Source organism: Ambystoma mexicanum, chromosome 2q (assembly GCF_040938575.1).
Source record: "Ambystoma mexicanum isolate Mex_15411 chromosome 2q, UKY_AmexF1_1, whole genome shotgun sequence".
In the NCBI taxonomy this organism is placed as follows: Eukaryota; Metazoa; Chordata; class Amphibia; order Caudata; family Ambystomatidae; genus Ambystoma; species Ambystoma mexicanum.
This window is the reverse complement of record NC_090924.1, coordinates 991,695,146-991,983,503: the sequence shown is the minus strand read 5'-3', so window position 1 is coordinate 991,983,503 and position 288,358 is coordinate 991,695,146. Positions and strand designations below refer to the sequence as shown.

The following is a 288,358-nucleotide window of genomic DNA, read 5'->3' as shown; positions in this document are numbered from 1 at the left end:
GGCGCTTTTCAAATAAACATTAGCATGCCACACCATTCTGACAAGAATATTCTACAAGAAGACTGTTGTTACATCCTTCGGAGTAATCATCTTGGCATTTTGAAAGGAATACTTTTTCAGAGAAACAGTTGCTTTGGTTTTTAAAAAGTATTCTATGGAAAGACTGTTATTGCATCCTTTTGAGCAACCATTTTGGCATCTTGAAAGGAATACTTTGAGAAAGAAACGATTGCTTTGGTTTTGAACTAGTGTTCTATGGAACACACATTTGTTTTGTCAATTTGAGAGATGGGATGAATGAGACCATTGACATTGAACTAAATAGAATATTATTGGAACAGAACTCTAACATTTCCTGAATTGATCCAGGGCAAGGGAGTACAACTCTGGGCACAAGGATTACTTTATTGAAGTTATAATTTTGAACGGTTGTGCCTTTTTTTTGAGCTGGAAACGGATACATTTCCCTTGTACACTTTGGTTGTAGATGTAAGTGTGAGGGTCAGATATATTTTGGCCACAATATCGGCTTTATTTAGTTTTACTTTGCTAGGTAGGGACATTCTTGTTAGGATAGGGACTTGTAGGCTTATATCCCAACCACTTTTATTTTTAATAAGCATGGCAAATGTTGGGAAAAGTACAAGTTTGTATCCATCTCTCATTTCTGACTCCTGACAGTACACATTTCTGCTGTCCTCCTGTGGAGAATTAAAGTTACGAATGGAGTCATATACCATGCTCAGCAAGATCTTGGTTGGAAATGACAAACTCTAATGCAAGTCCGAATCTACACTTGTCTTGGACCGAGGGGAGTGGCTAGTGCTATAGTCATGCCAAATGTGAAAAGCAGAACTACAAGTCCCAGAATGCAAAGAAAAAAGAAAGCACCTGAGATCAATGGTAACACCTGCCAAAAAAGTGTAACCCAAAAGGGGTAATACGTATGCTTTACATTTTGAGAAGTGTTGTTTTTCAATGTTTGCCTGTGTGAATTAATGGAGTGGTTCTGTTATGGTTTAGGCTGTTACCTATGCACCATGAAGTTAACAAGTACAAGCAGGTGACACATACAAAACAGTGTCTCGAGACAGGGGAGTACTTCAAAGGTATGCTGTTCTTGAATGCGACACCCTTCGCACTTGAATGTTTCAACATGGTGGCATTTCAGAAGAGAAGACACCCGCTCAATAAACCATATGTGAAGTGCCCAGTTAATTGCCATCTCTGTGAGCAATTCCAAGAATTGTCCAGGCCGCATAGTCCAGGAGCATATTATCTGTGAGGTGCTCGGTCACTACACCGTAAAGGTTTTAGACCCAGGTCACCAATAAACTAATTTTTTTTTTTTTTTTTTTTTGTGTTTCTCCATCTTTCTGGATTTTAACAAGTGCTTGATTTTGCTTTGATTAGACGGTGACTTTGGCAGACGCCCCTTGTGAGCACTGCGTTAGGGCGTCCTGTAAGATTTTTGCCGCTGCAATAGACCAGTTTGTCTTAATAAAACAGGACAACCCATCAAAACATTCCTTTGCTGCATGATTTATACAGAACCATTGAGCAAGGGTCTATTTTGGTGCCAGACTCTGAGCCTCATTCTAAGTTTGGCAGTAATTTGGTGGGAAGTCTGCCGAATTACCACCAAAATCGGTTACCATTACCGCCACTTGGTCCCGTAGTTTTAAGATGGGAATTACAAATGGTGGTAGGATGGTGATAGTCCCTGTTTTGGAGTCCATAAGACACCATGGGTTTTTCTGTTGATGTTTTACCTTAAAGTGGAGCGTTTACCTCCGGTATGTTGCTAGAAGTAAATCCTCCACTTCTAGGTCACAAATCGGAATTTGGGGGTGCAGTAAAAACATAGGTAATTCTGTTACTGCCAAGAAAAGTGGCGGTAACAGAATTACAGTCACTTTTGTACTGCTCCGCCAATCATTGGAAATGGCGTGTGCGCACCTGGAGGAATATTTGACACTAGTTAATAAATTCACGGACAAAACGGAGTCAATTAATGGCATCAAGAGGTTTTGATTTGAAGTACTTTCATGAGAAATGCTCTGCTTGACAATAGCTCATAATAAAAAGAGCCTACCTGTGGTCATCAAATGAAATAGATGGCGACAAATACATCAAATGTGTATCTTGAGTATATTTTGTGCAGCATTGGTGAAATAAAAGAAATGTGTGATCCTGCATTAGCATACTGTATAGCATTACGCTTTTGGAGCCATTTCGGGGGATGGTGTGAGGCCATGATGCTGGGGGTTGGGTGTTTGGCTATGAACATTTTCTTTGACCGTCACTATGGTAAAGAGAAATTTGAGAGGGTGGGTTAGAGCAGGGATAGCTGTAAAGCATGCAGGGGTCACACTTAGCCTAAAACTAGTCTTTGGAAAATCATAGACAGAGAAACAATCTCAGTTCAAAGGCACACATTGTTTCTGCCTTCACAGTCCATTGAAAATCATTCTGGATCAGTAGGTGGAGAGGCAGCTCAAAGTCCACTTGATGCATGGCCTGAACACTCAGCAGTCTGTTGGGAATAGGTGCAGGTGTGCTCCCACCTGTGCTGGAGGGGATTCATTGAAAAGGGCTGGATTCGAAGGAGGTTAAGTGGGGAGGAAGATGGGTTAGGTCACAATTCTCCCCTTAGACTTAGGAGGATGATTTTTTGTGTGACCTGTTTTGATGGCTCAGGTGGTGAATGTCATATATACTGAATACATTCCCTGGAGTGCTATGCTTAGAGTACTGCGTAGAATGTTAAGTTTTACGAGTTCAGAACACACAAAGATTCAATCGATGTACATCAAATACACACAGTCAAGTACCATTTGACTTTATATGTGTAGGATCGGTTTATTGGCCCTAAAAAGTCATTAATTAAATATTACAAACAAATAATAAATAAGTAACAATACATAATGAAAGGACGTCTACATCATTCTCTCCTCCTCTGCACAGCGTCTTTGCGGCCTGGGCCAGCACACTCCTGAAAAAGCGGGGAATACAAAAGGACAAACAATAAATAAATAAATAACAAAATGTAGACACTCAGTAGTGTCCACCGCATACAACAAAATAATGTAGCAACTTGAAAACTGGTGCTCGGTTAAATGAGGGGTTCACCCAGTTGAGGAGGGGTTCACTGCGCTTGAACATTTGTTCCCAATCTATTGTAGACCAGACAGGTGCTCATGTTTGTGTCCACCAGTATTACCCAGAATGAAGGCATGTATAACGTGCTTGAATGGGGGCCTAAGGCACACACTCCTCCCCCTCTCAGTGTTTTTGTGCCCAGGGCCAAACATGCAGATGCAGATAGTTCAACACCCATTGAATAACAAGAAGCCCTCTAGTGGTGAGATGATCAACACTACTTGGAAGGCCACCGGGGAGTACCAGAGAGCACTAGGGAACAAAAAGTGCAGAGATGTATTGGTGAGATGGGCTATTTAGCCGATATAAAAGAGGAATTTGTACAAATATTACTCTCAAGTATGAGACGTGACAAGGATACCGCACAATATATTGTAAACATTTCCAAAAAAGCAGCATTATTCAAATATTAGAATAAATGGCAAAGCCAGACTAACAAAAGCGTTGCTAAAACATCCAGCTCAAGAAAATATCCCTCCACATTAAGTGTATTTTATCTGGGAAGCTTTCATATTAACACGGCACAATGTATTCAGTATTATCAGAGATTCAGAAATGCATTTATTCTGAAAGAAAATAATATAGCGTATCCTTCATAAGCATAGCCATCTCTTTAAATCCCTACCGACTGTAGGTATTTAAAGATACAGTAACTCATATTCAGGCAATACATCTTAGAAAATTACTGCACATTGATATTGTTTAAATAAAAGTAACTGTCTGGACCCATCACATCTTGAGGTTTGCTCTAGCACATTTCATAGTTATAGGTTTGTAAACTCAGAGTGATCAATGACAGAGCAGCCAGCACGTGCAAACTGATGAAACTTCCCATTAAAGCAAACGCTGCATTTGGTTGTAGCACTTCTGTTACAAAGTGTTTCACTGGGCCTCATTACAAGTCCAGCAGTAACCCTGCCGGCGGGATGCTGCTGGACTTGCAATATTTACCGGCGTCGGAATCACCGGGGGAAGTCAGACGCTGGTAAATGTTAACCCACATTTCTATTTGAGTGCCGTAGGACTCAATGGGGACCACAGAAGCACCGGCAAACTCTGTGGGTGGGTGCCGTTCTGCCCGCCAGGTCTGACTCTGGCGGGTGGGACGGCACCCGCCCACAGACTTGTATTGTGCCAGTCCGGTAACATGGTGCCGGTAGGGTTACCGGCACCGGTGTTACCAAACCGGTACACTTGTAATTAGGCCCACTGTCTCAAAATTCGAGTCAAATACGAAGTAAATTCAGGTCATAAACAAAGCATGTACTGTGCTCTCAGGAAAGCGCATTCGCCAATGCACCAAGGCTTTGAACAATGGTTGACCTAAAAGACTCTAACAAAACACACCCTGTTTGGGCAAGCACCTAGTGACTAACAAACGCCTTCAGAAGACCAACATCCACCAAATGATCCCAGTTATCTTGAGTACTGCAGAAACAGTCCCCTTCGAGTTATGGAACATTGGGCTCAGGCCGCACTCCTGCAATCAGATTGCCCGGGCCTGCTCAGTCCTCAGCCCAGGGGCTCTGCTTAGTCCATTTTAGATGTATTTAATTCTGGAAAAACCCGACAAACTTTTTTTTTTAAAAAAAGGAATCAGGAAATCAATGTGCCTCGTACGATGTATGGTGATAACTGAAAAAACAGGTGTTATTGGTACTATTGCATGTTTATTTCAGGTCCACCTAAATATGAGTTTGCAAACTCATAAATTGTCAAACTACCTGCATTTGCATGACTACATTGCCTCAAAATATATGCCAGTAATGGGACCGCGGTGTTAGCACTTGCTTTAATACCTCCCTTCCCCTATGAAGTTCAATAGGACTTCAGAATGGATAATAACCGGAATTCATAATAAGTCAGTAATTCCATGTCATGGTATTAGCAGTACTGATGCGTCCAAAAACGCAATGAGGCCCAACGACTACATGATTGACTTTGAAACCATATTCAACAGGTTGGTGGCATCTCGATTGTCCTTAAACATCTCGTGGAGTCTCTCTCCTCCCTGTCACCAGACCTTCTACGAATCTTATTGCTAGTTTTACTTCTCTTTTGATCTCAGAATTACCCAATTTCAGCACTCTGATGCACGCTCCATTGGCTGCCAGCAGAGGCCAGATTCAATTTCAAAATGTTCTGCCTAATAAATGCTTGTTTAAATAGTATTTCACCATCTTATCTAGCATATACAGTGATCAGGTATACTCCTTTCCGGGAACTGCGTTCAGAAGACAAATTCCATCTGGTTATTCCATCTTCGTATTGTGTCTTCAGAGGAGACAGAAGATTTCCTGTGTATGGGCCAAAGTTATGGAATAGCCTATCCTGGGAAATTAAGAAAAAATTATCACTTTTTCAATTCTGGAAGGCTAAGACTTACCTTTTTAACTAAGAAGGTTAAAGATTCAGGCTCCACAGGTAAACGTCCACACTGTTCTTGTTCTCAGTATATGCGTTTTCTGAAATAATATCACCATCCTCCCAAAACCCTCCACCATACTTCATCATCATCCAACTTTACTGACACCACAGCCCACTGGGAATCTTCTTTGAGGACCATGACTGGCTCACTGACTCCCTTCTGACATCCACTCCTCCTGGTGTTGGGTGACTTTAACATCACAACCAGCAATTTATTTATTTTATTTTATTTATTTAAATTTATATAGCGCGCAAGTAACCCATGGGCATTGAGGCGCTGTTACTTGCAAGAGCTTAGTTACAGGCAAAGAAGCATTCATCAGTACATTATGTATTCAACAGGCATAGATCTGCTGTTTTGGTTGGTACAGTTGGTCATTACAAACAGTTTATGCAATGGAACATAGGAGATGTATTCAGCTGGTGCGAGGAATCTTTGTTCAATCACTGCCACAAGCATCATTTTCACTAATTGCTCTTGAACCAGGCCTTCAATGTGGCCACTCCCCAGTGTCCAGGTATTGTAATTGGGAGCTTCTGTACACCATCCTTTCCAATGCTGTCCTCCACTTCCCTCTGAAATCCCCCACTGCAACCACTCACATCACCCCACCCACTGTAACAATGCACTTTAATTCTAGAGTCAATCATTCTCTATATTCAACTGAACAAAGAACAGTGGTCCTTTTGACCACCTACCTTGGTCTTGTTTTGAATTTTATCTCTAAGTATCCTTTACATGTTCATTCCATACTCCAGGGGTCTGCAACCGTTGGCTCTCCAGATGTTTTGGACTACAACTCCCAGCATCCTGTGCCAGCATAATCACTAGTGAGGCATTATGGAAGGCATAGTCCAAAAGATCTTGAGAGCCGCAAGTTGAAGACCCCTGCCATACTCACTCACCTAACTCTTTAGTACTCCTATTATTCACATACTCAAGAACAGCATTCACACTAATGTTCAAAAATAAAGCATGACTCACACCCCAAACAAAAATCAACCTAAAGGCATTCCCTTGATTGCCTAAACGCATCCCTGGAGCAAGCCCAGTACTCATAATGTTTAGACTACTGCGTTCTCTCCTAGATCACTCCAACCTACTGTCAAGAATATGCCAACTACTCCAATCTTTATGCAATACAAACTTTCGCAAAGAATCTTCCAAGATGACAATTATGTTCCTTTCTTTTTCTCAGTTCCTCAACGTCGCCCCTTCATCAGATTCCACTGTATTCTCCCCATTCCCCTTGGAGAGCTCAACTTCATCCTCTGTTCTGCATATTTATTTTGCTCCTCTTCTGGTTCCTTTGCTCCCAAATCTTCATGCGTATTGACACCTTTATGCACAGCCACCTTTCTGAGCTGTTAAATCACTACACACTGGAGTGTATTCCCTTACTTCAAACCTGCTGTTGTCAACCCCTCATATTCAATAAACATACAGCAAACCATGTTTTCATCTACAACTGCGTGTTGCATTCAACATTGCAGCCTGCACAGTCAGAGAGCCTCCACTCTCTTCAGCCCACCCAACTTACATCCACTCTCTTACCACACCCACCTTACCACCACTCTCAATTCCTTATCACACCCACGCTACCTCCACTCTCTCTTCACCCGCCCACCCACCCACCCTACCTCCAGTTTCTCTTCATGCCTTCATTCTCGTCACCCACCCAAAAGCCCTACCTCCATTCTCTACTCTGACCCACCATACCCACGCTCTCTACCCCCACTCAACCATCGTATTCCCACTTTCTCTACCCCTGCCCACTCACCCTACCCACACTCTCTACTGCCAGCCACCCAACCTTCCCCCACTCTCTCTGCCCCCACCCACCCAACTCTTTCTACAGCCCACTCACCCACCCTGCCCCCCATTCTCAACCAGCTCTCGTCCCTCCTCTCACACACGTGCTTTACTTCTTATCCTCACTCTCCTCCTTCCACACTGGTGCCTATAAATGCAAAATGCAAAGAACAGCAGTAAACGCCAAAACTATTGGCCTTACCAATGCTTGTTACCAGGATGTTGCCTTGACATGCATTGGTTCAGGTCATTATATGATAGTGATACACCAAGCAGAACCATAATAGACTAGGGGTAATGCCGTCATATGCCAATTCAGCCCCATTTGGCAAATTACTGCTATTAATTTCCTGGTATAGCCTTGCTTTCCAGGAACACTCTTTGGGCCTAATTCACAGAAGCGTTTTATGATAGCAAAACCCCATTGGAAAATGCTCTGTATATTAGGCCCTTTATGCGTTAAAAACAGTTCCACATTCCAAGTTTCTGCGTAGATTCGTGTATGTCGATAAGGTCATCTTAACCATTTTATGCCCTCATGTCCTAATATGTAAAGTACAGTCTCACATGTCCAGTTGCTCCCATTCCAAGCCAGGTGAAGAATGCTGCATCGTTATGCATTCTATGACTCAGATAGACACAGTATGCATGGTACAGTGTCATAGGTGCAAATGCTGTTATCATAAGCAAATTGAAGGTTTCAATCCCTCAGAAATGCCATTTAACCATGGTTAATGTCTCATATGACCAGCAGTGTTACCATGTGTAATGTGGAACCTCACATGTCGAATTGCTTCCATCATATGCCAAGCTCAGTTTCAAATGCAGTAGGTACGCCATCCAGTAAATGTCTCATGTTCAATTGATATATGATATGGCATTTATAACGTGCCTATACACAAGTGTTTCAAGGCGCAACAAGGCAAGGGAGGAGGAACAGTAAGAAAACAGAGACAACAATCCTACTAGGCACTGGTGACATTCAGATCGCACAAGTGCAGGGGAAGGGGGAAGGGAAAAAGTGTGGGCGGGCAGTGCAGTACATGGGAACAACAGTAAAAATAAATAGAATAAATAAAAGCAATAAGTAAAAGTGCGGCTAGCTGGCGGCAAGTGCAAGGGTAAGTGCAGACATAAGGTGTCAAGTGCTGGTTGGGGGCTGTAGGGATACAGAAACAGCCTCCAAGTGCAGTGGTTGCCCGGGAGGCAGTGCCGGTGTGAACTGGAGGGGGAGCGGAACTGGGCCCGAGATCAGAGGGTAGCCAGGTGACAAGTGCAATTTCAGATTCAGCCAGGAGTTCACCAGGGGAGAGGAGGAGAGAAAGCAGAAGCGAAGAGGAAGGTTTTGAGGTGCTTCCGGAACCGGAAATGGTTCACCTCAAGTTTCAGGGAGGCAGGGAGGCTGTTCCAGAGGGAGGCCCCAGCTAAAGAAAGAGATCTACCACCAACCCATTGCTTGGAGAAGCGACTGACCCGGAGGGAATTGGAGGTGGATGAGCGAAGATCTCGAGAAGGAAGATATTTAGGAAGAGAAAGTGGAAGGTATTGAGGCCCCAGGCCCAAAAGGCCTTGTAGACAATGCAGAGGGGTTTGAACTTAATCCTTGCAGCCACTGGGAGCCAGTGCAGACATTTCAGTCCTGGAGAGATGTGATCCCTGGGTTTGAGGCCAAGGACAAGTCTCACAGTTCTGTTCTGGATGAGTTCCAGAGGGCGGAGAGTAGAAGCAGGCATATTTTTTTTTTTGTTTGTATCCAAACTTTTCATTATCTTCTCGGATTGTGACTGTCTTTTGTCTCTCAGTGTTAATTTTACTCCATAATGTGTATCCAGAATTTTATGATTGTGAAAATTAAAGCCTTGTCAGTGCCACTGAGAATTTGGGTCCATCTTTCGTGCGTATCTATCTGCTTTGACGAGATGCCAAAAAAGTCTTTGAATAGATTTCGTTTCTCGGTCAAGGAAGGACATCTCAACACTAAGTGGAAGATAGATTCTGTGATGTTTTCCGGCTTGCAAATTCTGCATTGTGTTTTTTCTGTGTCTATTTGTTTAGTGCTAAATACTCCCGGGTTGGGATTATATTGAGATGAAAAAGCAGGTAGTGATCTCGGATCTTCTGATCGGGACATTGAACTAGATAGGCTGGAAGTTCAGGCAGATTTAGAAAGAGGCTGCTGCAGTAGTCCAGCCTAGAAAGAACCAGTACTCTGGAGACAGTGAGCTTCTGGGCGAAGGTGAGGAAGGGAAGAATACCTCTTAGGAGGTGCAGCTGGTTGTGTGACTTCTTAGAGACGTCACAGATGTGAGGACAGAAGGAGAGTGTGGAGTCGAAGATGACCCCAAGGTTTTTAGCCACACAGGTGGGAGCAGGACGAGGGCCAAGAGAGGCTGGCCAGAGAGTGACAGGAAAGGAGGGAGCAGGGGTGCTGATGAGGAGACTCTCGGTCTTACTGGCATTAATTGCAGCCATTATATGCCCTTTCATGCCATCCAATACAGGATAACGCCTCAAATGCATGACAGAGTCACTGTAGGTAAAGTGAAAGCTCACATTTGCACATGCTGCCTCTCAGCATTGATCCCAAGCCATCTGCCAAAAGGCCAGCGCACAAGGCCATTATCCCACATACCAGCATAAATGCCCTCCAGTGCAGTTGCCCACACATGCCAGGACTTACCTTGTCACTGCATCTCCCTTATTTGCTCGCATTCGCTAGTTCTTGCCTCATGTCCACAGCTCCAGTTCCCGCCAATAAAGCTGTGATGTTGCTCTTGCAGCAATGATCTCATGGTTATACTTCATCTTCTGGATTTCCTCCATCCTGCTTGCTCCATTTCAGCACATATTGCTTAGGAGCTGTGCATGAGAAAGGATTTCCCACTAGTTCTCCAGGGATGTTATTTAGGGGTCACCAGAGGTCGCAACTGCAACCTCTGAGGTCTCCCTTGCGACCTCTAAAAAATAAAAAAAATCCTTTTTTTTTAGTAATGCAAGCTCCTGGGCTGTGGCCAGCACCATGTGGCTCTTTACTTCTGGAGTGGCTGGCTTTCTTGTTCAGGCCCCTTAAAAAAGAAAAATAAGAACAGGAGTGCCAGAAGTCTAACACTTTCAGCACTGACCCTAAATAAGAAAGAATAGGAATAACAAATACTGTGTCTTTCTGGAATTCTATACAATAATTGCTAGACTCATTAAAGGTTTATTTCAGGCACACTTCAGGGGGTGAGTCACTGATTTAGTCTGTTCTTAAACGCCTCAACTCAGCCTCTCATCCTTCTGAGGTCGATAAATGAGTACCAACACAGGTTGGGTGATATTGTGTGTACATTTTTTCTATATAAATCGCTTAAGCGTAAGTGCTATATAATAACACATCATTATCATTTGGTCATGGACGTCTGCTTGCATTCACAGTAATTTGGTAATATGGGCCTATACACACTCATCTTAACGATACATATGGCGATCCATTCTTGTATGAAATGTATAACATTATAGTGATATCGTAACCATATTTTTCGTAGTGTTCAATGCTATGTGATACTGTTTTTTCAAAGGGTGAAAGATCATGTTCCATCGCTTCCCGCGATATCACTTTGGGGTGGGGTTAAATGACATCACTTCCTGTGATGTTCTCAGGAGTCAAGGGTCATGTGATGTCACTTCCGCTACCCCAGGCATGTTGGTGAAATGACGTACCTGTAGTTCTCTCTCTAATAACCCATTGGCCTCTCTCTAATAACCCATTGGCAGGCAATGAGTCGCTGCTAATTAGTTAAATTTACATACAAAGCAAAAAGAAGCATTAAAAGTACATTAAAAAACCTTCCAAAGCATAACAGCTTACCACAAAACATAAATGATCAAGATACAATCATCAACATTGATACAATTACAACACTGTCATTACAACAAATCTAAAACTTCTTTAAAACAAATGTATTGCTGACACCAAGCAATGATTTCCACCATAGGAAGCCATAACCAATTGCTACACTCTTTCAGCAAGTATATAATTATGTCATTTCAACAGATGCCCAAAATAGTGAAAACACTTAGCCTTCAAAACCTGGCAGTGTAACAAAATGTGGCATCGGGTTTCCACTTGGCCCGAGCAGTGACTACAAACCCTTTCTTCCCTGGGCTTCTTAATTCGGGCACCCATTATTTAATGTGTGGGTAATAAATGAAGGCTCAGCCTCATAGCCAATGCACGCCAGGGAATGCTAAGCGACTTGCTCAGGTATGCTGGATGCACACCCTCTGGCCTGATGTTAATTAACATGTCCACATATAGCCTGTAAGTTCTCGCTTTGTCCATGGTGTGCACCCAGTCCATTTCTTTCAGTTTTAATTTCGCTTTAGTGGGTTGGCTCAAAACCAGTTCTCTGGAGATGCAACAACCCTCAAGAATAATATCACATTGTTTCTCCCATCCGTTCAGAGAAGGCCAATATTTCTTATCCAGTAGGAGTTTTAGTTCCCACCAAATTGAGCCTTCCTCAGCGCACCAAATGCTCCTCAACAGAGAACGATTTTAGAAAGAATGTGAAATTTAACAGAAGGGAGGCACAGCTCGTAATGGATTACTGCAGCTGGAATTTCAAAACAACCCCCTCCAGTGCCTCCCAGTCTAAGGGTATCGGAAGCCCCAAATGTTCCCTGCCATAAGCTATTACTGGCTCGACCTTTAATTTAGAAAAATCGAGCCCGGGTATCAAGAAGAAATGACCAAACCTACAATTTACTGCAAGAGCTTGGGCAGCCAACACTGTCATTTTGGATCAGTAATAATTCTGCAGCTCACTTTTATTCTGGAGCTCAAATAGACGAATTCCCAAATACACAACGTTAGGGACTCTCTCTAAAACTCCCCCAGTAAGACACCAGTGAAAATTCTTAAACTTTTGCTTCAGGCCCGGCCGCAAAAGAATAATCTTTGATTTTGCTGTGTTTATCGACAATTTGTTTTGGGTAGCATTTACATCCAGTGCGTCCAGTTTGCACAGGAGCCCAATGGGGGGTGTAATCAAATAGGGCTAGGTAGTCTGCATATAGCAAGTAATCTAGATGGGGGTTCGCAAGACACAGGGAGAAGCTACGAATATCCCCAAAGATTTTGCTGATGTCCGAAATAAACAGGCTGAATAAAAGAGGGGCCAAAACACAGCCTTGCTTTAGGCCACGGGTACTCTTTATTACACTGGATATCCTGCCCTGGCCATTATGTCGCTCCCTAATTGATGTAGCTGAATGGAGGGCCACTAATATCCCCAATAGATCTTCCAGACAACCCCAGTGCTGCAGCTTGCTGTCAAATGCCATGGAGAAATCGATGAATGCCGCATAAATGGGTCTTGCCCTCCCCTTGGCCTCCCTTTTTAGCAGTCCTAAAAGGAAGGAATTGACATTTGTTCCCACCCCCCTTCGAAAGCCCGTCTGTAGTGGGTCTAACATACACACACTTAATGCTCAATTAGTTAGATCTCTCAACACCAGGGTGGCAAGGATCTTGGTGGGGACGTCTAGGAGGGGAATCAGTCTATAATTTCTTGGAATCAATTTAGGGCCCTTCTTATGAATGGGAACCACAATAGAATCTGACCGAGTTTTTGACTTAAGGTCAGATGATGTAATACCTCTAAATATGATTCCCAGAAACCAGGCCCATAATGTTGGATGCAATTTCAGAACCACAGACAGGCCATTTGACCCTGGAGCTCGGGAGTTCTTACTACAAGTTATTATTCAAACAATACCTTCCTCAGTGAAGACCAGGTGCCAGGGGCCTGTTAATGGGTTTAAATGCTGGTCATCCTTGCAATATACCTCTTTATAGACTTCTGCAAAATGATCAATACACCCTTGTTCCCCTATGGGATTGATTAGGGCATGGGAAAGAGGGGTGATAATGTTGTTTATTGCCTGCCAAAAGGAACTTGTGTCCCTATATTCAACTAGGCACAGCATCTTAGTGGCATCCTTCAGCAGCATCCTATATATGTGAGCCCATAACCATTGCCCATATTTCAGTTTCAATAATGTGTGCTCTTGACCCATAAGGCTTTTTGCTTCTAAGCATTCCCCTCAGTTCCCTCTTTTTATTGTTGAACCACTGGATCATATGTATGTTTCCTGATCAACTTGGTTCTATGCTGGGGCAGGGCATATGAACATAGACTAGGTTCAGAATGACATGATAAGGGACAACAAGAAACAATTTAAAATGGAGTCAAATTTCTACATATTAGCATCATTACAAGTGACCCTGTTTTTCCCAGTATTAACATTGAGTACTAACGGATAGGGCATGCACACGTTTCCCAGTTTCTCTACATTCCAGAATGACAATAGAGGGTTATGGTCACTAAGATTTGTATTGGCGACTGTCAAGGAGGACACATTCTCAAAAGATTCTCTGGAGACAAAAAAATAATCAAGTACAATTGCCTAATCTCCTCTATGCCAGTAATATTTAGCCGGAACATCACCAGAGACATTACCGTTCAGTGCATTCATTCCCCAACCGTCTATTAATACAATCTATGCTTTACCCCTCACCTCTGGAGCTGAATTCTGCTTGCTAGTAACCAGTGGAGCAAGATGATTTGTGTATTGAAATTAAATCCCCACAGATTATGATAGAGTTGCAACTACTTTTGGCTTGCAAGGAGTAAATTGTCTCTTCAATCGATTCGAAAAAAGCATCTGGTGCTCCTCGGTTCAAACAAAGATTTCAAATCAGGGTGAAGCTCATATCTGGGTACAGCATTCTGTCCCATATCAGCTCCACTGCTTGTACAAATGAATTAGGCAGCGCAAAAGATGCAGTCGAAACTCGGATGACGTCACGGATCCCATTGAGCAAGCCAGGCGCTGGTCTCCCTTTTTCCTGTTTATATGCTGGATTAAGCAAACATTCATATCCATCCACACTTGGGTCGTCTCTCATCCAAGACTCCAGGATACACAACATATCAGCCCCAAATATTACTGACCCTGGAACAGACAACAAATGAGCAAATCCGCTAGAGTTCCAAGACATACATGCAATGTGGCTAGTTTCTGGCTCAACAGGAGCAGCTGCTAGCTAGTTTTTATGTGCGTTCAAACAAGCCACCACCCAGCTCCAATTTGGTCCAATTTAAGACTCCACATTATCCTATAAGTGATTGACCATTTGTCTACCTCCTTCAACATCCGTTGAACATTTTGCAGTTAGAATCGGAGGATAACCATTCAGGTTATCAACTGACAGTTGGGGGTGAGTAACAACATTTTGATCTGAGATTAGATAACAGAAAAGCACCACACCTTCAGTTGTGCCAAAGCCAGTAAGACATGTTCCAAAGCAAATCGATAATTAAAGTGCAATATAACCTTGTTTTAGAATTCAACCTGGTGGATGTCTGCTGAGGTGAGATGAGCCAGTGAAAGAACTTTCATCAATAGTTTCAAAACACAAGCCCTGTTCAAGGTAAGTTGATCAAAGTCTTCCAGTGCCCATTCCAAAACAAGAGACAGATTAGAGGGCTCAGCCATTCGGCCGGGGTTAGACTCAATCGTATCCTTTTGCACCAGTTGTGTCCTTCTCTCTTCCATGGTCAGAAACCTTGGGGTTCCACAATCCCTCGCGCTCTGGTCAGCCACGGCTGTCAGCTGGGTTCCACACCTCAATTACTCGCACTAGAGGCAAGCCCTGAGGCACAATTATAGGGATGGCATCAACTGGGAACTCCGTAGATAGGACTCCTAAACCTTGCCCCACTACCATTGGTGGTACCATGCAGTTTTGGGCAGTGACACTGAGACCCAAGTTAAGCGAGGCACTATAACTTCCCCATGCATCCAAGGCTGCCTTTTGAGAAGTACACCCGCCCAGATTCTCCAGCTACCCTGTTCCGAGCATGGTCTCCTGACTCAATTCCTCTTCAATGGTTGGAGCTGGGAGAAAAGAACCAACTCCCCCTTTATTTCGATGTGCTCTGGTTTGATGCGTTCCAGTGTTATGGGGGTGAAATAACAGTTGGGGAATCATTAGAGATTGCAAAAACTTTCTTGAACCCCTACCCAGATTCTTATTCACACCTTTTCGGTTGTTTGGCTTTTTCATATTTTGTGGCGGGATCTCTGACTTTCTCTGATTTTACCCCCTTACCTTGCTTCTTTTTTTCTCTTAGTGTGACCTGTGTTGAATATAGCAAAGGTACCTGGGGTACCTTCTCTTAGTTCACCCACTGAAATATTATTAGATAACACTCCCCCCCTCCTCTCATCCAATAATTATTCTGCAAGTCGCAAAATATCTGGTTCAACAGGTGAAGGTACCTCTGCCATCACACCCTGTGATGTTTCAAAGAAACTTACAGCCGCATCACATATGGGTTGCAAACAACAACCTCTGCTTCCATTCTTTGTCAGATTAATAGGCTAGACAGAAAGCACCAACTCCAGGATCGTACCACATGTGTTGCTCAGATCAGAGGCCTGCTTTCGAGATTCCGGGGTCAAAGACTGTTTACAAGACATACCTTTAAGAAAACCCTCAACAAAGGACATTTTTTCATTCAGAACTGTCAGCAAATGGGCATTTCTCTGGTCGATACTGATACCAATTCTTGCTGATCAAAGAAAGCCCTTACCTCTTTGGTGGTGCCCAGGCACCTATATCAATGACCCATTGTCTCTTCAGCCCAGTGAACACCTTCTTCATCTTCCATATTAGTAGCTTGTTTTTTTAGGTCCAAATTGACATTTCGTGTAGTTGGACCCCCAAGGGAAAGAACACGTTTCAGGTTAGCAGAAGGACCAGGCTCCTTCACCTGAGCAAGCAAACAGGTGGCCAATGAGCATAGTGATGAGGGGCACCCATTACCCAGCACTTTCTCACCGGCCCTTATGCCCCATATAGAGTTCATCTGGCCTAACGTGCTCCTTCACCTGAACCTTTCAGCTAAGGTGTCCAACTCCTCCAGTGGTCGTCCTAGCTTTGGGGGGAGGCTCAACAAGGCAGACTTAAGGTGAGGAGGCTGAATAAACCCTCCACCAGCCAGTGCCATCGGAGGGATGGGTGCCACCATGACCAGGGCATTCCCAGATGAAACTGTTAGCAGCAATGCAGATTTCTCCTGATTACTTTCATCCGTACAGCAAAAGCCCATCTCTAGGTCAGTAATTTTCTTGCGTATACCCTTGCTCTCCATCAATAGATCCAGGAAAGAATAATTTGCCGGACCATGCAGTGATCTGTGTTCCGTTGGTAGCAGGTTCTCAGTTGAGGCTGTGGTCAGCACATTACAGAGTTTGGAGATCAGTGTCAAGTGTGAGCATTGTTCCAGTGGAGAACTGCGTTGCTCCTGTCAAGAGCTGTTCTGAAGAAAAAAGGACTCACATTGCGGCTGACCAAAGTAAAAAAACTCTAGCCCCGCCCTGTACAGTAGGTAGATCCAAGGGGCAGATTTTGGTGGCCCAACCCTCTTTGGAGTCAGTTTAGGAGTAGAGACGTTAGAAAAGGCATGCCATCGTACTTGTTTCAGAGCAGAGGATAGGTGAGAGAGCGATGAGTCTGCCAGCAGTTGGTGCAATGTTTTTACTGGTAAAACTCCCATGGCGCTTGTCCCAGTCAATAGTCTGCCTTGAAGACAACCCTCTGGATGCTGGTCTACGTCCACATCCAGAACATCTGCAATAGTTTGGTTAACCATCATGTTGTGAACCTTCAAAACGGAATGTAAATCACTTTCTACTGTCGGCAGGGGTCGAGATGTCAATTTCAAATTCAAAGCTGCAGCCCGAGTCTTATTGGGGAATGATTTCCTCTAGCAGGATAATGGTCGAAGACACAAGCAGGAAGGAGGAGGAATTGGACAGGGATGGAGTTAGTAAATGTTCATGTCAAGAGATTAGCCGGTGGGGGACAGAGGAGCAAACAACTTGTCACATACATAACTGCTTGCATCCCAATTCTGCTCCAGAAACTTATGGCAGCTAAAACCACCACTCACCCACTCCATCCACAAACTGCCAGTAACTACAGCTGACTCAGCGGCGCTCCGCGCTAGAAGCTGGTATTTGTATCCGGCTCTACCTTCTCACAGAAAACCCGAAGAGCAGGCTGCTCGCACCGGCACCTTTCACAATGTTCCTCCCAGTAACTGCAGCTGACTCTGCAACTGACTCCAAATTAAAGATTGAATAGTATAGCATAGCAACTTTCTAGCAACATAGCAATGACATATGGAGCCCAAGGTAGAGGCTATTACAATAGTCCAACCTGGAGAGGACCAGCTCCCTGGCTGCTTGTTAGGGTTTCCAAAATGCCTCCACCTCATGCCCTCTCTTACCTGGCAGACTCTGGCAGGCACAGTGGACCAGATGCTATCTTGCCACTACCAGATGCCGGCGGGTGTCCGCATTAGATATATCCCCAGTTACCCTGCCAAGATGACCACCGGAAAGAGACGAACCTGCCCGTTCCAAGATGACGGGCGGGAGAATTCCCCTTCATGGCATGCCAACATCAGATTATGGCAAGCAGCATATGGCGGCTACATTGACAGAAATCAGATATCTCGCAATTACTTTAAACAGAAGCACATTCTAGGTATTTAGTATTCTAGTATTTTGAAATAAGCGTTCTGGTATTTTGATTTAAGAAACGTGATCCTTTGAAGTTATCCTATTCCTCAGTACCATTCATGGGGAAGACTTCTGCTGCATTTTCCATGTGAATACAACACAGTGGATGGGTCCTGGTGGTTCATGCTAGGCTCCTGGAAGATTCAAGTAAGTTCCTTGAAGCAAGGGAAGAGGGGATGGCGAGGAAAAAGGGAAGAGGGGATGGGGAGGAGAGATCTAAGCACTCCCTCTAGTTTTAAAACCTGGTCACTGGTATTAAGTTGTTTTTCATGTCACCCCTGTAACTCCATAGTTGAGGTACCGGAACCTGTGACAAGGGAGCACAGACACTGAGTCCCTTCTACCAAGGATACCTATATAAATTGATCCAGGCGGAAGCTTTTCTGCTCTGGATGCGAGTAGTCCTTCCTGACCCCCAAGAGACGGACCTGAGTGAAATCCCAAAGGCAACAGAAGGTAACACTGCTTCCAGTTTATGAGGGAAATTAATAAAGGGAAGTACATGTTTAGGAAGTAATAGCTCAGGGATATGAGGAGCCAAGGGGAGTGAGCTATCAAAGGTGACTCTGAGGTTCCTGGTCATAGGAACCACAGTAGGAAAGGCGACCATAGCCGCGGGACAAGGAAAGGCTAGACAAATTGATGACATGTGGGTGTTAAAGAGCCAAGGGGAGAGGGTGGAGGATTGGGGAAGCCCACAGTTAAACATAGTGGACGGGTAGAGGTAAGGGGCAGACCAGACATGGACATTCTGTCCAGGAGGAAACACGAAAGGCATCTGAGGGCATTGTCTTTGATGGCAAATTAGTTTTCCAGCTGGTCCAGGAGAGTGGTGTGGTTGACAATGCCAAAGGCAGAGGATTTGATGGCAGGACAGTTACTATAAGTAAATTAAGGAGTCTGTGGAGGGGAGCCAATTCAGTTGGGGGGCCCATTGTCTCAATAACTGGCCTGGTGGCAATGGAGTGCTAGTTAGCTAGGACTGCTGGGTCATCAGAAGGCTTCTTGAGAACAGGAAGGATACATTTTTGTAAATCTCTGGTGTGAAAAGAGCTGCTGCATCAGTCAGCCAATAGGGCAGCAAGAGTGGATACATTGTATTTTATCGTTCAGCTAACGCCTTAATCTTTTGAACTGCTTTCATGATGTCACCCAGCGAGACCCAAAGGAAGGATGATATCAATGAAGTATGTCCCATGGCGCTGTAAGGGTGGGGTTGTGGCTATCCCCTGGGCAGCAATAGAGGACTGAATTGCTTTGTGTTGATCTGCTATGGATTGTCTGCAATTGGCATTGCAGCACATACATCATGAACACTCAACTCCCTGCGGATTGTGAACAGTTCCACTAATTTGTTGGTGGCCTGGTCGATTAGCTCGTACAGGAGACTTGTTCTTGCATTTGATAGTTGTGTAGTTGCCTCTTTAGAGTCTAGTCCATTTTGACGACCTACATTTTCGATGAATGCTTGTTTGATGACTTTGTATCCAATTTTCTGGTCACAAAATGCAGATGGTAAATTGGGGTAATGTATATATGCTTTGGGGGGTTGTGGTAATAAGTTGGAGTGTGGGGGTTTCCCTTGCTTTTTTGTGGTAAAAAAGGGGATACGCCATTAAAACAATGGGCAGAACTGTAGGTCAGCAAAGACTCTTTGGCAATTCTTCATAGAACCTTCTTGAGGGGCTTAAGCAAAACCAGCTTGTCCTTTCTGGTCCTAGATTTGCATCAGAGAGGCTCAAGTACTCTTCTTACCTTTCATGATGGCAGGGACAGAGTCCAGCCAGGGTTTACATTTTTTGGGAGAGTTGTTCTAATTGTAAGTGGGCAAAAGGATATCCAGAGTGTCTGAAAGAGCACTGTGGAGGGTGGCAATCAGGATGTCAGCAGAAGGGGGATCAAGATCCAATCTAGGAGGCAGAAAGGTGGAATTAAAGGCATCTGTTGACCATTCACACACTTTTCATTGGCCTCCAGGAACTCCACCTCAGCAGGAGAAGCAAAAGGAGTCACCATGGCAGGGCTGGCCATGTGCTCAGTGAGGAGAGAGTGGGCCACCCAGAACAGTGCTGTGGTGAGAATGTTTATGACAGCTAAGAACAAAGGAGGATCAGGGAATAGCCGTCTGCATGTGCTGTGGGGAAAGCCAGAGTTTGAAAGTAAGCACATCGTAGGAGTCAAGAAAGTGTGTATTGGATTTACTCAGCGCCATGTCCAGCTAAATATTAATATCCCCAGAACTAGAGTATAGATGGAGACTGACTGGATGCTAGCAATGCACTATGGCCATTCTGTAACAAGAATTACAGGGTCCCCTGTGGCTTGTAGATGGTTATAATGATCTGGCTGGTGCTGGCAACCAGAGGCCTTTGCAGGCCAGGCTCTCAAAGGATAGAAAGCCCAAAGCGACAAGGGTGGTGGTTGTGATGGTAGCAAGAACGATATACATTGTGTATGCATTGTATCCTGCATTTGCTTGAGGTTATTTCCACCTGTTTGCTCTGAGTTCATGCTTCCAGGGGGGCAATGGTCAAGGTGAACTTGGCAGAAGATTCCTCTTGCTGCTCCCTTCCTCCAATGTTCACCTTTGTAAGGTAAAGTCTGGTACTTTCTTGTCTTGAAAAGTCTTCCTATTGCTCAATAACATTTTTGTGCTTGGTCTCGATTATGACTACAGATGACATCTTCTGTTTTTGTCCTTGGGCTGCTGTATTGTTAGCTTTCCTATTTTTCAAGGTCCTTCCTACAGATATAGAATTCGACCTATGGGCACTGAACACGTATCTTGTTTTCATCATAAGTATCTCCTCTATTTTACAATTTATGGCAATAACTTTCATGCTATGCACTTTCCCAACTTCAAAAGGTTTATGTCCCCATTTTCGCATCCTCTATTCTTCGTTTCCCTCATATATTTGACTCGTACAGGAAATAGCTCTCAATTGCTGCCGCGCATGATATTTCAGACCATTGAGATCTGCATCTGGTTCCTCACCTCCCTCAACACTTTCCTCCACCCCAGGATCCTTCGGGCACTATGTGACCTCACTAAGCAGTCTTCCTCGTCGTGTCTTGCCATCCGGTTCATCAAGTATGATAGCGGTCTGTAATCTTTGGTTCTTCAGAGATTTTAGGCTACAACGTCCATCAGCACTAGCCAGCAAAGTCAATGGAGAGGGATCATGGAAGTCGTAGGCCAAAACATCTTGAGAACCGCAGGCCCGTAAAGTAGGGTGAGCACCAAGTGCAGCTTCCACCCAACTTCCTAAGCTGAGCAGAGCTGCAGTCTGTGCACAGTTGAGCACCTAGAAGTGGTTGACCTGCTAAAGGTATCTGCAAGAACTGATACGCTGGGGGAGGACCGAGTGCTTCACCCCTTCTTGTTGTCTCTTGTTAAGCCTCCTTCATGCCTTGGCTCTATCAAATCTCTCCGGCCAGTCTGTGACTCTGGAAGAGCTCCTCCTTTCAAATCTCTGGATACCCCAATAAAAAGAAAGCACGTCCATCTTTCTTAGTTGCTGGGCCACGCCCCTCCAAAAGGTGCTTTTACACAAAGTTAAGCCAGAAAGAGATGAATGTTGAAGCCATGCTTGCCAAACCGGATGCGTGAGCATTCAACACGCCGCGCGTAAAGCAGGGTGTCAGAAGGACATGGAGTGAAGTGTTGCAGAAAGGTTTTAAAAGTAGATGCAGTAAAAATAAGAGAAGAATGCACTCTGCAAGCGAAAGTAAGGGAAGCAACAGCAGCTGCTTTAAATTAGCCACATAAAAAAGAAGAGAGGAACACACTTGCATAGAAACAACATGAATATAACCACAGCCATAAAACCAGGAAAAAGATTAGCCATACAGTGTGAGCAGATGGAAATAGGAAAGAGCATCAGGGAAATGTAACATGCAATAAATAAGGACTGTACATAGGCAGGCAAAGAATGCTAGCAATCAGGAGCTGCAAGAATACGCATTCAAAACCATTTTAAAACTTATTAACACAGGAAAGGGGAATAAGCTACACAAGGAAATCACTTTGGAAATAAATCGAAAATCTGAAAAATGAGTAACACTAAACCGATAGTATACGTTTTACTTGTATATACTTTAGCTCCCATTATTGTAAGAATGTCAGTTTATAAAGAATAATTCCCAGTGGCAGGACTTACGGTGCACTTCAGATGTACTGTTTGTTTCGGATTATACGCATGCATCCAACCATCTCGGAGCTGTGTCGATTGGTTTAAAATGAGGGGGTACTTCTCAGAACTGGATGGGTGCCAATTCCGCCCAATCCGCAGACATTTAAAGCAATAAAAGGCAAGCGCTCCACAAAGACAAGTTATTTCTAATGCATTTTCATTTAAGTCGTACAGCATGGCAATTAGCGTCTAATAAATGAAAATGTCATAGCGATCCCAATCAGATAGATTAATCCAAGCAGTCGATTCCTGCGGCATTAGAAATCTCAGGTATTGCATGTTGGTTTGGTTTTCCTGATATACATTTTTGTGTAACCCCCTTCCCGTGTAGCCATGATTCCATCATAAGAATGTCCTGCTGATCAGTTTAACAAAAGATGAGTCTATTGTTCAGGGAAAGTCATCAGACCTTGAATTATTTTGCGCTTGTCTGCTATTGCCATTGCTCGGGTTAGTGTTGTGTGTGAATCACAGCAGTAAACCTGCATGTGCCTTTTCCTCCATCACTTATGTTCTTTAATTGATATATTTCGTCTTGTGTGTGCCATAGCCTTGTATTCATTGGTCTAGTTGTTAAACCTTTCCAGTTTCCTGAAATATTTAAAACAAATATATCACAGAGATCTGAGTAACCAACATGTCAGTGGAGGTGGTGGGCCTCCTCCGAGTTTAGTTGTGTGCGGCATTGAATGACACTGTGTGCGTCAGCAAAGCAACGTGCATGCTTCTCTTTAGAAAATGGAGGGTGCTTTTCTGTGCCATTGATTTTTGTGCTAAAGAATATTGTTGATAGACGTATTTTGCGGAGAAGCCAAATTATATATATTATGTTGACCTGAGGTGCCATCTCTCCGAGGGTGCAGTTTTGTAGCTACGTGAACACAGGCTCTCTGATCTGAGCCTTTATAATGAGAAGAAAAGCAATGTGTTCTAATGACCCTGACAACTATGGTGTCCAGTGCAATTAAAAATAACACCTGCAGTGCTACCTTATAAATAGATATCAAGGAGGATTGGAAAGGGAAATTCTATCCAAGTGAATTTCCCACTTTCGAAATTTAATCTGATTAAATGTGCAAGGAAATGAGGGCGAGGACAATCACATATTTATTTAAAGATGCTAATTGTATGACCATGTGCAAGATCAGCAAAAGATAACTCTACCATCATTGAAGACAGGTCACAGAAGATCAGTCATTGAATTCAGCAGACGCTTATGACCACTGATGTAGAAAAAATAAGTTCAACAGTGTTTGATATCTGTGGGCATTCATGAGGGACAAGTGGGACTCTCTGGAATCATCTAAGTAGTAAATATGTTGACCATAACAAAATACCAAGTGCAGTCAGCCCGTAATGATGACTTGGCTATTTATTGTACTGGACCACATAGTGCACGGGTGACTGTCAAATAATTTGAACAATTCAGAGGTACCAGGGTATGTGTTCAAGTATGACAAAGCAGAGATAATTGCTGTCAATTTTCAGATATATGATTTAATATGTGGGACAGTGAAATGCACTGGCCTTAACATATCACAACACTTAGAGGAAATATCCCAAAATAATTATTAGGAAAATAAAAACCAATCAGAGAGAGCCTATGGTGTACACATAATTGCAATGAAAATTAGGATGCACTAGATTTGACATGGCAACTACCACTGCCAATATTTCTACATATCCTTCTGATGCTGGCAAATCCACAATGATGCCAATTGAGACATTGTTGCAAGTATGGCAAGTATAGTTAACAGTGACAGAGGGTTCAGTGAGGTTCATGGTTTATTCTTCATTTATAAACATTCAGGTCGGGACTATACATTATTAGAGACATAATTAGTGACAGGTCCACCTGGACCTCTATATGGAACTGCTGATCTCACTGCTGATCTCACTATTATATAAACCCAATGTCACGATACAGCAGTACACAATTGATAGACATTTGTACCTGAAGGTATCACAATATATCCCTTACACTTTCTGACACCTTGCAACCATTTAAACAATGATGCCAAGTACCACCAAGACCAAATTCATACTCCTGGGCCACCCCTCCAAGCAGGAACCAACTCAAAGGTAGCTGGACAAAATGTGCTTGGACTGCTTCAACCCTTGCCTCACACACTCAGCAAAGTAGCCAGGCCTAATTGTGGCTAGAAATCTATCCTTCCAACAACACATCTCAAACGGCTCAAATGGATTGGTATCAGATATCTCTATCAGTAAGATAAAGCCCTTCCTCCCGCCCCGGGACTTCCGAATGTTGGTGCAGTCTCTAGTGATCTTCTTATTGATAGGGGTTACATTCACCTCAAAGGGCTCTCCTGGAACGCTTCAAAGAAGTTCACAATGGGGTGGTTCACCTCATCACCAGCTCCAGGACACGTGGCCATATTGCCCCCAAACCCTGAGATTTCGTGATAGAGCTACGAGATTACGATGTATGCACAGTCGTCTTGGTGGTAGTGGACATGTTAAATAAAGTCAAAGACTTCAGTGCTTTACAAAGGTTACCTACAGCATAACCTTGGCAAGGGTGTTTGTAAAGGAGTCCATACAGTTGCACAGGGTACCAGATATTAATATATGTGGCAGGGACTCATAATGTATATCAAGGTCCTGGACAGCGCTCCGTGCAATACAGGACATTACATGCAAGAAATCTTTTAGTTATCATCCACAATCAGATAGACAAACGGAGCAGGTAAACCACTCTAGGGAGCAGTTTCCGAGGTGTTTCCTGACACAGTTCCATGTCTATTAAGGGAGATGGTTGCTAATAGCAGAATTTACTTACAATACTCTCACACATACCACCAGTATGTTTTCTCAGTTTTCTGCAACATTCAGTTTTCCTCCTAGAATGTGCCCTAAAATAATCCCGATATCTATGGTACAAAAAGCACATGCACAAGCAGAGTCTTGTGGTATACATTGAACAAAAGTGGTAATGCATGTTAGAAAAAGAAAACAAGACTCCAAAAGATCTTTACACATTAAGCATGTGACAGCACCACAATATGAATCAAGGCCAGAAAGTATGGCTACATAAGAATCCCAGTATTTGTTCCCAAATGTGTGCCTCAATTAGTGTGACTATTCAAAATATTACAGATAAGAAACCCAGTAACTGCACAGCTAATGTTACCACTATATTGGTGCATAAACCCAGAATTTCACGTTTCATTTTTAAAAGAAGCATGAACACTATTGGGTGTAGTAGGACATCTCACAGCGGTTATCAATAAATATTCACAAGAATATGAAGAAAAAAATATGCTACACTACTGAATCTGTAACGCGTAGCTACAATATCTAGTGGATTGGAAAGGGTGTGGCCCAGAGGAGAGACCATGGGAAGCAGCAGACTTTGTGCATGTCACCTACCTGTTCGGCAGGTTTCACAAGAAATTCACAAGGATACCCAAACAGAAGGAGAGGGATTCTCGAGGAGAGGGTAATTTCAAGGTTCTGGTGGCAAGAGGAAGTCAAGAGAAGACAAGGAAGAGAAAGGAAAGAATGGCATAAGTGGAAACAGGGTCATAAAATAGGTTAGGGAGCAAATCCTGTTAGTTTTCAGTAAGTAGTTAATTATGTACACACCATTCAAAGATGGCACCCGGAATATATCTTGCCTAGTAACACAGATAAAGGACAGAAGGATACCAGGATTGGATGGGACTATAAAGACTCTGGGCGAGCTTGAAGAACTTGCTTAGCAACTTTCTATGGTGGATGTTCGTGGATCCTTTCTAGCCCTCGTTGGATTTGCCTTTTTGATTTTGGCCTTTGACTTTCACCTTCACCTCTCGACCTGCTCTCTGAGTCAGTCTCTTACGTCTCTGCTGCTCCCACATCTGTCTGTCACCTCCTTCTCCTGCCTTCTGTTCTGTGCTTGCCTCCCTGTCACCACTAAGCTTTGCCCCCATGGCCCTCGCTACTCTTCAGCTCTCTCCCTGGACACTTCCAGCTTCGCTCAGGAGGCCTTCTTTGAGCAAGCATAGATTGCTCTTCCCTGACGTGGCAGTACTTTTCCTGCACTATCCATGGCAGAGGGGAGCTCTGGCATCTGACTCCTCTCACATTTCTGCTCCTCTTCCTCTATGGCTGGTGTTTGTAACCTTCAGGCTTCCTAGGTATAGTCTAACATATCTACCTTTCTTAGATATTTTTGTGGAGAGGTTTTTTCCTGAGTTTTCAGGGTTGTTTTCTGCCTGGACTAAAGGGGATTGGAAAGGGACAGGCAGGTGACAGCTCTATTTACCTAGTAGAGTGGTACCTCTACTGGGTAAATCCTGAAAGTCTAGGTTCTTCCTTGGATTTAGCAATTGCATCCTGCTAGTATCTTAAGTATGCTTTCTCCTGCCTACACCAGGGTTCCTGTGAAGATCCTTCTCCGAAACCTCCCTTGTTTTGTTTTCCCCCTCCCCTGGGTCATAGGACCCTTATATGTAGCACTCGCACTTGCCCTCTCAGATACAGTAGTAATGGAGGGATTGACATTTGAGTTTCAAGACGCTCCTTAAAATTGTGACAGGATGTTTATGGGGTGAGATGGGCGTGGAGTCTGTAGAGGGTGTGGTGCACTGAAATGCTTCCTGGCATTTTGTTATTTTCATTTGAAATTGTGTTTCAGGCTGTCCCAGGATGCAAAACAGGGTTTTGGTAGATTTTCCCACATGTTCAAATCTTTTTTTGGCATCAATTATAGTGGCTTTGTAAGCTTTACAACACTCTTTTAAGAGACCGGAGTAATGCGTCCAACTACCGCCTATTGTCTATGTTGGACGCTACGAGTAAGATCTTTACGGCACTTGTTCTCAGGGAATTGGAGCTTTGGGCCTCTGCCAATCAAGTCTTAAACTTTGCCCAGACTGGATTCAGACCAGGCTCGAGCACACCTCATAACATTAGAGTGCTTGATCAGCTTATAAACACCACCCTCAGCAACAAAAAGGCAACTCTGTATATGGCCTTTGTGGACTTCCGCAACGCTTTTGATCAAATGGTGCGTGAGTTGCGCTGGGCTAAGCTAAGAACCCTGCACTGTCCAAGCTGGATTTTGCATATTCTGATTGCTCTGCATACTAATAACACCTCTAGTGTCACATTAAGTAATGAAGGGGAAATGTCTGACCCCATTGACATCAGTATGGGAATCAAGCAGGGGTGCGTGGCTGCTCCCATGCTATACAATTTGTATATCAATGACCTCCTCCCTCGTATGGCATTAAAATCTAATTGTCCCCCGAATTTAGGAGACTCCATCATCGTAGGAATGCTATACGCAGACAACCTGATACTGTTTGACCACACTATATCAGGCATAAAATATATGCTAAATGAGCTCTCAGAATATGCCACCCAGCAAGGACTTACTATAAATCTGGAGAAGACCAAGATAATTGCTATCTAGAGAAATGGGCCTAGTCCATCTGGGTTGGACGCAACCTTGGGCACAATTGACTATACACAATCTTACCCTTATCTTGGTCTGGACTTTGATGCCCAATCCAACTATGATTCGATAATCATTCATAAAAAGCGACAAGCTAAATTAATCATTCTCCAAGCTTCCAAATTTGCCAGGGGATCAGCTGGATACAGCATGGCCGGTATTGTAAAGTTATATCAGCAATGCTTTGTACCGGCCATTCTGTACAGCCTAGAAGCACTGGCAATGTAGGATCTGACCTGGCTGAACATACTTGAGGGCCACTTTTGGCGCACTATACTTGACCGGGGCCCCTTGTGCCCCATGCAATACCTCCGCTTAGAACTGGGACTTACCTCACTGAAGGGCATGGCCTTGCGTGCACATGGTGCTTTCTATTTGAAGGTGCGCACTGCTCCAATCTTGCTTTGGCTGGATGCCATTATGACACTGAGAAGGTCTTACAAGGGTCTAATTATAAACAACTGAAGAAAGCCCTCTTCTCAGAGATTAATTGACCTTATAACAAAAAGCAAGACAAGCCATTTATCCATCTGAAGAAATCCTTTGAACACAAGTTCAACAGATGGGATTGGTGTGGGAATTATGATAATCTATCAAAATTAAAAAACTATGAAGCGGTGACACACGTGGTGCATAGATACCAAAAGGTGCAGCCTTATTTATTATTATGCCTGGCTCCCGAAGTTAGGCAATTTATCTTAAGGCTGAGCATAAACCAACTCCCGGTTCTTGCAGTTATGGGCCCACGACTGAGGGTGGCATTAAAACACAGGAACTGTCGTATATGTGGCAGAGTGGGTCTCACTGAGACAGCCAGACATATCCCGAGACAATGTGATAAGTTGGCGTCAGTGTATATGTGCATGCTTGGCAAATTTGTAGATAGGTACGAGGCCATCACTGGGGATTCCTTCTATGATTATCGCCGTAACTCCGTCACCATCTCATTACAGCTTGCCTTATTTAGGGTCTGGATACAAGTGAAGGCCTACTGGCCTAATAAATAGAGGCTAAGTCTCCTACTCTGTTGGAAAATACTTGATGTCTCCCACTCTGCTCGAAAATATCTGTTGTCCCATTAGGATATGACCCAGGAAAGTTACCAGGCCCGTTAGAAGATCTCGGTGCAATTCCGGGATCTATATTGTATCCTTTTGTCCCTATATCTGTATATGATTAAACAAATTATGTGAACTTGGACTGGGATAGAAGATATGCATTGTATTCTCTTTTCTTTTTCTTTTTGTCCCTGGAATTGAATTCTTGCTAATATTGTCATGTCTAGATTTAGGTATATTATGCTTACTAGTTTTTTTGTTTTTGTTTTTTTTTTTTTCTTATTTATTTATTTATTTATTTTATTTATTTAATGTGTTACAGTTTAGTTAATAAACTTTACACATATATGGCATACAAAGTACAATAATGAGATTAAGTTTACACAATTAAATAAAATGGCAATGCTAATAACAATAAATAAATAAATCTAGCCTAGACATAATCATACATTCTAAGACCTAAAACAACCTAAATCATCCTAAATCAAGCCCTGTGGATTATGCTTACTAGTTACTGTGCTGTTTCATATGTTTTATATGTTTTTATACGAATCATATGATGTATATGTTACTACGCTTCTATAATAATATGTTTTATGTCATATGGTTTATGTTTTATGATTACGTTTTAGCACAATAACATTATTATTATAATGAGAGACAATTGGAAAAAGCATGAGTTTTTATACCATTTTCCTTCCAGTTCTAGACATTTTAGCACGGTCCTCATCTCTTTAAGATTATTGGTAAACCATTTATGATTGTACGGAGAGTTACCTACAATGGGTTTTATGGTGCAAACTGATGAATGTTATTAGATAGGGATCCATTGGATAAGGCACCTCAGTGTAGTGAATGAATGGTGGATGTCCAATGGCGTGTATTGTGGCAGAAACCTGAAATGGTGTCCGACTTACAGCTAAGTGGGCCTCACCTGTTCTATGTAGATGATCTCGGGCACTGAGGCTCACAGAAAGAAAGATTGTGATAAAAAAAAAATGACAAGCATGTATTCATGTGTTGAAAGAGAAACGTATCAAACAGGCATTGCGGAGATGTTGCGAGAAGCGCGAGGACCCACGCTCTTGGCAGTTGGGCAGCGGAGCGCGCAGCGTCCAGACGCCCCAGCGCTGCTGCTGTATAGAGGAGCCCAGTGACTTCAGTCCTCAAGGACTAAGGGGTCCAGCATCCAGGAGCATAATACCAAGGCCATAGGAGGCCACATGGGTGCCCTGGAAGCTTACAGCGTGCCACCATTTTGCACACTATGCCCTCGGTGAAGCAACTAGATGGCACATGATCAGAACTGTGAGTACAGCCCCTCTCCACCCTGGACAACAGTTTATCTGCTATATTGTAATTGCCCAATAAATACAGTTAGAGGCACTACAGATGTCCTGTCATCATTTAGACCACCACAGGCATGTTAGCCCATTTTCCCGAAAAAGATGTGTTTAGGGTTTTTAGTTATATAATTGTTTTTTTATAACGTGCCCAATACCATACCTGAGTTCGGTTTCTAGACGCGGATTCAGACCCTTGTTGCTCTACCAAGACCAGCACGTTGCCCCTGTGCTATCCTCCGTTCATTCCGGTGGAAGCTGTTGCACCAATTTGCTGGTTTTTTGTAATCACTGCAGGGCAATACAAACTCTTATTTGCCCCTAACAGCTCAAACCTTTTCCTGTTATTTAACACAATTAGGAGCTCGCATTGCCTGAAACTGCATGGCAATATGGACACTGATGTGAATGAGACAAAATAGGAAGCAGCATTTTGTAGCATAAAAATAACACATGCAACCTTTTCTAACGATGGACACATGGCCCGTGTTATGTGGCAGCTTCGTCAGTGAATGTGCACAACACAAGGAAATTCTGCCTGCCAGCTTAAAAGGGCATCTGTTGAATTTAGTGCAGCATTTGGCAGCGCCGAATGACAACCTGCAAGGGTCATTAGATTCCCCTCTTGTAGCCTTGTTCTGCACGAGCATCTCTGGAGCGTCTGCCACGTTATTTATGAAATAAATATAGAGCTAAATACATCCGGTCTCCAACGAAGAAGAGCCCAACGTTTGACAATACGGTGAATTCATATGCAAGTCAGGATTGCCTAGAGCTATTTGCATAACTATCTGCACGTCCCGCAGACAGGTGCAAGTCTATTGCGCATTTCTGAATGAGTAATGAGCTTGCATCTGAATATGAATATAGAATCTGATATTCAATGGCATTCAAATAATCGTAAACACACCCCATATCTGTGCAAATGCACATTTTCAAAATGTGTGCGTTGACCCATCCACAGCATTTTTAAGGATTGTGTATATTCCCGGTTTTTGCAGAAGAGGGGGGCAGTGGCATCCAAGTAGGTTGTAGGCCGCTGTGCTGTGATGTTGCGGTAAGGGGCAACCACTCAGAGTTTCAGGTGACTCCACAGGGAGCCACATGTTTCCTGTTGTCTTGTCTTGTTCGCTTGTTGTGCGCCCCGAGGCCCTCGGGCGAGCTGGCACGGTACCATAAATGTCAAAAAATAAATAAATACTTCAGGAAGCCAGTGTTAGCAATACACGCTCGGCCCAGTTCTGAAAAATCCGGCATCTCAAAATGCTGCAGAGGATGCGCTGTTTAGATGCCCGATGTCAGGAAATGTGCAGGTCGCCTTCTTCAAATAGATGGCCTGCGCTTTTACAGGGGGGAAGTGCTCCAGCACAAATTATGCTCTGTGTCTGCTGGGAATACATTTTACAAGGTCCAGACTATGAAAGGGATGGTCACTGTGAAATCTGGGAACAAAAGACTAAAACATATTTATCCCTCTTAGGGAATAGAAATGCATGTGTGACAACGGCGGTTCCAACATCTGCTGTCAAAGTACAAATGCACAGAATAGTCAGAACTGGCTGTAACATATATTTACAAACCACGTTCCTGTTCCCACCTTGGCCGGGGCAATGAGTGTGTTTGCTGCGCATTTAAAAGAAAATCGCATCTAGTTTCTGAATTTAGTGCAATGCGCAGAAACTCCTTCTGATTGGCGCAGTCGCGCACAGATGAGGGAAAGTTCATCGGAAAGAGGACACCTGTTATGAGCGCATTTAGATCTCCTTTGAGAATGCTGCCCAGCTTTGTTTTGTGAAGGAAAGGAGCTAGAACATCCCCATCACTTGTGCCAAAAGAGTTTTGTGAATCAAGCATCATCAGGTGAATCAGGCTTGGTATTACATGTTGATGAGGAGGAGGAGAGTTTTGATGCTACTATGGGATACACTCAGAACTCAGGGTATATTGTTTGTTGGGGTAGCCATTATTTATTTATTTATTAATTAACATTTATAGAGCAAGCAACAGCCCGTAGGCATCGTAGTGCTATTACAAGAAAACATACTTAGTTACATGATCAGTACAATTGGGTGGGGTGAGGAGAACTGACAGAGAAGCAGAGAGAAGCAATACAATGGAAATGGATGTGGTAAGTGGGTGTGAGAGGTGTTAGTTAAAGAGTGTGGTTTTTAGCATTTTCCTGAAGGAAAGGAGAGAGGCCTCAGCTCTGAGTTCTTGCAGAAGAGGCATTGTTGGCATTGTATTAATGGCATTGTTGCCAGTACAAATGTTACCAAGACACTGTACAATATTGAACGACTATGCATTCCATTACATTTGGAACACAAAGAAATATTGCTTCATGGCTGTACATGAAATAAACATAAGGAGACCACTATGATTTCCCCAAATTGCGAATGATGTATTGAATTGCAAGACTACATTCGTTTGGAATTGATAGCTCAAAGTTACGACAATATAGGAGACAACCATGAACTTGTAGTGGCCTAAGTGACATCACAATTAACTTGTTACTTGGATTGCGAGGGCGAACTGATGCTCGAAGTTCGTGCATAAGCACCATCATAATCCTCAACACGGTCCTTGTGAGGTAGGCTGCCCTGAAGTCTGACAGCTCGGTAATGCATTGCAGCTGTGTCTCGCCTTCCGATATGTAGGACAAGCATCCAGAGTTTTCCCGGCAGCAGCAGTTCTCCACCTCGGTTGGCATTAGTGCGCACCGATTGCAGGTACACCAGGTGGAAACGCTGTCCATGCGACTGGGCTCAGGCTCTTGATCTTTTGAATCATCCTCCCAACTGTTGTCCAAAGCCCCATCATTTGCGCATCTTTCTCTTTCGAGTAATTCCACCTCGGAATACTCCGGCTCGTACTGGTAGGGCTGTATTGTTGCCATTATGGGGCAAAAAAATAATGGATAGTAATGGTACTAGTGTCTGTTCACACGGGCTACAAGCAATGAAGGTAGCTGACCAGAGCACAGAAACGAGGCACAGAATACTCAAAAAAAGACAGTGAAAGGAATGGAAAACCAAATCTGATGTTGTCTGTTGAGAAGCGGTCTGTTTATACTTATTGAGGAAAGAGGCGTCCTGCCATTTCCATGGAGACACGTCATTAGCTGAAGTGCAGAGAATGTTGACACGAGACGTGTTTGGTGTTGTGAAATGGGCGGTATGCATCTAGTGATCTCAGCCTCAGGGGCGGGGGATATGATTTTGTGCTGCGAGGGCAGTCCACCTTGGGTGATGAGGCAACGGATAAGATTAGCACAAGATGGCCGCGCTCTGCTGCCCGATTTTGCATGTGTACAAAAGTGGAAAACTACGATAAGGTGCATAGGAAATGTTTGTACAATCGATGAACGCATGCTTAAAAACACATACCCCAACCCTCGGGACAATAATATTTCTGAGCGCACAACTCCTTTAATTCTTTCTTGACTCTCTGAGGTCCCTATTTCTGGAACATCTTCAATGTTTGCTTTTTCTGAGAAATCTTTGTTTTTTCTCTTTCTTTCATCCTTCACTTTCATTCTACAATGAAAATGATCAAACCTTTTGTTTCTTTAATTCAGCTTTGGTTGTAAGTCCAAGCCTTGGTTATTTCAACTAACAACACTGAGAATGTTGTTTATCAGTATTTGCTTCCTCCACTCTCCCTCTCCTTAAGGCAGTCTTTTATGCAGGCGGCAGGTTGGGTGTCAGGGCAAGGAAGTGTTGGCCTATTATCATCTTGTTTAAAAGAAATTGGCTTCCATTAGGAGGTGGCTCATTAGGCTTACAGAGCCCTACATTCCCACCATGTTAACTACCTGCCTACTAAGCTTATGATGTTTGGTGGGTCAGGGGATTAAGAAGCCAAGAGAGTGAGCACCTGACAGTCCCTAGTTTTTGACGGTAGTCCATTTTAAAACTTAAATTTTCTGGGTATGAAGGGGCCTTCTGGAATTCTATTCCACCAGGGATTTGCCAGGTCCAACATGTTTTAATTTTGTTAATGTGCGAAGTCCTGGCTATGGGAAAAAGATTGTGGTGCATAAAACGGTTGCGTTTTTTCAGTTTGCTGCTTTATATTTTGTGCAATGAATATGATTGACTTGTTTTGTTTTTAGACATTTTCTGTATTGTTTTATATGATTTTATGTGCATTTAATTGTATACTTGTTTTATTGTATGGCAGATTAATTCACTTGGTATTTTGTTTATGCTAAAAAAAAAAGAAATAAATAAAGGTTAATGAAGGTGCCAGGAAATGACAGGTATTTTTGTCCTCAGGATGCATGAGAACAGGGTAGGAAGCTACTTACAATATAAAATGAGGGCCATTATCATCCACATCCTACTGATTTATTAAAGAAATTGCATGGCCATCACTACGACTTTTATTATGATGTCAGGCAATTTCAGTATTGCAAAATCAGGACTCGAAATAATGATTTGACCTGCAGGAGCTGAACGCATCCCGTGGTATCAGGCATTGCCCAGAAATCAGGGGCCAACTCTGGGAAACGAAGAGCAAGCATATAGTGTGCCACAAATCTAACTTCCTTATGTGACGCAAACTATAATCTTTAGTCCATATATTTGACACTCTATGCTTTAAATCTCATCTAGGTGTGCCACACTCATTCTCCTTGACATCTCTGCAGCCATTGACACTGTCAACCACAACATCCTCCTTCACAGACTACATTTCCTATCCATTCGAGACTCTGCATACAACTGGATCACACTGTTCCTTACGAACAGACAATAAATCACTGTTCTCCACCTGTTCTCCTCACTGCATGAGCTGTGATCAATGAGTCCCCCAAAAAGCCTGCTTTACACCTCTACTTTTCAACCTTTATATGAGCCCTCTGCCTGCACTCATCCACTCCCACATCACATGCTATAACTTTGCCGATGATACACAAATCCTCCCGACTATTCCCAAATTGACCTCAGCCCCTCGCCTTGACCTGGCAGAATGCCTGCAGACATTGATCACTGGATGATGAGTAACCATCTCCTTCTCAACCCGGGGACAATTTAGAGCATGGTCTGTGAAAAACTGACCATTCCCACAACTTATACCGTGGCCTCCCTCCCTTTGCCCTCCCTCTCCACAGTCAAAAACCTGGGCTGCACAATGGACTCTAACCTAAACCTGTCCCTTCACATCAACAACATATCCAAATCCAGCCATTTCCACCTCAAGCTACTGAGACACATCTTCCTCTATCTCACCTACCCCATAGACTAACAGTAATTCTGTCCATTGTCATGTCTAGACTTGATTATGCAAACCCCCTATACCTGGGCGCACCTGCTTTCCAACTAAACAAACTCCAAAGACTCCAGAACCCCGCAGTCAGGCTACTCCTTGCCCTCAGGTGAAGGGATCACATCACATCTGCACTCCACACCCTTCACTGGCTCATGATTGGACGATGAGCTACTTTCCAAATCCTGTGCATTACTAACTGAGCCATGCACAAAACCGACACTATATACCTGCAATAGAAGATTATGCCCTATCTTCCCACTTGCAACCTGTGAACAAGCACTGCCCTCCTCCTAGTGGTCCCCCTCCAAATCAGCAGGAATCGGCAGGTCTGCTTTCTCAACCCTGGCTACTGCAATCTGGAACTCCCTGCCCACCTTCATTTGACACACACAAGACTACACGGCATTCTAAAAAGCACAAAAGACATGGCTCTTCCCCTGAATCGTCCATAAAGGACGCATCCAGGATCTAGACCCACTGCAAAACTGTGCCTTCCGGCAAACTATCCAGAGGTAAGGAAAGGTCAAGAACCTTCGACTGCGGACAGGCAAGAAGGCCCGGGACACAGGAACCCAAGGGTCCTTCGAAGCGTTTAATCATGTATTGCTATAAAGCATACTCTTCTGATGTTTTGGCCATGTACTGCCCACTGAAGAACTGTGATGTTTTGCTGAGTTATTGACCATTATAAGTGATATACATGCACTGCACTTAGCACTCTTGGCCATGCCTTGCACTTTAAATCCTCAGACATCCACTGCACATAAAAGATTCAGACATGCACAGTACTTAAGAGGATGGTCAGGTACAGCACTTTGATCTCTGCGTTCTTGAAAGATCCAGCCATGTATTGCAGGAAATATTGAATCATAAACCTGGGTGCATCTGCCACTCCAGAAGCATATGATCCTTGAGCCAACCCAATTAAGTAGACACAGGGAAGGAAGACCAAAGAACTGGGACGCCCTGGTCCTGTATTGCACTAAAGACAATAGCCAGGCATTGGACCTCGAATATTATCAACAGTTCCCCTTTGCCAGAAAACCATTAGCCTTCTAAACACCTGGGAGATGGCCTCACCCATCACTTGAGTTGCTAGGCCCCCGGAAGGTCCAGTGATGTATTGCAGATAGAACTGAGATTCATATTACACTTTAGATGTTATTGAAACACCAGTTGCCTATAATCCTTGACCATATTTATATTGGTAGAGCCAGGTAGGTAGTCAGGGGCAGGATGTTCTCTTTCAATCCCTGAATACTCACACATACCTTCCACTAACCCAACACTCTGCACAGCACCTCCGATACTAGAATGCACCTATCCCCACAATAAATTGGGTCCAGCTGCACATATAATACACTACCTTGCATTTCACACCATCCATTAGAATGCAGCCATTGCCCACGATAAATTTGGCCTAGCTGCACACAATCTCACACACCTCATAGACACTACAGATGACTACCACAACTAGAATGCAGCTATCCCCCATGACACATTTGGCCTAGCTGCACACATACTACCTGTATCACATACTCTGCACAACACCTCCAGCATTAGTATGTAGCTATCCCCCAATAAATCTGGTCTAGCTACAGACATGCCTGGTGCACGCATGCACCATTTACTTTTCCAACCATTTCCACTTTCCTGGACTCTGGTCCACAATGGCGTCCAACCCACGGCACATTGAGACCATACCAATGGTGAAAGGCACTATACAAATGCCCATTAACATAACATAACAAATCCGGTTGTATGCACATTCCAACCATAAAACATTAATGTCATATAGGTATGTTTGTGTGGCACGAGTTCTCCTGGGAACTCAACCGTTGGTGTCAAGCTAACCAGGCTCTTCGAGGCTACACCCAGGAGCTAAATAGCTGCCATCAATTTCAGTGTCTCCACTAGAGTCAGTAACTGCCTGCCCTTTTCATGGTACGGAATGTGCAGAGGCTAACTTCGTACCTCCAGGTTTGCCATGCAATATCGGGATTTCTCATTCATGCACGTCTGCATGCCCAATTATAACATTAAGGAGATGTGTAAACAGACCTTTCCACACACAAGTGGAACAGGGACAACATTCAGGCGAAAATATTGAAGGTTTTGATGTATCTGCTGGATTTTATGAAGACTGCCCAAGATCCATTATAAAAGGCTGCAGGTAATGATTGCAAGATGTCTTTCCTAAAACGGTTAAAGGGCTTGTAGTTTTTCAACGTGCTGACTGGTTTTGCTTATTAGATTTTTTATTATTCCACATGAATGCTCCTCTCTTGAACTTAGCATACGTTACCCTGCACTCTACGTGGCCTGTACTGCCTTGCACCCTACTATTCCACCCATACTTGCCTGCACCAGCTTGACATTTCCCTGAACAATTACGAAACTGAAGGTTGATGGTTGGAAGGTTTTGAATCAATCATCACCTCAGGCATAGCTCTGGGCAATCTTGCAGACCTTTGCTTTGCAGCCTCCCAAGGAAAAGACCATATGCCATTCAGGCTTGGTCCCATCCCAAAAGAGGCTGTCTAGCCCAAATTGCTAGGCCACATCCCTTCTGCCAGTGGGAAAGTTTAATTCAAAATATCCCATTCATCAAATTTTCCGGTTATAGTTTGTATCCCTATGTGGGAAATGGTATGCCCATACGTGGGTCCATTGCTCTCTGGAGCATGGGACACCAAGCTACAACTCACTGATGATGGCCATGAGGGCCATAACATGTGTAGGGTTACTTGTGGTTCTGTTCATTGGGGACGTGTACTATATGTTTTGGCTGGACTCTCATTGGTGGCAGACCTAGCTGATTTTTAAATAGCTGGTGCCCCCTTGCAATCGTGCACATGGCTAAATATTGTTAGTGTTTATGTTTGCTCAGAGAACTGCCAGTGTTTTAATTCGAAACCTTCCATGCATTACATTGTTTCATTAGGGTTGTCTCCCTCGGTGAGAGATTGTAACCTCAGACATGGATCCTTTGCTCGCTGCGCCATATGGAACCAAGCTGCACCTCACTGATGAGGACCAATAAGGTTAAAACATGTTTGGGGTTGCCAGTGTTTCAGTGCAGCGGAGATATGGACTAGCAGTTCAGCCTGGACTACTCTCATTGGTGGCAGCACCAGACCGATTGGAAAATGGCTCATCAACTTTTGTGATCGCGCTTACAGGATAAAATTTGCTAGTGTGTAAGTTTACTCAGAGAACTGCCAGTGCTTAAGATTAATTCACAACCTACCACCCATAACATTTTATGGGTACATTTGATCTCCCATGTGAGGGCGGGTATGCCCAGATGTGGATCGCTTGCTTGCAGTGCTATATGGAACCAAGCTGCACAACGACGCTGAAAAATGACTATGGTTGCTTATGTTTCCATGCAGTTAGGCATGGCTGACCAGTTCAGGCCTGACTGCTCTCATTTGCAGTCCCACCAGACAGATTTGTAGATGGCTCGTCCCCTTCTGCTATTGAGCAGAAGGACCAAAATGCAGTGGCTTGGAAGGTGTCCCAGAGCACTGCCAGTGGTTAAGAATATTTAAGTCCTCCACCCCTTACATTTTTTGATGATTGTCTTGCACACTGCTATTCCCTTGTGGCCATGTATGTGTGCCTCTTCCTGCATGTGCTGCTTCTTGAGGGTCCATGTTGTTTACCTAATGATCCAAGGGTCCAAGTGGTTAAACATTGTATATAGAATTGAATAGCTGGTTATCAGAACATATCTTCATATCCCACACAATCAACAAAACAGAATAACTGCTGATACACAACTTTCAAATCAAGGAACCAGTGCAGTTTGATCTCTGGGAACTCATTCACCATGACGGTAGGGCATCATCTTGTTCATGTCAAAGTAGGAGCTGCCATCAGTGGTAAATACGAAAACTGGGAGATTCTTTATGCATTTTGACAAATTAAGTTTATAGACCAACTAGCCTAAGTATCCGGCTTTGCCTGAGATGTCCATTCTCAGAATTCTTTTCATATTCTACCAAAAAAGATAAACAGATATTGTTGTTTGCCACAAAGGTAAAATGCAATACATGTTAATTTCACTAATTAATTGAACACCAAATGTTAATTTATCTCTGATTTAAATTCCAACATGAATATCATATTTGGACGCTTACTCTAAATTAGTTGGTGTTGTTAGCAGTGGTGGCCATTTTCACAGCTAAACACACTGCAAATAATCAGTGAAAGCATACAAATATGATATTCATGTCAGAATTTAAATTGGAGGTAAATAAAAATGTGGTGTGCAATTAATTAGTGAAATTAACATGTATCGAGTTTATTGCAAAAAAATCAATGCAAAATAAAAACACAATCACTCTGTTCTAAACAATTAGAAAACAAAAGCAATGCAAGACCAGTTCAGCAATGACAGTGCGAAGATGAGCACTTTCTACATATGACCTGTAGATGGCTGGGGAACACCACAAAACGTAATGCCGAAAAATGAAGAAAAAAAAATGAATTATCTCAGGAACGGAATGAACTATCAAGCTAGAAATAGTTGCATTAATTCAGCAATTAAATAAAGAATATTCCATGCAAGATTCATGACACCAGACCTCATCGTTCATGAGGAGTTACGTCCCCAAGATCAAAGCCACATACAAACCCACAAACAAACACAACTTTGTTTTATATATATAGATAGATTTTCCTGTCCTGTCATAGCTCTAGAGGGTCCAATAAATATATTGTTGATCACATTGAGATAAGCCTGGCTGTTCAACATGCTACCAAAGTGTGTAGTAGAAGCTTATACCAAAGGATGGGTTTCCTATTACCAGTGTAGAGGAGGTCCCAAACATGCCCTGCACTCCAGTCACCCATTCTGAAGTACCAGGAACGTTCACACCGAGATATGTGATGTACAATGAGCAAATAAACCAGCAGAGAGACGCACTAGGGCTCTGTCCAGTGCCAATCAAAAAAGCAATACCTATTGAAATGCCAATAACCAGGCAACCATGGACAGTAAGGTATCCATTGAGACAACCATACCAGCAAATGACACGAAATGAAGATGGTTTAAATACTGTACGAGAAGAAACTCAAAAGGCCTTAATGGAAGATGAATGATGACATCACAAGGGCCCGGACAGAGGTACAGATGAAGAATGACAACCAAAAGATGACACACAGACGAAACACCATGGATAAGGATATCACAGACATAGAAGAGGAGACGATGTTGAAATATAAAGAAACCTAACTGCAAAGCAGGATGAAAGTATTCAACCAGCTAACACCTGTACATAGGCTTGTAACGCAAGAAGCTAAAAAAAACAGTGCAAGGCTTGCTATGCTTATTAGAAGAATAGAGTGGCAAGCGCCAACTATATATATCTATCTCAACGAAGCACATTATATAAGTGCAGTCCACTTTATACAAAAGCAGAATTAACCCAGGTTACTAAAGGTCAAAACAGGCCAGGATTCTTATTCCAGTTAAAACAAGAAGAGAGACGGCGGAATTGTAACTCAGCAAGGAGCAGGCCGTGCCTAGGAAATCAAGGTCGAACCAAGAGAGAGAGGCGGACAGTAACTTCGGAGAATCGAAACTTAAGAGCAGAGCAGCCTGCCCCGTGAAGGTCGAGATAAGGGGGCCCAGGCAGGTGGCGGCCGAAAGTAAGAATTAAATGCACAAATAGAAGGGAAACAAAGCAGATTTACGGTGTGCTAACACGTGATCAGCCAAGCGCAAAGAGGTACCAATGTCTGATGTCACCCAAAGCAGGAGATACCATAACTTTTCCTGACAAAAAGCTACAGTTTCGAGGCCAACCTCAGCCAACTAATTGACACATAGCCCTAAAGTACTGATTGATGGAAGGAAGGCAGGGTGAATCTTGGGGCATACTGCATCTGGGTGACCATTCTGCATGCTGCTAATTAAAGTGGAGATTGTAGCCAGCCCAATCACAGTGAGCCAAATAATCTAAGGTCCTATAGTTAGTAGAACCAATGGGACATCATACTTTTAGTGACGTCTACATGAGTAATGTTAGAGGGAATAGCGTAGACGCCCCTCTGATAAGAGTTAACCAATCCTCACACTCCATTACCGTATACAGATATTGCACCTATACATAAATTACCTTTTCCAACCAATAGAATTGCATGACAAATTTATGAGTGTTACACATCAATGATGACGAATTTTGACAATAACTATTGCTGTCTGAATGAAGATTGTTGGGAGTTGAAGCGAGACGGACCATCGCATCATTGCTGATCTCCATGTTTGCCTGTTTCTTGTACTTGTCATTAAACAGACTCCCCTTTGCCAAACCATTGAGTTGTCCTTATTGATTGGTGTTGGAGTAGTAAACCTGCACCCCCATCCACCTCAAGGTGCAGCTATCTTGTCTTAAAGGATTCGAGAGCGAGCTTTGACTCTATGGGTCGGTCAGGGGTCAATCACCCTCGTTTACACTTGGTAGCAGAGGATGGTTGGAAACCATCGATTATTGATAAGACACCTAATGACCGTCGACATGAAGTAACTCTAGGTCTTCGGGCAATCTCACGGGTCCTTCACCATTCAGCCGAGTAGACTGTGAAGCTTCTCATGGACAATGGTAGTGTAATTGATCTAAAACTGCAGTGGGGCCTGAAGGGACCCGTTTTAAAAAACCATAACCCTTCCCATTCCTACGGGCAGTGGATCAGGCGAAAGTCTGAAGGAGGCGGTGATCCAGAGGGTCCAGAGAGGAACGATGCGAACGGTGAGTGAAATAAAAAATGTAGTGCTTTGGCAAATTTCATAGGCTTTAAAACAAGTAAAGGGAAAAGGTAATGGAGGGAGGTGTAAAAAACAAAATAGTCAGAAGTAGAGAAGAATATATATATATATATATATATATATATATATATATATATATATATATATATATATATGGGGATAATGACTCGAGAATAATTGAATAAGTTAGAGAACACCAGGTTGGACACCTGAGAAGTTAGAGAATACCACGGTGGACACCTGGGAAGTTAGAGAATACCAGGGTAGACACCTGAGAAGTGAGAGGATACCAGGGTAGACACCTGAGCAGTGAGAGGATACCAGGGTGGGCACCTGAGGAGAGAGAGAATTCGCCTTACTCCTGCGCTATAATATAGCGGCCAGAAGAAACGTGAACTCAGAGCCCCACATAATAATAGGACGATTAGGCTACTACCACATTTAAAGACGTCGTAAAAGGGGTTTGTTTAAACTCCATGTAATTAGAGGAAGAGATATTTGTGCCCAGCTGGTGTCTGTCTAGTCTGTTAAGTGTCTGTCTTACATGTTCTGTTGTGCCATCAAGTGTGAAGGAATTATTTTGTGTGTTTTGAGTGAGACCTGATTAAGATTTGCGCAATTCAATAGTTGAGATGGAATCGTACACGAATTGATGTTTTTGAGTAAATTAGTGATATAAAAGATTTTGGCGGGAAAAATTGGATTGGAGCTTACAGTGTTTGGTGCTCGCTCATATTGTTGGAAGTGTTAAAGTTGCATTAAGGCATTGAAAAGCATTGTATAAGAGGAATAGAAACAGATTTAGGCATGGAAGACATTACTCCATTAGCACACTTATGTAAGCAACTGCCGAAACACGCACCCAAGCTTAAGAAATATAGCACCGAGTGGGTTAAGGGTACCACCCACAAGATGTTTATGCCATGGCCACAAAATGGGTCTCTATCTAAAGCAGTCTTACAACATATGACGACGCACTTGCATGCCACATGTACAGGTAGAAAGCTAGAGAAACGTCTTGTTGTCCTAGAACTCTGGAAAATGTTGGAACAGCCAAAGGAGGAAGAGCCACCTGCAGACTGGATAATGTATGCACGGAGGGGGGTGAGACGCCTAGCCCTCCGCCTGCCCCACCCGAAACAGAACCCAAAGAAAGTAAGCCTGAGGGACTCTACCCATTAAGGGAGCTTAAAGCAGCCACAGGGTACAGCAACCCCGCATATGAGTCACCTACTCACAGTAGTGATGATAATCAAGGGAAGGATAAGAACTCGAATCTCACCTCCATAGTCCCGAGGGACAAGGGGAGATGTGATGGTGAAAGAAAGGATCAGGCACAGACAAGTGCATCTCTCGATAAGGAGAGAGAGGTAAAGAAGTGGAAAGGAAGTGAAGACAGAACTGATGAGATAGCATTCGCGAAAGATGAATGGATGGGAGGACAAATCTTATTGAAACTCGATGGGAAAGGAAGTGATGATGTGAGACCTAAAGAGAGGTAAGATGAGGCACAGAGAAAGGAGAAAGAAAAGGAGTTAAGGGATGAAAGGATAAGGAGGAAAGATAGACTGATGCCAGAACAGCTATATCGCGAAGAGCAAGAAAAACAGCTTGATCGCAAACAGAGTGCAGTCTATGACCAAGACAGACAGAAAAAGCAAAGGTTGGAAGAAGAGCAAAGGGTACATGAAAAGAGGATAAGGAGGTGAAAAGACGAGGAAGTTCGAAAGGCAGATGAACGTAGAAATGAAAAGAGAAGGGAAGAAGAGTCAGAGAAGAGGCGAGAAGCACAAGGAATTCAATGATGATATTGAACGTAAGCGAAGACATAGGGCACGCGATCTTGAATATTTGGAAAGGGAAGATAAAAAAAACCTGATCCAGTTGTAGACTGGGAAGAAAATGAAGAATACTTTCCTGCATACAATTCAGTACCAGGCATGTCTAGGGCAAATAACGAAGATAACTTCGACACCAGAAGCATCGGGGAAACGATTGACAAAATATATGATGAAATGGGGCTGGAACAAACACCCCAAGGAGAGGGGGAGGACCAGCGCCTGGAGAGCACTCAGCTATATGACAGAGAGGATGTCACCCGAAGTAGTGGGAGTAGGAAACTGTCCCAGGATAGATTAGAAATCAGTAGAAACGATGATGACATAAGGAGTTGCGTGAATTGGGAACAAATGTCTGACTCCGAAGAGGAGGAGCATGAGGCAAGTGAAGAAGGGAGATGGCGCGAAAGACGACTCCCAAGGTACAAAGGGGTACGAGGGTCAGATGCTAGCGAGTTCACACCAAGAGCATCAGAGTCAGCCGCAGAGTCTGACCGGCATGAAGGAACACCCCATGGTCAGAGGGGGGTGTTGTCACCACCCTATGTAGACAGATTAAAGACATTGCCAGGTAGACGGCGATGTGGGAATATTACCCCTGCGATAGACAGGAGAACCATGAGAGAAGAGAAAGAAGGCTGCGCATTCAAATTTCTGCTACTAGAGAAAGGGGGAGCAAGACCACAATATATTCCATGGCCACACATGGATGGAGAAAACCTGAAGAACAAGCTTCCAATGCTGACATCGGGAGCCGTAAAATGGATACATGAGTTAGAAAAAATGACAGGAGGAAACATGCTAGCAATAGGGGACATTAAAGGTCTCTTGATCGCCATACTTGGTGAGAGAGAAGACGATGTGAGAGAGAAGACAATGCGTGGACACGGGCAGGCTACGTTGGTGTAACCACAATTAATACCGCGCACGACGGAGCGCCATTTAATAATTGTAGAGCAGCATTATGGAAAGCGCTACGAGTGCTCTACCCAGACACTTCTGATATGGGAGCTATAATGACTCGAAAAATGAAGGAGTCAGAAGATCCGTTACTTTATATCCAGAATTTTCAAGACGCTTGGGTGCTCGAAAACGCATGAATCTTGGACGAAATCAATACCTGTGTTTTACCACAAATTGTGCCAAGGGTTGCCCGTGCTGGTGCAGAAACAGCACAAGAAATTGGTAGGAGTTGAGGCTAAACCTTGGGCTGAAATACAGTTGACCATTGCACATTACTGTAGACTGTTGCAAGAAAAGAATCGGAAAAAAGAGGCGACTCAAAAGGGCTCGGAAGCAAAGCTGGTGCAAAAGAAATTAATCAAAGTATGCAATTGAAGGAGCCATGCTAACTAACGCAGCTGAACAGAGCATGCAACAGGTCATTAACCCGCAACAGACTATCCAGGGTAACATAGGATTTGACCTGAGGGGAAGGGGTTTTAGAGGAAGAGGATAGCAGGGCAATCAGGGAGGTTCCCAAAATAATCAAGAAGGTTTTCAAAATGTGCAGAGTGGTAGTACAGATATGTCAAATGGACAAATAACCTGACCACCGCCAGTATGTTGGTTGTGTGGAATGACAGGACATTTGGCGTGCACGTGCAGAAGTATAGGCATGTTGCAGAATGGCCAAGGAATGGGAGCAGGCATGGCGAGTCCACCTGAAACCACACAATGGGGCGTTGCACAGAATCACACGGCGCAACAACAAGCGCCAGGAGTGCAGGAAGGTGCACAAGGGGTGCAACCACAAAACATCCCAACAGATACTGTTGCATGTGTCACACACAATGAGCACAGGGCAGGTCTAGAATTTTGGAAGGGGAAGCAGCACTGGGAATGGGGAAAATCTGCAAGTGCACAGTGGGGCAAACTTATATATGAACTAGGACAGCTCACTGAGAACCCTGATGTGCTCTATCCTATCAGTAACACCAGTCCCTCATAGGGAACCTAGGGTGAATGTTGTTATAGGGGGTAAAGAATATTCCTTCCTAGTGGACACGGGTGCAACATGCTTGTGCATATGTGAAAGCAAATTTTCCTTGTCCGGCGAGGCCATAGATACTCAGAGTTTCACAGGAGCTCACAGTCGAATTCCCTTTACAGACTCTCTCCCAGTCTCCACAGGAGAGTGCGAAATGAATGTACCCTTATTGTATTCACATCAGACCCCAGTAAATATTTTGGGTCAAGACTTAATGACAAAATTGAACATGTCGATTTCGTTCACAGAGGATGGCATAGTATGCTCCACTCCAGGAATGCATTATTCAAATGTATGTGAAATGATTAGAGCATACTCAGGACACATAGCCATGAGAGCTATTCCGCTGGAGCCAGATGTTTTCACATATGGCATGCATGTGCTTATGGCAGGATTGCCAGGCCTTGCAGATAAAATTATGAGAACCCCTGATGAGTTTTTATCAGACCAAGAATACCTATGCATGAGGAGGAGGGACAAGTGTGTCCCTTGATGACACACGCAGCTGCAGTGCGAGGGAAAGTAGCATTGGTTGAAGGATATGATGATGAAGGCAGACAATGGTACACGGTCATAGCCATTGAAGGGTATCGAGTGACTGACGTCACTGATGACGATCTGTTTAAAGAACAATCAGAGATAAAAGAGACAAGGGTGGAAGTGAGTCTTGTATTTTGGGTAAAAATGATCAGAAGAAAAGTGCCTCAGAGAATGACGTTGGCACAGAAACGCCCAGAATATTTTGATGAGGACCCTATGACGTAGGCCTGCTGAAAGGGGTGGGGGAAGTGAAAATTAAATTGAAAGCAGGAGCAATTTTGCCGAGAGTCCGACAATATCCCATGTCCAGAGAGGCAGATGAAGGCATCTTAGTGACGTCAGAATCGTCATGTAAAACGGCGGTTTATCCTGTGAAGAAATCAAAGGGGGGGTTGTGGCATTTAATCCAGGATTTACAAGCATTAAACAATATTGTTGAGGCTGAGTTCCCTTTAGTACCTAACCCGGCTACAATTCTATGTAATATACCCGTCGAGGCAAAATATTTCATGGTGATTGACTTGAGAAATGCCTTTTTCTCAATCCTGTTACACCGCGACTCACAAGATCTGACGTTATTCACGTTCAGACAAATGCGCCTGAAAAACACAAGGTTGCCACAGTGGTACTGTGAGTCCCCGTCAATTTTCAATAGAGTCCTACAGATGGACCTGAGCAATATTGCATTAGAAAGTGTCGTCTTGCAGTACGTGGATGACATCCTAATCTGCAGTACTACAGAAGAGCAATGCAGGCACGATTCTGTTCAGCTATTGACTATACTGGCTGAAAAGGGTTACAAAGTTGACAAGGAAAAATTACAATATTGTCAACAGGAAGTGCTGTACATAGGCCAGCTAATCTCTCATGAAGGAAAGAAGGTGACCCCGGAAAGGGCTGAAGCAATCTTGAACACGGCTAAGCCACACACAATAAAGCAAATGCAGAGCTTTTTAGGCCTATGCAACTATGTCAGGGCATGGGTGTTCGATTACAGCTCGTATACTAAGCCTTTACTCAGGCCCTAAAGAAGGTCCAGGTGACAAGAGAAAAGATTGAACGGTCTGAGGCGATGGAGAAAGGGTTTTCTGAACTCAAGAGAGCAATTTGTACGGCTCCAGTTCTCGGAATTCCTAACTATGCAGAGGAACTCTACCTGTTTTCGCACACAAATGGCAGCGTCATGACGGCAGTGCTCGCTCAAAAAAACGTGTTGGGGTACAAGCCCTTAGCATATTACAGTGGGAACCTGGACCCAGTTATGAAAGGTCAATTCCCATGCGAACAAAGTTTAGCTGCCGCAGCGTTCACCATAGAGAAAGCGACAACCATTGTAATGGGATGTTCCATGACGTTATACGTCGAGCACTCATTATTTGCCATATTAGAGAAACCAAAAGGCACATTGACATCTCCGAGAGCTTCCACTTATGAAGTCATCATATCAAATCCATTGGTTAAAATAGTCCTATGTAAAATAGTGAACCCAGCTATGTTCATAGCTGAGCCAATCACTGAAGGAGAGCCTATACATGAATGTGCAAATTATGAAGAATTCTATGACGAAATACCCAGGGTGAAAGGAAATGCCTTGGCGGGAGGGGAGATCGTCTTTATTGATGGGTCTTCAAGAATCGATCAAGATGACAGACAAAGATACACAGGCGTCGCTGTAATTAAACACATAGCGAATGGGGAATTTCGAGTACTCGTCAGTGCACGAATACCATCTCATTATTCAGCACAGGCTGCAGAATTACTGGCGTTGATACTCACCATTGAGAATCACGCAGACCAGGAAGTAACGGTGTACAGAGACTCCACCTATGTGACGTCAACAGTGCACGCAGGCTTAGCACGCTGGAAAAGGAGGGGCTACCTCCAAGCGGACGGCACGCCAGTGCAGCACACAGCCCTATTGGACAGGCTAATACAGGCACTACAGCTCCCAGTGGGCATAGCAGTTGTGAAATGTGCCGCCCACATAAAGGGGACAGATTTTGTGTCACGCGGAAACCACGCAGCAGACACGGAAGCCAAGCGTATGGTATCAAAAAATGAGACGTTGTGGAAGTGGCGTGCACCCATGAAAGGATGATGGTAGCACGAACTACACCAGAAGCCTATAGTAATTTGGGGCAAGCACAACTAATGGAATTACAGGGGGAGGCGCCACAGGAAGAGAAGAACCTGTGGAAACATCAAGGGTGTTCTTTAAATCCCTCCGACAGCTTGTGGAGGCAAGACAGCACTGGCAAACCAGTGATGCCTGTAGCCCTGCTAAAAATAGCGCTGGAGCAGTTACATTACCCGGCACATATCACAAAGGAGAATCTAGCAGCAACGATCGCGGAAGACTGGTTTATACCGAATTTGACTGAGCATGTTGCATTCTTTATGGTGAGCTGCATAATCTGCCAGCAATTCACTGCTGGGCACACATCAAAGGTAATGAGAGGTCTCATCCCCAGGCCCAATGGGCCATTTCAGCACTTGCATGTCGATTACGTCGACATGATTCAAGTATGCAACGGGTACAGATACTTAATTGTCGTGGTGTGTCGATTCTCTAGATGGATGGAAGCAGGTCCATCCACCCAAACTGTACCTGTGCGGCCAAATTCATAATGAAGCAAGTTTTCCCGAGGTGGGGGGTGTGTGAAGTATTGAGATCAGATAATGGGGCTCATTTTGTAAATGCAGTCATTGAACAGATCAGCTTGTTGCTTGGTATAAAGCACAAGTTCTCATCGGCGTATCATCCAGAAGGTAATGGGTATGTGAGAGGCTCAACGGCTTGTTAAAGGAAAGGATAGCAAAGTTGAAGCTTACTCTAAAGAGGGGATGGTGGCACTGCCTTCCATTGGCATTGTATGCTCTTCGGAACCAACCAGGTTCCGACCATCATCATACGCCACACGGGAAAGTCACAGGAAGAAGAATGAGGACCCCTTTAATCCCTCGAGACAGAGCTAGATGTGATGCCATGTCAACCCAAGAGGTCCTAGGATCCGAAATGCAAAAGTACTTGAACTGCATGACATCCAGCCTTACTGTAATTTCAGACCAGCAACAAAGACGACGAAAAGGGTGCAGCGCAGCACAAAACACAGAAGGAGACACTACAACAGATTCAGTTCAAGACCTATGTGTTCCACTTGTGTTCCCTGGAGATAGTGTGCTAGTGAAAAGTCACACAAGAAAAAGGTGGGACGAGCCAAGAATCAATGGTCCTTTCATCGTGGAGGACTGCACTCTTGTCAGCTGTGAAATTGCAGGAGAGGAGAGCATGGATTTTTCTCAATTACATTAAGCCCTATATCGGAGAAAGCCCACCGCGAAGAGATTATAGACGACGGGGAAGAACCACAGCACGTGCAGACGAGATCTTTGATGAGGAAGAAGGACGCATGAGCAGCAGAGAAAAGACAAAGATTTTTTTTGCAAGTTGTGGCTTTACTTGGACATTTTCTCTAGACAAAAGGGGATAAGGACATAAAAAAACGGACACTCTGCGCATCGTAGTTGCAGGGTGAAGAAGATAATTGTGCATATAAGCCACAGCACGTTTTGTCGACACAAACTTTTGAACCAAGTCACACTTAAGCCTTGTTGAGGAAAAGTCCATAAACTTTGATCAAGGACTTTTACATTGAAAGCAGATACAGTATCCTGATTCACACAGTACCAAGACTTTGTTTGGCAGCACTTATGGTGTCCCCCAGTAGACACATCACGAAGGACGTGCTTACTTAGTTCCACTTAGTATTAGTATCATATCTGTCACTGGTAGGGAGGGTCACCAGTGTCACAGAATTTCTTTAAGATCCTGACAATGAAAAAGTGATCAGACACCTACTTACTGTCTTGCAGAAGCCTTCATCGTACTCCCAGAGTACAGCGATAAGGACACAAATGCTTCCACCAGAGGTGATACTAAGTGAACTCATCAATACACTTTTCTTTCGCATAATCAAAGAGTGCCCATCTATTGTCAGAAGAACCACAGATACGTTGACCTTTCTTCGAGATCCAGCAAACACTGAACCTTTGAGTCATCTGTTAAACAAAATCAGCGTATTGGTCGCGCTCCATGCGACTGGACAGTGCAAACATTGTTCACATCAAGGAAAGAACACATAATCCTGAATCTCAACAAAGACTGGACGAATGTCGTTATCACCAGAAGACAGCAGATATGCATACCATGGTCCTCATCCGAGGTAGGCGGTAGCCATGGTGCTAATAGCACCATGGCTACCCCTTACCACATTCCGGGTCCGGGTTGTCGAAATAGGGACTTACCAGGTCATTCCACCCTTGGAGGACCCGGTAAGTCCCCATTCCGAGAACCATTCCCCATTCCCATTCGAGCCCTCATAGGGCTCCATGGGGGATGGAGATAGCGGGCCCGTTATTAGCTCCCTGGTCCCTTAGCGGCTCCCGCTAAGGGCGCCTGCTAAAACCAGGCGCCCATAGTGGGACCCGCTAAGGGACCTCGGAATAGGGCGGTAAGGGTTTACTGGCACCGGTCTCCTTACCGGTGCCCAACCCTTACCGCCCACCTCGTAATGAGGCACCATGTCTTCTTTCACCTCATTGAGAACTTTCCAGAGCAAGTGGGAAGACCAACCAATGTTGACGTACTTACATTTCTCGGAGATCCAGTAAAGAGTACTCAGCTAAACATGCGCTTGCATGCCATTATAGCTCAAATTAAAAATTCTAATGTCCATCGACTTCTTAGGAGATCCTGAAAAGACTTTCTGCCGAGGGACAGATTGAGGGAGCAGAGTCAAGAACTTTGTTATTTTTCTCCTATACTTCCTCACACTGACCAGCGTCCAATATGTCCTCCGAACTGAAGCAGATTAAAGGAGTGGATTGGGAACTTTATTTTGAACATGAACAGTAAAAGTGTCTCCTCGATGTGTTATTGTAATATATTTTTCCCATAGTTTAGCAAAGGAACTGTATCCTGTATTAAAAGACAATTATCTCCCGCGAGAGGGGGGACCCTTGTGAAGCACTTGACACTTCGATACAAAACTGTTAGAAGATCAACATTGGGTGAGGGAACAATAACATTAACATGTGTCGAATGATCGAGATGGGAGCCCAGAACAGTAACCTGGTCCTCCCATAAGCAGAGAGACACCCTCACATCTCTGGAAGAAAATGCTGTTGCCGTACGCATCGAATCATAATGTGCTTATGTATTATAATTGTCGTCATTTTCCTGTCATTAACGATCAGAACTGCATTTTTTATTGGAGCACGAAGCGCTCCAAATCGCAGTGCACCCACCTGATGATGTACGCATGAAACCCAAAAAAGCACCCAGACATTATATAGTCATTCCAGTCCCGAGAAAATCTGATGGTAACGTAAATGAAATGAAAATGAATGTAATTAACAGTGATACATACACACTTGAGGTAACAAATCAACAGAAAATACGGAGACAGGGTCGGCACGAAAAGAATGAAGGCAAAGCACAGACATATACATGCACACACACAGAATGCACACGAGATGGGCCTAGTATCAATAAGCACAGACCCGCAAACAAAAGCAGCAGAGAAGATGAGATTGCCTGCTGAAAAACCAGTCCCAGGAGATAGTGAGAAAAATCGAGAAGAATCAAGAGAAAGGCCAACATAAGCAGTTATATCAGAAGCCCTCAAGAAGACTGAAGCGGCCTCAGAAAAAACTCACCACAAAGACACAAATGTTAGTAGATCTTTTACTACCACACATTAACAGAGTAAGAAAACTACGAGAGGAACTGAAGAACAAACCGACAGAGATTAAATCTGCAAGCACGAATTGTCCAACACAAGGGACAAGCACCAGGTCTACAATACAGCCATACACCGGACCGGTGTTAGGCTGGGTGGCATGGGCACTTGCACGTAGCAGAGAAAAAATGCATGAGGACCAGGAAGAAGCCGACAGACGCTTGTCCCCTCAAATGGCACAGGTGAAGAGACCGATACCATGGACAGAAATACCTGAATGTCCTCTAGCAAGGAAAAGCCATACAGATGCATTTAGGGATGTAGTTATAGCAAACTACAGGAAGACACTAAGAATCAAAAGAAGCCTACATGAAGATAATAATGAACTAAACGACTACCTGGATAGCACAGCACATCTGGGAAACAACATTTGGTACCAACACATGAAGGAAGTTGGAAGATAAAATTCAGAAGGAGAATGCTTTGTATGTGCACTCCTACCGTACAGCATGGGGAAGTCCAAGATCTTCGTAGCTGTAGAAATTGATGTCCGACAGCACATTGCCTGTCACATGTAGCAATGTGCAACACCAGAGGCCAGTTCATGGGGAAGGATGCCTCATTGATATGGGCAACTGAGACAAATTACCCCAATGAAGACGATTATATACAGGACATTAAGACGAGAAACAGAGCCCATACTAGGAATCATGTGATCAGGTATGAGAAGCCTGGAGTTAAAGGAGCAGCAATCAGATGGGAAGGGAACCCAAAGCTGAATGTCCAAGGAAAAAACTCCAGAAGAGGCAAAACATTGGAAGAACAGAGGCCAAATGCAGATTTGCGGAACAGTGCTTTCACCAAACGGATGGAGGGAAGGAGTGGTGATCTGCCGAGCATGGGTGGTCTTGGGAGCCTATAAGGAAGCAATAGAGACTCACAGAGACTGTGCAAACCTCTATGGCCGAAACTCACAAGATTACTGACATGGTTGAAGACAGAGGAGGACCCCTGCAGATAGTGCCACTAGAAAGCCCGAAATTGTGTTTCAGGAACAATGGCACAAGGAAGATGGGAGAGATCCAGAACTAGGCACACATTTTTACAGCTCCAGGAATGACTCATGGAACTGCAGTGATTATGTATCATTATTCGGCGTGCGGATCAAAGGCATACAACAGACTGCCAAGAAACTGGGGAGGCATATGCATGATAGTGAATGTCCACGTTCCAGCACTAGTGATCCCGAGAGGTGACCTGAATATTGACCGCTTCCCGAAGACAGATGCTCACCTGAGGAAGAAGAGATCTGTGGAGCTGCCATCCCGAATGAAGAGAGAAAATTACTTCTCTGCCAAATCAGTAGAAGCATTCCATGCTATTCCATATGAACACAGGCTGTTCAGCCTCACCTCATCAGTGGTCACAACGATCCTCATGCCAAGAGTCCAGGTCAGAGCAAATACCAAATGGTTGCAGATAACCAGATGGGAGTTACTGCAAGCCATCAACTCGACAATAAAGGGATTCAATGCAATCAAGGAAGAGTTAAGAGCAATCCGACTGATGACTCTACAGAACAGATATGTACTTGACATGATCACAGCTACGGATGGAGGAGTTTGTGCAAAAATCGGAGAATCGTGTTGCACATTCAAACCTTCTCACAACGAAGAAAACAGAACTTTAACAGAAGCTATAGGTATGCTGACAAACCTACAGAACCAGATGATCATTGAAACAGACGAAGTTGATGATGACAGCAGGTTTGGATCACTGTTTTCATGGGTTTCATGCCCTGCTAGTAATGACATTACTAGTGTTTTGTGTCATCAAGATACTAATTTCACAATGCCAGAAAACTGCAAAGAAATCTATAGGGATGAAGATCATGATTGATGTCAAACCAGGATGGAAGCCCAGAGATCTAACTGATTATGAAATAAGAGACTTTGTGAAGGCAAGCGAGCATGCGCCAGAAGAAGGTAAGAAGTTCTTGCACCCCAGGAAATGCAGAAACTATGAAGGAAAATGGATCTATTGTAGCCCAAATGGACAATGCCAGCTAATGACATGGAACAAGGACGAGCATGTAAAGACAGCAGGAAGCTTGAAAGGAGTGATAAAAATATGGACCCCAAAGAGACACTCTTTCACACCATCAGGCACAAACCCAGAAGAGGAAGAAGAAATGGAAATTGACACGGGGGGGGTCCTGGGAGTCCCTCTGCCAGACATTAGTCCTGGTTACGAGGGACTTACCCAGAGTCTTTAGCTCACTATCTTTCACAGAGAAGAAATATCGATCCCAAACATATTAGTCTTTGTACTGCCCTGGGCAGTCCAGCACCAAAATGCTAGGCAATTCTCCTCTGAACAAGAGTACCAACAGCATCCCCAGACACGTGTTTTGGTTTGGTTGACTACCAGGACCCCCCTTGTCAATTTGCATAATTAAGTAACTTTGGGTGTCACCCTAAGTTACTAGGGGAATCCAGACGTGGACCCTTGCTCACTATTCTTAGAGAGGCACAGCTCCTCCCTAGTGATGAGGTCCAACCAGACCGAAACACGCATCTGGGGATGCTGTTGGTACTCTTGTTCAGAGGAGAATTGCCTAGCATTTCGGTGCTGGACTGCCCCAGGGCAGGACAAAGACTAATATGTTTGGGATATTTCTTCTCTGTGAAAGATAGTGACCTAAAGACTCTGGGTAAGTCCCTCGTAACCAGGACTAATGTCTGGCAGAGGGACTCCCAGGACCCCCCTTGTCAATTTGCATAATTAAGTAACTTTGGGTCTCACCCTAAGTTACTAGGGGAATCCAGACGTGGACCCCTTGCTCACTATTCTTAGAGAGGCACAGCTCCTCCCTACTGATGAGGTCCAACCAGACCGAAAAACGTGTCTGGGGATGCTGTTGGTACTCTTGTTCAGAGGAGAATTGCCTAGCATTTCGGTGCTGGACTGCCCCAGGGCAGGACAAAGACTGATATGTTTGGGATATTTCTTCTCTGTGAAAGATAGTGAGCTAAAGACTCTGGGTAAGTCCCTCGTAACCAAGACTAATGTCTGGCAGAGGGACTCTGAGGACCCCCCTTGTCAATTTGAAGAAGAAATGGATACAGAAGAACCAAGTAAGATGAATCCAAAGGAGGAAGCGGAAGTGGTCGATAAACCGACCAGAGGGGGGAGGCTAGAGGAGGTCTCAAACATGGCCTGCACCCCAGCCACCCATTCTGAAGTACCAGGAACGTTCACACCGAGATATGTGACATACAATGAGCAAATAAACCACCAGAGAGCCGCACTAGGGCTCTGTCCAGTGCCAATCAGAAAAGCAATACCTATTGAAATGCCAATAAACAGGAAACCATGGACAGTAAGGTATCCATTGAGACAACCATACCAGCAAATGACACAAAATGAATATGGTTTAAACACTGTCCCAGAAGAAACTCAAAAGGCCTTAATGGAAGACGAATGATGACATCACAAGGGCCTGGACAGACGTACAGATGAAGAACGACAACCAAACGATGACACACAAAGACAGAACACCATGGATAAGGATATAACAGACATAGAAGAAGATACGATGTTGAAATATAAAGAAACCTAACTGCAAAGCAGGATGAAAGTATTCAACCAGCTAACACCTGTACATATGCTTGTAACGCAAGAAGCTAAGAAAACAGTGCGAGGCTTGCTATGCTTATTAGAAGAATAGAGCGGCAAGCGCCAACTATATACATCTACCTTAACGAAGCACATTATATAAGTGCAGTCCACTTTATACAAAAGCAGAATTAACCCAGGTTACTAAAGGTCAAAACAGGCCAGGATTCTTATTCCAGCTAAAACAAGAAGAGAGACGGCGGAATCGAAACTCAGCAAAGAGCTGGCCGTGCCTGGGAAATCAAGGTCCAACCAAGAGAGGGAGGCGGACAGTAACTTCGGAGAATCGAAACTTAAGAGCAGAGCAGCCTGCCCCGTAAAGGTCGAGATAACAGGGCCCAGGCAGGTGGCGACCGAAAGTAAGAATTAAATGCACAAATAGAAGGGAAACGAAGCAGATTCACAGTGTGCTAACACGTGACCAGCCAAGCGCGAAGAGGTACCAACTTCTGATGTCACCCAAAGCAGGAGATACCATAACGTTTCCTGTCAAGAAGCTACAGTTTCGAGGCCAACCTCAGCCGACTAATTGACAAATAGCCCTAAAGCACTGATTGATGGAAAGGAGGCAGGGTGAATCTTGGGGCATACTGCACCTGGTTGCCCATTCTGCATGCTGCTAATTAAAGTGGAGATTTATGTTTAGAGTTGTAACCAGCCCAATCACAGTGGGCCAAATAATCTAAAGTACTGCAATCAGTAGAACCAATGGGACGTCATACTTTTAGTGACGTCTACATGAGTAATGTTAGAGGGAAGGGCGTAGATGCCCCCCTGATAAGAGTTAACCAATCCTCACACTCCATTACCATATACAGATATAGCACCTATACATAAGTGACCTTTTCCAACCAATAGAATTGCATGACAAATTTATGAGTGTTACACGTCAATGATGACGAATTTTGACTATAACTATTGCTGTTTGAATGAAGATTGTTGGGAGTTGAAGCGAGACGGACCATCGCATCATTGCTGATCTCCATGTTTCCCTGTTTCTTGTACTTGTCATTTAACGGACTCCCCTTTGCCAAACCTTTGAGTTGTCCTTATTGATTGGTGTTGGAGTAGCAAACCTGCACCCCCATCCACCTCAAGGTGCAGCTATCTTGTCTTAAAGTATTCGAGACCGAGCTCTGACTCTATGGGCCGGTCATGGGTCATTCGCCCTCGTTTACACCTGTAGTCAGGGTAGTTGTAGTGCACCCAATGGGTACTGCATACAATCTTGCCTAACAATGGCCAAACTAGCTGATGCAGGTGTGGTGTGCTCCCTGATTCTTTTAGACCTGTCAGCGGCTTTTGACACCGTGGACCATCCCACCTTGCTGACTTGCCTGACTCAGATTGGCATCTCTGGTCAGGTGCTAGCCGATCGTATCCAGGTGCTTTCTCTTCCTTCGTTTTTCTCAGGTTCCTGCCACTTTACCTGTGGAGTTCCGCAGGGCTCTGTCTTGTATCCCATTCTCTTCAATAATTACATCTGGCCTCTGATTTGTCTCATCGCCTCCCTTGACGTCAGGTGCTATGCTTATGCCGAAAACACTCAGATCCTGATCTGTTTAGATCTTGATCAGGCTGAGATGTTGTGCCTTCATCAGTTCCTAACGGCCGTTGGAGAGTGGATGAGCCACAATTGGGTGAATTTGAATGAGACAAGACAGAGGTCATGGTGGTAGGCCCCCCTCCTGATCCTGCACTTTGGGTGTCTTTCTGGCCTTTCTCTCTCGACCCTTTCCTTTACCATCGACTAAGGTGAATAACCTGGGAGTGATTCTTTCGGCCTCCCTTTCTATGAATGACCAAGTATCCGCAGTGTGTAAAGCAAGTCATTTTCATCTTAAAAGATTTAAAAAGGTGCTTCCCATGCTACTGGCCACTCTCCATCCGCCGGTGGTTGCCGCCATGGTGCTTATACGGCTGGATTATTGTAACTCGTTATATCTAGCTCAGCCCAAGGGTATGGTCCAACGGCTGCAGCGTCTTCAAAATCTAGCTGCCCGAGTAGCAACATGGGTCATCTTACGCAGTGTATCAATTTCAAGGCACTTTGCATTGTTCATCAGGCGTTGCATGGCTGAATACCTCCAGACCAAATTCACCCGGTATCTCCCTAACCACCATCTGCATTCGGCTACGGCCGGTTTGTTGTGTGTGCCTACTTTCCGCCGTTCGCATATAAGTAGTCGGGCGTTTTCAGTTGTCACTGCTCAAATCTGGAATGACCTGCCACTGACAGTAAAAATGTTGGCAAATCAACTAGCGTTCAGAAGGGCTCTTAAGACTTTTCTGTTCTAGTTAATAGTGGCTGATGGATGTTGAGTTGCTCCTCCCTCTCTAGTGCCAAGATATCTTCAGGTGATCGTGCGCTGTATAAATTACAATAATGTAACATAACATAACAGTTCTGTATGGTGTATACCCTGTTACATAACAGTACATTTAAGTACAATGTCTGTCCCATTTTTACAAAATGGTCTTTGTAAGAATTTCAAATGGGGATACAGTACTGTTTCTTGGTATTTTTTCTGAGGCTTCCCATTTGTGAGGGGCCCATGACGTTGACATGCTGTCTGTTTGCTTTCTTTAAAGCCCAATCTTCCGCTGCAAAGCCTTATCGGTGACCACAATGGAGCCTGGCTTCTTCAAGGCTGCTACTGCACCCCATGCTCCAGGATGGTTTTCAATTAACCGTGCTGCCAGAAGCAACATTTCACTCTTTAGGAGACGAAGTGCAGCTTTTAACAGAGGCTGTCCAAATGCAGCACGAAGAGTTGGCTGTTCAAGTCAAGCGGCTGGGTGACAAAGATCCCATCAATCCCCCAGCTTTCCATTACTTCAATGCAAGCACTCGCCAATCAATGGCAGTGATCCTCCCAAGATCGGCTGGGCCATAAAATTGTCTCGGGCACCAATGAAAAAGTGGCCCACAGTTGCAAATGGCTATTCATTCCTTTCGGGACACCGTTTGAATAGTAACTGAGAGGTCAAAACTACTAGCCGCAGAGTGATTTAACTCAAACTGGCCTAAATTGGCCAGAAAAGTTGCCCGCTTTGACCAAAAAATCTCACCCACTCCAGCTTTTTTTGTTTTTGATTTGGCCATGGGCCTACTGTCCTATAGGCCAGTGCGAACCTGGCTCCTCCGCCTTTCCTCACCTGCACACCTTTATCCATCTTCCCATTGGCCTCCTGCGTCAAGCGTACAAAACCTTGCACTTGGACAATCAAGGTTTTGCTATAGGAAAGTACCTCCGGCTATACATGCTTAATGACCCTTGCAGGGCCCATGCAACATGCTGTACTGCACCCAAAAAAAGACAGAGGGTGCTAGTGCACCGCCTGGCTTGTTAGGGAGGCTTGGAGCTATTTACTAACGTCAGAAGCCAGGACTAACAAATAAGTGTTTCATTGGTAACTGCACTTGCTTCCCAGTTTATACCGTTTAGCTGCAGCATGAATGGGAGTCTAAGTCTACTTTAATTGCCAGCAGGTAAGCACATTTTTAAACAAGATTTGTGTGTGTTTGCATGTGAATGCAGGGGCAAGCGGGCTCTGAATGCAACATAGAATGAAGCATGAGAATGCAAGTGTGTATGCATGAACGCACAGGAATGGGAAGGAAGTGGGGATTCGCCAAGCGAGATAAGAGGTGCCTGTGCAGGGTTTAGGGAGGGGAGGCGGGGCTGTTCCCTGATCGAAAGAGTTTAGAGCGTCATTGAGGGGAGGGGTCTGATAATCTGGGTGAAGATGTCCTACATAGTTTACTCTTGAAAACCAAAATGAATTTCAGAATTACTAAAATGTTGCTATGGGACGTGGCCAAGCGCCGTAACGGATGGCAGCATAAATCGGAGCTCCCGTATCGACACACAATTCTAACATTTCCACGTTAGTAAACGTAGCTGAATATTAATATTTCTCTCACCAATGCTTGTCGGAAGGCTGCCAATGGTTTTTGCAAGGCTGTAGCACCGCATTTCCATGTGTTTTGTTTGGCACGAAGTTGCCGCTTAGCTACAGAGCCAGGGCCTGTGACTCACCGATGTCGCGCTGAAAGTGAGGCCTGAACGTTCTGTCAGCTGTGCAGCCGACGAGGTCGCGCTGAAAGTGAGGCTCGAACGTTCTGTCAGCTGTGCGGCCGACGAGGTCGCGCTGAAAGTGAGGCCCGAACGTTCTGTCAGCTGTGCGGCCGACGAGGTCGCGCTGAAAGTGAGGCCCGAACGTTCTGTCAGCTGTGCAGCCGACGAGGTCGCGCTGAAAGTTAGGCTCGAACGTTCTGTCAGCTGTGCGGCCGACGAGGTCGCGCTGAAAGTGAGGCCCGAACGTTCTGTCAGCTGTGCAGCCGACGAGGTCGCGCTGAAAGTTAGGCTCGAACGTTCTGTCAGCTGTGCGGCCGACGAGGTCGCGCTGAAAGTGAGGCCCGAACGTTCTGTCAGCTGTGCGGCCGACGCGTTGAAAAGGCGTTGCTAATACAAGGAAGCACATTTGCTTCAAAACAAAGGTAACTTAGCATATGAACACGGAATTGAGAAGCTTCATGTTGTACCACACGGCAAGCTGCAAAATACATAGATAAAACATCTTTGAACAGTTTATGACTGATTTTCATAAACATTTTACAAGGAAAAATCTTTAAACAATTTTTTCTCCCTTCTCATTTACCCTGAGCTGGCGTAACGGGGCCCCCCGCAGCCCCTGCGGTGCGGGGGCCCGCCAGCACATGTCCTGGGAGGGGCCCCACTTGTAGAAAAAAATATATATTTTTTTCTTTTTTTTTCTTTTTGAATTCCCTCTGCATTTATAAAGAAATTATTTCTGTAACAGAAATAATTTCTTTATGAAGTCAGAGTGACTTCAAAAAGAAACAATGAGCCTCATTATGGGTTTGGCGGTAACCGTGCCATTGCTACCAGCAGGTTGCCGCCAGACCCGTAATGATTTACCGGCGCCCGACTTCCCGGTAACACCAGGGGATTACAACCCCGGCGGTCTGGGAAAGTCAGGCGCCGGCAAATGGTAAGTCCCCATTTCCATAAAGTCCTATCGGACTCTATGGGAATGGGGACCATAGAAGCACCGGCACCGTTAATAACGGTGCCAGTGCTTCCGTGAAAACTATGCGGGTGGGTGCCGTTCTGCCTGGCAGTGTGAGCTGTAATATGCCGGCCCGAAAACAACAGTGCCGGTGAGCTTACCAGCATCGTTGTTTACAGTCCGGCATAGTTGTAATGAGGCCCAATTTCTTTTTTAAGTGTTAGGGCTCCCCTCAACCCCATGATGTGTGCGTGTGTGAGTGTATGTTGAAAGGGTTCACACTTAAATGTATAGGTGGCTGCCTGTTCGAGTGTATGGTGAAAGGGTGCACACTTAAATGTATAGGTGGCTGCCTATGTGAGTGTATGGTGAAAGGGTGAACACTTAAATGTATGGGGTGGGTGCCTGGGTGTGTGTGCCTGTATGGTGAAAGGGTGCACACATAATTTTATGGGTGGCTGCCTGGGTGTGCCTGTATGGTGAAAGGGTGCACACTTAAATGTATGGATAGCTGCCTGGGTGTGCCAGTATTGTGAAAGAATGCACACTTACATGTATGGATGGCTGGGTGTGCGTGTGTGTGTATGGTGAATGGTGTGTGTGTTTGCGTTCAGGGGCGCAACAAAACCTACATTTCGGGGGCTAACCCTTCAAATGTTGGGAGGGGTGCCAACTTCATGGGCGGTGGGGGAGGGGCAAACTTATTTGTTTGGGTCATCTAATTTCTTTATACATTTTTATGAGACTATTCTAGGGCAGCTTCAATGTTGCAAGCATTTAACTCTCACCTTTAAGGTTTAAAACACCCACTTATGGACTGCTGTGAGAATGAGTGGTCTCCTGTTCCCTCTCTACCCTTCCAATCACTCCCCTGGCATGCAAGTATTAAACCCACATCATGATTTCAATTGCCTAAAAAATGTGGCATTTGAATGCAGGTACTAACAGTGAATTGCTATATGTTAGTAATTGGTGGGTTCTTGTTAACAGAAACCCAGGTGCCGTTTAACATCTGTGTCCTTTTCTGTCTGGCAACTGCTCTGAAGGTCAGCCAGGTCTGGTCAACATAGCCCAACATTTCAGGAGGTGCGGGGGGGAGTGCTGAATCCCAGTCAACTCAATGGTATTGCACCAATACTTGTGTTTAATGCCTGGATTACTTATTAGTAATCTTCATTACTCTTAGCCCTTTTCTTCCTCGTCCCAGTGTGTATGAGACAGTACTTGTGTATAAGGCACTCTGCCTCATACACAAGTACTGGGATGAGGTAGAGGTACATGGAAGTAATGCTTGATTTAGCTACCTATAATCTTCATTACACCTAGTCCCACTCTTCCTCATACCAGTACTTACCTATGAGGCAAGGAGCCTCAACCGTAAGCTCTGGGGCAAGGAAGAGGGACGTGGAGGTAATTCTGCACCAAGGAGCTGATTTTGGAGGTTGGGGTGGGAGGGAGAGGGGATATGTGGGGGGGGCAGGATTATACGACAAATTATAATGGCTGTCCATGTCCAGGTTAAGCAGGCATGATATGTGATATTAGTGGCTAGAGAGGCATTTTGGTGCAGCCAGTCTAGTCATTCCTTAGTTTGGTATGACTTTTTTAATGGGGCATTTATGATAAAGCAGTCCTGCTAAGTGAATTACCTGGCTAGACTGCCATTTGGGTGCTGCCAGTCAGCCGTTTCTTACTGCAGCATTGTATATTCTTCTGGGCATCTGTGATCAAATGATATGATATAAGTCATTTATAACACACCTGCACACAAGTGTTTCTAGGTGCGACAAGACAAGAGATGGAAGATAGAGGGAGGGCAAAACAAACGATCTTACTAGGCCTTGTGTCATTCAGATCGTGCAAGTGCGATAACTAAAAGCGCAAGGGGAAAGGGACGGGGGAGTGCAAGGGAGAGGAGAGGGGAAAACAGGGCAGCAATGCTCTGAGTAAGTGCTGTCAGGGCAGCACAGCTCTGGGTAGTGTAAGGTGAACAAGAGGCTGTAGGGTTACAGCTACAGCCCCTAAGTGCATGGTAGGACCAGAGGGAGTGCAAGAAACAGTCTTGACTCAGTGAGACTCTGAGGGTAGCCAAGCAACCAGTCGGTACAGCAGACAAGTAGATCAGGTAGGCCAGCAGGGGAGGGAGAGAGAGAAAGCAGAGGAGAAGAGGAAAGTTTTGAGCTGCTTCCAGAACTTCAGGTCGTCTGCTAAAGCTTGAGAGGGGCACGGAGGCTATTACAGAGGGAGGCACCTGTAGAGGAGAGAGATCTACCCCCCACTCTCTTCCTGGAGAGGCGTCTAACCCTTAGAGAGTTGTAGTTAGCTGAGCGAAGGGCTTGAAAAGGAAGATATTTTGGAAGAGACCGTTGGATGTAGTGCGGGCCCCGGACCCAGAAAGCCTTGTGGACAATGGAAAGGGTCTTGAACTTGATACTTGCAGCAACTGGGACCCAGTGGAGTGATTTCAGCGCTGGAGAGATACGATCCCTGTGCTTGAGGCCAAGGATAAGTCTTGCAGTCCTTTTCTGGATTAGTTGCAGGGGCTGGATAGCAGAGGAAGGCAGATTGAGAAAGAGGCTGTTGCAGTAGTCCAGCCAAGAGAGAACCATGGCTCTGCAGACAGTGAGCTTCTGGGGGAAAGTGAGAAAGGGAAGAGTCCCTTTGAGGAGGAGCAGCTGGTAGTGGGACTTCTTGGCAACGTCTGAGATGTGAGGAGAGAAAGAGAGTGGAGTCAAAGATGACACCAGTGTTGTTTGCCTCACAGGAAGGCGAAGGAAGAGGGCCCAAGGCAGGAGGCCAGAGTGAGAGACGGAAAGCAGGGGCAGGAGTCCAAATGAGAAGGCTCTCCATTTTACTGACATTAAGGCAGAGATAGTTGGAGGTACACCAATCCTGAATCGCGGATAGACAGTTGGGAATGAGCGAGAGATGAGAGGATTCTGAGGGGAGTCTGAAGGAAAGTGGAGTGTCATCCGCATAACACTGAAAGTTAGAGGAGAATGTAGAGATCAGGTGGGTCAAAGGGGCCACATAGAGGTTGAAAAACCAGAGTGAGAGGATGGAGCGGGGAGAAAGGGACCAAGTTGGACCTGGGAGAGGCAGTCCAAGAGGAAGGAGGTCAGCCACTCAAGGGCCTGATCCGTGAAACCCAGGTTTGTCAAATGAGAAATTATTTTGTGCCTCCTATCGCAATAAATATATGTAAATTGGCCTACGCCAAGCTGCTTATAAGTCGCTTGTGAAGAAATCCGTGTTGCAAGGTCCTGACCTTAAAATCAATGTATGCTGCCATTTTAGGTCAATCCGCCATTTTAAGTTTGCTTTGTAAAGTCACCCTGTGAGTTAAAATGGTGGACGATGTCATTCCAAAATACAACATGGCTGTCTTGACCTCTGTATGTAGCTAATATGTAACTTGCCTGCAGGCCACTTGTTGAGTTTGTGAACTGAGACCTGTCCTTCGTTGACCTGTGTATAAAGGATTACTCGTGCAATGAAACTAATCCACAAGCATATGTTAAGAACAATGGCCCTCATTACAACCTTGGCGGTGGACCATGGTGCTATTAGCACCATGGTCCATGCCGCTAAGGTTACGATTCCGCCATAGTGGATGGCGAAATTACCGCCCCATTCCAAGGTGAGTGGGGCGGTAATTCCCCATTCACCATTTGCCCTTCCCCATTCCCATTTGTGCCCCCATAGGGCATAATGGGAATGGGGAAGGCGCTAATTACGGCACCGTAAATTACGGTCCCGTAATTAGCTCCAAAGTCCCTTTGCGGGTTGGATTTTTAACGCCTGCTAAAAGCAGGCGTTAAACACCAACCCGCAAAGGGACACTTGTAATCAGGCGTTAAGGGTTAACGGCGCAGACGGCGCCGTTAAACCATTAACGCCTGAGTTGTAATGAGGGCCATTGTATCCAAATACTGAACGTAGAACACTTGTTTAACTACATTGTATTAATGTTTGAGAAGACCTGCATGGAAAATCCCAGAATACATATATATAGTTGCCGTATAGGCTTGTTGATATATGTATTAAAAGCAAACTAGTTACATGTGGATATGCAAATTAGGCATGAACCCTAGATCGGTGATGTATTAGTGGAATATTAACCCGAAGTAGGGCTGGACATCGTGCTCACGAAGAGTATAAAAGACCAATGCATTCTAATGTACAGCATCTCTCACTGAACACACTGAACCAAGCTGGAGTTCGTTGTGTTGCATTGAGGGTCGATAGCTATCTGATTTTGCTCTGTTCTTCGTGACTGGATTCAGTATAAAATAAAGTACTTTGTATGTTCCTTTGTAACCCGTGTTCGGAGTATTTCCTTTTTTGCTCTGTTCTTCGTAACTGGATTCAGTATAAAATAAAGTACTTTGTATATTCTGTGTATTTCCTTTTGGGATACTCAGCCTCGATATCTTGATTTTGTTTTCACAGTTGGCACCCGAATAGGGACTCTCAAGATTGATGCCGGATTGTTGAAGGTTGACGCAGGCTATCGGATCGGGATTGGACGGTGTGACAAAAAGGGGCCCCACTGAACGAGACGCGACACCTCAGCAGTGCTGGACGATTAGCTTGTGGTCCGAGACAGCATCTTGACGAGGGTCCACTTATCGAGGTGGGCAGATTTGCCGAAATCACCATACACAAGGTAAGATTAGTTAGGTAAGATTCTTTTAAATCCGATCGGACCTCCTTAGGTTTGTTCAGGTGAGTCGTGACCCGACTCTTAATTCAACCCTGATAATTTGAATTTGGTGCATTGTATCTCCAGACACAATAATTGACCAGGTAACACTAATAATTTGATATGCATGGGAAATTGTCTACCTGCTTCAGGGCGTTGTTCCGCAGCGATAGACAATCTTTGGAATTTAGCCGTCCCGCACCACAGGAGGGGTCGCCGGTATGTACTATGTACTGTAAGCATGGCATTGGAAGTGTAGTATTTAATGACATTTGGCACAGACAAACCAGACATCCCTCCGACCTTCAATGTCCAATCAATGGTAGTTTTAAAATCCCTTGTATTGTATTTAGAGTCAATTCTATTGAAGAAAAAGGCTAGACATGCAGCATTTGATGTTTTGCAGAATTGGAAAAAAAGAAGCGTTGCAACAATTTAAAAGTAGAGAAAAACATGCTCGCCGTCATAAGACAAATGCCGAAATGGCATTATTGTATGACCAAGATAAACATTCTGAATTGACTAGGAATATGGATAGGGCTTTCTCACTTGGAATTCAGAAAATCTATCCTTCGAAAGACCTCCATGAATTCATAGACAAATTGTTAAATGAACGAAGGCCTGGTGCCTCTGCGCCACCTCCGTATGTTCCTCTTCCTGCTGTTTTGCCTGTTCCTCCTGCTATTCCTGCTCTACCTGCTGTTGTTCCCGTTGTTCCTGCTCCTCCTAATGTTCCCCTTCCTCCAGCTCCTCCACCTCTTCTTATCGCACCAGTTACAGTACCTCCATTGAATTAGCCTGCTCCCTCTCTTCCAAGTGGTCCTGAGCCGCTTGTAGTCGATCGAGGTGCAGGGTTGAAGGTTGTCACTCGCAATACTGTACCACCAGAGAAGAAACGTGATTTGATTGCATGGGCTAAGCATTGTATGGAGAGGGATGATCAAGCTAATGTTTTTGCCACACTCTATAATATGGATAATTTTCCTGAGAAAAATGTTTTTATTGAAGGTTTAGGGATTCATTTATGTGTAATGTGGGGGAAAATTAAATAATACAGATCTCCCGCAAGGGTTAAGGGATCTAAATACTTTAGCGTTTTCTAGAGCCACTGTGGAGAAAGTAAATGAGCATGTCGAGAGGTTATTTGGGTATAGAAAGGAGTTAGAAAAGTTGCAGAATGAGGATGACGAGGGGGAAAGTATGTATGTGCAGAAATGGTTCCTTCCTTGTCGTAAATCGATTTCTGAGGAAGCACGAATTTGTACGAAGAACGCGCTTAGATGGATTTCAGATATGTCGATAACTCCAGTAGAAGTATATGACACATATAGCCAGTACATGCCAGAAATGCAGAGGAAAGTGATACAGGTAATGATAGAGTACCTACAGGATGATTGTGTAAAAAGGAAGATTAGTTGTCCCACAGAGTTGTTGAGTATTTATAAGAGAGCTTTTTCACGTGACACTCCTTTGGCTGCTTTAGCGCTCGACTTAGCTCTGTTGCTTAGTGAGCGTTCGGTGTCACCTACTTCTCAGTTGCCTATGAGAGAGGTTTCTCCGACATTTGTCCCAAAGGTTGAGGTTGCGGCCGATGCTGCACAGGGTATAGTCGCTGTGAACATTCCTGCACATTATGTATCACAGTTTGTCCACGTCCCGTTCTCAAGACAGGAAGTGAATACCATTAGACAATCTATTCCTGATATTAGGAAAAATCCAACAGAATTCTATAAAGAAATAGAGTCCGTCTTGCAGTCCTCAGTGTTCACCTTAGGCGATATCGATTTGTTATTCCCTGTTCTCCTGCCCATAGATTTGTGGAAACAAGTTCCAACTATAGACGACGTGCCAGGCTTGGGAGATATATGGGTGAATATAACTAGACTCGCTGGAGAAAGGCCAGCTGGTGAAAGACCGCCTCAGGTGATACTAACTTTGCCTGATACAATCATTGCAAAATTGAAAACTATAATTCCAGAGAAAAGAATTATTTGGGACAAATTTACGGCTTGTGTCCAAGGGAAGTCTGAGGGTGCTACCGAGTTCTTTAATCGGTTCGAACAGGTATTCTCGGATTTCAGCAGACAAAACCTAGGCACAGAGTCTGGGAAAAGGTTATTTGTGTACAAATTTGTGCGTCGATTGCTGCCTGACATCCAGTCACAAATTATGTCTTTTGAGAGTGCTTGGCAGGCGAAGTCACAATCAGAAGTACTGCACATGGCTCAGTACTACGAGAATCGTGTCAAAAATGAAAAAGATAGAGTTGAAAAACGAAAAGGTGATTTGAAGACTAAAGTGCTATTACAGCAAATTGTTACAGGCCCCAGAGGGGATAGTACTCAGATTAGAGGTCAGTATGTCCCGCAAGGGAATGTGCCCTTGGGTCCTGTGAACATTAACCAGTGCGCCTATTGTCCTCAAGAGGGTCATTGGCGTGCACAATGCCCCGTCCTTCGACAAAGGTTGAATAACACATTTGGGAATATGGGTAGACGATCCAGAGGTCGCCCTGGTGTAGGGGGCATTGGTAGAGGTCAGTTTACACAGGATCCTCAGCAACCTTTTTCACAGGATAATCAGACTCCGAGTGTGGATACGAGGAACATATTTGATCATCGTTCTGCTGCATATTTATCGGAAGAGCTTCCTTTTGATGACATTCTGTTTCATTAGGATTGCCCGAAGCAGGGTTTGGAACCTATACCTATTCCCGTTAATCAGAAAGGTGCCTACATTGAAATGGTGGTGGGAAATAGGACCAAAATACTATAAAGAGGGAAACCCAATTCATACTACTTGGGTAGTAACTCTACCTTTTATTGGGGGAGTTATATTGTGAGACAGGAGAGGTAGTTAGTCAGTATATCAACAGCTTACAGTCGAACTTCATTAAATTAAGACTGTACAACATATAATTCAATCAAATTTTAATTTTATATTAATGGAAAAACATTGTGGCTTAAAGAAGTAATAGGGTAATCCCTTGTACTTAGCATAAAACAATTGTATATTGTTTAAAAGACAAACAACTTTGTAGGGACACTATAATTATTGCCAGAACAATAATTGGCTTCCATCTTAATGATAGAGGTGTGGTTCTGTGGTGAGTGTAGGAAGCAGTAATTGTCTCACACTTAACACGGGACCTCTATTAGTCCCAGTAACTTGATAAGTTAGACGCCGCTCTCATGGTCGCGGTGCTCCTTGCAGCGTTGTTTCAAAATAGAAACCAATTTCTATTTTGAAACAACGCCGCGAGGAGCACCGCGACCATGAGAGCCGCGTCTAACTTATCAAGTTACACGTATGAAGATATCCACTCCCGGATTAAACTATGGTAGAACTGAAAGAAGACTCTACAGCGAGACATCAATAGTTATCACGGTCCACATAGAGAGCCTGCTCTGACAGCGCTAAGATTGATCATATCACCCTATGCCAGTGACTTGTTCTACAACAGAAAAGCCACGATTCACCAACTCTGGTCTACACATTGCTCATACCTTTGAGTACTGCTTCCTCACTTAAGATCCCAGTGGATTCCATTAAGTAGCCACTACGGGCCTAGAGGACTAAAGCCTGAATAAACAACAGGAAGATTCCTCTATAATAAACACTTGTTGCTGACCAGACTACCTACAGCAAGAACAGTTAAGTCCACTATCAAACACAAGCAACCGCAACTATCAACTTAAGAGAAGTGCAATAACAGAAAATTCCAATAGATTTGTTCACGTTGATGTTGTCACTGTTGTGTGTTTTTTTAGAATATGACACTGCTCCTGAAGAAAGTTTTATGAATAACTATGAGAACTGAAACATGTCGAGTTTCACCATCTAGCATTAACACTAGTATGATGATCTAACAACCCTAATAGAGGTCGCGTGTTAAGTGTTGAGGTCGCGTTGAAAAGGCGTTGCTAATACAAGGAAGCACATTTGCTTCAAAACAAAGGTAACTTAGCATATGAACACGGAATTGAGAAGCTTCATGTTGTACCACACGGCAAGCTGCAAAATACATAGATAAAACATCTTTGAACAGTTTATGACTGATTTTCATAAACATTTTACAAGGAAAAATCTTTAAACAATTTTTTCTCCCTTCTCATTTACCCTGAGCTGGCGTAACGGGGCCCCCCGCAGCCCCTGCGGTGCGGGGGCCCGCCAGCACATGTCCTGGGAGGGGCCCCACTTGTAGAAAAAAATATATATTTTTTTCTTTTTTTTTCTTTTTGAATTCCCTCTGCATTTATAAAGAAATTATTTCTGTAACAGAAATAATTTCTTTATGAAGTCAGAGTGACTTCAAAAAGAAACAATGAGCCTCATTATGGGTTTGGCGGCAACCGTGCCATTGCTACCAGCAGGTTGCCGCCAGACCCGTAATGATTTACCGGCGCCCGACTTCCCGGTAACACCAGGGGATTACAACCCCGGCGGTCTGGGAAAGTCAGGCGCCGGCAAATGGTAAGTCCCCATTTCCATAAAGTCCTATCGGACTCTATGGGAATGGGGACCATAGAAGCACCGGCACCGTTAATAACGGTGCCAGTGCTTCCGTGAAAACTATGCGGGTGGGTGCCGTTCTGCCCGGCAGTGTGAGCTGTAATATGCCGGCCCGAAAACAACAGTGCCGGTGAGCTTACCAGCATCGTTGTTTACAGTCCGGCATAGTTGTAATGAGGCCCAATTTCTTTTTTAAGTGTTAGGGCTCCCCTCAACCCCATGATGTGTGCGTGTGTGAGTGTATGTTGAAAGGGTTCACACTTAAATGTATAGGTGGCTGCCTGTTCGAGTGTATGGTGAAAGGGTGCACACTTAAATGTATAGGTGGCTGCCTATGTGAGTGTATGGTGAAAGGGTGAACACTTAAATGTATGGGGTGGGTGCCTGGGTGTGTGTGCCTGTATGGTGAAAGGGTGCACACATAATTTTATGGGTGGCTGCCTGGGTGTGCCTGTATGGTGAAAGGGTGCACACTTAAATGTATGGATAGCTGCCTGGGTGTGCCAGTATTGTGAAAGAATGCACACTTACATGTATGGATGGCTGGGTGTGCGTGTGTGTGTATGGTGAATGGTGTGTGTGTTTGCGTTCAGGGGCGCAACAAAACCTACATTTCGGGGGCTAACCCTTCAAATGTTGGGAGGGGTGCCAACTTCATGGGCGGTGGGGGAGGGGCAAACTTATTTGTTTGGGTCATCTAATTTCTTTATACATTTTTATGAGACTATTCTAGGGCAGCTTCAATGTTGCAAGCATTTAACTCTCACCTTTAAGGTTTAAAACACCCACTTATGGACTGCTGTGAGAATGAGTGGTCTCCTGTTCCCTCTCTACCCTTCCAATCACTCCCCTGGCATGCAAGTATTAAACCCACATCATGATTTCAATTGCCTAAAAAATGTGGCATTTGAATGCAGGTACTAACAGTGAATTGCTATATGTTAGTAATTGGTGGGTTCTTGTTAACAGAAACCCAGGTGCCGTTTAACATCTGTGTCCTTTTCTGTCTGGCAACTGCTCTGAAGGTCAGCCAGGTCTGGTCAACATAGCCCAACATTTCAGGAGGTGCGGGGGGGAGTGCTGAATCCCAGTCAACTCAATGGTATTGCACCAATACTTGTGTTTAATGCCTGGATTACTTATTAGTAATCTTCATTACTCTTAGCCCTTTTCTTCCTCGTCCCAGTGTGTATGAGACAGTACTTGTGTATAAGGCACTCTGCCTCATACACAAGTACTGGGATGAGGTAGAGGTACATGGAAGTAATGCTTGATTTAGCTACCTATAATCTTCATTACACCTAGTCCCACTCTTCCTCATACCAGTACTTACCTATGAGGCAAGGAGCCTCAACCGTAAGCTCTGGGGCAAGGAAGAGGGACGTGGAGGTAATTCTGCACCAAGGAGCTGATTTTGGAGGTTGGGGTGGGAGGGAGAGGGGATATGTGGGGGGGGCAGGATTATACGACAAATTATAATGGCTGTCCATGTCCAGGTTAAGCAGGCATGATATGTGATATTAGTGGCTAGAGAGGCATTTTGGTGCAGCCAGTCTAGTCATTCCTTAGTTTGGTATGACTTTTTTAATGGGGCATTTATGATAAAGCAGTCCTGCTAAGTGAATTACCTGGCTAGACTGCCATTTGGGTGCTGCCAGTCAGCCGTTTCTTACTGCAGCATTGTATATTCTTCTGGGCATCTGTGATCAAATGATATGATATAAGTCATTTATAACACACCTGCACACAAGTGTTTCTAGGTGCGACAAGACAAGAGATGGAAGATAGAGGGAGGGCAAAACAAACGATCTTACTAGGCCTTGTGTCATTCAGATCGTGCAAGTGCGATAACTAAAAGCGCAAGGGGAAAGGGACGGGGGAGTGCAAGGGAGAGGAGAGGGGAAAACAGGGCAGCAATGCTCTGAGTAAGTGCTGTCAGGGCAGCACAGCTCTGGGTAGTGTAAGGTGAACAAGAGGCTGTAGGGTTACAGCTACAGCCCCTAAGTGCATGGTAGGACCAGAGGGAGTGCAAGAAACAGTCTTGACTCAGTGAGACTCTGAGGGTAGCCAAGCAACCAGTCGGTACAGCAGACAAGTAGATCAGGTAGGCCAGCAGGGGAGGGAGAGAGAGAAAGCAGAGGAGAAGAGGAAAGTTTTGAGCTGCTTCCAGAACTTCAGGTCGTCTGCTAAAGCTTGAGAGGGGCACGGAGGCTATTACAGAGGGAGGCACCTGTAGAGGAGAGAGATCTACCCCCCACTCTCTTCCTGGAGAGGCGTCTAACCCTTAGAGAGTTGTAGTTAGCTGAGCGAAGGGCTTGAAAAGGAAGATATTTTGGAAGAGACCGTTGGATGTAGTGCGGGCCCCGGACCCAGAAAGCCTTGTGGACAATGGAAAGGGTCTTGAACTTGATACTTGCAGCAACTGGGACCCAGTGGAGTGATTTCAGCGCTGGAGAGATACGATCCCTGTGCTTGAGGCCAAGGATAAGTCTTGCAGTCCTTTTCTGGATTAGTTGCAGGGGCTGGATAGCAGAGGAAGGCAGATTGAGAAAGAGGCTGTTGCAGTAGTCCAGCCAAGAGAGAACCATGGCTCTGCAGACAGTGAGCTTCTGGGGGAAAGTGAGAAAGGGAAGAGTCCCTTTGAGGAGGAGCAGCTGGTAGTGGGACTTCTTGGCAACGTCTGAGATGTGAGGAGAGAAAGAGAGTGGAGTCAAAGATGACACCAGTGTTGTTTGCCTCACAGGAAGGCGAAGGAAGAGGGCCCAAGGCAGGAGGCCAGAGTGAGAGACGGAAAGCAGGGGCAGGAGTCCAAATGAGAAGGCTCTCCATTTTACTGACATTAAGGCAGAGATAGTTGGAGGTACACCAATCCTGAATCGCGGATAGACAGTTGGGAATGAGCGAGAGATGAGAGGATTCTGAGGGGAGTCTGAAGGAAAGTGGAGTGTCATCCGCATAACACTGAAAGTTAGAGGAGAATGTAGAGATCAGGTGGGTCAAAGGGGCCACATAGAGGTTGAAAAACCAGAGTGAGAGGATGGAGCGGGGAGAAAGGGACCAAGTTGGACCTGGGAGAGGCAGTCCAAGAGGAAGGAGGTCAGCCACTCAAGGGCCTGATCCGTGAAACCCAGGTTTGTCAAATGAGAAATTATTTTGTGCCTCCTATCGCAATAAATATATGTAAATTGGCCTACGCCAAGCTGCTTATAAGTCGCTTGTGAAGAAATCCGTGTTGCAAGGTCCTGACCTTAAAATCAATGTATGCTGCCATTTTAGGTCAATCCGCCATTTTAAGTTTGCTTTGTAAAGTCACCCTGTGAGTTAAAATGGTGGACGATGTCATTCCAAAATACAACATGGCTGTCTTGACCTCTGTATGTAGCTAATATGTAACTTGCCTGCAGGCCACTTGTTGAGTTTGTGAACTGAGACCTGTCCTTCGTTGACCTGTGTATAAAGGATTACTCGTGCAATGAAACTAATCCACAAGCATATGTTAAGAACAATGGCCCTCATTACAACCTTGGCGGTGGACCATGGTGCTATTAGCACCATGGTCCATGCCGCTAAGGTTACGATTCCGCCATAGTGGATGGCGAAATTACCGCCCCATTCCAAGGTGAGTGGGGCGGTAATTCCCCATTCACCATTTGCCCTTCCCCATTCCCATTTGTTCCCCCATAGGGCATAATGGGAATGGGGAAGGCGCTAATTACGGCACCGTAAATTACGGTCCCGTAATTAGCTCCAAAGTCCCTTTGCGGGTTGGATTTTTAACGCCTGCTAAAAGCAGGCGTTAAACACCAACCCGCAAAGGGACACTTGTAATCAGGCGTTAAGGGTTAACGGCGCAGACGGCGCCGTTAAACCATTAACGCCTGAGTTGTAATGAGGGCCATTGTATCCAAATACTGAACGTAGAACACTTGTTTAACTACATTGTATTAATGTTTGAGAAGACCTGCATGGAAAATCCCAGAATACATATATATAGTTGCCGTATAGGCTTGTTGATATATGTATTAAAAGCAAACTAGTTACATGTGGATATGCAAATTAGGCATGAACCCTAGATCGGTGATGTATTAGTGGAATATTAACCCGAAGTAGGGCTGGACATCGTGCTCACGAAGAGTATAAAAGACCAATGCATTCTAATGTACAGCATCTCTCACTGAACACACTGAACCAAGCTGGAGTTCGTTGTGTTGCATTGAGGGTCGATAGCTATCTGATTTTGCTCTGTTCTTCGTGACTGGATTCAGTATAAAATAAAGTACTTTGTATGTTCCTTTGTAACCCGTGTTCGGAGTATTTCCTTTTTTGCTCTGTTCTTCGTAACTGGATTCAGTATAAAATAAAGTACTTTGTATATTCTGTGTATTTCCTTTTGGGATACTCAGCCTCGATATCTTGATTTTGTTTTCACAGTTGGCACCCGAATAGGGACTCTCAAGATTGATGCCGGATTGTTGAAGGTTGACGCAGGCTATCGGATCGGGATTGGACGGTGTGACAAAAAGGGGCCCCACTGAACGAGACGCGACACCTCAGCAGTGCTGGACGATTAGCTTGTGGTCCGAGACAGCATCTTGACGAGGGTCCACTTATCGAGGTGGGCAGATTTGCCGAAATCACCATACACAAGGTAAGATTAGTTAGGTAAGATTCTTTTAAATCCGATCGGACCTCCTTAGGTTTGTTCAGGTGAGTCGTGACCCGACTCTTAATTCAACCCTGATAATTTGAATTTGGTGCATTGTATCTCCAGACACAATAATTGACCAGGTAACACTAATAATTTGATATGCATGGGAAATTGTCTACCTGCTTCAGGGCGTTGTTCCGCAGCGATAGACAATCTTTGGAATTTAGCCGTCCCGCACCACAGGAGGGGTCGCCGGTATGTACTATGTACTGTAAGCATGGCATTGGAAGTGTAGTATTTAATGACATTTGGCACAGACAAACCAGACATCCCTCCGACCTTCAATGTCCAATCAATGGTAGTTTTAAAATCCCTTGTATTGTATTTAGAGTCAATTCTATTGAAGAAAAAGGCTAGACATGCAGCATTTGATGTTTTGCAGAATTGGAAAAAAAGAAGCGTTGCAACAATTTAAAAGTAGAGAAAAACATGCTCGCCGTCATAAGACAAATGCCGAAATGGCATTATTGTATGACCAAAATAAACATTCTGAATTGACTAGGAATATGGATAGGGCTTTCTCACTTGGAATTCAGAAAATCTATCCTTCGAAAGACCTCCATGAATTCATAGACAAATTGTTAAATGAACGAAGGCCTGGTGCCTCTGCGCCACCTCCGTATGTTCCTCTTCCTGCTGTTTTGCCTGTTCCTCCTGCTATTCCTGCTCTACCTGCTGTTGTTCCCGTTGTTCCTGCTCCTCCTAATGTTCCCCTTCCTCCAGCTCCTCCACCTCTTCTTATCGCACCAGTTACAGTACCTCCATTGAATTAGCCTGCTCCCTCTCTTCCAAGTGGTCCTGAGCCGCTTGTAGTCGATCGAGGTGCAGGGTTGAAGGTTGTCACTCGCAATACTGTACCACCAGAGAAGAAACGTGATTTGATTGCATGGGCTAAGCATTGTATGGAGAGGGATGATCAAGCTAATGTTTTTGCCACACTCTATAATATGGATAATTTTCCTGAGAAAAATGTTTTTATTGAAGGTTTAGGGATTCATTTATGTGTAATGTGGGGGAAAATTAAATAATACAGATCTCCCGCAAGGGTTAAGGGATCTAAATACTTTAGCGTTTTCTAGAGCCACTGTGGAGAAAGTAAATGAGCATGTCGAGAGGTTATTTGGGTATAGAAAGGAGTTAGAAAAGTTGCAGAATGAGGATGACGAGGGGGAAAGTATGTATGTGCAGAAATGGTTCCTTCCTTGTCGTAAATCGATTTCTGAGGAAGCACGAATTTGTACGAAGAACGCGCTTAGATGGATTTCAGATATGTCGATAACTCCAGTAGAAGTATATGACACATATAGCCAGTACATGCCAGAAATGCAGAGGAAAGTGATACAGGTAATGATAGAGTACCTACAGGATGATTGTGTAAAAAGGAAGATTAGTTGTCCCACAGAGTTGTTGAGTATTTATAAGAGAGCTTTTTCACGTGACACTCCTTTGGCTGCTTTAGCGCTCGACTTAGCTCTGTTGCTTAGTGAGCGTTCGGTGTCACCTACTTCTCAGTTGCCTATGAGAGAGGTTTCTCCGACATTTGTCCCAAAGGTTGAGGTTGCGGCCGATGCTGCACAGGGTATAGTCGCTGTGAACATTCCTGCACATTATGTATCACAGTTTGTCCACGTCCCGTTCTCAAGACAGGAAGTGAATACCATTAGACAATCTATTCCTGATATTAGGAAAAATCCAACAGAATTCTATAAAGAAATAGAGTCCGTCTTGCAGTCCTCAGTGTTCACCTTAGGCGATATCGATTTGTTATTCCCTGTTCTCCTGCCCATAGATTTGTGGAAACAAGTTCCAACTATAGACGACGTGCCAGGCTTGGGAGATATATGGGTGAATATAACTAGACTCGCTGGAGAAAGGCCAGCTGGTGAAAGACCGCCTCAGGTGATACTAACTTTGCCTGATACAATCATTGCAAAATTGAAAACTATAATTCCAGAGAAAAGAATTATTTGGGACAAATTTACGGCTTGTGTCCAAGGGAAGTCTGAGGGTGCTACCGAGTTCTTTAATCGGTTCGAACAGGTATTCTCGGATTTCAGCAGACAAAACCTAGGCACAGAGTCTGGGAAAAGGTTATTTGTGTACAAATTTGTGCGTCGATTGCTGCCTGACATCCAGTCACAAATTATGTCTTTTGAGAGTGCTTGGCAGGCGAAGTCACAATCAGAAGTACTGCACATGGCTCAGTACTACGAGAATCGTGTCAAAAATGAAAAAGATAGAGTTGAAAAACGAAAAGGTGATTTGAAGACTAAAGTGCTATTACAGCAAATTGTTACAGGCCCCAGAGGGGATAGTACTCAGATTAGAGGTCAGTATGTCCCGCAAGGGAATGTGCCCTTGGGTCCTGTGAACATTAACCAGTGCGCCTATTGTCCTCAAGAGGGTCATTGGCGTGCACAATGCCCCGTCCTTCGACAAAGGTTGAATAACACATTTGGGAATATGGGTAGACGATCCAGAGGTCGCCCTGGTGTAGGGGGCATTGGTAGAGGTCAGTTTACACAGGATCCTCAGCAACCTTTTTCACAGGATAATCAGACTCCGAGTGTGGATACGAGGAACATATTTGATCATCGTTCTGCTGCATATTTATCGGAAGAGCTTCCTTTTGATGACATTCTGTTTCATTAGGATTGCCCGAAGCAGGGTTTGGAACCTATACCTATTCCCGTTAATCAGAAAGGTGCCTACATTGAAATGGTGGTGGGAAATAGGACCAAAATACTATAAAGAGGGAAACCCAATTCATACTACTTGGGTAGTAACTCTACCTTTTATTGGGGGAGTTATATTGTGAGACAGGAGAGGTAGTTAGTCAGTATATCAACAGCTTACAGTCGAACTTCATTAAATTAAGACTGTACAACATATAATTCAATCAAATTTTAATTTTATATTAATGGAAAAACATTGTGGCTTAAAGAAGTAATAGGGTAATCCCTTGTACTTAGCATAAAACAATTGTATATTGTTTAAAAGACAAACAACTTTGTAGGGACACTATAATTATTGCCAGAACAATAATTGGCTTCCATCTTAATGATAGAGGTGTGGTTCTGTGGTGAGTGTAGGAAGCAGTAATTGTCTCACACTTAACACGGGACCTCTATTAGTCCCAGTAACTTGATAAGTTAGACGCCGCTCTCATGGTCGCGGTGCTCCTTGCAGCGTTGTTTCAAAATAGAAACCAATTTCTATTTTGAAACAACGCCGCGAGGAGCACCGCGACCATGAGAGCCGCGTCTAACTTATCAAGTTACACGTATGAAGATATCCACTCCCGGATTAAACTATGGTAGAACTGAAAGAAGACTCTACAGCGAGACATCAATAGTTATCACGGTCCACATAGAGAGCCTGCTCTGACAGCGCTAAGATTGATCATATCACCCTATGCCAGTGACTTGTTCTACAACAGAAAAGCCACGATTCACCAACTCTGGTCTACACATTGCTCATACCTTTGAGTACTGCTTCCTCACTTAAGATCCCAGTGGATTCCATTAAGTAGCCACTACGGGCCTAGAGGACTAAAGCCTGAATAAACAACAGGAAGATTCCTCTATAATAAACACTTGTTGCTGACCAGACTACCTACAGCAAGAACAGTTAAGTCCACTATCAAACACAAGCAACCGCAACTATCAACTTAAGAGAAGTGCAATAACAGAAAATTCCAATAGATTTGTTCACGTTGATGTTGTCACTGTTGTGTGTTTTTTTAGAATATGACACTGCTCCTGAAGAAAGTTTTATGAATAACTATGAGAACTGAAACATGTCGAGTTTTACCATCTAGCATTAACACTAGTATGATGATCTAACAACCCTAATAGAGGTCGCGTGTTAAGTGTTGAGGTCGCGTTGAAAAGGCGTTGCTAATACAAGGAAGCACATTTGCTTCAAAACAAAGGTAACTTAGCATATGAACACGGAATTGAGAAGCTTCATGTTGTACCACACGGCAAGCTGCAAAATACATAGATAAAACATCTTTGAACAGTTTATGACTGATTTTCATAAACATTTTACAAGGAAAAATCTTTAAACAATTTTTTCTCCCTTCTCATTTACCCTGAGCTGGCGTAACGGGGCCCCCCGCAGCCCCTGCGGTGCGGGGGCCCGCCAGCACATGTCCTGGGAGGGGCCCCACTTGTAGAAAAAAATATATATTTTTTTCTTTTTTTTTCTTTTTGAATTCCCTCTGCATTTATAAAGAAATTATTTCTGTAACAGAAATAATTTCTTTATGAAGTCAGAGTGACTTCAAAAAGAAACAATGAGCCTCATTATGGGTTTGGCGGCAACCGTGCCATTGCTACCAGCAGGTTGCCGCCAGACCCGTAATGATTTACCGGCGCCCGACTTCCCGGTAACACCAGGGGATTACAACCCCGGCGGTCTGGGAAAGTCAGGCGCCGGCAAATGGTAAGTCCCCATTTCCATAAAGTCCTATCGGACTCTATGGGAATGGGGACCATAGAAGCACCGGCACCGTTAATAACGGTGCCAGTGCTTCCGTGAAAACTATGCGGGTGGGTGCCGTTCTGCCCGGCAGTGTGAGCTGTAATATGCCGGCCCGAAAACAACAGTGCCGGTGAGCTTACCAGCATCGTTGTTTACAGTCCGGCATAGTTGTAATGAGGCCCAATTTCTTTTTTAAGTGTTAGGGCTCCCCTCAACCCCATGATGTGTGCGTGTGTGAGTGTATGTTGAAAGGGTTCACACTTAAATGTATAGGTGGCTGCCTGTTCGAGTGTATGGTGAAAGGGTGCACACTTAAATGTATAGGTGGCTGCCTATGTGAGTGTATGGTGAAAGGGTGAACACTTAAATGTATGGGGTGGGTGCCTGGGTGTGTGTGCCTGTATGGTGAAAGGGTGCACACATAATTTTATGGGTGGCTGCCTGGGTGTGCCTGTATGGTGAAAGGGTGCACACTTAAATGTATGGATAGCTGCCTGGGTGTGCCAGTATTGTGAAAGAATGCACACTTACATGTATGGATGGCTGGGTGTGCGTGTGTGTGTATGGTGAATGGTGTGTGTGTTTGCGTTCAGGGGCGCAACAAAACCTACATTTCGGGGGCTAACCCTTCAAATGTTGGGAGGGGTGCCAACTTCATGGGCGGTGGGGGAGGGGCAAACTTATTTGTTTGGGTCATCTAATTTCTTTATACATTTTTATGAGACTATTCTAGGGCAGCTTCAATGTTGCAAGCATTTAACTCTCACCTTTAAGGTTTAAAACACCCACTTATGGACTGCTGTGAGAATGAGTGGTCTCCTGTTCCCTCTCTACCCTTCCAATCACTCCCCTGGCATGCAAGTATTAAACCCACATCATGATTTCAATTGCCTAAAAAATGTGGCATTTGAATGCAGGTACTAACAGTGAATTGCTATATGTTAGTAATTGGTGGGTTCTTGTTAACAGAAACCCAGGTGCCGTTTAACATCTGTGTCCTTTTCTGTCTGGCAACTGCTCTGAAGGTCAGCCAGGTCTGGTCAACATAGCCCAACATTTCAGGAGGTGCGGGGGGGAGTGCTGAATCCCAGTCAACTCAATGGTATTGCACCAATACTTGTGTTTAATGCCTGGATTACTTATTAGTAATCTTCATTACTCTTAGCCCTTTTCTTCCTCGTCCCAGTGTGTATGAGACAGTACTTGTGTATAAGGCACTCTGCCTCATACACAAGTACTGGGATGAGGTAGAGGTACATGGAAGTAATGCTTGATTTAGCTACCTATAATCTTCATTACACCTAGTCCCACTCTTCCTCATACCAGTACTTACCTATGAGGCAAGGAGCCTCAACCGTAAGCTCTGGGGCAAGGAAGAGGGACGTGGAGGTAATTCTGCACCAAGGAGCTGATTTTGGAGGTTGGGGTGGGAGGGAGAGGGGATATGTGGGGGGGGCAGGATTATACGACAAATTATAATGGCTGTCCATGTCCAGGTTAAGCAGGCATGATATGTGATATTAGTGGCTAGAGAGGCATTTTGGTGCAGCCAGTCTAGTCATTCCTTAGTTTGGTATGACTTTTTTAATGGGGCATTTATGATAAAGCAGTCCTGCTAAGTGAATTACCTGGCTAGACTGCCATTTGGGTGCTGCCAGTCAGCCGTTTCTTACTGCAGCATTGTATATTCTTCTGGGCATCTGTGATCAAATGATATGATATAAGTCATTTATAACACACCTGCACACAAGTGTTTCTAGGTGCGACAAGACAAGAGATGGAAGATAGAGGGAGGGCAAAACAAACGATCTTACTAGGCCTTGTGTCATTCAGATCGTGCAAGTGCGATAACTAAAAGCGCAAGGGGAAAGGGACGGGGGAGTGCAAGGGAGAGGAGAGGGGAAAACAGGGCAGCAATGCTCTGAGTAAGTGCTGTCAGGGCAGCACAGCTCTGGGTAGTGTAAGGTGAACAAGAGGCTGTAGGGTTACAGCTACAGCCCCTAAGTGCATGGTAGGACCAGAGGGAGTGCAAGAAACAGTCTTGACTCAGTGAGACTCTGAGGGTAGCCAAGCAACCAGTCGGTACAGCAGACAAGTAGATCAGGTAGGCCAGCAGGGGAGGGAGAGAGAGAAAGCAGAGGAGAAGAGGAAAGTTTTGAGCTGCTTCCAGAACTTCAGGTCGTCTGCTAAAGCTTGAGAGGGGCATGGAGGCTATTACAGAGGGAGGCACCTGTAGAGGAGAGAGATCTACCCCCCACTCTCTTCCTGGAGAGGCGTCTAACCCTTAGAGAGTTGTAGTTAGCTGAGCGAAGGGCTTGAAAAGGAAGATATTTTGGAAGAGACCGTTGGATGTAGTGCGGGCCCCGGACCCAGAAAGCCTTGTGGACAATGGAAAGGGTCTTGAACTTGATACTTGCAGCAACTGGGACCCAGTGGAGTGATTTCAGCGCTGGAGAGATACGATCCCTGTGCTTGAGGCCAAGGATAAGTCTTGCAGTCCTTTTCTGGATTAGTTGCAGGGGCTGGATAGCAGAGGAAGGCAGATTGAGAAAGAGGCTGTTGCAGTAGTCCAGCCAAGAGAGAACCATGGCTCTGCAGACAGTGAGCTTCTGGGGGAAAGTGAGAAAGGGAAGAGTCCCTTTGAGGAGGAGCAGCTGGTAGTGGGACTTCTTGGCAACGTCTGAGATGTGAGGAGAGAAAGAGAGTGGAGTCAAAGATGACACCAGTGTTGTTTGCCTCACAGGAAGGCGAAGGAAGAGGGCCCAAGGCAGGAGGCCAGAGTGAGAGACGGAAAGCAGGGGCAGGAGTCCAAATGAGAAGGCTCTCCATTTTACTGACATTAAGGCAGAGATAGTTGGAGGTACACCAATCCTGAATCGCGGATAGACAGTTGGGAATGAGCGAGAGATGAGAGGATTCTGAGGGGAGTCTGAAGGAAAGTGGAGTGTCATCCGCATAACACTGAAAGTTAGAGGAGAATGTAGAGATCAGGTGGGTCAAAGGGGCCACATAGAGGTTGAAAAACCAGAGTGAGAGGATGGAGCGGGGAGAAAGGGACCAAGTTGGACCTGGGAGAGGCAGTCCAAGAGGAAGGAGGTCAGCCACTCAAGGGCCTGATCCGTGAAACCCAGGTTTGTCAAATGAGAAATTATTTTGTGCCTCCTATCGCAATAAATATATGTAAATTGGCCTACGCCAAGCTGCTTATAAGTCGCTTGTGAAGAAATCCGTGTTGCAAGGTCCTGACCTTAAAATCAATGTATGCTGCCATTTTAGGTCAATCCGCCATTTTAAGTTTGCTTTGTAAAGTCACCCTGTGAGTTAAAATGGTGGACGATGTCATTCCAAAATACAACATGGCTGTCTTGACCTCTGTATGTAGCTAATATGTAACTTGCCTGCAGGCCACTTGTTGAGTTTGTGAACTGAGACCTGTCCTTCGTTGACCTGTGTATAAAGGATTACTCGTGCAATGAAACTAATCCACAAGCATATGTTAAGAACAATGGCCCTCATTACAACCTTGGCGGTGGACCATGGTGCTATTAGCACCATGGTCCATGCCGCTAAGGTTACGATTCCGCCATAGTGGATGGCGAAATTACCGCCCCATTCCAAGGTGAGTGGGGCGGTAATTCCCCATTCACCATTTGCCCTTCCCCATTCCCATTTGTTCCCCCATAGGGCATAATGGGAATGGGGAAGGCGCTAATTACGGCACCGTAAATTACGGTCCCGTAATTAGCTCCAAAGTCCCTTTGCGGGTTGGATTTTTAACGCCTGCTAAAAGCAGGCGTTAAACACCAACCCGCAAAGGGACACTTGTAATCAGGCGTTAAGGGTTAACGGCGCAGACGGCGCCGTTAAACCATTAACGCCTGAGTTGTAATGAGGGCCATTGTATCCAAATACTGAACGTAGAACACTTGTTTAACTACATTGTATTAATGTTTGAGAAGACCTGCATGGAAAATCCCAGAATACATATATATAGTTGCCGTATAGGCTTGTTGATATATGTATTAAAAGCAAACTAGTTACATGTGGATATGCAAATTAGGCATGAACCCTAGATCGGTGATGTATTAGTGGAATATTAACCCGAAGTAGGGCTGGACATCGTGCTCACGAAGAGTATAAAAGACCAATGCATTCTAATGTACAGCATCTCTCACTGAACACACTGAACCAAGCTGGAGTTCGTTGTGTTGCATTGAGGGTCGATAGCTATCTGATTTTGCTCTGTTCTTCGTGACTGGATTCAGTATAAAATAAAGTACTTTGGATGTTCCTTTGTAACCCGTGTTCGGAGTATTTCCTTTTTTGCTCTGTTCTTCGTAACTGGATTCAGTATAAAATAAAGTACTTTGTATATTCTGTGTATTTCCTTTTGGGATACTCAGCCTCGATATCTTGATTTTGTTTTCACAGTTGGCACCCGAATAGGGACTCTCAAGATTGATGCCGGATTGTTGAAGGTTGACGCAGGCTATCGGATCGGGATTGGACGGTGTGACAAAAAGGGGCCCCACTGAACGAGACGCGACACCTCAGCAGTGCTGGACGATTAGCTTGTGGTCCGAGACAGCATCTTGACGAGGGTCCACTTATCGAGGTGGGCAGATTTGCCGAAATCACCATACACAAGGTAAGATTAGTTAGGTAAGATTCTTTTAAATCCGATCGGACCTCCTTAGGTTTGTTCAGGTGAGTCGTGACCCGACTCTTAATTCAACCCTGATAATTTGAATTTGGTGCATTGTATCTCCAGACACAATAATTGACCAGGTAACACTAATAATTTGATATGCATGGGAAATTGTCTACCTGCTTCAGGGCGTTGTTCCGCAGCGATAGACAATCTTTGGAATTTAGCCGTCCCGCACCACAGGAGGGGTCGCCGGTATGTACTATGTACTGTAAGCATGGCATTGGAAGTGTAGTATTTAATGACATTTGGCACAGACAAACCAGACATCCCTCCGACCTTCAATGTCCAATCAATGGTAGTTTTAAAATCCCTTGTATTGTATTTAGAGTCAATTCTATTGAAGAAAAAGGCTAGACATGCAGCATTTGATGTTTTGCAGAATTGGAAAAAAAGAAGCGTTGCAACAATTTAAAAGTAGAGAAAAACATGCTCGCCGTCATAAGACAAATGCCGAAATGGCATTATTGTATGACCAAGATAAACATTCTGAATTGACTAGGAATATGGATAGGGCTTTCTCACTTGGAATTCAGAAAATCTATCCTTCGAAAGACCTCCATGAATTCATAGACAAATTGTTAAATGAACGAAGGCCTGGTGCCTCTGCGCCACCTCCGTATGTTCCTCTTCCTGCTGTTTTGCCTGTTCCTCCTGCTATTCCTGCTCTACCTGCTGTTGTTCCCGTTGTTCCTGCTCCTCCTAATGTTCCCCTTCCTCCAGCTCCTCCACCTCTTCTTATCGCACCAGTTACAGTACCTCCATTGAATTAGCCTGCTCCCTCTCTTCCAAGTGGTCCTGAGCCGCTTGTAGTCGATCGAGGTGCAGGGTTGAAGGTTGTCACTCGCAATACTGTACCACCAGAGAAGAAACGTGATTTGATTGCATGGGCTAAGCATTGTATGGAGAGGGATGATCAAGCTAATGTTTTTGCCACACTCTATAATATGGATAATTTTCCTGAGAAAAATGTTTTTATTGAAGGTTTAGGGATTCATTTATGTGTAATGTGGGGGAAAATTAAATAATACAGATCTCCCGCAAGGGTTAAGGGATCTAAATACTTTAGCGTTTTCTAGAGCCACTGTGGAGAAAGTAAATGAGCATGTCGAGAGGTTATTTGGGTATAGAAAGGAGTTAGAAAAGTTGCAGAATGAGGATGACGAGGGGGAAAGTATGTATGTGCAGAAATGGTTCCTTCCTTGTCGTAAATCGATTTCTGAGGAAGCACGAATTTGTACGAAGAACGCGCTTAGATGGATTTCAGATATGTCGATAACTCCAGTAGAAGTATATGACACATATAGCCAGTACATGCCAGAAATGCAGAGGAAAGTGATACAGGTAATGATAGAGTACCTACAGGATGATTGTGTAAAAAGGAAGATTAGTTGTCCCACAGAGTTGTTGAGTATTTATAAGAGAGCTTTTTCACGTGACACTCCTTTGGCTGCTTTAGCGCTCGACTTAGCTCTGTTGCTTAGTGAGCGTTCGGTGTCACCTACTTCTCAGTTGCCTATGAGAGAGGTTTCTCCGACATTTGTCCCAAAGGTTGAGGTTGCGGCCGATGCTGCACAGGGTATAGTCGCTGTGAACATTCCTGCACATTATGTATCACAGTTTGTCCACGTCCCGTTCTCAAGACAGGAAGTGAATACCATTAGACAATCTATTCCTGATATTAGGAAAAATCCAACAGAATTCTATAAAGAAATAGAGTCCGTCTTGCAGTCCTCAGTGTTCACCTTAGGCGATATCGATTTGTTATTCCCTGTTCTCCTGCCCATAGATTTGTGGAAACAAGTTCCAACTATAGACGACGTGCCAGGCTTGGGAGATATATGGGTGAATATAACTAGACTCGCTGGAGAAAGGCCAGCTGGTGAAAGACCGCCTCAGGTGATACTAACTTTGCCTGATACAATCATTGCAAAATTGAAAACTATAATTCCAGAGAAAAGAATTATTTGGGACAAATTTACGGCTTGTGTCCAAGGGAAGTCTGAGGGTGCTACCGAGTTCTTTAATCGGTTCGAACAGGTATTCTCGGATTTCAGCAGACAAAACCTAGGCACAGAGTCTGGGAAAAGGTTATTTGTGTACAAATTTGTGCGTCGATTGCTGCCTGACATCCAGTCACAAATTATGTCTTTTGAGAGTGCTTGGCAGGCGAAGTCACAATCAGAAGTACTGCACATGGCTCAGTACTACGAGAATCGTGTCAAAAATGAAAAAGATAGAGTTGAAAAACGAAAAGGTGATTTGAAGACTAAAGTGCTATTACAGCAAATTGTTACAGGCCCCAGAGGGGATAGTACTCAGATTAGAGGTCAGTATGTCCCGCAAGGGAATGTGCCCTTGGGTCCTGTGAACATTAACCAGTGCGCCTATTGTCCTCAAGAGGGTCATTGGCGTGCACAATGCCCCGTCCTTCGACAAAGGTTGAATAACACATTTGGGAATATGGGTAGACGATCCAGAGGTCGCCCTGGTGTAGGGGGCATTGGTAGAGGTCAGTTTACACAGGATCCTCAGCAACCTTTTTCACAGGATAATCAGACTCCGAGTGTGGATACGAGGAACATATTTGATCATCGTTCTGCTGCATATTTATCGGAAGAGCTTCCTTTTGATGACATTCTGTTTCATTAGGATTGCCCGAAGCAGGGTTTGGAACCTATACCTATTCCCGTTAATCAGAAAGGTGCCTACATTGAAATGGTGGTGGGAAATAGGACCAAAATACTATAAAGAGGGAAACCCAATTCATACTACTTGGGTAGTAACTCTACCTTTTATTGGGGGAGTTATATTGTGAGACAGGAGAGGTAGTTAGTCAGTATATCAACAGCTTACAGTCGAACTTCATTAAATTAAGACTGTACAACATATAATTCAATCAAATTTTAATTTTATATTAATGGAAAAACATTGTGGCTTAAAGAAGTAATAGGGTAATCCCTTGTACTTAGCATAAAACAATTGTATATTGTTTAAAAGACAAACAACTTTGTAGGGACACTATAATTATTGCCAGAACAATAATTGGCTTCCATCTTAATGATAGAGGTGTGGTTCTGTGGTGAGTGTAGGAAGCAGTAATTGTCTCACACTTAACACGGGACCTCTATTAGTCCCAGTAACTTGATAAGTTAGACGCCGCTCTCATGGTCGCGGTGCTCCTTGCAGCGTTGTTTCAAAATAGAAACCAATTTCTATTTTGAAACAACGCCGCGAGGAGCACCGCGACCATGAGAGCCGCGTCTAACTTATCAAGTTACACGTATGAAGATATCCACTCCCGAATTAAACTATGGTAGAACTGAAAGAAGACTCTACAGCGAGACATCAATAGTTATCACGGTCCACATAGAGAGCCTGCTCTGACAGCGCTAAGATTGATCATATCACCCTATGCCAGTGACTTTTTCTACAACAGAAAAGCCACGATTCACCAACTCTGGTCTACACATTGCTCATACCTTTGAGTACTGCTTCCTCACTTAAGATCCCAGTGGATTCCATTAAGTAGCCACTACGGGCCTAGAGGACTAAAGCCTGAATAAACAACAGGAAGATTCCTCTATAATAAACACTCGTTGCTGACCAGACTACCTACAGCAAGAACAGTTAAGTCCACTATCAAACACAAGCAACCGCAACTATCAACTTAAGAGAAGTGCAATAACAGAAAATTCCAATAGATTTGTTCACGTTGATGTTGTCACTGTTGTGTGTTTTTTTAGAATATGACACTGCTCCTGAAGAAAGTTTTATGAATAACTATGAGAACTGAAACATGTCGAGTTTTACCATCTAGCATTAACACTAGTATGATGATCTAACAACCCTAATAGAGGTCGCGTGTTAAGTGTGAGACAATTACTGCTTCCCACACTCGCCACAGAACCACACCTCTATCATTAAGATGGAAGCCAATTATTGTTCTGGCAATAATTATAGTGTCCCTACAAAGTTGTTTGTCTTTTAAACAATATTGTTACGGTCACATGACTCCCACAGAGGCTTCGATCTGAACTGGACAGCTGCGGTCTCCACCAATGTGACGCGTAGGGCCGAGATGACAGACTGAACTGGCCCACCTAGCTTCGTTTGCTTGGCCCGTAGGAATATTCTTCTGCAAATGGAGAAAGGGAATTAACCACCCGTGGAGTTGAGCGTAAATCCCCCCACCCCTGCTGTTCTCCCCACAGATCACCTTTGATGTCCCCTCTTATAGTCTCACCTGATGGTTTGAAAAGATGAGCTCTCCATCCTGCATTGAGCGCAGGGGCGCGTTGATACCAGTTGCTTCACTGGCTCGAAGGAATTGATGAGTTCCAGAACAATATTGACTCCGAAAAGTATGTAGTTCGTAACATGTCTGACTTTCACACAGCTTGACCCCAGCGAAGACTACCTCGTGGTAGCTGACGAAGTTCAGGTGAGGATTTGGCTTATCCTACACAGTTCAATAAAATAAGGCCAGAATGTAACCTGCTGCTTGCTCCCTTATTCAGGTGTGGAGAGAAAATATGAAGTTCGGGGAATAATGCCTCTGGCGGTAAAATTAGGTAAGTCTATTGTGGTGAGAAGAGTTCCCCTTGTTTGTCCCTTTGTCTCACCTTGTTGTCCTTTTGTTCCCCTTAGGGGCCGAGGTACGGCGAGGATGTAATGGAGGCTGCGCCGATCCGTGAAGAGGAATAGTACCCCCGGCGGTAATCAGGTAAGTCTATGGGGGTAATTACTATTGCCTCTGTTTATTCCCTTGGCTCACCTTTGCCATAGGCGCCAGAACAGCACCCAAACAGCCCCTAGTAGTTGTTTTTGGGCTTGCTCAAAATGACTTGATGCCCGCTTCCGGAGTTGCTGGACCTGGTCTGGTTCCCCGGGGGTAGGCATCATGACAAATATACAATTGTTTTATTCTAAGTACAAGGGATTACCCTATTACTTTTTTAAGCCACAATGTTTTTCCATTAATATAAAATTAAAATTTGATTGAATTATATGTTTTACAGTCTTAATTTAATGACGTTCGACTGTAAGCTGTTGCCATACTGACTAACTAAGATGGGAAATGGGAAACATCAGTTTTTGATAGATACGGGAGCACAGAAGTGTTCCATTGATCATTCACGGGTTCCAAACATTCCACTGTCAGGGCAAACCAATGTTTCTGTAGGGTTTTCTGGCACACCAGTTGTTTGTCCGGTTTCTTCGCCGGTACCCATTTCTTTGGGTCCCTTTACGGACCACTGTCCATTTCTGTTGACTTCGAATTGTGAAGAGAACTTGCTGGGGTTGAACCGGTTAAAAGAATTGAATGCAGTGATTTATTGTTCTTCTGATGGAGTGCGTTTGACGATTTCACCACAGCAATTTTCTGTCTCGCAATTCTCGACTAGACCTTTGCCGCCAGAATTCATTAATGTACCAGAGAACTGTCATGATCTCTGCTTCCAAAAGGTCAGGGTTTTCCCAACTCCCTTGGAAGCAGATCCATAACCCAGGTTCCGAGTGCCAACCAGTCCCAATTGGGACCTTTTGGACCCAGTCCTGGTGCCAGTGGCACCAGGCTCATAAATATGCCCAGTCCCAGCGCTGGAAGCGCCGGGCTCATAATGCTTGGGTGGACTTACCTGCAGCAGACCATGCTGCTTACTTGCCTGCCAGTTGAGCCTCTGATCCTCTTCTGTTTGGAACTACTTTTCCTGTTGGGTGGGGCAGGAGCCACTCCCTAGGTTCAGAACACTGGAACTCTTCTGGAAAGCAGGAACTCTTTTCTTACCTAGGCGTGGCTGTGGAAGGAGACACCTAAGCACTACAGGAGGCTATTTAAACCACACCCGATGGATGAATCTTGCTTTGCGTTATTCTGCATCCTCTGCAGCAGAACGCTCATCGTGTCTTCTGCATCTGATCCTGGGCCTAAGGAAAAAGGCTTACCATCCTGAATCCAGTCTTCAGCAACACCTATAAAGACAAGAAAGAACAGGTTAGCATTACGGTCTTCAGTGACAGCTCTTCACTTACCTGGTCCATCGGCTGTCACCAACGCCTCGCGCTGCATTCCGACATCTGAAGGACAAAGGCTTACCTACTCTTCGTGCGCTCCGGAGGTCTTCACACTGCATCCCGCATCTGAAAGACAAAACAAGGTGCGTTTAAAGACATTGGGGAACTTTAATACTCACGTGCCATTACTCCTTTCCACATCTAACCCAGTGGGTATTCCGGCACCCTGCAGCCGCTCCGAACTTATACCTGCAAAATAAAAAGACAGTTAGAGCGCATCGTGAAGCAGGCAACAAGCGCTTACTTACGTGCTTCCAGGCGCTTCTATTCATCACACGGGCTCCATCTTCAACTCACTTCAGCCCGTCATCTACCATCGCCGGAACCCTGCAAAACAAGAGACATCATTACTAAAGACTTTAAAGACATTAGAATTACTCGATACTTACCGTTCGTGCAGTAAACGACGGACAGCAGTCCTCTGAAGTCAAGAGGCCTGCTCCCCTTATCCAGTGAAGAAACTGGTTACAGCACCCTGCCCCGAGGCAGATGGAGAGCACGGCGTTCACTTACCTAAGGTGAGAGTGTTAACCTTCGGGGTTCTACAGGAGAAGAGAAAGGGAAGAAGAGAGAGACATTCAATAACCCAGTTCATTAATCCCATATTTTCTATCTGCAGACATCTTACCCTTCGAGTCAGACATACAGTGCACAGAGGTCCAGCCCAAAGAGCCAGCCGTGTGTTACACATCACCTTTGAAGATACGGTATACGCCCAGTCAAGACCGGCGCCTCTACGGGAATCAGGTGAGCGTTACAGAACGCAAAGCCTACCACAAAACTCCCGTCCAGGCGCTATGGAAACCTCGGATACCGACCAACTAGCCCAGTTACTTGGGGAACTAAGGGCAGAAGTGCATGCAGCCCGTCAGGAAACGAACGCTCTAAGAAGGGAACTGATTATTTCCAAGGAGCGAACAGATGTTCTCGCTAGACAATTGCTACAGTCACAAGCCGGACAGACCTCGTTACCCGCATCTGGGGGAAATCTTCCTTCTACATCCTCTATGAATCCAGTGCAGATCAACCTACCTGGGAATGTACCTCTGGCTCCGCCCGAACGATTTTCTGGTGACCCAAAGAGGTTTGCAGTATTTATCAATCAGTGCCGGTTGCATTTCTTATGCCGGCCAGCAGCCTTTCCAACTGATCAAGCTAAAGTAGCTTTCGTGCTTTCGTACCTTAGTGGCAATGCGGCAGACTGGTCGATCCCTCTAGTAAATCAAGATGAACCGGTCTTCCATGATTTTCAAGCTTTTCAGCTCAGTATGGAAAAACTGTTCGCAAGACATTCACAGGGGCAGGCCTTGGACAATGAGCTTCTTTCGTTGCGACAAGGTAATCAAGACCTTTTGGCTTATATTGCGTCTTTCAACAGACTGATAGTGGAAACTCAATGGCCTGAGGACAAAAGGATTACGCTGTTTTATAGAGGTCTACGTGGAGAGCTCAAAGATGTGTTAGCCCAAGTAGTGAATCCCCCACAAGATTGTTCGGACTATATAGACTTAGTTGTTCAAATAGATCACAGACTGCAGAACAGGAAGGCCGATCGTTCCAAGTTTGATGCTCGAGTATTTTCCAAACCACCAACTCCTTCCAAAGGAGTAGACTCCGGGGAACCCATGAAAATAGGGGGTCTGAAAGGTCCTCTAACACAAAAGGAGCGGGAAAGGAGAAAACAGTTGCAATTATGCCTCTATTGCGGAAACTCAGGGCACTTTCTTCGAGACTGTCCGGTGAAACCTGCCAAGAAGGCAGTAGGAGCTGCAGTTACCAAAGTTACAAACTCAAAGCAGGGAAACGACCTCGCCCGACAAGAATAGAGGTCCTCTTGCCGAGCGTGAAAACCAGTTCCGTGACCTCGCATTTCGTGATACCTATGGTCCTCATTAGCCCTGATAATCCGGATCGATTACATGCAATTGAAGCTTACGTCGACAGCGGTGCCATCAGCAATTATGTGGATCATGAAATGGTTTTGAGGATGAATCTAACTCTTTGTCCCAAGGCTGTAAAGGACGTCATTACTACGGTGGATGGTACGGAGATAGCCTCCGGGCCAGTAACGCATACCACTCAAGAAGTGACGCTAGTAAGTCAAGATGGACACCATGAGAAGATCATGTTCGATGTGATCAAGGCCCCTCAGTTTCAGATTATTCTAGGAATACCTTGGTTAGAGAAACACAATCCTCTGATCGATTGGCGAGCAAGAACGGTCCAGTTTCCAGAATGTGTCTCTACTTGTCACCCTCCACCTGGTGTTGCACTGGCAGCAATTTCTTCAGAGACTCCCCAGTTACCTCCCGAATACCTAGAATACCAAGATGTTTTCCGTAAGGATCAGGCTAACTCTCTACCTCCTCATAGGTCTTATGACTGCCAGATAGACCTGATACCTGGATCTACTCCTCCTTGTAGTAGAATTTATGCCCTCACCGAGCCTGAGAACCTTCACCTTCGACAATACCTGGATCAATACCTGGCAAATGGGTTTATTCGTCCTTCCAAGTCCCCTGCTTCTTCAGCTTTGTTCTTCGTTCCAAAAAAGGAAGGAGACCTTAGAACTTGTATAGATTATCGCTCCCTGAACCAGATCACCGTTAAGATTAGACATCCGTTACCATTGATCCCTGAACTCCTGGACCAAGTCAGAAAAGCATGCATATATACAAAGCTGGATCTTAGAGGAGCTTACCACTTGGTACGAGTAAAAGAGGGCGATGAATGGAAGACGGCCTTCCGCACCAAGTATGGGCTATTTGAATATCAGGTCATGCCCTTCGGACTTTGCAATGCCCCGGCCGCCATTCAATATTTTATGAACGATGTCCTCAGAGAGCTCATAGATGTGTGTGTTGTTGTTTACATTGACGACATCCTCGTTTATTCTTCATCGGAATCTGAACATCGGAAACACGTGAAAATGGTCCTCGAAAGATTGCGTCAACACAAACTTTTCGCTAAGTTGGAAAAATGTGTTTTCAACGTGACTGAAGTTGAATTCTTGGGATTCATATTATCACCTGGCGGAGTGCGTATGGATTCAAAGAAGGTCGATGCAGTTCTCAAATGGCCATCACCATCCTCCGTAAAAGGTGTGCAAAGCATGTTAGGCTTCGCTAACTTTTACCGCAGGTTTATCCCCGAATTCTCCCGAATAGTCCAGCCCATCACTGCCTTGTTAAAGAAAAACAAACATTTTGAATGGTCTACCGAGGCGGAACAAGCTTTCCAGGATTTGAAGACTAAATTTATCTCTGCACCAATCTTAAAACACCCTCGCCCCGAACTCCCCTACATCGTGGAAACTGATGCTTCAAGCCTTGCCATGGGGGCAGTTCTATCACAAAAGGACCCGGTAACCAATCAGTTGCATCCCGTGGCATTTTGGTCCCGCAAATTCTCGCCTCCTGAAATCAATTACACGATTACTGACAAGGAACTTCTGGCTATCAAGTCTGCCTTTAAGGCTTGGCGGCATTATCTGATGGGGGCCCGACACACCGTTACTGTGATTACGGATCACCGAAACCTGCAATATTTGAAAACCGCAAAAGCCCAATCCTCTAGACAACTCCGTTGGGCATTATTCTTTGCCGAGTCTGACTTCATAATTACCTATCGACCTGGTACAAAAAACGGTAAAGCTGATGCCCTTTCTCGGATGGGAGTGGAAGAACACTTGATCAACCCTAAACCTGTACCAATCATTCCCGAACAAAGAATTCTGGGTGTAATCGCCACACAATCCATAGAGGAAGTTAAGGATAAAGCCAGGCAACTTGTAACTCCAGCAGACATACAGAATTGGCATCTGCAGGGAAAGGACTTTGCAGTAAAGGACAACTTATTGTATTTCCAAGAACGATTATACCTACCCAGCACAGATTTACAGAAAAAAGTAATCTCTTGCTATCACGATTCTTTAATGGAAGGACATCCCGGTATAGCCAAGACCTCAGAAAAGATCAAGCGCTACTTCTGGTGGCCGTCTTGGAAAAAAGATATCAGAGACTTTATAATGTCCTGTGGAGTATGCGCCCAAAACAAGAGTCAAAAGGAAAGACCAGCAGGCCTCTTACGCCCTATTGACATCCCACCTTGCCCTTGGCATACGCTTTCTATGGACTTTATCACCGATCTACCTCCATGCTCCGGATACAATACGATTCTAGTAATCGTGGACTTATTCTCCAAGATGGCGCATTTCATTCCGCTCAAAGGCTTGCCAACAGCAGCAACTCTGGCCCGAGAATTTCTCGAAAACATCGTCCGACTGCACGGTTTTCCTTCGGTTCTAATTTCGGATCGAGCTAGTCAATTTATTTCTCATTTTTGGCGAAGTTGCTGTCGGTCGGCTCAAATTGATGTGAGACTATCGACCAGTCACCACCCTCAGACCGACGGACAAACCGAGAGGACCAATCAAACTCTGGAACAGTATTTACGCTGCATGCTGCAACAAACTGAAACAACTTGGAAAGACATCCTTTGGATAGCCGAATATGCCTACAATAACTCTGTCCATTCGGGAACTGGGAAAACCCCGTTTTTTCTTTTGTACGGCAGTCACCCTCGAACCTCGGAGTTGGATCCCCTCCAAGATCTTGAAACACCAGCAGTAGACTACCTGCATTCTACAATCACCCAAGCCTTTAAGGAAGCTGTTTCTCACCTTCAAAGGGCTAAAGAACAATACAAGAAAGGAGCAGATCAACATAGGAAGGAAGCCCCTCAATATCAAGTAGGGGATCAAGTCTGGTTATCCACCAAATATCTACCTCTAAAAGGGCCACGCACATTCAACCCAAGATACCTTGGTCCCTATTCCATCACTACCATAGTAAACCCAGTAGCGGTCAAGTTGGACTTGCCCCCGCACATGAAGATACATCCGGTCTTCCACGTCTCTCTATTAAAACCCGTGCAACCTCAAACCCGACTAACTAAATCTCCAAAACCTATCCTAGTTGATGGAGGACTCGAGTTTGAAGTCAAAAGCATTCTGGACTCCAAGATCTCCAAATCTAAACTATTTTACCTAATTGACTGGAAAGGCTACGGCCCCCAAGAGCGATCCTGGGAACCTGCTGAATATGTCCACGCTCCTCGCCTAATCAAAAGATTTCACCGAACATTTCCTGACAAGCCAAAACCCCCGGAGAAGCCCGGTTTGGGAGGGGCCTTGAGGGGGGGTACTGTCATGATCTCTGCTTCCAAAAGGTCAGGGTTTTCCCAACTCCCTTGGAAGCAGATCCATAACCCAGGTTCCGAGTGCCAACCAGTCCCAATTGGGACCTTTTGGACCCAGTCCTGGCGCCAGTGGCACCAGGCTCATAAATATGCCCAGTCCCAGCGCTGGAAGCGCCGGGCTCATAATGCTTGGGTGGACTTACCTGCAGCAGACCATGCTGCTTACTTGCCTGCCAGTTGAGCCTCTGATCCTCTTCTGTTTGGAACTACTTTTCCTGTTGGGTGGGGCAGGAGCCACTCCCTAGGTTCAGAACACTGGAACTCTTCTGGAAAGCAGGAACTCTTTTCTTACCTAGGCGTGGCTGTGGAAGGAGACACCTAAGCACTACAGGAGGCTATTTAAACCACACCCGATGGATGAATCTTGCTTTGCGTTATTCTGCATCCTCTGCAGCAGAACGCTCATCGTGTCTTCTGCATCTGATCCTGGGCCTAAGGAAAAAGGCTTACCATCCTGAATCCAGTCTTCAGCAACACCTATAAAGACAAGAAAGAACAGGTTAGCATTACGGTCTTCAGTGACAGCTCTTCACTTACCTGGTCCATCAGCTGTCACCAACGCGTCGCGCTGCATTCCGACATCTGAAGGACAAAGGCTTACCTACGCTTCGTGCGCTCCGGAGGTCTTCACACTGCATTCCGGCATCTGAAAGACAAAAGCTTACCAACTCTTCGCACGCTCCGGAGGCCTTCGGCGCTGCATCCCGCATCTGAAAGACAAAACAAGGTGCGTTTAAAGACATTGGGGAACTTTAATACTCACGTGCCATTACTCCTTTCCACATCTAACCCAGTGGGTATTCCGGCACCCTGCAGCCGCTCCGAACTTATACCTGCAAAATAAAAAGACAGTTAGAGCGCATCGTGAAGCAGGCAACAAGCGCTTACTTACGTGCTTCCAGGCGCTTCTATTCATCACACGGGCTCCTTCTTCAACTCACTTCAGCCCGTCATCTACCATCGCCGGAACCCTGGAAAACAAGAGACCTCATTACTAAAGACTTTAAAGACATTAGAATTACTCGAAACTTACCGTTCGTGCAGTAAACGACGGACAGCAGTCCTCTGAAGTCAAGAGGCCTGCTCCCCTTATCCAGTGAAGAAACTGGTTACAGCACCCTGCCCCGAGGCAGATGGAGAGCACGGCGTTCACTTACCTAAGGTGAGAGCGTTAACCTTCGGGGTTCTACAGTAGAAGAGAAAGGGAAGAAGAGAGAGACATTCAATAACCCAGTTCATTAATCCCATATTTTCTATCTGCAGACATCTTACCCTTCGAGTCAGACATACAGTGCACAGAGGTCCAGCCCAAAGAGCCAGCCGTGTGTTACACATCACCTTTGAAGATACGGTATACGCCCAGTCAAGACCGGCACCTCTACGGGAATCAGGTGAGCGTTACAAGAACTTATGGGCTGTTGGCAACAATGATGTCAGTGTTTTACAGATTGAACCTGTTAAGATAGTTTTGAAACACGGAATTGAGCTTCCACGCATTCCCCAGTATAAGATTTCAGTTGAGGGCGAGCGAGCTTTGAAATGCATTGTTTCCAATTTTGTGCATCGCGGGGTGATTGAAGAAATTTCAGGAAGTTTGTGTAATAGTCCGATTTTGCCCGTGTACAAAAAAGGCGATAATGCAATTCCATTCCGTTTCATAATTGATTTACGTGCCATTAATAGAGTCATTGCTTAACAATTTCCAGTTGTGCCTGATGTGATGACAATCTTAACCATGATTCCAGCTACAGCTACTTACTTTAGTGTTGTGGATCTAAAGAATGATTTCTTTAGTATTCCTATACACAAGGATAGTAGATACTCGTGCGCGTTCACCTTAGGGGGACGCTCGTTCACATTTACTCGTGCACCTTAAGGGTACACAGAGAGTCCTAGCATCTATAGTAGGGCTTTGAAAGAACAACTTGATACCCTTGAATTGCCCTCTACTTGTACATTGCTTCAGTAGGTTGATGACTTGCTTTTAGCTGCTGACTCTGAGAGTGCCTGTAAGGAGGGCACTGTGTTATTGCTTATCCATCTAGCTAAGCATGGTCACAAAGCTTTGCTTAAAAAGTTTCAATATTGTTGCCAGGACGTCGCCTATTTAGGCTATCTCCTGTCAAAGGAGGGAAGAAGATTGACACCTGAAAGAATAAAACATATTTCTGGCATGTCTGTCCCAAATACACAGAAGGAAGTTAGAGCCTTGATTGGTATGGCTTCTTACTGTAGGTTGTGGATCCCACATTTTTCACTAGTGATCAAACCGATGTTGGCTTTGACAAAGAAGGGCATTTCTTCGCCATTGCCGTGGAACACGGAACACCAGAAATCGTTTGACTTGCTTAAGACTGCATTATGCTCTCCACCAGTTTTGGGCACACCAAACTATGAAAAAGCCTTTGTGTTGTTTGTGCATGAATGTGATGGATATGCTTTGGCTGTATTAACGCAGGAACATGGAGGGAAGAATAGGCTGTGCGGTTACTTTTCTTCCGCCCTTGATCCTGTAGCATGCGCTTTGCCAAGATGTTTGCGAGCTGTCACTGCTGCTGCTGCGTCTGTAAAACAGAGTGAGGGAACGGTCCTAGGCCATGATCTAACCCTGATGGTGCCTCACTCTGTAGATGTTCTACTGAACCTGAACCGAACCCAAACGCAACACCTCACTTCTGCACGGTCAACAAGATATGAATTGATCTTGTTTGCTCCTCACATTCAAATTAAGAGGTGTTGTGTTCTTAATCCGGCTGAACTCCTACCTTTTCCGCAAGATACTACTTGCGGTGATGAAGAGTCGCATGACTGTCTGTATACTACCAAACAAGAAACAAAGGGTAGAATTGATTTGAAAGACACTCCTTTGGATAATCCGCAAGGAGAGCTGTTTTGTGATGGCTCCTGCTTCAAACTTCCGGATGGTACATCCACAGCTGCTCATGCAATCACAACATTAAGCACGGTCGTGGAAACCAAGAGAATCACGCATAACTCTGCGCAGGCCGCAGAGATTGTACCATTGACCCGAGCTTGTGAACTTTCCGAAGGGCTTGCAGTAAACATATATACTGATAGTCAGTATGCCTTTGGGGTGGTTCACAACTTTGGGAGACTTTGGTCAGAGAGAGGGTTCCTAACTTCACATCGCACTAAAATCCAGCATGCTTCCCTAATAGTACGACTACTCTCAGCGCTTGCGCTCCCTACTCAGTTAGCAGTTATAAAATGTGCAGCACATCGAAAGATTACAGATGACATAGGGAAAGGGAATGCTTTCGCTGATCAGATAGCTAGACAAACTGCTACCGATCCCCTTAAGGGATGTATGTTTCAAGGGAGACTGGAAATGCTTATGCAATGGATGAGGGTGTTGGGTCTGTACGAGATATCCAAGCTGATGCCACGTTAGAAGAATCCAAGAGGTGGGCTGAAGGCTTGGGGAAACTTGATGAAAACGGGTGTTGGGTGGACATAGCTGAAGGGAAATAGCTACTCCCTGACGCGTATATAATGATGATGGTCATCATGGCCCATGGTCCTACGCATGTATGTGCCCAGATAATGACAAAGATGTTAGAAAAAGTTTGGGCAAATGACAAAATTTCAAAAATTGCCCAGCGCTATGTCCCGGATTGTATGATTTGCCTACAATACAATGTGGGAAAGGGGACAGCAACTGCAAGGAGAAGTTTTGGGCCACCCTCTGTCCCCTTTGAAGTTATCCACTTTGACTTTATTGAAATGGAACAATGTGACATTAAAAAAATATGTGCTGGTGGTCATCTGTGCTTTTAGTAAATGGGTTGATGCTTTCCCCGTTAAATATGCTACAGCCATGACTACTGCGAAAACCATATTAAAGGAGTACTTCCCGCGGTTCGGGCTACCAAGAGTTATCTGGTCGGACAATGGTCCACATTTTGTCGCTGCTGTAATTCTGCAGATATGTGCGGCATTACAGATCGACAAACGGTTCCATTCGGCCAGACATGCTCAGAGCACCGGACTAGTAGAAAGACACAATGGTATCATCAAGAACAAGCTCGTTAAGACATGTGCCGGCACTAAATTAAAATGGCCGGACGCCTTACCGATCGTGTTATTATCCATGCGTGCAACCCCTCAAACTAAGACTGGGCTCTCTCCATTTGAGGTGGTAATGGGGAGACCTGCCAATATCTGGAACCTTCCTAAATGCAATTCGCTGAGAAACGTTGAAAATGTATTACTTTCAGATTATTGTAGCCAGTTGACTAAAAACCTGTATTTGATTTATCACCAGGTACGAGAAGCTTTACCTGTGCGATATGAGGGCCCGGGCCACAGTATACGGCCTGGAAGTTGGGTGCTCAGCAAGGCATTTGAGCGCTCTTCCTGCCTTGTACCTCGCTGGCGTGGGACGTTCCAGGTCCTGTTGGTCACCCAAACAGCGGTGCGGGTCTCTGGAAGAAAGAACTGGATCCACGCATCCCACGTCTAGAAACTTCCTCACCCAGTGCCGCACGTTACAGAAGAAACAGAACCCCTCGCTAATGCTGCAACCAATGATCCCAGAGCAGTAAATAGCGCCGAGAGTGTGTCGGAGAATCTTTCTGAGCCCGTGAGGCTTGGGGAATCTTCACTTGTCTCTGATACGTTGCTTCCAAAGGGAAGTGACGACACATTGTTTCCGGATCAATCAGTACCAGGAAAAGCAAGGTACAATTTGCGTCCAAGAAAATAGACTTACGGCACGGTTTTGCTGTGCATTTGATAGACTTACGGCACGGTTCGGCTGTGCATTCGAAGAAGAAAAGGATCATTGAGGGCTTGTTTTTGCCCAAATTTGAGAAAGAGGATTCTGTTGGCTAGGGTTGTGAAAGGACTAAGAAGTTGCACGGCCGGGAAGTCGCCAGCAACGAACATTGGGGGTTTCCGTTTGAAGACTACAATGCCTGCCACCTCTACCACTCGTATGAGACTTGTAAATGAGGGGGAGACCAACCGGGACAATGGACAATATGCCTGGGCCCCGAAAATGTATTGCTGTGTTTTTATAATGATATTTGGGTTTTTAATAGTCTCTGTCTTAGGATTGTGGTACCTTGAGGAAATGCATCCTTTAGAATCCTTGTTGCCCACTGAAAATGTACCTGCTGTTCCTAATCCCTTTGTACATTTGCATACTCTGTCCCCTAGGGACTCTCAGCATAGACAAAGTTACCACAATAATACTCTGCAACTTATCATGAATACTACGCATGCCATTTTTATAAGTCTAACTGTTGGGTCTGCTCACATTTACCGCAACACGGGGATAAGGAGCTAGGTTGGTATATTCATCCTTTACCTTTAACAAGTGCTTGTTATGCTTCTCTTAGAGCACTGTTCTTTGGTCATTGGAATGATTGCATCTCAGGGAACATTGATGGCACTAATTTGAATAGTTTTGAGAAACGTGTTTTGACTCCCATGGGATGCTCGCTTTTCGCAAATAGGAGTAAACCTAATGTTGCTTCTATTAGGCCTTCTGATAGAGTGTCTCGTCCTTTTCAATCTTTGATTTCCTTCAAGATGGCTCCGATAGGCAATAAGGATGCCATGCCTCCTTCTTACACTATTAACCGTAGCCCTGATTCAGTTTCTTTTTGCATACAGAGGAATGGAACTCAGTCAATGGGAGATTTTCTAGGTTGTGCCAAAGTTGCAAATTTGACTGGGGAAAGCAGACCTTTGTATGTAGGAGAACCTGTCTACTTTGTCTACGGTAATGTAGTATTCCCATGGTTGCCCAAGGATTGGTAGGGATATTTAGGGATCCTGTTACCTGGGGTGTTTATAGTTAGTACAAAAGAAGTTTCAAAGGCTCGTCCACGGCGGGACGAGAATGGTGACACTCCAGCACAAATCTTGGGAGATATAGCAAAATCAATTGTGCCATTTTGGGGGCAGATAGCGAATTCCGAAGATATCAGAAGACTTGCGAGAGTACTGGAGAGAACCATCACCCGGCCCACGGACATACTCTATAATATGACATTAGAACAGAAGGCGATAAGATTAGTAGCACTTCAAAACCGGATGGCATTAGATGTCATTTTGGCTGAACGTGGTGGAGTGTGTAAATTAGTGGGGTCCGCTTGCTGTGTTTTCACACCAGATTCCTCCCCAACCATCTTCAAGGCAATACAGAATCTGCACGTCCTTGGTTCAGAAGTGCATGTTCCCGAGGGGAACTGGGATCTTAGCGCTTGGTTGTGGGACTTCTTGCGATCTTGGGGTTGGAAAGTACTTTCAGTCTTGCTGATTATTTTGGGAATCTTGTTGTTTCTTTGTTGCTGTATTCAGTGTCTACCTAGTATATGTTCGATGCTAGGGGGATGTTGCGCACAAGCGATAGGTATGATAGGACATAAAGTGTATGCCCCAGATAAAACTTCCAAAGAATATGTGTTGAAAGAAATTTTAGCGAATTACCTAATGGCAATAAATATTTCCGACAGTGATTCAGGGTGCATGGACGATGATGCATGGAGTTATTTGCAAGGAGATGCAAAGTAGTTTTAGCACTTTGCATAGGCCAAAAGGAGGGTTTGTCAAATGAGAAATTATATTGTGCCTCCTATCGCAATAAATATATGTATATTGGCCTACGCCAAGCTGCTTATAAGTGGCTTGCGAAGAAATCTGTGTTGCAAGGTCCTGACCTTATAATCAATTTAAGCCGCCATTTTAGGTCAATCCACCATTTTAGGTTGGCTTTGTAAAGTCACCCTGTGAGTTAAAATGGTGGACGATGTCATTCCAAAATACAACATGGCTGTCTTGACCTCTGTATGTAGCTAATATGTAACTTGCCTGCAGGCCATTTGTTGAGGTCGTGAACTGAGACCTTGTCCTTCGTTGACCTGTGTATAAAGGATTACTCGTGCAATGAAACTAATCCATGAGCATATGTTAAGAACAATGTATCCAAATACTGAACGCAGAACACTTGTTTAACTACATTGTATTAATGTTTGAGAAGACCTGCATGGAAAATCCCAGAATACACAGTTGCTGTATAGGCTTGTTGATATATGTATTAAAAGCAAACTAGTTACATGTGGATATGCAAATTAGGCATGAACCCTAGATCGGTGATATATTAGCGGAATATTAACCCGAGGTAGGACTGGACATCATGCTCACGAAGAGTATAAAAGACCAATGCATTCTAATGTACAGCGTCTCTCACTGAACACACTGAACCACGCTGGAGTTCGTTGTGTTGCACTGAGGGCCAATAGCTATCTGATTTTGCTCTGTTCTTCGTAACTGGATTCAGTATAAAGTAAAGTACTTTGTATGCTCCTTTGTAACCCGTGCTCGGTGTATTTCCTTTTGGGGTACTCAGCCTCAATATATTGATTTTGTTTTCTCAGGTTCTCATGGAGTCGATTGATCAGGATTGATCAGGATGGCATGATTGACCGTGTCGAAAGCACAGGAAAGATCAAGGAGGATGAGGACAGAAGGAATGCTGGAATCAAGGTTAGAGAGCAGAACTTCACAGGTGTTCAGGACAACAGTTTCCATGTCTCTGGCACTGAAGCCAGACTGATGGTCATGGAGACAACCAACAGATTCCGTGTGGAGAGTAAGCTGGGAGATGGCCAGCTTTTTCAACAGTTTGCCCAGGAAAGGGGTGATGGAGATTGGGCAATAGTTTGCCGGGCAGGCAGGATCGGCAGAAAGCTTCTTGAGGAGTGGGTGCATAAGGGAGTGCTTAACAGGAGAGGGGAAAGAGTGATTCCAGAAATCGGTCAAGGCTGGAGCGAGGGTGTCAATATGGTTCTTGATGGTTCTGGTGGAGCAGGAGAGCACCTGTTTGGATGACACGTTCATAGATCGGACTTGTCTAGAAACCTCGTCAGGTGTTGTCAGAGAGAAAGAGGAGAAAGGAGGAAGAGAGGTAGAGATGGCCAAAGGGGGGCTGAGAGAGGAAGAGGGAGAGGAAGAGGAAGAGGAGATGGAGGACATCATGTCCTGAGTTTTAGCGTAGAAGTGAGATGACAGAGCCATACAGAGGGCCTGGGAGGGAACAGGAGATGTAAAGACCTCAACAGGATTGACCAGTTCTTTTCAGATTTTAAAGAGTTTGGCCGTGTTGTTAGAGGCCACAGAGACACAGGCTTGAATGTGTGTTCTCTTCTTGATGAGTGTTATTGCTTCGACTGCCATTTTGGGGCAACTTGTCTAGATATGTCTAAATGTGGCCTGGCAAGTTTTACTAGATTGTTATTACATGTCGACACTGGTCTACCTTGTGCAGCCAGTTGGACATGTTTTCATTGTGGCATGGCATTTTTAATAGCAAAGCTTTAATGTTCCTGTGCTCTGTTGGTGACTTGCATCTATTGGATTGTTGTTACCCTACAAAACAATTCCAAACACTCTGGCTTTTTAGCCAATTTTTCTCAGACTGTGTGCTGTATGTTATATTAAAACACATATGTATATCTTTCTCCTAGTGCAGTGTGCGGCATATCTGTTCAGCAGCACGTTTGTGCGTATTGCGCAAGTGTGATAATCTAGGCTGGCCCAGAGTGTGGCGCGACCCTTGATTTGTTGCTGAGTTGGGGGGCCCCCTCAGCATGGCTCGCAGGGGGGCCCCCACATCTTGTGTTACGCCACTATAAATCCCTCTTACAACATTCCAGCTCCTCCTCCTCCCCGGCGTCACCCGAATGCCTGTGTCTTTTCCACTCACTTCAAGAGACAGACACTGACTGGTGTGTTGCTTAAAAAAGGGATATTGGTATCAAACGGCACTGCCTAACTCACATTTGTTCTGCTTCCTTTCAGCAAAATCATGTGAGAGTTACTCTCCCACAAGCTACTCTCAGGGTTTCCTTACTCCTCCTGCTCCTCCCCACAGTCATCACTCACTGTTTTTTTTTGTTTCTCATCCACTATCTTCAAGAAGTGGACACTGACTGGTATATCACTTGACTCACCAAATCTTAGCTGACGACACTTGTGTTGTTCACCCACCACAAATCACTTAAAGTGTCACAAAACGGTGGGTAAGCAAAACCAACCCTACACATCACTTCACAGAGCAGCTGGTGGGTGGGCGGTTTCCCTGTTGCAGCAAAGGAGAACGGATTGTGTCCAGGCATGTGCCTCCAGCACCATAAATCCATGTTGTAGCTCCAAGTGCAGCACAGCGTGGCGGAGCGGTTGGTGGACGGACTGTTGCATTGTTACCAACTTGTTGCCCTGATTACCTCCACCCTGCCCTACTTTCCTCACACCCTTCCACCTAATTAACTATCTGGCAGTGGCACGACTATATCTATGGACGCTTAAACATCTTGCCAACATTCTAGATTTGACTGTCATCTTGTTTTGGAGAGTTTAACCAGAATGCAATAGGCTGGGAATCTGAGCTGTTGAATTCGGACTTGGAAGCGTCTGAGCAGCAGAGATTTATAATCTGACGCCACTGCTAGTCACTGGCTACTGTAGGTCATTGCCAGCACGATTGAGGATGAAAGATGACAACATAGGAAGGCAGAAGTAGAAGAACCTGTCTGAGTAGGTCGAAACACTTTGCTGCTTTGACTTGATTTGAACACACGTCCTATGCAGCGATATGTGCCGGTTCAAGCCGCGTTAGGTAAAGTGCAAACAATAGATGGGTGTTGTTGCTGTAACCACTGTGGTAATCTTAAGTGCGGCTATGGCTATTCTTATTGAGAGTGTGTCAGCAGCTGGAAGGGAGAAGGGGGGTCCAAGTACTCTGTCACGTGAGGACTAGGCACAGTGTCAGATTTGGCTTCCCATTTGGCATTGATATGAGCCTGGAAAAAAAACAAAAGAAAGTTCTGGTACAGGAATTAACAACTAAGACCCTGAACGCCCAAACTACCTTTGATGCTTATTTACAACAAGTAGCCAGCAAACAGGATAAGCAAATACTTTCTGTGGAGTGAGCCCTGACAGAAACCAGAAATGCCATCCTGGGTAATGACACTGGTATTGATCTCAGTGCCCAATCTTCATCTACTGCACTGCGCCACACTTCGCCAAACGTAATGCATTGCACACTGGCCCGTCCTCTGACCTAGATCAGCTGGCGGTGTGCACTGCTTCTGTGTCTCCTCCGTCCTTGAATTAACATATGTTAGCAGCAGCAACAGTGCCTTTGTCCACCCAATCTCCACCTACTAGGAGTGTATTCGTGAAATCTGTACTGGATCTACCCAAGAGCAAATAACAAAAAAGAATCCTACAGACAACAAAACCTATTATCAATTCTAATGTTTCTCATGTTTTTAATTTGTACACTATGGGCCTCATTATAAGGTTGCCGGTCTGGAAACAACGGTACTGGTAAGCTTGCTGGTACCATTGTTTCCGGACCAGAAAACTACGAGTTCTGCAAGCAGGTGCATTTTCACCCGCCAGGTCTGACCTGGCGGGCGGAACGTCACCCGCTCGCAGACCTTGACGGATGCACCGGCACCATTCATGAATGGTGCCGGTGCATCCGTCCTCCCCATTCCCATTGAGTCCAATGGGACTCAAATGGGGATAGGGAGTAATATTTTACAGCGCCCGGCAATGAGTAATTACCTGGACCGCCGGGGCTATAATGCCCCGGCAAGTCCCCATTGCCGGGCGGCGGAAAAAAAATTACTCCAGTGGCAGCTGTGCCGGTATTTACCAGCATGGCTGCCACTGGACTCCTTATGACCCACAGTTTCATGAAACAGAACTTTGCCAACATGGCGGACCTACAGGGCAAAGCGCAATCAATTATGGATCTTATTAGTAGTTTTAAAAATAACGTTTTCAATTCCATGACGATAGTGGATGATCTAACTAGATTGCTCAAGAAGCATATAGTTACTATTTCCTGCACCAAATTGGAACCCACTGCTAATATGCTCCCAAGGTTAACATCAGCCAGATAAATCCTGACAGACCGCTCAGGGACTCAATTTAATGAACCAGGTAGCTGTGCCATTGACCGTGGCCGAATGAGTGACACCAGTAGCTAACACCAGGGTGGAGAAGCATGCGTACCTAAATGAACCAAGCGCTCTAAGTGCTTTAAGTGCTTCAGTTACTAGTGAAACTTCTCCCAGTGCTTTGTATGTTCCAGCATTTGTTTCTGAAATGGCGTTAAATCTTCCCCTGGCGGCATTGCCACTGGTTGGGGGTCATAGTAAATGTGCCTTCTCTCCAAGCTGAGCATGTGGAATCAGCTACATCATTAATAAACAAAGTGGCTCATCGGATAAACCCTAATTAGGATGCACCTGCAATACATCTGCAGTATACTAAGATGGCGAGAAGGACATCTTGGGTGGGGAAAACTATGAAACAATTCAAGTGAGATTGCATTGGTGTGTCATTCGCTAATCAGCATATAGCTCATCATATTCTGAACTCTAATTTAGCAGGAAAGGTTGGAGGACCTAGTTGACAATATTACCCCAGGCACACTTCTACCCTCCACAGGCACATTTACCCCAGGGTCTTCCTCCAGTGTATCCCGGAACGAAGGACAAGATCTTGAGAATTGGGAACATATACATCTCTCACCATCCATAACTTCCAATCGGAAGCAGTAACAATGTCAATAACTCTGTCTACTGTAGCATTGGTACAAGGTCCATCTGTACCCCTTATTAATCGTTTTGATTGTTTAGGTTCCTTGGAGGCGATAGATGAAAAGTGCCCAAATTGAGTACCATAGTCAGGTAGACAGTAGCGACAACCGAAAATGGGCTATCGGAAGTGGGGTCCTCTCCAAACCTTGCAACTGCAATCCATGCACCTCCCTCGGGGCACGAGATCATTCTGGCGGATAGGGTCAAGGAAGAAAAGGTGGCATTTCTGCTATCATGGAATAAAGTGGGGGCTAGGAGCTGAATCAGTTTGACATAATTTTCCTTCAACAGACATGGACCACTGGAACTCTTTTCATTGATGGAAATCAATCATTTGAAATACCATCGCAAAGGAGGGCATGGGGTAGATCATTTGGGTGAATGGCTATTTTCATTAAATCCGTCAATGATTGTCATTTGATGGAGTTGGATCAGTCAATCTCCTTTTTGCAAGCAGTGAAAGTTACTGTAGCGCCTACGACCGAATTTACCATAGTGAATGTTTACAATACTTCTCACAAACTGAATGAAGGCATTTGTTTAACATGTTTAAAACTATTTTTTGAAGATAATTTTTCTAACATCAACCTATGGGAATCCAAAGTGATTTTAGCCGGTGATTTTAACTCCACATTTGGGACTGGCCCCCCTCTGATCTCCTGAATTATACAGAAGACATGCTGCAAGTCCTGCCCGTGCCCAACATGATGTATCCAAGAACATGCTCTGTTGGGCTATAAATATTGTTGTGGTTATATGAATGGGATCTAAGATCTTTAAATGGTCGAACCCAAGGCGATAGACCGGGGAGACCCACATCTAGGAGTACTCAGGGCTGTACAACGATAGACTATTATTTTCTGATTAGACAATGGAATAAGATAGTAGTACATCCTCAACTATATGGAAATCTACTAAGTGACCATCATCCCTTGGCATTAACATTTGGTTGTAACATGCAAAGAGCTAATCGCACTATTACCCACCTTGGTTTGAACGTAGCAAATAGTACCAAAAGCACATTAAGGTGGCAAGTAAATAAAGATATGATCACCCAGAATGTAATTATAAACAATCTACCCATGATTAATCTTATTCTGGAGGAGCCATATGAGCCATCGATAATCATAGACCAATTTAAATCCCTGTGCAGTAGTATGTCTACTGAATTTCAGAGAGAGGCTACCAAGGATGCGGAACCATGACAGACAAACTGTTTTAATACTGAATGTAAGGTGGCAAGAAGGTCCCTAATCTCATTATTGAAAACACCGGACATTGGAAAAAAACATGTCTGTGCAGCTAGAGACAACTATAAGAGGGTAGGTAACACCTGGAGAAGAGACCTCGATGGGGCTGCATGGGAAGATCTGGTTCAGGCAGCCAACCATAACAACAGCAAGATATTATGGGAACTGGTATCTATGGGCCCTATGTATAAAAGGGATTCTGGGGACCTGGATACAACTGTTTTGGATTGTAAATGGGTGTCTCACTTTGCAACATTATATAATCTGGACTCGACCAAGAGTGCATGAGAGCGGCTCCACCAGTTTGAGAGTCAAAATGGTTCTTTATACTACCATGCAACACTAGAGGGTCAAATCATCAAATTCTCATGCAAAGAAATATTGGAGGGGATAATGAATGAAAAGCGTAATCGCTGTTCGGGCACAGATGGCAATCCTGCCCACATCTTCAGGGAAGGTATTAAAGTGTGGGCACCTTTCCTTATACTCTGCTTCAATGCCATGTGCACCAAGAACAAAATGCCCTACTTCAGGGAGAAATGCAATAATACAGCCTATCTTTAAGAAAGGCCCAAGGGACGTTCCAACCTCATATAGGCCGATTTCACTGGCAGACTCCTTATTTAAAATCTTTGGTAGAGTGGTTTTAGGCAAAATTGAATCTTGGGTTGTCTAATTCTATTCTATTCTAAAGATTTTTTTTATAGCGCCAGCACGCCTGCAGGCCTCAGGGCCCTCACAAACAAACAGACACAAAACATGATCAGGGAGGCCAAAGAACAGTGTGCTAGGGTGATTCAGCGGAAGGGCAGAGGAGGGAGGCCAAAGTTCCTCGAGAGAGGCCTAAGTTCCTCCTCCATCAAACAAGTAGGTTTTCAAAGCCTTTCTAAACTTGTCATTTGACGGCAGCTGCCTAATAGTATGGGGGAGATTGTTCCAGACCCTTGGGGCCCAGACATTAAAACTCACACCGCCGAATCTCTTAAGTTTAAACCACGGCTGAGTTAGCAGGTCCTTGTCATTTGTAAGCGATATTCAATCAACACTACAGCTAAGTCAATGCCTAGTCTGGGATGCTGAGGAAAACCCTTATTGATGTATTTTTATATCCAGTTCAGTACTCTGGATGACAACCCTTGTATAACACCCCCCTCTTAGAATCCCCCTGACCCCACTGAGCCAAGAAGTAGGTTTGTTTTGCAAATTAAAAGGTTTATTTGAAAAATTAAACAATATATATATATCACACTTTTATAATAAATTAATATCTGATAGTACACTTAGACATATGATGTTGATCAACAATGGGTAATCTGGCACTAGCACACTGCTTTACAATCAATGAGGAGTTAGTATAGGATGGATAAAGTAGCAAAAGTACTTTTATGGTTTCAAGGGGAAAGCAATGAGGAATAAAATGCAGTACAGAAATACTTGATATGATTTTAGCAAAAGATAAGATAATCACTTTTTCTCTGGCAATTCACCCCCCTCCCCTACGCAATGTAAGAAATGGAAGGAGATGGAAAGAGGAGCACACAGTTCTCAGGAATGCAATCAAATACAATACGAAATTCAGTTCCCCCCCTAGAGATTCAGGGTGAGTGGGAGATGCGTGTTGGTATTAGTTCAGGCTCACTTTAGCAATGCTCTATGAGTTATTACCAAGTTGCAAACGGATTTTAACAAAAGAAAGAATGGAGCTGCTATTTTGACAAGTGGAGAAATTGAGCCAAAATCGCAAATCGCGGTAAGTTTCGCGAGTGGTGAATCGCGATTGCGGTAAATGTATAAGGCTTGTTAGAAAGCTTACATTCTAAGCTTTCAGAGGAAAGTTAAATCTCGTTCCTAGCCCAAACGGTTCCAGAGATACGGACGATTAAATAAAGGTCGTTTTTCGGATTTAAAGTAAACTCAAAATGACAGGTGACAGCTTGCAGCTGCAGAATTGACAGGTGACAGTTGTGCAGCTTTAAAAATGACAGATGACACGATTTCTAGGAGGCAGTTCTACTTAGGTTAAAATAGTTTGTATTAGATTATTTTAACTAAGAGATTGGTTCTGCACAGTTCTGCTAGGTACTCACAATATAAATTTGAACTAGGCCTCGTCATGGATCTGGTCCACACGTCCGGCTGCGGTTCTGTCTGCTCGGCGGGTCAATCAGGCACCGGTTCTGCTCACAGCGATCTGGGTCAGCTCTGCTCTGCTGGTCTAGCCTCTCTGGATTCTGGATGTAACACTGCTTTCTGGGTACTGCTACAGGTTCTTGCAAAAATTCTCGGGAAAAATTCAAACAGCTCACCCGGCTGTTGAATAGTTTGGTTAGTTTTGAGGCCTGCTGAAGAGGATTCAGGACTCTCTGCTACAAATTCTGGAGTTAATTTCTGCTACAGGTTCTGGAGATTGATGGATTTGAAGTCTGGATCTCTGGATGTGAAGTCGTCGGCCAGCATGCTCCGCAGCAAATGGAATTGAATGTCTCTACCTATCTCAGCAGTCTCTTTTTATGTGTTTTGGAAAGTGGGTGTGTGCGTTGGTCATAACTAAACCTGCTCCTCTCACTTATCATTGGCCTTGAATGGGGGAAGGAAATGTGAGTCAGAGTGATGCTGTAGGTTTTATGGTCAGAGGATCCTCCCCTGGTCAGTTTCCCCAGAAATCTATATTTGATTCAAATACATCTTTCCCAGATACACAATTTGTTGAAATAACATGTACACATTATATATTCCTTATGGTCCATGCTTGTCCGCCTCTGATCTTCCTGGGGGCTTGCATTAAAAAATGACAACATTTTGCGCTTTTTAACTGGTTTTGCAATATCGGACATTTACCCAAAATTACACACATGTGCGCAAGCAGTATGGACATTAATTGATGAAGTGTCAGATTTTTAACATGCAGACATTTGGAGTAAGACCCTATTTTCCGCTAGCAACCCCCCAGAATACACCACAGGGTCCTAACGCCTCTTAAAATGTGCACCGAAAAATCACAAAAATAATGATATTACTTATATAATTCTGACAAGTCTGCACTATGAGTTATCTATCTTTTTAAAATTATGCTCTGGTCAAAAAGGGATGTGGCTTCCCACATCACAGGGTGGAATAACTGGTTTATCCACTTCCCCCAAGCCAGCTTGTTCACAGAGGCACAGCTGCCCCCCAGTTTCTCCCAAGAGGAAGCTATTTTACGACGCCCCCAATATAACATTTGCCTGAGTCAAGGAAGTTGCATTGTTCTGTCCCTTCCAGTTCCCAGGTGCTCCACCCCTAATCTAATCAGAGAGGTGAACTCCTTTTGGCAAGGGGCAGCAGGATGCAGCTAGGCCTGGGAAGAGTGGCTGTTGATCCAGTTTCAACTCCTGTCGGGGGTAGTTGTCAGGCAGAATTCAGTTTCATTAAGCCAGGTTTCAGCTAAATGTCACTTTTTGTTCCTAGTTTTCTACATTCAAATCAAACTGACAATTTTTACCTATAAATTAAATAATTACTTCCTTCAAGTCATTTCAGAATATAGTTTTACATTGTATCCACCTCTTAGCAAGTCTTTCCTTGGTCTGGTTTTGTTTCATTTGTTCAGTTTTACACAAAAGTCTGGTGGTTTTAAAACGCCGGCTTTCTGATAGTGGTGAGTACTGGTAATGCAACCATTTTTGGGATTAAGAAAATGAATTCCCCACAGTTCTGAGTTGCTTTTTGGCAATCAGCATTGCCATTCCCAATGGTTTCAGGCTACTGTGTGTGTAGCCCAATGGTGGTTTTAGGCAGTGCCCTCCTGTGCTCACAACATAGGCAAAAATGGGTGGCAGCCTATTCTTCACGTTTTCCCTGTGCACTCTCTGGGGAGTTCTGGCCATCATGATGTTTTCCATGCCAGTACTGCACAGTTTTATGGTAGGGCTTGGATGCATGGGTAAAAACATCCCACACATTGTACCGTAGCCTTCGCCTGTGTGGAAATCTCTTCATTTGCGAACTTAGGTAGCCCGGGCATTACCTGCGAAGCATTTGTAAACCAGGCAGCATGTGCCTTAAAATGAATTCTTTGAGCAATGTGGAGCCAGTGGAGCTTCCTACGGGCATCTGCAATATGATCTCTGCGTCTGATGCTACAAACAGCTCTGACTGCCTCATTCTGAATAGTCTGCAGATTTTTCACATTGGCTTGGGAAGTGTCAACCAACAGCCCATTACAATAATTCTGCCAGATAAATATGGTTTTATCTGCCATAGCAATTGAGTCATGTAATTACAATTTGAACTCATGAGAGACACATTTTTGTTAAATTTTAAATTACAATCAAAAACAACCCCCAAGGTTTTGTCATGATTGGAGACCTGTATTCTAGCACCCTGCATTACAAACGCCTCATACTGGGGTCTAGGTTCTTTAGTTTTGCCATGCTACCTCGGATGAAGATTTCAGTCTTTTTATCATTCTTAGCCAAGAAGTTATTTTCCATCCAAGCCTTGATAGCATCAAATATCCTACCAAACATCAATGAGTCGGCTTCATAGGATCCAGACAATTCCAGGATGATCTGAGTGCCATCAGCATAATTTGCAAATTTGACACCCAGATCATCCCATAGATCAAATAGGGGTTTTGAGTAAATATTATACTGCAAAGGGGAGACGCAAGACCCTGTTTTACGCCACAGCACAGTTGGACCTCTTGTGAGTTTGCATCCCCATTAGCTACCTTAGCTTTTCTAGGTCCAAGAAATGATCTGAACAATTTCACTCCCGACTCAGAACAATTTCCACCCTCAGCTAGCCTGTCAGCCATTCTATCATGGTACACCAGATCAATTGCGTTGGACAGGTTCAGCAGCAGCATGGTCAGTCCACCTTGATCTACGATTCCAGCTAGTCCGGACTTGACATCCACCAAGGCTGTTTCTGCCCCATAGATCTTCCTGAAGCCAGACTGGCCCTTAGATAGAAGTCCCCTCTCTTCTACAGAGGCATCATACTGGATACAGTTTTCTTTATCTATAATCTTCAGCAAGAAAGGGACGTTTGTTATGGGACGATAGTTAAGGGGTTCATTGGACCCGAGCACAGCTTTTGATAAGGCCAAAAGGTACAAACTATGGTCTGTGCTCAGGTCCCGGGATGTCTCACAGAAATAGTCAATTTATTGGCCATGTTACATGAGGACTACTTTCAAGGGAAGGCAGGTGAACGTCAAGGATGTGTAATGGCCCCACTATTGTTCTCATTATATATTCATGGGTTACAAAATGCCCTGGTTCGGGTCGCCCCAGACGTCTCAAAATTGGGAGAGCAACCGTTGCTGGTTGTTGTGCACACCGATGATACAGTTCTAATCGCCCATGCACCACGGGCCCTAGAGAGCATTATCATGGTGTACACAGAATTCATGACAACCCTAGATCTTAAAGTCAACATCATGTTTATAAATTTCACTTTCTGAGGATACGCCTCACTTCAACCTTGAAATCAACTGCATATGTGAAGAAACAAGAAATTAGGTTCAAGCAAGCATTAGGGGGGATGAAGAGGTTTATGACCATGTCCAAAGAGAAACCTTTCGACTTAATTAAAAAAGTATACTGCAGTAAAGCAGGTGTAGTAGCTAAATATTGAGCAGCACTATGGAGCAACGGGAACATCCACAAGATTCAAGTAATTGAGAATGATTTTTTTTAAAACTATTTTAGGGCTACCGCAATCAGCCCTGAATTATGGCACCCATCCTGAATTGGGTATGCCTTGTTTGGCAGATGAACTTGCAGCCAAACCAACTTTGCATTGGTTCAGGATTTGGATCAACATCAAAGCGGTCCTGACCCAATCTCTTATTACATACATCTCAGGCCATACGGTGCATATAAAATTCCCTGGTTGTCTCATATTAAAAGACAAATGCTAAAACTGAACGCACAATCTTACTTGAACTATCCGACCCGGCTGAATTGCCCTTATTATGTAGTGTGTAGCTATGAAAGCTTGGTTTACCAAAGCACCAGAAAATGTGCCAGGTTGGTTCTTATATACATATATAATTGAATAAACACACATCTCACCTCCTTCAACGTCTGTGCCAGAGTATATCATCTGGCAATGAGCTGCCCCGTTTTTGCTGCAATGGAGAATGGGGCAGAGACAGACAGTTGATCAGGATTTAAGGATTTGGAGCCCCTGGAGGAATGGGCTGAGGTGGAAATCCTGTGTATGTGGCGCAGCTGGCTGAGTCTGGCCCTGTGTGGAGGTCAACGGCAGGCAGATACCCAGTTCAGCTGGGACCATGTTGCCAGGAGCGGGGGAGGCCACTTGGGTTGCCATGAAAACAGAGAGCACAGCTACCGGTCTCAGCTGGGAGATGCGGCCGCTGGCCCCTGCAGCTTGTGGGTCGCTTGCGCTGCTGCTGGCCTCCTGTATGGCACCCGCTGCTGTATCGGGTCCCCCAGGTTGGTGCAGTGGCATTCCAGATGTTCGGGAGCACAGTGACCCATAAGTGGGGAGGCTGCATTTGGAGCAGAGGCATTAGAGGAAGGCTCCCTTCAACGTAGAATGCCGTGGAGGCCATCTGGGTTGCTGGTTCTACCAATGTCAACAGTGCCTTAGCATGGATGGAGAAGCTGAGCAAACGCTTGTGGTTGGTGGGACAACCATATTATACACTAAGCTTCCTCATCACAGTGAATTGGAAGTAGAAGTGGTTGTTGAGGCAATCGGAACAAATGTTCATCTTCCTCGTATCAGTAGATCACTGACGGCCATCTACCTCATCCTAGTGGTTTATGCCGACTTACTGTATCTGCAGTGCAATGGAGTAGTGAACGTTTTATCTTCCTTTTCATCTTGTCGTCGACCTGCAGATTTTAGTGGAGGACTCTGTATTTATGCCTTCATCTGAGTGTTAACACTTCTGAGGATGAGATTATCACTGTTCTTCCTGATATTCATCCCAACCACTGCTTTCCTTATCAGAATGGCAAATACCTGTACCTGTACTTTTTCTTCCTCAGGGTGGAGAGCCCTTGATTAAGTGGAAGGAATGGAAAGAAAACTTCCTGAAGTTTGTATTGGTGGTGTATGGTCCAAACTATTCTGTGGAGCGTAAAGATGCACTACTGTACCATTGTCTAGGCCATGGAGACCAGGAAGAATTGAGGAGACTTGCAGTGCCCACACCTGAAGATAGGTTGGCTCTGAATGCGTTTGACACGAGTTTGGCTAAGCTAGATAAACACTTTGAAGTCATGGAAAATACAATTCTTGCTCACTACCGACTGGGAGCAGAAGAAAAGAGAACGCATCAAAGAGTATGTAACAGCACTTAGGGGCTTATCTGTGAAATGTCTCTTTGGATTGTGTTGTCAGCAAGAGCACTTGAGAGACCAATTAATGATCAAATGCTCAGATGACAAGGTCCTAGAGGAGCTTTGGAGGGAGAAGGATCCCAATTTGGATTGGGCTATAGAAATTGCAAAGCAAGTTGAACATTCTGCCTTGTACATTAAGGAACTGTCTAAGCTGATTATTTAGCCAATCTTATATGCAAAAGCAAAGTTACACCTACACCGTCTAACAAAAAAGAGTTTCTCAGGGACAGTAATGTGACGAAGCGGGACAAGTTTAAAGCTGGCACTTCCTTTTGCAAGGAGGGTTCCACACATCGCCAGCAGGGTCCTGGTGCTTGACATTGTTACGGTTGTGGCAGCTTGCAGCATTTGGCCATGGACAAGGAGTGCACAACAGTGTTTGTGGCGTGTAGGCTGTGTGGCAAAATAGACCAAATAGCTAAATGTTGTAGATTGGACTCTCCTGCTAGTGTCAATGAGAATCTTTGTGATGATGATAAGTGAGATGATATGTTTGGTAACTTGCAAGGGATCAATGCCATATATGAAGTAAAGATTAAGAAACCCAAAGCGGTGGTAGGAGTGAATGGGGATGGTATTGAAATGCTAATTGATAGCGGCGTTGACTATAACCTGATCAGTCAACAATCCTGGGAGAATTAACTATCCTGTTGTGTGTTGAAAGAGGTCAAGGTGAAGGCTCACGTTGATGGGGAGAAACCCATTGTTGTAATTAATGAGATGCACGCCAATTTTTGACATTAAAGGGTAAGACTTCTCTCATGCGGTTTTGGAGGAAACATTTCATGGAGCTGTCAGGCTGCTTTAGGAATTAAACTTGATCCCAAAGCATCAGAACAAGTGTATACCAACTCTAGTAATGAGGTTTCAGAGATTAAAGAGTTGAATGAGAGTGAGGTGGCTTTGTGGTCACCAGGTGTGTTTGAGGACAAGGTGGGTTGCCTTAAAAGTTTCATCCATAAAATTAAAACTCAAAAGAGATGCAGTCTCATCGGTTGCTAAACTACGATCCGTGCCCATGTCCTTCAGGTAGGAGGTGAGGGTAGAACTGGAGAGTATGTTGAAAGAGAGTGTGATTGAACATACTGATGTCTCGGAATGGGTCAGCCCCATAATAACGGCGAGGAAGAGTAATGGATCCATCAGGTTGTGCATCGATCTCAGGGAGGTTAACAAGAATGTGGTAACTGAAAGGTTTCTGTTGCCCAAAATTGATCAGTTGATTGCTGATTTGGCCGGTGCCAAAGTCTTTTCCATTTTGGATTTAAGGTTGGTGTACCATCAAATCCACATGCATTCCAATTCTTAAAAAAAAAAAATGTTTAATACATTAACCACCACAGGTTTTCTACAAAAACAACACATGCATTCAAAGCACAACGCGCTATACATCAGTGGGTTCGATCAAGTAGAAAGTTGAATAATTGTGTCAGTCCATTCACAAACAGTTAGTCATTATTCATCAATGTTAATCCGTTAACAATTTTAAAATCACCATGATATCTGTATAGAAACACATCACATTATATATCAAATTAACATAATTTCCTTCCATCAAAGCAACCCACATTTCGGTCAAGGTAACTTCCATTTCTTTATTCGAGTATGCACGCATTGCTCTCATTCCTAATGTATTTAGAGACTCACATCTACACAATATATTTTCTACGGATTTGATTGTGTCGTTAACACATAAGTGACAATTTCATTCCTGTCAATTTAGATGGATACGTGCTCCCACTATTTCTAGCACATCGGCCCCATTGAATTTGCATAACAGATCGTTTTGCAGGCTTTAACTATTAATATATGCTTCAATTTCATTTTATTATTTATTGTGCATTAGCCAGTAAAACGTGACTTTTTACACATATGCTTTAATGTATTTGCCTCGATTTCTTCATTCAAGCCAGTAGGCAATAAATAGACCACTATTAGCCAGTGATGCTAAGTTTACTATGGCTTGTTCACACAAATGATGATGTATTTTCTCCTTGCAGAGCAGTTTTAGCTGGGACAGGGCAGACAGATCTTTTGTTCTCAAATTAGCTTTTATCCATTTCCCATGTTTCAGATGCAACCTAACAAGTGTCCCCAGCTGAGTATGGTTGTGAGTTTTAGCAAATGCTTGCATGGGTAAATTCATGATGGTTCCATTATTTAGTCTTATCAATTTCTCATATGACATTGCTAGTTTATGTTCACACATACCTGTGATTTTTACAATTTCAAATTCCAACAGGAAAAATTCTACTGGGAGAGATTGTGGCATGCGAATCTCAAAATCTTGCCTTCAAGCTTCCCAAGTTCGCCAGTCAGTTTGTATCCCAACACTTTGATTCCATGTAGCATACATGATACAACCTTGGAGATGTAGAGCAATAAAATAGTCTTGATTGAGATACCACTTTGTCTACCAATGAAATTGCTTAAGCCACAAGTGATTTACATACATTTTGCTTCATTAGCATTCCATTGTTGATCCCAACTCAGCCTGTTGTCAATTATGATTCCTAGATAGGTATAGCTTTTAACCTGTTCTGTTTCCTTCCTATCTAGTTTCCATTTCTCCCCTCTTAGAATCGTACTCTTATTTTTGCCCCTGAAATCCACGATCTTGATTTTTTCGGTGTTGATACGCAAACCGTTTCTTAGGGCATACTCCCCAAGAGCGTCTAGGAGTACCTGGAGACCCCATGGTGTGTAATCAATCACCAAGAGTTTGTCAGCATAACCCAGCCAACTGTAACTCAGTGGTCCAAATTTCACAGGACAGGCTTCTGCAGGAGTTAACAACACTGCCAAATCTGCCAGATATAAATTCAACAGTGTCGCTGCCAGTATACAGCTCTGCTTGACTCGTTGCACTGTTGGGAAAGAATCTGCTACGTGGCCCATATTATCAGTTTCCAGTCTTACCTTTGTGTCGGAGCATAGCAGCTGATCATGGTTAACAGGCCATGAGGAATATTCCATGTCACTAACTTGTTCCATAGTTTATTCCTCATGACCGTGTCAAATGCAGCGCTGAAGTCAACAAAGGAAGCATAAACTGGCAATTGGCATCGTTCCCAAGCATATTCAATGCTCAATGTTAGGCAAATCAGGTTGTGACCAGTGCTCGATTTAATTCTAAAACCTGTCTGATTGATGGGGAGGACTTGGTCTTGGTCAGTCGATTGTGTCAGCTCTTTTAACAGCACTCGTGCAAACGTTTTGGCAGGGATATCAAGCATTGCCAACATTCTATAGTTTGTAGGTAGTTTCCACGTGCCTTTTTGTAGACTGGGAGAATTGTATTTTCTCTCCATGTGTCAGGTATTTGACTACTGCTCCCTATTGCATTGAATAACGGATGCAAGGCTTTTGTCCAAGCATCAGTAGATAACTTGAGCAGAGCCTTACAAGTCCCGTTAGGTACATTTTCACGGGATGATCGTTTGTGAAATCTGTTCAATGGATTGACTGCAGGACCAATTTGCTTTTTACTGTATGTGTATGATGTACTCACTTCTATTACTCATGTAGGCATGTTCAAGTGCGTGAGGATGTTGTTTGGGTTGGTCTCAGCAGCCAACGGGTTTCAGAAGGTGAAGCACAAGGTGCTCGGTGTCCTGGTTGGAGTGAAGTTTTATAAGGATGACATCCTGATTTGGGGCAAGGACAAACTGGAGCACAATTCCAGACTGAAAGTTGTCTTGGAAAACCACTGTTATGCAGGCTTCACATTGATGCTTTAGAAGTGTAGGTTTGGCAGGTCTTCTGTGGATTATTTAGGTTACAGATTATCTGGTCAGGGTGTGTGGCCAAAAATGAGTACTCTTTATGCCATTGCCGAGATGGTTCCTCCCAAAAACAAACCTTATTCTTAAGATTGATTGAATATTATTGAATTGAATTTGTGAGAGGTTTGGCTAGCAAGACCACAATGTTGAGGATACTTAACAGGATGGGGGTGAAGTTTGAATGGTCTCCATATTGTGAGTGTGAATTTGTACAGATCAAGCAAGAGTTAGTTTGAGCCCCAGTCCTTCAGGGTTTCAGGGAAGGGATGAGGACAATTGTACATACAGATGCATCTGAACTTGGTTTGGGTGCTGTGCTCTCACAGGAGGATGGGAGAACTGAACACACGGTTGTGCTTGCTCCACAGAAACTCAAGGATGCTGAATGTCATTATTCTGTCATTGAGCAGAAAGCTTTGGTGGTTGTTTGGGTCATTTTGTAGTTTTGTGTGTACCTGCATGGAACAGCATTTTTGATCCACATTGACCATATCTCCTGGTCTCTATTTCAACAAAACGGTCTTGATGGTTTATCTAGGTGCATCTCCAAATGGGTCACCCGGTTGAGGGCTTGGATTTATTGGTATAACATGTACAGGGCAAGGATGCTCTCTACAGGAATCCCATTGTGGAGTAGGAACGGTTTAAGATGCCAAGTGAGGATCACATTTGGGATATTTTTCTGTTGGAAGCAAGTCTTCAGGAGAGTGACAGGCAGCATGTTAGGAAGATGAGACTTATCAAAAAGTCAAATGCCTCATAAGGGCTAGTGGAGGAGTGGTGACTGGTCCACCAGAGAAGGTTTTAGTGAATTCAGGACGCTGAAGGATGAGTTGCGTCTGGAAGTGGAGTTTGTCTGTAGGGTACATATGTTGTTAGTCGCAAGTGGCAGGAGAGAAACTGTAGTTGACTTGAGTCACAGGACCCACAAGGGCATCTGTAGGAAGTCTATAATTTGTTTGGATTTTTTTGTGACCACATATGGACAACTTTGTGGAGATGCATATCAAGGAGTGTGAGGAATGTCACCACAGCAATACGTTTTTAGAGACAAAGTTTCCACCCATGGTTGTTCCACAAGTTCCTGTAGTTTGCCGGATTTGCTCAGTCCAATAAATGTTTTTGGTTCAAAGGAAAGTTATGTAATGGCATTAATGGATTTGTTGCCTAAATGGCCAGAGGTTGCCATACTCAAGGTTATCACTTCTAGGCACTTGATCACATTTCTCGAAAATGTATTTTGGAGGGAAGGCTTGCCAGGACAACATCTCAGTGACAATTGGCTGCTTTTTGTCTCTAATTAGTTTCTAATTAGTGCATGGCTTGAAGAGAAAGGCATTGCAGACAAAACATTATATCACCCCCAGTGTAGTGGATGTCTAGAGTGATTCAACTGTACCATCATGAATGTGTGAAGTTGTCTTTGATGAATAGTAGCGTTTGGCAGAGAGATTTGCTAGGGAGGATATTCCATTACAGAGTGACACTGCATCCTTCCACTGGTGTCACACCAGTTTAACTCATGAGGGGGTGGAAACCCAACACTCAGCTGGCTCCGGGTTGGTTAAATCAGTCCAAGATGATTGTCATTGACCTTGAGAGGGTTAGTAACAGGATGAGGAAGTGTGGTGAGGCTTCAAAGCCAAGGTATAATGCCAGACACGGAAGCAAGTGTACAGAGTTGAGTGCGGGTGATCGAGGTAAAATTAAACTTCCCAGGAAGGGGAGAAAATGTGAATACAGATTTCCAGGTGAAAGGATGGTTGAGCTAGATTATGGGTGCACTGTACGTCTGACAGGTGGTGGTGTCTGGAACAAGAGGAGGGTTGTGAGAGTTAACTAATAAATCAGTGTTGGTACTGTTCTATCCTATTTTTATGCTTTTCTTGAATATGGTTTCATTTCTTGTTATTCATTAACTATGGGTCTTGGCACAGTTTTGCATTTTATTACATTCCTTGTGTTCCCTCTTGCTCCCCCCTGTGACCTCCCCCTGTCCTTCCTCCTCCACCTGCTCTACCCCTCCACCATCATGTTTTTTCTGTTGAATGAAAGGAGGTGTATCATGTGGTGTGTAGCTATGGAACTTTGGTTTACCCAAGCACCAGAGAATGTGCCTGCTTGGTTCCACCTGGAATGGTATGGTTTGAAGGCTGGAAGGTGAAAGGGTTCTATAGAAGTCTGTTATGATTATATGATATGGCATTTATAACGCGCCTATACACAAGTGTTTCAAGGCACAATGAGGGAGGGGAAACAGAGGGAGTACAGAGACAGTGATCCCACTAGGCCAGGTGACATTGAGATTGTGCAAGTGCAGGGGAGGGGGGAAGGGGAGAAGGGGAGAAATGCAGGGGGAAAGGAGAGGGGACAGTGCAGTACATAGGATAACAGTAAGATAAATAAGGACAATAAATAAGGTGCGGCGAGCAGCTGGCAAGTGCAACGGTAAGTGCAGACATCAAGTGTCAAGTGCTAGTAGTGGCTGTAAGAATACAGAACAGTCTCTGCCAGGGGGGCAGTGCAGGTGTGCAACTGGTAGGGAAGGGACCTGGGCCAGAGATCAGAGGGTAACCAGGTGACCAATGTAGTTTCAGATTCAGCCAGAAGATCAGATGGGGAGAGGAAGAGAGAAAGAAGAAGCAAAGAGGAAGGTCTTGAGGTGCTTCCGGAACCAGAGATGGTTCTCCTCAAGTTTCATAGAGGCAGGGATGCTGTTCCAGAGGGAGGCCCCTGCCGCGGAGAGCGATCTACCCCCAGCTCGTTGCTTCGAGAAGCAGCTGACCCTGAGGGAGTTGGAGGCGGATGAGCGAAGGGCTCGGGAAGGAAGATATTTAGGAAGAGAGAGTTGAAGGTATTTAGGCCCCAGGCCCCAGAAGGCCTTGTTGACAATGCAGAGGGTTTTGAACTTTATTCTTGCAGCCACTGGGAGCCAGTGTAGAGATTTCAGTCCTGGAGAGATACGGTCCCTGGGCTTGAGGCCAAGGACAAGTCTCGCAGTTCTGTTCTGGATGAGTTGCAGAGGACGGAGAGTGGAGGCAGGCAGATTAAGATAGAGGCTGTTACAGTAGTCCAGCTTCGAGAGAACCAGGGCTCGGGAGACAGTGAGCTTCTGGGGGAAGGAGAGGAAGGGAAGAATACCTCTGAGGAGGTGCAGCTGGTAGTGTGATTTCTTAGAGACGTCAGATATATGAGGAGAGAAGGAGAGTGTGGAGTCGAAGATGACCCCGAGGTTTTTTGCCTTGCAGGTAGGAGCAGGAAGAGGGCCAAGAGAGGCCGGCCAGAGAGCTGCAGGGAAGGATGGAGTGGGTGTGCCGATGAGTAGAATCTCAGTCTTACTGGCATTGAGGCAGAGGTCATTGGCGGCACACCATTCCTGGATACAAGACAGACAGTCAGAGATGAGGGAAGGAGAGGAGGAGGCCGAGGGTAGCCTGAAAATGAGCTGGGTATCGTCCGCATAGCACTGGAAGTTGGGGCAGAGAGCGGCGATGCAGTGGGCAAGGAGTGTCAGATACTGGTTGAAAAGCCAGGGAGAGAGATTTGATCCCTGGGGGACACCACAGGTGGAGAAAAAGATGTCAGAGAGGAAAGATCCCAGTTGGACCTGGGAGGGTCGATTGGAAAGGAAAGCCTTCCTGCCTCCCTGAAACTTGAGGAGAACCATCTCCGGTTCCGGAAGCACCTCAAAACCTTCGTCTTTGCTTCTGCTTTCTCTCTCCCTCTCCCCTGCTAAATTCTTCACTGAAACTGCACTGAATCTGCAACTGGGGCTCTCTCACCGACCTCGGTCCTGGGCCCAGCCACTCTCCACTTGCACTGCCCCCCTGGCAACCCCTGCACTGCGGGACTGTCTCTGTATCCCCACAGCCCCCCTTCCCAGCACTTGTCTGCACTTACCTTGCACTTGCCACCAGCTGGCCCTATTTATTTATTTTATTCTACTTACTTGTACTGCACTTCCCCCGTCCCCTTCCCCCTACCCATGCACTTGCGCGATCTGAATGACACCTGGCCTAGTAGGATCGTTGTCTGTCTTCCCCTTGTTCCCCCCTCCCTGCCTCGTCGCGCCTTGAAACACTTGTGTATAGGCGCGTTACAAATGCCTTATCATATCATATTATAGCCTATGAGGCAGTTTTCCACATGCCCTTTTCCATTTGGATAAGGCGATTGGCTCCAGGACCTATGGGTGCCAGTTATGGGGTTATGGGAGTTTGGAAACAATGCAGAGGGGGGTGAAATATTTTCCTTGCCTGCCATCTTGGTGTGCCCCCAAATACAGAAACGTATTTAATGCTTTTATAAACTGGCCCACTCTTTCTTACGGACCTATTAACATTAAGGATGATCCTGATGTGGCACTGCGTGCGGGTTAATAAAGGGGAACTTTAACCAGGCTGCTATTAAGGAAACTCCTGAGGTTGGGGAATTCTCCTAGAATTGGATGGTTATCTACTATTAAAATATCAGCAAAAGATACCTTTTAAATGTGTTCAGATCCAGAGGTTTAACAAAGGAGAACGCCCCTTTTACTTCTACTGTCCCTCCTAAATGTTGGTGTTGCTTTTGCCTTTGTCTACTTTCTACAGACTCCATGGCGTTAAAGAACTATACTTTACTGGGAGTCAGACACACCACGATGTGATGCATGTAGTTTATACAGTGTTTCCCACCCTCGCTTTTATCACATTTTTTTATACTTTATTCGCGGAATTAACTCTGTTTTTAGACTTCTTGGTGATATGTATTGTGTTTTATAGTCTGTGGGTTACGACATGACTCATTGTATATTTGTGTTGTTTGATGGATCTTTTGAATCCAAGGCCCATTTATTTATTTATTTATTTATTTATTTATTTATTTATTGGTTATTCATAATGCGCACTATACAGCACAAATTGTGTTTCAAGGGGCATCAAGATAAGGGAGGAATAGGGATGAGTAAAAAGTATTGAAACGATAGCACAACATTCTTAGAAGGTCTTGAAACGTTATGAATGTGCAAGTGCTATAGCAAGATACCAGGGAAGAGGGGGACGAAGGGATGGAAAAAAACAAAAAGCGTTCCTAAGTGCAGGTACAGGAAGGTAAACTGCATTATGGAAAACCAGACATTCTATTATGAATAACAGTTATGAACGACTGCAGACTGGAAAAGCCCACCTCATGGCAAAAGGGGCTACATCTGGCATGCAGACAAGCAATTATGTCTAAGCAGGTATGAATGACTGCAGACTGAAAAAGCCTCACCTTGTGGCATGACGGCTACACCAGGCATGCAGATGACAGTGAAAACAGAAAGGTGACGGTTACAATAAGGTTATACAGAGGGACATAGGGCTAAGTGAGGAGACAAGAATGGAAGCTTCAAGCACATAGGAAGCGAGGCAGCACAAGGCTGAGTAATAGTCAGAGTCACAGATTGCAGGCAGGTAGGAATGCATAAGCCACACAGGCTGATGAGGGGAGTCGGCGAGGAGTACAGGCTGATCAAAGACTGTCAATGGATCGTGACTGCAAGTAGAGTAATAGTCGGTATGTCACATAAATATGCCTCCAATGGGAGTCCTCAGAGGTACTGAATGCAGGAGGGAGAGCAACCAACAAGGGGATGGAGAGGAGCAGAGGAAGAGCCAGCGCAAGTTGGTAAGGACTCACCTGATTCTGCGGGAAGGGAGGCAAAAAAGGGGCTTGCCTCAACGCAGGCTGAGGTGATCAGGAAGAATATGGCAGCCGGGCGGTAGAAGAATGTGTAAAGAGGGAGGGGAGAAGGGAGATGTGTCAAGTGGTTGCTTCAGGTATTACCGGCAGCAGCGAGGCTCACATACTAGATGCAGTAAGGCAAGCGGTGTAGAAATGGGACGGTAGAAGACAGCATGCAGCTTGACAAGTGCGAACAAGTGCAGACAGGAAGCACACAAGTGCCTTTGCTCGTGCCTTTGCTCTAGCCCCGCTTTGCCAGGTCGCTCGTGGGGGCAGGCTAAAGACATCCAGGCAGCCACTCTGGTCGCATGTTGAAGGGCACAGCCAGCCAATGAAGCTGGGTGCCTATAGTGTTGAGGGACACGGTGGTCAGGTCTGCCATCTTAGAATGGTGCAGCGCTCCAGTTCTGTGAATGCAGCGTGGGCCTACCGGCTGGTGATGAAGGTCTCCCAGGCAAGGTGGAGCAGGGCCTGGGACCTCAACCTCACAGCGACACCAGGCGTAGATGGGCAGCACCCATTTAAAGAAAATTAAGGGAGCTGTCCTCAGGAGCACCCCTGAGCAGCATCTCGGGGGCTTTAGAAAGCTCACTAAGAAAGGAGGACAAACGTTTGCAGTGTTTGCGTATCAATCCTTGAAGTATCTGAATGGATGGGTGACAGGTAACAAAGTTGACACATTTGAGGGCATGTTCAATTTGATTACATGTGAGAATATCCTTAAGAACTGTGAACTTCTAGTGGAGAAGAGTATTACAGACCCAAGGGAGATAGCAAAGGCTGCTGTCAGGTAGGTGAATACTCAAGTCCAAAAGAAGGCTCAGGCAACTACATCTAAGTCAGATAACAAGGCAGTTTATAAAAGTAAACACAAGGAGTGCAAAATCACCGGCTCTAACCCTCCTGCCAAGAAAGGGCCCCAAGAGCACAAAAGGAAAAACTGGTCAATGTCACGCCAGCACCCACAGAAAGCAGTACTGAGGGCACCCCTAGCAGTGGGGCACCTGCATCCACAGCCCCAAGAGTCTGCTTTCCACGTGGGGGCATGACACACAGGAGACAAGATACCTCTGGCAAGCAGGCTGTAGTTAGTGTTACCCTCATGGAGGAAGAAGAAATAGTCAGAATAGGCATCATAGATGAGGCATTTCCACTACACCAGCCGTTGCACCCTAATATCACTATGTGGGAATGCTACTGGGTCTCCCACTGAGGCACCATTTCCCGCTAACAAAGCAATATGTTTGGACTATGTGTTCATAAATGGGAGCAAAGCCTCAGCACTCTGTGACACTGCAGCTAGTATCACTGCTATCCAACGACAGTGGCATGACTTCTTAGGTTAATCAAGGGATTTGATGACCTCACCAGATGCCAACTGGCCACCGTAAAGTTTAGCTGGAGGGGCGAAAACCCCGCAGCTGCGCGTCATTGTCAAGGACGCAATTCCTGTGGACTTCCTGTTAGGGAATGGCAAGCCTGATGCTGAAATAATGGTTCCATGTGTTAATATCCCCGCAAAAATATCGCCATACAAAAATATTGCCATATTTTTACAGCGATATTAAGGCAAGGAACCTGCGGGGGAAACCCCCGCAACTCCCGCTCCCAATAACCACAAAACTTATACCCACTAAAAATATCGCTGATGGCTGTTCCCGACGACCATATATACGCCAATATTTTTAGTGGGGATAATATTACCTGATACCAAAATAATTTGCATGGTCACAAGATCCAGGGCTAAGGAAGCAGCTTGGTTTGTAACCCTTGCGGCCATGGGGTGCTACCAGCTGAAGATAGCGAAAGACCCGCTCTGCCGGTACTGTCTAGTCCTGATCCAGAGTCAACAGAGGGACCGGCTCCCACTATAGAGGCCTAGTAGCCACTGATGTTTATACCACAGTGGCACCAGATTCAGTGAACCTAGGGTTGTCTACTGGTGTAAAACCACAACCTGGGGTGGAGGGCACAGTAGTCTCAGACCTCAACGACCTGCCAGAGCTAAGTGACAGGTCCTTAGCTGGAGGTCACAGCCGGGCTGCTTTTGCCAGGCGCAACGGGTCTGTGCAACTCTGGCAGATCGGCGTGAGCAGATAGAGAATTACATGTTCTTTTTTTTTTTTTTTTTAACAATTTTATTGATTTATTCGAACAAAAACAATACAAACCAAACACGCAGTACAAATAGCAACAATTCCATTGTACATTGCTTAATTTTTGGTCACTGCTCCCCTTATCCCACCCTCCCTTACAAGCCTATTTATTCCACGCTTTCTATATCTGCTTCGCGTGGTGGGGTCTCGCATTCCGTGGATTCTGTCAGGTCTTGTGTTGTTCCAAACAATTCCGCTATTAATGATTTCTATGCTATCAGGGTTCCCACTTCCTCCTCTCCCCTTACATTGCTCGCCTCCTGCCATACCATGGTTTCAGCCTCCGCCCATTTCTGCAACTCCCCCCACCACACCTCCACCCGTGGCCTGTGACATGTTTTCCATCCCATGTCAATTCTTCTTTTTGCGAGCACATATGCTAGATGTTTCAATTTGCTAACATGCTTAAGTTTCTGCGATCTGCGGAACCCCCCCCAGCAAGCATGCCCAGGCTGTATCGATAACATTCGTGACCCCTTTTTCCGCCAGTTTCCTTGCTACTTCACCCCAGAAATGCTCAATTACTGGGCATGACCAAAACATGTGTACCATGCCAGCCTTTTCTTCATCACATTTGGGACATGCTTGTCTTCCAGCATTTTTAAACCTAGATATCCTCTGGGGTGTCATATATGCTCTGTGCGTAATATATAGTTGTATCTGTTTTAGTCTAGCATTTCTGGATACCTTCTTGTGGCACCCCAGGGCACGCTCCCGCATCCCATCCTCTATCGAGGTTCCTAATTCCCCTTCCCAATCTAGTCTTAGCTGTGTTAATTCCCTTCCAACCTTGGACATTATCATCTCATATAGTCTAGAGATCTCGTGCCCTTCCTCCGTTATGTCATAAATCATGTCTATGCTGGCATCTGGTTCTTCCTCCAGCACCGTTTCGGGCCATGTTCTCCTAATTATATGCACCCTTCTATGATACGTGATATACTGAGCCGTATGTAATCCCATTTCCTCCCCCAGTACTTCAAAATCTGTAATGCCAAATATCTCCCATCGTCACTAGCCCCACCGACTCCCAGTGGTTCCTAATGATCATCCTCAGCTGCCTAACTCCCCCCGTCAGTGCAACTAGTGGCACCTGCGGGCAGCATGGGAATGGGTTCCCCATCATCTGCCATGCTGAATGCCATATCTTCCACCCCAACATCATCATCTTAGGGCGCCCTTCCATTTCAGCCTTGGGCAGCCATACCATCTCTCTTAAGTAAAACAGGGCACAGTCCTGTCCAAACAACCTGGATTTGGGGGTCTGTTCATCTGAGAACCACTTGGCAACGTATTGCAGCTGGCTCGCTACATAGTAAACCTCATAATTAGGGAGTTTTATCCCCCCCTTTTTCATCGAAATTCTGCAGTTCTGCAGTTGCCATAGTGCCACCCTATTCCGGGTACCGTGCCACAGGAAATCCCTACACAAGCTATTCAGTCTAGTAAAGAACTTCTTGGGTATCATGTATGGAATATTCCCAAAATAATGCAGGAGCCTAGGTAGGACCACCATCTTGAGCATTGCCCCTCTCCCCATCATTGCTAAGGGTAACTTCTCCCAGAACTGCATACACTTCTCAATTTTCTGGATGTCTACCTCAGTATTATGTCTATGCTCTTCTTCCACTATGTGGTACACATCTATCCCAAGATACCGGAAAGTCTCAACTGCCCATGGTGTTTGTCGCACTGGCAACCGTCCCACCGGGATCCCCTTGTAACTGCCTAGCGGGAAAATGCTGGATTTTTGAGTATTCACCGCTATACCAGACAACCCTGCATATCTTTCCATCACTTCCAGGATGTACTGGAGATTTTCCTCCGGGGTCCTCAAGTACAGCAACAAGTCATCCGCATTTAAGTCATCAACATATAAGTCATCCGCATATAAGGAGATCAAGTGTCGCTCCCCTCCTATCTCAATACCAATGATATCATATTGTTGTCTAAGGTATATTGCTAAGGGTTCCAGGGCCAGTATATAGAGCATTGGGGACCATGGGCACCCCTGTCTGGTGCCTCTACTAAGCTGCCATCTTTCAGATATCATTGATCCCGTTTTGACCCTGGTCAGCAGGTCACTATATAGCATCCTTGCCCACCAGGCCCCATACCATAGCCCGCTAGGGCCGCCAGCAGCCAAGGCCACTTGACCGAATCAAAAGCCTTTATCGCGTCCAAGGACACAATTGCCATTTCACCATCATTCTTACTCCCCCATTCGACAACCCATTGGAGTCTCCTATGATTGTGTGTTATATTTCTATTCGGGACATAGCCCGTCTGGTCGGGGTGTATGAGTTTACCAATAACTCTCCGCAGCCTGTTTGCCAAGACCGCTGTCAGTATCTTGCTGTCTTGGTTCAACATCGACAAAGGCCTGTAGGATGCACAGCTATGCCCAGGCTTGTTGGGTTTGGAAAGCGGTATTATAATCACCTCTCTGAGTGACTCCGGCAGACGTCCCACCTCAAACGCTTCATTTAACATTTCTAACATTGTGGGGAGCACTTCCTCTTTATATACTTTATAAAATTTGCTTGGGAGCCCGTCCGCCCCTGGGGTCTTACTGGTAGGCAGCTGCCTCACCACTTCCCCCAACTCCTCCAGCGTAATAGGTGCATCTAACTCTTCTCTTTCTTCAGCACTAATCGTGGGCAGTCCGATATCCCCCAGCATTTCTATTATCTCCTCCTGACTACTACCCTCCTTGTCACCATATAGCAACCTGTAATAATCTACAAACTCTTGATTAACTCCCTCTTGGGTGTCAGCTACGCTACCATCCTCTCTCGTTATCGTTCTAATCGTAGGTCTGGGGGTCTCGCTTTTGTATAACCATGACAAAAGCCTTCCTGTTTTATCCCCTCCCGCATGCTGCCTCTCAATATATTTTTTATAGTTGAGGTTGCACAGTCTTTCCCATAGCTCTGAGAATTACATGTTCATCATGTAACAAATAGTCATGGACCGCATATAGACAGATTTAGTAATTGCAACCATATAAGTCATAACATTTGAAAATGACCATTCAATGCATGACCATGCAAAATTCAGCAGGGGAAACAGGACAGGATAAACAATTCAGTAGGTTGTCAATTGAACCAATTAGATAATGTAATACAAATAGTATTCCAAAAAAGCGTTACTACCAGCTGGATGACACCAAAGACTTGCGATTTGTAGGATTGATGCAGGCCACACTTCCACCAAGAGGTGGTGACAGCACTTTGAAATTAAGACAACTAGAATTACGGATGATTTCTAAATATCAAACTGTATATGAAGGTTTAAATACCTATCAGGAATCCTCAATGTTCATGTAATCATCTTATGTTGTAATATGGTTGTTAATTGCATACATTTGTAGATAAATTAGGCTGATCATTGGTTCTGAATTTTAATCGCTTGTGTCAAACAGTATATACATTACTTTAACTAAAGGATGTATAGTCCATTATTAACATTTGAATTAGATTGGAAAGTCCAGTTGATCAACAATAGCACTGTATGAGAATGATGTGTATTTTTTCCATATTCTAGTAAAATTATGGCTAAATGTCTGCAGGTGGCAATAAACTGCATTTTAATATGGATCAATTTAAAAGACATCACGGTATAAACTGTTCAAACCAATTGTTACTGATTGTATGCCAAATCTGGTGATTATTTCTGTTCGTTGTTATAATGCTTTGACTAACTTTGAAGCCAAGCAGGTCTGACGGTGGTTAGAGATAATAGACTTTCACTTACAGTCGGCAGTCTATCATAAGGAATATGGTCACTTCTGTTTTATGTCATAATTTGGAGTAATCTTTAATGTTATAGGATTAGTACACGACTAATAATATTATTTTGGGCACCATACATCTCATAATTATATTTTGGAATTGGCGATAAATACGCCCTGAGAGAATGGACATTACTTTGAAGCGACATTAAAACAGATATTAGGCACACCGTGAAGGGAAGCGGCACATCCCGCTGCAATGCAAAACTCAAACATGATACAAACGAATAGCAAACCAATGTGAACCAACACTGCTTCAAGATGTTGGCCTCGGTTCCCATATGCGATACATCCAGTGCATACAGCGTCCCGATAAGTACCAGGAATTCATAATGGTCAAGGGATTAAGAAACGCTTACGCCAACAGGCATGAGACGAGAGGCTTCGAGACCACAGTCCCCTTCCATTCGACCCCACCTAGACACCCACTTGTGGCTGGACCACCGCAACTGCCACATCTGCGACTCAAGTCGACATCACGGCTTCTGCTGAGAAACCTGGTTCGACACTGTCGAACCCCTAAAACATTTGCAGAAGGTGTTTGACTAATATATGCCCCCCATCCATCTTCAGGTCCTATAGACTGACAAAGTCATTTTTATCTTCTTTCAACTCAAAGAAATATCCTTGTGAACATTGTGGTCTTTTGAATGCCTTTTCTCCCCTTGTCTCATCACCCTGAGTTCTACATCTATTCTATCGGTGCATATCGTGTATTTCTTCTACAAGGGTGGGTTTTGACAGTGTTTTCTAGTTGATATTGATATTGATTTTTTAGTTATATTGCACAGGTACACAAGTGGTTCACAGTGCGACAAGGCAAGGAAGGGTAACAAGGGAGAACAAAAACAACAATCTTACTAGGCCCAGTGATATTGAGAATGTGCAAGTGCATGGGAGAGGGAGAAGGGGAAAGTGCATGGGAGTGGGGAGGAGGAAAAGTGATGAGCAAGCGGAACATAAATAAAGCATGAATAAATAAATAAGAGCAACAAACGGAGGTAGTGCAGCCAGCAAGTGGCAAGTGCTAGGTATAAGGCAGCAGACCGCGTGTGCCATATAAGTGCAGAAAAAGAGGTGTGGGGACTGTAGGGTTACAGATGCAGACCACAGTGCAAGGGATTGCTAGGAGGCAGTGCGGGTGAGTGGCAAGGTGAGCAGGTACCTGGGCCCAAAAGTCAGAGGGTGACCAGGTGCACAATGCTGAGACAGAACAGATCATCAGGGGAGAGGAGGAGAGAAGGCAGAAGCAAAGAGAAAGGCCTTGAGATGCTTCCGGAACCGGAGATGGTTCTCTTCAAGTTTAAGAGTGGCTGGGAGGCTCTTCCAGATGGAGGCCCCAGGCGAAGACAGAGATCTGCCCCCAGCTCCTTTCTTAGAAAAACGTCTGACCTTGAGGGATTTAGTGGTGGAGGAGCAAAGAGCATGGGAAGGAAGGCATTTACAGAGGGAGGGCTGAAGGTATTTTGGGCCCAGGCCCCAGAAAGCCTTGTGGACAATGCAAAGGGTCTTGAAGTTAATCCTTGCAACCACTGGGATCAAAATGAGAGATTTCAGGGCTGGAGAGATACGATCCCAGTGCTTGAGGCCAAGGAAAAGTCTTGCAGCCCTGTTCTGGATAACATGCAGAGGGCAGAGAGTAGAAGCAGGTAGATTAAGAAAGAGGCTGTTGCAATAGTCCAACCTAGAGTGAACCAGGGATTGAGAGACAGTGAGATTCTGGGCAAAGGATAGGAAAGGTAGATTATCTTTGAGGAGGTGCAGTAGGAAGTTAGATTTTTTTGAGACATTGAAGATGTGGGCAGAGAAGGAAAGCGTGGAGTCGAAGATGACCCCAATGTTCTTAGCCTCACAGGTGGGGGTAGGAGGAGGGCCAAGGGAGGCTAGCCAGAGAGTGACAGGAAAGGAGGTTGATGGTGAGCCAATGAGGAGGATCTCCATCTTGCAGGCATTCTGGCAGAGATCATTGGCGGCACACCAATCCTGAATAGCAGATAGGCAGTCGGAGATGAGAGAAGGAGAAGAGGTGCAGAGAGAATCCTGAAAAGGAGTTGAGTGTCATCTGCATAGCACTGGAAATTGGAGCAGAAAAAGGCAATGCGGTGGGCCAGAGTTGCCAGGTATTGGTTGAAAAGCCAAGGTGAGAGGTTAGACCCATGGGGAACACCACAGGTAGAAAGGGAGATAGATGACAGGAAGGACCCAAGTTGGACCTGGGTGGGTCGATCAGAGAGGAAAGAGGTCAGCCAGGCCAGAGCCTGATCAGTGATAACCAGGTTGTCACAGAGACAGTTGAGCAGGATGGTATGGTTGATGGTGTCAAAGGCAGAGGAGATATTGAGTAGAAAGAGGACAGAGGAGATGTTAGAATCAAGGTTGGAAAGCCGATCTTCATGGATGTTCAGGAGAGCAGTTTCTGTGCTTCTGGCTGCTCTAAAGCCAGACTGATGGTCATGGAGACAACCAACAGAGTCAGAGTGAAGGTTAAGCTGTGTGTTGGCCAGCGTTTCCAGATGTTTTCTCAGAAAAGGAGTGATGGAGATTGTTTAAGTGTAGCTAGGTCAGAGTCATACCAAGAATTGCACTTGGCTGTGGGCTTCAAGTGGATCCTCATGAAAGGGGCAAGAGCATCAAGAGTATCAGAAATGGAAGAGTAGAAGATAGACAGGGTTGTGTCAGGATGTGAGTCAGCCAGTGGTGGAGGGGGGAGAGAAGGTGGCGGCGAAAGCCTCAACTGACACACACTTCATAGGTCAGATGTCCGAGAAGGTAGGTGGCAGTGTTGGAGTTGGCTTGGCCTGGGCGGTAGAAAGGCAGAGATGGGAGGAAAGGAGGAAGTGATCACTCATGGAGAGAGGAGTGGTCAGAGGGATGGAGAGGGGGAGGTTAGAGGCGATCAAGACATCAAGAGTATGCCCTGCAAAGTGAGTTGGGCCAGAGGGGAGGATAGAAAGGGAGAGGGAATCAGAGAGGTCACGGAAGAGTACAGAGGAGGAACAAGGAGAGTCTAGATCATTATTGAGGTCACCAAGAAGGAGGAGTTGAGGGGTAGAGGCCAGAAGGGAGGAGGAGAGGTCCACCCACTCTGAGAGAAATGAGGTGATATGACCAGGGGGCCAGTACAGAGTAGCCACGGTAAGAGAGTGGCTAGGAGAGAGCGAACATCAGACAAGGCATTCGAAAGAGGAGTAAGTCTGCGTGGGAATGATAGAGGCAAGAATCCACCGGGTGGATCTGGGTGCAGAGAGGATCTTGTAACCATCAGGGAGTAGGGTGTCAAAGCTCGGGACAGAGCAGGCCGTGAACCATGTCTCAGTAAGACCAAGGACATCAAGGTCAAGTTCTTCCAGGAGGTGGCAGATGTCAGAGCAGTGTTTGACAGCAGAGCGAGAGCTGAGAGTGGCAAGATGAAGAAGGGTGTCAGCCTTAAAGGCCTTACGGGGGCTACAGATCAGAGGTACGTCCTGCAAAGGTGAAAAATGAGCCCGAAGTGGTGCAAGAAATGAGGGAGGAGGGGGCAAGGTAGCCAAGGGGGGAGGAGGGGACAGCAGGAGATGAAAGGAAATTGATGAGGCAATGGAAAGGCCTATCAAACAGGAGGAGATTGGTCTTAGGGCTTTGGACCATGACGGTGCCTTTGAGATAGATGTTAATGATGACTTTAGAGGAGTCAAAGTGGACCATAAGGGCTTCCCAGTGGGTGGCACCATTAATGGGAGAGGAGGAGAGAAGAGAGAGCACAGAGATCATATGAAAAGTCCATAGATCTGGTGAAGGAACGACAAAGAGGATGTTTGTGAGGGTCTGTCTGAAGGAAGCGCTGCATAAGTATCAGCGATGGGGTTGGCGGCCAAGCTATCCTTTTTAAACTTCTTCCTACCAGACTTAGTGAGAAGGGAAGGATAGTTGATGGAGAGGCAGTTGGAGAAGATAGGAGACATAGAAAGCGCCATGGGTGAGTAGAGAGGGCAGGAAAGAGTAGAACAGGCACAGCAGTATGGAACAGTCACTCGGCCAGCAGGTTTCAGAGAAGCATGTAATTCAAGCAAAAAGGGCACAACAAATCTATACAAGAACACTGCTAGTACAACCCAATGCAAAAAGCACAAGCACAGCTAAGTTTGACTTTCAAATAGAATGTGCAAGCACAGCTAAGTTTGACTTTCAAATAGAATGCTCAAGCATAGCTAAGTTTGACTTTCAAATAGAATGCACAAGTACAGCTAAGTTTGACTTTCAAATAGAATGCGCAAGCACAGCTAAGTTTGACTTTCAAATAGAATGCCCAAGCACAGCTATGTTTGACTTTAAAATAGAATGCACAAGCACAGCTAACTAAGTTTGACTTTCAAATGGAATGCACAAGCACAGCTAAGTTTGAAAAGTACAACTGGAATCGGATGCTAGTGATGGGTGCAGAATCACAATGCCTTTGAAAGCGTGAACAAGGCAGAACAAGCAGAGAAGGAAAATGAAGGCAAAGAGGGTAGGGGTGGTCAGAAAGGAGGGAACTAACCCATAGTACACAAGGTATAAATGTCAAGGCAGTCCAGGTGTCATTGAAGAGTGGGGTGACCTTTGCAATAAAGTTCAGGTGTTGAGGAGCTGAGAGGACCCAAAGGAGCGTTCTGGAAGCAAACAAGGATCAGACAGGGCTCTTTGCTGTGGGCCTCAGAAGCCTGGGCTGGCTCCCGCCTCCCAGTTGCTGTGATTGGCCAAGCAAGGCCAAGGCAACCTATGGGAGAGGGAGCTGGGCCAGACCAAGGAGAAGGCACCACACCAGGTATTGGAATCCGGCCATCTTGGCAAAGCCAAACCATGTGGATTAAACAATGTGCAGCTTTCAGATGGGGGTAAAAAACCCAGTAAATGGGTAAAATCAGACACAGTGGTTGCACTCCATGCAAGCGGCTCAATCTGCAAGTAAATAGCAATTTTTGGTAAATTGCTCCGGAATCCACATAACAGGCACTATACGCATCTAAAAAGCAGGGCTTGCCCCTGCAATGCGATGGCAGTTGAAAGATGCCTGTATGGAAGTTGAAGGCTCAAGGAGCAGGAAAGCAGTGCTCTGTATCCTGGAAGATAAGGGCAGAAATGAAGAAGCAGGCCTTGCTGTGGGCCTTAGCAGCCTTGGCTGGCTCCTGCCTCCCGGTTGCTTTCAATCAAGGCCAAGGCAACCAATGGGAGAGGGAGCCAGGCCAGACCAGGGAGAAGGCACTACTACTAATAGGTAGTTAGTATTGTACATGGTGTGTTTAATTAAAGTACATATTTGTATAAAACCTTCATTGGACCTTCATTTATTTTGGACTGTTATACTTCAATATTTGAGATGCTACTGAACCACATTCTCACCCCTCTTAAGAGTGTAGCCTTCCCTCAGCCCACGTCACCACAAAAGGCGAAGTAGGTATATCGCTTGACTGTGCCTGTTTTACCTTTATGATTGTGCTGGCTCTTGGTTTGTGGAAGTGTGGAAGTGTGAGGGCTGAATGGGTGTTTTAGCCCCTACTCATCCTTGTACTCCTGCAGGACAGGAGTCAATTCATCACACCTTCCCCCGAATTAATGTAGACAGTGTGTATGGGTTCTGCCTGTGTTCCACTTGGGTCTTGCTGTCCTACTTGGGCTCTGTGGTGAAACCACTGCACCCACCTCATAAGCTGGCCAAGGGCCCTTCCCCACAAGATGTCCCAGCAGAGCTGGCCTGCTCGAAGCCTTTGATGCTCTTCCAAAAGGCATACCTTTCTGGGGCCAACCTCCTTGGTGTTGCCTCCTGGGGACTGGGTCCCTACCAGTCCTTTGCCAGTGGGAAAGGGGGCCAGGAGCCTTTCCCACCCATAGTCGGCCTGCTCTGGAATTTCTGATGAATGGGCAGCAGCGCAAGGGGCATCCCATGGCAACACAGGCATGCCGCTCTGTGGCCTACTCACACAGACACATGGCAGTTGATAATCCACGACCATGACCTCCTACCATTTGAGGGAAGTGCTAGAGTGGAGGGATGCCGGCCCCAGTGCCTGGTCACACATGTGTCACGGCTGCAGACCAATCTGCTGGCCATACCATAGTATCAGGGGTACCCCGGGCTGTGGGTGTTTGAGTCTGGGACACAACTGAGGTCAGGCCTGCTTCTCTCCCTCTGGCTGGTCTGCCATTAATGACCATTTCTCAGGTTCACCTACAGAAACTTGTTACGACTTTTACTTCCTCTAGGTGGTCAAGTTTGATTGTTTTTTTGGCACTCTGCCAGGGCCGTTGCACATGCTCAGTGAAGAACGGCAAAGCTATGGTTCATGGGGCCTACCCGGCCATGCGACACCCTGGGCTAGTATCAGCCGACCTCCATTTGCTGTGATCAGATCATTGGGCACCTGTCAGTATGCTCAGACTTTAACTCTGCTAGGAGGGGAGAGCCACCCACGTAAGGGGCCATCCCCGGGGTGTACTCTTGAGTCAACGTGATCCAAGGTGGGTGGAAGATAATTGCTTGAAACAGCATCCAAGGCGGGCCAAGCAGTCCACCCTAGATGGAACTAGATGGAACAAGTGCGGCAACACAATCCCATGGAGTCTGGGGAGAGACATGGGTAGGCTTCCCTGTCGTCCGCATGCAAGTCAGCTGAGGTGTGTGTGGGTCTGGCAGGGTACCCGGAGCAAGCCAGCTGTACCTGGACATCTTGTGGAAAACGGCCCTTGGTCGGATTGGGAGGGTGCAGCGGTTTCGACACAGAGCCCAGGTGGGAAAGGCAGGACCCATACAGTTTGTCTGCAATAATCCAGGGGAAGGTGACTCAGCTTCCTTGTAATAGCTGTACCCTTTGTGACAGAGGGGGGGGGACTAGGCAAAAGCATCCAGGCTCCTAATAGACCCTAATGGTGAAAAAGAGGCCTGGTGTCCACCCAGGGCATGAGAGGGAAGCCTCTGGTTTAGGAGGCTGCCGCCCTGCATCAGAGGCTGGCACCCAAGGGCAGACGTGATACCCCTGGCCATCTAGGGCTCTGGCCTCCACGCCTTAGTGGGGACAGCAGCCCCAGGCCGTCTAAAGCAAAGGCCACCGCTGGACAGACCACAGCTGCCAAGTTACCCCTGTTCCATGCATGACGCTTCGAACCAGTCCTCTTTTTTCCCCACTGCATGCTCGGGCTTGTTAGCGCATCCTTATAATGGCAATAACATAACTACAAGTTGCAGCATGCAATTGGAAACAAAAATCAAGACTTTCTTGCAGTGTAGCTCATGGAACTGAGAAACATGACAACTATGTACCCTTGAGCAATTATGACACACGCTTCCAAAAATAGTTTGTGTATCTGGAAGTGGTTCTAGAATACTCTCTTCAAAGTACACATTTGTGTTGTGATGCAACCTAAGTGTTTTATTTTGAACACACAGTACATTTAAAGCCCTGGGGCGTAAAGTTGTCTGCCTACAAGAATCACTGTGGAATGTAAACGGCGGTTCTCCAGCTCTGGGTTTGCCATGCGGTTTCCCCGTTAGGCTAATATTTAGGCTGAGCACACGGAAAAGGTCCTCGGGTCCATTGCGTCTCGTGTCTGGCCGACTGCCGACAACAACTGTTATCTTTGAAAGGGAGCAGGAGACAGATGTACAATATTAGAACAAATCAGTGATGCAGATTCTGAACACGCCACGAGTTGTTTTTATGCCAGCGGCTGAAATTCGAGATATTAATTGCATTGCTGATAGTTCTAGGCCTTTCAGCTGAATAAGATGTTTTGTGATTTCCATAAATCTCAGAATCACGGGGCCTGAAGCCGAGATATAGTTTGTGACAGATTGACAAATAGGGGATCTTTTTTCTTCACTTAGAAGAGTTGCCAGCGCTCAATACAAAAGAAGATGAACATCCCTATTCAATTCCTTCCATAGTTCATCCTGCTACATGAAGAATACTAAATTGGCTTATGATTGTCCCAGAAAAACAGTTTCATGAAGTTGTTGTAAGACATTTTAAAATTATAAACTAGGGCGGCTACATCAGAATAATTCACGAGAATTCATTTGCATGTGACAAAGCAAATCATGTGTTGTTTTGTGGAGTAAATTATAATGTTTCCAATAAAAAAAAGAAAAAATATTTCATACATATGTATCAGGCTTCAATATGCACATGTTTCATGAAAGCAACATCAAAAGCAAGTTGCATTTTGTTCTTTTCGTATACCTTGGTGAGATGTGATTGTACAATTAGAAATATTTATGGTGTAACACCTGTTGTGACAGTTACAGTAAAAAGGCTTTTTCGGGACGAACGTGCAATATTCTAATTGGCCAGACAGATGCTTTGTTTCTGCTCATAGAAGAATGCGGATGAGCAACCAGGCTGTGAACCTTAAAGCAAGAACAGCAAGGTCCGCATTGAGGAAAAGGAACCACTGGAACATTTTCTAAAATGTGTGTGTGGGTACCATGGCAACCAGACTTGAAGAAGTGACACCTGACCGCAAGAAGACCCCAAATGTTCTGAACCGGTTATGGGAAGACACAGATTGTCAGATGTCTGCTGTAGTGTAGCTTATTTTGATGACCATTTGGGAAAGAAGAGGAACTTTTCTCTCATACTTCGTGGATTTCGTGTCAGCCTAAGGATGGCGCCTGCTGTTCTTGGAGGGCATGATGCCCTACTTCTTTGAAAGGTGAGGATCCACAGCCCTCATAATTTAGCGATCAATTATCATTTGTAGAATGGGGTGTGGAAGGTTTTCCCCAAAAAATGCCAACAAAACAAGCATTGGCAAAGCCAACAGTTTGGGCTTTTGTTTAGTATGTGATAGGCATTTGCTAGGTAACACTGTATTTCTACTAGCTGTACAACAGCTGAAGAATGGTGTGATTGCATGGACATATGACAGAAGTGCTTGGCAAATGCTGATCTAATACCTTTACATAATCCCCAATTTTTGACTTTGTAAATGCTCGTGTTTAACAGGACATTAGTGCAAGGAACAGATAATAATGATGCAGCTGAAGACATACTTGGTTAAAACATGTGCATTACACCAGTAGCCATTTATGGCAGAAATAAACAGGGTAATTCATACAATTCAGCGCACAAGTGGCGCACGCGGCTGGCGCACAATGTGCGCGTGCGACTTTCTGCGCCAGCCGCGTGCGCTAAAATCCATTTCCGCGCACAGCGTATTCATGGATTTTAGACTCCAAAACTAGCCGTGGTGCAGAGTGGCGGAGTGACCCTGCAGCAGTGCCAGTTATGCCCCCAAACCCTCCCTGTGCGCCATGCACAGCGTACAAATCCCGTACATGGCGCACAGGCCCCGAACTACGAAAATACCAATAAAACTCCCTGCGCACCCCTCCGAATACATGTACATGCCGGCGCGGGGAGTTTCCCATGCAATCGGCCCTGTGCGAGCGGGGTACGTGTGTTACTGGGGTGCGCAGGAACTTTCACACGCGATTGGCCCTGTGCGAGCGGGGTATGTGTATTACTGGGGTGCGCGGGAACTTTCACACGTGATTTGCCCTGTGCGAGCGGGGTACGTGTGTTACTGGGGTGCGCGAGAACTTTCACACGCGATTGGCCCTGTGCGAGCGGGGTACGTGTATTACTGGGGTGCGCAGGTACTTTCACACGCGATTGGCCCTGTGCGAGCGGGGTACGTGTGTTACTGGGGTGCGCGGGTACTTTAACACGCGATTGGCCCTGTGCGAGCGGGGTACGTGTGTTACTGGGGTGCGCGGGTACTTTAACACGCGATTGGCCCTGTGCGAGCGGGGTACGTGTGTTACTGGGGTGCGCAGGAACTTTCACACGCGATTTGCCCTGTGCGAGCGGGTACGTGTGTTACTGGGGTGCGCAGGAACTTTTACACGCGATTGGCCCTGTGCGAGCGGGGTACGTGTGTTACTGGGGTGTGTGGGTACTTTCACACGCGATTGGCCCTGTGCGAGCGGGGTACGTGTGTTACTGGGGTGAGCAGGAACTTTCACACGCGATTGGCCCTGTGCGAGCGGTGTACGTGTGTAACTGGGGTGCGCTGGAACGTTCACACGCAAATTTGCTGTCAGAGCGGGTTACGTGTATCCAGTGTGGTGCGCGGGGAGTCCTACACGTGAATTGGCAGTGTGGGTCCTCCCAGGTGTCCCCTTTACCCCCTCCATGGCCCCTGCAGGCAGCCCACACCACAGGGGCCTACCCTGCACCCCTGGACATGTCCCGCAGGCAGCCCGTCCACCATGGCCATGCCCCCCAGCCAGGCCACGTGTCACGTTGCACTAGTGATCACCAACTCATGTCACCCTGCACCCCCACCCCCCATCAGTGAGGGGCACCTGCCAGCAGGCCCCCACTCATGTCCCGCTCATGTCCCCCAGCACCCCCACCCCCCAGCAGTGCGGGGCACCTGCCAGCAGGCCCCCACTCATGTCCCACTCATGTCCCCCACCGCCCATCAGTGAGGGGCACCTGGCAGCATGCCCCCACTCATGTCCCACTCATGTCCCCCAGCACCCCCACCCCCCATCAGTGAGGGGCACCTGCCAGCAGGCCCCCACTCATGTCCCCCAGCACCCCCACCCCCATCAGTGAGGGGTACCTGCCAGCAGGCCCCCACTCATTTCCCCCCCCAACATGTCAACATGACCCACAATCATGGCCCTCATGGCCACCAAAATCCCATGGCACGCCACCCCTGCCCAAATAACCAACCAAGCATAACATACACCCCACATTCAAATGCCCATTACATGAGACAACCCAAATAGCATGTATGTACATCAACACATGTCCGTCACACACACACACTGGTTGTCATTGATTGTGTAAACCCACATTTTCACATGCATTAACCCAATGAGCAAATTCCACACATGGAACTAAAATATGAAAATGTATTATGTCCAAAAATAGAGCAATGAAATGAAAGCATAACAAAATAGCAAACATGAAATGAAAAGCATGTGCAAAAGATGAGTAAATGAAAAGTACAACCAATCCAAAGTAATCCTAAAGAAAAATATTCAAAACTCTCCCTCCACCAACGCGAATCCAAAGGAAACGTAAAAAGAAAAATCCATTGATCCATGGTGAAATCAAAAGAAAAAGTTCAAAATAATCCATTGTCCAACTATGTACAATCCATTGTCCAAAAGAAAAATCCATTAATCCATGTTCAAAATCAATCCATTGTCAAGGGTCCATGAGCCCAACGAAAGAAATGAAACCTACCTAAGAAACTACCTAATAAAAAATATATATACAAATGTGTGTGGCATAGTCCATTCACCACAAATCAAAGGAAAAGGAAAAGCAAACCTAACTCTAAAAACTATTTAAAATGGCAGTGGGCTAGTCCGACGGCTCACTTTTCGATGTCCCGGGCCAGGGCATCATCGAACTCCCACTCGATGTCCTGGAGGCTGTCCTCTTCCATGGCCCGAGGGTTCGCAGGGACGATGACATGTTCACCTCCAACTCCCTGCGAATTGCCTCGAGGCACTCGGCCCGCCTCAGTGCCCTCCGCATGGAGTTCTTCGCCCTGACCATCGTGAGCCGTGCCTCTTCCGCCCGCTGCCGCTCCGCATCTATGGTGTGGCCCAACCGCTGCCTCACGGAAGACACTTCCAATCCTGGGTCCTCCTGCCCTCTGGCCGATGCCGGCCCCTCTGATGTTGAAGGCCCCGAACCATCATGGCTTCCACCTTGTTGCTGCTGCTGCTGCTGTGCCTGTGCCTGTGGCCCTGCTCTTGCTGCCTGCACGTCCTCCTCTGGCTGGGGTGCAGTTGTTGAGGTGGCCACCCCTATTGGATGTCCGACTCCCGACTGTGGCAGGAATGTGTCCTCCACCAGCCTGGCCGCAGGGTCAGAGGCAGCTCTACAGGGTACCCAGGTGATACATGGGTGGAAAGATGGCATGGAGGACGACTGGCGCATAGGGGGTTCAGGTGAGGAGGGGGTCGGAACAAGGTCCAACAAACAGAGGAATCCGGCCCTGGTGACCCATCCCAGTAGGTCAACGCGGTCAACGAGGCATTCGAGATGACGTGCAGTGTCCTCACGAAAACACTGCAGGTCACATCGCATGCCCCGTTGACGCAACGCCATCCCACTCAGGACAGGCTCAACCTGGTCCCGGATAGTCACGTCCGCAGGTAGAGGAAGGCCAGTTGTTGTAAGCGGATCCCCTCCCTGAAAACAGGTCTGGACGTAGGCATCCCTGCTGGTGCAGGATGATGCAGTCACAGGATCGGGGACAGGATTACACACAGGCACCTCCGCGGCAGCCTGTGCTGCCTCTTGTCCCTGCCCCTTCACTGCACCACTAGCACCAGTGGAATCCCCACCTCCAGACCCCATGTCTGTCACTTCCACGGCCTCCTCCTCCACCAAACCCCCCACCAACCTGGATGACTCTTCCTCCATCAGACCCTGCCATCTTCCTCCATCGGACCCTGTGGGGTCTCAGCTGCCCCTTCTGCTGCCGAGGAGTCCAACTCCAACCTCCGCCTCTTGGAGCTACCCTGGGCAGCTGTGGCCTGGGACGCGGCACCGGACTTCTCACTCCCTGACGAGATGACAACCTGGGAGGGGAGCCAGGCCTTGCGTCTCCGGCTGGCGGTGCGATCCCTGCCGCCTTGCTCCACAGCACCCTCTCTGCCCTCTTCATCAGTTGACGCTGCAGACAGGGAGAGATAGGACACAGGCATCAGGGCACTGTACAATGGACTGATACACACATGACAGTTGCACATGAGTGGCAGGGTCACACTTCAGATATGGCATCACAATCCCCAACACACATGTCATTTCAACTCACACACATGAGCAATTCCACAGCAATATTGCACCAGGCAGCACCATCCATACACATACAACAGCATGAGCAGCCGAAGGTGAGCCTTACATCACATGAAACACGGGGAGTGCACAAGACATACCCACACGCCACCACACTTACATACATGTGTACATCTCCACCAACTGTCGCAGTGATGAGATCGCCATCCATGTCACATCTGGCATTCAGCCTTCTACATATCAGTGTCACATGCATCCATGTTGCATCACAGTTGCACACTTGTCAAATGCACACACATGCACATGTACACAGTGCAGATACATGCAGCTGGAACCACCATCCATGTGTGACACCACAACCATGCAAACGTACATACACAGAAATTCAAACATGTGTGCTCCCACATCTGCATTTGGCCTGCATGCTTACCAACACATACACCATCGATGTGTCTCACACCTGAGAGGACTCACATGTGTCAGCCTCACGCCCTTGTACATACACATCCCTAGATGCCCCTACAAAAACACATGTGCAACCTGCACACTACTGGCACACCACGACACGCACAGCGTCCAATCAGTATGCATGTACACTTACCGCTCGACTCCAGACGGGTCTGCCTCTCAAGGACCTGGACGTGGAGTGCTGGGCGTATGCGTTCCAGGACCCTCATTTGGTGGTCGGACAGGTGGCCCCGGCACCCCTTGGCATCCGCTGCCTTCAAGAGGCTCCGGGCCTTGTTGAGGGTCCTGGACCTGAAGTCCTCCCAGCGCTTCTTGACATGTTGTTAGTCATGGACTGCCACCCCCTCTGTGTTGATGGCAGTCTCGATGTCCATCCATATCCTGGTCCGTCCTTCATAGTCAGCGCGCAAACTTCCAAAGAGGGCATTATACTGCCCCAGGACTTGCTCCACCAGGACACCAACTTCGGTGGCAGTGAAGCTGGTGGCCCTCTGCCTCTCTGGCTGGGGGTTGCCAGTGGTGCCAGATGGTGTTGTGTCCGACATAGCAACCCCAGAGGCAGGAGTGGGTGGGCAGCTGGGTCCTGGGGCTGGGCTGTGGAGTGATGGTATCCCAGTCGGGAGTCTTCGGTTCCAGCAGGGGTGGTCACAGCAACTGCACCCCTGGCTGACGTGCAGGCAGCAAATAGCAGGGCACATGGGCAGCAGGCAGTCAGGCAGCAGCAGATGGCAGGTGGGAGCATGCTCGGGGCTCTGGGGGGCAGTAATTCGGCCTTCTGGGCAGGAGCGTGGTCTTCCGTGTGTTGTTGCGTGGCCAGCTTGATACGGAGTGATTTGGCACGTGAAAAAATTGCACATCAGCGTGTAAATGGAGGAAAGGCCCTCAGCACGTAAAAGCATCAGCACACATACGTGATTTCATTGGACCAAAGGCCCTTAGCGCGTAAGCGCTTCTGTGACGTTACGCACGTGAATGCGTGTAATCCGAGGAAAGGGCCTACGCACGTAAGTGACGTGACGCGCGCGGGCGCTTCCATCAACACGGGTGCATGTTCATCGTACAGGTCCAAAAACTGCACGTCCGAGTGTCAGCACGTGTAATTGGAGGAAAGGGACGCTGTACGTGTGGGCTGCTTTAAAAGGTACGTGTAGGACCCCATTTTCTTGTACGTGCTTTTCGTGGAGAGCGAGTGGGTGAATTCTGTACTTCTTGTCGGTTCACACGCGATTACTTCACAGCGTTTCAAGTTTGTACTCCCTGTTACCTCTGACAGGATACTTTTTTTTTCGGCCTGTTTCCTCAAACAGCGTTCACTTCTTCTTTTGTCCTGTCTCCTCAGACAGCGTATAATCCTTCTTTTGGCGGGGGTGTTGCCAACGCACACACACGCTTTTTTTTCACATTCTTTTTCCAGGCAGACGGTGAGTCGCGCACGCATTTACCAACTGTGCTTGCCCCGTGTGTCGCGTACCCCTTCAGAGGTCATTGTAGGCTGCACGTAACACGCATACGCTTGTTTTTGTGTTTCTGGCTGCCACAGCATAGTGCGGGTTCATTTTTCCATGTACGTGGTCTACGAGGGGTTGCGTGCACGTTACTTTTTGTTTTTGGGGTGCCTGTGCGTTGCGTGACCCGTCATCTTCCCCCAGGGGTCACAGACAGCCTTGCTAGAGCACTAGGGTACGAATTCCATCTAGTGTCCTACCCCTTTCACCCCCAATTGCCCAGGACAATTGTTTACTCCAACTCCCATACGCACAACAACATCAGTGCCATGGTTGGGAGGCGACCAAGCGGTAAGGGAGGCAAAGGTGGCCGACCTCCAAAAGGTGGCGTGGTGGGCGCGGTAGGGGACGTGGCCAGGATTTGCAGGGTGCCCCTAGACCCCCATGTGTGGAGGACCAATCAGGGACACCCATGCTCCCCCCCATGGTTGAGGGAAACGTGGCTGACACCATCCCAGCTCAGCCCTTGTTGGACCAGCCCATTGTGGCACCTGACCCGGCACAGGATGACTCCCAGGCTGACTTCCAGGTCAGCAAATCTAAGCCACGTGTGCCGGTGCAAGTTGGTGTCACCAGGCCACGTGGATCTGGGGCAGTGATGTCATCTGCTGCCCCAAGTAGGCAGGGTGGGGAGGCTGCAGGGGCAGTTTCAGCTCTATCCACCCCAGCTCTGAGTCTCCCAGCCGGGACAGTGTCGGTCCTGGTCCATCAAACTGACGTTGCCCCTGCCAACATCACACTTCAGCCAATGCCTGCACCAAGACCTATGGTCATTGTGCCTTCGCACACTCCCAGTACCCAGTCCACCTTCACTTCTGCCCCTACTGACCAGAGCGGCGCAAGCCACTCAGGCTCTGCTCCACCTTTGAAAAAGAGGAAGAAGCGTGCTCTGGCACTACAGGCTGAGACCTCAAACACGGCTACACAGTCCGGCATGTCAAGGAAGCCTAGCTTTAATGACCCCGAACTTGATGCACTTGTGACCTATGTGTCGGCACATAGCTGCGAAATGGTGGTGACTGCAGGGTGCAAGACCACACCTGGTCAACGTAGGGCACACTGGCAGACCATCGCGGACCGCATAAGTGCCCTTGGATTTGTGAGGCGCACAGGTGATGATTGCTACAAGCGGTGGAATGACCTGAAACGCAGAGCAAAGAACAAGCTGGCCTCAAATCATGCCACTACTCTGGTGACTGGCGGTGGGTCTCCACCAGAGGACAGCGAACTCACTGAACATGAGTCTGTTGCTGGGACCTTCGTCACAGAGGAACAGATCCAAGGCGTGGGAGAGCTACCTGATTACGAGGCATTGTCCGGTGAGTGCCCATGCATGTGTGTGTAATCCATGTGTATGTTGTTTGGATGACGGGTTCTGATTGAGTGCCAGGTGAGGATGTGTACTCCTGAGTGTTATGGGTCACCCATGTGCTTTCTCCAATACATTCACGTGCCTTTGATTTGGGTATGATTGTATCCCTTCTGTCCACAGTAGCCTATTAGCCCCACATTACTGCTGTTGCACTTGAACTATCATCTTGCAACAAAATTGATTTTTTCTGTGTTCATTCAGGCTGATTGTTTAGATTATCCCATTTTTCATATGCTTTTTTCATGCCCAATGCCACATATGTGACATGCTTCTGTCATTGTTTACACCCCCCATTGTGCCACTTAGTTACCTGGTTATGTGAATGATTAAACCATTCAGGGCGAGGGAGTATTGGCCTGCTGAAATTTATTTTTAGGGCCTGTTTGCATGTGGAACATGATAGTTGTTTCCTGTCATGTTGAAGTGACCAACCATTGATGTGTACATCTGCCTACAATCACTGTCTAATTGTACACTGGATGTGTTGCAGTGTGCAGCACATGCATATTTTGCAACACTATTCTGCATTAATCTTCTCATCATGTCCATGTGACATGGATGTGTGACAGTACTCATTCACTGACATATCGCTGTAGTTGTCTAATTTACCATGGCTATGCTACATGACATCTGTGGGCTGGCATGTGTCATGTATGTGTATTGGACATGCCACTCACAGGCTGATGTGTGATGCCAGTGCTACACGACATGCTGCGAATGTGTTGCTTTTCCATCTTGGTGTCCTCATTGTCTGCCTTTTTGACTCCCCTTCAAAATCATTGACAGTGCATGCATGCCAGGGTTATAGTCATGTGGGACATGTGTAAACCATGTACAGGATCTCTGTCTTGTCAGGCCTATGTGTGTGCTATGGTGCTCATGCCTGTTTCCATTTCTTGTATTTCATGTTTTTGCAGGTGACGACGCACTTGATGCTGGTGAGGTTCAGGAGATGGTGCAGACCCAGGAGGATTCTCAGTCACGACCAGGCACCAGTGTGTTACACATTATCAGCGTTGGTCATGGTGGCAAAGAAGGAGATTAGGAAGAATGGCACATAGCGTTATAATGCAGGCTCCCAAAGTGACAGTTCCTTGTGAGGAAGACCGCGGTCTAGTTGTTCCACGCACATCTTAAGTTCCTGCGTCTGCTCACGTGACTCCTGATAAGGAAGGGTTACTAGCATACGCGTCGCTACTGTTCATACCGACGCTCCGTAAGTTCGCCGCTAGGATTCCTCCTTTCGATATTGCTAACTTGCATTCTCCTCTGATATCTAATCTTCACTCTTTTCTTTCCGCCTCCCATACCCACAGGCTTATTCTCAGGCCATATCCCGTCTCCAACATAGATTTCCAGTTAGGAGTTTCGCCTGTATCTGTAAGTTCCCTTAAACCTAGTGTCCTCTTTAGCTCATTAAATCCTCCCATTGCTAACATTCATTCCCTTACTATTCTGTTCATTCAGCACCACAGTTCTAAGACTTCCAGCCATCCAGATACTCCCAAGAACGTCCTCATCCCATTGAGAATCACATTCTGAATACCACGTACGTTTCCCTTCCAAATCCGTAGTACTCTCTTGTTCTCTCACTCCTTCCTACCTGACATTCACCTGTTCTATCTTGTTCCCCGGAAAGGTTTCCAATCCTCTTCGCACTCCAGTTCGCCTAGAGGGACCGTCCAAGCTGCTACCCTCCGTTCCGAAGAGCCACTGCGATTCAGGGTTTTATTCCCCAGGAGGGTTTCCCTGGGGATTCTGCCTCCCTCCTCTCTGATAGTCAATCCGGGGAGTGAGAGAGAGCAGGACTCCCACAGAGGATTCCTCAATCTCTGCCTGTTGCCTCCAGTGCAAGTCTCTGTCTGCCTAGGTTAGTGAAAATTGAAGTCTTTGATTTTGCATTAGATAACACAGGGGGGACGTGGTGTGGTGGTGGGTGAAAACACTTTGGTACTGCAGACCATACTGTCAAGGGATGCCTCTGGGTGCCGCTCCCCAGACCTCTATTCAGGTGCTGAGTCGGATGATGAGACTTATGTGCTGTCGCAGGTCAGTGCTTCTGGCAGGGATTCTGTTCTGTCCAACCCACCTGCACCAGGGGTAGAACCCTCTATGGGGATGTCAGTGTTGGTAGGTCCACCTTTGGTGGTTACGGATGCAGGGTCACACTCCACAGCATCGGATCCTGTTCCTGGGCCAGCAGATCAGAGGGGGAATGCAGTCCTGCAGCCTCAGGCAGTGCCAGCACAGCAAGGTGCAGATCGCCTTGCCCCGGACAGGTGTGGTGCCCGCCGACGCGGTGGCCATGCGCCACCAGGAAATACTTTATGGGAAAACTCCATGTACGGTATGGCAACCCAACAGGCAGCATTAGTAGAAATGATGGCTCAGGCAATTGAGAGGGTGGCTACTTCCATTATCCCCCCTGGAAGGCAGATGGAGCAACAACAGCAGGCAACCGACTCCATTTGCCAATCACACAGGGAAGACATGTTGGCATCCAACAGAGACCGACGGGTGGCACTGGAGACTCTGTGCGAATCCATATCAATAGAGTTACAGGGCCACAGGGAAGCCCTGAGGGTGGAACTCCATAACCTCAGGCAGAGTCTGCTTGAACTTGAGGCTTCCCGAAATGTAAGAGCAGAACAGCAGCTGGTGCAGCTCACACGTTCGCTCTCAGCTGAGCTGCAGGCAACACGTGAGGAGATCCGGGCATCCCGCAAGGCCATGCATGCAGAAGTGACGTGCTGCATGGGGATCTCCGCACTTTAATCCTCCAGAATCAGACCTTCCAGACCTGCATGCTTGCTGCCATAGAGGACCATACCAGGGCTTTGCGTGGGCTGCCTCCCATAGTGCCACCACCTCCTGATGCAGCAGCAGAGGGTGAAGAGAGCGACAGCAGTTCTCCCACAATGGCATAGCCATGCAGGCCATGAGCCCATGGAGGTATTTTTTTTTTTTCGCAACATCCACGCAGGTGGGTGTTGCTGTGCACCCTTTCCTCGAACCTCCTGGGTGGCCTCCCCCTCTGGCCCCCACATGGCCATTTTTTTTTTTTTTTTACAGTGTGTTGCCTTGTGTGGCTCCCGTGGGCATCCACTGTATTCCGGCTGGGCACATGCAGGCTTGTCCGGAGTTTGGGTTAGATGCTTGGGTTCGTGACACACACACACCTCCTGCTTCCCGTCTCCATGGGCTTACAAAGGGTGTGACCAAGTGACAGTGACTTACACAGTTACATTGGGCTCCCATGAGCTGTGTGGGCAGTCTGTAGTCAATACTGTGTGTACATCCCTAGTGGGTACTGTTGTTTTATTGTACACTGCACGGTGTATTGATATGTGCTTGTGCATCCATGTCTTTCTCCTAATTTGCAGGTTCCTTCCTCATGTCTTCACAGGGCCGTCTCCTTTGCAGATGGAGTTCATGTTGTATGCAGTACACTGACACATTTGTGTGGCAGCAACACTCTACAGTTGGAAGGGGTCGATGTGCTGGCTTATTCAGGTTGTAAGACTACCACTACTTTGACTTAGTACTGTCATGTTTTTGCAATGTTTCATGGTGTGTTGCTGTATTGTGTTGGTGGTAAGTATTTGTTCATGTGTGCTGTTTGTTATTGATTACTGGGAGCATATTGTCTGTGGGCAGTTTCCATTTGGGACAGTGCACTTTGTGACACTTGTGTCAGGTCTTGTGCATTGCTTTGTTTGCTTTCACATTGCATGACATGCCATGGTGTGTTGGGTGGCGGAGCTGGGGAGGGGTTGGGTGTCATGGCGCTCTTTTCATGTTGTATTTTGCAAGGGGGTAGTCATTCATGCAGCATAAATGTGTTTTTTTTGTGACACAGCATTGGTTGTCTTTCGGCAGGTAGGGATGCACACAATGTAACAATTCCAGGTGACCAATCTCAGGGTGGTATGGTTGTGACAGTTGACTGTCCCTTATGTCATCATCATTGATTGTCAGCTGGTATGTGCCAGGGCTGTGTGCACTCCACAGGGGTGTGATTTTAGGTAAAGTAATTAGGCACCAGCTGCGTACGGGCTGCCTCAACACGTGCCCTTTCCCCTCCCATTCGCAGCGGCCGTGCTTGTGGTTGGGGATGTGGGGGGACCACCATGTCCACCGGCAGGCCCCGGCGTGTTGCAACGTTGTGCAGGACACATGCTGCTACTATGATCCTGCACACTACTGGGGGCGCGTATAGCAGCTGTCCACCAGAGCGGTCAAGGGAGCAAAAGCGTGACTTGAGCACTCCGAATGTGCGCTCCACTATGCCCCGGGTTGCAATATGGGCTGTGTTGTATCTTACCTCAGGTGGTGTGGTGGGGTTCCGAATTGGCATCATCATGTGGGTGCTCAGTGGGTAGGCACTGTCCCCTGGGGAGGTGATGATGGGTATCATTAGTGGGGTTGTGACATTACTCAGTATCTGACATGCATGCATGTGCAGGGGCATTTATACTCACCAAGCAGCCATGTATCGCCATGCCGCCCAGCTTCTAGGTCCCGGTTTAGGGTTGACATTCTGTAAATGAAACTGTCATGGGTGGACCCTGGATAGTTGGCATATACTGAGGTGATGATTCCCTTGGCATCACATACTACCTGCATGTTGATGGAATGCCAGTGCTTGCGGTTTCTGTAGATGTGCTCTATTGCCCTGGGAGGACGTAGAGCCACATGGGTGCAGTCAATGGCACCTAGCACTTTGGGAAGTGTGCCACCCCGTAAAAATCCTGGACGACAGCCTGCCTTTCTGCAGGTATTCTGGGCAGGTATATGTGCCTGCGGACTGATGGGCGTGCAGTCATGATGGCCAACACCTGGTGCAGGCAGCATGAATGCGTGGCCTGTGAGACCCCCCCCCACAATGGCAGTTGTCCGCTGAAATGAACCAGTGGCCAAGAAGTGCAGTACATTGAGCACCTTTTCCAAGGGGCTCAGTGCTTGGGAGCACAGGGTGGGTGATGTGAGGTCATCCTCCCACTCACTCACCAGGTCGAGTATTATGTGAGGTGGAAACCTGTACCTCCCATACACCTGGTCATCAGGCATCCCAAAAAGGCTGGTTCTGGGTGTAAAAATTATGGGCCTGACTATCCTCATCCTCCTCCTGCGGTATCCCACGACCACTGCTGCGAGGAACGGTATATTCATCTTGGCGTCTGAGCTTGTTTGTTGTTTGCGTGCACTTTTATGCTGCGCGGGTCCACGTACGCCTGGTTCCTGCTGGCGTACGTGTTTCCGGGTTAGCGCATCTTTTTTGGCGCACACGTTAGCCCCGTTCGATTCCATGAATACGTGTTGTAGGCGCGCGTGTGGGCATTCCGCGCATTTGCCTCCTGCACTTCCCCCGTGACGCCCACATTTTCACGCGTTGTTCCCCATTTCGCGTGTTATGCCCCGTGTTATGCCTACTTTTGTTGTGTGCGCTTCGCTATGTGCGCTTTCGCTGTGCGCGTAGCGCACGCTGTTTGAAGACGTGTGCGCCACGCAGGATTTTAGCGCACATCCATGGATTTACACACGCACGGACTTCCATGAATCGCTGTGCACGGGTTTCGCTGCGATTTTCGCACTTGCTCTGGGATTCGCACGCTTTCGCACGCTTGCGTGGGAATGTTCAGCGCACATTAATTCCATGAATCGGCCTCAAAGTCATTAACTCTCAGCAAACTGCTTAGAGAAAATACTGGTAGGTTGAAGTTTGACCGTACTCCTTCATAGAGCGAGCTCAAAGAGACCACTGTGGGATGTGTTTACGGCGTGGATGGGCTAGCAGTGTGTTGAATGGCCATGTGCAGTCAATGGGTGGGTAAATAACCAAACAGCGCATAGAAGCTGTGTGCCAATCACCATAATCTTAAAGTGCACTGGGCGATTTTCTTATGACTTCTTTGAAAACAGATTCCAGCGAACAAGTAAAACAAACTTTCAAAAGGAAACCGTCTACATCTTTTGACAGAATTCATTATTATTTCATCAGCGTGAATATGGATAGCACCGCGCAAATGCCAACCCATCCTTACAAGAAGTAGAGTGTGCATAGCGATGTCACATCTCGTAAAGGTGGCACAGCTGCATATCTTTGCAGAGGTGCTGGCACCAACACTGAAAGGAAAGGCAGCATGTAACACTTAGCCTGGCCTCTTCCAGACCGATTACAGCATGGAGTCCTATAAAATGAGATTGCGCCTAGGTGAATATGAATGAGGCAGTCTCCCTGGAACTCTGTCCAGGGTGCATTATTCCCAAGGTCCACAGAAGATGTATACCTGAGCCCCAGGTTCAGCACCACTCTACTCTGGAACTGAACACCTCCATCTCCATTTTACTGTTAAAAGAGGAGTCCGGCTGTCAGACTGTGCCAGGCCCAGCAACCCCGGAGAGGAGGGGGTGAAAGCAGGAATGGATCCCCCGTATGGACCAGGGGGAAGGAGACGAAGCTGCGGGCTCCTCCCATGGCCAGCGAGCACCACTGAAGCCTCTCCCTATCCCAGGGGTGAAGTCCTAAAAATTAAAGTGGGGGGCTCATCAACAAACGCAATGGGATGTGACGTCGCCAGAAATGTGCATATTAAGGTGAAACATGCACAGTTCATTTAATTGGCTTTACATAACCATCCATATTGAACAGGAAGAATGGCATACAATCAACACAAACACAAAACCAAGAGAGGATATTTTCGTCTAATAGTTTTTTTTTTAAAACGTTAAAAAGTGTCCATGTTTTAAACTCCAAGAACCAGTACAATTGTTTTCCCTGGGGCTTGCAGTACCGAAATGGCATATTTCCCCTTTAGTTGCTTGTTATTTTTCATCAGGTAATGTAGTGCAGTGGTGAAGTGTCCAGCCTACAAACCTGATGACTGGGGTTTGGTCCCTGAGGGCGGCTTTAATTCATAAATTCAAAGAGGACAACCAATATTTCTCTTTTAGCTAGGGGGGACTGAGTCCCCCCTCTGAATAAACTGGGTGGACTCCTTCCCCCGGCATGTACCCTCGACTTGAGCCCTGCCCTATCCTCCAGGCCGTGCCAGTGTAAATAAAAGTGCAATTTCGAATCAGGACGTATGCATGTAAAAAGAAAAGAAACAAGAAATATTTGTATAAGTAAAGAAGAGGGTTAGTCCATTTTTTAACAGTAATTACTGTTTTTGTGAAATCGTATCTTACATATACTTAAAATTCACTCTACATATAAATGGAAAATATAAATGGAAAAAATGAAGTAATCGCCTGAAAATGTTTCATTTTATTTGGAAGATGCGTGGTATATTTCGGTGTCCAGTCAATTTTTTTTTCTATATTAAAGTTTTTATTTTTTTTTATTTTGTATTGTAAAAGAAGTGTTAAAAAAAAACAGGGGATTGGGGGGAACGCCCCCCAAAAAAACAAAAAATTGCAAAACTTTTTTTCCTGCCACTTTTGTGTCGTAGCTAGTAACATTCGAAACTATGACTGTTGAAACTATGACTATAAACTGTATCTTTCCTATTCAAAGATGGGTGCTAGTTTTGGCTTTTTTCCACAGAACTTCCTTCAAGACAGTCAACTAAGATGGTACGATCATGGAAGAGCTCAAAGAGTTCCAAGATGGGCGGGAATGGGTGGTGTTAGCCACATGTATTAGCAAGGCTAGGGGCATGGAATGGGAGGGATCAATAAACAAACAACACCTAATACACTATGTGTCCCTCCTCAAATGTCATTCTTGTCTACCCCTTGTCCAAAGCCCTCTTCCCTATGTGCACTTGCTATTTGAATGCAATAGTTTGGGCTATTATAAGGGGTTGCAAGCGAAACCTGATAGCCCAGACTAAAAAGAATTGGAACTGGTCTTACACAGACTTAAGCATGAAAAAGACTTAATACTAGAGACTATTTTTTGCAAAAAAAGGAATGGGTATTGGCTTTAGGCATTTAATATCCAATGATTAATAACACGCATTGTATGCTGCAACAGGATAGCAGGCACAATGTAGTCAGACACTCAAAATGTTTGTTTCATACTTTTAGTCTCAATCCGATGGCGACAGTTTCGGTCACCCACAGAAACTACAAGTCACAGCCGGTCTCCGTATGCAGGTTTGTTTCTGATATGACTCTATAGTCACTTGCGAGTCAGCACACTTCACTTCCCATAATGCTATTCATATTCCTTGAAATGTCGCTCTAGTCCCTTGGGTTCTATGAAAGTTTGCTGACTTTGTTTTGCCGACCTACACTTTTGCCGAATTCTCTTTTACTTTTCCACTTTGTTTTACTGCAAAATGTAGGGGAAACCTCCCCCACATATCTTACACCCCCCACCCCATATATGCTTTACCATAACTTACCATCTGCATTTTGCAGCAAAACGAGTGGACAAAAATCAGTAAAAAGTGATTTGGTAAAAGTGAGGGTTGGCAAAGGTGGGCTAGACCGTCACTTGAGAAGCAGAAGATTAAAGTTTCCACAACAGAATAATACACTGGTGTGGTGTCAAACGTCTATCCCCACATTACAATTCACTTTACTTCAAATGTGCCTGAAGTCACTTACGAGTCACAATGCAATTCACTTTCCTTGTGTAATTCACTTTACCTAAAATGTCCCTGTGACTCACAGTTTGCTATTCTTCTTCTCATCATTGTGGATACCTCCGGATATGCCGTTTGATTCTCTATCATATCTCTCCGTAGCTGTATTGCATTCTCGAGTAAGCATAAAGAATCAACTTTGGATACATTTATTAGATTAGAGTAAACATCACAAAGACAAATAAATACCTTTTGAGAGATTACTTTCCTTTGCCAATAAGTGGACCCTAGACCCATTCCCTGATACGTTCACTAATGTATCCCACAATTTCAAGAAGTATATGACATATAAATAGACGCACATTGTGGAGAAAATGTGGACTCCATTACAATGGTTAAAATGCTGTTAGAACATACTGAAAGAAAGCATGTACAATTAGTCAAAGAAACAGAACTAATCTAACTGGAAATTCTTTCTATCAATTTCCCTGAGCCCACTAAGCAGAATTTTGTAAATGCACTCATTCAGGACTTTGAAAATTAAATAAAATACAGAAAACAAAAAACATTCTTCAGAGAGACTTCTCAGTCGATGCATGAGCAGAGCAGCTGATCTTTCTTTCCAACACTTCAAAATGGTGGCCACAGTCACAATGTCACTGCTGCTGATTCAGTTGCATGGTCCAAGAGTCCTCGACCAATTTTTGGGAAGATGTGCAGAGCATGGCACCCATGATGTTCCAGCCAGCAGTATCCCAGCTGACCGTTTCAGCAGATCACTGTTGCGACCACCCTGTGTCAAATCCTGCTGCTGATAACTTGGAGCTCCCCTTTGTATGAAGCAAACACATCACACAGAGGCTCCATATGTTTTTCCAAGAGGCCACTTTCTCGGTTCTGGCTTTAGTGCTGTAGGGAAACACTCTCCTGTGCCTGCACCGCCCCTGCACCTTCTCTGATAGGGGTAACCCCTGAAAACCCCCGTGGCTCACCGCCCTACTTCACCCCTCCAGCTCCCTCTTCACATGAAGTGGACACCCCCGCAACATCTGGTCTGCCACCAGGCATGTTCACTCCGCTCCAACGCCTCTCTTCTACTGCCTTGCCCACCACCCTAGACCATGCTTAAACCTGAACCTTCACCCCGCCTGCCCCTTATTTTGTCGACCCACCGCTGATGCTACTTCCGGGCCTCTGGAGCCATGCCCCAATTTGCACATTTACTGTTCCCAACAGAGCACCTTTTGGGAAAGGCAGCCAGTCAGGAATATTTGGTCTACTAAAGTTGGCTGAACACATGGTGGGTAGGGGGGTCCCAAACTCACACATCAGCTTTCTGGGAAAAGTAAGATGTGCAGCTCTTGCCTATAAATGTACTCAGTTTCGACCCCTCACCAGCTGAACACCAGGAAAGCGAGGACCATTGAGTGCGCCAGACGCACCCACACTTCCTAACAATGAATGGAATTAGTAACAAAATAACTATCTACACTTCCTCTAAGCCATTAATGAAATTAGTAAAGCATTACACATCAAACAATCAAAAATGCTGAGATGCAAAGGAATGCAAAGAAAGAAAGAGCACAGGACAGCAGCAGGATATAAGGGCTTCCAGTTTAGCATAATGCTTGTCTTGGGTCTTGGCATAAATCTCATACAGCTGGACCACTAATGGAACTACTATCACAGTACATTGATTGCGTTCTCAGTAAATATGTTGTCAAATACCAAACAAACATGAACGATACAATGAGTGTTCTCTCCACTTACTCGTTGGTTACATATGATGGGACTTCACGGTGCACTTTCTTTGATCATGATCTTGGAATTAAATCTGTGCATTTTCTTTTCCTACATGATTCTAGCTATGCTTGACTTAACTCTGAGAAAAAATATGTTCATGTTCAAGAGGGAACTGTCTTGTCAAAACAAGAGAGTAGAGGACTCCAGAGGCGGCACTGATTAATGGAAGACCCGTTCTGGGTACCAAGTGTGTACTCACTAGGCAGAGTGAAGTGCCCAACAAGGTGTGGCTGTCGTGGAACAGATTGTGCTGCAGAGGCACCTATAGAGACTCCTCAAACTCAGTGGGGACAAAATAGATGCCTGACGTTTGCGACGGCAGGTGATGGGATCAGGGCTCCCACTCCAGAGTGCAGACATAACCGGGGCTGCTGATCAGAAACTGATGGTTAACGTGACAAAGTACACTAGGTGATTAGACCACTGTCAGACACAACTGCCCAGACATCGAGAGCAGGACTGATTCAGGACGATGGCCAAAGAAAAATGGAAGAAGGGCTGCACGCAGGCAAACATGGAGGCTATACTACCGGCCAATTGCCCACACCCAACAGGCCACCCAGGGGTCAGAGAAAGACCAATCACAGGACACCAAGGGCCTAACTCTCACTGATGTCATGCAGGCCATTACTAACTCTAGGTTGGTGCTTGAATCCAAGATCGATTCAGTTGGCTCGGAGTGGACACTACTTCACCACGGCATGCACAAAATAACCTCCAGAACGGGCACAGTTGAGCAATGCACATCAGACATGGAAGATGCACTACAATTCATGAAGCGCCAAATGTCAGAGGGTGCTGGAAGAGAGGGTAGAGGATCCAGAGGGCAGAGCAAGAAGAAACAACATACGCATAATTAGAATGCCAGAAAAGTAAAAGTGCTAAAAAAGATTAGAGATCTTGATTGGATAACAACACTGGAAACGGCTAACAAAAATAAACTAATGACCCATCTTCAGCAGAATACCAAAAAACTGGAAGTTCTCCAAAGTTACATCAACCTATTCCCGAATAGAACGGCGCTTAATGAGAATCCACCTGAACCTGCTACAAACAAAAGAAATACTGGCTATCAGAGGCTTAGCATCTGCAAACACCTGCCGCCTCTGTAAGTCTCCTACGGCTATAGAAACTATCCGCCATTTGCTTCTTTTATGCTCTGCGACCCGAGAGATTCGCTTTAAATATCTACACAACACTATGTCCAATTTTTCTGTCATGGACGAAGAGTCATGCTGGCAGAAACTGATAGGAGGTGACAGAACTTCATGGCTGCTGGCGGCAGTAAACATAATGCAATATATAGTAAAAGTGATGTTTCCTTTAGCACCTCCGACGCCGTAGCCTGTTTATTTGACATAGTGGCTCGTCGACACCATAACGCAAGTTCACTATTTAGTGATAAACTAAGGGGACAAGAAGTTGACTCCTACTAAGATGTCTTACCTGCTTTTTGTAAAAATCTTATGATTACATAGAAATAAAAAATAAAAAAATGCCAGAAAAGATGGAGGCTCCCTCAATGGAGTTGAATTTGTAGAAGTGGTTCTCGGAAATCGTGGGCCCTGCGGCCCTCTACAATTTCTTCTCTGTCGAAGGGGCACAGCGGGTGTCAGGTCAGCCGCCAATGCCCGGTACACCTGCCCGTGCTATCGTGGTCAAGCTTCTCAACTTCTGAGACCGGGACACTATCCTACAGGCTGCAACAAAATAGAATCCACTGAGCATCAACAGCGCCAAGGTTAGCATATTTCCAGACTACATGAGGGCAGTCCAGAAGGCACAGCAATCCTTCAAAGCAGTCAAGAAGTGCCTGCAATTTTGAGGGTCAAATACGCCCTATTCTTCCCGTCAACCCTAAAAGTCCTAAATGAGGCTAAGGCATATTCCTTCTGAAATCCGCATTTGCCTAATGCCGAGATGAAGGAGTGATGCAGACTGGGTGCAGGTCGGAAGAATAACGTAACTGACACACTACCACCATCGCCGGTGGAGGTGGCCGATAATATTGATGTGGCCTTGTCAATCCAGAATGCTGGACAGACATGACAGGGGGTTTGGGGACTTATATATCCTGATGTGGTCCATAAGGTACAGACCTCTCACATTGTGACTGCAACTTCCTGATTTGGCTGAGTGTGATAGATGATGTTAAATTGTGCGAACCCAATTTTCTGGTGCAGGGGGATGGGTGCGTGGAAGGAGTGAGAGTCTTCTGTTCTAGTTGGGGTGTGATTGTAATGGATGGGCGTCAGATATTCAATGTTTGGGAGGGGTATGAGGTGGGGTGGGAAGTGGGAAAACAGTTTTGGGGTTCATGGTTGTTACCTGTGTTGCTGTTTATATACAGACGACAATGACGCATCCTCACAATATAGGATACTGGGGTGCCAGAGTAATGTTCCAGGGTTCTCATGACAGGCAGAGGCACTAACATCCCTACATTCCTTACCTGAAACATGAATGAGCTGCGTGATAAACTCAAAAGGAGTGTGGTGTGGTGTTGCGATATCTAAACATGGTTAAACCTGGAGGTGGTATTTCTTCAGGAGACCCACCTACAGGGAGAGGAATGCAACTACTCCAGGGTATACCATGTTGGCTATACAAGGGGCTTGCAGGGGCTAGTACAGTTTTCAGAAAGTCCTCACCGTGGTCCATTTCCAAAATTGTGAGGGGTGATAGTGGCTCTGCTCTCCTGGTATTGGGGGACTTCAAGGGGGAACGCTGAGGCCTCCTAAATATATACGCTCCTCCCTCACTGCAGATGCATACACACCACAAGGTACAAGAGGCATTGATATCTCACAGGGCTGATACACGGATTATACGGAAGGATTTCAATAACGTTGTGAACCCAACACTAGACCATTTTAATAAGCACACTGGGCCGATTAGGGGGCAAACTAAGTTAGCTGCATTCGCTCGGGCTGCGGGCCTGGTGGATACATGGCAGGACCTTCATCCAGACTGCAGAAATTGCTCCTTCCACCCAGGCAGACACCTCTTGAAGTCCCACTTAGACTACTTTTTTCTGCACCACTTGGCTACGTATAGGTTCAGGGATCAAGATGATACGTGTTGTTTACTTGCCTCCAACCCCCTCACACAGGAACTCTATAAGGTTTTCCAGCATCACTAGTCCTGAAAAAATGGACCGTCTGCTATAACTGATTTACACAAATGTATAACAAGTTTATTATTCAAATAATTGAAACTGAATTTAAACAAAAAACACTACCCTCACCTAACACAGTGTACTAAACATTAAAAAACAAATATAAAACAATTATAAAACATCAGATAACTTATTTATACGACACAGAAGATATCACATAACACACAAAAAAATCTCAATGTGTCACTAAAACAACAAGCATCCCAACATGTTTCTGTTCTTAACTGCCCAGTTCAGGCGAACATTCTTCAGGGGATAAATTTAAAAGCATCCACTAATCTCTTCCACACCGTGTTGAAAGGGTAGATTCAGGCACCCAAGAGGGTAAAAGGAAAACAACCTCCAAGCCTGTAAAAAATAAAGGAAAGGAGAAACCTAATGAGTTCCAAAGAGGGAAGGAAGTACTACAAAATGTAAATGGAGGCATGGCACAGGGATTATGCCACACTCACAAGGGTCCCAAAGGGCACTCGCAGATTTACCTTTAAATGGTGAAACTTCAAAGCACGTCACAGGATGACAAATTTGCTGGTTTCCCTCCAAATGAGAAATCAATACTTCAACAAAGCGTCACAGTCCGCTAGAGTATCGCCACACCTAAGTAAGACAAAACCAATACACAGAGACCACATGCTCTGTTATATCCAGAAATCACACTGGCTTCAATACCACTGCACATAAAATCAAGGCTCCAAATAACAAAGTGAATTACCTCCACAAATGTAGGGATCAAAACTGCAATTCACAATTCAGTAATGGACAAGTTGAAATGGAAACATCCATACGATCAAGCAATAAAGTACAGAGTCAATCTGGAAAGCAATGGGAACATAACAGTAAACACCATTTATCTGGCATTACCAAAACCTCAGCTAACAACATGCCGTCGACATGCACTAGAGGGCAAACAGAAGGGGGTGCTTATATTTCACACACGTGAGGAGACCATGCATTATCTAATGTGTAAAGACAACTACTCAGCGTCCATGCTGTCCAACCTCCACAACGTAAAAGAAACGCAGAAAATGGATAGCCACACAACATGTGTAAAATAAGTGTAAAATAAAGTCCCCAACCACCAAATAATGCAAAAGGTGTCCCGACATGGAGACAATATCATGCACAGAGTCACATCCAAAGGCGAAATGCTGGTAGCGTGCTCACCTATACAAACGGCGTGGGTTTATTCACTCCACTTGCAGCATTCAAACATACTCGGCCAGCACTCGATTCAGAGGAGCCATGGCTGCTGCACAATCTCAAAGCGTCTATGGTTGCGCAGCAACACAAAGAAAGGACTCTGTTAAAGCGTCTATGGTTGTGCGGCAACACAAAGAAAGGACTCCACTTCTCGAAGTTAATCAGGAGTACAACAACCAAGGGGGCCATATTGGAACAGACCCAGGATCAACTGGTGTAGAGGAGTTTAGTGAACACTCAGCGCATCAAAAAGATGTAAATTGCACTAACTTCATCAATTAAACTAAAAACCAAATTGTTCACCAAAATTGGGTGCCCACCTGGTATATGCATCACACAATGTCCAAAATTATATTTGGTTAACCAGATGCCAATCAATGCTTTCATTGAGCCCTAGCACATTGCTTTGTAATTTGAAAATTATTTTTTGCTCTGTATTCAATAATTTTCGATCTGTTTCAATTTTGGTATTTCCATGCACCTTTTTCAAAATCAGCCATGTGAAGTCATTGAAACCATGTTTCTTTTCAATAAAATGTTTCACAAGAGGGGCAGTTATCACTTGATTCTTAATACAGCTGCGATGTTCCACCATTCGAACTTTACATTGCCTATTTGTTTTTCCCACATAATGTAGGCCACATGGACAGGTGATCAGATATACAACATTAGCTGTGTTACAATTCGTCATTTCAGTGAAGACCCTCTTAACATCAGGTAGAATTTGCAATAATCTAGTTTCTTTTGTTTGTCCACACATGCTGCAATTCCCACATGGAAAATGTCCTTTTACTTCAGGCAAACCCCACAGTCTAGTTTGCCTAACTTGTGGTATCTGCATTTCTGTCACATCATTTCTGATCAGAATATTTCGTAAATTCTGGCTTTTTCTGAAAGCCACTAGGGGAGGCAACACTTCTTTACCACGATATATATATTTTCTTCCAAGTTTTCATCACAATGTTTTTGATTTTGTAGGACAAATTTGAGAAAGTATTAACAAATACAATGCCAATCTTTTTAATTGGCCTACTACTTTTCTCCAAAAGTGCCTCACGATTGTTATTGTAAGCTCTTTTTGAAGCATTTCTTATAACTCTAGGCGGATAACCTTTGGCCAACAACTTGTTGGTCAATACATCCGCACTTCGGGCAAAATCATCTTTAAGACTACTATTGCGCTTCAGCCTCAAAAATTGTCCAAATGGCAAATTGTTCTTTAAATGTTTAGCATGGTGGCTATTGAAGTGCAATAAAGAGTTCTTATCAGTTGTCTTGTTATAGGGCTTCACTTTTAAAGAACCATTGTGATGGAAAATGGTGATGTCTAGAAAATGAGTCTCACAATCACATATAGACCCAGTGAATTTCAGAAACCGATTTTGTTGGTTAAGCCATGTCACAAAACAATCTGCCTCTTCTCTTGAGCCATCCCATATGATCAGTATATCATCTATATACCTCAGCCACCTCCTCAAATGATTGCTGAAAGGGTTGGTGGCTGGGTATATTACTGCCTTTTCAAAATACTCGACATAAAGATTGGCTAAATTCGGGGCCATGGCAGCACCCATGGCTGTACCCTCAATCTGTTGAAAGAAAGAACCCTGGAATTGGAAATTTTTTTTAGTCAGGGCAAACTCCGTGCACCACAGAATGAAAGCATTGCTCACAGGATGGCCATCCTCTCTATTCATCAACACTTCTTCAACCACCTCAAGTGTGGCTCTTTGGGGTATCACAGTGTACAAAGATTGAATGTCCAAACCTATCAGCAAGGACTGGCCCGGAATAAACTCACAGGCCGATTCATGGAATAATTAGCGCGGCGCAAGTGGGCAAAAACGTGCGAATCGCAGTGGAATAGCGAAAATCGCAGTGCAAGTGCAAAAATCGCACGAAAAGCAGCGCACATCGATTCATGGAAGTCAGTGCGCGAGAAAACCAGCGGATGTGCGATAAAAAAGTGCGCGGCGCACGTTGGCGCACAGGCCATCTAACAGCATGCGCCAAGTCACAGCGAAAATCGCACAGGCCACAGCGAAATTCGCACATAGCGCGGCGCACACAACAAAAGTAGGCGGAACACGGGCGTAACACTCGGAATGGGGAACAACTTGCCAAAACGTGGGCGTCACGGGGGAAAGTACAGGGCACAAGTGCGCGGAACGCCCACACGCTCGCCTACAACACGTATTCATGGAATAGAATAGGGGAAAAAAGCGCACGCTCAAACCAGCGCACAGGCACAAACACGACCGCCACAAGAAAGCAGGCGGTAGCGTCTCTGTGGCTGTAAGAAATGTGCACCAAAAGGTGCGCCAACAAATAGCACCTATATACTGCCATGATGAATGTCCTATACTGTGGCCCTCCAGGACAAATGACGTGCAAAGGGGTACCCACAAACACGGACACCCGCTGACAAAAAATACGTGTGCGTGTATACCGGGGTGCGCGGGAAGTCTCACACGCGATTTCAGCAGGGTACGTGTATTACAGGGGTTCGCATGAAGTTTTTCACGCGATCGGGCCTGGGGGAGCGGCTACGTGTATTTCAGGGGTTCATGTGAAGTTTTTCACGCGATCGGGCCAGGGGGAGGGTGCTACGTGTATTTCAGGGGTTCGCGTGAAGTTTCTCACGCGATCGGGCCTGGGGGAGCGGGCTACGTGTATTTCAGGGGTTCGCGTGAAGTTTCTCACGCGATCGGGCCTGGGGGAGCGGGCTACGTGTATTACAGGGGTTCGCGTGAAGTTTCTCACGCGATCGGGCCTGGGGGAGCGGGCTACGTGTATTTCAGGGGTTCGCGTGAAGTTTTTCACGCGATCGGGCCTGGGGGAGCGGGGTACCACTCACCGTCTGCCTTGCGTGTAGAAGAACGCGTAGCCAACACCCGCTGTGAAGTAATAGCATGTGAACCCCAACGGATGGAAAACACACGCACCGCACGAAAAGCACGTACAGAACATAAAGGCACGCGGGATCACCAAGCCCTGCCAGGGCAACGCCCGTGCGCAAAACGTCACAGACGCGCTTACGCTGTAAGGGCCTTTGGTCCAATGAAATCGCGTACGCGTGCTGACGCGCTTACGCGCTAAGGGCCTTTCCTCGATTTTCACGCTGACGTGCAGGATTTTCAGGTGCCAAATCACTCCGTATCAAGCTGGCCACGCGAAAACACACGGAAGACCACGCTCCTGCCCAGATAGCCGAATTACTGCCCCCCAGTGCCCCGAGCAGCCTCCCACGTGCCATCTGCTGCTGCCTGCCTGCCTGCCTGCCTGCCTGCTGCCACCGTGCCCTGCCATTTGGTGCCTGCACATCAGCCATCTGCAGGTGTCCAGTTGCTGTGTCCACCCCTGCTGGAACAGAAGACTCCCGACTCGGATAACATCGCTCCACAGCCCAGCCCCAGGACCCAGTTGGCCACCCACTCCTGCCCCTGGGGTTGCCATGTCGGGCACATCAACATCTGGCACCAGTGGCAACCCCCAGCCAGAGGGGCAGAGGGGTACCAGCTTCACTGCCACCAAAGTTGGTGTCCTGGTGGAGCAAGTCCTGGGGCAGTATGATGCCCTCTTCGGATCGTCCCGCGCCAACAAGGAAGGATGGGACAGGATCTGGGCCGACTGTGTGGTTGCCATCAACGCGGAGGGGGTGGCAACCCGCACCATCCAGAAGGTCAAGAAGCGCTGGGAAGACTTGAGGTCCAGGACCCTCATGAAGGCCCGGCGCCTCGTGGAGGGGGGCCGGGGCCGCATGAGTTCCATCCAGTTGAGGGTCCTGGAACGCGCACACCCAGCACTCCACGCCCAGGTCCTTGAGAGGGAGACCCGTCTGGAGTTGAGCGGTAAGTGGCCAAGCATTGCTGTGTGAGACAGGGCATGTTGCAGTGTGCTGGTTGTCTGATACTTGCCTGCATGTGTGACATAGGCCATGTACGCATGTATGTGTGCAGGGACATCATGGGAATGCATGTGCGACCTGTAATGTGTGAACCGCACGGTTGTTGCATGTGTTTGAATGCGACATGGGGAGCCCTGTGCAGATTGCACACATGAGAGCATGGCAGTCTCTGTTCCTGGACATGGGTGGGGGCGAGGGATGGGTGCTGATGCCAGATACATATGTGGTATCCATGTCTGTGTGCCTGACCTGCGTGTCTGTGACTTGTGAGTGCCATGGATGCATGACACATGTCTGTGACAATGTACAGATTCACTGATGCAGCCTAGTCATCCTTGTATGCACTGTGATTGGGGTGTACGGGGCCAGATGGATGTGACTGAGGTGAAGTGTGTGCATGTGATAGGCATGACCCATGATGCATGTGAGTCCCATTACATTGTATGATTCGAGAGTCCATTGGACATGCATTGAAATGTCCATGGCACGCACCATGACTGTCACTGTGTGTGTTTTGCCTGGACTGACACATGTGTTGTGGTGTGACATGATGGAAGTGTACTTTGACAGTGGCACTCATCTGCTATTGCTTCCTGTCTAGGGGACCATTGTACAGTACCCTGATGCTTGTGTTCTATGTCTCCCTCTACGCAGCGGCTAGTGGAGGAGAGGGCGGAGACGGCGCTGTGGAGCAAGGCGGCGGGGATGCCCCCACGGCTGCAGAGGAAGGGGTGGGTGAGCCCCCACAGGGGCCTGCTACGGCGGTAGACGGCGAGAAGCCATCCAGGTTGGTGGTTTCCACAGAGGAGGAGGAGGCCGCCACTGAGGCGCACATGGGGCCTGGTGGGGGCATCCCTGCTGGTGCAAGTGGTGCAGTCCAGGGGCAGGGGCAGGAGGCAGCACAGGTCACCGTGGAGGGGCCTGTGCATGTCGCTGTCCCTGAACCTGTGGGTGCACCACCTTGCAACAGCAGGGGTGCCCCGTCACAGGCCCGTCCGCAGGTAGAGGGGATGTCCATGTCATCTGACTCCCCTCCACCTGCGAACGAGGGGACCCCTGGCCGTGTGGAGAAGGTCCTGATTGGGGTCGCGATGCGCACGGCTGTGATTCGTGATGCCGTGCGTGCTTCCCAGGAGGAGCACGCACGTCATCACGAAGAGCACCGTGCCGACGTGGCCCAATTGGGATCGGCCATGTTCGGGGGTTTGATGCATGTGTCGGCCAATCTGGCGGCCCTCTCCTCCTCTGTGGAGACTATACGCCAGTCGTTCTCCTTGCCGTCTTCCGGCCCAGATGCCACCAGGGCCCCCTGTGGACCTGCCCTGACCAATGCAGCCAGCTCGGTGGGGATCCCATCCCTGCCACAGTCGGGAGTCAGAGGTCCAGCAGGGGTGGACAACACAGCAACTGGACCCCAGCAGATGGAGGATGTGACGGCATCATCGGGCAGGGCACATGCACGATGGCGTCGGTGGTTTCCATCATCCTGGATGCCGTCGTGCTGGCAGAGGCAGTGGCGTCGGAGGCAGCAGCAGGCTCGACGTGGGAGGCATCATGGCTCGGGGCCATCAAGATCAGAGGGGCAGGCATCGGCCGGAGGGCAGGAGAAGCCTGGGATGGTAGTGTCTTCCGTGTGGGAGCAGTTGGTCCAGCGGATAGGTGCGGAGCAGCAGCGGGCGGAAGAGGAGCGGCTCACCATGGTCAGGGCGGAGTTCTCCATGCGTCGGGCATTGAGGCGGGCTGAGTGCCTCGAGGAAGCTCGCAGGGAGTTTGAGGTGAACATGGGGTTATCCCTGTGAGACCTCGGGGCCAGGACAGAGTCCCGCCTCCAGGACATCGACATGGAGTTCGATGATGCCCTGGCCGGCAACATCACAGAGTGAGCCGCAGGACTTGCCCGCTGCCATTGTATATAGTTCTTTAGTTAGTTAGTGTTAGGTTTCCTTTATTTTATGAGATTTTTTTGGACCGCTCGGACAATGGCCACTTTTCTGTATATAGTTTTTTTATTAGGTAGTAGTAGGTTTCATTTATAGTGTTGGGCTCATGGACTCTGGAATATTCTTGGGTATAGTTGGATTTTTTAAAATACATTTTTTTGATTTACATTTGTTTTCACCATGAGGCAATGGTTTTTCCTTATTTTTTTTCACCATGATTTTGCTTTGGACAACATTAGTTTTTGGATTCCTTTGTTTTTTGGATTTTTACATTACTTATCGGACAAGGACAATTTATTTTGTTATCCCCATTGTTGTATGTTTGATTAGTTTACTTCATTTTCTTCGAGAATACATGTTTTTATAACTTTCTTTTGTGGTATTTTCTCATTGGTTTCATGCATGTCATGATATGGGTTTTGACATTCACTTGCACCCATTGTGTATGTGTGTGTGACGGACATGTGTTCATTTACATACTTGCCATTGGGGTTGTATCATGTAATTGCATTTGCTATGTGGGTGGATGCAATCCTTGGCTGGGTGTTTGTGCTGGGTATGCTGCCCATTACTGCCATGATTGTGTATCGTCAGGACCTGGGGGCAGGGGGACATGGTTGGGGGCCTGCTGGCAGGTGCCCCACAGTGCTGGGGTGTGGGGGTGGTGGGGAACATGAGTGGGGGCCTGGTGGAGGCTGCCCATGGTGGCTGGGGGGTGGGGGTGGTGGGAGACATGAGTGGGGGCCTGGTGGAGGGTGCCCCTGCACTGCTGGGGGGTGGGGGTGGTGGGAGACATGAGTGGGGGCCTGGTGGAGGGTGCACCTGGTGGCTGGGGGGTGGGGGTGATAGGGGACATGAGTGGGGGCCTGGTGGAGGGTGCCCCTGGTGGCGGGGGGTAGGGGTGGTGGGAGACATGGATGGGGGCCTGGTGGAGGGTGCCCCTGGTGGCTGGGGGGTGGGGGTGATAGGGGACATGGATGGGGGCCTGGTGGAGGGTGCCCCTGCACTGCTGGGGGGTGGGGGTGGTGGGAGACATGGATGGGGGCCTGGTGGAGGGTGCCACTGGTGGCGGGGGGGTGGGGGTGATAGGGGACATGAGTGGGGGCCTGGTGGAGGGTGCCCCTGGATGCTGGGGGGTGGGGGTGGTGGGAGACATGAGTGGGGGCCTGGTGGAGGGTGCCCCTGGTGGCTGGGGGGTGGGGGTGGTGGGAGACATGAGTGGGGGCCTGGTGGAGGCTGCCCCTGCACTGCTGGGGGGTGGGGGTGGTGGGAGACATGGGTGGGGGCCTGGTGGAGGGTGCCCCTGGTGGCTGGGGGGTGGGGGTGGTGGGAGACATGAGTGGGGGCCTGGTGGAGGGTGCCCCTGGTGGCTGGGGGGTGGGGGTGGTGGGAGAGATGGGTGGGGGCCTGGTGGAGGGTTCCCCTGGATGCTGGGGGGTGGGGGTGGTGGGAGACATGAGTGGGGGCCTGGTGGAGGGCGCCCCTGGTGGCTGGGGGCTGGGGGGAGTGGGAGACATGGGTGGGGGCCTGGTGGAGGCTTCCCCTGGTGGCTGGGGGTGGGGGTGGTGGGAGAGATGGGTGGGGGCCTGGTGGAGGGTGCCCCTGGATGCTGGGGGGTGGGGGTGGTGGGAGACATGAGTGGGGGCCTGGTGGAGGGCGCCCCTGGTGGCTGGGGGGTGGGGGGGTGGGAGACATGGGTGGGGGCCTGGTGGAGGCTGCCCCTGCACTGCTGGGGGGTGGGGGTGCAGGGGGACATGAGCAGGTGTGCAGGGTAGTCCCCTGTTTTGTGGGCTGCCTGCAGGGGCCGTGGAGGGTGTACAGGGAACACCTGTGAGGACCCACCCAGCCTAATCGCGTGTGATAATTCCCGCGCACCCCTGTAATACACGTACCTGGCCAAATCGCATTTGAGAATTCCCGCGCACCCCTGTAATACACGTACCCAGCCGAATCGCGTGTAGAACTTCCCGTGTACCCCTGTAATACACGTACCCAGCCAAATCGCGTGTGATAATTCCCGCGTACCCCTGTGATACACGTGCCCTGGCTAATCGCGTGTAAAACTTCACGCGTACCCCTGTAATACACGTATCCTGGCCAATCGCGTGTAGAACTTCCCACGCACCCCTGTAATACACCTACCAAGCCAAATCGCGTGTGATAATTCCCGCGCACCCCTGTAATACACGTACCTGGCCAAATCGCATGTGAGAATTCCCGCGCACCCCTGTAATACACGTACCCAGCCGAATCGCGTGTAGAACTTCCTGTGTACCCCTGTAATACACGTACCCAGCCAAATCGCGTGTGATAATTCCCGCGTACCCCTGTCATACACGTGCCCTGGCTAATCGCGTGTAAAACTTCACGCGTACCCCTGTAATACACGTACCCTGGCCAATCGCGTGTAGAACTTCCCGCGTACCCCTGTAATACACGTACCCTGGCTAATCGCGTTTAGAACTTTACGCGTACCCCTGATATGCATGTTACCCGCTTTGCATTCCCTGTTTGGCAGCCCTGTAGACTGGTCCAGGGTTAGCGCAGCCCTTTGCGATGATTTAGCGGTTTTGATGGCTTTTCCTTGCGCAAGGGCGTTCTTGGGGGCGTTACTGGCGCTGCTGCAGGGTCGCTGCGATACTCTGCGCCACGGCTGGTTTGGGAGCCTAAAATCCATGAATACGCTGTGCGCGGAAATCGGTTTTAGCGCACGTGCCTGGCGCAGACAATCGCACGCGGACACTCTGCGCCAGCCGCTTGCGACACTTTTCTGCGAAATTCTATGAATTACCCTGTCAATGTTTTCCAATTTATTAATAGCGTCAGTGGTGTCACGCAAATAGCTTTTCATTTTCAAAACAGACGGTCTCAAATAGAAATCTGCAAATTTGGACAAAGGTTCCAAAATCGAATTCACACCAGACACTATGGGTCTACCAGGGGGATCAACAAGTCTCTTGTGTACTTTGGGCAAGGTGTAAAAAACAGGTACTCTTCCTTGATCCCTAATCAGGAATTCAAATTCTTGCTTACTAATCATTTCGGCATCAAAAGCTGCAGTCACCTTTTCTTTGATCATTTTTTTGAGTTTGGCAGAGGGGTCAGTAGCCAGTCTCAAGTAGCTCACATCATCAGATAGCAGTCTTTCACATTCTCTTACATAATCACTACGGTTCATCAACACAATCGCTCCTCCCTTATCTGCTTGTCTAATAATCAGGTTCTTGTCTTTTGCTAACTTTAGTGCCGATGCTCTTTGTAACCTACTAAAGTTGGAGTTGCGAGACTTTTCGCCAGACTCCAACTTAAGAACCTCTGCCAGCACCTGTCTTTCAAAAACCGTAGATTCGGCAGTATGAGAGTAACTGGGAGCACAGAACGTAGATGTATTGCGCAACCCACTGAGATTATTACTGGTGTATCCTTCATGTTCACTGAAGTATTCATTCAACCGTACCTTGCGCATAAATGCAAAAAACTATGTTCTAAATTCAAAAGGATCATGAGATTTAGTAATGACAAAACTGAAACCCTTATTCAGGGTGTTTTCCTCTTCCGAGGAAAGGACATAGGAGGACAAATTTATCACCACTGATTCCTTGTTCGACTCCTTGTCCTGACCTGGTTGTCCCAGTCCCCCCGATTCGGGCCTTGTCCTAAAAAAGACATCCTTTGTCTTTGTCTATTGCCCCCTCTAGGACCTCTTCCTCTACTCATACTGGCCTGAGCTCCAGGGTCATTATATCCTGTCGTACTTTCTTCACTAGAACTATAGGAAGTATCTCGAAAATGTACCCGTCTGTTGTTTCTCGGAGTTTGAAATGTATTACCAAATTTGTAACCCTCAGTAACATAGGGAAAAGATTTCTCGTGAGAGAAATTGGTAAGATCTTTCTTTAATCTTTTTACCCTTTCTAAAGTAGTGTCATTTTTTAAATCAATTAGTCCCTTTAAATGTTGTTCAAGTTTTGTTTTAAAAGTGTTTAAATCAAACTCTTTTTTGATTTCTTCTTCAAGCTTGGTGATATCTATTTCAATTTGTTTGGAAACCTCTGTTGCTGTATCAATAATTAAAACTAACCAATCTCTCCCACACTTATTGGATATATAGCTCCATTTTAATTTAAACTCCTTGTTGTCTAAAAATAGACGTGGCTCATTTCTTACTATGAGGCCTTGAGGAAGAGCCTGGTTCTTTAAATATTCAAGCATGATAGCTCCATGCAACTGAGTACGTATCAGGCGTTTCCTCAATTGGATAGATTCATCCCATTGGTCATTGTTATTTATATTAAGCTCATTTTCACCTGTCCCTGTTAGCACAGAAAGTGAGTCTAGTAATTTCTTAATATGATCCTCACTGTACGCCAAACACTTGTCTGCGGCTGTCGCCATAATGTGGTTCTGGATACAATACTGGATTGTCACAGTGTAGTGCAATACCTTTATATTAACAACCTACGAGACCACCAGGAGCCTCTATATATAATATGTTTAAATAGGTATAAAGAATCCCTATTAACATGAAAACATCCTACTCCACCAATGGGGATATAGATATATGTAATACAATAAAGAGCAAGATGATACGTGTTGTTTACTTGCCTCCAATCCCCTCACACAGGAACTCTATAAGGTTTTCCAGCATCACTAGTCCTGAAAAAATGGACCGTCTGCTATAACTGATTTACACAAATGTATAACAAGTTTATTATTCAAATAATTCAAACTGAATTTAAACAACAAACACTACCCTCACCTAACACAGTGTACTAAACATTAAAAAACAAATATAAAACAATTATAAAACATCAGATAACTTATTTATACGACACAGAAGATATCACATAACACACAAAAAAATCTCAATGTGTCACTAAAACAACAAGCATCCCAACATGTTTCTGTTCTTAACTGCCCAGTTCAGGCGAACATTCTTCAGGGGATAAATTTAAAAGCATTCACTAATCTCTTCCACACCGTGTTGAAAGGGTAGATTCAGGCACCCAAGAGGGTAAAAGGAAAACAACCTCCAAGCCTGTAAAAATAAAGGAAAGGAGAAACCTAATGAGTTCCAAAGAGGGAAGGAAGTACTACAAAATGTAAATGGAGGCATGGCACAGGGATTATGCCACACTCACAAGGGTCCCAAAGGGCACCCGCAGATTTACCTTTAAATGGTGAAACTTCAAAGCACGTCACAGGATGACAAATTTGCTGGTTTCCCTCCATTGAGAAATCAATACTTCAACAAAGCGTCACAGTCCGCTAGAGTATCGCCACACCTAAGTAAGACAAAACCAATACACAGAGACCACATGCTCTTTTATATCCAGAAATCACACTGGCTTCAATACCACTGCACATAAAATCAAGGCTCCAAATAACAAAGTGAATTACCTCCACAAATGTAGGGATCAAAACTGCAATTCACAATTCAGTAATGGACAAGTTGAAATGGAAACATCCATACGATCAAGCAATAAAGTACAGAGTCAATCTGGAAAGCAATGGGAACATAACAGTAAACACCATTTATCTGGCATTAACAAAACCTCAGCTAACAACATGCCGTCGACATGCACTAGAGGGCAAACAGAAGGGGGTGCTTATATTTCACACACGTGAGGAGACCATGCATTATCTAATGTGTAAAGACAACTACTCAGCGTCCATGCTGTCCAACCTCCACAACGTAAAAGAAACGCGGAAAATGGATAGCCACACAACATGTGTAAAATAAGTGTAAAATAAAGTCCCCAACCACCAAATAATGCAAAAGGTGTCCCGACATGGAGACAATATCATGCACAGAGTCACATCCAAAGGCGAAATGCTGGTAGCGTGCTCACCTATACAAACGACGGGGTTTATTCACTCCACTTGCAGCATTCAAACATACTCGGCCAGCACTCGATTCAGAGGAGCCATGGCTGCTGCACAAACTCAAAGCGTCTATGGTTGCGCAGCAACACAAAGAAAGGACTCTGTTAAAGCGTCTATGGTTGTGCGGCAACACAAAGAAAGGACTCCACTTCTCAAAGTTAATCAGGAGTACAACAACCAAGTGGGCCATATTGGAACAGACCCAGGATCAACTGGTGTAGAGGAGTTTAGTGAACACTCAGCGCATCAAAAAGATGTAAATTGCACTAACTTCATCAATTAAACTAAAAACCAAATTGTTCACCAAAATTGGGTGCCCACCTGGTATATGCATCACACAATGTCCAAAATTATATTTGGTTAACCAGATGCCAATCAATGCTTTCATTGAGCCCTAGCACATTGCTTTGTAATTTGAAAATTATTTTTTGCTCTGTATTCAATAATTTTCTATCTGTTTCAATTTTGGTATTTCCATGCACCTTTTTCAAAATCAGCCATGTGAAGTCATTGAAACCATGTTTCTTTTTAATAAAATGTTTCACAAGAGGGGCAGTTATCACTTGATTCTTGATACAGCTGCGATGTTCCACCATTCGAACTTTACATTGCCTATTTGTTTTTCCCACATAATGTAGGCCACATGGACAGGTGATCAGATATACAACATTAGCTGTGTTACAATTCGTCATTTCAGTGAAGACCCACTTAACATCAGGTAGAATTTGCAATAATCTAGTTTCTTTTGTTTGTCCACACATGCTGCAATTCCCACATGGAAAATGTCCTTTTACCTCAGGCAAACCCCACAGTCTAGTTTGCCTAACTTGTGGTATCTGCATTTCTGTCACATCATTTCTGATCAGAATATTTCGTAAATTCTGGCTTTTTCTGAAAGCCACTAGGGGAGGCAACACTTCTTTACCACGATATATATATTTTCTTCCAAGTTTTCATCACAATGTTTTTGATTTTGTAGGACAAATTTGAGAAAGTATTAACAAATACAATGCCAATCTTTTTAATTGGCCTACTACTTTTCTCCAAAAGTGCCTCACGATTGTTATTGTAAGCTCTTTTTGAAGCATTTCTTATAACTCTAGGCGGATAACCTTTGGCCAACAACTTGTTGGTCAATACATCCGCACTTCGGGCAAAATCATCTTTAAGACTACTATTGCGCTTCAGCCTCAAAAATTGTCCAAATGGCAAATTGTTCTTTAAATGTTTAGCATGGTGGCTATTGAAGTGCAATAAAGAGTTCTTATCAGTAGTCTTGTTATAGGGCTTCACTTTTAAAGAACCATTGTGATGGAAAATGGTGATGTCTAGAAAATGAGTCTCACAATCACATATACACCCAGTGAATTTCAGAAACCGATTTTGTTGGTTAAGCCATGTCACAAAACAATCTGCCTCTTCTCTTGAGCCATCCCATATGATCAGTATATCATCTATATACCTCAGCCACTTCCTCAAATGATTGCTGAAAGGGTTGGTGGCTGGGTATATTACTGCCTTTTCAAAATACTCGACATAAAGATTGGCTAAATTCGGGGCCATGGCAGCACCCATGGCTGTACCCTCAATCTGTTGAAAGAAAGAACCCTGGAATTGGAAAAAAATTTTAGTCAGGGCAAACTCCGTGCACCACAGAATGAAAGCATTGCTCACAGGATGGCCATCCTCTCTATTCATCAACACTTCTTCAACCACCTCAAGTGTGGCTCTTTGGGGTATCACAGTGTACAAAGATTGAATGTCCAAACCTATCAGCAAGGACTGGCCCGGAATAAACTCAATGTTTTCCAATTTATTAATAGCGTCAGTGGTGTCACGCAAATAGCTTTTCATTTTCAAAACAGACGGTCTCAAATAGAAATCTGCAAATTTGGACAAAGGTTCCAAAATCGAATTCACACCAGACACTATGGGTCTACCAGGGGGATCAACAAGTCTCTTGTGTACTTTGGGCAAGGTGTAAAAAACAGGTACTCTTCCTTGATCCCTAATCAGGAATTCAAATTCTTGCTTACTAATCATTTCGGCATCAAAAGCTGCAGTCACCTCTTCTTTGATCATTTTTTTGAGTTTGGCAGAGGGGTCATTAGCCAGTCTCAAGTAGCTCACATCATCAGATAGCAGTCTTTCACATTCTCTTACATAATCACTACGGTTCATCAACACAATCGCTCCTCCCTTATCTGCTTGTCTAATAATCAGGTTCTCTTTTGCTAACTTTAGTGCCGATGCTCTTTGTAACCTACTAACGTTGGAGTTGCGAGACTTTTCGCCAGACTCCAACTTAAGAACCTCTGCCAGCACCTGTCTTTCAAAAACCGTAGATTCGGCAGTATGAGAGTAACTGGGAGCACAGAACGTAGATGTATTGCGCAACCCACTGAGATTATTACTGGTGTATCCTTCATGTTCACTGAAGTATTCATTCAACCGTACCTTGCGCATAAATGCAAAAAACTCTGTTCTAAATTCAAAAGGATCATGAGATTTAGTAATGACAAAACTGAGACCCTTATTCAGGGTGTTTTCCTCTTCCGAGAAAAGGACATAGGAGGACAAATTTATCACCACTGATTCCTTGTTCGACTCCTTGTCCTGACCTGGTTGTCCCAGTCCCCCCGATTCGGGCCTTGTCCTAAAAAAGGCATCCTTTGTCTTTGTCTATTGCCACCTCTAGGACCTCTTCCTCTTCCTCTACTCATACTGGCCTGAGCTCCAGGGTCATTATCTCCTGTCGTACTTTCTTCACTAGAACTATAGGAAGTATCTCGAAAATGTACCCGTCTGTTGTTTCTCGGAGTTTGAAATGTATTACCAAATTTGTAACCCTCAGTAACATAGGGAAAAGATTTCTCGTGAGAGAAATTGGTAAGATCTTTCTTTAATCTTTTTGAAAGGGAAACTGAGGACAGAGAATTCCTAAGGGATTCGTCTTTGACCACGCAGCGAGCACTGCAAAGAGTGTAGGCGGCTTACCGCATTTGTTATACTGATGACGCCAAGCAGACACACTGGGAAACCAAGGGGTGCATCTATGAAGCAGGGGACAAAGTGGGCAGGATGATCGACTGGCTTAAGCACAAGGATGAGGGATCCTGACATGTCCATGAAATAGTGAATGATCAAGGTAAGTCAGCCTTGGAACCTGAAGACATTGCGGAAGCTTTCACAGCATACCATGCGTGACTATATTGAACGGCGTGCACATACCCCACCGTATGCAGACTAGCGCACTCCTGAGGACTAAAAAGGCTAACTGACCAACAGAAAGTGGATCTGGAAAAGGGACATTATGACAGAAGGCATCAGTGAGGCCATATCAGATTTGCAATCCAGCGAAGGTACCGGACCCGAACGGCTTTTCGGTGGAAATGTGAAAGGTATTGATGGAGAAAGTGGTTGAGCCACTGCAGCAGATGTTCAGTCAAAGCAAGGCAGAGGGCTCACTGCCCCCCAACCTTTCGACGGCATCAACTGTGGTCTTCCCTCAGAAGGATAAACCCCCCACACACAGGGAGTCGTATGGGATGATTTTGCTGATTAACAGCGAAGCAAAGATTCTTGCGAAGGTGTTAGCTAATCGTCTGCTTAGGGTGATGCCAGAGCTGGTGCATGTGAACCAGTGCGGTTTCATGCCGGGGCACTCCACTAGAATTAACATTTGTAGAGTACAGGTTGCAATTGATCGGGCCATTTTGATTGATGGCCATACTATTTATTGATTTCAAGAAAGCATTTGGCTCGATCTCAAGGCAGTTTTTATGGGACGTGATACTGGGAATGGGATTTGTTCAAGAATATTTGGGATGGGTGAAGGTCCTCTGCAATGGGATATCAGCATCGGTCAATGGCCTCTCTTTCTGAGCTTTCCTGCTGGCGAGAGGTACAAGAAAGGGGTTTGCTCCGTTTCTCTACTCTTCACGTTGGCAATAGAACCCCTGCATTATGGCTTTGATCGGAGCCATGCTGGGCAGGTTTGGCGTGGCCCAATGGCCATGAAGCTCAAGTGTCATTATATGGCGATGACCTACTTTTATTTCTAGGGCACCTGGCTAACTCTACACCACGGATAATAGACATTGTATTTATTTTTTTATTTTATTTATTTATTGAGCAAGTGTTAGGTGCCTATACAACAGAGTTGTGTTTTCAGGCACCACAATGCTAATTGGGGAGGGAACACAGGGAATTGATAACATTGGCAAAACAGTAAATATACAATTGTGGTCCTACTTGGCTTTGTGGCATTTGGACATGCAAGTTCAGTGAAGAGAAGTGCAGGAGATAGGGATGGGTGGTGGGGGGCAAGGAAAGGACAAATGCTGGTAGGTTCCCGGGAGGGAAGTGCCAAGGAGATCCAGGGAGGAGGCCTCAGGCTAAGCGCTAGGGCAGACAAATCCCAGGCATGGGATGTACAGCCACAAAGCAGCGGCACGCAGGGGGCACTGCAGTGGGGGGAAGGTGCTGGTGTCAACTGGATAGAGGGCCTGGTATCCTGTGAGATTCATGAGGACCAGGCCAATGGTTTCAGCAGCAGTGGGGTAGTTAGCAAGGAAAAGAAAGAGGTAGAGAAGGGCAGAGTATTGAGAAGTTTCTGGAATTTAAGGAGGTCCGACTCAAGTCTGAGAGGGGTAGGGAGGCTGTTCCAAAAAGAGGCACCAGCCAAAGAGAGAGAGATGCCCCCCAGTCTCTTCATGGAGATGTGTTTGACAATCAAAGAGTTGGAGTTAGAGGAGAGGAAGACTCTGGCAGGGGAGTATTTAGGGAGGGAAAATTGGAGATAGCATGGTCTCAGGCCCCAGAAAGCCTTGTGGATGATGCAGAGGGTCTTGAATTTGATCCTCCCATCCACAGGGAGCTAGTGGAGAAATATTATGGCTGGAGAGATACAGCCCCTGGGCTTGAGGCCACGGATAAGTCTGGAAGCCCTATTCTGCATTAGCTGAAGGGAGCATAGGGAGGCGAGGAGGAGATTGAGGAAGAGGCTGTTGCAGTAGTCCAGCGTAGAGAGGACCGAAGCACTGGAGACATTGAGCTTCTGGGTGAAGGTAAGGAAAGGGAGAATGCCTCAGAGGAGGTAAAGCTGGAAGTGGGCCTTCTTGGCAAAGTCCAAGATCTGAGGGTATAAGGAGAGAGTGTAGTTGAAGATGACCCTGAGGTGTTTGGGCTCACAGGATGGTGAAGGTAGAGGGAACAAGGTGGGAGTCTTTGTGGCCTGCAGTGGCCTTCAGGTGAATTGCGACAAGACAGTCCTCTTTCCGATACAGGGTAGGGCAAGGGAGATGCCCGGTTGGTACGGCTACCAAGTCAAGCAAAACTCATTCAAGTATCTTGGGATACAAATATGTAGGACTCAAGGAAAACCTCAAACTGCTTACTAAACGCTTCCATGGTGATGTGGTACATTGGGCCTCTCTCCAACTGTCGCTTCTGGGGTGAGCAGCCCTCTCCAAAATGATCACGCTCCCGAGATGTACATATGTTGTGCAGAATACACCATACGACATCCTGAAAACAGAATTTGACAGGATAGAGGCAGTGATACACACGCTGCTGTGGCAAAACTCTCAGCCACATAAAGCACTGCAGATGCTTTATTGGTCAGTATGGGAGGGGTGTAGTGGCTTACCAGTTATTAAAAAGTACCATTGGGCTTCACACCTGGCAGTAGCCAATGATTGGCTGCATATGGATGCAACACTAATATATGTTGGGTGCAAACAAATGTGGATGAATCCAGATATGCTGCAGCAATATATATATGGAGGTGGACAGGTGACCAACCTACCGAAAGCCTCGTAACTAGTGAGTCGTATAAAGGACATGGTACTGAGGAAGATGGGCCCAGACCGCATAATCACTCAAGAAACCCCCCTGTGGGACATAAAGACTAATTGAAGTAAGGAAATCTGGCATGGAAAGGGGGTGGGTGGACAGAAACATTGCTCAACTGAAGGACGTGCCGGCAGATGGGGCTTATAATCTACGCAAGGTGGAATATTACTGCTACGTTCAGCTGAAACCTGCTCTGCGGGCACAAATACCGGATCTTGGGACACTCCCAACCAAAGCTATATCTACACTGTACCGGGCGATAACATCATTTATTTCCCCGGACGAATTCTAGTTGAAGGACAGATGGGTCAGGTATCAATTGGTGCGGCAAGACATGTCATTGCACAGGGTTGGGAAAGCCTGATTAAACTGCGTATCTCAAATTGGGAAATTGCAGTGGATACCTGTATGACGTTGAAACAAAGGGTCTACCGAATGCATGGATGTCCACAACAATACAATAAGATCTGACACACATATATCACAGAATGCATCTTACAAAGTCCTCCTACCCACAATTTCTCACAAAAACATACTCTTGCTAGATTCGCACAGAAAGAGCTGCATTAAAAAGAAGCATAACATATTTTTTTTTACCAAAACACCAACAATAAGGAAATTCATCTCACCAAGTCAGTTCGAAGTAAAATCTAAAATCGCCATTACTACCACGTGGCTTAAATCCACAACCAGGCACTTTTGCAAATGTGGTACATGCTCTATACGTCCTTACAAACTAAATTGAAACCGTCAAATGCAAAGCCAAACATACCAAGGAAATTATCATCAATTAATGACCAATGGCAGAACAACATTTGTAGCCTATATTTTAATCTGCATGTTTAATAAAATCAATGTCTCTAGTAACATTTGCCTAATAAAAGTAAGAATGTATAATCACAACTGAGCAATAAAGCACACGAATTCCAAATTGCCTTGTGCACAATGGTGAAACAGTAAATACCTACAATATAAAATATAGTGCAATCAGAAAAAGGAGGAGGCTAGCAAGTAGAAGCCCACTGAATCCATAACTTGTGAGAATCTAATGATGTACCGAATAAGGATAATGAACTAGTCATGCTTCGACAAAAAGACCAGAGATATAGCATTATATCGAATTTGAACTAATGATTGTTTGATAATTGTTTTATGTCAGAAATGATATTGTAGGAAATCTTTTTTTTTATTTTGTATATCATGTTGCATAGTAACGTTCTCAATTCTGGACAGACCCCAATAAAAAATATATTTTCCCCAAAAATCCATTATCATGAGCCAACTTGAGGTTTTACCTTGGTAGCAGCCTTACAATGTAAGTAGCAAGTACACAAACATGTAAATAAATCTTCAAAAACGTTTTCACAAGTGTTAATGTGAAACAAAAGGCACGCACAAAAAGAGGTCCCATACATTAATATACCACATACTTCTAACAAGTAATTTAGTTATCAGTGAGTTGATTGTCAGGGTGTTTCATCCTAAGCATCCCATAATTATTGCACCAAGACAAGTTGATGGCCACGTACTTCATTAAGAAGATGCTCATAGACCTACATGGACGTATACTTGTTGGCTTACTTGACATCAAACATAATTATCTCTGTAGATATAAGAGAACACAACATACCCAAGCAAAAAAGAATACATGTGGACGTGAAAACCAAATGTTAACTAGCACAATGATATAATCAAATCAAGTACAATATCAAATTTAAAATGGCACACGCAATAGTTGCCCATGTTCCAAGCAAAGTGCAGTACCTAGTAAGGTTTATCAAGTATGCGAACCCCTTAACTGTGGATGAACATGGTTCAAATAACCTTTTCTATTGAGTGTACCCCACTCAGGGGAGTATACAATCACGTGTTAGCTCACTGCACCCTTCACAGAGGAGAAATATCAATTTTCATATCCGTCTGGTCCCACCCACAATAGCATGCCAGCACTGAAATGTTAGTCAATTTTCCGCTGAACTGGAGTACCATTAGCAACCCCAGACATGGTTTTCAGTCTTGTTTGGCCTCATCAATGAGGTGAAGCTGAGCCTCGCTAAGGCACAGTGAGCAAGTGGGTCCATGTCTGGATTACCCTTAGTGATTTAGGGTAAAATCCCATTTTTTACAAAATGTACGCACATGTGAAGCCCCTCTAGAGAGGATGAACATGGTTCAAATAACCTGTTATATGCAGTGTACCCCACTCAAGAGTGGCTACTACCATGTTTTATCTCACTGCACCCTTCACAAAGGAGATATACCCACGTGCATATCAGTCCGGTCCCATCCACAAGGGAATCCCAGCACCAAAATACCAGGCAATTCTCCCCTGAACAAGAGTCCCATCTGCAAACCCAGATACACATGTTTCAGCCTTGCTGGGCTTCATCAGTGAGGTGAAGCTGAGCCTCTCGATGGCGGTGTGCAAGGGGTCCACGTCTGGATTGTTCTTAATGACTTAGGTTAAAATCCCACGTTTTACAAAATGTACAAAAGTGTGGGAGATCCTCTACTAAGGACTCTACCAAGGATGTACATGGTTGAACTAACCTGTTCCATGAGGTGTACCCCACTCAGCAGGGTACACAATCACGATTTAGCTCACGGCACCTTTCAAAAAGATGAAATATTCTTTTGCATATCAGTCTGGTCCCACCTACAAGTGCAGTACAGCATGGAAATGCTAGACAATTCTACCCTGTACAAGAGTACCATCAGCAACCCCTGACATGTGTTTCAGCCTTGTTAGGCCTCATCAGTCAGTTGAACCTGAGCCTCTCTAAGGCGTGGATTATTTGCTCACTGTGGCTTAGAGAAGCCAATATACAGCCTTGATAAAGTGTCCAGGCACAAAACATGTTTCGGCTTTAATGGCTTAAGCAAACTAAGATATGTTTGAATAAACAGGCACAAATAACAGAGCAAAGAAAACATTATAAACACAGATTTGCAATCGGACTTAAACAGAATTGAGCATGAAAAAGACTTAATATTAAAGACGGTTTTTCCTAACAAGGAATGAAAATAGTTTCAGACATTTAAACATATCAATGATTATTAACAAGAATTACGTTATGTGTGTATGGGCAGATGGGGAGCGGGTGCAAGTGGATCTGAGTCACTTGGCCTAAGCCACGCCCACCTGGTGCCTCCCTGTTTGTTGCTCTTTTTCACCACTTAGCAAGCCCCGCCCACCTGGTGCCTTCCTGCTTGCCGCTCATTTCCCTACTTACGGAGCCCTCCAGTCTCTTTTCCTTTGCAGATGGGGAGCAGATGCAAGTGGATCTAAGTCACTTGGCCTAAACCCTGCCCACTTGGGTGCCTCCCTGTTTGCCGCTCTTTTTCACCACTTAGAAAGCCCTGCCCACCTAGTGCCTTCCTTCTTGCCGCTCTTTTCCCTACTTAAGGAACCCTCCAGCCTCTTTTCCTTTGCAGATGAGGAGCAGGTGCAAGTGGATCTAGGTCACCCGGCCTAAGCACCACCCACCTTTTTAGCCCTGCCACTTCCTTCCTCCTCTTGACTCTTAGATCAAGGGCATCTTGCACCTGGGTGTCCAAAGTGGAGGGCAGACAAAGAAAAGGGCAATTCCTGTTTGGATCTGGAGGACCAGGAGGACCCAGGGCCCGACCCCCTGTTCAAACAGCAGGTAATCATGCACCAACATGTGTTTACTACCTCTGTCCCCACAGGCCATCCCCACCCCCTCCGACCCTCCCTTGATGTTCCCTTGTGCCCCGCCTTCTCGTACACAAAGTTTGCCTGTTTTGCTTGATTCTTCTATCCTGCTTCCCATTCCCCCTTCCAGCCTACGTCTGCAGGAGTCTGTCCTGATACATTCTGGTTTCACCATCACTGTCTTGTGGCCAATGATGGATTTTACTTTTATGGACTTGATGCACGGTGCGTCACTCTTTCTCAACTCTCAGGCTGGACTTCATTTGCATCTTGTACTCATGGTCGCCCTGAATCATGCTGTTCCCATCTTCATCTTGTATCCTGGCTTGCAACATTATGTGTTACTACTGACTTCTGCAATTGTGTTTGCTCTCCCCTCTTTCTTCTCTACTCTTTTTGACTGCTTACTCTCTGTTCTCTCCTCCACTCCCTGTCTCCCTTTTCCTATCTCCTTCCCTCCTCCCCTTACTCCTTCTATGCACTGACTCTATCAGAAATGTCCCTGGACCTAGTAGGATAGCAACCTCATCTGTCTTTTCCCCCCAGCTCTTACTCCCCTCTCCCCCCAGCACTATCTGAAATGTCATCAGGCCTAGTACAATAGTTACTTGTTTTGTTCATCCCCTCCCTTTCTGCACTTCTTTCCTTCACCTTTTGTTTTTCTCCGGCTCTACCAGAAATGTTGTGAGGCCTAGTACGGTAGTCATCTGTCAGTTTCCATTTACTTCCCACTCTCCCCCTCACTTCCTCATCTATGTCTTAGCTCTTGCACTATCTGAAATGTCGTCAGGCCTAGTATGATAGTCGCTTGTTTTGTTCCTCCCCTCCCTTTCTGCATCCCTCTCCGTCACCTTTTGTTTTTCTCCGGCTCTACCAGAAATGTTGTGAGGCCTAGTACGGTAGTCGTCTGTCTGTTTCCATTTCCTTCCCACTCTCCCCCTCACTTCCTCATCTATGTCTTAGCTTTTGCACTATCTGAAATGTCGTCAGGCCGAGTACGATAGTTAATTTCAAATCCTTACTGTGCATGGCCTGTAAGAATGTCATTGTATTTTCCCTTGTTCCCTCCCTTGCCTTGAAGCGCTTTGAAACACATAGGGCCTGATTCATGGAAATGTTTTATAATGGCGCAATCCCATGGGAAAACGTTCCATGAATCAGGCCCATTGAGTATAAGCACTATATAAATAAACTATCATATGATATATGTTTCTCTACATTTGTACTTTTCCGAATCACCACCATAGAAGTTTCAAAGTGTCAAATAATTAATGATAATTTCATTTACAAAAGGTCTAGTAAAATTGTTCCTAATTGCAATAAGCACGTAGACAGAGTGAGTTGTTACTTTTAATGTTAAGGAATGTGGGGTTATGAACGCCACATTTTGGAAAAAGAAATGCCAATGTGCTCCTTGGACTTGCTTTGACCTTAGTAAGAACATATGCTGTGTAGGGAGCAGTGGCAGTGAAGGTGAATGGAGGGACAGCTAAAGCCATGCCGACCAAGCATTATTAACCATTGGGGAGAACAGAGGGTACAGAGGTCCTTTAGTATGTATGTATGCAATAAGCACTTGTAGATCGTTACGACTCTGAGAAAAGTTGTGACAAATCCACTCTTAAGAACGCCTGTTACAATCCATGGAAAGTGCACGTTTTGTTACCATGACCACCGAAATAAGAGAAGGGCTGGTTTGTTAGTGGGAGGAGCGGGAGAGAGCACACGTGCTTCTGCTATGGTGTTGGTCATTTCAATTAGTAAAAACCAGCAACTGTGTGTTGGTTTGCTTCTAGGTGGTGTGGTTTGGTGGGCGTGCAAGGCATTTGCATTCATACTGGAGGTCTTGTTTGCCCGTGGAATAAGGATGTATTGTCTGTGCTGACTTTGTGTGAGGTGTTGGAGGAGGTGTGGAGGTCTGCTGTTTGGTGTCAGTGTTTGGGATGTTATAGATGTTGTGTGTGTGTGGCATTGTTGGTTTGCGTGTGGTATGTTTGCAACAGTTATGGAGGGTTTTAGTGTGGATTAATGGGGAAAGGAAAGTTGGATCCTCAGGACATCTGGCTAAGCCGTAGTCGAGCAGGTAGCTTGCTGGCAACTAAAACCCAGTGTGCTGTGGTCAGCTATGTTTGGTCTCTCTTCGACAATGACCTATGTTTGCGAATTATTTCGGCACTTTAAACAGCCATGTTCTTACTTTTTCACTGAAGCGTCGGTGTTTCTCTACTGAACATTTTCCCTTGGTGAGAGATTTCCACCGTTGTATTGAGATGTTTGAAAATGCTGATCCTCCGTATTTCATTTTCACATAACATATGGGTTCAAGGTGTAAGTCATTGTTAGACCTCAGGGTTCTGTTTGGTCTGTTGATGAAAATGTTTCCTTTCAGGAATTCTGCTCCTTGGTTGTAAATTACTCAGTGAACAATGCAGAGTGTTTTCAAATAGATCTGTTTCTTGACTGGTGGCCCATGCAGTGTTCTTAGTGCTGGTGTTATTTGATTTTATTTGTTTATTTATATAGCGCACCTAACCCTCAGTTATCTGGGCGCATTATGTATGTTTATAAAGTTACATGGTTGCAGTACAAGGTTACACAGTGGAATGTATACAAATACAATGATAAACATACATAGATTCTATACATACATAAGGCAATATAAAACTCGAACCATCATATATACAGGTAGTAGTATATACATTATGTGTGCAGGTACATCAGGTATGGCATTAGCAGTTAATTACAAATGAGCAAAAAGAAGCAGACATTTATGAGGTCTCTTTAGTGATAAGCCAATGTTTTTAGTTTTTTCCTGAAGCAGGAGAATGAAGGTCCTGCTCTTAATGCTACAGGGAGGGAGTTCCACAGTTTATATGCTAAAACAGGGAAGCTATTGCCCCCTGATTTCGGTAGGTTGAATCTAGAGACCCTGAGAGAGTGTGATTGAGAGGATCTGGTAAGTCGGTCAGATTGGCTTTTAATACATTTACATGACAGATATTTGGGTGCTAGGTTGGAAAGGCATTTATTGTTGAGAGTTAGAATTTTGAATGTGATTCTGTTCTCGATTGACAGCCATTGGGCGTTGCATCTGGCATCTGATATGTGATGGCACCTAGGGATGTTAAGGGCAGATCTAAGCACGTTATTTTGTAGCATTAGAAGTTTTTTTCATTTCGCTTGTTGGGTCCTAGGTATAATGCATTGCAATAATCCAATATGGATAAAATGAGCGCTCTGGCTAATGTAGAGCAGCTCACTGTTGATAGGAAGGGTCTGCAGGCATTTATTAATTTACGAGTATAAACTGTGGCAGAAGTTGTCCCATTAAATTGTCTGGTCAAGGTCAAGGATGAGTCCAGGTAGAACCCAAATGTTTTGACTTCTTTGGACACCAATATATTAATACCATTTATATTAAAAGATTTAGGGCCTCATTACATGGTAGGCGGTAAGGGTTAACGGTCACTGGTAAGTGTACCGGTGACCGTTAACCCTTACCGCCTTATTACGAGGTCCCTTTGCGGGTTGGTACTTTAACGCCTGCTTTTAGCAGGCATGAAAAAACCAACCCGCAAAGGGACCTTGGTGCTAAATACGGTACCGCAATTTGCGATACCGTAATTAGCGCCTTCCCCATTCCCATTATGCCCTATGGGGGCAAAAATGGGAATGGGGAAGGGCCTTCGTGAATGGGGAATTACCGCCCCCGCTCACCTTGGAGTAGGGCGGTAATTCCGCCATCCACCAAGGCGGACACGGTAAAATACCGGCGACAACCATGGCGCTAATGGCGCCATGGCTACCGCCTACCGTGTAATGAGGCCCTTAAACTTCTTATCTAGTTTGTTTAGTCTGGATTGGGAACCAATGCAAAGTAGTTTGTTCTTCTCATCGTTGAGGCAGAGGCTGTGTGTGGCCATCCATGCCTATATAATGAGGTAGATTTTATTCAATAGTTCTGTATCAAGGTCGTAATCCCCAGTATTAGGGATGATGACTTGGGTGTCCTCTGCATAGTTGGTGTAGGTGACACCCAAGTGGTCGAGGTCATCGAACCAGGGCTTGGTGAAAATATCATACAACGTCGGAGAAACGCAAGACCCTTGTGGTACTCCGCAAGTTACCAGTGCTGGATCAGCCGATGCTGTTGGTGCGAAAACAATAATAGTTCTGTTGTCCAGGAAGAATTGAATCCAGCCCATAGCTTTGTCTGAGAAATGGAGCTGACAAGGTCAGGTGGTTGCACAAGACTTCATGATTGACATGTTCGAAGCAAGCTGATAAATCTAACAATAGAAGGAGGGCTAAGCTTCCTTTGTCTTTTTGGTCATCCATTTGTGTCTTCAAGTCTATTAAGGCAGTTTCAGTGCCATGTCTGGGTCTAAACCCAGATTGTCTCAGGCCCGGAAGATTGTTGGTTTCTAAGTGTGCCTGCATCTGTAAATAGGCAGCCCTGTCTACATTTTTCAGCAAGAATGGTACCGTGGTGATATGTCTGCAATTTGTAGGAATATCCGGGTCATGGTTAGGTTTTTTTACTAGTGGAAAGACCCAAGCATCCTTCAGATTAGTTGGGACTGTGCTAGTTTCAAATGATGCATTTATAAATGTGGTGATGAAAGGTGCGAGATCTCTTGCTGCCTCTTTGATGATTTTGGCAGGGCAAATGTCTCTGTGACATCTTGATGGTTTGAGGTTGGTTATTATGTTTTCAACTTCATAAGTGGTTAGGGGTGAATTTAAATAGGATGCATGGTTTTGATGCTGAAGGTTGGGATTTATGTAGAAGTGATTCAGTGGAGATGCTGAGTTTTTTTATTTTCAATTTTAGTTTGGAGCAGAAATATTTTATCAAGCAGAGCTATCTTTGGTGCACGTTTCAGTAGGGCGTATGGGTGTCTCAAAAAGGATAGTAAATAATTATCTAGTGCCTGATTTAGCGTTAAAGATTCTGTTGTTGTATATGTCACTTTTGGTTTGAAGGATGGCCGATTTATAGCTGCTAGAGGCTTTTAAGAATGTATCTTGGTTGGATGCTGAAGGGTGGTTTTTCCATAGCTTTCGACTCTTATTTTGTTGTTACATAAGGTTTGGAGGCTGGAGGTGAACCATGAGTTTAAGTGAACGGGAGGTTTAGCTTTGCACATTTTCAGAGGAGCTATTGTATCTATGGCTTGGTGGAGAGTTTGGTTTCATAGTTCTACTAATGTAGAGGGGTCAGTATTAGTGGCTGAATGGTTAAGAAAAGGCTGCAAGAGAGGCAGTAGATTCTCTGCTGTAATATTCTTATTGTTTCTTGTGAGTGCCGCAGTGCAAGGGCATTGGGAAGGTTTGGTTGGGTACTAGATTGTGAGGTAAAAGAGACAATGTGGTGGTTCGTCCAAGTGCATGGAACATTAGAGAGTATATTGGTCTCACAATTGAGGTCTGTAATCCAATCTAGGATTCTCCCTTTATTGTGTTTAGGCTTGGTGATGCGATGAGAGAATCCTAGTTCTGTGATAGAGTTGGCTACAGTGATGGCAATGTCATCATTTGCATTTTGGAAGCCTAGATTAAAGTCACCAAGCAGCAGAATTTGTGAATCTGGTTTAGTATTGACAGAGAGGAGTTGTGAAATATATTCCTTGAAGGTAGACATTGGGCCAGGAGGTCTGTACACAAGGTGGATTTTTAGTGTATGTGAAGCTGAGAGCGGGAGCTTCATTGATAGGAGTTCATCTGATGGGAAAGGAATATTAGGCAGGGCTCTTAGGCTGAGGTGGTGCTTGGCAATAACGGCGACTCCACCACCTCTAGAGGATTCTCTGTCTAGTCTAGTGATAGTGTAGTTATCTGGAATGGCTAGAGGTAGTGCCGGGCCTGCTGCAGCATGTAGCCATGTCTCCACTATGGCCAGGAAGTCTAGCTCATTAGAAGTAATAAGGTCAGCCATGCCAAAGGCATGTGCTGTCACTGACCTTGCATTAATAAGTGCCCCCTTAATGGGTGTAACAATGTTATTAGGACTACTTAGGGGCACTGTGGTGTTCTATAAAATGATAGTCATTTTTGGCAATATGTTTGTAAGGTTTGGGGGTCTTTTCATCATCGGCGTGGACTTGGTGTTGATTGTACCTCTGTGGTTAGATGATAGTAAGTAAGGCTGTCTAGATCCTAGTCTAAGGTTCTGGGTTTTTGTGGTGCATGTTTGGTTAGGAACAGGTGGGTGGCGTAATGCTGAGTCCCTCTAGATCCCAGTCTGAGGTTGCAGATTTTTGTAGTGCATGGTTGTTTAGGAACAGGATGGGATGCGTAGCGCTGGATCCATTGGAGGGGCGTGCGTGAGAGGGTTAGTATTATTTGTTGTTGTCATGGCAGTGGGGTGAAGTTTGGTAGGCTGCAATAGCCAAGAAGGCAAACATTTTGTAGGTACAATAGTATCATAGTGGAGTAGTGATGTGGACATAGTAAGGGAGATACTACTCTTACTTGGTATAGCGTCATAGGCATGGGTAGGTTGCAAGGTATTATACTTCTCATTACTGGCATTAGTGACTGAAGCGAGGAGGAGCATTGTGATCAGCAATGCAGCCTTAGAGGTAAGCCAGATGTGTGTAGGTATGATGTTAATCATAGACATGACTGGCAGGCTTTAAGCAAGTATAGGTTTATGCAACAAATGCTAAATTAGAGTGTTGAAGGGGGAGAATTTCTTGTTGTTTTGTGAGGATGATTCAGATAGTCACTAGGTTAGGTGTGGGATATTTTGACCCACTCAGATGTGCCTTGTTACATCACTTTACTGCATTGGTGCAAGAAACAGCACAAAATGGCCGAGCTGACTCCTGTGCGCACCAAGATCTCGAAACTGCGTTTTTGTAACAACCCGAAAATGGCTGCACTACCCTGCCACCCACTTTTCAAGTGCGGTGGAACAGCGTACTCACTGCAGGAATATTCTAGTGTGCTCTGCAACAGTTAAGATGGACTGAAGTGAAAGTGGCAGCATCGTTGTGCTGAAAAGCCGAAATGCCTCTTTAAAATGACACTTTGCAAATCTTAAAAGTGCTGCTTGGCGCTAAATTCATCAATTTCTCCTGAACCACTGTGATTAAAGGGCCCTGCAATGCCCAGGATCATTCATTGTGTCTCAGAGGAACCGGGCCTCATTTGAATGACAGCTCCTGTAAAAAGTATCTTTGGAAAAGCAACCAGGGACTGTGTTTTCATTTTACACGGGAAACAGCTAAAACTTTGCAAGTGTATCTGAAGAATCAGCTGTAAGAGAAAGACTCTAAACAGATGCCTGATACATGTATCCATGCTGCAAACAACTCAGCACTCAAGGAAAGAACTAGAGCTGTACAAAGTGTATATTTGCTGCAGATGAAAACTGAATTTAAAGAAATAAGTCAAATGTGCTTTTTCCTGTCTGAAGAACAAAATCGCCTATTTAAAAGTACATTGTTGTGTAAAGGCATGCTCATTTAGAAATATAAAAATATTTCTTGCTGGTATAAGTACTCCTATAAACTGTTTTGATTCCTAGGTTCAGGCAAGATTTATAATGAGAAAATAAAAGCTAAACCCAGCATAATTTGGTAAACTATATATAAAAAAAATAACTTGCTCTGCCAGTGCTAGCCCTGTGAAAGGGTGACACCTCATAAACTGCTGGCACAGGAAAGGCTAATTGCTAGCTTGGAGGCTTTGAATACCCAGGACAAAGGGACTTCCCAAGTCGCATAAGACATTCGTCTTTGCTTCAGGCTGAGACAATAGCAGGCTAAAACTCTCACCTTTCAAGTGGGAGGGGCAGTAAACTTCAGTCAAGAGAGAGGCCTCTCATCCTGCTGCAGATGGGGAGCAGGTGCAAGTGGATCTAGGTCACCTGGCCTAAGCCCCGCCCACCTGGTGCCTTCCTGCCTGCCGCTCTTTTTCACCACTTAGCAAGCCCCGTCCAATTGGTGCCTTCCTGCTTGCCGCTCTTTTTCACCACTTAGCAAGCCCACCCACCTGGTGCCTTCCTGCTTCCTGCTCATTTTCAGCACTTAGCAAGCCAGGCCCACCTGGTGCCTTCCTGCTTGCCGCTCTGGTTCCCTACTTAAGGAGCCCTCCAGCTTCTTTTCCTTTGCAGATGGGGAGCAGGAGCAAGTGGATCTAGGTCACCTGGCCTAAGCCCTGCCCACCTGGTACCTTCCTGCCTGCTGCTCTTTTTCACCACTTAGCAAGCCCCGCCCACCTGGTGCCTTCCTTCACCATCACTATCTTGTGGCCAATGCTGGATTTGACTTTTATGGACTTAATTCATTCACGGTGCGTCACTCTTTCTCAACTCTCATGCTGGACTTCCTTTGCATCTTGTACTCATGGTGGCCCTGAATCATGCTGTTCCCGTCTTCATCTTGTATCCTGGCTTGCAACATTATGTGTTACTACTGACTTCTGCAATTGTATTCGCTCTCCACTCTTGCTTCTCCACTCTTTTGACTGCTTACTCTCTTTTCTCTCCTCCTTTCCCTTCTCCCTTTTCCTATCTCCTCCCCTTACTTTCTTCTATGCACTTACTCTATCAGAATTGTCCCTGGACCTAATATGATAGCAACCGCATCTGTTTCCTCCACCCTCCCATTACTGTTTTTTTCCTCCCCACGACCCCTCCAGCACTATCTGAAATGTCATCAGGCCTAGTATGCTAGTCGCTTGTTTTGTTCCTCCCCTCCCTTTCTGCACCCCTCCCCCTCACATTTTATTTTTTCTCTGGCTCTACCAGAAATGTCATCAGGCCTAGTACGGTAGTCGCCTGTCTGTTTCCATTTCCTTCCCACTCTCTCCCTCCCTTCCTTATCTATGTCTTAGCTCTTGCACTATCTGAAATGTCGTCAGGCCGAGTACGATAGTTAATTTCACATCCGTTCTGTTCATGGCATGTAAGAATGTGGTTGTATTTTCCCTTGTTCCCTCCCTTGCCTTTAAGCGCTTTGAAACACATTGGGCCTCATTACACGGTAGACGGTAAGGGTTTACTGGTACCGGTATTTTACCGGTACTGGTAAGTCCTTACCACCTTACTACGAAGTCCCTTTGCGGGTTGGGGAATTTAACGCCTGCTTTTTGCAGGTGTTAAAAATCCAACCCACAAAGGGACCTTGGTGCTAATTATGGTACTGCAATTTGCGGTACTGTAATTAGCGCCTTTCCCCTCCCCATTATGCCCTATGGGGCAAAAATGGGAATGGGGAAGGGCAATGGAGGAAGGAGGAATTACTGCCTTTCCAACCTTGGAATAGGGCGGTAATTTCCCTTTCCTCCAAGGCGGTACTGGTAAATTACCGGCATGAACCATGGCGCTAATAGCGCCATGGTTTACCGCCTACCGTGTAATGAGGCCCATTGTGTATAGGCGCTATATAAATAAACAATCATATAAATAAACGATCATATCAAAGGAATTGACATTTGCTTACAGTTGGGGAACAGAAAAGAAAAACTGATGAGTGACAATAAACTTCCTGTTGGTTTTAAAAAGCCTATTTTGTAACTGAACTTTCAAGAAATTTAACTTTTCAGCAAGAATAAGGAAAACTATGAAAGTTGGTAGTTTTAAATCTAATTTTATGCTTTTTCTGTGAAGACTTGCTAGAACTCCCTACTGAATAAGGAACAGAAATTGTAAAGAATGACAGATTGTAGGGACATGATTGATATTAGGCACATAGCATTTTGTACACACATCCCAGGGGTAAATGCATATCTACGAACAAAATTGGTTTAAAATTGCCAAAATGTAGCAGAAAGGCTAAACCAGGTCCCCAGACTTGGGGTTTGGATTGAAATATGACCCACAAAATATGTAACCTGTGTATCTGATTTTCTCAGAGGTTATCACGGTATAAAAATGTATTTGTGGTAAAATTAGATTTTGGTTCTAGGAGCTAGGGGAGTTTTCTAGACATTGTAAAAGTAACACCATAAACATGACATCTTTTTCTGTGATCCAATCAGCGAAGAGCAAGGCGGAAACTATGCTCTTGCCCAATCCTAGCATTATGTGTGTGGACAGTAAGCCTGTCCCTGTGATATACTTTAGTGATGTCATTTGGCATGATAAATAAGGGAACCTGACAACACACAGATACACTGATTCCTGACTTCCTTCCTGATTTCCTGTGTGGCGTCCTGTTCCTGATTTCTTCATTGTACTTGATCCTGATTCCTGATTTTCATTTCAAAGCCAAGGCCTATTCATTGCTGAATCCTTTTCAGCTAGGCCTCAAATTCTAAAAATCCCGAAAACACAGGGGAAGCATCCTGATTCAGCTGGCTTGCTACTGCTAAATGCATGCCTGCTCCAAACTCACCATCCCATTGATCTCCAGTCTCCAGTAACTGAAGGGCCAGTCTGGTGCAGTCCAGTGCAGTCTAGTGACCAGAACAGTCCAGATGATCCGGTCCTATCCAAGTTGCCCAGCTGTCCTTGGTTAGACCCGATCCGTGTGATGACCAGAACCCTTGATGGGCCAAAATCCTAAATTAAAGCGGACTGTAAGTATTAATAGGAATCATAAAAAACTATAGCCTACCTTGCCTTGCCTTGTCTCATCTCAATCTTTAAACCATCCTATCCTTACCTTAATAACTTGTAACCTTATCAGAATCCTTATTGCCATCCTGTCTTTTATTTTTCTTGCTAAGCGCCATTTCTTTAGTCATTTTTATCTTGTGTAAATCTTAAGTTATCCATCCTACTTCGAGTGATCCGACTGGTTCTGCCGGGGCGAGCACTGGTGTTTTGGTGTTGAAGTCATGAATCAACTCCAGAGCTTACTTTGTCCCTCCTTGGTATTCTAGCCGGGATGCTCTAGTCATAGAGTAAATCTATAGTAAATATTTTCTTATCCAAACTGAGTTTCTTTTCTGTTTTCACTACCCGATTTTTCTAAAAATGCCTCTCATTCAACATTGCATGTCTTCCTCAGTTTAATAGCTAGAGACCTCATTTCAACTCTGTATTATACCAAAGACCTATAGCTACATTCCAACCCAAACACTCTGAATCAGTGTATTTCACCCGTTTTTCTTAAAAACCTTTTGGTTAATTTTAAGCGGGAATCCGCAATTTTTGCAAAGTATTACATGTATGATTTTTGTTCTAAATTATTTACAACCTTCCATTCAGATTCAAAGTGTTTACTTTTGCTCATACTATAGCTCATGATTGTTAGTATATTTCCAATGTGGCTCCCATAGAGATTTGTACTGATTTAAGGACTTTTGCACACATTCTTTGTTTTACACAGCCATTTCCGAATGTCATTTTAAAGTGTAAGATTTCAAATCCATTTTTCTCTCTTGTTTGGAGAGGGAAGGTTGGATTCGAATTCTGTTTATTATTCCTTATTCCTGATTACCTGCTGCTTCCTTATATCTAGTTAGAATTGTTTATTTGTGGGTTGAGGAATATTGCAGGGGGAAATCCTAACTTAAATGCTATCTTTCCAAACAAGCCAAAAGTGTTCTTTTCTCTGGTGGTTTCCTTCTGTGTTGCTAAAGAGTGAATGTAAGTGCATACATACCCCTTTATCTGTTATTGTCACCACTTTGGTGATTGCTGCTCCCTATTAAAAGTATATGTCTGATTTGAATTTTAAATAAATAAATAAATAAATATTACCTTTACCAACCAGCCTGATTCCTGGTCCATTGTGACTGGGGTATTTGAGAAGCGGTGTGATATGAGTGGTATATCGCTCAAAATATTGAACCTATAGACATAATAAAATAAGCATTTCAGCTGTGCGCAGCATACTAGGCGGAGACCACAGTGTATCGCCTGATTGAAATACTTAACAATGGAGATAGAAAGAGTAGCTATGCATTAGGTGAAGTGTGCTAGGCTTGGATTAATCAGACATAGTGAGATTTTTTTTAAAAAGGCAGGAGCTCATAGTATTATCCGTTGCAGGTAAGCAATAGGGCAGGTTTAAGATGCATAAACGTGCCAGTTATGTGTTCTCTCTTGTTGTGTCTTAAAAGGAGTTTTGCTTCCTCATTCTGGATTAATTGTATCTTGTCATGTTTTGCTTAGGTAATCAGGCATGCCAAGGTAGATGCTGTTGGCATATTCTTTACATGACACATGAGATCATGGCGAGTGTTATGTGTTATGTGTGGAAAAGTGAGAAAGGGATATATGCATCTGATAGATCATAGTTGGCAGAACCAATTCTTTACTACTGCATTAACATGTGGTTCCAGTTTTTGCTCACTATCCATCAGGATGGAGAGATTTCAAAACTATTTTTAGGCTTCTTGGCCTCACTTCTGTAGGTCCTGGTATGGACAGTTGGATAGAAGATTTGTTGGGGGTTATCATGATTTATGTTTTATTCAGGTTGAGTTTAAGGTTGTTATCTTTAATCCATGGACTTGTGGGAGGCAATTGGCAAGGGTTTGGTGTATGTCCTTGCTGGTGGCAATTCTTTAGATGATTTGAGTGTCATCTGCATAGTTGCAGCATATATGCCTATGCCCTTTAATACGTTCTTCGAAAGGAGACATGTAGATGTTGCAGGGTTGTGCTGAGAGGGATGACCCTTCTGGAACACCACATGTGAGTATGCATTGGGATGAGATGAAAACGGGTAGCCAGTGCTTTCCATTCTTTCTATCAGGAAGGATTTCATCCATTGTAGCATGATGCTGCTTAGCCCTGTTTCTTCTATCTTTTGACGAGGGTTGCATGGTTGGAGAGTCGTGTTAATTCAGTCTCCCTCCCATAAGCCTGACACTGGTGTGTGCCTGGTCCAGTTGATTGCTGGTTTCGACAGGTGTTATGATTCGTACATATATTCGTACATTTCTAGCAGTTTGGCCAAGTGATATTGGATGGTTGTTGGTGGGATTTTCTTTTCTTCCTGTGGGATCTTTGAGAAGGGGTTTAACCTAGGGGAATTTGAGGCATCTGTGGATGATTCTTGTTTCCAGCGAGTGGTTTATGAGCTTCTGAAATTATTGTGCAGGTGTTGCTTTTATGAGGATGTTCTTGTAGATGTCCTTTGTCCATGGGCCTGCTGATGAGCCAGATTTGTTGCTTTCCTTCATCAGTCTTGGGAAGTCTTCTCTGGCGACCGCTGTGAAGCAGATTGGCATATTGCTTGCTTGTGGGGATGTGTCTATGATGATATTATTGCTTATATCCTGTATCATACAGCTAATGAGTGGTTTTAATGGTTGTCAGAGATTTTCTATGAGGGAGTGGGTACATTATTGCATGGTGTTGGGTTTCTTATCTCGATAATGATGTTGAACATCTATTTCTGTGTTTTGCTTGTTTTTGGGGTTCTTTCAGAATAAGTCATTGTGCTTGCTTTTAGGAGTTCAGCTTTGTATGGCCATATCTGATTTTGGTGTGCCATTTTGTCCTTTTCATTGTAAGATTTCTTCTCTGCTTTTTCTAGTTTCCGGAATATTTTCTTCAACGCTTGGAAGGGGGTGAAGAGTTTCCTCAGTGCTGCGCAATCTAGGGCTTCTGCAATGCATTTTTGGAGTGTCTCAATCATTTCTTCTGTTGGGAGTGTGTCCTGGAGAGAGTTGTGAGGATTTCAATATGGCGTTGAGTTCCTCTATGTTCATAGATTTACAGTTTCATTTTCTCGATTGGAGATAAGGTGGTCACTCCAGAGAATACTGGGGAGCAGTTGTAGTTAAAGTTGTTTTGCAGAAAATGGTATCAAACACATGTGGGTCACCCCTTCATTCATTTGCTGCAGGTGTAAGCTTGATAGGTGGGAGTTTAGTGATTTGGTAAAGTTGTTTTTCTCCTCTTCAAACGAGATGTTAAAGTCTCCTAGTATGATCAGGTGCTCCTGTTCTACTGCAATGCTGGTTATGCTTTCAGAATATTTCTCTGTGAAGGTTGGGTTGTATGTGGGTGGTTGTAAATGAGTAGAAAGATATGTAGGCTTGATGATAGTTGAAAATGGAGGAAGAGTGATTTACAATTCAGGATCTTTTTCTTTCTCGATTGACTTGTCTGAGTTTCAAGTTGCCATGGAGGGATATGGCTGCATCCCATATAGTCATCCATTAACTAGGTTTCTCTGCAAAAAAGCATGTCTGTTTCCCTTTGCTGAAGAGTTCCTGTATCGCTCTGCTATGTTTGGACATTGATCAAGCCCTCATCAGATTGCAGAGTATCTTCTTGTTCTCTGGGATTTATTTATCCACTTGAGGTGCATCAGTAGGATGATTTCCCCTTCGCTCCTATTGTCATTTGATCCATTTATTGACTTTGATTTGAGGGTTGAGCGGGAGACCTTTGTTGTTTCTGGTTCTTCATTGAGGTGGTTGAGTAGGTTGTATGTAGGGCTGCTTTCACTTTCAAGGGTACATGTGAAGTTGTGATTTAGTAATCTGTTGTGGCACCAGTCCTTGGTGATAAAAGGTGTGTACATGAGGGACGTCCCTCTTCTTGTCCTTTGGGCATTTCTTAATCAGTTAATGGTGGTTGCTTCTCTTCCAGTGTGGGCGGGACTTCTTAGGTTGTCCAGTTTGGAGGCATTTTAGGTGGATGCATTTCATGAGACATAATGTGATTTTGTTCAAGATGTTTGAGAAAGGAATCTGTTCTTTGGGGAGGTTCTGAATGGGATTTCCTGAAGTATTGCATTTCCATTAAGTAGTTGATTGTGTTCTTTGTCATTTGTGGCTGGTACTTGTATTTTTATGTGTAGCTCTTGCCAGGGTTCTTTTCATGAGCGGAGCATTTTGGCATGGTTTGCATGGTATGCTAACAGGGAGATGTGATCCATGGACTGCCTTTGTGTTGTAGGGCATAGGGTGCTTGTTGTTTTTTTTCTGACTGCCTTGTGATTAAGTTGGTTTCTGGCAACTGATTATACTAAATCAGTGGGTGCAGTGAGATTTAATTTACTAGTTGAAGCAATCTGTGTGGCGCTTTGGCTGGTTAACAGAGAGTTATTATTTAAGTGGACATATCAGGTAGCCTCTATGTAAGAGTTGTTCTAGGACAATAGGGGTATCAATGGAGTATTTGTATCTCAGTGTATCACAGTGGAACATCTATATAATGTATCCAAGTGGCACATTTTCGGAGTGGCAAATTATCAAAGTGGCAAATTATCCAACCGACAAAGTAACAAAGTGGCAAAGTATCATAGTTGCAAACTATCAAAGTGGGAAATATTACAATGGTGAATTATGAAAGTGGTGAAATATCCCAGAAGTAAATTATTATTAATGTGGTCAAATATCTGAGTTGCGAATGATTTAACTGGCAAATCATCGAAGTTGCAAATTATAGACGAGGCAAAATATCACATTTGGGAAATATTACCACGTTAAGATATCAAAGTGGTGAAGTACCCCAGTGACAAACTATCAAAGTGGGTTATATTGTAGACTTACAATATCAAAGTGGTGAATTATCGCAGTGGTATAATATCAAAGGGGAAAATTTGGCAGTAGCAAACTAAGTGGGAAACATTACAATGGCAAATTGTCAAAGTGGCCAAATATCACAGTGGTAAAATATAACAGTGGTAAGTTAACAAATAGCAAATTATCAAACTCGCAAAATATCACAGTTGGGAAATATAACCAGGTTAAATTATCAAAGTGGCAAAGTATCCCACTGGAAAAATATCCCGGAGGCAAATTATGAAAGTGGCAAACTATAAATGTTACAAAATATCACTTTTGAAAACTATCAGAGTGGTAAAGTATCAGATTGGCAAAATCTCAGAATGGCACCCTATCACAGTGGCAAACTATCGACATGGCAAAAATATCACTCTGGCAAACTATCAAATTGGCAAAATATCATAGTGGTGAACTATCCCAGTGACAAAATATCAATCAGAGTGTCAAATGATCAGAATGGCAAATTATCACAGTGGAAATGACCAAAGAGGCCAAATATCACAGTGACACATTTTCAAAGCAGCAAAATATTGCAGTCATAAAATATGAAAATTATCAAATCTAAAAATGGCAAACTATCTAAGTGGGCAAATATCACAGTGGCTTTCCGCCCTTTACCTACACAATATCCGTAAAGCTCATCCATGTCTCTCTTTTCAAGCTTCTAAATTGTTGATTTCCTCTCTGATCTTTTCCAGGATCTTTCGCTGTTCCTATGCTCTTTTTGGGCTTCCAATTTCTAGTTTTCTAGTTTTCCCCCTCTAAAATCTGTTTTTAACTTTTCTATGCATTTCCTTGTATCCTTCCTTCCCGAGACTCTATCTCTTCTTCTCTTCTTCTCATGCCACTCTTGGCTGGTTATCTTTCACTCTCAGCTTAATTTTCCTATGCCTCGTCTTCAAATGCCTCTATGGTCTTGCTCCTCACTATCTCTCTGTCCTGGTATCTTTGTCTGGGATCTTTCTCTACCCCTTCTCGTTCTCTCTGCTCCTCCTCTCAATTTCTCTTGGTGGCACCTAGCCCCCCTTATGCTCAATCTCATTTTCATACTTTCACTCATTTAGCTCCCTTTCAATGGAACATCCTCCCTTACTCAGTGAAGTCTCACCTTTTGCAACATGCTTGATTGATTGTTTTCTGGTGCTATGTAAAACACAAATAAATACAAATACAAATAAAAGTTGTCTAGGTGCAAACTATCAAAGTAACACATTATCAAAGTAGCAAACTATCACAGTGGCAAACTATCAAATATGTAAAATCTCAAAATTCCAAACTATGATAGTGGTAAATTATTAACAGCTCCACACATTACCTTAATGCTGTGTGGTCCAATGGGTCAGGAGAGAGTGTGTTGTGGAGCAGGGCTAGGGAACCAGGCAAGTAAGCTAACAGTAGGCATCCTAGGCTTTGCCCTTTGCCAGTTGCCCAAGCAAGGATGTCCAGGCTAACTGTGGAAATGGTATGGGGTGGTCCAGGGGACTTCCTGGACCTTCAGGAGGACTGGATTTCACAAAAGGATTGTGGCAAAGGGGTGTGCAAGATGGCTGCTTGCTAAGCTAATTCCGTTTTTTGAAAAAGCTTAAAAAAGAGAAGAAAGAAATTCCAATCCAACTAACACCACAATCATTGCTGATTTAAATCCTTACAGTAGAGGGGGAAATTGGTTTCTAAGGTAAAACAGATCAAAATACCCCAGGGAGGGAAAACAAACAGCACCTTGTAATACCAATATCTTCTCCAGACAAGGCAAAACTGACTTTTTTGGCTCTGCTTCCCAGCACTGAGGAGGCTGGAGTCAGGTGACTAGCTGGGCCTATGAGTAGCCTAGATTTCACAAAGGAATTGTGGGATTGAGGCGTGCAAGATGGCTGCTCGCAAAGTTAATTACAGTTTCTTTAAAAGCTTAAAAAAGAGAAGGAAAAACATCCAATCCAACTAACAGCACAATATTGCTATTTTAAAGCCTTAAAATGAAGTGGAAATCAGATTTCAAGTTAAAACAGTTTAACATACCTCAGGGAAGGGAAAGCAAACAGCACCTTGTAATACAAACCTCCCCTCCAGGAAAGACAAAACTATCTATGCTATGCTATGCTACGCTATGCTATGGGCTTCCCACTTCTCACCCACAATAGCAAAGCACACATGAACTTTAGGTTATTTGAACATGATTTCAAGAGCATGTTTTCTGAACACCAGTCTGCACAAGCAAGAGAAGCAGAGTTCTTTGAACTTCTACAAGGCAATATGAGTATCCGTAACTATATACACCGCTTCAGACACATATCGGGAGGGTAAATATGGAATGACCAGATATAATGGCTAATTTTTGTAGGGGACTAACATAGGAAATAAAGGATATGCTCTCTTGTGTGGAGTTATCATCAATGTCTGAGATATTCGACTTGGCTGTTAGCATTGAAGCATGATTGGAGGAAAACAAGGCAGAGAAATACTGTAACCCAGATAAGAGCAAATACTTCAGCAGGCCAGTAGGAGCCCTGACAAGAGAGATGTTTAACGCTTAGGCCCTACCCTGAAGTGGGTGAGCGGAATAGGCCAAAAACAATGGATAAATCCTGCCTTTCCAAAGAAGAAAACTGCCATCTCTATTTGCTCGTCAGCCTACTTACCTGCTCACAATCGACATTTGAGACTTATGCCATGTTGGATTCAGGAGTAGCTGGCAAATTCATAGACCATGTTTACATAGAAGAATTGAACCTTCCTCAATAATGCATTGAAACCCGGAGATCATGCAAACTGTAGATGGCCCTCATATATTCTCCGGCCCTGGCAAGTATAGGACACCAATCAATCTTGAGGCTAACTACAGCTCACCTTGTGGAATAAATCAGATTTTAGGTAATTTCACACCCCACCCCTAACCACCAGTTAAAAGTGATATTGAGCTTACCATGGTTGACTAAGAACAGTCCTCAAATGGAGTGGAAGAACTGTCCACTGAAATTGTCATCACCATTTTGTATGCAGCATTGTCTGCCTAAGACTTAGACATAACATGCTGTGTTGGCAACCTGACCATCGCAACGCCATTAGATTACTGCCATATAACTTACACCAGAATACCAAGAGTAGTGGGATATATTCTAGGAAAAGGATATATCAAGTGTTTGCCAGACAGTCACTGTCTGCGCTACGCACAGAATTCTACGTTTCACAACAAGTATTGGAAGAATACTATGTCCATCGGCTGATCAAATAAAGCAACTCAAAAGACTAGTGAAACAAGAATTATGTCAGAGCCATTGATTTAGATTTTCAACTTCAATCAACAGAAACAGCCATAGTGCAAGATAACAACAAAACCAACGCCAATGAAATGAACTAATAAATTGGCGTCAAAGTACTAGATGTGCGCAAATTCCCGTCAACCGTACGACCGGCCACACGGCATGCACTTTGCCAGTAGTTTGCATTGAAGCAGTGACTTGTCAACTTGTAAGTAAAGAGGCAACGGCAAACGCATTGAATGGAATCATATCCCTTTATTACAACTCGGCTAGCAACCTACCTAAAATACGGGCAGATTCCTGCCACCATTGAATATCTCATTAAGTTTGAGTAGAATACACGTTATCTTGCATGGGAATTTGCGCACATCTAGTACTTTAACGCCAATTTATCAGTTCATTTCATATTATTTACGCCCTGAACACAGCCCGGTTAGGGTTGAAACACGTGGTGGTGTTGGTTTTGTTGTTATCTTGCACTATGTCTATTTCTGTTGATTGACGTTGACTTTCAAGTCACTTTGCAATATGATTGCTTCTATTGATTTTTAGTCCAAAAAAGTGTATTATGGTTGCTTTTGTTTAATCTCACCATGTAAGCGGAAATTGTTTCAATAGCAAAAATTGAAAATCTAAATCAATGGCTCTGACATAATTCTTGTTTCACTAGTCTTTTGAGTTGCTTTATTTGATCAGCCAATGGACATAGTATTCTTCCAATACTTGTTGTGAAACTTAGAATTCTGTGGGTAGCGCAGACAGTGACTGTCTGGCATACACTTGATATATCCTGTTTTAAAGGTTTTTTTTGAGAAATTACCCTTTTTGCTTTCACTGCTGCTGCACACCTGACAATTACCAAACATTTCAGGATATATATATAATTCCTATTTATATTGGGAGGTGTGCGCACGTCCAACTCAAGGATAATTTCTCAATTCACACTTATTCTTGGAAAAGGAAGCAGAATAATGACCACCCCATATGATCTATGATTGTCCCATAGATGTACCACCTAGAGCCACCCTATCTCTGGGGGAAAATCTATGCTCCTTCGGGCTCACATAGGAGATGCTACGGGAATACCTTCAAGAGATTCTACGAATAGACTCTTGGGCCATCTACATCACCTGCCGGGGCATTCTCTTTTTTTATAGAAAAGAAAAACTGGAGGAAACAAGCCTGTGTAGACTACCAAGATCTGTATTCCAAGATGATGCATAAGCAGTATCCTTTGCCTCTCATTCCTCCTTTACGTGATCAATTCCTGGAAGCCTGCATCTACTGTCGGAATAAAAAGTATATCGTGCCTCCTATTGTAATAAATATATAAATATTGGCCTACGCCAAGCTGCTTGAAAGTCACTTGCGAGATCCGTGTTGCAAGGTCCTGACCTTTAATCTATGAAGGCCACCATTTTAGGTCAAACCGCCATTTTAGGATTTATGTGGAAAAAGTCACCCTGTGAGCTAAGATGGTGGACAATGTCATTGCAAAATACAAATTGGCCGCTTTGACCTCTGTACATCGCTAATGTGTAATCTGCCTGCAGGCTACTTGTTGAGGTCATGAACTAAGACCTCGTCCTATGTTAACCTATGTGTAAAAGGATTACTCGTGCAATGAAACCAATCTACGAATATGTATTATGATAATGTATTGACACATTGAGCAAACAACATCTGTTTTACTGCATTGTATTAATGTTTAAGAAGATTTGCAATACGAAACTTAGAATACACAGTTAATGCATACGCTTATTGTCACATGTAATAAATAACAAACCAGTTAGATGCGGTTATTCGAGACTCGGCAACGAACCCTAGAATTGGTGATGAATAAAGTAGAATATTAACCCGAAGTGGGTTGGCCACAGTGCTCACAAAATGTATAAAAAGCGAATGCATTCTAATGTACAGTCTCTCACTGAACACACTGAACCACGCTGGAGTTCGTTGTGTTGTACTGAGGGCCGATAGCTATCTGACTTTGCACTGTTTTGTAATTATATTCGATAGAGAATAAAGTACTTTGTACGTTCCTTTGAAACCTGTGTTTGGTGTATTTCCTTTTGGGGTACTCAGCCTCGATATTTTGTTTCTCTTTTCACAGTTGGTGCCCGAATAGGGACCCACAAGATTGATGCCGGATTGTTGAAGGTTGACACTTCTTCGACTGCTTTAGCGCTCGATTTGGCTCTGTTGCTTAGTAAGCGTTTGGAGTTGCCTACATCTCAGTTGCCTATGAGAGAGGTTCCTCCGACATTTGTCCCGAAGGTTGAGGTTGCGGCCGATGCCGCACGAGGTATAGCCGCTGTGGACATTCCCGCACATTATGTATAACAGTTTGTTCATGTCCCGTTTTCACGACAGGAAGTGAACACCATTAGACAGTCTATTCCTGATATTAGGAAAAATCCGACAGGGTTCTATAAAGAGATGGAATGCGTTTTGCAATCCTCAGTGTTCACCTTGGGTGACATTGATTTGTTGTTTCCAGTACTCCTGCCTGTAGATTTGTCGAAACAAGTTAGAACTATTGACGATGTACCCGGGTTGGGAGATACATGGGCGAATCTAACTAGATTCGATGGGGAAAGGCCAGCTGGTGAAAGACCACAACAGGTGATATTAACCTTGCCTGATAGAATCATTGCTAAATTAATAACCATAATTCCTGAAAAAAGAATTATTTGGCACAATCTTACGGCCTGTGTCCAAGGAAAGTCTGAGGGTGCTACCAAGTTCTTTAATCGGTTCGAACAGGTATTTTCAGATTTTAGTCGACAAGACTTGGGCACAGAGTCTGGGAAAAGGTTATTTGTGGACAAATTTGTACGTGGATTGCTGCCTGACATCCAGCCACAGATTATGTCCTCTGAGAGTGCTTGGCAGGCAAAATTGCAATCAGAAGTATTGTACATGGCTCAGTATTATGAGAATCGAGTCAACAATGAAAAAGATAGGATTGAAAAACGGAAAGGTGATTTAAAAACAAAGGTGCTATTACAGCAAATTGTTAGAGGCCCCAGAGGGGGTAACTCTCAGGTTAGAGGTCAGTATGTCCCACAGGGGAATGTGCCCTTGGGTCGTGTGAATATTAACCAATGTGCTTATTGTCGACGAGAGGGTCATTGGCGAGCACAAGGCCCTGCCCTTCAACAGAGGTCGAATAATAGTATGGGTAGGCGATCTAGAGGTCGCCCGGGCATAGGGGGCCCTGGTAGAGGTCAGTTTACGCAGGACCCTCAGCAGCCTTTTTCACAAGAAAATCAGACTCTGAGTGTGGATACTAGGAACATATTCGATAATCCTTCTGCTGTATATTTATCCGAAGAGCTTTCTTTTGACAGTATTCTGTTTCGTTAGGATTGCCCGAAGCATGGTTTGGAACCTACACCTGTTCCCTTCAATCAGAAAGGTCCCTACGTTGAAATGATAGTGGTTAATAGGAAACATCAGTTTTTGATAGACACTGGAGCGCAGAAGTGTTCCATTGATGGTTCACGGGTTCCAAACGTTTCACTGTCAGGGCAAACCAATGTTTCTGTAGGGTTTTCTGGTACTCTAGTTGTTTGTCCGGTCTCTATGCCAGTACCTATTTCTTTGGGTCCCTTTGCGGACCAGTGTCCTTTTCTATTGACCTCGGATTGCGGGGAAAACTTGCTGGGATTGAACTTGTTAAAAGAATTGAATGCAGTGATTTATTGTTCTTCTGATGGAGTACGTTTGACAATTTCACCACAGCAATCTTCCGCCTCGCAATTTCTGACTAGACCTTTGCCTCCGGAATTCATTGATGTACCAGAGAGCTTATGGGCTGTCGCCAACAATGATGTCAGTGTTTTGCAGATTGAGCCTGTTAAGATAGTTTTGAAACATGGAATTGAGCTGTCACGCATTCCCCAGTATATGATTTCGGTTGAGGGCGAGCGAGCTTTGAAAAGTATTGTTTCCGATTTTGTGCACCGTGGTGTGATTGAAGAAATCTCAGGAAGTTTGTGTAATAGTCCGATTTTACCAGTGTACAAGAAAGGCGATAATGTAATTCCATTTCGTTTTATAATTGATTTACTTGCCATTAATAAAGTTGTGGCACCGCAGTTTCCAATTGTGCCTGATGTGATGACAATCCTAACCATGATTCCAGCTACAGCTACTTACTTTAGTGTTGTGGACCTAAAGAATGCGTTCTTTAGTATTCCTATACACATGGATAGTAGATATTTGTTCACGTTCACCTTAGGGGGACGCTCGTTTACATTTACGCGTGCAACTCAAGGGTATACAGAGAGTCCTAATATTTATAGTAGGGCTTTGAAAGAGCAACTTGATACCGTTGAATTGCCCTCTACTTGTACTTTGCTTCAGTACGTTGACGATTTGCTTCTGGCTGCAGACTCTGAGAGTGCCTGTAAGGAGGGCACCGTGTTACTACTTATTCATCTAGCTAAGCATGGTCACAAAGCTTCGCTTAAGAAATTTCAATATTGTTGCCAGGAGGTCGCTTATTTAGGCTATCTCCTGTCAAAGGAGGGAAGAAGATTGACACCTGAAAGAATAAAACACATTTCTGGCATGTCTGTCCCAAATACGCAGAAGGAAGTTAGGGCCTTGATAGGTATGGCTTCTTTATGTAGGTTGTGGATCCCAAATTTTTCACTAGTGATAAAACCGATGTTGGCCTTGACGAAGAAGGGCATTTCTTCGCCGTTGCCATGGACTTGGGAACACCAGCAATCGTTTGACTTGCTTAGGACTGCACTATGCTCTGCACCAGTTTTGGGCACACCAAACTATGAAAAGGCCTTCGTATTGTTTGTGCATGAACGTGATGGATGTGCTTTGGCTGTATTAATGCAGGAGCATGGAGGGAAGAATAGGCTGTGCGGTTACTATTCCTCCGCCCTTGATCCTGTAGCATGCGCTTTGCCAAGATGTCTGCGCGCTGTCGCTGCTGCTGCTGCTGCGTCTGTAAAACAGAGTGAGGGAATGGTCCTAGGCCATGATTTGACCCTGATGGTGCCTCACTCTGTAGATGTTCTATTGAACCGAACTCAAACGCAACACCTCACTTCCGCACGGTTGACGAGATACGAATTGATCTTGTTTGCCCCTCACATTCAAATTAAGAGGTGTTGTGTTCTTAATCCGGCTAAACTCCTACCTTTCCCGCAAGATACTACTTGCGGTGATGAAGAATCACATGATTGTTTGTATACGACCGAGCAAGAAACAAAGGGCAGGATTGATTTGAAAGATACCCCTTTGGATAACCTGCAAGGAGAGCTGTTTTGTGATGGCTCCTGCTATAAACTTCCGGATGGTACATACTCAGCTGCTTATGCAATCACTACCTTGAGCACGGTTGTGGAAACTAAGAGAATTACGCATAATTCTGAGCAGGCCGCAGAGATTATAGCCTTAACCCAAACTTGTGAACTTTCCGAAGGGCTTGCAGTGAATATATATACTGATAGTCAGTATGCCTTTGGGGTATTTCACAACTTTGGGAGACTTTAGTCGGAAAGGGGATTCCTAACCTTGCATGGTACTAAGATCCAACATGGCACCCTAATAGTGCAACTTCTCTCAGCACTTGCACTCCCTACTCAGTTAGCAGTTGTAAAATGTGCAGCACATCGCAAGGTTGTAGATAACATTGGAAAAGAGAATGCCTTTGTTGATCAAATAGCTAGACAAACTGCCACTGATCTCTTTATGGAGATATATGTTTCTAGGGAAATTGAAAATGCTAATGTGATGGATGAGGATGTGGGGTCTGTACGGGATATCCAAGCCGATGCCACAGTAAAAGAAACCAAGAGGTGGGCTGAGGGCTTGGGAAGACTTGATGACGATGGGTGTTGGGTGGACACAATAGATGGGAAATGGTTACTTCCCGATGCGTACGTGCTTATGATGGTTGTACTGGCACACGGTCCTACGCATGTGTGTGCTCAACAGATGACGAACATGTTAGAAAGAGTGTGGGTAAATGACAAAATTTCAAAAATTGCTCAGCACTACGTCCAGAATTGTATGATTTGCCTACAACATAATGTGGGAAAGGGGACAGCAACCCCGAGGGGAAGATTTGGGCCACCCTCTGTCCCATTTGAAGTAATTCATTTTGATTTCATTGAAATGGAGCGATGCAATAATTTAAAATATGTATTGGTAGTTATTTGTGCCTTTAGTAAGTGGGTTGAGGCTTTCCCTGTTAAAGATGCTACAGCTATGACCACTGCGAAACCTATGTTAAAGGAATATTTTCGCCAGTTCGGTTTGTCGAGAGTTATCGGGTCGGACAATGGTCCACACTTTGTCACCGCTGTAATCCGACAGATATGTACAGCGTTACAAATTGACAAACGGTTCCATTCGGCCAGACATCTTCAGAGCGCCGGACTAGTAGAAAGACACAACGGTATCATCAAGAACAAACTCGCTAAGACGTGTGCCAGCACCAAACTAAAATGGCCGGACGCCTTACCGATCGTGTTACTAGCCATGCGTACAACCCCTCAAACTAAGACTGGGCTCTCTCCATTTGAGGTGGTAATGGGGAGACCTGCCAATATCTGGAATTTGCCAAAATGTCGAAAGTTAAGAGATATTGAAAATGTATTACTTTCAGATTATTGTAGCCAATTGACTAAAAACCTTTATTTGATTTACCACCAAGTAAGAGAGGCCTTACTTGTGCGGTACGAAGGCCCGGGCCACGGCATACGATCCGGAAGCTGGGTGCTCACTAAGTCATTTGAGTGCGCTTCCTGCCTCGCGCCTCGCTGGCGTGGGCCGTTCCAGGTCTTGTTGGTCACCCAAACAGCGGTGCGTGTAGCTGGTCGAAAGAATTGGATCCATGCGTCACACATCAAGAAACTTCCTCACCCTGTGCCACACGTTACAGAAGAAGCAGAACCCCTTGCTGATACTACAACCAACGGGTCTAAAGCAGTAAACAGCACCGAGAGTGTGTCGGAGAATATCTCTAAGCCTGAGAGGCTTGGGGAAGCTGCCATTTTGTTTCCACACTCTCCACCGATTTTGCACCCAGGAACGGCTGTCTCAAACGCAGCCCCTTCGTTTGTCCTGGATACATTGCTTCCAACGGGAAGTGACGACACATTGCTTCCGGATCAATCAGTACCAGGAAAAACCAGATATCACTTGCGTCAAAGGAAATAGACACACAGCACGGTTCGACTGTGCATTCGAGGAAGGAAAAGAATCATCGAGGGCTTGCTTTTGCCCAAATTTGAGAAAGGGGATTCTGTTGGCTAGGGTTTTGGAAGGACGAGAAATCGCACGACTGGGGAGTCGCCAGCAATGAACATTGGGGTTTCCGTTTTGAAGACTGCAATTCCTGCTACCGCCGCCGCTCGTATTGGACTTGTAAATAAGGGGGTGACCAACTGGGACAATGGACAAAATGCCTGGGCCCCGAAAACGTACTGCTGTATTTTCGTAATAATATTTGGTTTTATATTAGGCACTGTTGTAGGCCTTTGGCATTTAGACGAAGCTTATCCTTTAGAGTTTTCATTACCGACTGTAAATGTACCCACTGTTCATACACCTTTTGTGCATTCGCATACTTTGTCCCCTAGAGATTCCCAGCACAGACAAAAATATCATAATAATACTCTGTTACTTATAATGAATGCTACGCATGCCATTTTTAATAGATCCAATTGTTGGGTCTGTTCGCATTTACCGCAACACGGGGATAAGGGGCTAGGTTGGTATATTCATCCTTTACCATTAACAACTGCTTGCTATGCTTCTCTTAGAGCAGTGTTCTTTGGCCAATGGAATGATAGTGTCTCAGGGAACTTTGATGGTGCCAATTTGAATAGTTTTGAGAAACGTGTTCTGACTCCCCTGGGATGCTCTCTTTTTGCAAATAGGAGTAGACCAAATGTTGCTTCTATTAGGCCTTCTGATAGACTGTCTCGTCCTTTTCAATCTTTAATTTCCTTTAAAATGGCTCTGATAGGCAATAAGGATGCCATGCCTCCTTCTTACACTGTTAACCATAGCCCCGATTCAGTTTCTTTCTGCATACAGAGGAATGGCATGCGGTCAATGGGAAATTTTAAAGGTTGTGCCAACGTTGCAAATTTGACTGGGGAAAACAGACCTCTGTATGTAGGCGAACCTATTTTGTTTGCGGTAATATAGCGTTTCCATGTTTGCCCAGGGATTGGCAGGGAACCTGTTATTTAGGGATCCTGTTACCTGGGGTGTTCATAGCGAGTACTAAAGAAGTTTCGAAGGCTCGTCCACGACGAGATGAGAATGGTGATACCCCGGCACAAGTATTGGGGGACATAGCAAAATCAGTTGTGCCATTTTGGGGGAAGATAGCAAATTCAGAAGATATCAGGACACTAGCGAGAATACTGGAGAGAACCATCAACCGGACCACAGATATACTCTACAATATGACATTAGAGCAGAAAGCAATAAGATTAGTAGCACTCCAAAATCGAATGGCATTAGATGTCATTCTAGCTGAGCGTGGGGGAGTATGCAAATTAGTGGGGTCCGCTTGCTGTGTTTTCGTACCAGATTCCTCCCCAACTATCTTTAAGGCAATACAAAATCTGCACGTCCTTGGTTCTGAAGTGCATGTTCCCGAGGGAAACTGGGATCTAAGCGCTTGGTTCTGGGACTTCTTGCGATCTTGGGGTTGGAAGGTACTTTCGGTTTTATTAACTATTTTAGGAGTTCTGTTGTTCCTTTGTTGTTGTATTCAGTGTCTGCCTGGTATGTGTTCGATGCTAGGGGAATGTTGTGCACAAGCGATAAATTCGAGAGGACATGAGGTGTATGCCTCGGATAAAAATTCCAAAGAATATGGGTTAAAAGATATATTAGTAAAAGCCCTAATGGCGATAGATATTTCAGATAGTGATTCAGGGTACATGGATACTGATGCATGGAGTTGTTCGTAAAGATACCCAAAATAGTTTTTAGCACTTGGCATAGGCCAAAAGGAGGGTTTGTCGTAATAAAAAGTATATCGTGCCTCCTATTGTAATAAATATATAAATATTGGCCTACGCCAAGCTGCTTGAAAGTCACTTGCGAGATCCGTGTTGCAAGGTCCTGACCTTTAATCTATGAAGGCCACCATTTTAGGTCAAACCGCCATTTAAGGATTTATGTGGAAAAAGTCACCCTGTGAGCGAACATGGTGGACGATGTCATTGCAAAATACAACATGGCCGTTTTGACCTCTGTACATCGCTAATATGTAATCTGCCTGCAGGCTACTTGTTGAGGTTATGAACTAAGACCTTGTCCTACGTTAACCTATGTGTAAAAGGATTACTCGTGCAATGAAACCAATCTACGATATGTATTATGATAATGTATTTACACATTGAGCAACAACATCTGTTTTACTGCATTGTATTAATGTTTAAAAAGATTTGCAATACGAAACTTAGAATACACAGTTAATGCATACGCTTATTGTCACATGTAATAAAGAACAAACCAGTTAGATGCGGTTATTCGAGACTCGGCAACGAACCCTAGAATTGGTGATGAATAAAGTAGAATATTAACCCGAAGTGGGTTGGCCATAGTGCTCACAAAATGTATAAAAAGTGAATACATTCTAATGTACAGTCTCTCACTGAACACACTGAACTACGCTGGAGTTCGTTGTGTTGTACTGAGGGCCGATAGCTATCTGACTTTGCACTGTTTTGTAATTGTATTCGATAGAGAATAAAGTACTTTGTATGTTCCTTTGAAACCTGTGTTTGGTGTATTTCCTTTTGGGGTACTCAGCCTCGATATTTTGTTTCTCTTTTCACACTACAGCAAACTGGATCTGAGAGGGGCTTAAACTCTAATATGAATTTGTGATGGGGATGAATGGAAAATCGCTTTCAAGATCCAGCTTGGCTAGTACGAGTACTTATTGATGCTATTCAGACTCTGATACCTTCCAGCGCTTTGTCAATTAGATCTTTCAAGACTTTCTGGACGTATGTGTGGTGCTCTATCTCAACGATCTCTTAATATATATGCCAGATCCTATCATTCATGTACAACTTTTCAACTTTTCAGTGAGGTGTTGCAATGCCTCTGTAACAATGATCTCTAGGCTAAGCTCTCGAAATGTGAATTCCACGTAACCACAGTGGAGTTTCTAGGGCACGTGATAAGCCCACAAGGTGTCCACATTGATTCCAAGAACATGCAAGCCATTTGGGCTTGGCTTGAACCCATTTTCAAACTTGGTAGCCACACTCACAGAGTGTCTGCGACACAAGAAATGGTTCACTTGGTCAGGGAAAACAGCAACAGCCTTAAAAGAGCTGAAGAAAGCCTTTGCAGAAGTAGTGCACTTAAACCATCCCAATCCAGACAAAATATATTTCCTCTAGGCCAATTCCTTTGACATAACCATGGGAACTGTTGGTTCTCAGATATAATTATTTACCCAGCAATTGTTACCTGTTGCTTTCTATTACAGAAACCCTGCCTTTCCAAAAGAAACTATACCATATATGGCAAACCAGATGGAAACAGAATGACATGTTAAATGTGTTAAATGCGAACTAAAAGGAAAATGCCTCTCTGTCCCTATTGCTATGGGCGGTTTCATACATATAAAGTAAACTAAGAGTGCTTGTCAGTCATCAAGAAAAAAAGGCAGTCCTCAATCTGTAACCTATCTGCTATCAAGCCCTACCACTACATACAAATAACACAAAACTAGCCAAGGTGATGGCCTTCTCACTCACATTTCTTGGGTCAATGTTCAGAGGATCTAGCTCTGGGGATATTTTTCAGAAACAGTTCTGGATAAAAAGGTGTCCACTCTCCTTTTAAACTCTTCAGGAAAAGTTCCATTCTCTCTTTAAATTAAATGTCTCTAGTCATTTATTTTTGGGAATGATTTCCACCACCTTATCAACTTCTCTTCCTTGGATTTATTTTCTGATTCACTTGCTTAAAACTGTCCAGGTTCACTAGGTTTTCCCAAATGTCTCTTTGGGCTAATATCATGACCCACTTGGTTGAATCTTCCCGATTCCCTTCTCTTTGAGGTTTCCGAAATGTCTCTTAGCTCTCTTGGGCCTTCCATACCTCTTTGGCTTTCTATGCTTCTTAAGTGCTATGTTGGTTTAAATATTTCTATCACATATTCATCTCTTCGGTTTCCCAGGCTCCCGTAACCCTTTTTCTCTCTGTCCATGGGGCTCCCTGGTACCTTCTGCATCTGGAGATATCCAGCAGTTATGGTCCCAGCAGAGCTGTGGTTTTTCACGTCCCTTCTCAGCGTTCTTAGCTTGTAAGTGTCTGTTTCTTGAATGATGCCCAGCACGGCAGCTTCTCATACTCAAAACAGAGGATTCTTTCCTCTGTTCCCTCCTAGTCGCTGCACTGTTCCTCGAATCCCTAACACTCCACGGTTACACCACCAAGGAAGATGGTTTTCCCATCTCTGTTTTACGTTGAGCTATGTCTCATTTCCTGGCGCCAGCCTTCCGGCATCCCCACTTCCTCGCTTCTCTGCACACTACCGCCATCTCTGCTGTCTAGCACGCCTTCACCCCTCCAGTACATGAGTACTCTAGGGACTCGCCTCTGCATAGGATTCTCTCAGTCCCATTCACAATACTTCATCTCTATATTCACACTTGCGTACATCAAAGGGGCATGTTGCTGTATATCTACATCTGACTTCAACTGGCCTCCAGCATTACCTTAAGCCAATAGTAGAAAAGTGTTATCAGTCTTGTTTTTAGGCCATATAGCCATACCATCAGTTTCTTCTACTCCCAGATAGGCAAAAATTGTGTTCTTTGGAGTGAGTTTCTTAAAGGAATGGGATTTCTTGTCCCACAGAGTAGAGTCACTCCCAGTGAGGTCCTGCTTTCCCTGACCCCTCGGGAGGGACTTGCTTAGAGGGCTCACCTCTGTTCCCTCAAAAGGGGTGGCTTCCCCCTGGAGAAAAGGGACGAAATGCCTAGATTCATCACACATCCTAGGAAAGAGTTATTACCCATCAAGTCTATTCAACAGAATGGCGACATTATCTGGAAGAAGTCAAGATACCTCTAGTGATGCAAACGAACCATAATAATCGTCAGTGTTTATGAACCCTGTGAAGCATCAACCAACGGATGTTGCTTTTGATTTTATACCCAGGGTCTTCAACCCGTTGATCGTGAGCTGAGGCTCCCCAGCCCCTTGCACAGCTCTGTTGCCTCTGCTGGCCCCGCAGCGGAGTCAGAGGACGTGGGAGGCTGCTTCTCCAACACGTGGTGATCCATTCCTACTGCCGCTATGCAAAGCAGACATTTAGTGTCCCTTGTGTATTTCTGTGTCTCTTAACAGAGACATACGTGACTTTTGGGACTGTATTGGTGGTCATCATGTGACCTGGTTGCTGGGAACGTAGCTGGAAGCCGAGCACATAGGAGTGGCATACACTGAACAGGTGGCAATGCAGCTCCTGCTGCGACGAATATTGCACATCTCTGGGTTACTCAGGTAGCATTGAGTAAACAATAGTGTGTAAAGGCGAGGAGGATATAAAGATGTTTCAATGATTCTTATTCTGGCTGCAGCCTAGCATTGCATTTAAAAAAAATAAAGTTACATTTACCTCCTACGGTCTCTTTTCCCGCCTGCCTACCTCTGTGAAGCAAATGGCCAGGCACAGCATCATATATATGCACCTTGGTAGGAGGAGCTGCGACTTAAGCCCAGGGGCAGTGTGTGAAAACAGTGTGCTGTACACTGGCAAGCGTAATCATGTGCTTGCTATAAGAGTAGTCTGCATGTGCTTACATTCCCTAGACAGTGTCCATATCCTCCACAGACTGTGGGTGTCTTCTTAATTGAACCTTTATTTTAAAAAGGATTTGGAATTTTTTTCTTTTAAACAGCATGGTGTGTGTTTGTTGTTGTTCCCACATATTCTCTTCTTAACGCAGTTTGCTGCTGCCTATTCAGAAAGGTTACATTCTAAGGTCTCAAGTTAAGTGTTGGTTTTGTGACTGATGTAGCTTTTAAATGAAGTTGAATTACAACGATGCATGAAAGACAACACAGTCATTAATTCTCGCAGAGTCAAACTGATTTCCCAATTACTGGCATCAGCAGGACTCCAAAAAAGTCAACCATACATGTGTTGTCAGGCTTTTTTTTTAAATCGGTATGGGAATCATTAACCTTTGATATTCCTATGCCAAGATGATATGCTTTCCCTACTCCAAACCACAAACTCATATTTTACCCTGACTCCCTGCGTTAGTGCTCAGTTGGCATTTCACTCTATTGTTATTTCAATTCGTTTTTATCTTGGTCCCTGTACCACAGCATTTGTCATTGAAAATGACTAAGAGGGTCATCATTTCACCCTGCATCTTCAGATTTGTCAGGGTGATATTACTTTGCACGAGGGGAATGGTAGTCTACCATTGTGGGTGGGAAAATAACGCTGTAGCCATGCAGGGTTTGCTCTGCATGTTAACATAACAATGGCTTAATGTTGGATTTTGCGAAGTTGTTCACTGTGTGCGTCAAATAACTGTCATAAATGAACTGGGAAATACTAGTAGGTGTTTCCGTTAGAATGCTGGGCGCTGTTTTGTGTCTCGTGAAATTGAAATCATCAGGAGGTAAAACTGTTACATATGGCGAAAGGGGAACATGTGCCCGTGTTTAACGCCAGTCATTTTGAAACGGTTCCTCTTATTTGTGAATATTACTAACGACGGGTGTCGAGCGGTTTTTATTTTTAAAGCTCACTGCTGATTTGCAAATGTGATCGCTAGATGCACCAAGGTTGGGTTCTCTTAAATGGAGTCTAATCTTCTTTGCTAAAAGCCCTAAGAGGCTAGAACAACTTATGTCCTTTGGGCCGCTTTGCACGGCCAGAAATGTTACTATGTGCTTATGATAAACAAACACTATGGTGTGTTTTCCCCTGTCTGGCCCGAGCAGACCCAAACAACATTTCTACTAGAATCACTCCTTACTATCCTCTGTTGAGAGCTTCCAGTATCTGGGGATATAATTTGCAGGGAACATGAAATGGGCTAAACAACTTGAAAAGAGAAATCTAACAGTGGCCAGACAGACTGGTGCAGTAACTACTTTTTCAGCATGGTTTGGAGGCAGATCAGTACCCTCATCAACGGTGGTATATAGGATCTAGGCAGTCCCAGCCATAAGACATGGTGTAGAAATATGAGGGAAACACCTCAACTGATTCATTGCAGAAACACTTATTAGGTCTCCCTGTCAGTGCCCGCATCGGCCCCAGTGGCCATAGAACTAGGGCATGTAGAAATTACATAGGAGATGATGTTGAAACTGCTTATCTATTGGATAAAGATCTAGTCCACGGTGGAGTTGGACTCACACAGAGCGGGTCTTGTGGAATTACTGAAAGTGGAAGGAGTAAAACATGTATCGTTATTGAAGCATGTTAAACACCTTCTCCTGGTTCAATTCCCTATGGTTTGATTTTGTGATTATAGATAGCCAATCGAAAAATCTGTTAAAGGCGAGATTTAGGCAAGATAAAGGCGAGATTCTCTGAGTGGGCTACAGAAACGAGACATGATATATGCTAAGCAGGCAGATTATCTGCTAGCTGTATGGCGTTTACATGTGATATAGCCATGGAGCCCTACCTTGACTGCCCGGTGGGAAGGAAAAAGAAAGCTCTGTTCCTTACATTTCGCTTGGGTAATCTCCCATTAGTGAAGTTTACGAGACACTGGAGAAAGGGGTTGTCTGCAAACTGTCCACCGTGTCCCACCATAGTTGACGATGACATGCATGTTATGCTGTTGTGCCGCTCTATAAAGAGTTGAGGTCTAAATGGTTACTGAACTGGTGATTAATACCAGGAGAGAGGCTCTGACTGTTTTTGAAGTTATTTATGCCTGTCAAAAAATGCTAAAAGAATAGCTTCCTTTGTTCCTATGGTGGAAATTTTATAATGCCTTTTATGACATGTTAAGACTAATGAAATTGTGCTTATGAATTGACACCATATGGTTTAATGGTGTTTTACCATATTACTAATCTCGTTTTTAATATTTTTCTATGTGTATGTTTGATGGGCTTTTATGGTGTACAACCAAATAAAGCTAAATTGAATTGAATTGAATGGCTTCCAATTAAACCACTGCGTCCCTGGGGGGAGACACATTCAAAGACGAATTGAAAGGAGATGTTAAATAAATTAGCAAAATCAGAGCGTAATAAGAAAATCTCTGATATATTGCATTCATTTTTTTTATTGTTTTAGTTGAAATGAATCAACCTTTCAATATTTATGTTTTACATATTTCAAATAGCAAAATCGTACAGAAATAAAAAATTAAAAAAATAAAAATACATTGCATTAAGGAAATTCTTCATCTGAAATAGTGCTTACGCGTTTTGTGAGAAGGAATTTAACTGTGCCACCGATAGCAAACCTGGTTAGTTCATAATTTCGGACTTCATTGCTATTTGGCATCCTCAAAACTCATGCCGCGGAGCAGCATGTGAACACGGATGTCCATTCCTAGAGTCTAAGGTTTTTTTTAACCATGCTATGTTTCTGTTCTTGGTAAAAATGCCACATCCATGGTATAAGTACCCACAATCCCAACACCTCCCTGTTTTGATTGAAGGGTCAATGGTCATTGCCATGCCTCTCATCCCTGTTTGATTTAGAGCACAGTCTGTACAGTGTTCCCATTCTGTGTGCAGTGCTCTCACTCTCTTTTGCCAAGCAGATAATCAGAAAAGTATTGCAAATCTGGTCCCTTTGGCTGCCTTATTTTCAGTTTCACTTCGCAGTTATTATAGCTCAAATCTTCAAGGATTGCTACAGGCACTGAGTATTTCAAGCTATCTATCCTCTTGCTGAAACTTGCTATATTTTACATTTCTGCAAGATTTAGTCATGGTATTCTAGCTACCTACCCGGAAGCATTTCTAGAAACACTGGTGGTGGAGCACACTCACAATCGGCTCCTTGGACACTTGCTCTTCACAGATCAGTACAATGCAGTCAACATAAAAGCACATTTGCACGAATGAGTTCATAACCATGGTGAAAGTTGACATACAATAAGAATGAACAGAAACATGTTACTATAATGATTTATATATTTTCAGATCGCTTTTTATATGATTTGCACACATTTTAAGTAATCTCTATAAAATTGCGATTTTAGACCACTTTTTATTTTTATGAACCAAATGTTCAATTTGTTTCTGGGTAAACCGTCACGCATGGTGATTTTTTGCTCACACTGAAATCAAATGCCTTACCAGGGAAAAAACACTACATTCATTCCTTTCACTTTTATCTGAAATTAAAGCTTTCGTGGAGTCAAGATATGAAGATGCAACCCAATTATCCACCCTTTGGAGGCCTCTTGAAATAGAACACCTTAAACTGTAAATTGCAGGAGCAAGGGAAGACCAGCGCAGACATCAGTGCAGTAAAGCCATTCAAATCGAAATGTAACCATTTTGTTCAACATGTGGACTTCAGATGCTGGCAGAAAATACAGCTGGTACTATACTCCTGAACGTTGAGAAATACAGAAATCTCCTGACCAGTCTTGAGGAAGAGTTCAGGGAATGATTCACTGATTTTGAGAAGCTCGATACCTGTGTGATGATTGTCAATTGTTCAATCTCAGCTATTTTGCAATTGAACTGGAGATTTCAGCCTTCAAGGAAACATTCAGTTGAAAACCAGGCACTTACACATTTCTGGAGTGTTGTTGATTCCAAGGTGTACATGGACATTCAGACAGCAGCACTAAAATTGGCTTCCCTGTTTGGTTCCACCTGTCTCTGTGAATCTGCCTTGTTAAACATGAACTTCCTAATATCAAAATTTTGAACCTCTCTGGCTGACCAACATCTGTGACTCCACCAGAGTTGCTGTTTCAAGCTACACACCATACTATACAGCACTGGTGGACAACGTGCAATGTCAACCTTCACATTAAATGACCAGTTCAATGTCATGCTGTTAGGGAGAATTCTCCTTTCTGTGATAATTCCCTTCAACCCTGGAGACTCCAGCTCTTTTGCTGGACTTTAGGACTTGTCAAATTTTACCCTGGCGTGAGTGAGCCCCTTTTCAGACTCTCTCATGTGTTTCGACCTGATTTGGATGATGTGTTTCCTTTGTTGTTGGAGTCTGACAAACTCCATTGGCATCTACTTTCTGTATGGTGACACACAGCACCTTCAGTGCAGTCTCACAGAGAAATCCTTTATATTTCTCATAAGGTTTAAAATACCTTGTGTTGTGTGAACTACGGTTCCCAAGAATAGTAAAGTGAAATTGACTTTACTTACCTTTTCTCTCTCTAGGTCCAGCACACACCATCCTGTGGGGCGTCTGGGGGGTTACTTAGTAGCCATTTATCCTACCTACTCATATAACATGTTTTATGTTACCCTCACTACTTTAAATAGCTGGTGGCAGTGGTTAATTGTCCTACCATTGTGCTTTTCTACCGCAGGCTGAATCCTCTTCTTTTTTTGCCATTTTTCAGTTGTGAGGTCTTTCTTGGGTTTTACTCTGCATGCCAAGCCAGGTTTGAGGCCTTTGTTTGTTTTGCCTTTGGCGAATTCAGTACTGTGGGGGATGTTTTAACCCACTAGGCTCTGCCCTGCGACATCCCTGTGTGCTGATGGTGCAAGAATCATCAAAATGGCCGCAAAAGCCCCATGCATGCCAAAACCTATGAAAATTGCGCTTTGAAACCGGAAAAGATGGCTGCCAAATCTACATTGCCTGTTGTCAGTGGTGGAAGGAGACCTCACTGCCGAAACCTGTCACTGGGCTGCCTACCAGGTAAAAATGGAAACTGCATGAAAGGCAGTGCTTTAATGAAAGAAACCCGGAAATTGCTCTTAAGTCCCATTTTCTTGGTTCCTGAAAATACAAAATACTGGTCCAAAACACCACAAAACATCCAATATCTTTGCTGGGTGTTACCCGCCACTTCGTTTAATGAATCAATATGAACAATATGAACCTCAGGGTTAGTCGCTTTGCAAAAAAACAAGCTGGGGGTAGATCCCTGTCTTCGGCTGGTGCCTCCCTTTGGAACAGCCTCCCGGCCACCTTGAAACTTGAGGAAAAACATCTTCGGTTCTGGAAACTTCTCAAGACCTTCCTCTTTGCCTCTGCCTTTGCCCCCCTTCTCCCCCGTTGATCTGTTTCTTCTCATGGCATTGTGCAATTGTCCACCCTCTGTTCTTTTGGGCCCAGGTATCTGCTCACCCTGCCACCCTCCTGCACTGCCTCCAGGCCACCATCTGCACTAGGGTTTCGGTATCTGTACCCATACAGCCCCCCACCCACTTTTCTTCTGCACTTATCAGATATACCTTTCTGACTAACTTTCAACGGCCACTTGCAGACTGCACTACCATGGTTTAAAGCACTTATTTATTGTTTATTCTATTTAATATTTATTTATGTTTTCCTCTCCTCTGCTTCGCACTTTCCACTCCCCGCACCCTGCTACTTTTCCCCCATTTTCCTTTCCCTTGCACTTGCGCTTTCTTAAATGTCACTGGGCCTAGTAAGATCGCTGTTTTTTGTTTTTTTACCTCCCTTGTGTCCTTCCTTTCTGCCTGGTCGCGCTCTGAAACACTTGTGTACGAGCGCGATATAAATAAAGTATCATTTAATTTCATTTCATTTCATGGAAAGCGGAATCTATCATCAAAATATCAATATTAAAAAGTGTGCTTGCCTGTAAAAATCTGCCAAAATATGTGTGCAGTACCAGCGGCCACCTGTATGACAGCTGTCATTAGTTGCAGCAGAAGCTTAAACTTGTGCAATTGAAATCACATGTCTGAGAATTAAGTTACCTGTTATCAAAATTAATATAGGTTGCAACTATTTAATCTTCATGGTTTAGAGACTGGAATTAGAGTTCTAGTTGCCTGGTTAAAAATTGTACGTTTTATTTTAAACCAAGAAAAATGTAAGAAATTGACAGTGAATTTAAGCTGAACTCAAAGTCACCAAAACCAAATCCTCCCATATTCCCCGCAACAAAAGGCATCTCTCCTGCTTTTCACCAAGGCCAGGATCTTACACCTTTGTGTTGATCAAATCAGGGGAGAGGATCTTGGGCTGCTGCTGGAGTAGCACAATGGACCTTCCTGGGCTGAAAGGATATGCAGATGTTAAAGTGTCAAAGTGGCCTCTGCCAGGAGGTAGAGGGCGGAGATTGCTCTTGAGATGCAAGATGGAGATGGAGGCGGGGACAGACACTTGTGTTGATTCACAAAGCACAGAAAGCATATTTTTTTAAAAGACTGATAAAAGACTTTACGAATTTGTTAATGTGATTTTTTTGTGCACATTTTAAAAGGAGCCAGAACTCTGTGCGATGTTCTGAGAAGGTACAGTGAAGATTCGAGTTTTGTAGCAATTGTATTTATGTCAGAAGCATGAAACTTCAGACAATTATGCCCATATACTATGCACACATATGTACACAAATTTTGACAAATTATATATCGTGTCCCTGACAAAAAGTGCGTAAATTTGTCAAATCCAGACCCAAGATCTCACAGCAACGAAGCTTGAAAGAATATTTGCTCCACAAAATATGTGATCTATGTATGTTATTGGTATAAAGATTGTACACATGTAAAGATGTATTATATCAAAAATAGATTTTATGTGCAAAAGGCAAAGGGGAGGATGTTTTGCCTCATAAACCACATCATTATGATGACACTCTGTTTTCTCCTCCAATCAAGGGAGAGAGCAGACTTTAGCCAATAGACTACCTATGGGGTGCGCCTAGGATAATTCAGCTTACCCACCCCTTTATCAAACACATAAATAGAGACAGCTGAGGACTCAGAAACAGACTGATCCACCCACCATAGCTGAACCACTTTCTGGTGGGCCTAACTTCCAGAATCCATCCTTTAACTTAAAGAGGAAACCAAAGAAGCAGCCAGCTTGTGCTGTAACTGCTTGCCTGCCAAAGAATCATCTTCATAACAAGAAGGGCAGATTAAACCACGTCTGGTGCTGTGCTGTGCTGTGCAGACCAGATTGCAGATCCAGTCCAGTCGTGGTGTGCAGTGTAGACCAGAGCGCCTTGCTGTCCAGTCCTGCCGTGCGGTGTCCAGAGCACCTTGCTGATCGCTGAACCAGACCAGTCCGGTGTGCCCAGCAGTCTGTCCCAGAAAGTATCCCTGACCAGAACCAGAATCCCTGACAGTTCCATTCAAAACATTGGTAGTGAATATCCATAGTATAGGATTGTCACTAGCCTATGTACTGTTCATAGTCATCCCTATCCAAATCAAATCTCTCTTATATCCAGAACTGCATTGTTAGAATATTTTTGAACTGCCTGATCTCTCTCTCTTATCCTATAGTCCTCCCGTAATAATATTGTTAAAATCATCTTTGCGCTGATATATTGCATCTGAAGAAGGCAAGCATCTCGGCTGGCAGTTGCCTTGATCAAGTGGCTGAGCATCTGTGTAGTTTGTTTCTTCATTGTCCATCCCTAGTGTAAGGAAACCTTGTTTGTATTTTAAAAGCGCATCCTTGTTTTACAATTTTGCCTCTTTCTGAAAAAGAACGACCTCCACGAAAACGTCCATAACTTCTTCATACTTTATGCTAGAAATGAAATGTAGTTGTAGCTAACATCCTGAGATTTCTAAAGAACCCAAAACCGCATCTTAACTCCTTATAGTTTTTCCTCAATCGAGCTTACAGTGCGCGGAAAATGTTGCCGTGAATTTTTCGTTTGGCCAAAATCTATAACGTGTAAAATAGCTTTTCATTGCACCCGACATCAAAATTAAGTTTTCAACTTGCTTATTACTCTCAAATCATTGCTAGTGTGTGTCTGAAACCAGATAAAGCGGCTCCCATTAGAATTTCAATAATTTCAGTGAATTACCCATTTTCAGTGTTTTACCCAATTCATTCAAAGACAACTTTAAAACCGTGTTGACAGTTTTGCAATCATTCCTGATTCTCTCTGGTGTTTGCTGGGGGAAATTGGGATTGATATATTTGCTTGAATTCTACATTCCTGAAACCTCTTCTCTCTCCTTCTATCTCTTTATATTGCATATTGGGGGGGATTGAGGAGTGTGCAGGGGGGAAATAGTAATCACATTGTCATTTGAAAATACACCAACAAAAGTATTAGTGCTGTGCTGTATTGTTTTTGCCCATCATTACTCCTTGTGATTAAAGAGATTGTTTAGCATGACATCATCCCATTGGTGATTATTGTATGCCCATTAAAAATAGTGTGATATATATATATTGTGAATTACATAAATAAATATTTTAACTTTGCAAACTAGCCTGCTTCCCGGTTCAGTGTGACCGAGGGGGATTCCAAGAGAGGGGCGTGATATCAGTGGTACATCGTTCAGAAATAAAAGAACTTATAGACACAAATAAATAAATAAGGGTTTCAGTTGTGCATCCCATGCTAGGAATTGACTTAGGTGAATTGCCGTCTTGAAATCGCTTAGAACTGAAACCCGCCTCTGGCTACAGTGTGTCTGGAAGGGCAGGAAGTGTGGAAGGTTCCAAAAACATTTCTGTCCTTTGTGTTAGGAATGCCTGAATGCACCCAGTTGTGATTGGCTGGCTGGCTGTCCTTTCGGGACACCCGGCCTGCTGTTTGAGTGACATCTAGGCTGTGCATGAATGGGAGAAACCTGCTTAAAAGGTGAGGGTTTGGGGAGTTAAGACTGAGTCGACCACTTGAGATGTTTTACACAACGTCAACAAGAACAGTGGTGGCTATGGCTATCTCTGACCAAGCTCCCATATAACAGCACTTATCACTACTCCCTGGGAAGGACGACATTCTACTGCATGTACTCCAATCACCCATGATATCTAACCTGCGGTACCCTTGCCACAAGTGTGCCGACGATTAATTGATGCAAATAAAGTGCCTCCACCTGCAGGCCCAACAACAATTAGAAGTCTCAAGTGTCCTACAAGTATTAGGGAACAAAAACATCAGCCTGTGCCTGTATAACAAATGTGACAGAAAGTATGGCTTGCCACCAGGAACATCTTCATTCCACATACTTACACAAAGTTCCAGCCTCATTATCTGGGACTATTCAGAACCAAGAGAAGATATCGTCTACGGCAAATCAGTTTCAGCTACCCACAATATGGAAGATGAACCCAGTATTCCATGTGCCCATGCTGAAGGAAGCATATCCCACAACATCTACCCACCAGGTACTACCAAGTGTCATAAATTCTGAAAGAGAGGATGGAGTCCACTGATTGTGCGATTCACTTACCTGACGGAACAGATTAGAATATCACAAAGAGTGGAAAGGCTACTCTCCCAAGGAACACACCTTGCAACCAGTGTTGCACACGCATGGCCCTTGACCCATGAGAGTAATTCATATGCACGTTCCCATAAATTCATGCCTTCTGTACACAACTAGCCCTGTGACAACAACAAGAGAACGGCAGGAGAGTGTACTTTCTTCCCGTCTTTTCAATGTACATACCAACAAGTGTCCCGCTACACCTGGAGGGGCTACATGTGGATTGTTAAAAAAAAGAACAGCGTCTATTAACATTTTCATTATATGCTGATGCCTCAGACTAACTAGCTGAGAATCGGGGACGTCTAAAGCACCCTCATTTATTGGGGTAACTACTCCTTCTTTATGAAGGATATATAGTAAATGATTAAAATGGAACATGTACACTCTATGCTAGCAAGAAAGCATAGAAACAGCACTGCACGCTTTGTGAAGGGTGTGACATGCAATAGGCAGGGAATACATTTCTCAGAGACCTTTATAGTTCCTACAGTCTGAACCGATGTATGCAATGCATATGGAAACTTGAGTTTTACATAACAAAGACATTTATAAGCATAAAGCTGCTCTTCTTTGGGGTTTGGTAATGTAGAATAATTACTCTCCCCTCAACACAGGACTTACTGGCTGATGTCATTCTTAATGTCAACAAGCACAAAATGGATGTATCTAAAAAGTCACGTACACACATAGAGGCATTGAATAGCTTTTAGACACCACTTGAGATGCACAAAGGTATTGCTGCAAGAAAAAAGATTGATTTATTGAGGCATTTTGTGCAGGAAGGTGAATCTATAGAATTGGGGCCTTACAGTGAGAGCAGTTGTATTCTAAGCAGTTAGAATAGGACAACTAAATATTTGACGTGAATATGCAAATCTCATCAAGGAAACCTGAATACATGCTTCCTGTTTAACAAATTACTGCTAAGGCAATTACTGGCAAATGGGGGTTACAGGATATTTCATAACTCTTTTTGTTCAAATCGCAATATTCAACCTGAATCATGTAAGCAATGTTGAGTTTTATGCCATAACTATATTGTTCTAAGCTGGGGGCGTGGCTAACTAGCCATGAAGTAGGACATGTCTCGTCGAGCTGCTGCTGCAGATCCGAAATTGAACCGACGAAAACACGCGGAAAAACGACTCACGGTCCCCATAAACTGAAGCATCGATGTCAGAATGTGTGTCCCGTACAATTGAATATTGCAACGAATCGGAGGTTGTAAAGGAAGAGAAAGAAGCTTTCTTGGGATGTGGCCGCACCGAAATGCATACATGCTAAGATTCTGTGACCAAAAATCAGTAGGAATCTTAAAGTTTCAAAAATAGTCAGGCGAGGAGGTAATGATAGGAATAGGGCGCGTAAGCAGCCCATTGTCATTGAATGAGCCCGCCGCCGCGGGTGCATTCAATGACAATGAGGCGCCTGCCACGCCTCCTGCCATCACGCCAGCTCAGGGGAGCCCTTGAAAGACTCACCGGAGTTCACGTGGTGGGGGGCTAATGGTGCCTTTTGTGAAAGGCACTCGCGGCGGAGGGGCGCCCTTAGCCCACCGCCGTGGGCGCCTTTTACATCAAAGGCCTGCATGCTGCGCCTTCTCCCGCTGCGCCAGCTCGGGGAAGTCCTTGAAAGACTCCCCCGAGCTGGAGTGGTGGGGGGCTAATGGCGCCTTTTGCCAAAGACCATATAGACCCGGGCGGCAAAGGCTGGAGAGGAGGACCGGATTGTGCAGGGCCTGCTGTTGCTTGGAGCCACGTCCTTACCTCCAGCCTACTGTAAATGTCACGATTCCTGCCCCCAGGCCCCTGGCATATCAGGCTGGAGCCAGGTCACAGCCACCTAGTCCGCCTCTAAGGGCCTCTCCATCTCCCAGACACCTACTTGGACTCAGACTTGGTGCCTTTGGCACCAAGCTCACACACAGTCCTGAGACCCACTTAGTATTGGACTTGCAATGTATTATGGGGCAATGGATGCCCCCATGTAATTCAGTTCCTTGAACTGGATGAGCGGTCTAGTCTTTCGGGTGTGGCTCAGCCCAGGGATACCTGGGATACCTACAGACTATTTAAACCACACCCGGCCTGAGAAACATGCTTTGCATTTCTCTGCACCTGCAGCGTGACACTCACCGTGCTCGGATCTCCTGAAGAGGCCCACTTCTTTCTTCAGCGCCAGCGCACCTGCAAGAATAAGAACTTTGTTGCCAATACTCACCTCGAAGAGCATCCAACTTCTGTCCAGCTCTTCCCAGTCTTGCGGATTCCTATGGCAGAGTCATCTCCATCTCGGCACGCCGCGCCCTACCAAAGGGGAGAAGAATAGAAGAAAAGACGTTAGTAAGCATTCTGCAATACTTAGCGCTCTAGAATTTACATATAGAGTTTAATCCTTACCTGAACTCCCGTCGATCGGACAACTTCTGCTCCGGAGCATCCCGCCGATCTGAAAAAGGGGAAAAGACACATCAGGTTAGCGCAAAACATTTAAGAGGCGCCGCACATCGCGCTTTCTCACTGAAGCTCATCTCCTCAGCTTGCTTCCATGCTGGGTTACTGCGGCACCTAAAGGACATGGAAAAGACGAAAATTGGTTTGTGCTAAGGAAGCCAATAAGCATCACGCTCCGCATTCCTACTTACTTCAGCAGCGCATCACCGTCCTGAAGACCTTCATCACCTAAGGAAAGAAAGACACAGTATTAAAGGGACTAGAGCCATCCGAACTTTTGTAAGACTCATTCCAATTACCGGTCGGGCTGAAGCCGCAGCAAGCCCCGTCTGCCGGGCCCATGCCAGTGAAGCAACTAGGCACCCTCCAGCCTGCATCACCCAATGCACCCCTGCATCGAAGGCAGGACAGAGAGCGCCCCACATCAAAAAACAAGGTGAGTAGAGGTCCGGAGGAAGGTTGGGACCCAGGGAAGAAAAAGGGGGCCAGACAAGCAAGATCAAAAGGGAATTGACCTCTGATAATACTGTGTTTCAGGCCCAGTGCTTGGTTGAGCAAGTCCAGGGAAGGGTTCTAAGTGGTCGGAAGTCCGGACCGGCTGAGTGGCGTTCCCGTGAATATCAGGTGAGCGTGACAGTAAAACTGGCAATGGGAGCGCTCGGCGCCGTGGACACAGCGTTTTCAGTGCGTGGGCTCCTGGGGGCAGCGGTGGCAGAGCGTCTGATGCGAGAAGGGTGTTCCGAGCGGCAACAATTGTAGCAGCGTCCGTGCAGACGGAGTTAATACATCAAAGCTCCGCGCGGTTCAAGCAAAACCAGTGCGGACCACATGGTGCGCCTTTGCTGCTATGCAAGTAGTTATCGAGCTAAAGCTGGCAGAGCAGACACATTGTTATTGTTGTGAAAGGACAGTAAATGACCCGCGCTGTGCCAGGAAGCCGGCACGGATCTTGCTACACACTTCTGCCATTATACACGAAATCACCGGGTTGAAGCCGGTGAAGCGGAGACATTGTTGCTCTCGCTGAGACTTAGCCAGTGACGCAGAAACGTCGCCCTCACGAACAAAGGACAGTGAAAGCACCGGCACAAGGTGCGCGGCATATTTTTGCTGCATTTAAATACAAAATCTAATAACACTGCATGCCCCGCTTCCCTGTCATTATTGCAGAGGAAATCATCGCCTCGCATGTGCAACCAGTTGAAAGGAGGAAGGGAGTGCCTTCCTGATTTACTCAAGGACATAGGCTTGGGCAAATGTGCTAGCCTTGGGCATAACTCGAAGAAAATGGGGTGTATATACTAAAGACTGTCACGCAGGACTACTGTGCTGTACAATACGGATGAGACGCACCTAGGAAGAACTGCACCTGGCTCATCCTGAGCAGCCACTGGATGGTTGTATGCACTGAATAAAGGCACCTGTTGAGTGGGCTACTGACACCGTAGGCAAAGCCTCGCTGAGGGGGGAGGTGTGACACCAGGTACTATGAGAGTTTGAGGAGCGATGGGGTGATGCTGGAGAAGAAGAGGGGTAAGTCCATTGCCCTAGAGAACGAACGTGCAGACCATTGATTGCCACTGTGGTGGACACATTGTAAGCAAAGTTGAGTTCGAACACTGACGATATCAGAAACGTGGGAGGACGCAACCCTTTTGAAACACAGCTCGACGCATAGTACTACCCACTGTAGTTCTCGGACGATAATGCTGTCAAGCTCCAGTTATCCTCGTGGGTTCACAACTAACTCAACTGGTACGTTGCTACAACACTAGACCTAGACATACAGGCAAGATAGAACGATGACAGCGAGAGGGGCTAAGCCCAAGGCCAAACAACCCAAAATGGATGTCTTTGCTAAGATCTAGCAGACCCCTGTTGCATCGGCGCAGAGCGCAGCATTTGCGCTGGAGGGAGATACCCTGACAAAGGAAAACCATCAGATCCTAGCAGCTATAACGGAGCTGAAGTCGTCATGGGGAATAACAATGGCGGACCTACAGACTGCATTGGAGGCCAAAATAGAAGCGGTTTGAATAGAAGTTGCCCTACTGCGACAAGATGTCACAGCGCTTGCGGAAAGACTGAGTGTTCTGGAGAGTGCGATGAAAACCAATACAGAAACCAGCGCAAGCAACACAAAGGAGGTTCATATATTGAAGCAGCAACTAGCTAACCTTGAGAACCGAGCGGAAGAAGCAGAGGGAAGGTGGAGACGTAACAACATTCGTGTGGTCGGCCTGCCTGAAGGGGAAGAAGGTCAGGACCCCACGGACTATGTAGAAAATATGATCCTGCAAGAGATAGGGGCTGACAAACTTTCACAGGGATTTATTGTTGTGCGAGTGCACAGGGCCTTGATGAGGAGGCCGCGGCCTGGGGCTCCTCCAGTGCAATAATTGCAAAGATCCTGAACTATAATGACAGAGAGAAAATTCTGGAGTATTTTCGCAAAGGAGGAACGATAGAAAGAGCATCTGCCACCGTCACAGTGTATCCTGATTACACCATGCTCGTGCAGAGGCAGCATTATATCTATGTGGCAGTCAAGAGGAGGCTGCGCACAGCTGGAAATAAGTATATGTTAATGTATCCTGCGAAGCTTAAAGTCCTGCATAAAAGCAAAGCGTTTTTTTTCGACTCTCCAGAGGAAGCGGCAGCATGGATGGTGTCATGGGCGCTACTCCCGAGGGGCCAGGACTGGGCAAGCGCCCTCGGAAGCAGACCCGTCTTCCACTACTCCGGACCCAACAGACCCCTACAGGGGCCCTTTGGACCGTGTCCTGGCACCTTTGGTGCCAGGCTCATGAAGGGTTTCAGTCCCGGCGCCATATTGATAAACAGTGTAATAATGCTTGGGTGGACTTACCTGAGGCAGACCATGCTGCATATTTACCCAGAACAATCCAGTCTGGTTGAAGTCCCCAGCCATCAGGGCTGGGAGGAACTATTCCTCCATTCAGGAACTCTTTTCTTACCTGGGTGGAACCGGTGGAAGAACACACACTGGAAGCACTTCTCTGCTATTTCAACCACGCCCGATGGAAAACACGTGCTTCGCGTTATTCTGCAGCAGCAGCAGGACGCTCACCGAGTCGGCTTCTGCATTTCAGGTCCAGAGTCATCTTCAGCTTCCGCGCAGCAACCTGTGGATGAAGAAAGACACAGAACAATACTTACCAGATCCCGGAATCCAGTCATCGGCAAAACCTGCAAAGAATAAACATAAGGTTAGAAAAGTGCAACTCGCTCGCAGCCGCGCCCGCTTACCTGATCCATCCGTGATTGCAACGGAGCTAACCGCGGCCTTCTCTTCGGCAGCTTCTCTGCACCTGAAAGGCAAAGGACATAATTAAAAAGGGGTTCGGGTGAAGGCAGTCGCATTCATCTTAACTTACCAGTTTTTGCACGCGCAGAAGCGGCCGCATCAACCGCAGCATCCCGGCACCTGAAAACTAGAAAAAGGACATTATTAGAGGTGCCATTAAAAGCGGCCAACGATCATTATACTTACGTGCATCGGCACATGCAATGGCAACGGATATAAAGCCTGCAGCATCCCGGCACCTGAAAACTAGAAAAGGACATTATTAGAGGTGCCATTAAAAGCGGCCAACGAACATTATACTTACGTGCATCGGCACGTGCAGTGGCAACAGATATAAAGCCCACGGCATCCCGAGGCCTGAAACAAAGGAAAAGGGACATTATTGAGGTGCCCATCTTTTAAAGCCTAAAGACTACAGTATACTTACAGGCATCCGCTCATGCAGTAACGGCGGCATCGCTCTTTGGCATCCCAGCACCAGTGCCACAACTAAGGCCGCAAAAGACTTGAGCCTCAACACTGAACTCATCCAGTGACGTAACTGGAATCCACGCACCCCTGCACCAGACGCAGGATGGAGAGCTCAGCATTTATACGCCTAAGGTGAGAGCTCGCCGAGACAAGTAGAAAGCTAGGCTGTGGGAGAAACTGGCGATTGGTGGGAGAAGGAATCCCATCAAACAGTGATTAACCCTTTTTCTTCCACCTGCAGAAAACTTACCCTGCAAGTCAGACATTCGATAAGAGGACGCTGAGTCCTGAGAGTCGTCCGAGCTCTACGCTTCTCAATTGAAGAAACAATAGCAGCCCAGCCGGGATCAGCGACTCCGTGGGAATCAGGTGAGCGTTACAGAACGCGAAGCCCACCAATAACCTCCTACCCAGGCGCTATGGAAACTTCCGACACAGACCAACTGGCCAAGTTATTAGGGGAATTAAGAGCTGAAGTTCATGCTGCCTGCCAGGAAACGAATGCCCTTAGGAGGGAATTGATAATATCAAAAGAACGAACTGATGATCTCGCCAGACAGTTATTACAGACACAAGCGGGGCAAAGCCCGCTACCTAATTCAGGAGGGAGCTATATCCCAGTGGCTTCAGCCAATCCTGTTCAAATCAACCTACCCGGAAATGTGCCATTGGCACCGCCTGAACGCTTCTCTGGTGACCCTAAAAGGTTTGCGGTGTTTATAAATCAATGCCGATTGCACTTTCTTTGTAGACCTGCAGCCTTTCTGACTGACCAGACTAAGGTAGCCTTTGTGCTTTCGTATCTTAGTGGCAGTGCCGCTGATTGGTCGATCCCTCTGGTTACACAGGAAGACCTGATCCTTTGTGATTTCCCGACCTTCCAGGCAAATATGGAAAGACTTTTTGCAAGGCATTCCCAGGGGCAGGCCCTGGACAACGAACTCCTTTCCCTACGACAGGGCAATCAAGATCTTTTGGCCTGCATTGCATCATTCAATAGGCTAATTGTGGAAACCAGATGGCCTGAGGACAAAAGAATCACGCTTTTTCACAGGGGTTTGCGTGGCGAACTCAAAGACGTCCTTGCCCAGGTAGTGAATCCTCCTCAGGATTGTTCAGAGTACATTGATTTGGTGGTCCAATTGGATCACAGACTACAAAACAGAAAGGCGGATCGATCCAGGTTTGAAACACGAGTGTTCCCTAAGCCTCAAAGTCACACCAAAGGAGTTGAAGCCGTCGAACCTATGCAAATTGGGGTTGCAAAGGGTCCCCTAACCCAGAAAGAACGCGACAGGAGACGACAAATGCAACTATGTCTCTATTGTGGAAATTCAGGACATTTTCTTCGAGATTGCCCGGTGAAACCACCTAAGAAGACAGTGGGAGCTTCTGATAAGAGTTCTGAAAAGCCTGAGCCGGGAAACAACCTCGCCCGACAAGTGTAGAGGTCCGCTTGCCGAGCGTAAAAACCAGTTCTTTGACCTCGCACTTCATAATGCCAATGGTCCTCGTAAACCCAGAGCAACCGGATCGTTTGCATGCAATTAAGGCATATATTGATAGCGGAGCAGTTGGAAATTATGTGGACCACCAATTGGCTTCCAGGATGCACTTACCTCTTTGTCCAAAGGTGGTTAAAGATGTCATTACCACGGTGGATGGGACGGAAATCGCCTCCGGACCAGTGACCCATACCACTACTGAAGTGATGATACTAGGCCAAGACGGGCATCAGGAGGTAATTGTGTTTGACGTGATCAAGGCTCCTCAATTCCAAGTAATTCTAGGGATTCCTTGGTTGGAGAAACACAATCCTCAGATTGATTGGCGAGCAAAGACGATAAAGTTCCCAGAGTGCACACCAACTTGTTATCCACGACCCAACATTGGCCTAGCGTCAGTAACAGCTGACGGTCCACAATTACCTCTAGATTTTCGAGAGTTCCAAGATGTTTTTCAAAAGGAACAGGCTAACACCTTGCCACCCCACAGATCATACGATTGTCAGATAGATTTGCTACCCGGTGCAACTCCCCCTTGCAGTAGGATTTACGCCCTTACCGAGCCTGAGAACCTTCATCTGCGACAGTATTTAGACCAGTACCTGGCCAATGGCTTTATCCGTCCGTCGAAGTCCCCTGCATCCTCGGCTCTGTTCTTCGTACCAAAAAAAGAAGGTGACCTCAGAACCTGTATAGATTATCGTGCTCTGAACCAGATAACAGTAAAAAAACGGTACCCCTTACCTCTGATCCTGGAACTCCTTGACCAGGTAAAAAACGCCTGTATTTATACTAAGCTTGATCTCCGGGGAGCTTATCACTTGGTACGGGTCAAGGAAGGAGATGAATGGAAGACGGCCTTTCGCACTAAGTATGGGCTATTTGAATACCAAGGGATGCCCTTTGGACTATGCAATGCACCGGCCGCCTTCCAATATTTTATGAATGATGTCCTCAGAGAGCTCATTGATGTCTGTGTTGTCGTCCACATAGATGACATTCTTGTGTACTCATCTTCAGAAGCTGACCATCGAAATCATGTTAGGGAGGTCCTTGAAAAACTTTGCCAACATAAACTTTTTGCCAAGCTCGAAAAATATGTTTTTCATGTCACTGAGGTCGAATTTTTGGGATTTATTCTGACACCCAAAGGAGTCCACATGGACTCGAGAAAAGTAGACGCTATCCTCAAATGGCCGTCTCCTACTTCCGTGAAAGGCGTTCAAAGCATGCTAGGCTTTGCCAATTTTTACCGTAGATTTATTCCAGAGTTTTCATGAGTGGTACAACCCATCACTGCCCTCTTAAGAAAAAATAAACGCTTTGAATGGTCCGCAGAAGCAGAACACGCCATCCAAGAGCTAAAGGCTAAATTCACCTCGGCGCCAATACTGAAACACCCACGCCCGGACCTCCCTTACATCGTTGAAACCGACGCCTCCAGCTTAGCAATGGGAGCAGTCCTATCACAAAGAGATCCAGAGACTAACCAACTGCATCCTGTGGCATTCTGGTCTCGGAAGTTCTCGGCGCCTGAGATCAATTACACCATCACAGACAAAGAGCTTCTAGCGATTAAATCAGCCTTTAAGGCATGGCGGCATTATCTCCTCGGGGCCAGACACACCGTCACAGTGATCACGGATCATCGAAATCTGCAGTATCTGAAAACCGCCAAGGCTCAATCCTCCAGACAGCTTCGCTGGGCTCTATTCTTTGCTGAATTTGACTTCGTGATCACTTATCGCCCCGGCAACAAGAACGGCATAGCGGATGCTCTTTCCCGAATTGGAATGGGAGATAACGTTGCCAATCCAGAACCTGTACCAATAATTCCTGAACAAAGGATCGTGGGTCTGATTTTTTCACAATCCATTGAGGATATTGAAGAAAAAACTAAACAACTTGTAAACTCACCAGACTTACTGAACTGGTTACAAAAAGGAAAAGATTTCACCGTAAGCAATGACTTGCCTTATTTCCAAGGACGATTGTTCCTACCACACACCGATTTACAAAGACAGGTAATCTCCTGCTATCATGATTCATTAATTGAGGGTCACCCTGGCATTGCCAAAACCACAGAAAAGGTGAAGAGACACTTCTGGTGGCCTTCGTGGAGAAAAGACATAAAGGAATTTGTGATGTCCTGCGGTGTGTGCGCTCAAAACAAGGGTCAGAAAAGAGGCCGGCTGGTCTTCTGCAACCATTAGACATCCCACAGTGTCCCTGGCATACCCTTTCCATGGACTTCATCACAGACTTACCCTCCTGTTCCGGGTACAACACCATTCTTGTTATTGTGGACCTGTTTTCTAAAATGGCCCACTTCATTCCGCTAAAAGGCTTACCTTCAGCATCAGTCCTAGCCAAAGTATTTCTTGAAAACATCGTCCGGCTACACGGCTTCCCGTCAGTACTAATCTCAGATAGGGGGAGCCAGTTTATTTCCAACTTTTGGCATAGCTGTTGTCGATTAGCTCAAATTGATGTAAGACTTTCGACCAGCCATCATCCCCAGACCGACGGGCAAACCGAGAGAACAAACCAGACTCTCGAGCAATATTTACGATGCCTGCTACAACAGTCGGAGAGTAACTGGAAGGACATCCTTTGGATAGCTGAATATGCTTACAACAATTCAGTTCATTCGGGTACCGGGAAGAGTCCCTTCTACATCTTGTATGGGATTCATCCTCGAACCTCCAACCTTGATCCACCTCAAGATCTTGGAACACCCGCCGTGGATCAATTGCACACCGTTATTACCCAAGCTTTTAAGAAAGCAGCTGCACATCTACAACAAGCTAAAGAGAGGTACAAAAAAGGAGCAGATCAACATCGAAGCAATGCCCCTCAATACCAGGTTGGGGATCAAGTCTGGCTGTCCACCAAACATTTATCGCTTAAAGGGCCTCGCACCTTCAACCCCAAATACCTGGGACCATATCCAATTACGGCCATAATTAATCCAGTGGCCGTTAAATTAGAATTGCCAACCCATATGAGAATACATCCTGTATTTCACGTATCTCTTTTGAAACCCATGCAACCTGGAACCAGATTGACCAATCCTCCAGAGCCCATTCAAGTGAATGGGGAGACCAAATTTGAAGTAAAAGACATTTTGGACTCTAAAATCATCAGATCAAAGCTATTCTACCTAATCGACTGGAAAGGCTACGGACCTCAGGAAAGGTCATGGGAACCCTATGACCACGTCCATGCTCCTCGTCTAGTCCAGAAATTTCACCGAACCTTTCCCGATAAACCAAAACCCCCGGGGAGGACAAGTTTGGGTGGGGCCTTGAGGGGGGGTGCTGTCATGGGCGCTACTCCCGAGGGGCCAGGACTGGCCCAGCGCCCTCGGAAGCAGACCCGTCTTCCACTACTCCAGACCCAGCAGACCCCTACAGGGGCCCTTTGGACCGTGTTCTGGCGCCTTTGGCGCCAGGCTCAGGAAGGGTTTCAGTCCCGGCGCCATAGGCGCCGGGCTCATATTGATAAACAGTGTAATAATGCTTGGGTGGACTTACCTGAGGCAGACCATGCTGCATATTTACCCAGAACAATCCAGTCTGGTTGAAGTCCCCAGCCATCAGGGCTGGGAGGAACTATTCCCTCCATTCAGGAACTCTTTTCTTACCTGGGTGGAACCGATGGAAGAACACACACTGGAAGCACTTCTCTGCTATTTAAACCACGCCCGATGGAAAACACGTGCTTCGCGTTACTCTGCAGCAGCAGCAGGACCCTCACCGAGTCGGCTCCTGCATTCCAGGTCCAGAGTCATCTTCAGCTTCCGCGCAGCAACCTGTGGATGAAGAAACACACAGGACAATACTTACCAGATCCCGGAATCCAGTCACCGGCAAAACCTGCAAAGAATAAACATAAGGTTAGAAAAGTGCAACTCGCTCGCAGCCGCGCCCGCTTACCTGATCCATCCGTGATTGCAACTGAGCTAACCGCGGCCTTCTCTTCGGCAGCTTCTCTGCACCTGAAAGGCAAAGGACATCATTAAAAAGTGGTTCGGGTGAAGGCAGTCGCATTCATCTTAAGTTACCAGTTTTTGCACGCGCAGAAGCGGCCGCATCAACCGCAGCATCCCGGCACCTGAAAACTAGAAAAAGGACATTATTAGAGGTGCCATTGAAAGCGGCCAACGATCATTATACTTACGTGCAGTGGCAACGGATATAAAGCCCGCAGCATCCCGGCACCTGAAAACTAGAAAAAGGACATTATTAGAGGTGCCATTAAAAGCGGCCAACGAACATTATACTTACGTGCATCGCCACGTGCAGCGGCAACGGAAAACTACGCCCACAGCATCCCGAGGCCTGAAACAAAGGAAAAGGGACATTATTTAGGTGCCCATCTTTTAAAGCCTAAAGACTACAGTATACTTACAGGCATCCGCTCGTGCAGTAACGGCGGCATCTCTCTTCGGCATCCCAGCACCAGTGCCACAACTAAGGCCGCAAAAGACTTGAGCCTCAACACTGAACTCATCCAGTGACGTAACTGGAATCCACACAGCCCTGCACCAGACGCAGGATGGAGAGCTCAGCATTTATACGCCTAAGGTGAGAGCTCGCCGAGACAAGTAGGCAGCTAGGCTGTGGGAGAAACTGGCGATTGGTGGGAGAAGGAATCCCATCAAACGGTGATTAACCCTTTTTCTTCCACCTGCAGAAAACTTACCCTGCAAGTCAGACATTCGATAAGAGGAAGCCCAGTCCTGAGAGTCGTCCGAGCACTACGCTTCTCAATTGAAGAAACGATAGCAGCCCAGCCGGGATCAGCGCCTCCGTGGGAATCAGGTGAGCGTTACAGATGGACTTGCAGGGCTGTCCAGAGCGAGAAGGGGAACAGAAGCATGAGGAGCACGATAAGTGATGGGCATTTTCATTTATGATGAAATTATAAAAGGGGGAGGAGTCCCGAAGGAGACTATGCATAGATAGTTGTATTGTACTACCCTGGGACTTGCTGCATTTGTTGGACTGGATTATAGAGCATGATGTATACGTTTAAACTGGGTAGCATGGAACATGGTGAATCTGAAGCAAACTGGAGCAGAAGGATGATGGCACCCTACCCCTGAGAAATAGTAGTAGGGCAGCCACTAGGGCGACTTTACCCTGCTGAGCTGCGAGTACAGGCTATTGCCAGAAAGGGCTAGATGTGGGGTTGCCTGAGATCCAGGGATGGAGCTGGGCAACAGTTGGGGAGGGTATTGTTAGGGCAGGGAAAGGAGGTGTGAGGGAGGGGAGTTGGGGTGTTTGACGTGTTTTTAGTTAAGGGGATTTTTAGTTGGGAAACAAGCCTATACATAAAGGGATTAAACTTGGATATGGACTGCACTGATGGGTGGAGGGGTGGGAGTTTAATAGGCCATGGGGGACCTTAAAATAATTACTTGGAACGTCAGGGGGCTCAATAGCTTCTTAAAAAGGAACAAGGTTATGTTATACCTGCGTAGACAAAAGATAGACATAGCCCTGTTGCAGGACACTCCCCTGACGCGGGACAGGATGGAGATGATTGGGAAGAAATGGAAGGGAACTGTAGCGGGCTCATCATATTCAGCTTATGCAAGAGGGGTACTTATCGGTGTGGTGCCACTTGCCCCGTTTCAGCTGGTACAGACGATAGTTGAGACTGATGGGAGGATGGTCATAATGAGGGGAATGGTGGAAAACAGGGAGATAAGTATTGTAAATACGTATGCCCCGAACCAAAATACAGGGGCATATTTTAGAACACTATACAACAACCTTGGCATGTGTGTGGGGAGTGCGGTGATCTGGGGAGGAGACTTAAATTGCATACTAAACCCTACGGTTGATAGATCGGATGGGAAAATTGATAGTCCCGCCCCAGCCGCTAAGGCGTTACGCTGTTGAATGACTTTGGGTTCGGAGATGTGTGGAGGACACAACAGCCCCATGAGAGGCAATACTTGCATTATTCTGCCCCGCAGCAGTTACATACTAGGTTGGACTATGTTTTTGTCATGCCAGATGTACTGACGGAGATCACGCAAGCAGAATATAAAGCGAGGGTCCTCTCGGACCACTCGCCCTTGATCCTTGAGTGGCAATACCGACCCCCAAGGGCAAGGATTCCGACATGGCGCCTCAGAGCAGAATCACTAAGAGGCCCCCTTTTTAGGGAAGACATGAGGGATGAGATTGTTAATTACTTTGAAACGAATACTGGCAGTGTGGAATCGGCAGGTACGTTGTGGGAAGCCTTCAAAGTTGTGATAAGATGGGTAGCTATAACGAAATCTAAAGGATTGCAGGGAGGGATCCTGGCTGACCTACAAGAAATGGAGGACGAATTCGAAAGGGCATTGAGAGGAGGAAATAATACTAAGGAAGACACCGACCTGATATTTAGGTTGCAGCAAAAATGTGTGGAACAATGGGAAAGACTGTGTAACCTTAATTACAAAAAATATTTAGAGAAACAGCATGCGGGAGAGGACAAACTGGGAAGGATCTTGGTGTGGCTATATAAAAGTGAAACCCCCAGACTCGTGATTAGAACAATAACGAGAGAAGATGGTAGTGTAGTTGATACCCAAGAGGGAGTTAATCAGGAGTTTGCAGACTATTACAGGCTACTAAATGGGGATGAAGGGGAGAGCAATTGCGCGGCGATAGTAGAAACACTGGAGGATATAGTATTGCCACAGATCAGTGCTGAAGAAAGAGAGGAGCTGGATCCACCAATTATTTTAGAAGAGATAGAAGAGTTGGTGAGACAGTTGCCCACCAGTAAGACTCTGGGGGCGGATGGACTTCCAAGTAAAGTATTCAAAGAAGAAGTGCTCCCCCCACTGTTAGATATGTTGAACGAAGCATTCGAGCTGGGTAGACTGCCAGTCTCACTTAGAGAAGCAATCATAATACCGCTGCCCAAGCCTAATAAGCCGGAGCACAGCTGCGGTTCGTATAGACCCCTGTCAATGTTAAATCAAGACAGCAAAATATTGACGGCCGTTTTGGCAAACAGACTGCGGAGGGTTATTGGTAAACTGATACATCCCAACCAGACGGGCTATGTCCCGAATAGGAACATATCTAATAATCACAGACAACTCTATCGAGTTATTGAATATGGAAACGAAAACGAAGGGGAGTTGGCAATTGTGTCACTGGATGCAATAAAGGTCTTCGACTCTGTCAAATGGCCATGGCTGTTGGCGGCCATGGCTGGTTATGGGATGGGGCCTGGGTATCTACAGTGGGCAAAAATGTTATATAGCGAACCACTTGCTAGAATCAAAACAGGAGCAGTGATATCGGAAAGATGGCAAACCCGTAGGGGTACCAGACAAGGATGTCCTTGGTCTCCTATGCTCTATATTCTGGCTTTGGAACCCCTAGCGATATACTTGAGACAACAATATGATACGATAGGCATTGCTGTGGGAGGGGAATGGCATCTGATCTCTCTATATGCGGATGACATGCTGTTGTACTTGTGACACCCGGAAGAAAATCTCCAATACATATTGGAAGTGATGGAAAGATATGCAGGGCTGTCTGGTATAGCTGTGAACCCTCAGAAATCTAGCATTTTCCCATTGGGTGGATATAAAGGGATCCAGTTGAAACAACTACCAGTGTGATAGATACCTTGGGAGGTAAGCGCTTTTCGCTATTTGAGGGTAGATATATGCCACACGGTGGCAGATTAGCATAAGAGCAACACAGAGGTGGCCATTAAGAAAATTGAAAATTGCATGAGGTTCTGGGTGAAACTTCCTTTAGCAATGATGGGACGTGGGGCAATGCTGAAGATGGTGGTCCTACCTAGGCTCCTGCACTACTTTGGGAATATACCGCACTGGATACCAAAGAAGTTCTTCACTAGACTGGACAGTATGTGCAGAGTTTTCCTGTGGCATGGCACACGGAACAGGGCAGCCCTCTGGAAGCTGCAGAATTTCTATGAGAGGGGGGATAAAACTGCCCAATTATGAAGTTTATTATGTAGCAAGCCAACTGCAATATGTTGATAAATGGCTCTCAGAGGAGGTGACCTCTGAATCAAGGTTGTTTGGACAGGATTGTGCCCCATTTTATTTAAGAGAGATTATGTGGCTGCCCAAGATGCAAATGGAAGGGTGCCCAAAGATGATGGTACTTGGATGGAAGATGTGGTGTAGGGCATGCCAGATGATGGAGAACCCATCCCCGTGTTCCCCGCAAGTACCCCTAGTTGCACTGGTGGGTGGAGAGAAGCAACTAAGAATGATAATCAGAAACCACTGGGAACCGGTTGGGATAGCAACAATGGGTGATATTTGGCAAGAGGGGACTATAATAGATTTTGCGGTGTTGGGGGAGGAGACCGGGTTGCATGCTGGCCAGTATATCACGTACCACAGAGTGGTGCAGAGAATTAAGAAAACATGGCCTGAAGTGGTGTTGGAGGAAGAACCAGATGCTACCATAGATGTAATATATGACATAGCAGAGGGGGGGACATGAGATATCTAGAATATATGAGATGATGATGTTTAAAGTAGGAAAGGAGGTAATACAATTGAGACAAGACTGGGAGGCGGAAGTGGGGGCCCCGATTGAAGATGGGATGTGGGAGCGAGCCCAAGGGTACAATAAGAAGGTGTTGAGGAATGCAAGACTACAGCAGATGCAACTGTATATCACGCATAGGGCGTATATGACACCCCAGAGGATATCTAGGTTTAAAGATGCAGGACGGCAAGCATGTCCTAAATGTGATGAGGAGAATGAGGGTCTGGTGCATATGTTTTGGTCATGCCCGGTAATCGAGCGCTTCTGGAGCGAAGTGACACACAAACTAGCAGAAAATGGGGTTGTCGATACAGTGTGGGCCTGCTTGTTGTGGGGGGGGGGGTTCCCTAAACCACGCAAGCTCAAGCATGTGAGCAAACTGAAGGACCTGGCATATGCGCTTGCAAAGAGGAGGATTGCCATGGGGTGGAAAGCATGCCACAAACCACGACTAGAGGTATGGTGGAAGGATTTGCAGAAATGGGCGGAGGCAGAAACCATGGTGTGGCAAGAAGCGAGCAGTGCTGGCGGGGAGGAGGAGACAGAGACCCCGATGGCCTGGAAATCGTTAGTAGCAGAGTTATTTTGGTCAATAAGAGACCCAATGGAACCCACAGAATGAGATACCCTATCACAGGATGCAGGAACAGAAAGTGAGAAGGGATAGGCTCAAAATGGGGGGTGGGATAAGGGAAGCAGCGAACACATTTATGCGATGTATAAATTGAAATGTTAACTCATGCACTGCAAAGTTTGGTTTGTATTGTTTCTTTGAATAATCTAATAAAACTGTTTAAAAAAACAAACTATATTGTTCTAATTTTACAACAAAAGAAATTTGAAATATGAGTAAATACTTCTTCATAAAAACTGCAATGAAAGGAAACCCTCTCGCTGAAGCGTGTTAGTAGTTACTGACTTGACCTGCCTTTAATGATGACACAAATATTATGATCCAAGAATAGTTAAAAATGTAACCTTTCAATTGGTGGCTTTCACTCACCTTTTGGTATCGATGACTGAGCTAAAGGGCTCATGTGCTACAAATTGGTGGTGGGGGGCAGGTGTGACTAGTTCAAAAAGCCACTCATTTAAGAGTTAAAACTGTTCCTGTCAAAATAAAGTAACGGAAGTATTCACCAAGTTACTATAGAAATTTTCAACTAAAAATTCATAATTGCTTCAATGGGCCGACAAACCTTGGATCTTGCCATTTCCTGGTGAATGTGTTATATGAGACAGTATTCATTAAGTTACCATAGAAGTGTTCAACTAAAAATTCATTACTGCTTCAATGGGCCGACAAACCTTGGATCTCGCCCTTTCCTTGTGAATGTGTTTACATATATATTGTATCCCCTGGATACAGCGAGAGTTCCCCAACAAAGTCTCTTCCTCTTACGCCGTTGGCCGGTCAGTTGAGGAGGATGCCAACCATATTCGATGGGGTACCTTCTGCAGAGATTTAAACTTCAGAGTGTTGGTAAACTCTGTGAGATATCCTTCCCAATACTGCAGCTGAACTATGTGCATCAGTGTTCGTACGAGCAACAGCAAGCAGCATTAACATTCTTCTGAGCTTCACCTCCTCATCCGGGATAAAGTGATGGTAAGAACCAGACTGGTTTTGTAATGAAAAAAGTGCCAATGGCAAGCAATAAAGCACCTTTTCAATGTATTCTTTGAGCAGGCTGTTGAGTCTCTCCACCACATCGCTGTCTTGAGCATGATAAACTGAGCAAAATGCATGTTTAATGCCCAGTAGGGATATTACTTTTTTAAAAAGGTTGTTGAAAACATATGGTCCATTGTCGGACCTCAACACCTTCCAAGCACCCCATTATGGGAACACCTCTCTGAAAAGGATTTTTTCCGTAGATTTACCATCAAGATGGGTGCATGGGGCAGCCCCAATCCAACGGGAGAACATACTACAACGATCAAATAAAATGTGTTACACCTTGCAACCATTGCCACGTTATCAATATGGATATGTCTGAAGAGACCTGAAGGGCGAGATAATGTTGCCTTAATTGTTTTCAAAGTATGTCCTGCTGGGTTTGTAGTGATTGAATTAAAAAAAAGGGTCGACACACCGAAGCATCGAAAACGAAGTATCTAATGCCAAAGCATCGACAGTCTATCTTTAACATGGAAATGTGCCTTTCCATCTAAACCAGTCCATCGAAAATAACAATGGACTGGTTTCAATGGAAATGCACTTTTACATGTAAAAGATAGCATTTCAGTGCATTTTTTGTAACGTTAAAACGTTACAAGGAGCTGTCCAGTGCTAGCCCCAACCCTAACCCTAACCCTAACCCTAACGTAACCCTTAATCTAACCCTAACCCTTACCCTAATGCAATCCTTAATCTAACCCTAGCCCCAACCCTAACCTTAATGTAACCCTTAATCTAACCTTAGCCTCAACCCTAACCATATCCCTAGACCCAACCCTAACCCTAGCCCCAACCTCAAACCTAACCCTAACGTAACCCTTAATCTAGCCCTAACCCTAACCCTAATGTAACCCTTAATCTAACCCTAGCCCCAACCCTAACCCTAACCCAACCCTAACCCTAATCTATGTAAACGTAACATTACATTTCAATGGATCCATTGAATTTTATTCAATGAAATGGCCATTCTATGGAATGGTATTTCGATGGAAAAAATGTGATGGTTTGATGTTAGATGGTTTGGTTGTCGATGCAATGACTGCATACCTCCAGCTGTATATTATTGGCATGTCACACAATTTGTCAAGAACCAATCTGCCTATATCTCTTCAGCAATGCTTTCTTTGGTAAAGTTTGTGAGGTAATGCATTTGTTGAAGAGCAATTGTAAGTAATTATTTTGGCATAACAGGCTTTCCTGAAAAGTTTTGTCTCCATATTAAATCTGTGTGGGAGAAAGAGCATCCCCTTTTGTCCATGAATCCTCCTCCTCCTGGGAGCCTGTCTTTTCAATTGTATTATAAGGGCCATAAACAGAACATTGTATGGATCAGTCACTTGTATGGACCGTGGCATATTGGTAAATGTGGAAACCTGTTCTGTAGCATATGTTAAATACGCTGCTTCTTTTGCTGCTGTTTCTGTTACATCATCACCCTGGGAAATTAAGTCTGTACCGAATACATCAATCAATATGGAAAGTAATTCTGCATGTTGAATCAGTGAGCCAAAAGACTGACAATTTGTAAAAACGTTATGGAAAATGTTGGGATTTGAGAAACTCATATTCTGCCCTATAACTAAGATGGGAGTAGTCTCAACCATCAACCGATAAACAAAACAGTCCTAATGGAGTCTGTCAAATTAGAATGGCCTATGCTAACAACATCCTAATGCCTGCCCTATCTCTTGTACAAAAGTGTAAAAAGGAGAAAATGTATTCAAAAGGAAAAGTCAGTATTCAAATGATAATGTAGCAGAACCACCTCTCCTCCTCACTTTAGGCCTCACCAGGTAAGGTGATCCTTGTAGGCAGTATGACACACTCTGGCTCAGCTTCTAACACAGTTCAAAACCTTGGATCGAGGCACGTCTGGCCTTCCACATTTAAATTTCCTTTCTCTGACTTTCAAAATAATGTTTCAACAACATGTTCACAAAGGTCTCCCTCTGCCGTACTCAGACCTCTCATGATACAGTTCACACAAAGTTGATAGGGGGATCCCTTCCCCAAGCTGAACACACTTCGGGTCTCCCTCAATCAGACTGAGACAATTTTTAGATGTCGAAGTCTTTCGAATGTGCGTGGCTTTCGTTATAGACCACTGCAGGACCACTTCCACTCAATGGCCCTCATTAGGACCCTGGCGCTAAGGGGTTTGCGCCAGCGTTAGCTGCGCCGACCCCTTACCGCCAACTACGAGTTCCCATAGCGCCATGGTCATTTTTCCGCCCGCTTTTTGCGGGCGTAAAAATCCATGGCGCTATGGGACCTCGGTGTTAATTACGCCACCGTAGTGTACGGTGGCGTAATTAACACCTTCCCCACTCCCATTGAGCCCTATGGGGCCGAAATGGGAATGGGGAAGGGTAAATGGGTCAATGGGGACTTACCGCCCCGCCGACCTCGGAATGGGGCGGTAAGTCCGCCATCCGCCATGGCGTAAAGGGACTTTGCGCCATGGCGGAAAAGTCCGCCGATGGCGGAAAAAATCCACCAGGGTCGTAATGAGGGCCAATGTTCACTATTTACTTTCACTCTTGCTGTTTGGTTGCCCTTTAGCTTCAAACAATGCACCTTTCACAGAGACTTTCGAATGGGCTACTTCCTTTCACTGGGCCACTCTGTTACTTAGTATCACTGATCTTGCAGCTGTATTTTACTTTAAAGTTCAACCACAGGTCTGCCTTCCTTCACGTCTCATCCATACGCGTGCAACCTTCACATGTGATTTGATGTTGCTACTTCATTCACTTTAACACACAATGGTCTCTGCAGCCTCTTGGCAACTTGTGTGTGCTTCTTTCTTGTTTAGCATTTTCTGATTTTTGAGTCAAGGTTAGTACTGCTGGCTTGCCCTCGCCTCCCCAACTCTTTCACCCGGGAGGGTCGCTGATGCCCTTGAAACACACTGCAATCTTCACTTGTGGGATCTGGCCTTCTCCACACATCTTTCGTGGTCTATAGGAGGCAACAATCTCCAGTAGGGAAGCCTTATGGTTTTCCGCCCGATTCTCTCAACCCTTAGTCCATTGCTCCGCTCCCGTAGATGTGCCTTTCATCCCTGAAGTTCTGTTAGTTCTCGTGTTCCGCCTTGCTCAGAGTGTGTCTTTGGATGTTGCCTTTTATTCATGTGAGGAGAGCTAATTGGTATCAGGTGTATGCACTTAGGGTTAAGTGCCTGACTTTTTTGCCTGACCCGAATAACGGGACATGTCCAGTACGATGTGAGAGAGTTAGTGAGGTTACTCTCAATCACCCTCTTCCTTGGCCCAGTGTTTGTTTAAAAAGGGGGAGTGGAGATCGGACTTTGGAAAATCCTAAAAAAATAGGATGGGTTAGATGAACAAAAAAGGGGGGATGCCACATCTCACCATCAGCTATCTCACACCCACTCCTCGAAGACCCTCACCTAGGTGATCCTCCCACAATGGTCCACCTCTAGGAACTGGATCCAAAAATGATGGCCGTGTCCTGGCCACCTAGATGACAAGTCCCTGAGGACTAGCGGGTGAGATCGCCTTTGGTTCCTCAAATTTCCCATCCTGATGATTCAAAATGCACTGTTGATTTGACATATGCAGAATCCAAATAAATAGTGACACAGCACCCTTTTGACGTCCCTACAGCTGTTATTAGTGCCACCGCTTCTGTCACCTGCGCAGAGCAATGAGCTGGTAATCTAATCTTGGAAACCATTTCAAACTCACCCTCCTCATTATGTGCCACTGCTTCCCCTGTCTGCCTACACACTGAGTCTGATCGTTTGTCAATGACCTGTCAACTAACAGTTTCTCCTCCCCTTTGAATGGGACCTACTTAATGTGGCTGATGTTCTCCAGCACTTCCTGGTATGTAGCACAGTCGTGCAGATAGTCACCTTCCTTCACTGCATCTGCAATACATGTTGCTGGGTGGACACTGCACTATAGAAACTGTAGTGTTCAATAATATGACCTCATACCCTGATGCACGTTGGGTGGTGAGTGTAGATTTGGACTTTTCTAATATGGCGAACATTGCATGTTCCACATAAACTGTCACTAGGCAGCCTATCATGATGATCAAGGCTTCCTGAATGGCTGCTGCAAGTGCCTGCTCACATGGAAAATGACCCTGCATTACTGAGTATAAAAGACTGCTTTAATAAGCCAAAGGCTTGTCTCCTTGTGATGTCTTTTGTTTAAGTACTGAAGACATAACTTGGACATTACAATGAGGTGTGATGGATCTGATGGTCCCATCAATCCTTTCCCAGCAGTGACCTCTCCCCATGTGGCCAGGTGATGGCAGCTGCTTCCTGATCCTGACCTTGGGGGGCTGCTATATGAGGGAAGATCACATGGGGGGAGACAACACTCAGGGGAGTGACATGACATGATCGGACGTGACATAGTTTCCCCCTTTTTTCTTTTGAGGCTACCTCCTCCACTACCCATGCTTAATGGCATATTGTTATACCTACCCTCACACACGTATGAGGGTTACTGAGAATACTTTTAGATACTCTGCATTCAATTTATCAAGAACTGACTTGCCGGTCAAGACTACTGAAAATATGTTCCCAAGCTCTGCAAGTCATGAAGAACTGGCTTGCCTTCTAATGCTAATCAGAATATCTTCCCAGAATCTGTAAACAAGTCATCAAGAACTGACTTCCCTTGCATTCAATACAAAAGTACTGTAACAAGGAAGCTGAGCCGAGTAATGAAGAGCAATGAAGGCCAAAAGCACAAGCTGTTTTCTATTTGTTACAGCGCATTCTTAATGCTTGGTCATTTAAAGCGCTGAACCAGCTGACAGAGAAACACTGGCTGTAGAAGTCTTGTCCTCTCAGTGTCGACCGAGGGACCACTGGTTTGGTGCGAGGTCCATGGAGCCAACCAGCTCACAGAAGAAGCCAGAGAGAACAGACTGCAGGAGATGGTACGCTGTGAGGATGCCAGAAGAGGAAGGAAGGCTTTTGAGCATTCACAGGTAACAAAAGGCAGCCTCTGCACTGCCTGAACACAGAGAAACTCAGGCGAGAGGGAGCCATGAGGAGTACAAAAGCCACGGAGCAGAGGCAGTGAACTTAGAGAGAGGGACTGGGCTGACGAAGAGCCACTGCAGGCCTTCCGCGGAGGAACCAACACACACCACAAAGAGCTGGTGAGTCCACCCAAGAGAAGTGGGGACACCGGGTCATTTCGGCCATGTTACCAAAGGCAAATATTCAGATTCAGGGCCTGATTCACAGAAGCGTTTTATATTGGCACAATTGCATTGAAAAACGCTCTGTGAATCACGCCCTCAATATTTCTTAAAGAGAGATAACAGAACAAATATAAGAGACTGTCAAGTTTGCAAGTGTGCACAGTGTACCTGTGAGAAACGCCCTGGCAGGAGAGTATGCCAGGCAGACTCAAGTTGCAAGTGTGTTCATATAAGAAAGTACTGGCAAGAGAACACACCAGGCAAGGTCAAGTTGGACAATGTATAAGTACATCACATGAGGCAGTCCTGAGAAGGATACATTAGGAATAGCCAAAGATTGTGCTGATGTACATATAAGAGGAGAAGAACCCTGGAAGGAGGGTACACCAGGTATCCTACCAAGATTCAGACTATCCGCCAACTTGTTTTGCAGACCAGTTGTGTTGTTGATCAAAATAAACTCAATGATCTGATATACTTAAAAGTATAAAGCAGAGTGAAGAGAAATCCAAGGGGCCAAATACATTTCCCTTTTCACCTTATAGTTGATTTGTAGAAAGTGAGGGCCAGAAGAGTACTTTGGGCACAGGATATCTTGACATCAGACAGACCCTTAGATTTGGTTTAGGTAGGGCAACACATTTTAGAGTAGGCACACTGAGGCATTTTCCAACCCCTTTTCTGTTTCAATAAAGGTTTATGGCCAAAACCACGAGTCCCCTGTGTCCATGTCTCATTCCGGCTCCTCAAGGAGGAAACAGGAAACAGGCTTCTTGTAATTTGGGGTAGCTAATACCGGTGTTGCTTAGTGCTAATTTCAATTCCTTGAATGACATGTACATTTCATCTGTCCATTTTATGGAGCCTTTCACTTTACACACTTTTTTGAGTACTTGTAAAAGGAGCTTGGTGTAACTGGAAAAATCTAAAATCCAGGGCCAGCAATAATTGCACAAACCCAAAAACTGTTGAAACTGTTTCAATGTCTCTGGTTGTGGTGTGTTCTGGCTGCTGCCCTCTCTGCAGGTAATCCTCTCCCTTCAGATAATATAATCTGTCACAGATATACCACTTCTTTCTGACAATACTGTAACTTTGCCTTATATACTTTGTACCCTTTTTTAGCTACATGTGTTAATAGTGGAAGAAAACAAATGCAGTCAAGCAGAGAGAGAGTGGAGTGAAGAGGCATGTGTAGTTCATGGGACAGACTTGTATATAGCCCACAGCGATCCAAATGCGGATTAGCCTGACTCCCTTCATTTTAATATAGTTGTCAGCTCCTTCACCTCATACAGAGGCCCCAGTGCAACTGGGTCCCTGGCTTGAGCCAAGGCTATATCTCCCACAGAGAATTGAATCTTCCATCGGGCTTGACACTAGTTCCCATACACAACATTGTGCCTTAAACAATGTACATTGCAGTGGGTTTATTCCATGAACGGCTTCAGAAAACAGATTTATGCCTACATTTGTCCTAGAACCAGATGTACTGCAGCAATAATTTTACAGCTGGAAACTGAGTGGGGGGATTCAACTCAAGCAATCATTGGCAGTGCCAACACTTTGGGATTGTGTCTAAGCATGAAATAATACCCCATTTTGACAGTGCCTGGCAAATGTCTAACTTGCCATTAATGTTACCAGCTACAAAAGGGTGGGAGTACCTCGACACATAACAGCAGTGCCTGGCAAAGGGTCATCTATTGCCTATGCACATTTAGCAAAGCCAATGATCATTTTAACAGGACTTGAAGAAAAAGCACACTGCTTGTAAATCAAGTTGCTTAAGGTGCACCAAGTTAAAGATGTTTTTACTGCATCACATGTACAGTTCTAATAAAACCATTAACTCTCAGATAACCTGTTTGAGATAACCATGTCATGCACTTTGAGCACAGCGTTTGATGTTACTTCTTGATAAAGCTAGTTCACAGAGACACCAGGAGGATGTGTTTGGCGGGCAGAATGGCAGGAAGTGGGTGGGAATGGATGTAGGCATTAGCATGGCCAAGTGCAGTGAATGGGTGGGTAAATAAATAAGCACCTACCAGCTTTGTGTCCCTACGCTTATCCCACCTCTCACCTAGCTGTATTAAAATGCATTAGTTTTGGATTATAGATGTTCCTTTAGTGCCACCTAAAAGCGAACAATAAAATGGAGGCACATTTACATTGCTTATGCTGCTGTACACATTGGATCTTTGCAAAGCAAATTAGCCAGTTGTGTAAATGTAGAGGGCCTTTTTTTATAAAGTCCCACAGAACAAAAAGGTTATCCTTTACATTTGCAAAGCGAGGCTTATTGGCTTTAGCAATGCTTGCTCTATATATATATGGGGCACTGAAGTGAATTCCCAATTCTACCCTGCTGGCCTGATTGCCAAGCTCTCCATTTGCCCTGCAGACTTATTGTGGATGTAATCATTTTATTTCTGACCAACACCAATCGTACAAGCGCCATCTGCATGCCCAGCCAGACCCGCTTGGATTAAACACTTTAATTCTGACAAGAATTTTCAAAGGTTGCTTCAACAGGCATTATTAGCTCACAGCCATCCCACTCCAGCAGTCCCTCATCCTGTGTATAATAGCTCCACAGTAAAAACCTCCACCACATAAAAATGTTTTTAGCTTATGTTTTTAGTCTGTATTGTGTCTAATTTGTTGGTATGAAAGCAGTGTGTTATTAATCTCAGGAGGATAGCTCAGGGGCAACACGCTCACTTTGGAAGCAAGACTACACAGTGTAACACAGGTTCGATCCCCAGGTCCACGCTTAGAAACCTCTGGGTATAAAGCGCATTATAAATAAACAATTACAAAATTAATGCTTTGCGCTGCTTGCAAAGTATTTTCACAAAATTATTGTGTGAAACAATAGTGTGTACAGCAGTCTATTTACAGTAGTTTTTCCTTTATGTCTCTGTACAGCCTTCAAGGTGCAGAAACAGGAACCAAGGACACTTACTGTGTTGAACAGGAGGATTGTGACTGAGTACGTGACCAACGCCTTGCAGAAAGTATATTTCAAGGTAAATCTAATCGGCAAAAATGTAAAGAGGAAGGTGGTTCACATTGTCTAATATGGGGCTAATTTCCCTCTCCTTGCACTCCTCCTTTCACTACTTCCTCCCACGTCTCTTGCTTCTCGTGCACTACTCTTTTACACTGCTCTTCTCACTTACCTTGTCTCTTTCCATCTCAGTCCTTTTTTCACCTTCTCTCTGTGTATTCATCTTTTTCTCTACTCTGTGAGTTGTCAAGCACACTGTATAGGAGAATTGTGACCATAATATTGCAGAATGCGTTGTTTAAGCTGTGGTTTCCATAGTGGTGTTGTCGTGTCCAATTTCCTCCATTTCCACTTCATTCTCTGGTCACCATTTTAGTACTGAAACATTAACCTATTTCATTAGTATAGCTGAAAATAGTTTAAAGGACTAAAAACCAAGGTATGTTTTATTATTTATATTGTGTACATGGTCAGACAATGGGCCTCATTACGACCCTGGCGGTAAGGGCACGGCTGCCACTGGTAATGATTTTTTACTGGAGCCCAGAAAATGGCAATAACCGGGTCATGCCAACCTTGGCGGACCCGGTAATTGCCCTTTTCTGGGCTCCGGTAAAAATTAATCACCATTCCCATTGAGCCCGCTAGGGCTCAATGGGAATGGGGAGGATGCTAACAATGGGCCCGTTAATGACGTGCCCATTGTTAGCATCCTGGTCTGCTAGCGGGTCCTGCTAAGGACGCCTGGTCTGGCCAGGCATCCTGAGCGGGACCCGCAGCAGACCTCGTAATGAGGTGGCCCGGAAACAACGGTGCTGGTCCCTTACCGGCACCATTCATTCCACGGCCGCCAGGGTCCCGATGAGGCCCAATGTCTTTGAATAATCTCTCTAAATGAAAAAGTGATATCTGACATTATTATTTCTATACAAATATGGGGTGGTATTATTAAAGTGGTAGTAAACCTCCTATTGCTTCTGAGAAGTGAAGTAAAATATGACAGTCTTCCCTTTCCACTCTTTCAGTTCTGTGCCGTGTTTCCAGATGTATTTCTGTTATGTCCTTACCTCAAGTCCAGCGCACCCCTTCATCACTGGATTGGTTAACATGTCAATCGGAACTTGGAAAACATTTTGCTCATGCACTGGCTTAACGGGGGCCCCGCAGACACTCTGAGTGCAATGCCTTTGGCAACTGGATTGCAGTGGTCAATATATATACAAATATATATATATTGACCACTCAGTCACAGTAAAATGAAACACCAGGAATTAGAGCCACACTTTTTCCTTTCAAACTTTAGCACAGGTAAAACAACAGTTGTGTGCTTATTTTTGTATTGCACATTTAATATTGCTTGTAATTAATACTGCACTCTTTATTTTGAATGTTGGCAACTTGTTATGTATAATATACATGAATAATTACACATATGTCTCCTTACTTAGGCCAACAAAGATACAGAATAAAGGAGATCACTTGCAAGGGACACTGCAAGCACTATTTAAATTAACTACTATCATTTACAAATTCATAAAGTAAGACAATTAGTAAACCAAGGAAGTATTTAAGTGGTGCTCAGAAGCAACGTATAGATAGTGATGACACTCGTAAGATTAGAAAGCCAAAAATTGAATCTATATTTAAGTCTACAAGCAGTGCATTGTCTTGTGCATAGCAAGAACCAGAGATGGCTCTGTCAGCAGAACATGCATCCTGCTGTGGTCTAAACTTAGCTGCTTTACCTCCAGTACTTACTGCTAATTTGCATACCAATTTGTAAGTGCCAGTAGAACAACCAACCTGCTCTGGTCAAATGTTAGCTGCTTTGCCTCCAGTAACCACTGCTAATTTGCCTACAGTTGACTTGCCAGTGGAACAACCAACCTGCTCTGGTCAAATATAGCTGCTTTGCCGCTAGTAAATACTGCTATATTGCTTACAGTTGAAGTGTCAACAGAGCAACCATCCTGCGCTGGCCAAGATTTGACTGCTTCTATAAACATGGCTATGTCCGTGATGTCCATGGATCCATTAAATGTTGATGAACATGCAGGCACTGAGACAGTGACTGTAATGGAATCTGACTGTGATGTTGAAATAATTTCCTATACTCTCCCAGATGTATTCCCTACAGATAGAGCAAACATTCCCGACAGCTTTGACCATAATAGCGCTTTAAAGAAATTCATTCTTAAAAATGGTCCCTGCAAACCAACAGAAGAGGTGTTTTTCACATTAATACTATTACACATTAACAAAGGTAGGGAAAAAGGTACCCCAAAATTGGCTATGCTACTCAATTAAATTGGATTGCGCATATTGTGAGCCTTGCTGGCTGTTTGGTGACAGAAGACTTTCTTCCCAACAACAATCATGGGCTGTCGAAATAAAAGACTGGTGTGGTATTTCTAGGAAAATAATTAAAGAGCATGAAATTACACAATCCAATTTAGGGGCTTGTGTTGTTTATGACATGTGGAAAAATTAAAACATAGTTGACACAAAATTGCAATCTGAAGAGCTTAAAGTGTGCTTGACTACAACATGAAAGTGCTTAACAAACAACACTATAATGATAGTCACAGTGCTTGACTAACGGTACAAAAGGGGTTTTTTGCCCATATACTCGCAACTTTCATTTACCAGCAAATCAGTCATCAATATGTAGTCCTGTGTGACAGCAAAGCAATAGTTGGTGTAGTCGAGTTTGTCAGCCAGTTAAGCAGTGAACAGTCAGATATGCGAGCCAAGCATCCAAAGGTCATCAGTCCAGGTTTGCCAGCCAAGAAGTCATCAGCCCAGTGTACCAGCCAATAGCCAAGCAGCCAGTCTGTCGTGCAGTGTGCCAGCCAATTAGTCATACTTGTATCCAGCCAGTCAGTCAAAAGTCAGGTTTGCCAGCCAGACAGCCATGGGTCTGTAGTACAGTGTGACAGCAACGCAGTAATTGGTGTGGTTCAGTTTGTCTGCCACTCGAGCAGTCAACAATCAGGTTTTCCAGCTAAGCAGTCAACAGTCAAGTTTGCCAGCCAAGCAGCCATGAGTGTGTATTACAGTGTGACAGCAAAGCAGTAATTGGTGTAGTCCAGTTTGTCTGCCAGACAAGCAATCAACAGTCAAGTTTGCCAGCCAACCACTCAACAGTCAAGTTTGCCAACCAAGCAGTCATGAGTCTGTAGTCCAGTTTGCCAGCCAAGCAGTCACCAGGCTCTAGTTCAGTGTGCCAGCTAAGCATTCATCAGTGACAGTCAAGTTTACCAACCAAGCAGTCAGTCTGCAGTCCAGTGTGGTAACCAAGCGTTTCATAGATATGAGGTATTGATTAGTTGTAATGTTACCTTTTTCTCCCAAAAATTATTTTACAACTGATGTTGAAATTACTTGAATTAGCAGTTTTGTTTTTAGCAAACGTTCACTTAGCATTTTTAACAATGAAGTAGTGCATCTTATTATTTGTTAGGAAAAATATCAAAAGACAGTTCATATACAGATGCATGATTACTTTCAAATTATAGGGCAGTTTGCTAGATGGTTGAATGTATGAGGTGTATGTTGCTGGTAAGACACATTTATTTCATTCTTGTTTCTTTCCTTAAAATATAGTTCTGGACTCCAGGTACAAGGATCTGTCACTGTGACACCTAATTGAAAGAACTTTATTCACTAAATCGATGCGCTGTTACACTGTCTAGCCTGACGAGACCAGCCTGACGAGACCTTTTTTTTATTTCTTTACCCTGCTCAATTGCCTTTTTTGTTTCCCATTGATTTTTATGCACTGTCGATTGGCATGCACAGATGCCTTTTCTTTGTATTTATATGTGAATATACATATGTCATTAAGATTGTTTTATTTTTGGAAACCTGCAATTCCAAATTTCCAATACCTGATTTGGGATAATGACTATGGGGGTCATTCCGACCCTGGCGGTAAGTGGTTAATGGCACCAGTAAGGATGCCGGTGCCATTAATCCCCTACCGCCACATTCCGAGGTCCCTTAGCAGGTCCCACCAGGAACGGCTGGTCTAACCAGCTGCGCTTAGCGGGACCCGTTAAGGGACAATGGAGCTAATAATGGGCCCGCTATTTGCGGGCCCGTTATTAACTCCTTCCCCATTCCCATTGAGCCCTATGGGGGCTCAAATGGGAATGGGGACTGGTTTACGAAATGGGGACTTACCGGATCCGCATAGGTCGTAATGTCCCGGTAAGTCCCCATTCCGTCTACCCGGACCCGGGTTTGGAGGCAGCCATGGCGCCAATAGCACCATGGCTGCCTCCAAACTCGGAATGACCCTATATATTGTGTTACCGATAAGCAGAAGCATTTATTTTATGATATTTGACTTCAATCACTATATTCTGATTTGGAGCTTGTTATCTTTATCACTTCTTTATGTATATTTACTTGGTTTGTATGTTCTAGGATAAAATAAGTATTGCATTATATTCTGACTGTGCTATGTATTAGATACAATACATTGTACATTAATTGGTAGCAATGTTTTTACGAAATAAAAGTGACAACGTTTTACTTGAGTTCAGATTCTCGTCAAGGTATGAGTGGGACGACAGCTATGACTGGAGCATACAAATAAGAGTGGAGCAAATGTGTATGGGCGGGGGGTATGGTGGTGGGCATAGTCTAAATTGGTGGGCGTGCATACCTAGGTTGGGGTGGAGCTTAGGGTGCCCCATTTGGAGGTCTCGTGGGGGGACCCCACATTTTGCCTTAAACCACCTGTTTGTACTGGCGCATAATTCATACATTTGCTGTAATCTGATAGATCGCACAGAATTCCAAAGGTGCTAATTTACAACTCCGCTCGCGCCCACAATAGTACGGGATCACGGAAGAGAATCTTTAGAGCCGGTGCTCTTAAAGTGGCAGAAACCACCAATTCAGTGGCTTGCATTCAAAGTTTCTAAAGTGGTGACTTTCATGCTATACCTGCTACTGCTGCTCCACCTACCTTGTGACATTGCCCCACTTTCCAGGTAAGCTGTGACAAAAGTGAAATGAAAAATGTGCCTCTTCTATGGTGGGATTATGTGTGACCACCAACAGTCATTGGAGATGCTGCTGTTGATCGATGAAAAGAAAAAGTCTGAAACTCTTCTTGGTACCGCAGTACTTTTAGGAGCTACCACATTTAAAGGGGGGGCCTGGACATGAGTAGAATATGCTTGCCTGGATTGGTTTCAGGATCTAGGGGCAGCGAACCATGATGGATTCAATTACTTCTGTTCATCACTCTTCTCAGCAGCCTATGTCGCACACATTTTGACAGGTAAGCGTACATGTGTGTCCGAGATCTCTGGGTCTGGACTGGAGTCTCAAGCTACTCCTCGCTGACGATGCATAAAGAGGAAAAACCATGTCTTTGATTGCTTCTGGTCTTGTGCATAATGGCTGTGGCCAAGCAGTTCATTCACGAGTGGGGGCACACCTGACTTGCATATTCTCACATTCTTTAATGGAACTATGGGCGGAATGAAAAATTATGTTTTGAAGTGTTTCCTAGAACAATGGACATAGTTATGATTCATTCAAAAACTTCCTTTCATAATATTTCAATGTTTCTGTTTGATAAACTTACCTTCTTCAATTGCAAAAGCCTCTGTCTAGATTCTTCGCAGAGAGAGACCAGGTAGGCGACCTGCATAGCAGAAGGAGTATGACAAAGGTGCGGAGTGCGGTGTCCATGCACACTGCTAGTCAAATCTGCCCCATGGCTCTTAAGTGTGGAATCTGTTGCATATCATATGACATACACATGTTACAATGTTCTTGACTCCCACTATTGTTGCTAAAGCACCACATATGAGCCAAAACTATGTAGCCTATCTAAGTGGCAATACTATTCCACACACAAATCATAATAAGTGGTGCAGCTCAATTGTATACCACAATGTAGCCTAACTAAATGATGTTACCATGTCACATATAAGCCAAAACTAATGCTGGCTCAAAACCACCAATTATAAGCAAACACTAATGGTGTGGCTGAGGCAACATCTTAGCTAAAACGAATGGTGTAGGTAATGTACCACCCATTAAACTAATATAAAAGTGGTGGTTACCCCTCCTATGATCAGGAATTAATTGTGGTGCAAAAAGGCCACTGTGAGCCAAACCCAATAGAGGCATTAAAGTACCACCTAATCTAAATCAAACAGCGACTAACACTTGTGTACTTCTTGCTATACAATTCCAGCTCTCCATAGTCCCTCTATACCAGTATTTTGACCTCTTTATGTGGCATTGAAGCACCACCTATGAGTCAAAACTAAACATGCGATATACGTTTCTGGAGACGAGATAGGCCTTTTCAAACACTTCAGTAGAAAATAATATGATATTGACTATGTAAAATCATGAACAAGATCTAGAAGTTATATGCCCTTTAACATTTAAAACTCAACATTTAACAGTCACAGAATTTAACCTCACTTGTATCATATGATTTCACATCTCATTTTTATCAACATAAGTTTTTTTTATTTTAAATGACCTCTCCAATTGTAGTTTGACACTATCTGAAGAAAAAATATTGACAGTAAAATTGCAATGTGCAAATAAAGCTATGCAAACCTTTCACACCGAACTGCGATTTCTTTTGTATTTATGTTCCTTGGTTTTTCATAAGTATATGAAGCCAATTATAAACTTCTATTTATACCTCAAAGTTCACTTGTTATAGCTTTAATCAGTAGGTCCGTGATTGGAGGTTATGCATGTACTTGAACTGTTTCCCTTACATGAAAAACATTGTCTTAATTAGCAACGGTTCATAGCGATGCAATCAACAGCTTTGCTGGTTAAGATGGTTACCATAGACACAGTAATCAGCCTTTGGGTCTTCTGCCCTTGACTTAAATTGACTTTAATAAAATTAGTCTCTCAAGGTATATAAATATATATTCAGTGAAAAAACCTTAGTTAAAGAGAAGTTAAAGTGAACATTTGATGCAACAAAACCCTTGAAATTTGGCAGAAAACTAAGGCAAAGCCACCTTAACTAGTTGCCCCCTGTTGTGCAGCATATGACCACAATGACATCACTGTTGACATTATTAATTACATCATATATAACATCACTGATTAGATTTGGGACCCACTAACCATGGCCTTTGACCATGGCTACTATCCACATCCTTTGGCCTTGGCCAATACCTTTGGGGCCCAATAGCCATGGCCTTCAGCCTTTGCCACTGTACATATTGCACCAATAGGTTTCTTTGGGGCACACTAGCCATGGCAACTAATTACATCACACATTACATCACTGATGTCATCACTGATAAACTCACTAATGGCATCACTGATATCACTGCTTTGATTAAATACATTTTGAAATATGGCAACTATGTTTTGTTACACAGCGTATATGTACATATTTCATACTTACACAGTACATTGGGCCGCATTATGTGTTAGACAAGGAGGTAAAAATGCAGCTGTAATAACGCTACCTCCGCATTACAGCACCACTAAACTATGAGTTTGGGGGGAAGTTGGAGGATTCAACTCCAGCTATGAGCTGAATTTAAATCCACTGACTTTCCACACATTTAAGGAAAATTAGTACAGCGGAATTACCCCCATGGCAATTCTGCTGAAAATGTCCCACTGCCCCAAAAAATGGGGACTTACACCACCACCTCCACTTGTAGTCTGGCAATACCGCCGGACCAAGTGGCAGTTACAGTAATTCAGTTGGTCAGTATTCTGGTGGCTATCCACCAGAATATTGCCCATCTCGCAATGAGGCCCAACATTGTATTCTGTCCTTGTTTCTTTCAATGAAGTGTACAGTGCACAATTCTAAGTGCATGTAGCAATTATTATCTCTATCTATCTATAGGATATTAGTGTAGTGCAACTGTCACTAGTGGCATCATTGAGCTAAGAAGGAAAATACAAGAGGAAAGACGCAGGAGGGAAAAAACGGAAATCAGAAGAACAAATACGTTTTAAGCTTAGTTATGAAAAAAGGGATCGAATTCCAAAAGCTTATAGCCAGCAATAGAGAAAGCCCAGCCTCCAGAGCGGGCCGACTGGTAGCAAGAAACTTCAAAGAGCAGCAGGTTGGAGAAACGCAGTACTCGAGAAGGGTAATGCAAACTTATATTTTCTGAAAGGGAGAGACATGCTTGCTTATAAAAATCCTGGTGTATAAGACACAATGGACCTGGTAAATCTGTGGGAGACCACTAAGCAATAATACTGTTACCGGCACCTGGTCTGCCGGAATCACTGCTAGATTACAGGTCCCGGCAAGGGTAGGTTAATGCCCATTCCATGGAGTTGCATAGGAATCCACGGGGGGATCGTTATCGGCACTGGTAATAACGGTGCTAGTAATACAAGATGTTTTTTGCTGGTAGGGTGCCTGACATACTTCCAGCTCTTGGCTGGAGGTTAATCAGGCCACCCCACCAGCAAACTTGCAGTTTACCAGTCCAGAAACATACCAGTAAATGTTATTACCGGCATGTTATTTTCAGCCCGGTAAACCTATAATGAACCCCAATACTTTAAACTGGACCCTAACTGCAAAAGAGAACCAGTGAAGTTTCCTCCAAGTTGGAGGAATAGGAAAACCATAGGGGATACCTGTGGCCAGTCGAAATGCACCTTCTGTAGGATTTAAAGACTATTAAGGTGAATAGACGGTTGAGCATGTAAAGTAGCATTACAATAATCCACACTGCCATTTAGAGTGGCTGCTATGACAATTGCATGATAACCTTTGGGGATGTAACAAAGCACCTTCTTAAGTTGTTTCAACTTGACAAAGCCAGTACTACAGATAGCACTAACCTGAGCCTCAGGTGAAAGAGACAATGGGCCTCATAAAAATGGCCTGGCTACCCCCATACCGTTTACCAGATACGGGTCCCGCAAAAGGGGACTTACCGGGCCATTCCGACCTTGGCGGCCAGTAAATGCCTTTCGCGGGACCCAGACCTGGTATATCCCCATTCCCATTGAGCCCCTATAGGGCTCAATGGGAATGGGGAGGATGCTAACAGCAGGCCCGTTGTTAGCATCCTGGACTGCTAGCGGGTCCCCCTAAGGACACCTGGTCTGACCAGGCATTCTTTAGCGTGACCCGCAGCAGTCCTCGTAATAGGGCGCCAGTAATAAATGGTGCCGGTCCCTTACCGGCACCGTTCATTACGTGGCCGCCAGGGTACTAATGATGCCCAATGTTAATTTCGATACCAAGATTTTTTACAACTTTTGATGGAATAGGGACAGTGCCTAGGGAAGATGGCCAAAAATCAGAAGTCCAAAGTGGCTCAGCAGGAGAGGATGGATCCACTACTCATAGATCTGTTTTATCACCATTTAATTTAAGCCAGTTTATACTCATCCACTTACCAATGGCCTTGAGGCAGGTCTGAAGACGAGCGGCCGTGCCAGCATGCTCAAGATCCAGCCTAAAACAAAGCTGGGTGTCATCAGCATAGATGTAAAAACAGAAGCCATGGGAGCGGAGGAGCTTATCAAAAGGTTGGATGTAAATGTTAAAAAGCAGAGGTGACAGTGAGGACCCTTGAGGCCCTGCCCAGGTAAAGGAAACTGGGGAGGATCTAAACAGAGAGAGAGAAACCAATTGAGTATGAGCAGAGAGGAAAGCTGCAAATCAGTCCAACACTGTACAAGCAATGCCCGACTCACAGAACCTGATCATAAATGTGACATGGTTAATAGTATTAAACGTGGCAGAAAGATCTAGCAAAATGAAACCAGCCAAACCTCCCTTATCCCTTGTAATGGTCAAGTCGTCAATCTATATATACACAAAGTAAAAATGTGTTTGTTTGTGGCGGGGTTTGTGGTGAAGCATTGTTCCTTATACATTTCCACATTGTTACACCAATCTGCACTACATTATGCAACATTAGTTGCCTGTTAGGGCCCTCTGGAAATTACTGTCTACATTAAATTTGATACCCCACCCCTTTCCCCACATTTCAGCAAAAGTCACATTTATTTGTGGTTTTGTGGAAAAGCGATGTTCCTTACAAAATGGGTTTGTGGGTTTGTGGCTTGGCGAAGTATTGTTCCTTTTACAATTCCACTCCGTTTCACCAATCTGCACCAAATGTTGCATAGTAACCTGTTAGGGCCCTCTGGACCTTATTGACTACATGAGATTTGAACGTTGCACCCCATTCCCTGGATTTCAGCACAAGTCAACATTTGTTTGTGGCTTGGCGAAGCATTGTTCCTTATACAATTTCACACCATTTCTCCAATATGCACCACATTTGGCGTTACCTGTTAGGACCCTCCAGACATTATTGGCTACACGACGTTTGGAAACCTCACCCTGTTCCCAGAATTTCAGCACAAGTCAAAATGTGTTTGTGGGTTTGTGAAAATATCACATTGTTTCACCAACCTGCACCAAATGTTGCATAGTTACCTGTTAGGACCTTCCGGACATTACTATCTACATGACATTTGGACACCCCACACCTTTCCCCAGATTTCAGCACCTTCACACATGAGACGGTTGCCTCAAATCAGCAAAACATCAATGTGGTCGTAGAAGGACCGGTCCTGACATGAGGAACAAAACTTGAAGTCCAGGCCCTAGGATGCACTGTTTCCAACAAATTTGCAATGCACTGCAACGGACTGCACCACGCCAGGGTTAGGCAACAGATGAGGAGGGAGCACAGAAGGTCCCAGTATGCAGCAGCACACTAAGTCTTGCCCCCCTCCCGTCTGCTCCGGGATATGTCAGTCAGCCACATGTGCCCATACTCAGTGCAGTTTACTAGAGGGTGCAAAGCACATCAAGCGATAAGCAAATCGGAATAGTGACCTACAGGATCAGTGTTTTCTTGTCTGTTGAAAGAACCCGTTCGGAAAATGGGTACGTCTGCTAGTTTTCATTAAAGAATAATATATGCATTACATACTTTGGAAGGTAATTTGTTATATTGGAATACAAATTCATACATTTTTTTCAAAAGAAATGACTAAACATATTATTACTACAATTGCCATGTCTATAATTAAATATCTGCTGTCTAATCTATTCTTTTCTATAAATGGAATGAGTAGTATAAGTAACTCATTTTTTTTGTATATTAACCAAACTTTGAATTCTTATATTCTAAACTATTACAATGCACACAGGACCATACTTTCCATTAGATATGATTATTTGTTAATTAAGTTTGTCATTTAGAGAAGAATGTGCTCATGTAATGTTATTTGTAAATGTAAATGTGTATATGTACTATTTTCATGACACTTACTCTTAACCATGTATCTACTTCTATCCGTTCGTATTGCTGTACTACTACATATACTTATTATATTATGTTTGAAATACCTGAAATAGATCAGCCTGAATCAGATACTTTTCCTGCGATTAAGTATTGTAATTGCTTACTAATACATTAAACTCAAACCATTTGTATAACGTTATATAAATGTTATAGGTACATAAGCACTACCAATGAATGCTCAACACACAATCATATGGTACTTCTGTATCAGTGTATTTTTCCCATGTTATGTTGTTATTGTTGCGAAGTGTAATATAATAACATTTATATCAAAGAGGTGAAGAAATATTTTCCAACTTATATAAACAATAATCTCATATATTATGTAATTATTGATCTCATCAGTGATGTCTTGTTGATTTCATTAATAACACCATCAGTGATGTCCTCAGTGATGTCATGTGGATGTAATTATTGATGTCATCAGTGATGTCATCTGTGATGGCATCACTATGGTCATATGGTGCGGAATGGTGGCACAGAGCACTCGCTTCAAATGTGAGTGCTCAGTTTTAGGGTCTTTTTTTGTGTTAAATCTGGTCACCTTAACTCTCTACAATAATGTTTTTTTCTTTGAATTTCAAGAGTTTTGATATACTAAAGTTTCCTTGGGGACCAATAGCAATGGTCTACGGCCGTAGCCACTGTACGTGTTGCACCAATAGTTTTCTTTTGGACCCACTAGCGATAGCCTTCAGCCATGGCCAGTTGTAGTAAGCACCACATTGACCACAGACCATGTCCTTGTAAGCACTGGTAACCAGGTTACAGAATGAAACACTATCTCGGTCAGTTACTGAAAGGTACACAAACTGCTCAAAGGGTTCACAGTCCACAACTTGATAATGAAAACCGGAACAAACATGTAACCACTCATATGACAAACTGACAAAAGAGTCAACAGGAACAGTGAACGTCCATTTTGCAGAACCTCAAAAATTGACATGAGGAACTCATGTGCATATTGGTGATAGGTGTTAGAGAAATATGAACATTGGCTTCCTGCTGCGACCACGTAACAATTTGAAGATACACAATGCACATCCTATTGAACTTCCTTAGTGAGTGTTTCCTAAGTGGTTAATACCCGATATTGTCTGCATGAGTGTTTACTCTTTCAATTAACATTGTCATCTGAAACAGCAAGGTCAAAGTTGAATTGTAATAGCATTCAACTTCTGTTGTGTTACTAAAAGCCAAATCAGTGAATCCATGGAAAGATGTATTGTTACAATATTTGCTTTTTCAAAAGCATAATTTTGTTCCTTTGCCTTTCACAAAACCTATCTGTCCTCTTTCTTTTACAACTAGCCCTCACAGGAATGTTTAGTGCAGCCAGGTGAGGATCAAACTCTAAACGTAGATGGTTATATTCTACCACACAATCCACATCAGCAGAAACTTTAAACTCCTGAAATGCTATTAAATATAACCCAGGCCAACTCTCCCATGAGAAAATGACACATAAGAGATGCATTTCTTAAAGGGTGTCTGCAATGGCCCCCCTCCTACTCCCACCTGCGTGGCTAAGAACCTCGGGGTCATCTTTGACTCCACACTTTCCTTCTCCGCCCATATCTCTGAGGTCTCTAAAAAGTCAAACTTCCTACTGCACCTCCTCAGAGGTACTCTGACTTTCCTCCCCTTCCCTCAGAAGCTCACTGTCTCCCAAGCTCTGGTTCTCTCTAGGCTGGACTATTGTAACAGCCTCTTTCTAAATCTACCTGCCTCTACTCTCCGCCCTCTGCAACTTATCCAGAACAGGACTACAAGACTTGTCCTTGGCCTCAAGCCCTGGGATCATATCTCCCCAGCTCTGAAATCTCTCCATTGGCTCCCAGTGGATGCAAGGATTACATTCAAAACTCTCTGCATTGCCCACAAGGCTTTCTGGGGCCTGGTTCCAAAATACCTTCAGCTATCCCTCCGCAAATACCTCCCCTCTTGAGCTCTTCGCTCCTCTACCTCTAAAACCCTCCAGGTCAATTGTTTTTCAAAGAAATGAGCTGGTGGTAGATCTCTATCTTCAGCTGGGGCCTCCCTCTGGAACAGCCTCCCTGCCACTCTAAAACTTGAGGAGAACCATCTCCGGTTCCGGAAGCACCTCAAGACCTTCCTCTTTGTTTCTGCCTTCTTTCCCCCTCTCCCCTGCTGACCGACTCTCTCTTGGCACTGTGTACCTGGCCACCCTCTTTCCGCTGGTCCCAGGTACCTGCTCACCCTGCTGCCCTCCTGCACTGCCTCCTGGCCACCCCTTGCACTGGTGGACTGTATCTGTACCCATACAGCCCCCCCTTTTCTTCTTTTTCTGTACTTATCAGACGTACCCAGTCTGCTGCCATAAACACAGAACTTGCCACTTGCTGGCTGCACTACCACTGTTCATTGCCTCCATATTTTATTTATTATTTATTTATCTGCTCTCCTCTGCTCCTCACGTTCCACTCTCCCCCTTCGATGCACTTTTTCCCCTTTTCCCTTTCCTATGCACTTGCACGTTCTCAATGTCCCTGGGCCTAGTAAGATCGTTGTTGTTTTGTGTTCTCCCTTGTTCCCCTCCCTTGCCTAGTCATGCTCTGAAACACATGTGTACGAGCGCGATACAAATAAAATATCATATCATATCATATCATATATACCAGTGCAACATATACATTTAATCCTTGAGACTTGTGCTCTGCGATGGCGTAAACAGAGCAAAGAGGGAGATGTGCCCTTTGGACATAGATGTCTTTGAAAAGTTGATACAGTGCAGAAGTCCTCCCTACCAACTATGGTTCTTTAGTGTGGACAGACTGCACAAGAATTTACTGCACTGAAGTACTCTGGGAATAAGGCACACAGCCAACTACTCTTCCCATTGCTCCATTAACAAGCCTATTTTTTCAATTACCTCTGGGAATAAGGCACACAAACAACTACTCTTCCATTGCTCCATTAACAAGTCCAATTTCCACATTCAAGTTCTGTCTCAGCATGACTCGGGACTTGACATGCAGTTTTAAATGTGATTATAATCCTGATGTTCACGATACTGACATTTCCAAGTCAACCAGGTGTTCCTTTGCATTACTATTTTATCTAACTGCATTGCTTGGCCTTCCAAAACATCTGCACATTTATTACTACAATGTATTCATGCTCACTTGCCATCATTACAGAGATGAATCGATCACATTCTGCAATAGTAGACGAGCAAACAAATTATATTTCCATTTGTCGCAATATTCAACATAACCTCAGAAGCATTGCATCTTTTGTGGTATCTGTTAGAAATGAGCCTACCACCTAATGCCTTGCATGCAGCATTGCTCAACACTCCCACATGGACATCCATTAAGATATCTGTATACTCAAAATCTGCAGATTGTCACAGTCAGTTCATGATATTGGAAATATGACCAGAGGTTCACATTTCCTATACTGCCAATACACTTTTCTGAATATTTACTACGCAGGATCTTAAAAACAGATCAAAGTTCTACATGAGTTAACTGCAGAGCAAAAACAATCACATGTTTTCCAGCAAACAGTTCCCCGTAATGTATGAAAGCAAGCATGAGTTGTGCCACCATGGTAACTTCATCGACATGAGAATTTTCATTTTACAGAGAATCCTGCCAACTTCATGAACAGCTTCTCCAGAGAGTTTACAGAGTTCCAGCTTGTACAAAAATCAGCAACATACTATGCAACAGCAGTGTTGTCTGCTACACACACTAAAGCAGAGCTATGACAGGATTGTAGTCATCGATGAACCAGAATTGTTAATTGAATTTCAAGTTGTGCATGTTTTTGGAGGATTTTCCAGACACATGGTGTTGACCAGAAGACATAACAGTGTTCACCTCCGTGTACAGCAGTATTCCGATACAGAAATTAGTGAGAGGCGTCCATCCAACCGCCCACCTCTTCCAGAAGGAAAAAGCATTGGGATATATTGAGCCGCTAGACTCTTCTCCCACAAACTAATCAGTGAACCCCTTCCTAGCTGCAGTTGATATAATTCAATTGCCTCGCTCATTAATTCACATTACTTCATTACTTCACAGGAATTTAAAGGATGAATAGTGTAGTGCTCATATAAGCCAGAAGCCTCAGCCTCACTAACACGCTGAAATTGTCCACCTGCCATTGAAGGTGTATCAAGGAGTGGAATTTCTTCTTTAATCTGAACATCAGCGTAAAACCCATTGGGCCTCATTAAGAGTTTGGTGGTATCTGCTCGGTAAATCTGCCCAGATACCACTAAACTCCATTACTGTTACTGCCACTTGGTTGGGCAGTACTACAAGTGGTGGCAATGGTTGTAAATCCCCATTCCATTGGTTTTCATGGGGGATTTGCCGGTACTACTGGCAACAGTAACACCAGTGGCGGTAATACCAGCATTTTTTGCCATTAGGGCACCTGACTTAGCTCAAGATTTTAGCTGGAGGTAAATCAGATGCCCAACCAGAAAACGTATAGTTGGCTGGTGTGGTAACATGCCGGTGAACATTATTACGTCACGTTATTAACACATTGGCCAACTTGTAATGAGGCTTCAACCTGATTATAACCTGAAAGGGGTGAACTGTTTGCAGTGCAATCACCTCAAATTTATCCATGTCATACAGAGTTGTGGGAAAAGCACAGACTTCCATTTTCTTCAAAACACTCCTTGAGTGCATTGCACATTTTGTTAAACTACAGAAGCAATACTTACACAAGATCTAACATTCAGTAACACTGAATTGACCCACCACAAACAAAGATAAGAAGAGTGCTTTCCACACATCATCTCTGTACGGATGCACCTTTCTCTCAATATACACGTTTTGTACTTGTGACCTGTAGACTGTGTATCGTAAATATGCACACACTTTGGGCCTCATCACGAGTTTGGCGGTAACCCTTAAATGTGGTGGTAACGCTATTACTGCCAAATTTAAGGGTCCACCAAATCACGGGCTTCACAGATTTTCACACAGCTCTGAGCTAGGGGGAAATCTGCAAAGATTTTGATGATTTTCGGCGCTATTACCGCCGCTGAACATTCCCCACTGGGCCCAATGGGGATTGGGAAATTCCCGAATGGGCCCAATGGGGAATGGAGACTTACCGTTCTGCCAAACCAGTGATCCGGCACTAATAGTTTGGCGGTAGGGCTAATAGCCCTGGCGGTGAATACCACCAGGGTTAGCGCCCAACTCGTGATGAGGCTTTTGACTGGCAACTGATTGAAACAGAAACATACCTTTCCCATAATGATGGTAAGTGCAACACTTGATTGGAATCATGATCACAAGCCTGCCTCACATCTAGACAGAATATTGAAAATTAGCAACGATGGAATAGTGAATGATAACAAACATCAGACATAGACAGAACTGCAAGGACAACAATGCCAACTAACCAATCCACTAACAATTTCATCCCTCTGCATACACTTCTCAAACTCTAACCAAACACAACCACAAGCCTAAAACTCAGCAATCCGCACTAACTTCACTACACTGCAACAGCAAAACAAACCACACATAGACTTGCACAACAGCACACAATGACTACCGACCATAAAACTCCCCAAGCCCAGCCGACGGACCCACCGGGCTGAGGCTGCCATCAGCACATCACTGCTCTCTTGCACTTTTCCAGCTTATTCCCACTAACTCACCCCCCCTCCCTCTTTCAGAGCCGCCAGAGCACCAGGGGACCACTCCGGTGGTGATAGTGTGCGGTACAAATATCCTGTAACAATAACATTAACATAGTTATCCATTATTACTTCCTTGGAAAGCATGACATTTATTTCACCTTCTCCAACAGCAGTCTCCTGAAATGATTCATCTGATCCAAAGTATGTCTCCCCTTCTGATTCTATTATTGTGTTCAGTTCTTCCACAATGCCACAAATCAATACCTTAATCAGAAGTCCAAGTGAAATAACTGTTGCCTTACAAAAGTATAACTCTGTAAGTACAAACACTTGAAATTGTCACCTCTAAATGATTGCGCAGCCCTGAGCAAATGGTAAATGTCCTATTCAAATTGAGTGTGTAACTGGACAACAGATACGGTGAAACAAAGAGTCCAAAGCAAGTAGATTCTTCAGTCAAAATACGCTGTTGAAACAGATTTTATGAAATGATGCAAAAACAAGACTGCCGACACGTGTTTCGACCCAGAACAACGGGTCCTTTTCAAGGCAAGACTGTGGTGTTAGTATGATTCATATGCATTCAAATACAGCAATATATTATGTAATCATGCCATAAAGATAAGAACATTTGAAATTTAAAGAAAATTAACCAGCAGAGGAAGAAGAGGAGGCCAGGGTTAAAGAAGAGAAATGCAAACAAGAAAGAAAAAAGCCCATATGTACATTACATCATGTCAAAGAGCAAAGCAACCATTTCAATGTGAAACATATTCCAAGTAAATAAGAAGTAAATAAAAAACATTTGATTTATTACCATGTATTGTCGAACCAAAAATCGCGGTCGAAGTGCCAATATGTGAATGTCCATATGATGAAAACAAAATAATATGTAAAAAAGAGAGAGAAGAAAAAAAAAAAAAAAAAAAAAAAAAAACACCATAAGCCTGAATCCTAAATGAATAAACAACTGGTACATTTTTACAATTGGTTAATCCCATGTACACGCATAGTGCAAAGGTAACAAACTATTGTGCCAAGGATCAAAATGCTCATCCCTCATGCACCTCATGGTGGTAAAATGTATTGTTACATTGTCACCCGTGTGTGATATAAATGTTAGAATGAATAAATGTTTTACCGTATGTTATTCAAACTGCGTTGGAAAACCCAAAGCCCTCCTGGGGGGGCAGATATATGGGCCAATTCTAAAGTAGTTGATTCTCCTCAAGAAAATAAGCGGCAAATAACTGAAAAATACATAAACAAAGAGGCCCAAGGCATGAGTTGCCTTGACAAGAGATCGACTTATGACTTGAATGGGTTGTCAAAAAAATCCAAATGCGTAAAAATAATGGACAGCAATACCTGAAGCAGTCTCTGTTACTGATACAGTGTGGTACATTCCCAGAACATGGGAGTTTGTTCACACGTTGCAACTGCCAAGGAAAGACAATGCATCAAAACCCAATTCCGCAGATGGGTCAAATAACATGAATATTTGTGAAAATCGTTCTAACAGTGAGATACTCTGAAGGTACTGTCAAGCCCATACCTGTGAGTTCAGGGGCTGGTTCCCCACTGTGGCCAAAGTCCAAACGCTTCACAAAATCAGTGTTGTGCAGTTCATTCCTTCCATGTGTTTAGAGAAAAGAACCTAAAAATGTGTCACATGACTCAGTCATATGGTTAAATTTAGTGCATGGAATTGTGGTAATGGTAGTCCTTGTATTAAATAAGGCAAGCGCTTGCATTTTATATGTGCCCTAGAGAATGTCTACATCCGTTAGCACAACTAATAAATATTAAATAAAAGTCTAATGCATAATAAGCTGTAATGGCAGTGTGCATGCAAATAGAAATAATAAAAATATTTTAATTGGAATTAAAAAAAAAAAAAAAAAAAATTGAAAAAATCAAAAATCTCTGGAATATTCAATGACAGCAGTGGACGGATGAGCAATTAGAAACTGGCAGCGGTTCCTGACGATCTGGGTTGTTTAAATTTGACTAAAAGTGAATACATAAAAACAAACAGGGAATAATGAAAATGCAGTTACTGCAAGTATAGGAAATGTGCACCAGCATTTATGTAAAGCATTACAAAAATACATTTAGTTTCGTGTCCGTGTTGAGACCAAGACTGGTACAACGAAGTTTGCCGATGGTGCGTGCCTCAAGCTGGCGTAAAAGTAATTGACGGTCCCCGCCTCTTGGGTGGGAATGCGCTTGAATGAGCCCAATGAATTTAAGATCTTTTACTGAATCCATTTGATGATTCTGTTGCCAATGAAGCGCAAGAGGCAGCTTCGGATCTTGACTCTTCAGGTGTGCAAAATGTTCTCGAATGCGAACTCGCAGTTCTCTTATAGTAGAACCAACATATACTTTGCGGCATACGCATAAAATAGCATACACCACAAATTTCGATTTACAATTAATAAAATCAGAAATGTGAATTGACAAACCATGGTGGCAACTAAATGTATTTTGAATAAGAGCATATTGGCAAAAATTGCATAGACCACATTTGAAAAAACCAACAGGTTTGGGTGGAAGCCAAGTCAGAGGCTGTGCATGAGTAGGCTTTGGTTGTAAAAACGAAGGGCAGAGTTTGTTGCGCAATGTTTTATTACGAGTAAAGATGAGTTTGGGTGTAGCCGAGACATAAGGCAGAAGCTCTGGGTCAAGTCTCAACAAATGCCAATGTTTGCTTAACAGGCGATAAAGCATACAATGGTCTTCTGAATATTTCGTTATGAACTGTACATACTCCAGGCTTGGTCTGGTAGATTCTGTATTCGTAACCAACGTCTGATCCTGAGTGAATGTGTTGATACGATTAAACCCTTGCTTAATGCATTGACTACTATATCCACGTTCATAGAACCTCCGCCTAATCATGCGACACTCATGTTGAAAAGCCATGTCAGTACTGCAATTACGTCTCGCACGATAAAATTCTCCAAATGGGATGTTAGAAATGACAGATTTTTTATGGCAGCTGGAGGCATGCAACATAGCATTAACTGCGGTGGGTTTCCGAAAGGTTTGAGTTTGTAGTTCACCATTCACAATGTTTATCTGAAGATCAAGGAATTCCATAGACTGAGAGCTCACATGTCCAGAAAATTCTATGCCAAAATTATTACGATTAAGATATTCAGAAAAACCAACAAAGGACGAAGAGGTCCCATTCCAAATGACCAGGATGTCATCTATGTAGCGTCTCCATACTATGAAATTCTGTTTATATGGGTGGTCTGTGTATATGTGTTTGTCCTCAAAAAAACCCATGAATAAGTTAGCCAAAGAAGGGGCATATTTCGCACCCATGGCTACTCCTTTCGTCTGTAAATAATGTTGATTGTTAAACAAAAACTGGTTATGTGCTAACGTGAAATGCAAGAAATCTTTGATCATGTAAACATGTTGACTGTGATGCTGAGTGGTTGCGAAAAGTGTAATCAATGGTTTGAAGAGATAATCGATGCTGTATCGATGTGTACAATGATTTAACATCAAACGTGGCTAGAAGATAATTGGGGCACCATTTTAACTGATGTAAAATCTCCAGTGTTTGAGTGGAATCTCGTAGGTAGGCTGGTAATGCTGGTACCATATCCTTGATTGCAGAATCAATGTACTGGAAAGTCCCTCAGTGGCCCATCCTAAGCCACTCATAATAGGTCGTACCTGGGGTAATGTTGTGTATGCCTTATGAATTTTGGGCAGAAAATACATTGTAGGAATGACTGGATTAGGTCTGTAAAGGAAAGCCTTTTCCTCATCTGTCAATGTCCCACGTGAGTGCCAGTCATATAACAAAACTTTCAATTCAGATACCGTCTCTTTGGTAGGGTTGCCAGGTAACAATTGATAACATCCAGGAGTACTCAGATGTTCATTAGCCATAGTAATATAATCTGCAGTATTTAAAATGACAATATTACCACCTTTATCGGCTTCTTTAATGACAATGCTCGTATCCTTAGCAAGATTTTTGAGAGCAGTTTTTTCGGAAAGAGTGAGATTGCCCTTGGTTGACTGAAACTGGGAACGATCTATTTGTTTGTGTATATCTTGCATGACTGCCTGATAAAAGGTGTCTATAACAGTAGCATAAGTAATAGCTGGTACAAATTTGGATCTGGGTTTGTGCTCCATCATTTCAAAATTATGTTGGTGAATGCCTAATTCCTGTTGTAAGCCATTGGAGGTGCTAGCAGTATCAACGTTAAGTGACATAAGAAGTTGTGTGTCTTCTATATCGGAAATGGTTAAGCTACTCAGTGATGGAGAGGCAATATGTGGCCTGTAGATTGCAACTTGTTGATGGAAATACTTTTTAAGTCTAAGCTTGCGAATAAATTTGAATAAATCAATTTGGAAATCAATAAGATCAGAATGACAACTCGGTACAAAAGAAAGACCTTTATTCAGAAGGGACAGTTCAGCGGAGGACAAGACCTTACTTGATAAGTTACAAACTAAGTGCGGAGTATCGATTTGGTTGGCAAGTTTTTGGAGCTGGAATGAGTGTGCCTCTTGTTTGCGTTTCTCCCTTTGTCTGGCCCTTGCTCCTCTTCCTCTTCCTCCTCGGAAGATGTGGCGGGAGTTATAGTAGGTCGCCCTAAAGGGACAGTGAAGCGAACTGTTTTATTTGATAGAGCAGTTTGGCTAGGGATGTTGCCTTTTTTGTATCGTTTGATTTCAGCTAAAAAGCCTCTGCGTTGGTGCGTAAGAGCAGGAGTAAAACTTTCCTCCCCTTTATCGGTAGCACTGGGTTGATCTTCCTCGGATTCTATCTCAGATGAGACCGGTGTGGTGGTGGGAGTTGCGATTACAGATTTGATGTTATCCTGATCAAATTTTGCCTGAAAGGTATAGACTCGATCATTGTTATAATCCCTTTCGTTACGATAAAATTTGCGAAATTTCCGGATTTTCACCTCATCCTGATAGTCCTTGAGTAAAGCATGCATTTTATCATAATTTTTATCTTTAACTGTGTTAGGATTGGCCATTTCGGCTATTTCTTTTTGTAATGCATCAATTTGTGTAGTGACACGTGTGTGTTCACGTTCAGCATGGATAACCAATAACTTGAGCATTTTCTCTGAACTAAGCGTAAGATTTTCTTCCCATTCCTGGGCTAGATCTTGGTCATCATTATGAGTAAAGTCCGGAAAGATAAGAATACGCAGACCTCTAGGAATCATGTTGTGCTCAATATAATTATCGAGTGATACCTTCTCCCAATATTTATTTATTTCTCGTTTGGACAGTCGTTCCAATCGGACAAATTTATTAGAGAGTGTTTCTGTAGCTTTGCCATGATTGGAAAAGGCATTGTTCATGCTACCTTTAGGGGCGAAGAGTGCTACTCTGTCCCTTTCACGATTAGCAATATATTCTGCCATGGTTAACCCCAAAATAGGAGAATGCGACGTGTAGAAAAAGTACAAATACAAAAGCTATGCTAACCCTGCAGGCCTCCAAGGCACGGTAAATTGAAAAACAAAATTGAGGTGTGCCGGTGTGGTGAGGCGCTGGGTTAGAACTAAATTTGAGAAGACAAACTAAAGTCAATGAGACCCTTACAAACCAAATAAGATTGGGTTGCTGCACGAAAGAGGGACCAGCAGTCACCTCATAAACTGCTAATAGATACAAACACTTGAAATTGTCACCTCTAAATGATTGCGCAGCCCTGAGCAAATGGTAAATGTCCTATTCAAATTGAGTGTGTAACTGGACAACAGATACGGTGAAACAAAGAGTCCAAAGCAAGTAGATTCTTCAGTCAAAATACGCTGTTGAAACAGATTTTATGAAATGATGCAAAAACAAGACTGCCGACACGTGTTTCGACCCAGAACAACGGGTCCTTTTCAAGGCAAGACTGTGGTGTTAGTATGATTCATATGCATTCAAATACAGCAATATATTATGTAATCATGCCATAAAGATAAGAACATTTGAAATTTAAAGAAAATTAACCAGCAGAGGAAGAAGAGGAGGCCAGGGTTAAAGAAGAGAAATGCAAACAAGAAAGAAAAAAGCCCATATGTACATTACATCATGTCAAAGAGCAAAGCAACCATTTCAATGTGAAACATATTCCAAGTAAATAAGAAGTAAATAAAAAACATTTGATTTATTACCATGTATTGTCGAACCAAAAATCGCGGTCGAAGTGCCAATATGTGAATGTCCATATGATGAAAACAAAATAATATGTAAAAAAGAGAGAGAAAAAAAAAAAAAAAAAAAAAAAACACCATAAGCCTGAATCCTAAATGAATATACAACTGGTACATTTTTACAATTGGTTAATCCCATGTACACGCATAGTGCAAAGGTAACAAACTATTGTGCCAAGGATCAAAATGCTCATCCCTCATGCGCCTCCTGGTGGTAAAATGTACTGTTACATTGTCACCCGTGTGTGATATAAATGTTAGAATGAATAAATGTTTTACCGTATGTTATTCAAACTGCGTTGGAAAACCCAAAGCCCTCCTGGGGGGGCAGATATATGGGCCAATTCTAAAGTAGTTGATTCTCCTCAAGAAAATAAGCGGCAAATAACTGAAAAATACATAAACAAAGAAGCCCAAGGCATGAGTTGCCTTGACAAGAGATCGACTTATGACTTGAATGGGTTGTCAAAAAAATCCAAATGCGTAAAAATAATGGACAGCAATACCTGAAGCAGTCTCTGTTACTGATACAGTGTGGTACATTCCCAGAACATGGGAGTTTGTTCAAACGTTGCAACTGCCAAGGAAAGACAATGCATCAATACCCAATTCCACAGATGGGTCAAATAACATGAATATTTGTGAAAATCGTTCTAACAGTGAGATACTCTGAAGGTACTGTCAAGCCCATACCTGTGAGTTCAGGGGCTGGTTCCCCACTGTGGCCAAAGTCCAAACGCTTCACGAAATCAGTGTTGTGCAGTTCATTCCTTCCATGTGTTTAGAGCAAAGAACCTAAAATGTGTCACATGACTCAGTCATGTGGTTAAATTTAGTGCATGGAATTGTCGTTTTGGCTTTATTGATGCATTGGTGTTTGTGGACGTCCAGGAGAAGTTTGCCGAGCGGTAGAAACCCCATGTTGGTTTGTGTTTAGAAAAGTATGTGGTCTGGATACTTACGGGCAGCGTTTCCGCTGCCGGCGCCGTGGACAGCGAGGACCGGCGCAAGACCGGCTTGGCGTCTGAAGCAAATACTGGACTTGTCACAAGTGAGCCAGATCAACTGATTTAAGGAGCCTGGGGCTAGTGGGAAATGGAGTTATCCTGGTTAAGTAGCTCAAGCAGAGTGCACAAAGCATACGACTCACTTTTTGTTTATTATGGTTGCCTAGCAACTTTGTGTTCAGCGGCTACATAGCCAATAAGCCGCAACCGGAGGTGGAAGCTGGCCTCATCAGACATAGGCCTTCAAGAATAAGGATGATACCTGTCTGCGCCCTTATTCCAGCTGATCACCACCAGGGCAGGAGCCCTTTGGACCCCCCCAATCCAGGGCTGCAGGAACAGCGCCACTCTTCTCAGCCGCGAGACTGCCGAGCAGCATCCAAGCTGCGGGGTCAGCGCAACGCCTGCTCCCCACTCGCAGTGTTACCCAGAGGTACGCTGCTTTCCATGCCAAATTGCTACTGATTTCTGCCAGGCTGGGCAACCTCTACTGTGCCTGTGCCCCCCTTCTGGCCATGCAGTGCTTCTTGAACACCTGTTTCCTAAGATGGCCGCCTCACATGTGGCTCGCTTTTTGTTTATTATGATTGCCTAGCAACCTTGTGTTCAGTGGCTTCATAGCCAATAAGCCGCATCTGGAGGTGGAAGCCGGCCTCATCAGATGAAGGCCTTCAAGAATAAGGCTGAGACCTGTCTTCACCTGTCTGCGAATGGAGGCGGAACTGTAAGTAGTTCTTACGAGTCGTACACTCTGAATTATTCATTCATGCTCACTTACACTTCAGGCCTCTGGCCGCTATTAATTATCCCTGTGCTCTGTGCATATACACAAAGTACTCTCCTTGTTGTTTATATCTTTGACCCCTGTATCACTTACGGCACCCGGTAGCACCACAACCGGCGAGCTCACTCCCTTTGAGTCCTGAAATTTCAATTGTGAACGTTCCCAACGTATACGATCTTGCCACCTCTGCTTATTTGTCCGACACCTTACGATTCATGTGGCATCTATAATACGTCACCCCTCTCCGTACCTAATGTCTATCACTGAGTAACATTGCAAAGTACTTGCCTCTCCGATCAGCAGTTCAATAATCTCTCTGAATGCACTGGCAATGTTACTCCGCGTCAACTGTACCATATGCACATGAGGCAATTGAAACAAACAAATATTCTACCTAACTGCATTTTGCATATACTGAAACTGCCTATTGTCAATTGTCATAGCTACTTATAGAAACAGTACATTCATGTATTCGAACTTCCATAATAAGCCTCTCTTATTCATTAACTCTGCATTTTTAACTAGCCTATTGTGCGACAACCGTTACCTTGTACTGAATTACCTGAACTAAACTCATTACATGCTAGCGTCGCATTTTGAATTAGCCTATTGTGCTTTAATTGCTGCATTTGCATTCTGAATCAGCCTACCATGTTATAACTGTTGCCCTGCACTGAGCTGCCTGAAATAGCCTCTTTCTACCTGCTAGTGTTGCATTTCGAAATTAGCATATTGTGCTTTAATTGCTGCATTTTCATTCTGGATTAGCCTACCGTATTATAACTGTTACCCTGCACGAACTAGCCTCTCTTCTCCTAGCCTCTTACTCCTCTCTGCTTTTACCATCTATAATGCAATTCTAAGTTAAATCACACATTCTGTAGTAGACATGATGATCTCACAATCAGTGCTACTCATAGGCCTCCTTAGTGCACTGAACCTATTGACCGCATTTATCCTAACCCTTGGGACCACCATTTCCTTGCGATGACAACTAACTTGCCATCACCAAACGACATTCAGCCATCTATATTCCTAAAACCCTGCCTCAACGGTGCTTCATATGTTCCGCCAAGGCTCGCTCCACAATTCCCGATCCAGGATGACTTACCCTCTCATGCCATAATCGTGCCCCACGTTATAAAATCTGAATCACGTCTTACATCAGACTGCCCTACCATCCGGCACCTAGTATCTAGTTGCCCTCTCATAAATATCACAACACTACCATGCCCTACACTAGGGAGAAATCTTAGACTTAGCTCCAGATCTCCACGACATTATAGACCAAGACATAATACCAACAAGACAATTACCACTGCAAAAAACCTTGTCATTGCAGATCCTATTAAAATTGGCAACAATTGTAAAACACAATTACCTTCACCTAGCAACACTACCAACACTTTAAAAGTAGGGTTTATCAATGCAAGATCCCTTCAAGCACACGCCCTGGAAATACTGGACATTTTGACCATCAATGACCTTGATATCATTGCTATCACTGAAACGTGGCTGAATCCCTCGTCGGGCCCTTCACTAGCACTAGCCCTACCAGACAACTACTCTATTCTATGCTCTGACAGAGAGGCCAACTTGGCTAAAGGGGGTGGAGTCGCATTCATCTACAAATCAGCATTAGAGCTAAGAATGATCAATAATCAGCACCTACCATCTACTGAACTACTGAACTACTCTCAGTCAAACTATCCACATCAGCTACATCGGCCATTACGATACACTTAATTTGCCAACCTCCTGGCAACACCACTACTTTCAAAGATGATATCTCATATCTACTGTCCACCAACACAAAATGTAATTCTCAAGTCATAATCTTAGGCAATTTTAACTTAGGTCTTGATGACCCGAAAGACTCTAAAGTGTCTGCCCTTAAGAACACCATCTCTGAGTTGGGGTTCACACACCATATTACCAGCCCAATGCTTGATTGGCTAGAGGACCTTACCTGTAATATTAAGGTACTGGCTAATGCACCATGTGCATGGACTGACCACCATCTAATTATATTGATCATGGATAAGGCTGTACCGTGCACTACACCCACTCAAACTCCAGCCCTAATGACAAGAAGTAAACAAAACCTCACTGTACAAAACGTGCTACCACTACTATGCCCCATGACACATCCTACCACTACCCATTCAGACCCATCGGATCTAGTGAATCTATACGATGATACTATCCTTAAAGCCATTAATATGATAGCACTGCTCAAACTACAGAAATCTAAGCCCCGTGCCCACATCAAAAAATGGTATACACCACATCTAAAAACTCTTAGAAAAGAGAAATGCTCAGCGGAAACTACTTGGAAAAACTCCCCATCCAAACAAAGATATCTTCACTGCGGCCTCACTCAATTATAAAATAGCCATTGTCCAGGCAGAAAAAGATAACTTCAACGACTGTATAGCTAAGGCCAACTCTAGTACTAAGGAATTGGTCAATATCTTAAAAGAATTGGAATCGCCTGCTCCCATACCTGACTTCTGTACAAAGGACACCCTATGGTGTACTAACATACAGAATGCCCTACAAGATAAAATTACTCTACTACTTAATAAAATATCTATCAAGAAAAATCTTACGATAATGCCATACCACAGGACGCGCCATCTGCCCCCATCTCCAATTTGCCACAATTCAACTTCAAACCACCATCAATTAAAGAAGTAGAGATGATCATACTCAAACTTAAACCTTCCAATTGCAATGGTGATGTCTGCCCAGCTATGCTTATTAAGGAAGCTGCCACTGCACTCGTTCCCTTTATCACCTCATTCATTAATGCATCATTTGACACGAGCATTGTACCTACTAATTTGAAAGACGCATGTGTACTCCCATTACTAAAAAAACCTACGCTGGACCCTTACAACCCATCTAACTACAGACCTATTACGACTGTCCCTTTCCTATTGAAAATATTGGATTGTGCAGCAAATCTCCAGATCCAGCAGTGCTTGGAAACAAATAACTTGTTGGGATTAAGACAGGCTTCAGGCCATTACATGGGACAGAAACTGCACTCATTGATGTAAAGACGCACATTCAGACACTAAAAGATAAAGGAAAATCTGCCCTTCTCCTACTACTCGACTTATCTGCGGCATTTGATTTAGTGAACCATGAAATTCTATGTAAACATCTGTCATCTGCCGCACACTTCTCTGACCAAGCCAACTCCTGGATTAAATCTTTCCTCAGTAATAGATCTATGAGGGTCTTTGCACCATCTGCATCAGCCTCTCCTACACCAGTCTCCTGTGGAGTCCCACAAGGCTCCTGTGTGTCCCCAACGCTCTATAACATTTTCACCAAGCCTCTATTTGATATACTTGATTATCTGGGTGTCACGTATACGAACTATGCAGACGACACTCAGATTATCATCCCTATCACTGGTGATCATGCAGTAGACAGCAAAACACTGAACGACATCTACAGTACCATACAAATATGGATGGCCAAGCATGGTTCATGTCTAAACGATGACAAAACCGAACTACTCCTACTCGGCGCCCCAACTAAAACTAGGAACTTCATTCAAAGCCTTCAATATTGACGGTAATATTATTAAAGTAGCTAATGGTGTGAAAACATGAGGTATCTATATTGATTTCACATTATCTCTCACGAGAAAAACAAATCCCTTAGCGTCAGCAACATCATATACGTGTAAGCTTATCACAGCCTGCCGTCCGTATCTAACCTTAACCAACTGCACCTCAGTAGCAAGAGCCCTAGTGTTATCTAAGCTAGACTAGTGCAATGTGCTCTACTTAGGTACTTCGCAATACAGTATTAATAAAATGCAAGTCATGCAAAATAATGCAGTTAGATCTGCTTGCAATATCCCTAGGAAACATCATATTACCACAGCCAGACAGAATTTAAAATGGCAGGAACATCAAGCAAAGAAAGGATCTCAAATCACTCTCATTAACACACAAGTGCCTCTATAACCAGGCACCTATATACCTCTGTGACACCTTATCACGTCATACATCAGCACAACCCAGTAGAACTGCTCAGTCACAATGTGTCGTCATACGTTGGTTTAACCAAAAAAAATCAATTTGCTTCCCATTGCCATAAGAGCAGAACCATCTTTCATGGTCTTCCATAACAAGGTCAAAGCTTGGTTCTTGGACCAGGACCAGGACCATAACCTACCCACTTCATAATCTATGATCCACAACATATTGTATATATGACTGTAAAATTGTATATTTTATGCCACTGCCTGTACAGATTTATGACTTTTATTACACCTTCCTGTATATTTCATTGTTATGACCACTAACTTGTAGTGTTACCGTTTCTATATAACTGATTGCCACTTGTAAGACTATAAATTGTAAGAACATCGCTAAGTTGCCCCAGGATTTGAGGCGCTATGCAAATAAATAAATACAAATACAAAGCCAAATGCTGCTTTTAAAGTGAGTAGACTAACCTCACATGCAGCCAGGCACACAATCCCCAGAACGTGCCCCACAGCAGATTAAGTAGATGGAGAAGACTGGGCTTGTAACAGGTGTGCCATATCAACAGATTTGAGGAGCCTGGGGCTGCTGGGAAATGTAGTTTCCCTGGTCAAGTAGTTCAAGCAGAGTGCACAAAGCCAAGTGCTGCTTTTAAAGTGAGTAGACTAACCTCACATACAGCCAGGCACACAATCCACAGAACGTGATGTAATCTCACAAGTGATTACAAAAGTACTACAAATTCAATTTCAATTCAAGCACAACAACACACATTCAGTTTTGGCAGCAGCAACATAACACACACAGATGCAAAAAAGAAAGAACCTGAAAGCGTTCCCCACAGCAGATTAATTGGATCCATTGGACCCAAGAGGAATTATCAGCACAACTACAGCACACTAATACCACTGCCAGTATTACTGTGCGGTAATTGCAGCGAAAATGGGAATTTTCTCTGCCATGTTTACCCCCAGCTATGAGCTGGAGGTAAACACACCGGACTCGAGATTGGGCGGAACGGTAAATGCAGTGGGAACAATGTTACCGCAGCATTTAGGGGCTACCGCTCAACTCGTGATGAGGCCCTTAGAAAGCTCATTTATGACCTTTCTCAGACCTTTCATGCGATTGAGAATCAAAATAAACAACTTTCTTTTCAGCGTAAAAGATTTCACTATTAGACTTTCAAGTTCCTTTTCCAGCTTAAATTGAGCAAGATAGGAACATTTATGTTCTACTTCCTTCAAAAGATTTGAAAATACCTTACAGTAAAACATCTTGTGGTGCACATCCCTAAACCGCCATAAATTGCTACCACTATATTGCCTTGAATGATGTTTCACTGCATCAAACTGTTTCCCAGAACTTTGCTTACCTATTTTTTGGGTTCTCATCTGTGTATTTGGCTGATTACCATTACAAGATGTCCCACCAATGTCTGGAACTGAACTGATGGTTTCAATATTACTATCCACAGGTCCACCAACACATGTTACATAATCACTAGCATTAATATCTTACTGTAAGAACCTACTTGAAGGATAAGTCTACAAATATAGTATGTTTACAATTTTTAGTTCCTGACTGTTACTGAAGAAAACCATGTGGCCTAGATATGTCAGTAAAGGAAAAAAGAGGGAGCCAGACATGTGATGTCATCAGTGATGTCATCAATGACATTTGTGATGTCATCTTTGATGTCCTGGGTGTTAGTCTTAGCAGTGCACGGTGGTGGCGCGAGTTATGGTTGCTTAGCTTACCATAACTGGTGAATTTCAGGGGTTTTTCGGTTTTACTTGGAACTATAACGTCCTTTTAACAAAGTTTTTTTACTGAATTTCATAGGTTTTTAGTTGCGCAACTTAACCATAACCTTGCTTTAACAAACTTTTTTCATTAGCACGCAGACAATATACAAAGATGGAGTGTAAAAAGCAACTTCTCAGGGATGGCTTTACACAGAATGTTGCAAAGTAAGAATTTATGCTCGTTCACAGTGAAGGTCAGCTGCTTCCATTTTTTGCTTGCGGGCCGGAGTGGCCCACGACTTGCACTATAAGGTTCTATTGTTTTTTGACCTTGACAGACAGGGATCGTGCCAAAAGACTTCTTTTGAAGTAGGGGTGCAGTAACGTAAGAGACGATAAGGAAAACATTTCTGAAACGAAACCGCTTTTATATATTATATCACTATAAGAAAGATTGTTGGCACAGACAGAGTCGTATTTAGGGACTGCATTACGCGTAGACAATGGAAAATGCCAATATAATATAAGTAACCCTTTAGATTATTTTATACCGGAATATAATAACAAAAGCCTGGTTAAAGCCCGGTTAAGTTGTACTTGTTCGTTCAATATGGCATATTGTTTTGTACCGCGCACTATCACCGCCGAAGTGGTCCTCTGGCGCTCAGACGGCTCTGAAAAAGGCAGAGGAGAGAGGGTGGGTTAGTGGGAATAAGTTAAAATACTCCGTTGCACTATCCTCGCTAGCAAATAGTTTCACGCCCTAATAAATAAAATTAATATTTTTAATGAAGATCGGCTAGTGAGACTAATTTATGTTTTTAAAACAGGTACATCCTTCCCTACTGTCAATGCCACGATTTTCAGACCCCGGCGACGGATTTTTTAACTGCCAGGTGCAGCTCCTAGTAAACAACTTCATGACCCTCACCATTTTATGGGACAATCGCCAAGGACCAATGGTGGTGGTGGTCTAATGCCTCGTTGTTGGAACAGCCTTCCGATTATCAGTGCGACCACAGTCCTTCTTTTATCATAAACCAACACCCTGTGTAGCGCAAAGGAACAGCGCGTGACTCAAGATAAACTTTTGCGGATCGACAGCAAAAACAAATACAAACCGCTGAATATTCTCTATACATTTGTTAAATGTCAAATAAATGTACTTTACGAAAAGTACAATCTTGCTGTTTGCTTTTAAATCACAGTTTCATATTCCGACTTGTGGCGCGCTGTGTTGTGAGTTGATCTGTGTTGTTTTCCGGATTCTGTATGAAGTCGCGTAGGAGCAGTGTTGGCAACTCCTTAGTAAGAAAAGTAGCTATTGGCCGTCATAAAAGTAGCTAGAAGTAGCTAAATGACATCATAACCCAATTTGCATAATTTGCCAGGTGCATGATGGGTGATTGCCGAGGGCATGGTTGTTATAGCCTCTCATTGAGCTCACCCCTTTTTTGTAATGAAAGTCGCGAATGCACAGATGCAAACTCATTACATCCATATGCATACATTCACATGCAAATCCAGTAGTATTTAAATAAACCCCACAATGATTAGGTTGTTCTGTTGTCGCTTCTTAAACGTGTACTGCTATTTTTAATATGCTAGTATTTTATAATCCATAATGCCTCATTGTTGGAACAGCCTTCCGATTATCAGTGTGACTATAGTGCTTCTTTTATCATAAACCAACACCCTGTGTAGCGCAAAGGAACAGCGCGTGACTCAAGATGAACTTTTGAGGATCGACAGCAAAGACAAATGCAAATCGCTGAATATTCTCTAAACATTTGATATCAAATAAATGTACTTTACGAAATGTACAATGTTGCTGTTTGCTTTTAAATCACAGTTTCATATTCCGAATTGTGGCGCGCTGTGTTGTGAGATGATGTGTGTTGTTTTCCGGGTTCTGTGTAAAGTCGCGTAGGACTGGAGACGACTGGGTGCGTTTGGCTACGCACCCTGTAACGTCACGGAGAGAGACGGGGAATATGAATGCTTTGATAATGTCAGGCTTAGGGGTGGGAGATATGATTTAGTGTCGCAAAAGCAGGTCAGCCAGGTCAATGAGGGACAAGTGATAGGATTATCACATAATGTCGGCGCACAGCAGCCTGATTTATCGTTTGTTTAGTGGACACAAAGTCGGGGAAGGCCCATAGGAAATTGTAATGTCAGCGGACATAAGGAGGGTTCTTAGAACACTTTTAACCTGACAACGAACAATACGAACAGCGTTCTCAGAACACCCCCATTTTGTTTAATTGCAAACATTTCAGGACACCGCAAGTGTTCTTAGAACACATTCAACTTGTCAGAGTACAATACGGATAGTGTCCTCAGGACACCCCCATTTTGTTTATGTACGAACATTTAAGGACACCGCGAGTGTTCTTAGCTCAATTGTAGCTTGCTTGCGAACAAAACAGACACATACTCCGTCCTCAGAACACCCCACCATTTAGTTTATATAGAAAATTTCAGAACCGCCGTGTTGTCCGCAGACAAATCAAACACAACAAAAGCGTCTAGCGCATAAAAAAAACAGAACATTAAACCTATCTCATACTCCCCGCACTCCCCACCCTCCCCAAACACTCTTACACACCAACACACTCCACTAAATACAATTTTTAATCCAAGTTTCACCGGCTGACTAGCGAGACTAGGGGCCTCATTACACAGAAGGCGGTAAACCATGGTTCTGTTAGCACCATGGTTGCCGCCGGCACCATACCGGTACCACCATGGAGAAAACGGGAATTACCACCCCATTCCAAGGTTGGCGGGCGGTAATTCCCCCTTTCTCCATGGCCCTTCCCCGTTCCCATTTTTGCCCCATAGGGCATAATGGGAATGGGGAAGGCGGTAATTACGGTACCACAAATTGCGGTACCGTAATTAGCACCAAGGTGTCTTTGCGGGTCCCAACTTTAACGGCTGGTCTACACCAGGCGTTAAGGTCGGGTCCCACAAACGGACCTCGTATTAAGTGGTAAGGGATAACGGTCACTGGTACCCTTACCGGTGACCGTTAACCCTTACCACCTTCCGTGTAATGAGGCCCTAGATCTTGAACATCGGGATTACGCCAAGAGCAAAGCCAAACTTTGGGTGCTGCAGGTTTGGCAGGCGGACCTGTATCTCTAAACATACAGGTCATGAGGAGGTGGTCAGACCATAACACTGGTTCTATGGATTGAAGAGTCAGCATGGGTTCACTGGAGAAAATCAGATCTAATGTATTGCCCAGTTTATGTGTAGGGCCTTGTACTAGTTGGTGCAGGTCAAGATCAAGTAGAGTTCAAAAAAAGAATTAAGGACTGGAGGCCTAGGAAGATTGAATTTCAAATTGAGGTCACCTAAAATCACCAGATGGGTATGGCGAATTTGCAAATTGGCTATTAGACCTAAAAACAGTTTGCCATAATTCCCAAGAGGGCCAGTGGGGCGGTATATGAGGAGAAAATGGCATGAGTATGTTGGGGACAAAGTACATCTAAAGAGAAGTACTCCCATGTTAAGAGCATGTGGAACGTTTAACTGGATGGCATTAAGCTCAGATCTATAAATCACTGCAATCCCGCCTCCCCGGTAAGGAGGAGGGCGGTCTACATGGATTAGATGGTAATCAGGTGGAATAGCCTGGCCAAGAGCGGGCGCTGAGCTGGGTACCAGCCAAGACCTAGTCAGACATAGCAGCGAAGGGCGCCGATCAGTCAGGAGGCGATGTAATTCCTCTGCATGCGTGGGTAATGAGCGTGTGTTGAATAGAGGGAGAGGGAATAGCATTTTCCATGTGTAGCAGTGTTTCCACTGTGGCAGGTGAAGTTACATGGGCATTATTCCACCCATGTGGGAGGATGGTGCTTCTAGGAGCAAGTAGCAACAGCTGGGACTTACTGTAGGGGTGGCGATGCGCCAGCACGTCCCCGGCATGGATGGGCACAGACGGGCTAGGCTTAAGCGTGCCTTTGGCGTGCTGACAGCGTGCCCGCTACGCCCGTCTGCTGCGCGGGGACCTCACACAGAGCCCATAGATGCAAATAGAAATCAGCTCCTTCTCAAAGCATGGCCAATAACAACTTTTCGATCAAGCCTGGCTGCACTCAGCCAGTGACTCATTACTAAATATGTACACTCCCCGAGAGAAATACTAATAACATAGGTATCACCACCCTGTGAAAGGCTTACGCAACCTGTAACAAACTTCAACCTCACCCTAGAAAGACCAAAGTCAAATAGAGGAATCTTTACATCTTCTGCAGTCTGTCTTTCCTTATCATGATTATTCCTGTATTTTTGGCTTCCCTTTGACTTTTCATTTCCTTCATACTTTTGTAGTTATTTTACAATATATGTGCTGTGTTAATTATGTAGAGATCCTTGGATTAAGGCACTTTTTAAAATATCATAAATACATTAAAAACATATACAAACATGCAGTTAGCAGTTCTAAACTGTTGTCCATTTTCGGTGGTGTGCTTGGCATACTAGATTGCACCTATCGTACAGTGTAACTACCACTCTAGACTGAACATTTCTGTTGTATTAAGCAGTGGCATTCCATCTATAACTTATCTGTTAAGACAATAGCTCAATCAGCATATCAATTCCAACCTTCCTAATTCAACACATAAGAACATTGTTGACCAATCTCTCATAACTGTAGAGCTGCAGCTTTGAGTACATAAGGGAAAGACGCTGATTTGTGACTACTAACTCACAAAACAAACATGTGTGGCAATGTACGAATCAAAAGTGAATCTATGAAATTGTTAAAAGGCCACAGCCACTCTATCTCAATTTCCTTCAAGTGGAAGTGGAACTCACTCTATATCGTCTAGCACCCCTGCATAATACAACCTATCTTCACAGCTTAGATATAATGCTGTACACATTTCCATCCTAGGAAATGTACTAAACAAATGTATCATGCTTGAGTTGTGTGTGTTGATGTTTTGATCACAAATGTGGTGTGCTTCACTGCTCACCTTCTGTGGTCTGCAAGATCAGAGTGGCCTGTTGTTCATTACAACAACACACATCTAACATATTAATTCCCATGACACCCGTTGTGCCACTTTTCAGGAATTGCCCATCACAGGTTGGGGCAAAGATAGCATGGAGTGGCTTCCAGTAGACATTGGATGGGTTCTTAATTCTGCTACATACTTCAACTCTGGTGCAAATCTCCATATCTGTCATATGGTGTCAATGAGCAAAACTGATGGTGCACATAATACTACATACTAAGATGGCTAAATCTGCATGAAATTATGTTCACCAGCAATAAGGCCAAAGTCTACCAGTAATCCAAACTTTGTCAAGTTGTTAGCATCATTCAGGGCCCCACTCACTCCCATTATCATACAATTCAGCATCAGACCTAGGCACTCACCCAATACTGCACAAAACAATAGAAATTCCAATAACCCCCATTTGCTAAACATGCCAGCACCAGGCCAACAAGACCCATTCCCTGCATTGTGCATATGTTTCAAGAAATATTTGTGAATGGCAAGAATGCAAAAAAAAACAACTGAAAAGGAATAGAACCAATGTATGTACTACAAATACCTACAGACTAGCCCCTTGAGCAAATCTGCCCTCACAACCCAGATAACAAGTGTCCTTCGAACAGGCCTGCCATTTCAAAGTGTATCTGAGAAACTTCCTGTGAATAAAACCATCAGGTACGGTTTGAAAATACTAAGAGATTTGTGACCACAACCCTATTAGTCTTCCGTTCCCAAAACAAGCAGAAAACCGACCAATGCATAATATCACAGCCTATAGATAGCTAAATGGGCAGCATACAAACATTCAACATTTGAATACATCAACCCCCTTTATTTCGTTTTCGTGTGCAAACCTTACTACATAACAATACATTTCTATCCTTTACAATATCAATAATGTTACCTTGTAAGAAGTGTTGCAAATTTTGATTGCAAGTGATAACAGAATCTGAATATCAACAACCAATGGTCGAAGATCTAAATTCCTGATCAATAAAATCTTTCCTTTCTCCCATCATGAAACATATTTGCAAAATCTCATGAACATGTTTCCAAACACATCAATTGTGTTTGTACATATCACACAAAGTCAAAAGTGCAAAAAGATTGCAGACACTAAACAAAAAAATTGAAACAATCAGGAAAAACCTCAACAAAGTCATTTCTGAGTTCTTAGCCAACCACCAAATGATGAGTTTCTGCAATAACGATATCACATACTGAAACAGTTGGTTATTTAGGAAAAATGGGGTTCATCTAACAGATATAGGGAATGTTTTTGTTCCTCCAGAATGTCCAAGCATGCCTTCTTTACATCAAAATAAATACATCTTACAAATTATTAACCCAAAAGTCGTTTTAAGGACTAGCTGTAACCATAAACCTTTTTTAACCCACAAATTCAGGTGTACAAAAGTAATGAGACAAGGAAGATGGATGAGCTGATATCACATCGCGATTTGCTACTTTTTCACACCGTTCATTCACCTACTGAAAATTAATTGAGAATACTTTATATTACAAATTTTGCACACAATACCTAAAACCAAGATTAATGTATTTGGAACTCAATACTGACAATTCTCAATTCTTATTGTTCCCCCAACATGAATCATCGAGAACCACAACTACTCTCACTTAACATATACACCGCTTCACAATATAAACAACAACAAAAAATGATTACATTTCTTTTTAAATCAAGAAGCATACCTATGAAAATCTACAAATGGATTAGCCCAAGGGCACGTACGTGCTACTGAAACCAATAATTGATTGGCTCATACACACACAGATCTTGAATCGCCTATTTATACAGCAGAAACTTTCCATTTACTCATTGCTTTGGAGACAAATTCATAAAGGCAAAGGGCACACGTCGCCTACCCCATTTTTTGAAATAATGCTTTTCCTTACCCAAACACTCTTTCCTTTGTTTCTTCCCTTAGTTGTACTTTGTTTTCTGTTTGCTTGTTGCTTTCATGTTTGTTTTTGTTTTTTAATTCTTTTTAAAGACATTTCAAACATTCATTTTATAAAAATGTATTTTTTTTTCATTTGATTTATACTGC

General features: G+C 44.7%; 1 long non-coding RNA gene across 1 annotated transcript; it reads left to right on the top strand.

The window, feature by feature from the left end:
- Positions 1-83,874: 83,874 nt before the first annotated feature.
- LOC138569049 (uncharacterized) lies at positions 83,875-254,466 on the top strand. Its single transcript, XR_011303083.1, has 3 exons — positions 83,875-84,032; positions 250,458-250,558; positions 254,146-254,466. It is a non-coding gene; the product is annotated as an uncharacterized lncRNA (long non-coding RNA).
- Positions 254,467-288,358: the final 33,892 nt, after the last annotated feature.